The following is a 288,358-nucleotide window of genomic DNA, read 5'->3' as shown; positions in this document are numbered from 1 at the left end:
ACCAACGTTTGCCAACGATGCAAAATGTGCATTTTGAGTCAGTCCCTCGCACATCCAACATCCAACATCCAAACTTTACGTACATTGTGCAAAAGGGATCAGAGATGGGTCAAGTGCCAATTAATATGCAAATAATATTTGAATAATGCATCAGCATCAAATTCAACTTTGACAAGCGTTTTTCGCTCAAGAACATTAAAATCAAATCAAGTTTTTTTTCTTTTTATTATTGCTTTTTTTAAGAAAAATTCATTTTTTTCTTTTTCTAATTTTTGTATTTCTAATTTCTTTAAAATAAATTGCATATTATTAGCTTACAAAAAACGAATGAACATATTTAATTGCTGCTTTATCATTTCTTTGAGGTATATATAATATAATAACAATAACATTTTATTTTTCAATATAATATCTTTGAGATTTATGATAAATATGTATTTTTTTCTATTTATAATTTTTGTATTGCTAAGTTCTGCAAAAAAGTGCATATCATTAGCTTAAAAAAAAATAACAATAGTGGATACATATTGTTTCTTTATCATTTCTTTTAAGTATATATGTGCATATATAATAACAATAAAATTCAATTAACTGCCAAATTCTTGAATATATTTATATAATTTGTAAATTGTTAAATTCTGTAAATAATATTATATTATTAGCTTTAAAACAAATCACAAACAATATAAAAAATCAATCAATATAATTGCAACTTTCTTTTAAATATTTCTACATTTCTTAGAAATATATATATTATATTATAAAAATCAATTGCTAAATTTTTTAAATATATGCTTCACGTTAGCTTTAAAAATAACTTGCAAATTAATAAAAAAAATTCTGCTTGGGCAATATATAATTTAGTGGTTAAAAAGCAATTGAAAAACTCTAAAAATAATTGCATATCAATTATTATTTTTATGTATTTATTTTTTTTAATATTATATTTTAAAATTATTTATAATATATATAAAATATAATTAGAATTATTCTTATTTAATTTTTAGTTAAAAAATAAATTTCTGAATTCTGTAATTTCATATCATTAGCTTTAAAATAAGCATAACAAATAACATATAAATTACTATAAAATTGGTGCTTTAGCGTTATAAATTATGTAGCCAAAATAATTGCTAAATTTTATAAATAATCTTTAGCTTTTGAAAACAAAACAAATTAAATAGAAAATAATTCATAAAAATATATAATTGCTGTTTTAGCATATTTAACAGACACTTTTTTAATTCCTCGCACTCAATTTAGATATAAGAATAATTTCAAAATTATTTTTCAATTTTAAGATAATTGCAAAAATTAACTAAACGAATCAATAAATTTTATCGTTAAACAGAAAAAGTTTCAAGAATCAATCCAAGCTTTAAATATGGCGCTAATCCAGAGCTATAAGAATAACTCTTACTTATTTTTAAAATTTAAAATTATCTATATATAAAAAATAAAATAAAATTTATGAAGCAATTGCTAAATTCTGTATATAATTAAAAATAAATATATATTAAAAATAGTCGATGAGCTAATAATATTTGAAAATTAAACTAAAAAAAAAGTTGTTCCTCTTCAATTAAAAATCAATGCAATATAATTAGCTTTAAAACATAACGTGCAAAAAAATAAGTGTGTTACATTATCGATAAATAAAATGTTTGAACTTTTGTCATTGCATACTTTACATGACTTTAGTTGGTATATTTGGTATTACAAATGTTATCGGTTTATCGTTTGCTCTCTCTTTTTTGTCATTTGTCACTTTGAGCCAAAAACAATTTTTCACTCGTCGGAAATTAGAGCTCTTCAAAAGCAGCATCAAATTGCAAAAGGATATAAAAAAAATTCTATAAATCAAACAGCCGATTAGCAAAGGAAGGTAACGAAATTGTGTTAAAAGTGATAAGTTAAAAGAAAACCAATTAATCAGATTCTTAAGAAGGAGAAGACATTTTGGAAAGAAACATCTAGAACATTTAGAGTTGAGACTGACACGTGACAGCAGAGAAAAAAGAAAATGGAGTTCATCAAGAAGAAAATGCCAGAAATGAAGCATTCTTATGGAATTGATGAGAATAAAAATCCAAATACTCTTCAAACAGTAAGTTGAAGTTTATTGAATATTGAATATTGAATATGAAATATGCATAATTTTGATTGTATTTTTTTTGCAGTCAAATAGTCGAGGTCTTAGGGAAGTACTTAAAAAAATACCAACGACTGCGCCAAAACAATTCTATGTGGATCCAAGGATAATTTCGAAATATGCGAATAGGAAGCAAAATGTAATTTGAGTAACAAATTCGGAATTGAATTTGAATTGTATGCAAGCTAAATTATTTGCCTTAGGATCTGAATTTGAGTAATGATTATCAAAAGCAAGCTAACACACAAAACGCTCTTGACGAATCATCTTGGATCGATTCTATAGATGTAAGATAACTCGAGGATAATATATAGATATATAATTCTATATTTCACAGCTTCAACTCATAAAAAAATTGGAAGATTCGCTGCCGCCACTTGAGGAATTATGCAACACAACTTGTCAACTGCCAAAGGTAAATATTGCAAATGTTTTACAACAAACAATACTAAAATTCCTTCTATAAAGACTACCTTTAGTGCCACACGAAAATTCTACGAAGAGTTCAAATACGAAATTCAAGATGTAAGAAATGATATAATAAATATAATTGAATTGGTTTTCAACTAAGCTACGATTTCAGCTCGTCGAAGAAGAAGCAGTCACAAAACCAGCTCAGAGCGTAAAAGAAAAGCCGAAAAGTCCCAAGATACCGCGATGCCGAACAAGAATTGTGGAGTCGAAGAGATTTAAGATCCTTACGCTGCGAGAGTACAATTTGCAAAAGGAGAAGCAACAAGCGCAAAGAGCTAAACTAAACAATGAAAATGGATCTGTTTAAATGAACAATGTACACATTACAAATACCTTACAGCATACAATGAGCGCTTTCAATATGAAATATGAAAATACATAAATCGAAGATCTCTTGAAATACGAAAAAGTTCCGACTTAAATTTGCAAAATATATTATTACAATTATTATTATCATAACTAAACCTTTTTTCTACTCCTATTCGTTGAGTTTGTCGTGTGATTAAACCGACAGGTGGCGCCAGTAAATGACTTTGATGCATCGCTTTTATCAAATAATCTTTAGAAAAAGACATTTCCGCTGTCAACTTCTTTTGTTATGAATCGTTAATATGTTTGTCGCCTGCACCGACGACCAACAGATGGCGCCAGCAAACATACTTATGTGGCAACTCTGTCAGCCATCTATTGGCCGTAGGCTGGCAACACCAAACGATTAGTTGGGCAACCCGTGAATGGGTCGCAGCCAACTTCATTGTGAAGCCACAATAATCAAGAAACTTTAGGTAAATACAATGGCGTTTTCATTAAATCTCTCCCACCAATGAAGACGCCAAACTTACATACTTGTTTATTACATAAATATGAAATTTCTTAAAATAAGAAATTTTACAGTAATATATTATTATTATTCTATCGTTTTACCATCGATTTAATCTTAATAACTAATTTTGTTGCTCTTTAATCGCTAATAAGTTTGCCGCCTGAACCAACGACCGACAGGTGGCGCTGGCAAACATAATTATGAGTTGAGCAAATGCAATTAATGCATCGATTTAATTATAATGTGTAAATACGAAATTCCCTTAAACAAAAAATATTTTTACAAAATTAATTATTATAATATCATTCTGCGATCGATTTGATTTTGACAACTATACTATTTAATTGTTAATAAGTTTGTCACCCGAACCGACGACCGACAGGTGGCGCTGGCAAGTATAATTATAAGATTATTACATGAATATGAAATTCTTTAAAACAAGAAATATTTACAACAATTATTATTATTCTATCGTTTTACAATCGATTTAATCTTGACGACTAATTTTGTTGGTCTTTAATCGTTAATAATTTTATCGTCCGAACCGACGACCAACAGGTGGCGCTGGCAAGTATAATTATAAGTTTATTAGATGAATATGAAATTCCTTATAATAATAAATATTTATAACAATTATTATTATTCTATCGTTTTACAATCGATTTAATCTTGACAACTACTATATATTGTTTTTTGCTATTAATCGTTAATAAGTTTGTCGCATGTACCCACGACCGACAGGTGGCGCTGGCAAACACAATTATAAGTTGAGCAATTGAATTTAGGCTTGACAAGCACTTTGAAATCGCCAATTGCCATGCCGCAATCTGCTGCGATTGCGGTTGCGACGATGCTGCACTGTTACGCACCATTAACTAGCACAGCATACACCCAGATATTTATGCCAAATATACTATATATATATATATATACAGATAAGTGCTGCCAGATACTGAGCTTGGGCCACATTTAAAATTCACCTTCAAATTCAAAATCAATAAGCAAAAGTGCCCACACCAACAGCAACAACAACAACAACAATGACAACAACATCAACGAGAATGATTACAACAACAACTAGTACAGGGAAACACGCCTCGAAAAAGACAACGTTAAGATTTTTCTTCGCTTTTTTTTTTGGGGGGCGCAGATTTTATTCATTTTTTGTGCTTGGCGACTTTTTGCTCATTGTTGATTTTTTCTCTCTGCTTTTCGCATACCCCGCAAAATTCACAGAGAGGGTATGCCAGAAGTGTAAGTATACGTAAAATCAGTTGAATTATTTTCTATGTAGAATATCTAAACGTCGAGCATTGTTCGAGTTTTGTATGTGTGTGTTTTTACTGCTTTATTATTTCAAAGCATTTCGTGCTCGTGTCGATGCCACAGCTGCGATAGAAACGTTTGGGCGGCAGCCACGCCCATTCTTCTTATCGTAACGAAAAAAATAATAATAATAATAAGAACCTGGGACCACCCACCCATCCAACCTACGCCCACATTTCTGTGTTAATTTGTTGTGAAATTTGTGCATTTATTATTGTTATTGTATTACGCTACACAGGTTGATTTTCGTTTTCGTTTTCGTTTTTGTGTCTATTTCTATTTTGCACGCGCTTAAGGAAACAAGAGAGGAGAATGGGGGGGGGAGAGGCTTTTATAGATAACAAGATTAAGTATTGGTAAACAGGCAAACGAAGTACAGATAGCTAAATTTGTTTCGAGGCGAAGTGGAATCAAATGCTAAATGAAGTCGATGTGGGATTTTGTTATTGTTGAGTGTGGCATTAAGTCAATTTAAGTGTGACCAGCGCACTGCGAATTGCAGTTTAAATATACATACGTATATAGGGATGGGGGAGGGGCCGGAGAGGGGTGTCAGACTGACTTATCTTAATATAGAAAGTTGTCCAAAGTCAATTTGATAGTCGGTTTAGCAAGAGCTTTTCCTCGCACTTCTTATCGCTTTTCCCATTCAACTTTGCAGTCTCAAAGTTTCTTTTCTTGGTATGTGTGTGTGTGTGTGTCAACTTTTGACAACATTCGCTAAATTCTCATTTTTTCAACGCTTCTATTTTTATATGATTGTTCTTTCTTGTTGTAAATAGTCTGAGCAGCAACATAACAATGACAAATATAATAGCATTAATAATTATGCCTGTTCAGACAGCATCTGCTTCTTTTTTTTGCTCGAATGTCTGCTGGACTTTTGAATTGATGGGGTCAATGAACTGAATGATTAAGCATGCAATTAAGAGTTATCATTTGTCGAGGTAAGCAAATTCAATTCAGAATTAAAGCAAGTGCTTTGAAATTTGTCAATTAACTTTTTGATTGCTTTGCTTTTCAGTTTCAGTTTTGTGTGTGTTATTTTTTCGTATCGTGGCTTAGCCTATGCGGCGTATACGCAATCTGGCCAAAGGCGCAGCTTTGCAAGTGCCTGTTGCCTGTTGCCCAGGAAGTGTCAATGCTTATCTTGCGACTTACTCCAACTCAAACTCAAACTCAGATTCAGACTGAGACTGAGACTCAGGCTTAGTCTGGGCGCAATCAAATGGCAAATTGCAGCAACAACAACAGCAACAACAACAACAACGACAGCAACAGCTGTTGGCGGCTTATGTAAAGTGCGTTGCAAATTAAGCGACAAATCAAACGACGCATAAATAATTGTGCAGACCGCGCCTCCCTCCCAGCTGCGCCCACTTCCCCCCCCCCTCTCGGTGCACCAACAGACTACGCAACGTTAAATTGCAACTCCAATTGATGCACTGCGAATACCAAATATGCTGCCGAACCCATAAAATGCGAATGAAATAAATTTTATTTCATATTAATTTGTAAATATATTTCATATTATATTCAATTATTTGCTTTTTTTATTATGAAATGGAATTATGAATTTAGTTAAATGGGGGAAATATTTATTTTAATGTTATGAAAGTGTTTAATTTAATATACTTTTATGAATATTTATTAATTTGGTATATTTTTTTCAAATAATACAGCACATAGTTGCTTGGTAGTAGACCGATATAGTATTATATTTTAATTTGGTATATTTTTAGAATATTGTTTCTTTATAGTATAGTATATTGTTAGACCAAATATAACCTTTGGTATGTTTAATTATTTAAATTTGGTATATTTGTAGAATAATACCGCAAATAGTTGCTTTATAATTAAGTATATTTATTGATATATAACCTTAGATATATGTTAGTATTTATATTCGGTATATTTTTAGTATGCATATCGATACGCCAAATATACCCTTTGGTACATTTTTATTATATATAGTATATTAAAATACCAAATATAGCCTTCGGTATATTTTTGTACTGTAGCTTTCTAACTAGTTAGATGAATGTATTTATGGAAATACATTTAATACAAATAAAAGAGTTTTATATACTATATAATATTATATATACAGTATTTAAATATATCAAACTCTTATGAATAATTTGTATTATTTTGTATACAAATAAACGTAACATTTTAATTATAACTATCCTTTTAAAATAAATGTTATGTTTATTTATTTTAAAAGGATAGTTATAATTAAAATTAATGCTAAAACTTTTACTAAAACTCAGCTTCATATATTTATGTTTAATTTTAATATAATTTTCCTCTATATTCAACAATTCGAAATATATCTCCATTAGCTTCCTAAGATTATTTAATTTTTGTGTATTGCACTATTTTCATTTTATGTATATTTAGGTTTAATTTTGAAATTTAAATAATAATTGTTTGTATATCTTCAGTTTGTATTCTGGTGTTCAATAATTTATTGTAATATACATTTATTTTATTTCATAAAAAATTCAAACTATTCTGTATTTATATTTCTTTATTTATTTATTTCTTTAAACTTATAATCAGACATAGTACTCTAAATAAAGAAAAACATATACGAACTTTCTTTTCGACTAGCAATGAAAAAAAATAGAAAATAACATGTAAAAGATTGATACGCTTAAATAAATTTAGCACAGGGTTCAACTCTTTTGAGCAATTAACTGTAATTGAAAGAGTATGCGTAAAACCGGTGACAAGCCGCAGAAAAAATAAAAGCAAAAAAACTTTTGGCCTGATTTCTGATCAAGCTTTAAGCCGCCCTCATGCTGTCTCTGTCACAGCATCACTTGCTGTCGCTGTCTCTGTCACTCTCTTGTGATACAATTTTTTGTTGAGCATTTTGAGCCTTGGCCATTCTCTATTTCTGCGTGGCGACTGCCTTTTTAATTAAATTAGTTTCATTTTTATTTATATTCACAGTTATAGCTAAAATCAGATTTTTCTCTCTCTCTCTCTCTCTCTCTCTCTTTTTTGGCCACCCACGTAGACTCATGGCAGCCATACAAAAAAAGAATAAAAATAATGAAACACAAAGAGAGAGAGAGAGAGAGGAATAAATATAGAAAGAGAGAGCGAGGACAAATACAAGAAGAAGAAAACCCTAAAAACGATTCTGATTGGAAATATTTTTGGCCAACGGCGGCAGCTGCTTAATTGAGTTGGTTTATTAGTTTTGCCCAGCCGCAGCCGAAAAACAAAGCGAAGAGGCCAAAGGAGGAGAAGCCCAGGACATGCATCCACAATGCGAAACGAGGTGAGGCGAGTTGAGGCGAGTTGAGGCTGTTGCTCAACTTACGCACAACGAATGCGGCCCTAGAATTCTGTAGCTGGAAGGAAGCCCTCTCAGACCACAATCAGAGCTGCAGCCAGCACAGCTGGATTGGAGTACAGTGAAACAGCACTATGATGGCAACATCTCATTGAAATTGTAACTTATATATTTGTATTGTTATATGGTTATGTGGTTATATTGTTACATTGTTACATTGTTTTGTTGTTATATTGTTATATTGTTATATTGTTATATTGTTATATTGTTATATTGTTATATTGTTATATTGTTATATTGTTAAATTGTTATATTGTTATATTGTTATATTGTTATATTGCTATATTGCTATATTGCTATATTGCTATATTGCTATATTGTTAAATTGGAGTACAGTGAAATAGCACTATGGTGGTAACATCTAATTAAAAATTGTAACTTATATATTGTTATATTGTTATAATATATTGTTATATTGTTATATATTTAGAATGTTATATTGTTAAATTGTTATATTGTTATATTTTTATATTGTTATATTGTTATATTCTTATATTGTTATATTGCTATATTGATGTACAGCTATATTGTTATATTGTTAAAATTCCAATTATTGCAAAATTAACAATACCACCAATTATTAATTCTACACTTTTTGCTTGTCATAAATAATTTAGTTTCCTCTTATTGCGAATAAAGTTAACATTTGGATGTTATGTTAACATTGGAATGTTATGTTAGTTAACATTGGGATGTTACGTTAACTTTGCGATGTTGTGATAGTCGCTTGTTTTTTTAGTAGAATTTTGTTAGCTTTCGATTTTTTGAGAGTGGTCCTTTTTTTAATTTCACAGCTGAATATTATATAATTATTATATATATTATACGTACGCATATAATATATTTTATACAGATATAATTATTGTATCTCTATATAAAAATGTTATATAGGAAATTTAAGCTAAAGTTAATTAGAATTAAATCGCTATTAAAAAATATTTTATTATTTTTATTCATCATCACAATTAAACTTTTATGCTAATAAACATCTTATTGAAGATATTTCTGTTTATTTACTGTTTCTCTTTAATTAGAATTTACCTTTTTTTAAGAAATCTATTTCTTTTACAAAATATATATTTATTTCGTTTTAATTGTAATTGAGAAGTATTTGAAGTGTGACATATTACAAAACGCTCAATCAGTGCCTTTTTATTTACTAATTGAAATGTTATTACAAATATTAACCAAATAAATAGATTAACAAAATTATCGCATATTTTATTCATTCAAAATATTTTCAACTAGTTTAATGGTAGTTTTTCAGCACATCGTACTGTATTCAATTGAATTGTTGTGGCTGAATTGAACACTGCAGCTGGCATTGCCATCGATTTTTGTGATGGAGAAGGACACTTGACTAGACTTTAATGGGATACTTGTGGCATGATTAGGCGTAAGCATATTAGGCAATTCTAATGCGCATATCATGGCTAATTTCAGTCAATATTTTAGAGCCACACCTGAGTAATGGCCAAAAGCGAGCAAGTGAGGCGAGACGAGGCGAGGCGAACACACGTGCCACGCCCAAGTGCCTAATCGGCTTGTGACAAAGACGCAAAAAGCAACAGCTAGCTGGTAAGAAGAGAGAGTCAAGAAAATCGTAGTACTTGCAACCATAATACATACTCGTAAATTTATCTAGAGCTGAGCATAGGCTTCATATTGTATAATTTATGAATCGATATCGTTTTGTGGATTTCCGCTTTGATAGCATCGCCTTCTTATGTATTCAATGAGTTTACCTAGCAAAACCAAAAAAAAAAACACTAAGAAAGCTACTGTCGTGTGTGCTCGACTGTGAAATACCCGCTAACCATTTTCAATACCACATTCTACAAATATACCATATTAATATACCGAAAAAAAAAAATGCAGATATACTCGTATACCGAGGGGTATTATTTGGACGTTGACGTACTAACGGCCTGATCCTGACCGGAACTGCAAAACTAATTTTACTTAACAGCTCCAAGGAGTGTCTATTCACCATTTCCTAGTCTCTGCACAGTTCTCTTGCATAGTTCTACGATCAGAAAGAGAAGGAAGGTTTAGTAATAAAAGTCTACAGCGATAAGGTGGTAATCTAATATTAGGATTCCAATTTCAACTACGAAGAGCAAATAACAAGAATTGTTTTTTGCATCGACTCAATCCTATCTTGATAAACCCTATACTGGGGATTCCAGACAAGAGATCCGTACTCAAGGATTGGATTTTGGATTTTGGTAATGAAGGGATCGTTAAACTCTTTCGACCAGCGAAATCCCAGCACACCCATGGCCCTATTTACAGCAGACGGAATATGTTTATCACATTTTAGCTTTGCATCAAGCAGAACCCCCAAGTTATTCACAACTTCAATTCGCTCTAAAGAAGTATCATATAAAACGTAGTTATTTACCTGGGAAGAACCCGTACAGAATGTCATAAACTTACATTTATTGCAATTGAGATGTAACATATATAAATATAATATGTAATAAATACTATATAAATATAAATCGTAGCGCATACCGAGGGCTATATTTGGTATATCGATAAAGAGCAAAAATTACATCTTATAGTTTCTGAAATCTTGATGTGCACACGAACAGACAAATGATTATACCAACAAAATACTGAAATATACCTAGGGGAATATTAGGAATATCCGCTAGACCACATAAATATACCGGAAAAAATACTGAAATATACCGAAGGCTATATTTGGGATACCTGCTTGTCATTTTAAATAAAACAATTTTACAAATAAAGCAAATTAATATACCGAAGAATATACTGAAATATACCGAGGGCTATATTTGGTATATCGATAAAGAGCAGAAATGACAGAACGTGAAAAAGTTCTCTTATAGTTTCTGAAATCTTGATGTTCACACGGACAGATAAATAAATATACTAAAAGAAATACTGAAATATACCGAGGGCTATATTTGGTATATCGATATAGAGCAGAAATGACAGAACGTGAAAAAGTTCTCTTATAGTTTCTGAAATCTTGATGTACACACGAACAGACAAATAAATATACCAACAAAGCACTGAAATATACCAAGGGGAATATTAGGGATATCCGCTAGACCACATAAATATACCGAAAAAATACTGAAATATACCGAGGGCTATATTTGATATATTGATACAGAGCCAAAATAAGAAATGCTTTCAAAGAAATGCTGTTATAAAATTATAATACCCTTTTTCCTTACGAGTATCAGGTATAAAAACACTTGAATGCCTCCGGAGTCGTCGTGTCCTTCGACACCATTTCAGGATCATCATCTTCATCTTTAGCGGCAGCCAACACAATTTCAACTCATTGATATGCCAAGCGATGTGGTCACGATTGTTGCTTCTGCTCAAACTTCTGCTCCATATGTGGCTCCCATGAGGCCAAAGTTGTCTCTCTCTTTCTCTCGATACCTGAAGCCAGCTAACTGTGATTTCAGACTCGTTAATTGCGTATACGCAGTGAGTGTCTGTCAGTCGCTCACTCATTAAAGGCAACCCAAAAGGAGTGCTGCAAAAAACAAAACAAAACATAAACTTAACTTGAATTTGCAGAGAAAAACCCAACCCAGACAACCGCCACACGAAATGCAATTAAGGTACGCACGACCCGCAACAATTTTGACCAAATTCGCGAGGCCGAAAGCACTAACTAAAGTACGACAACAACAACAACAATCACTACCACAACTACAACAACTTCCACAACACCTACGGCAACAACAAAAGACAACAATCGACGTTGTCGGCGCCGGTTTGCACTTTGCACACTTTGAACATGGCCAACTAGTTTACTATATGAGTATGCGGCGGTTAATACGCTTTCTCTCTGACAAAGAGTCGCTTCAACTGCACAACAAGTTGGCGTCCGATGCAATCAAATTTGTTGCAAATAATTATGCGTGTTAGTTTAAACTTGAAATCGTTATTTCATTATAATCCATCAACTTAAGTAATATGTTTTTCAATGTTTTATGGAAGAAGTTTAAAGTAACATAATATAAATAAAGAACAAGTGAGATACCCGTTACTCATTTTCTATAAATATACCAAATTAATATACCAACGAAATACTAAAATATACAGAAGGCTATATTTGTTATATCTCCATAGTATTTTACAAATATAGCAAATTAAGATACAAAAAATAATATACCAATATATATCACTCGAGTATTCTACAAATATAACAAATTCATATACCGAAAATACTAAAATATACCGAAGGCACATAATCAAGTATTCTACTAATATACCAAAATAATATACCAACAAATACTTATATATACCAAAGCCTATATTTGGTACATTACTAAAGTGTTGCACTAACATATCAAAGTAATATACTAAAAAAATACCGAATGCTATATATTTTGTACATCAATTTAATACTACATTCAAATAATAACATGGTGCATAAACCATCTACCACATTGTCGACCAAACCAACTAAGACACCATAGCGACAACCGTTTTTTTGCTATACGAATTTGTTTCTTAAATACTAAATCAAATACCAAATTTTCAAAAATCATAAATATTGTAGATAGTGTTGAATAAGTATTATAATGTTAGTCCAAGGCATTAATTTCTAGTACTTTAATACTTTTCAATGGATCATTTTATCATATCTTATAGGTTAGTAAATAAATAAATAAATAAATACAATTTATAAGATGGTAAATAAAATAACAATACAATCTTTACAAAGAAATGATATAAAAAACTTAAATGAAAGAATAAACATTTTATTGGCATATTAACTGTAAATAAATTTAACGCACTACAAAAAAAGAAAAATGTTAAGTAAAAATTGATTAAAAGGATTTAAAAAATAGACTACGAAAAATCATTTAAAATTTGCACGAAGTTTGGGCATTAGTCAAAAAAAAAAAAATAAAATAAATAAATTTTTCACAAACAAATAAATTATTCAGAATTTAGTATTTATTTAAGTCAAAAAAAATATGAAAAGTGTAAATATTCACAAATTAATTTTGTTTATAAATTTTTCATCAGAAAGAACAAGAAAAATAAAGCGCAAAAATTATTTCAAACGAAACGAATGCAAACTCAAAGAAGAGTTGCACAAAAAAAATTTGCATTAAAAAAGGAGTGAAAATAAAAAAGAAAATGCTTGAAACGAAAGATAATATTCAAAAATAATTGATTTAGGAATGTACATAAAAAAAATTCTCCCCAAATAATATTAAAAAATCAAGTGAAAAATATAAAGCGAAAGGATAAGAAGGAATGAAATTAAATGCTAAATTGAAGCTTAAGTTACATAAATTTTAATATGCAGTTAATATTAGTTAAACTCCAAATTTAAATAGCTCAACTAATGCGTTGCGCTAATGCAATATGTAAAGTGAATGAAAATGCGCGCAACAATGAATTACACATAATTTGATGTGAGCTACGCAACGCGTATACGCACTGTGTTCCCCCTGCGGCAGTAGCGGCATGTATTAATTGCCAAATTACACAGAAGTGGTTGCAAGTTGCACTTTCGAGAGTGTATTAAATTGTTGGCAGCAATTTGTTGCTGCTATTGTTGTTGCTGTTGTTGCTGTTGCTGCTGCTGCTGCATTCGCGTTTTTGCCGGCAGCCCCAAAAAAAGAGAAAAAAACCTGAACTTACTCAGCAAAACGAACAAGTTGGCAAGAGGGCAAGTGTTTTGGTCAGCATTGTTAGTGTTTGTTGTTGTTGCTGTTGAGGGTGTTGTTATACCCGCTATCCATCGGGTAGAAGGGTATTATAAATGTATGTAACAGGCAGTTTTATTGTTCCTGATTTTGAATTTGTTCTCGATCAGATAAACATTGCACAAGTTATTTAAGAAATGTATTTGTATGAAAAAAATTCTATGGTCTATTTTGCATGTAGTACTTTATCAATATACTATATATATACCTTTAGTATATTTCAGTATTTTTGTGGTATATTTTAAGTATAGTAAAGCACTGGATGAGAAAAAAACTCTATCGTGAATATAGAACCATATAAATATACCAAATATAGCCTTTGGTTTCATTTAGTATTTTTTCGGTATATTCATTTGGCATATTATAATAATAATACCGCAATGTATGAAAACAAACTTCATTGTATATTTTTAATGCAATACTATATAAACATATACCAAACATTGCATTTGGTATATTTTAGTACTTTTGTGGTATATTTTAAGTATAGTACCGCACTGTATGGGAAAAAACTCTATCGTAAATACAGCACTATATCAATATACCAAATATCGCCTTTGGTTTAATTTAGTATTTTGTTGGTATATTTATTTGGTATATTATAATAATAATACCGCAATGTATGAAAACAGACTTTATGGTATATTTTGAATGCAATACTATATAAACATATATACTAAACATAGCCGTTGGTATATTTTAGTATTTTTGTGGTATATTTTAAGTATAGTACCGCACTCTATGAGAAAAAACTCTATCGTGAATACAGCACTATATCAATATACCAAATATCGCCTTTGGTTTAATTTAGTGTTTTGTTGGTATATTTATTTGGTATATTATAATAATAATAATACCGCAATGTATGAAAACAATCTTTATGGCATATTTTGAATGCAATACTATATAAACATATAAACTAAACATAGCCGTTGGTATATTTTAGTATTTTGGTGGTATATTAATGTGGTGTTAAAATACTACCGTACTGCATAAAAAACATTATGCATATTTTGAATATATCACTATGCCAATATACCAAATATAGCCTTTGATATTTTTTAGTGGTATATGAATTTAGTATATTATTTGAATAAAACCGCACTCTAAGGGGAAAGGCTATGTGGTATATTTTGAATGTAGTGCTATACCAATATACCACATAGAGTTCATGGGACAATTTATTATTTTGTTGGTATATTATAGGAATAATGCCGTACTATTTTAATATAATACTATTCAATGGGTATCGGGTATCTCTCAGTTAATGCCACTCGACTGTAGCTCTCTAACTTCATGTTGTTGTTGTTATGGTTGCTCTTGTTGCTGCTGCTGCTGCTGTTGTTACTGCAGATGGTTGTTGATGGCGTTAGTGGCTTGCAGGTCGTTGTTAGCCAGATCGCTTCCAGGCCACTTCACTTTATTTACCGTTCGCCACAGCATTAAGTACGAAAGCGGCGCCAAGAGCAGCAGCAACAACAAACGGGTTGAGCTGCTCTCATTTTTTATGGGCAGTTTATTGAAAAACCCGACAACCTGACAACCCACAGAGCCAAATCCAAGTCCAACGCCAAACGCAAACGCAAACGCTTTCAGGTGATAGAACTTCAAACGTTGCGTAAAGCGACGACGACGACGTCCGTTAAATGGCCAAGCAAGCAGCAGCAGCGAGTCAAGCTGGGGAAATGGCCATTGCCTATTGCCCAGTGCCCATTGATCCGGCCATTGGCCGAGCTGCTTGCACTTGCACTTCATTCGCTCCGCTTTCGTTCCCATCTTCGTGCCTTGGCTTTCGCTCTTTGTTTGGCGCCCCGGGCGATTCCTTTTATGCCGCATGGCGAGGCACGACAGCCAAAGGAAGTGGCTGCAAGTGCCACAGTCAAGGAAGTGCTGCAGTCAGCTGAAGCACGCGGAAATTTATCAGTTGCCTTTTAGGCGTTGTCTCACCTTGCAACTTGCCACTTGCCACGTTGCATGCCACAGAGTGCCCTTTATTGCCTTTAATCTTATAGAACCAAAACTCATGCACATATTTCATTATTAGCGATTTCACTTGTGTTATTTATTTTATAGTATTTTAAAAAAATGAATAACTAATCGTAGAATTATTATTATAAAAAGGTAGTTTGAGTATTTTAAATGTTAACAGTATATTTAAATACTAACAATAAATACTAAATTACTATTCGTATAATTATAATTATAAATAGGTATTATAATAACAATTCTTTCAAGTGTACAGAGTTCTATATAAATTTACAGTATTTTAAAATACTAAAAATAAATACTGAATACTAATCGTATAATTATAACTTATTAGGTAGTTTAATAATCATTATTTGAAGTGTACGGAGTTCTAAATAAATCTGCAGTATTTTAAAATACTAAAAATAAATACTAAATTACTAATCGTATAAATATATTCATAAATGGGTATTAAAATAACAATTCCTAAAAATGTTTAGAGTTCTATATCAGTTTATAGTATTTTAAAATACTACAAATAAATACGTTATTTAGTACTCGTATAATTTGAATATTTCTATGTAGTAAAATAACATTTCTTTCAAGTGTTTAAAGTTCTATATTAATAGACTACGTTCCTTATTAAATTTGTATTAATAAATTATATTTAAATTGTAAAAGCTATAACTACATTGTGACATATATATTTATTATGAAATCAGCAAATTTCAATTTTGGAAATACATTTTTTTAAATTGTTATTTAAAAGAAAACATAATACAACTAAATAATTTACTTCGATTTAATTGTATAATTTAACTTGATTGAATTGTATTTAATTCAGTTTTATTTAATTTCCAACGGTTCTCATTTTGCAGAATTGCAAAATTGCAAAAACATAAAAAACAATTTCATATCTAGCTTCGACTGAAATGTGTTAAATTTATGCAAGCTTATTATTATCGAGTTGTATATTCAATTATATTATAAAAAAAAAAACAATTGCAATAAATTTATTTTTTTATTTATTATTGATTGAATTCAATTTACTTAGCTAATCAATATTTTTGTTGCATATTTATGACACAAATACTATAAATTAATAAATGCATTCAAACTAATTTTAATTGATTTCCATATTTAATTATATAATAAACAGCACATCTCAAATATTTCCCATTCGCATTAAAATGATGCAACTAATTTATTTTAATTTGATACATTTATTTAATGAACAATACGAAGAGTGCAGTTATAATAAATGTTGTTGAAGACAATTTTAGGTATTTAATTATTTATGGTAATTATGCAATATTATGCAACGCACTTGAAATGCCGTTAACTAATTATTGCATCGCTTAAGGGATCAATTAAAACCGCAGAGGGCTTAAATAATCGTAACTGAGTTTTTACAACGCGAGTTATTTGAGTTTGAGTGTAGCAAATACAACATTGTTATCGTTATCACCATTCTGTTGGTCGGCTTTAAAGCATGCTATATTCGGACATGCCACAGTACAACTTCACCATAACGAAACATTTGGCAAGCAAGTAATCATGAAAAGTATAATTAAAAATAAAGAGCAATACAACATAATAATAACAATAATAATAATAATAATGATAATAATAATAATAATAATAATAATAATAATAATAATAATAATAATAATAATAATAATAATAATAATAATAATAATAATAATAATAATAATAATAATAATAATAATAATAATAATAATAATAATAATAATAATAATAATAATAATAAAATAGATATATATAAAATTTAATATTGGCAACTACTATAAATATTTAAAAACCACTGGCTATTTACTTGAATCATAAACAGAAACTGTTAGTTCATAATTCCGCTATTAAAAATAAAAATATTCATTTTAATAGTGTGTGTATTGAATTCAGTTTTGAATTTAAGCGCCAAACTACGCAGTGAGCTACAAGCGAAAGCGACAGCGCTGCCAGCTGTGAGCGAAGTCGGGCAAAGCTCTCGCTTTGTTTACAAACAACGTGAAAGCGAAAAACAAAACAAAAAGCTTTGGCCGGCATTGTTGTCGCTTGCTCTCTCGCTCTCCCTCTCACTTGCCTTGCTCTTTTATCTCTTTTATCGTAAAGTGCGCTTGCGCGTCAAATGTCAAAAATTGCAAGTCAAAATGTAAACGAAAGAAAAATTGTGTGAAAAGCAACGGCAACGACAACGACAACAGCAACACACAAACACACACAGCGACACACACGCGGACAACACAGAAAAACGCAAAAGACACCAAAAATAATTAAAACGAATAATGAGAAGAAGCTGAACACGAGCTAAGCATATGATAAATTAAAGTCGATTGAATTTTTCGCCAGACGTCACAAAGCATTTCACATACGCATTTCGTATTTCGCATTTGTCGCGTAAATCGAACTGAACTAAATACAAAAGTTTAACAATTTTCCACTGTTTTAAGGCATTTGTTGTTTTTGTACTCTATATTTGTGTTTTGGAAAACTACTCGAAATACATATCTACGCAACGTTGTGTTATGAAATCGCGCGTGTGTGTGAAAAAAGAAAACTAAGCAACAATTACTATTGAAAACAAACGTGCAATTTATTCCATTTTCGATTTTCCAACCTCGCCCCGCAGCAATAACAATAACAAATCCCCTGCGCTTGCAATTCAGGTAGAATTTTGTATAATAGTATTAAAAGTGCAACCTTAAGCAAGCAAAAGTTTATCTATTTAGTCAAAAAATTGTATGGTGTGAAAATTCGTTGCGTTTTTCGCTGCTGTCTCTGCTGATGACTCATTGAGTGTCCAAGTGTTTGTTGCTATTTGCTATTGTTGTTGTTGTCGTGTTCGTTATAGTTGTTATTGTTTTGGCCGCACGCAAAGGCCGCTGGAGGCTTATTTTTAGACCCGCCCCCCTCCTTTCTCACTCCTTGTACTCATTATTTGAACAAACGCTGAACGGGACTTGATAGATCGATATATTCCACTTGAGTTTGTCATTTTGTAAAACAAAAAAAGTGCAAAAAAAAAAAGTGAAAAAACTAAACTCGTTTTAGCAATTAGCCGGCGCAACAACAAATAGCAACAACAACAGCAAATGGACATGTGATAAATGTGATTTATTTTCTTCACCCAGCGAGAGTCAGCGAATTTTCGTTGCATACTTTTAGGCTGTGCCTGTAAATCGCTTCGATTCCTTTCTTTTTTGGTTTTTGTTATCGTTAATGTTTTGTTTTGTTTTGTTTTGTGTTTGAGTTAATTATGACTTCACACTATGTTTACACGTCAAGTGTGCGTTACTCAATTTTTGTTTCACACTTTCGGCAACTTTCGTAAACATTACTTACTCGACACACACTTCAAAGTACATTCAATAAATTGTTTAGTGTACATATCGAATTAGAGCTTATTACCTTTTGTTTCGTTATCATGTTTTCTTTTATTTTTCGGAAATAACTAAAAATTTAATTGTAATCGCAGCATCGCCTTCACACACACACACACACACATTCACAGAAACACATTCACACACACTTAAAAAACAAACACACGCATATTCATGTAGAAATTGGAATATAGTTTTGGGATGCCTCGATGGCTCTTGTTACTTTGCCGCAATTGTTAAAGAACTTACGCAATGCTCCAAACACTTTGCAGTTGATCCCTTCAAAGAAATCCGCATTATTAATAACTAGCGCATCAACAACAATTACAAGCAGAACAACAACTCAAACAGACAAAGAAAACACAAGAACAACAAGAACAGCAGCAACTGGCAAAGCCCAAATAACGAATTACGTCGCACAGCTGCGTCAACTGAGCAGCTTCAGCTTCAGCAGCCGCAGAAACAGCAACAACTATAGACGCAAGAAGAAGAACAGCAAAGGCAAAAGCTGCGAGTGCAGCAGCACCTATGCAAGCTTAGGCAAACCACCAACAACAACAACAACAACAGCAACCACAAGAACAACAACAACATCGACAACTATGTCTCAAGAGGTGGCGGCCGTGGCCGGCATGGCAGAAGCTCAGGCTCAAGCTCCGTTCAGCGGAGAGTACTTTGACATGCCCCCCCTTTCACGTAAGTACGAATGAGATAGCGCGCGCGAGAGAAAGAGTAACATTCACCCATACATAAGTGCATATGTTACATGCATGCATAAAAGGGACAAACAGACAAGACAGACAGACAGACATACATCAATCAGCTGCAGCAAAGCTCATTAGCTTGCAGTGTCAATTGTGTCAGTCTTACACACACGCATACACAAGCACACACTCACAGACATCCTCTTACTCACTCACACAGGCTTGGACGTGTGAGAGCAAAAGATTTTTGTAGTGTGCTGGATGTTCTTTTATGCACTTAATTGCTTTTACTGCACCGCCTTCTACTTAGCATCCACTTCCTTGCCAATCTCTGTCGCATGTTCTTTTCTCTATTCTCTTTTGTTGTTGTTGTTGTTTTTGTCTTTATTATACACACGTACTACCTTTTGTAATAGGCTGTGTAAGTGCGTGTCTTGGTGTCTCTGTGTGTGAGTGTATTTGTTCAGCATAATACTGCACTAATTTCCCCATGTATTCACACTCTCTCTCTCTCTCTCCATCCTTCTCCATCCCACTCATCTGGGATTTTACAGTGCGAAATGAGTGACTCTGCGCCCAACACGCCCGGCCCCAATTCGGTACCGAAAAAAGTATTATCGCCATGCGGCCCACAGGTGAGTGCACGTCTTAAGTAAAATCATTCCACACATTCCACACACACACACAAGCAAAGGTGGCAACAACTTCCACAGAGCATATTCAATTTAAATTTAGCAGTGCGTGAACAGTATATGATTTTGATCTGCTATTCATACCATATAAATATAAGAGCAGTTCAATTAATCTAAATATATTTCATATTCACACACACACACACACATGTTCCATCATTTTCCACAATGTTCGAAAGTTGCCAATTCATTCTGCTCGAGTTTCTGTTCGTTCGCCGTGACGTCACAGCAACAACTCGCATAGACAAACGCATGTGATGAGATGGGGTGGGCATCATTTTAGATGAACCCACGATTACTGTAAACAAACTCAACGTGAGACTGAGACTGAGGCTGACATTGAGAATTGAGAGTCATCGCGTCGTCCCTCTCTAGCTCATTAGGCTGTCAAGACTGACCCAGCAAGTTCTTATCATCAGCGTCATTTTGTTGTCGAGCTGTTGATTTTCCTTAACCCTGTCAGAGGTGACATAGGTCAGCATTCTCTGTGCAAATAGTTGGGTAAATTTCAAACGAGGTCAAAGTTGAATTCACACAAACACTTTAAATCGCTTTAATTTAGCAAAGAGAATATTTTAAATATAATTAAAGATTACAAATGTAAAAGATAAAATATCATAGCTGATGACAATGCTAATGCCAAGCATTGGAAAATTCCGTTGCATATTCAGAAGTTAAAGTATCCTTCAAATTTCTAACAGTGTATCGCATTACGTATGCCTCTAGAATTTTACAGAGAGAGAGAGTTCAGTTTAGCTGTGTTCACGGCCAATGACGAATGCCGAATGCAAAACACTGTTGTTACCTTATCGCCTTATCTCTCAGCAGAGACGCTGTGGAAAACAACAGCGAACTTCCAACTACACACAAGTTTACATAGATACGTAAGTGCAAATATGTGAAGGTGTGTACTATATGTATGTATGTATGTATCAGCGAGTCTAACGCAGCAGAACCAGGGACATTACTATATAATACTATACTATATAATATATACTATGCAATATATACTTTGTAATGGCGAAATTTAAGCTATCTATCATATCTATATCTATATTAACTCAATTTATACTGCAGCTATTTTGCATAGGGTTCTGTTTTGACTATCTTTTGAATAAAGATGTAATATATATATTTTTTTAAGGTCAGCTATGAATTAGTGAAGAAAGGCTCTAGAGAATGATATAGGGGCAAATTCTAAATTGAGGAAAATAAATTATTCATCAAAAACAAGAACTTACGATTATATGAACTATCACTGAAAGAAATAACTTTTGAAATTTAAAATTAGTGAATAAAAGTATGACATTGGGCCAAGTTTTTAATTGAGGAAAATAAATTATGCATTAAATTCAAAGAAGTTACGATTCTGTCTTTATTAACTCACTTAATACCGCAGTTATTTTGCATAGGTTTCTTTTTTGATCAAAAACTAATATATCTTTTATTTAAGATCAACTATGAAATCACTATCACTGAAATAAATTACGTTTGTAAACTAAATTTAGTGTATAAAAGATTTAGAGTACGATATAAGGGCAAATTTGAAATGAAGGAATATAAATTATTATTTAAAATTAATGATCTTACTATAATGTCTTTATTAACTCATTTTATATTGTAGCTATTTTGTATAGATAGATTAGAAAACTGATATAATATTATTTAAGATCAACTATAAACTGTCACTGAAAGAAATTACTTTTGTTATCTACAGTTATAAAGAATAAAAGCTTTAAAGTATGATATAATGAGAAATGTGATATGAAGGAATATAAATTATTATTTAAAATTAAAGAACTTATTATTTTATCTTTATTAACTAAATTTATATTGTAGCTATTTTGTATAGATTTTTTTTGACTATCATTTTGATCAAAAACTGATATTATATTATTTAAGATCAACTATGAACCGTCACTGAAATAAATTACTTTAGTAAACTAATATTAGTGAATAAAAGAGTATGATATAGGGGCAAGATTTAAATTAAGGCAACTAAATTATTAAAAAAAAATCAAGAAATGATGATTCTATATATTTATAAGTTAAGGGAAAGAGCATTGCTGCCTCGACTTGACTTATATTGTTGTTAATTTATATTTGTTTTCGCTTATTTTGTCTGAACACAAGTGTGTAAATGAGTATGTACTTATTTTTCGTTGGTTCCACAATATTAACCAGTTTTCTGGGCGTGTTTTATTTCGAGTGGGCTCTTTTCGCGAGTGTCAATTGCATTTTCCACCTCGCATACATGTGCATTAATATATGTATGTATGTCTGGTATATAGATGACTTTCTGTCTGGCTGTCTGACCGTCAACTCTCGTCTAGTTTGCCACGTAACACGCATGACATTGACACACTACAGACACGACTAGCCACACACTCAGTGAATATTTCTTCTTTTTTTTTTCTCGAGTGTGTGTATTTTTTAATGGAATTCCTTAATTTGCAAGAGCAAATAAACAGATGAGTCGAAAATCATATGATTTCAATGCTGTTTTGTATTTTTTCCTTAATGGGTTTCCATGAAATAGGCAAACATAAACATTGGAAAAGAAAAAAGTGAACGTGAATTATGAATAATGAGCTCTAATTTTAGGCACATTGTTTATCGTTAAAGTTGTCACACTGTAGCTCTATTAAACAAATAGACTTTGTGATAAGTCGAAGAGCAGCGACAATGATTCACAGATCTCTGGTGAAATACTTTCCCAGATATTCGATACTTGCACATTTGATACACTTGATACGATTGTGGGATTGAATTGTTCAGATCGGAAACACTCTCCGATATGCTCTAACATTAAAATGTTAATTCCCCCCCAGTTATTGGGACTACATGTGTAGACTATATGTATATGTTTGTTTTTGTTTTTGTTTTTGTTGTATGATACGACGACTAGGCTTATAAAATATTTATGAGTCTACGCTGAACAAATCATTATTATAATTGGCTACACAGTGGGTGCAGTCAGTCAGCGTCGAAGAAGCATTTCATTTCATCTGCTCATCGAGTGTAGCATACAGTTGGCAGACACTGTGGCATAATTAATGTGGCCCCAAAACAACAACCGAATATAAAAATCAAAGCATTTTGACAGGTAAAGGTGTCAAAGCATATTCGATACTATATGTTGGATTTGCATATGTTATGCATATTGGGTTGATACTATATCTATAACTATTGTATAATCAAATTGAAATGCTCGTAAATCTCTTTCATAAATACGTTACACGTTTCACTTTTTGGAACGTGTTGTTGTTGTTGTTGCTGTTGCTGGTATTGATGCCTGCTTAGCGAAGTCACAAACCCACGCAGCGTGCAAACGCCCAAACACGATCCATGTTTGAATAGACTTTTAACTTGGCTTTGACGTCGATGTGGATATCGAGTTGTTGTTGCTGTTTCTATTTATAATTTCTCATTTGCTTTCGAACGCGTCTTTCCGACTGACACACTGAAATTTCCATTGGTCGCTGCTATTTTCGAGTGTACACTCGACTCGTCTGTTCACTTTATGGCGTGAAGATAAAACGAGTAAAAGCAACACTCACCACCAATACACAGTACATACATACAATAGCGACATGTGTATGCTCTATGCTAAGTGATACTCTCGTTGTTTTTAGTGTAGTGAGTGATTCACAATTGTTTCGTCAAGTTGGCAGCTCTTTCACCCTGACCCTCACTAATTTCAGAAGCTTATAAGGCATAATAAGAAGAGAGAGGGAGAGAGAGCGAGCGAAAACAGAAACACTTTGTATTATTATTGCATAAAAGGCATTAACAACAGCAACAACAACAACGACGACGACGCCTCGAAACGTCTACAGGGTAGACAAGAACAGCAACAGCAACAGCAACAACACAACAAAATTAAATAGTACACAGCTGTGCTATGTAAGTGCGCCTACTCTTTGACACGCAAATACACGACGCGGCGATGAGACGAAGAGCTTTCGAAGAGCGAGAGAGAGAGCATGCGCGCGTCGCTCAGAGTTGCGTTGAAATTCTCTCAGCATTGCTTATTTGCTGTTTTGTAATTGTTGTTGCTTGCTTGCTTGTTGCTGTTTGTTGTTGCTTCCTTCCCATTTCTACTACATTGCATTCGATGAGCGTCGCCGTCGACGTCGCCGTCAGTTGAAATTCGAACGTTGACCGAAATTGTTGCTCTCGTCATAAACACTACGCCACAAACAAACAAAAGAAATCCCAATTGTTATTATATTTCTTCAATTTTTTTTTTGTTATACCTTATATACGTACATACATATTTTTTGTTGTTGTTGTGTCGACGCATTGTTTTCTGTGATAAGCTGTCAATGCTCTCAGCATAAATTGTCAAAAAAAAGAGAAAAAAAAAAAAACAAAAGAAAATTACAACAAGCGCAAAAGGAACTATAACAACAACAACAACACGCAGAAGATCATTCCACACACGCTACGTGACTGCTGCCGACGTCGCTGCCGCTGCCGCTGCCGCTGCTGCTGCGCTGTCTCCTTACATAGATTCGTGACGTTTCTGCCCAGCTGATAAGAAAGGCGGCCGCCACATTGCTTGTTTTTGTTTTGTTTGTGCGCCGTTTTGGTTACGTTTATTCTTTCGTCGTCGTTGTTGTTGTTGTTGTTGTGTGTTTTGCTTCACATTTCGCACGCGTCGCCTACTTGCTCTCTCTCTCTCTATCTCTCTCGCTCTCGCTGTCGCGCTCTTTGAGCTGTGCTTTTTTTTGAGAGCTCTGAACTGTGGTGTTGGTTTATCGGCAGCGACGCGTCGACGCAGCAACTTAGCTCGCATTGCTCTTTGGCACTTTTGGCTAACCAGTCGCAGTCGCAGTCGCAGTCGCAGCAGCCAGCAGACGAAAATGCCGCTAACACAAAAACAACAACCATCGTCATCATCCACACATTCCAAGCCGAACACTAACAATAACGGGACACGCGAACGTGAACGCGAACGCGAACGCGAACGAACACAAACGATTGGCGAAACGGACATGGATCAGTCAGTGTTGAATGGGCTTCATTTGGGGGGATGGCAGCAGCAGCTATCACGGTCACAAGCGTGAACAGGGACACAGGTGAGCCAAAAGTCGCAGTGAAGAGTCGCAGTCACAGTCGCAGTCGCACTGTGAACAGTCACTTGCTTATCAGCTGAGTCAATACGCAAGTCATTCGTCAAGTTTCGTCAAGTGCGCTGCAACGCAGCTCTCATAACAATAAGCTTTTGTCTATGATCTTTATCTTGATGACGACCATTTCCCCTTACCCCATCCCCCTCCCCATCTCTCTTTGTCTTTCGGTCAGCAACAAATTGCGTGCAAGCTGTGCGAATATTTTTCATTATCTTTTCTCTTCCTGTATGAAAGATTAATGACAGATCTTTTTGTTGCTATTTTTTTTGGTTTCTTTCTTTCACCTAACTGATAAATACACTATATAAGAGTTGAGTGTTTAGTGTTTAGTGATGAGCGCGCACAATGACAACTTGGTGACAGCTTCAATTATATATTGCTGCGTGTGTGTGTGCCTTGTTATCGGTTATCGGTTATCAGTTTTCTTTGTCAGCCATCTATCGATAAGCTAAGATTCACGGCATATTCATTTTGTACGCTTATCTCTGCGACTGTGCTAAGCTCCGTTATCAAAGCACCCATCAACAAAACTTCATGGCTTTATCTAATCAAACACTATTTTATTTTATTTTTTTTTTGTTCTACACTTATTAAATGCGTTACGCTAATCCTGCGAGTCTCAAACAAAAAAAACATCACTTTTGCACTTTCACTTCGGATATTGCTTTCTCAATTGAACCACAAAAAATCGTTGCATATTTTGCGGCGTTCATTTGTGGGTGGCTGAGGGGAGGGAGAAGGTAATGAAGGTTTATTTGCCCTTGCGTAGCTCAGCATCGCATCGCAGTTGAAATCTCTCGATGTCGTTGTCGTTGTCTTGATCTACAACATTCCCTCCTTGTGTTTAGCTGCCCTTCTCCCCCTTTCTCACCCCTTTGCACCTCCCCTGGCCGTACCTTTGCCACCCCACGAATGTTTTCAGTCTTAATTAATAGCGAAGCGTTTGCTGGCAGCTTGCCTAATTGCTGTCGTCGCAACACGCGACGTATGCGCAATTTTCGATAATTCTTTGCTTGCTGTTGCTGTTGATTTTTTTTGTCTGTTTTCTCATTTTGATTTCAGTCAATTAATGTAATTTTGCTTTGCCCACAGCGCACAGCTAACTAATCTGCTCTGCTAATCAATTTTGATTAGATTTGATTTCGTCTCCCCTCTCCCCTCTCCCCACTGTGTTGTAAATCATTTGAACTTGACATTTATGTTATGTTTTGGTTTTGGAAATTGGATTTACACTTTGCATTCAATGCGTTCAGTCCCCTTTCTTCCCCCTTTCTTCCCCTCCTAAATGCCACAACGTGCTTGCGTTTAGCTTCCCCCATCCCCCACTTTCTCCCCCTCAATCACTGAAGACGTGCCCCGTGAGAATTGTCTACAACCAAAAAAAGATGTTATGCAGAGTGAGCCACAGTTCACCTTTTCTTTTTTCAACCATCCACAAAATTGGTCGCCCTCGCTCTTTGGGTCACGTAGCTGAAAACTTTTGCAACTTTTCGCGACGCCGGAAACGGAAGCTGCAACAACGATAACTGCAACTGCCACTGCAACAAACTGCTGCAGCGAGAAAGCTCAACGCAATTTACATTTCATTGAAATTCTCATGTGAAATGTACTTTACACTTTTTATTTTCCCCAACTTTTTTCTTATAGTATTTTATCGCTTTTTTTTTGTATTTGTGTATTTTAAATATAAACAAAAATTGTGCGTGGCAAAGTAATTATTATTTCTGTTATTGCCAATGCTGCGCATAATTTACGTTGTTCTCTCTTTTTTTTAAGGGAAATAAAAATAACAAACTGCAGTTTGCGGCATTAAATTAATATATATTTTTTTTTTAATATTTGCGCTTTAATAACTGGCTAAAGTAATTAAACTTTACACCAAATAATTCAGGAATATTCTAGTTGAGTTCCAAATTAATATTCAACAAAATTTTATGAATATTTATGTATTTCTTTCTGAAACAAATTAGTTTTCAAAACTGATGAAAATTATTTGCCTTATGTTAAGGAAGAGTTAAAGAGTTAAATTTCAGTTTAAAAAGCCACAAAAAAAAATATATATATATATATAATATGTTTATAAAGGTAAACATTAAGATTAAGAATTGAATTTTAGTTAAAAAAAAAATTTATGCATTCTAAATTCTTTTAATCCGTTAAATCACAGTTCTTTACTGATAATTTTTTTTTTTTTAGAAAAATTTAATAAATAATAAATGAGTTAAGGAATAAAAATACCAAAAACTATGCCGCAAAAAAATACCAAAAATATGCCATAAGCTGTTTTAGGTATATTAAATACTACAAGTAGTAAGTAGATATTTTTGATTATATTATTTGATATGGGATAAATGGGATTTATGAATTGATATATTCGCTGAAACAAAATTAAGAAATATATTGCATAAAGTTCAGTTAAATAAATTAAATAAATATAATGATTACAATTTATTTTCCATTTGTGAATAAAATACTTCGACTTTAAAACTAAACTATATTTAAACAATAAATGAAGTACAATTAAATGACTTGAATGAAATATAGTTTCTAACGAAGCATTAAATGAACTTAAAAAAATTATATCTGAAATATAAATATGAGAAACGTAAATTAGTTTAATTAAATAAATCAAGAATATTTTAGCTAAATAAATGTATAGAGAACATTTTTTAAAATGCTTAGCTGTCTAAATCGTTTTGTTTGCAATTAAAGCTTTCATGCTTTGAATAATTGACAATTTATGGTCATCCGATTGTTTGTGTGTGTATTAAATTTGAATCATTTCGATTATGCACAGATAAGCTAATCAAATGATTAATGCGAAAATTCCAATTGCTGTTGTCGATTTGCATTTCACATTCGGGAAAATTCGGGGAAAATGCAATCCAAAATCCTATCAAATTGCAGTTGCAATTAATAATTGCAAAATGTAATGCAATAATATTATTACAATATCCAATTCGATATTAAAGTGAGAGAAAGAGAGTTAGAGAGAGAGGGAAAGTTTGTTGTTTTACATATCAATGTGTGTGTCATTAAAATGCAAATAGCATTTGCCACGCCCACCTCCCAAGTCCGTCCACCTGGCAAGTGTCACGTTTACGACTGCGAAGCGATGAAACTAGAAGAACTCGTAAAAATGGGGAAAATTCTGGAACAAAAAAAGGAAACCAACAAAAGAAAACAACGCCGAAAAACTTCACTTGGCATTCAAAACCTCGAAGCGCATTTTACGTGCTCGTCGCGATTTCGCATCCTGAATTCCTTTGTGAGCCAACCGAGCTGAACATCGAAGAACCATGACAATAATTAAACACTCCGCAGATTGTCTTTTAAATACTTTACTTTACTTTACTTGACTTTAATTTGGCCAAACACAAACGCTTTCTTCAACTTCTTTGTTCCATTTAATCACTTTAGTTTGCCAACTTGCTTTTGATTGAGCAACTGCGAAAAGCGAGCGAGATTTATTTGAACAAGAGTTTTTCATTCATTTGGAGGTCTCTTAGTCTTATTTTTACCTTTTATATCCAACAGTATTTTATATATATTTTATTTAGGTTTGTCTTAGCATAATCAAAGTTACATTGGAATGTTGTGTTGTGGGGAAAAAAACTCTTTAATTACTACGAGTCTTGGTTGCTTTGACTGACAATTTGGTATATTTTGTACTCTATGGTATTTTTATAATGTATTACCTTAGCAATATACCGAATATTGTATGTATTTTAGTATTTTTGCTGTACATTTATTTGGTATACTTAAAATACCGAATAAAGTCTTCTATGATTTTAAGTATTTTTGTGTTATGTTGATTTGGAATATTCTAAATACCCAATAGATCTTTCGGTGTGTTTTAGTATTTTCTGGTATATTAATTTGGTATATTCAATATACCACATGAAGCCTTCGATATATATTTGTATTTTTGCGGTATTTGGTATATTCGATATACCAAATAAATCATTCGGTATATTTTAGTATTTTTGCAGTATATTTTAAGACACTTTTATTCCCGCTGAGTAGCGGGACTATAACTTTCATACTTGATTATATCTTATTTAGTTATGCCTGAATATAATCAATGTTCAATTTGTCAGTTATATTTAGTCATTTTTTTTAAATTTTTTAATGGGATAATTCGGAGATTTAGTTTGAAAGTTTAGTTTTCAAAAACACATAATCTCATAACACAACATTTTAATTTAGATCTATTTTGTTGTTGAACATTTGAAAGATATGTACTTAGATATTTTATTATATATATTTTAGTTATGCCTTTATGAGATTTGAGATTTTATAATTACGCTTTTTCTTGTGTAATTAAAAGTGGATGAGTTTTGAAAAGATTTTAATTGTCTCCTAATCCAACGGAAGTTATATTGGCATGTTATATTTAGTCATTATTTTTATGACTTTTTTATATAAGTTAAATTTTGAAAATATACTAGAATTTAATTGAATTGTTTATTGTCATTAAAGTTAAATTAATGTGACATAATTTTTAATAAATGTTAAGCGGAAGATTTTAGGAATGTAACATAAAGAAATTTGCTAAATTTTGTTATAAAATTTAGTTTAAATCGCATTAATTATGCCACATCAAACGCTTTAAAAAAATCATCAGTTAGCAACACTTAAAAATGTTTTTTCTTGCAATAAAATTCGTATACATTTGATTGATTTCATCATAATTCATAACAATGATGAAATTCTTGTCCGGCATAGAGAGAGAGAGAGAGAGAATGTAGTTTATTTTTTTTTTCGACTTACTTCCGGGGCGCTTCGTTTGATGGTCGCACAAAAACGCATAAAAACTGTGCTAATCAGATTAGCGAATTCGCTTCTCACGCTGCGCTTTTCTCTGGCAAAAGAGCAACAATTGAATCTACCTTTATTTATTTGATCAATCAGAGTGATGCCGCTCCACTTGTTGAGTTTGTTGTGTAGGCGAGAGAGGGAGAGATGAGAGATGAGGAGGAAAACACACACACACACACACACAGCTAGGGGATTGACCTCGCTGCCGTTAGGGTGCTTAACAGTTATACGCGGGGTTGGCAGCCCTTACTTTGGCTTGCCTAATTAACCCCGCTCAATTCACATGCGAAGCCGCCCTCAATCAATTGCTGCGGCATCTGCAGCCATTAACCCAGCCCCTATTTTGATAAAAAGTTCCCCTAAAATGAAACTAAACTAAAAAAATGTGAGAGCGTGAACGTGCTCGACTTTTAGATACCCGATGCTACCATATTCTACAAATATATCAAAAAAATACTACAATATACCGAAGGTTATTCTTAAGATACTAGATACTTATTCTTATTCTTAAAAAACACCATATGCTACAAGTATACCAAAAATATACCAAAAATACTAAAATACACCTTATGATATAATTGAGATACCCGCTACACATTTTCAATAAAACTGCATACTTCAAATATACCAAAAAATACTAAAATATACCGAAGGCTATTTTTAAGATACCTGATCCCTATTCTCAAAAAAACACCATGTGCTACAAATATACCAAAAATATACCAAGAATATACTAAAAATACTAAAATACAACTTATGATATGATTGAGATACACGCTACACATTTTCAATAAAACCGTATTCTTAAAATATACCAAAAAATACTAAAATACACCGAGAACTCTTTTTTCCACCACCGAAATATACCGAATTTATATTATTTATACCGAATGGCAAAGAAAAAACTGAAATATGACGAAGGCTATTTATGATTAACCCGCGACCCATTTTCAATAAAACTATATTCTACAAAAATACCGAAAATATACCATAAACAACTAAAATATAACAAAGGTTATTTTTAAGATATCGGCTACCGTTTTTCAATATAAACCATACTCTACAAATTTATCAGAAAATATGAAAATATAACGAAAGCTACATTTGGTAAATTTGGTAAAAATAAAATTAATCTATATCCCATAGAGTTCAAAATATACTAGATTGACATCTAAAACCCAAAAGTAGATTAAGTCTTTTGTAGCAAAAGGCTACAAAAGTAGCTTCAACAATTTCTTCTTCTATATAAGCGCAACCAATTTTTCAAGAATCTTAAATATTGTAATTTTTATTATATGTTAAAAAATAAGATTTTTGTCAATTCAATTTATGTCAACATGTTAACAAACTTGATCTGAATGAAAAACCTCTATCTCTTATAGCGTCTAAAGTCTAGGTTTTCATACAGACAGACAGACGGAAAAACAGACAGACGGACAGACGGACATGGCAAGATGGTATCGGCTGTTGACGCTGATCAAGAATGTATATATTTTAAAGGGTCGGAGATGTCTTCTTATGACTGCTAAATACATTTCCTGCAGGCACAAAGTCAGATAATACCCTTCTAGCCTATGAGTAGCGGGTATAGAAAAGAGCAACCCTCTCTCTAATCAAGGTCACACGCAATTTGAAAATTAAAAGTGCGAGTAGTTTTTCGTTTTTTTTTTTTTTATACACATTTGCTGAAAAGAAAGAACACAAAAAAAAAAAAAAAATGTCACACGCAGCAAAAATTTTGCCCACGCAGCTTTGAACAATAATTTTAGTGATCTCTGTTTGTGGGGAAGGGGGAAGACGGGCGGGGGGTGTAAGGGAAACGAGTTCTCTCCACACATTGTGTGTAGATAGAACAGGTCGTCGACGTCGTCGTCGCCTCATCGTCATCATCATCGTCAGTCTACTATTATTATTATTATTATGAGCACCTCGTAGTTTTTTGTGTGTGTCTTTTTTTGCGCCTCAGTTTGGTTTTGCTTCAAGTGCAGTTTGGACGGCAGAGAAACGACGCGACAAATTTCGTATTCGTTGTTACAATTTCCCCAAAAATAAATAATTATAATAACAAGAATAAACTAAAGGACTCTTTCGCTGCTGCTGTTGCTGTTTCTAATTGTGTATTGTATTTTTGTATTGTGCTTTGCTTTTGATGCTTTCCAGAGGCGATTAGAGCGCACAGCTTGTAACAGTTTACTACCAGATTTAAGTATTGAAAGTGTAGTGTCAACATTTCATATCTTACACTAGACAGCAGAAGAGTCGAAATGCGACTTTTTGTGCAGCCGAATTTATGTTCTATACATTTCAGTTGATTTTTTGGAGAGAATTTTATTGGAAGCGCTTCATTTTTAATCTTGATTTTTAGTTCGAAAATTGTATTTGTATACATTGATTTATTTACCATTTATTATGGAACACATTTTGTTGGAATAAATCTATTTAAACAATGCAAAATACTATTTCATATATCTATAACTTCAATATAAGTTATCTGCAAATGAGCTGGTCACACTAGAATTTCCCTTTTTCTTTTTAATCTGGTGTTGAGGTTGAAAAATGTGAAATTTTGAAAATATAAATATTAAAAATGAAATACTTGTCTTCTTAATTAGTTCAACATATTAGATATAAAGCTTCATTTGAAGTCTTATTTTTCATATTATATATAATCTCAATTGTCAATCATTAGTTGCTGTCGAAATATAAACTTTTTACGTATATTACGTATATTCCATTTATTATAAAGCAACCTTTAATTATTTTTGAAAGTTTTATTTGAAAATTGAATTTTTCTGATTTATTTTTAATTGCCAATAAGTAGCATTTAATATACAAATAATTTTATCGTTTACATTCGATTATGTTCCGGAAATCTTAAACTTTTATTCATACTTTTGAATAATTTATTTGACGTTCGTTCTTCTTTGTTAAACTATTTTAAAAGCCTAAATAGAGTCTGTTGGGCTTATTGCATAAATTCGAAAAAGATTTTGTTAAAAAATACTATTCGCATTTTTGCATACATTAATTAATATTCTTTTATTGCCAGCTAAACTTTTGTTAAATTTGGTGCAAAGTTTAAGCTTTTAAACTCAAAATATTAAAGTTAAAATAGTTTATAAGAAAACATGTTAATTTGTTTTCTATTTATGATTAACTAACTTTATCTTTAATTCAAATTATGGTCCATATTTTTTCTACAATTAAAATCGCTTCATTCTTAGTGCGCTTTTAATCAATCTTTAGTTGCAGCTTTTATTATCTATTGTTTTTTTTACCATACATATAAAATTATACATTTAAAGCTGAGTCAAATTAAATTTAGTATTTTAATACTTTATTTAATATGGTAAACAAATAAAATAATCAATAAAGTGTCATATATAAGTTGTTTATTTATTGTCTAAATTTATGTAAAGTTTTATTTACCAACCTTCTTTCTTGATCTACTTTTAATTGCCTTCTCATTGCCGTCAGTTTGTTTTGGTACACTTTATGGCCTCGATTTATATATTGTCCTTTCATTCCCTAACCTAACAAATATTTTATAGTTTTTCAATAACATTTATTCCTTGCCGTTTTCTTCCCTCATTTTCATTGTGATCAGCTTTCAAGTACTTGAAGTTTTCCCTGCTATTTTTGTTCCGTGAATGAAATACAAAGCAGTTATGAGCATTATCCACCCTTGGTTATGTCGTCCTTTTGGCGTTGTCCTTCAGCAGAACTCAATTCGTATATCCTTCTGGGCTTTAATCCTATTTGCTTTGGCCAACAACACTGAATGCGCTCAACAGTTTTGCGCAGTTTTCTAATTTTTGTTGGCCAGCGTAAATGTTTTTCCCTCTCTCACAGTGTGTGTGTGTGTGTGTGTGTGTTTATGTTTGTTGGGCTATTTGGTTTTGTGGTTATGCTTATTAAGTCAATTATCGCCCAATTGTGCCGACACCGATGCGCATGTGGCTAGCAAGTGGTCTCAGGTCTCTCTCTCTCTCTCCCCCTCTCTTCTCTCCTTTCTATTCCTGGTTTCCTTCACACACTCACATACATATTCCACCACAATATGAGTGTGTTTGTTTGTAATTTGGATTTTAATTGAAAGCACATAAGCACACTCACACACACACACACACACACACATTCACACACTCACAGAGCCATTCACACACTCATTCCTCGCTCGACCTTCGCTGTTAGTTGCCCAAAAACATCACAACTCCTTCCTCTTTCTCCCTTCCTCCCTTCCTTCTCTCCAGCCTCTTCCCTTCCAACCTTTTCTCACCCCTTAGCTCTGACCTTGATTCAGAATTCAATTTGCTTAAGGCCTTGGGGCCTTAAATGGAATGCCAATGGAATGCGCTTTCTTAATTGATTCGAGAGTTAATTTCGTAAGACTCGCAGCTGATAAATGCGTATGAGAATTTATATACCTGAAGAGGTCCTTCATATTATTCTGCACTCAAGTTGGTTTATAGTCAAGAGGAAAGAAGGAAAACTAACGTGATAACGAAACTACCTTATTAATTGTAGTACTCAAAAATTTATTTGTATTTCCATTTCAATGATTTGATGTTGCAAATTTCAATAATGAATCAACAAGTTAATCAATTCTTACAACATTCTGTTGCAAGCTGCGTAAACTTAATGTTTGTACTTAATATTTAGATTGGTCTCTGTTAATAGTTGCTTGTTTTGTTTTTAAACTGAGTTTTAAAATTGGTGAAACTTATATATTTTAATTTCCCCAATTTTGTATATCAAATCAACATACAACGCGTACACTTAATATAGAACTAAGGTATTGTACAAATCTATTAATATTTTCAACAACATTCTGTTGCAAGCTACGTATACTTAATATGTATACTTAATATTTCGATTAGTGTCTGATAATAGTTGCTTGTTTCTTTTTAAACAGAGTTTTAAATTGGCTGAAACATATTTCGCAGTATATCAAATATACTAAATCATAGTACAGTGCGTATACTTTATATTTAAATGTCGTGCATTTATTTGTACAAATCCATCAACATTTTCAACAACTTGATGTTGTAATGTGCGTATACTTAACGTGTGGATTGATGTACTTCTTTGAACTTTATTTGTAGAAGTTTGCCATTTTTTTCAACAACTTTCTCTTGTAAACTGCGTATACTTAATGTGTATAGTTCATATTTTGTTAATTATATCATATCAAGAAATTCGCTTGTAAGCTTACTAATTTTGTAATTGCCAAGAAAGACTTAGATAATCATGAATTGTATCATTAGTTTATCGATAAGTTATGATGAAATTTCGAAAAGATTTATTATCAACACAATTCTCTATCTTTATAGAACTATTGTGGAATTTTTAGCAGCAAGTTATATCTTATAGGCTACATATGATATTTTCCTTATGAAATATTTGCTGAGCAATATTTCTAGAAATTAATTATTTTATTAGTTATTTTTCAAATGGGTAAAAGAAACTGCTAAGAATATTTTGATTTAAAAAAAGTTTAATTCAGAACCTTTCAGTGCGTATACTTAATATCGATTGCATCTCAAATAGTAACTTCATTTTTATTATTACTCCCTGTGAAAGTGGGAAATAGCGAATTGTGGGTTTCTCTGACAGATTGCGGCTCAAAGTGCTGCGCACCTGGTTTAATGTATTTGTATTTGTGTTTGTGTTTGTGCTAGTGACAGCTAAAGATAAACGAAAGACAGTCAACTATTAGATTCCTGCAGCTTACACGTGTCCAGCAAAAAGCGACAGAGAACAACAACAACAACTGATATGAAATGAGACAACTAGAGGAAGAAGAAGTGTTGAGAATTGCAAAGTGCAGTTGATGACAAAATGGGAAAAGCACATACGCAATAGTAGAAACTGCGAGTTAAAAACTGAAACTGAAACTCAAGCTTAAACTCAAGCTGAAACTGAAATTGAAACTCAATTTAAGAACAATGCTAGCGAGATATGACGCATACGCAGTGTTGTTCACGTGACTCTTACTAAATGTGGAATATGCACTCTTTGTCGACATACGAGAGCAACAGTAGAACAAAAAAAAAAAATTACAAACAAATAATCATTCTTGCCATGTCCCTTTTTGCGTCACTCGCAATGACAATTGTCTCGCATCTGAAGCGCAAGCGAATAATATTTGTTTATGTGAGGTTCTCAATTACAACTGAAATTAAAGAAAGTTTTATTAATTTCATTTTGATTTGGGTTTTAGAATAATATGAAATTTTACTAGAAAAGTCCAAGAGATTCACAAATTGTTGTCTTTTTGCTTAGGCTGATTAAATTTATGAAAGTAGTATTTGCAAAAACTACACAAATTAATCACATTTAAGTACTGCAAAGCATTCGATACTTTAGTTTTACTAAACTAATCCAACATCAACAATAAATAAATTTATATTTACTATGCATATTGGTTCGTAGACGAATTGAATTGAAAGTCTGCCTTAAAAATAAAACAATTTTTCAAATTTAAGAACCTAAAGCTCATATTTTGTGGGTGACAATAAAACGCTTAATGAAATTGATAAAATTAACAAGATTTGTAATTTTCTTTTCAATCTAGAAAAGAATATTCTTACAGCAAGATTTGATTCTTTAAATGAGATATTTTTAATCTTAAATTGCAATTTAGCTTAAGAATGTTTTCAACCAGAATATCTTATTTCAAGATGATTTTTAAGATAAAAAAATCTTAAATCAAGATTTGCAACTTTTCAGTCTAGAGTTATTCTCTCTGTGTATGGACATTGTCTCCTCTGCATTGATAGTTAAGTTAATAAGTCGGGGAAAGCAACGAATTTACTCTTCTGTCTTTAACTATTGAATATTAAAAGCAGTGATTCTCAAATTTTAAAATGTATTCATATATAGATAAATCAAAATACATAATAAAGTTTTATTGAATGATGGAAAAATAACATTTTATTTTAAATTGTTGTGGAGTAATAAAGTAAAATAAAATGATAAAAGAATTGCATATGTAACAGAATAAACTGTAATATACTTATGTATATATAGAAAATACAAAATACTTATGTATTTAGTATATTTAGTACGCAATGGTATATTCCTTATATACACTTCTCTTTATAATTTCATTTGACATTCATTTTGTTGTGTTAAGCTGTTGAAATTTTAATTTCTTCTCTTAAAACATTGACGTAAAATTTAGTTATTATTGTTTTTTTAATTTGAGTTCTTTAAATTTAAATTTTACACCAAAAACCGACATTAAAAAGCTCATTATACAACTAAAATTAACTTCAGAATTTAAATAATTGGTAGAAACTGAAATTGCACAAACTTTTATTTGAACCATGCCACAAAATTGAATCCGTTTTTTTTTATTCCCGGGTATTATAATTTTGTGCCTGTTTCATAAAAAGCAGAAGGATTCATATCCAACCCCATAAAGCTATTTATTCCTGATTAGTGTCAAAAGCTGAGACAATATAGAAATCTGGTATATTTTGTATGTAGTACTATATCGATATACCTATTATAATCGGCTATATTTTTTTCTTCTTTATGGAGTATTTTAAAAGTGATATTATATCTATATAACAATAACAATCTTCGGTATATTTTAGTATTTTTTGGTTTTTAAATTCAGTAAATTTGTAGAATATACTTCTGTTAAAATTGTGTAACCGGGTACCTCACAGTCGAGCACACTCTACTGTAGCTTACATACTCGTTTTTTCATGCGATTTTAAAATGAAATGTGGACTTTCAGCTAATGTCATTATTTTAGTATTTTTTGTATTTAATTTCAGTAAATTTTTAGAATATGCTTTTATTAAAATTGTGTAGAGGGTACTTAACAGTCGAGCACACTCTACTTTAGCTTTCAGACTCGTTTTTTCATGCGATTTTAAAATGAAATGTGGACTTTCAGCTAATGTCATTATTTTAGTAGTTTTTGTATTTAATTTCAGTAAATTTTTAGAATATGCTTTTAATAAAATTGTGTAACCGGGTACCTCACAGTCGAGCACACTCTACTATAGCTTTAATACTCGTTTTTTCATGCGATTTTAAAATGAAATGTGGACTTTCAGCTAATGTCATTATTGTAAAGAGCTATGCTAAATGCATTACGAGCTGGACGAATGTCACTGACAATTGGACAAGGCTGCGAGGTGGGTGTGTGTGTGTTGGTTATGAGTGTGTGGGTGTCCTGTATGTGTGTGTGTTTTCTATTGTCCTATTGACCATGCTCTGGGCCATGTAACAGGACACAACTGGCAACACAGTGGCGTAGATTGTCATTATGCTGGTTCATCTGGATCAAATCAGCCACACACACACACACACAAAAAGTTGTTGCTCTATGTGTTGTGTTCGATGCAAGGATAACAGCCATAACAGCCACTTGATATCCTTGCAGCACACACTTAAGCACAGAGAGAGAGAGAGAGAATGAATGCAATGTCAAAATAATACAAAATGCTGTTGTCGAAACTATATAAATTCGATTGCACACGAACTTTTACGCACACACAATTCTTGTCAATTGTCAGTGAAGTGGAAGGGGAAAAGGATAAAGGATAAAGAACACTCGCCCTTAAGTTTGATCAAGCATTTATTTGCCTTTCTTGAAAAAATGTTACAATTTATTATAGAGTACTTCAGCTTTTGTCGACGTACTTTGAGTTAGAAATCTCCTTTTAGCCATTAGTCGATATTGTGTTGCCTAGCAAAGGAATAGAAGAAGAAGAAGTAATGCAACACAGCAACAACAACAGCACAAATTTAAATTGCTGCAATGGCAATTGCAAAGCAGCAACTGAGCAGCAACCTGCTGCTTTCTTTGCATTGCAATTGCCAAGTGACAACACAAATAGCACTAATAATAACAATAATAATAATAATAACTACAATAATAATAACAAAAGCAGAACGACAATGCAACAGCCGCTAAACTCGTAAGTGTGAAATGTGGAAACAACTTGAGAAACTGTGAAAAATGACAAAACAGAGAACAATCTCGAGTGAAGCGTGCAAAATTCTAGTTAATTAGCAATACAAATTGAGCAAGGAGTGACTCATGGATACCCTGTAAATATGATTAAGCAAAGCATCAGTGGAAAGACATTTCAAAATAAATGACATAATAGAAAACAATCTCAAGAGAAGCATACAAATTTGAACTCAATTAGAATAAATTCAAACCGATAGATACCCTGTTAATATGATTAGGAAAAGCATGAATGGAAAGCCATTTAAAAACACAAAGGACAAAACGGAAAACAATCTCGAGTGAAGCTTGCAAAATTCTAGTTAATGAACAATATAAATTTCGCTAAGAAATCCACAAAGAATGACTCATGGATACCCTGTAAATACATATGTTTAAGCAAAGCATCAGTGGAAAGATATTTCAATATAAATGACAATATGGAAAACAATCTCTAGAGTAGCATGCAAAATTCAATTAGTTGAGTTCCAAAAAAAAACGAAAAATCTAACCGATAGCTACCCTGTAAATATGCTCAAGTAAAGCATAATTAGTAAAACGTTACCAAACAAAACAATCACAGTTGAAGCATGCAAAATTCCAGTTAATTAGCAATACAAATTGATAGAAAAAATGCAGAAAGTCTGACCGTTAAATACTTTTTGCAAATAAGTTTTACTAAAGCATGAATGAAAAGATAATTTTAAAGTATTTGCAGACACATTTATATTCAGCATGTATTTTCCATTTATACTAATCAAATTCCCATGCGCCAGCCATATTTCCTCAAACATTATCTTGTGCCAATGCAATGTCAATGCACTTGCCAATTAATTCGTGTTAAAACATTTGTTTAATCTATTGCCGGGCAAAGTGAGAACAACAACAGCAGAAAAAAGTAAAATGTCAACAGCCCAATTAAAAGACACGAAGCTGCCGTCAAAAGTCTAAGGAATGACATTATTTATTTCCATATTTTTTTGTTTGATGCCACAGAGAATAATGAGTTGAGATTACAGCAGGCTTATCAACGGTAGCAATAGTCAATATATATATATAAATATTGAAATTCACTCGATCGCCAGATCAACATCTCTGAATTTGAATAACAAAGTTGTCGATTGACGCAGTCATAAAAAAAATAAATAAATAGGAGGCGAATTGCATAAAGCATTTTGATGGCCGCTGCGTCATAAATATTGCTCATACGCAATGTTGTTGCTGCCAATACAAAGTACATGCCGGATATAGAAATTGTTGTGTGTTGTGCGTAGTTTAGTTGCCACGTTTTTCACATTTTCAACGAGCTGAGTGAATTTTTGACAATAACTCATGCGTCCATAAAAAGAGCAAATCGAATCGCGAATGAAGCGTCAACATGCTCATCAAAAATTATGGCTAAATTCTCGTTGTAGTTGTGGCTGATCAGTCACTAGCTACGAGTGTTGTTCATATGCCTAGTATTGATTTATTATATACACAGCAAATGTAGTACTCAAGGCAATCAATCAAACTGATAATCTATAGCATGACATATGCACAATTCTCTTGAGGCAAACTTAAAGCCTTAAAGAATCTATTACTCTCAATGCTTAGCAATAATGATAAACATCATCAGCGCTCAATAGAGTGCAACATTAAGATAAACAATAGATTCGCGTGCAAAAATCGATTAACCCCAATAAATTTTGCCAATAAAGTCGCGGCTTAATTATTTTTTTTTTGTTTACACTCGATTTAAATGTTCTGCGCTTCTAGTTGCATTTGCCTTAATTAATTATATTGAGCGACGCGGCTACGAAAATAAATGCCAACGATTTATGGTGTTGAAATTTTGCATATTCATTTCGCAGCGGGTATAGGAAAAATGTGTGTTGATGTTTTTTTTATTAATTGATGCGCAGCGCAATTTGCAAATCCCAAGATTAGCGACAATTTATTTGTGCATCTATTGCTAATTTTAGACAGGGTCAACAGGCTTGTTTTTTTTCTTTTGCATATTTCCTCATCAAATTGCACAGAGTAAAGCGCAAAAAATGAAACTGTGAAAATCGGCAACGTCGCATGAGCGTGACATTAATAATTACAATTCAATTCGAAATCTTAAGATTAGCGACAATTTATTTGTGCATCTATTGCCAATTTTACCTGATTAAAATAATTTTCGTTTTTTGAATTCTATTTTGCATATTTCCTCATTAAAAAATTTAACTGTGAAAATCGGCAACGTCGTATAAGCGTAAAATTAATAATTACAATTCAATTCGAAATCTTAAGATTAGCGACAATTTATTTGTGCATCTTGTGCTAATTTTAGACATGGTCAACAGACGCGCAATGCGTTTTTTTGTACTCTGTTTGCATATTTCCTCATAAAAAAATTGAACTGTGAAAATTGGCAACGTCGCATAAGCGTAAAATTAATAATTACAATTCAATTCGAAATCTTAAGATTAGCGACAATTTATTTGTGCATCTATTGCTAATTTTAGACAAGGTCAACAGACGCGTAATACGTTAGCTGATTAAAAATCTGTTCATTTCTTGTTTTGTATTTGCATATTTCCTCATCAAAGTGCAAAAAATTGCAATGTGAAAATTGGCAACGTCGCTTAAGCGTAAAATTAATAATTACAACGTTTCGGCTTTTATTTATTTTTTTTACACCACTTTGGGGGAAATATTTTAAATTTGCAGTCGCGTCTGTCGCACTCTTTGACCCCACACACACACACACACACACACACACACACACAAAGAGTGAGTGTGTGTGTCGCAGATTTATGCATTTTGTTCGAATTTGGGTTAAACAACAAGGATGCAACTTTCCGCTTATTTGGCAAAATTTCAACTGAAGCAAATTGCAAAAAGGGACAACAAAATAAATAAACGCACACACACACACACACAGATGCTGCCAAAAGCAAAAACACAAAAAAAAAAACAAAAAACGACAAACAAACCGAAGTTCAAATATCCTAGCGCAGTGAACTGTGACAAATAAATATATAAATATGCGTATACTTAATATACGTATACTTGATAGCTGCCTCAACTGATTAATGTGCTTGATGATTGCAGTCTTTTCACTGCTGAAAGTTGACAAGCTCATTATGACCTTTTTTTTGTGTGTATTGTGTCTGTATCTGTGTTAAGTGCAAACCGCAAAAGCAGCAACTTGACAACTCTCTCACTCGATTGCTAATGAGTTTTGCCGCAAAAAGGGGGCGTGGCAGGCAGCTGTCAGTGGCCAGGCGACAGCGTTGAGGGCGTGCTCAACGCCCACAACAAGTTTACTTTTTACAATATTCTTATACATTTCATTTTTCGTTTTTTATACCCGCTACCCATAGGGTAGAAGGGTATTATAACTTTGTGCCGGCAGGAAATGTATGTAACAGGTAGAAGGAGGCATCTCCGACCCTATAAAGTATATATATTCTTGATCAGCGTCAACAGCCGAGACGATATAGCCATGTCCGTCTGTCCGTCTGTCCGTCTGTGTGTCTGTCCGTCTGTCCGTCTGTCCGTATGAACACCTCGATCTCAGAGACTATAAGAGATAGAGCTATGATTTTTTTTCGACAGCATTTGTTATGTTTGCACGCAGATCAAGTTTGTTTCAAATTTTTGCCACGCCCACTTCCGCCCCCGCAAATCAAAAAAATCGAATAACAAGCGTAAATTTAAAGCTAGAGCTGCGAATTTTGGTATATACTATAATTGCTATAGAAGTTATGATTCCTGAAAATTTGGTTGCGATCAGATAAAAATTGTGGAAGTTATTAAAGAAATATGGGCAAAAACGCCTACTTACTAGGGGTCTTAGTTGCTTTGGTCGACAATCTGGTACATTGTGCCGTCTATGGTATATTTTGAATGGTGTGCTGTATCGATATACCAAACATACCATTTGGTATATTTTTAGTATTTTTTTTAGTATTTTCGGTATATTTTGAAAATAATACCGCAATATTTTGCCCTTATTAAAAATGGGTAGCGGGTATTTCACAGTCGAGCACACTCGACTTTAACTTTCTTACTTGTTTTTTTTTTGAACACTAATTGCTGACCGCTGAACAGACTGCAGACAACTCGCAACCGCATCAACTTTGACTCGATTTTCAAACGCATTTAGCAGAAATTTTCATTTAACCAATGATTTGATTTGCTTTTGATTTTGATTATTTTTGTACGTTTTCATTTCATTGAATTCGAATTCGAATTGCAATTTAACATCGCATTGCACTTTCAATCTGCTGCGACGTGATAAACTTTTGACCCGTTGCAAAAAAGAGTGAAGGATAGAAGCAGGGAATTGATTTTGTGATTGCGCGATAACAAAACTCGAGGCGAACACGAGTTAATAGCAGTTTTAAAAATGCATGCGCTTATTTAATAAGTGCGCTTGTAATTGAAATTCATTTACTATTATCACACTTAACCAATCAGCTCTTTAGTTTCTTTCACTTGCATGAAATGATGATTATTGTGCTCCTTTCGCACTCGATTTTTAGAGTCCAGATTATGTGACGTCAGTAATTTAAGAAAATAAACAACTGGTTTGACAATTATAGAACTCAATAAAATAGAATAAACGTAGTGAGAACTGGGTATTAAAATAATTAGAGATAAGGTAACAACAATTTGTAGAAATTTAAATACAATTTATGTCAACTGGAAAGTCAAAAGTACGAAAGTTATTAAATCAAATATGATTTGCTAGCAACATTCAAAGCAAGTTATTATATACAAAGTTTGAAGCGTGCAAGATAATAATTATAAATGTTGTTTAACGAACTGTATCTAAACTTTAGATTGAACATTAATTAAAATAGATACCTAAAAGTGTAAAAATATAAAGAGAAGATAAAAAGAGTTACTTCTTCTTGGGCAATTTTAATTAGGCAAGATTATTGTGTAATTCTAAGTGTTATTGTATTAATATGCAACTTTTAGAGTGCAATATATAGCATTATACCAAGTATTGTCATTAGTATAATTTAGTATTTTATCGGTATATTAATACAACTACTAAAGGTTGTAGTAGTTTATATATATACTATACTACTACTATACTGATCTATTTTATTATATTTTTGATATAATAATTCGTTATATTTTAAGAAAAATATCGTTATGCTATTGGAAGATTTATTTCTTGTAAATAACATTTGAAATTAGCAGCTGCATTTTTTTGGCTGCCTGAAAGTATGCAACGGTTTTTACTCAATCTAAAAATCTCTTTTAAAGATAGCTGTACTCGAAGTAGATAAATAAAAATGCATATTTATTAAATAAGCTGACTGCTACATATGTGATAGTTTAATAAAGTTGAATATAAACAAAGAAAAGATACATAGAGAGAGAGAGAGACAGAGACTGATCACTACAAGTTAAATTAACTTACGATTATGTAATTATAAATCGTATAAGTTGTTATGGATAGCAACAGTAAACTATAGCAATATGTAGAAAATCTTAAGAAATAAAAAAAAAAATGATAAACATAGATTTACAGTTAAAAGCTTAACATGCAGTTAATAATATTTCGAGCCTTTTTTTTAAATATACTAAAAAAGGGAACTGCATACGAGCTTCAAAAGTTATATTTCACCATCAACATTTTCAAAATATTTAAAAAAAATATTCCAATCTACATATATACAATAAATATTTATACAATAATCTCAAATAGCTCTTGGATTAAACATATATTTATTTTTGTGTCTTGCAGAGTTTTTGTGAACCGTTCGCTGCATTTGGAGAACATTAAGTACTATGGCTTCGACATGGACTATACATTGGCAGGTAAGCATTGAAATATATTGCTAAATGAAAGAAATATAAATCTTAAATTGTCCAACTCAACTTTTTAGAGTACAAATCTCCGCAATATGAGCAGCTGGGATTCAATTTGGTCAAGGAGCGTCTGGTGTCGATGGGCTATCCCAAGGAGATTTTGCAATTTGAATACGATCCAACATTTCCAGTGCGCGGCCTTTGGTTCGACACGCTCTACGGCAATCTGCTGAAGGTCGATGCCTATGGCAACATTTTGGTCTGTGTGCATGGCTTTGAGTTCATCAAGCAGTAAGTCAATTCATTAATTGAGAATAACAAATTTGAAGTAAATATTAAATTCCAATTCAGTCACCAGGTGTACCAATTGTATCCGAACAAGTTTTTGAAGCTGGATGAGTCGCGTGTTTATGTGCTCAATACGCTATTCAATTTGCCAGAGACATATTTGTTGGCCTGTCTTGTCGATTTCTTTAACCATAGCTCTGAATTTGTGCGGTAAGTTTAGTTGAGTATTTTCAATTTTTAATCTGTCTTCTAACTATTTGTAGTTTTAGTTTGATTTTGATGATTTGATATTGATAATGTATATAACTACCTATCATCCTTATCTCTATTTTCATTTTTCTCTCTCTACGTCTCTGTCTCTCTTTTTCTATAGCGTTGAACGCGGCATCAAAGCTGGTGATTTTCTTTTTACCTATAAGTCGATTTTCCAGGACGTGCGTCGTGCCGTCGACTGGGTGCATTCCGATGGCGATCTGAAGCGTCGTACCACACAGGTGAGTTAATCGCTTTCTTCTCTTCCGTCTTACATTCATCAATTGCAAATTATAGCAATGCAATTCAAAAATATAAAAATCATCTCATTAAGAACGTTTTTTTAGATACATATATTGTTAAAAGAATTTTGCAATCCGTATTTATTGTTTTAAGAACTTGATTCGAAGATCAAATAGTTTTCTAAATTATGATTCTGATTGGATTCTAGTTGTGAAGGACACTATATCAATACACCAATTTTGTTCTATATTAATTTGATTATACTACAAGAAATAGTATACCATATATAGCCTGTGGTATATGTTAGCATATTTTCGGTATATTTTAAGAATAGTACCGCACTGTTATGATTTTGCGGGTAGCTTTCTGTACCTGCTTAAAGAGAAAATACCAATTGCATGTTTCTACCTCAAAATATTAACTATTGAAAACATAATTTTAGGAACATTATTTACGAAGGAAAATAAAACAATTACATTTTTATTTTAAATTTTATATTTTCAATTTTGCAAAAGAGAAATTTATTTTTTCAATATTATTCTAATAAAGTGTTTTTAAGTATTGAAATGGAAATGAAAGTATTTACATGATATTAAAAATATACAATAAAGTACAGTATATTATTTTCTATTACAAAAACCTATATCGTTCTGTAAACTGTAATTGGGATTATTTATTTTTAAATGGTATATCATTACACTATCACTAGAAAAATAAATATTTAAAAAGTATAAATACTTTATGGTATGCTTTGTATTTTCCATTACAAAATCCTCTTTATAAATGGTATTTTAGTATACCATTATATATTAATATACCATAGTATAGAAATATTTAAACTGCTTATTTTCCATTACAAAATTCTCTCTCGTTCTTCCCATAATTTGCGATTACTAATATCTAGATCACTTAGTCTTAACTTTATATTTTTACACTTTTTAAATGTAAAGAAAATGTTTTAATTTCTCTCTTTTCTCTCTGGTCCTCCAATCTCTCGCTGTCTCTTCTCTGTAGAACATGGCGTACTATGTGAAGAAGGATGCTCGCTTGCCCACAGTGCTGTCGCGCATCCGCGTCTCGGGTGCCAAGGTGTTCATGCTAACGAACAGCGATTATACGTACACCAACGAGATCATGACCTATCTGTTTGACTTTCCCCATGGCGCCGATGTGAATGAACCGCATCGCGACTGGAAGACCTACTTCGATGTGATCGTGGTGGATGCGAGGAAGCCGCTGTTCTTCGACGAGGGAACCGTGCTGCGTCAGGTGGACACAAAGACGGGCAGCCTGAAGATTGGCACACACATTGGGCCACTGCAGCCGGGGCAAGTGTATTCGGGGGGTTCATGCGAACTATTCACCAAGTTCATCAATGCCAAGGGCAAGGATGTGCTCTATGTGGGCGATCACATCTTTGGCGACATACTCAAATCGAAGAAGATACGCGGCTGGCGCACGTTCCTCATTGTGCCCGAGCTCGTGCGGGAGTTGCACGTGTGGACCGACGAATGTCAATTGTTTGCTCAACTCCAGAATTTGGACATTAATCTGGGTGATTTGTACCGCGATCTGGACTCGAGTGCCAAGGTTAAGCCGGACATATCGCATCTGCGCACCAGCATACGCGATGTCACACACAAAATGGATATGTCCTATGGCATGATGGGTTCACTCTTCCGCTCGGGATCGCGACAAACGTTCTTCTCCAGCCAAGTGGTGCGATATGCCGATGTGTATGCCGCCACGCTGCTCAATCTCATCTATTACCCCTTCTCGTACATGTTCCGTGCACCGGCAATGCTGCTGCCACACGAGTCGACGGTGGCTCACGATCAGGTGCATCAGCCGCCACCTCCGCCGCCATCCTCGTCTAGCACAACACTCGAGGATGCGAGCAGCAGCAGCAGCAGCAAGAATACTGGCTCAACTTCCGGTTCTGGTTCCGTTTCCGGCTCTGTTTCCGGCTCTGTTTCCGGCACCACTGTGCGTGCAGATGAATCGCAGAATGGCAGCAACAATTCGCCCGGCAAGGATCCCAAGGATCTGCATCGTGCCGTAAGTACTCAATATATGTTTATACCACATACATACTTCTATACAAAATATATGGTATACTTCCACATTTAAAATACACAATAGAATATAGTATATAAGTATTATATTTTAACTTTATTTTTTAATGTAGTAGTACATACTGTACATATGTACATATATCAATATAGCAAATATTCCCTTTGGAACACTAAAGTATTTTTTAGATGTACTAAATATGTGAGTATACTACTACTTTCAAAATATACCATCAAGTATAGATTATAAGTATTTATACTTTACGGTGTACTTTGAATGCAGCAGTAATATATTTTAGTATTTTTGGTATACTAAATACTATACTAAAATATATACTCAATATATTTTTATACCATATTCTTATACTAAATATATGGTATACTTCCACATTTTAAGTATACCATAGACAAAAGTATATAAGTATTTTAACTTTATGCTATACTTTGAATAGAGTAGTAGATTTAGCAAATATTCCCTTTGGTACACTTTAGTATTTTTTGATATACTAAACATGTGGTATATTACTATACTAAACTATATACTCAAAATATTTTTATACCAATATACTCTTATACTATATATATGGTATACTTCCACATTGAAAATATACCATAGAAAAAAGTATACAAGTATTTTTACTTTATGGTACACATTGAATGGAGTAGTACATATTTCAATATAGAAAATATTCCCTTTGATACACTTTAGTATTTTTGGTGTACCAAATATGTGGCATATTACTATACTAAAATATATACTTAATGTATTTTTATACCATATACATATACTAAATATTTGGTATACTTCCACATTTAAAATATACCATAGACCAAAGTATATAAGTATTTTTACGTTATGGTATACATTAAATGTAGTAGTATATCAATATACCAAACATTGCGTTTTATATATTTTAGTATTTGTTGGTATATTAATTTGACTATACCATTAGAAGTACTAATATCATATACCATATATAGATGGTATATTTTTAGTATCTTTTTGGTATAATAATTTGGTATATTGTTTATAAATAGTAAATATTAAGACAACTCAACTTTCTACGCAGAGCTCCATTGTGCACACACGCCCATCGACGCCCACTGTGGTCACCCACACACACGACGAGGACTATTCCGAGGAGGAGGAGACTGCCAGCGGCGCTGAGTCGACGACAGAGCAGCAGAAACGCAACGAAGCCTCAGACTAAAGCAGCGCTGCCTCTTCTTCTTCTTCTTCTACTACTACTCTCCTTCACCATCTCTTCCCTATTTTTCAACGAATTTTCATTGCTGTTTCTATCGCTCCGTTCTACAAACAAACAAAAAAGGATCATGTTGCAACCTTCCGTTTTACAACATGTTGCAACTAGTGAGAAACGTGCGATTTCATTTATTTTTTTTGGCGATTTTACATACAACAAAAATTATATATATATATATATATTAAAATAAATATATACATACATACACAATTATATATACATATATGTGTAACTATATATATACTTGTATATCTGTATACGTAAACATTTATACACTAGCGCGAATTGGTTCCATTTTGCCCAACAAATAAATAGCAAAGTGTATGTTTTTTTTGAATAAAAACATTAAAAAGGCAAGCCGATTTTTTACTTGATGGGATATGAGGGAATACTTTTTTCAATTATTATAATTTGAATAAGCAAAGTCCATGAAAATTGATTATTTATTTTTACTCTTCTGTCTATATGCACATTGAATGATAATTGTACAATTCTATAAGCTAGAGTGACTCAACTTTTTCCATAGCTTTTTATATTTATAGAGCAGCGTCGCCCGCGTTTATTGTTAATACTATATACACTACAGACCCCTCAAAGCTGTGCGTCACTTTGCGAAATAAGCTATTAGTCAAGTTAAGGTTTTTATTTAAAGAAAACTAACATTGATTCAAATGAGCTTTCGACATCAGCCAAGAAGCTCTATGTATTTATTTCTGATTTGTATTAACAGTTCCAATATGTAATGATTTCCTGCCAAAATCAAGGATGTCCTTTGTTTCTTTGTAGGTTTAAATTACTTGGGGTGCCTTATTTATAGAGAAATAATAGGCACAGAAATGTTCTCCTTATAGGTAAATGTTCATCATACTATTCTTAGGGCACAAATAAATAATATCATTTCTGATAATAACATGTTACCAGAGAATATTGATCATGAAGTTGATTATGCTTACTGTAACACTCAGTACAACATTGTAGAAAATATAATTGCTTACCTTTTAATACCCGATACACATATGCGAGAAGGGTATTATAAGTTTGCCCTTTGTTCGGAAATACTTTTGTATGGCAAAAAACGCCAAATGCAATCGAGTCCTAGCTGCTTTTGCTCACAATCTGGTATATTGTGTACTCAATGGTATATTGGGAATGTTTATATCGATATACTAAATATTACCTTCGGTATATTCTAATATTTTCTGTATTAATATACCGACATTTTTGAGTGTATAGTCATAATTTCCGAAAATATTGTTGAAAATCGAATGAAAGTTGTCGAAGTTATTTAAGAAATACTTTTGAATGGTAGAACGCTTACTGCAATTGGGGTTTGAATGTAGTACAACATCGATAATCCATTTGACATATGTACTTTCAGTATTTTCGGTATATTAATTTGGTATATTTTAGAAATAATACCACACTGGTTTGCTTTTATTCAAAAAGGATAGAATGTATCTGACCGTCTGATTCAATTGTCTGTTGCCTTTTTCACTTATTTTCAAACGAAATCTAAAGTTTAAGCGATAAACTGCTATTAAAAATGCAAATGTATTATAGTATTCTCAAATACGTATATTCAGAAGAAGAAAAAAAAACACGGAAAATAGTATGCATATCCATAGCTATAGTTAATATTAGAAGAGAGGCGCGGCACGCTTCAAGAGATTCACTGCTTGGGAATCTTGTTGCCATCGCACTTGAGCTCGTTGTAAATGTGCTCGTTCTGATAGTCGCTCTTCAGCTCAGTGACGAGCTGCGAGGCATCGTCCTGCAAAGAATCAGTATAAGCATAAGCAAGGCTAGAAGTGGAGCAAATGTGAAGCAAATATCACAACTTACATTGAAGATGACATTCTTCTCGCCCTTCTGGTACTCGCTGAACAGGCCAAAGACATCGACGAACTTGCCGTGATCCCCGAAACGTTCCGAGATCAGCGAGAACAGATGCTTGATGGTCTCCTGCTCGACGCTGGTGGCATCGGAGCGTGCAAAGATCGCATTGGGAAGCTGAACCTCAACATTGCAGGCGGCGACATCGGTGACTGGGCGACGCTCGAGCGTTGGGCAGACGAGCTGCCAATCCTTGTGCTGCTCCAACTGCTGGGCGGGCACAATGAGCAGCTGTTGCTCCTTGCTGGGCACAATGTTGCACCAGTCCAAGCTGCGACGTTTGTTCAACAAGGCGGCACTCAAGCGCGCACGTTCGCTGCTGGCATCGTAGTTGCTGCACCAAGAAGAAGACAAGACTTTAGTTTGTGGCAAAGTTTGGAAAAGATTGATTGCTTACATTGGAGCCTGCTGCAGGGCATCGCGGCTGAGCGAGGGAGGCGCCACAGCCACCAACAGCTGCTCAGAGGGCAACTGCTCATAGAGCAGCGGTATCAACTGCTTGCCACGAGCATCCGCATAGCTGCCAGCTGTCAGCACCGTGACATCAGCCTTGTTGCTGGCCAACGCCTCAATGCAATCGACGGACTGCACACACTCAAGCTCTGGCCGGGCATCGCGTGCGTAGGCGGCACGATGCAGTGCCTCGCACTTGGACAGCTCGGTGTCGCGTTGCACGCACAGACGTAGCTTGCGAATGGCGCTGCCGTCGCGTTCAATCACATCCTTGTAGCCGGCACGCTCCAGATATACTTTGGGATCGACTGCCTCGGGTTTGCTGTGATACACCGCATTCGGTTGGATCAGCAAATGGGCAGCGGCATCCTTGTTCTCCGCATGCAAACCGTTCTCGAAGAACTTCTCCAGACGCGACTGCAGTTGATGCAACTTCTGTTCGCCATGCACCGCCTGCTCGTTCGAAATGTAACCGATCCAGGGGCGTTGGGCCCACGAGCAAGCTGCCCCAGTCACCGGACGACGTGTGCCATCCTCGCACAGATACTCAAAGTCCTCGGGTTTGCCCTCGGGGGGCGGTGCCGTTGCGTTGCCCGTCAAACCGAAATACTTCTTGATGAACTGCACCTTGGTGAAGGCCACCTCGCCTTGTCCCTTGTCCAGGCAGCGAATGGCGCCGTCGTAGCCACTGAACTTGTCCGGATAGTTGCACTGCGTGGGATTCTCGCAGAGTGCGCACAGATTCGGATACTTCTTCTTCAGCAGACGATCCGTGTCCGGATGAGCAGAGTAAGTGCCCACCAAACAGGATTGCGAGAAGAACTCGGACAGCGCTTTGAGTTCACGTTCAGTGGCCGAAATCTGCGGATCGGCGGACACCTTCAGCACATGGGTGTTCTTCAACTTGGTGATGGGAATCCTGTAGCCAACGTTGCGTCCGAAGCCAGTGTGACAGGACTTTGCACCGCGCAGCTCCTGCAGCGATTTGATTGGCGACGTTTTCTTTACCAGAATGATGCCCTCGTAGCGGAAATTGGCTGCAGTTAGAAATATCATATATGTATGTATTTAATATATTATACTATAAACTATAAATAGTAAATTTAACTATAAAATATAAATAGTCTATTTAACTATAAGCTATTTATTAGTATGTTAATACTATACAAAATTATGGTTGAGGAAATTATCATAGTAGCTAGAAAATGCATATATTTAATATACTATACACTATAAATAGTATATTTAGCTATAAACTATGTATTTATTAGTATATTTACACTATTCAAAATTATGGAAAAAGGTTGAGGATATTATTATAACAGGTAGAAAATTCAAATAATTAATATACTATGAACCATAAATAGTATATATAACTATAAACTATAAATAGTATATTTTATATACTTAACAAAATAATGGAAAAAGGTTAAGGAAATTATCATATTAGAAACATTATAAAGAATCTTTATCTTTTCTTTACCAGAATGATGACTTCGTATCGGAAATTGACAGCAGGTAGAAAATTAACATATTTAATATACTATAAACTATAAATAGTATATTTACACTATAAACTATTTATAAGTATATTTACACTATACAAAATTATGAAAAATTCTACGGAAATTATCATATTAGAAACATTATACAGAATCATTTCTGCCATCGAAAAATTACATAATTGCTTTACAAATTCTAAAAACGATTAATTTACCTACAAAATTATATAAATAAAGATGTAGGAAATCGTAAAATTATTAACAAATAGAGATAATTTGCGTTAGCGAAAGGTTATTTAATTGCTTTATGAATTCCATTTATGACAACTTGGTTTTTTAGTAAATTATCAAACATAAAGAAATAAATATTTCTGTTGGATACAACTAGTCTCTAAGCCCTCCAAATCCCAGAGTTTTCATAAGGCAATCATCATATAATTTGTATTATCTACGAAACAAAAGGCTTTTCAATTAAATTATATTTTCCAGTTGGCCATAAATATATGATAATTGATTATTGCCAACTGGTAACTATAATTCAAATGACTTAAAAACTTCTCGTTTTTCACATTAAACAAATTATATGATAAGTGTTTCAATGGCACTCTTAGGTATTAGAGGTACTTACAAGGAACTCAAAAAACAATTAATCACACAATTAATCAATCATAATTAAAAAAAAAAAATAACTAAAAAAATACTTTTACTGAAGGCACTCCAAAACACAATTAATAACAACAATAGTAGCAAACTTATAAAACATAAAAAATAAATAAAGAAGGAAAATTTCAAGTAATAAAAAAAAATAATCATATTAAATCTTACAATATTATAAAAAGAAATATACACATATAGTCCGATTTATACAATTAAAAAGGACATTGTGCTGGCAAAAATTAATCTAAATGTTTTGAAAATCTCAAAAATGATTAATCTGTGTTTAAGCAATAGAATATTTATGATATTTATGAACTCATTTCTAGCTTGCATTATTTATTGCTCTCAATATAAATTGACTGCGTTATTATGTCGGAATTTGCATATTACAAGAAAGCAACTCACTTTTAGAAAGTAATAAATATTTATATATGCCGATTTTTATCTTTATCAATTAGTAGTCAATAGCGCTCGTTTTACAGCGATAAAAAGAAACTTAATATACACTTGTTCACTCTAGATAAATAAATAATTATTTCGCATCAAGAATTTTGTAGAAATTACATTGTTTTCTTTTTGTAATATTCGTGATTTCATATTCCAACTAAAATATATGCTTCAGCAGATATAACATATACAAATAAAAAATAATAATATGTACCACAAGAATATCATAAATTATGAGAATAACGAATGTTTCCTAAAATGATAATTGTACACTTTAGGTTTCTGACACTTGAATGATCACAATATCGAACTGCAGCTATCGTTCTATATAGTCTATATTCTTTATATGGGTAATTCTCTGGAGCAATTTGGAATAAAAAAAACATAAACTGATACAATTTTAAAAATAAGTAAAGGTTATACTTATAGCTCTAGATTAGCATTATATTTTGAGCTAAGATTGACTTTAGCGACTTTTTCTGTTTTACGATAAAATATATAAATTCGTTAATTTTATGGTTTTCAAATGATTTTGTTCATTTTTGCAATTATAGTAATTCGAAAATTATTCTTTGTTCTTTTTGAAGTACTAATCAAGAGCTATAAATTCATCTTTACTTAAAATAAAAAAACGTTGTGTATATACATATGTTTTTTTTTTCACTTTCGCATGCAACATTTTCGATACTGAATTATCCATATACAAGTCAAAAATAAGCTCGAAAAGAATGTGAGAATAACGATTGTTCATTTCGATGAAGTAATAGATAATTAAGCACTTTAGGCTTCTGACACTTGAACGATATATAGTCTATATTACATATATGGGTAATTCTCTGCTGCGACACTATTAACAGTAAACAAAAAAAAAACTGAATTGTAAAAAAAATAAGTAAGGGTTTTTCGTATAGCTCTCGATTAGCATTATATTTTAAGCTAAGATTGATTTTAGCGACTTTTTATGTTTTACGATAAAGTATATAAATTTCGTTTGTTTTATGTATAGGTTTTTTTCACTTTAGATAATTTCACACGCGAAATTTACGATAAAGAATTATCCATATACAAGTCAACATAAGAATGCCATAAATTGTGAGAATAACGATTGTTTTCTTCGATGAAGTAATAGATAATTAAGCACTTTTTTGACACTTGCAGCTAACTTTCTATATATAATGAATATTCCCGATAGAGTATAGAGAAAGTCAGTAGTACTCACCGTCTTTGCCCTCCTGAGTGCGTATCTCGGAAATGACACGATAATCCTCGTTCTTGCGATGATAGGCCATGTACATATCCTCGGGTTCACTGGCCAGCACATCGGCCTTGCGCTGCTCGATCAACTCGAGGCAATCGACACGATCCCGTCCAGCGACGCACTCCATGCGAATGCCCGCTTCTGATGGATCCGCGAGCAGTTTCTGGCAATCGCTCAAATAGATTTGAGGCACACACAAGCGATCTGAAGAGAGTGAGAGTTAAGTATATATAATGTATACATATTTTAGATTTGTCTTACAGATCGGCTCCTCGGCTGCGGTGAACTGCAGCAGCAGCATCAGCGCCAACATCGCTGCTGGCAACTTCCAAGTTATTGTCATCATTGTGGCTTTGACTCAACTGTGGAGCTCAGCTTGCCGGCCGGCGCCTTTTATAGCCAAGCCAAGCCAAGCCCGCCCCTTCCCCCCTCCCACACACACACAAGGGTCGTCATCGTCGTATTGAGCTCCGTTCAGCTCGTCTTGCTTTTTGCTCTATTTGCTATTATTACGATTGGATTCGTTGTTGTCGTTTTGTTTTTAGTTTGTTTTGTTTTGTTTTGTTTTTTTGCTACTCTGTTCTGTTCTGTTTTGGTTTTTTTCTCCTCTTTTTCCGCTTTGATTGCCGGTGATCTTTTCATTAAACGACAGATGCAAAGGAAAACAAGTGAGCAAAGGTGCTCAACTTAGAAATACCCTGTATTATACACATTTTAAAAGAAAAGACTTATTTTGTGAAATATGAAATTAAAATAGGTTGGAAATTGTAAATATCTCAAAAATAAAAAATAGACAATTTTTTTATTAAACATTTCATTTATTATATTATTAACAAGTGAGAAAGCTACAATCAAGTGTAATTATTTTGAATAAAACCAAAACAGTGCGGTATTATTTTTTAAATATACATAATTAAAATATCGCAGAAGTGCAACAATATACCAAAGTCACTATTTGGTATATTGATATATTGGTATATTGATATATTCAAAATATATCATAGAGTGCAAGGTATACTAAATTGTCCGTAGAAAAGTATTTCATAAATAACTTATAAAATGGCAAACTAATTTTCAACAATCATAAATATTAACTTTAAAATTACGTTTCTTATTCGATTTTTTGTCGATTTTCTGAAGAAATTTTTTAGAATATATAATTTAAAAATATTTATTCTAAATTGTATAAGAATAATTAAAATAATCCGAAATAATGGTAACCCTTCAATAAATTAAAAAGTTTTAATAAATTAAAATGGCATGGAACAGCTTCATTTTAGTTTCTTAAATTAAATTTTAAAAAGACTATTAATTTTTCCAAATGTATTTAAACTTTAATCAAAAATGCTAAAAAAAAAAAAGCTTAGGGTTAATCAATTAATCCACTATTTAAACATTATTACATATAAATTGCCAATTTAAAAAGTGAAAAATATATATAAAATAAATATTCATTGAGAAAATTTTGCAATTTGGTTTGAAATTCTCAAGTTGTCAAAAGCTAGCTGCACTTTTGCAAAATTGAATCACTGCGGGGTATGCAAAAAATGATATGAATATAAAAACGTCTCGAGTACTTCGGGTTCTTCCCGCAACAGCTGAAACTTTGCGCTACGCAACAATCGCTGGGCGTGTGGATTATGGATGCAACTGCCTACGACGTGTTGCTATATATGTATACTATATAATATAGTATAGAATATAAAACTATATATTAATAAAAAAATCAAGGCCTAAATGTTAATTAATTTGACAAGTCGCAGGCAAAATTAAATAGATGATAAGCAACAAAGATCTGCTAGACCGAATTGCGATGAGGGAAAAACATTTTGTGTGATTACCCAAAAAGACCATAAAATAATTATTAAACTCACGTACAAGCGCACTTTAAACATACATTTCGATTTTATTATAGAATTTTGTGTGGAGTCAGTTTTCTAATCGAACAGCTGATCTCTTTTCAATAACCTACAAATTATGAATGTAAATTTGAGTTTGGTTAATGGCTTAATTTGTTTGTGCGCTTCTCCCAATTGCATATATAACCATATATAATTATTCGTACATATGTATATTTCACTATCAATCTAATTTCTTGAATGCATAATTCAAAACAAATGATTGTTAGCTCTAGCTAAGCTAAGCTAAGCTACATAAGCGAAGCGGCTTCTTAGAATCTGAAATTCAGAATCGAGTATAGATTCGATAATTTCTAGAAACAGGTTATCGCTAAGCTGAGATTCGCTTAGACCGCAGCCAGCGGATCGACTTGATTATAATTTGTCTTGCTTAATTCGCTTAATGCAATTCCAGCACTTTCCCCTCCCTCGCATAGTGCCTACACCGCCACCGCCACCGTCACCGCCCCCCATAGAGACTTGTCATCATTATTTATTTTCTTTAGGACAACAATTGATTTTAGTTGCATGACAGAACCTGTTTCGTCGACCCTAGAATCCAACCAACTAACTCACCATCTCATTCCCATTCCCATTCCCGTTCTAAATTTGCGCGATCTATTTAAAATGCAAGTCGGGTGGAGGCGACTGGACAAATTGTGAGGCTTGTATTTATTTTTTGTTGTGGTGGGCGGTGGAACTTATAAACGAACCTTAATGAAATTCACTAGAAATGGCTGGTAAACAAGATCACAAAAGTGAACGACTTATATATACTATATACTATGTCTATATGTCGGTGGGTGTACGACAGTCAGACGGACAGCAATAATTATGTATTTTATTTATGACTGCACAGCACCGACGTGAACCAATTAAGCGCCAACTGAAAAAGCTTTACGATACTATACTATATAACATACTATAGTACAATCCCATCAAATTTTTGTTGATGCACCAAATATACGTAAGCAGCAGATGGGTCAATTTATTTATGTACTATACATAATGATGAGAGAGTAGCGAACAGATTTGATAAGTGACGTTGCACTGGGAATTTATAATTTCAAAGTTGCACTTGATTGCATTTATTGTTGCTATAAAATACTACTTAATAAGCAATTATTTAATTGGCTTGCCTCATGATTAGACTCAATCTAAAATGGCTTGCGCAATTGATAACGCTTGGAAAATCCCCCTAAAAGGTCAGTATACCTGGAATCAAATGAACTTTTCAATTCCGTCGTTACTAAGCTAATTCAATACAATTCAATTCAAGCTGGTTGATTTAATCCATAATAAGCAGATTTAAAATAATTCAAATTAACCCGCCAAACGCAACACATCACGTTTGCATAGTGGCGCCATCTAGCGACACTACAGCTACACGTTTCCAACACTGCTCACAGCTGAGAGAAATGTACAGTGACCAATTGCCACATACTGAATATTGGATAGCGCAACGATGCGGAATGTCTGATAAGTTATCGATGTCATCACAGTTATAAATTCATTCCCTGATTATTTTAGATCTGCATCTCTCCTCAACCCACTTATGACTATCTTCTGGCCGCACAGCTGACAGACTTCACGGATCCCGTTCAATATGCACAACAGAGACGAGAAAACCTCAACAGTTTAGAGTGAGACAACAAGAGACAGAGCAAGCAAGCTAGAGAATAGCTCAGAAGACAACTTACTTTTAATACGTGGAATGCTTAGTTCGTTTTGTTAATTCTAATAATACTGTTACCATTAAGCATTTACCTCTTTCAGCACTTATTAATTAATGGCGTTCTAATTTCCAAAACTATCTGAGTTTTACGTTTTCATCATACAGCGCAATTTCGTTAACAATTTCATCAGCTTGTAATGTTTCACAATAATTTGAAATAGTCGATCATCGCGCGCATTTGCGCTATTGCAACAACACTTGTCACTCATCGTTAGTGTGACCATTTCCATTGTATTTTCGATTTTCAGTTTATCGTCGTTTAATGGTTATCTTCAAAATAAGCAAGCGTGTATTTATCAGTCGGGTTTTCTATTTTTAGTGTTTCCATATATTTTTAAATTATTAATTTTATGCATTAAAAGATCTGTTTAGTGAAAAGAAAAGAAACTTCGAGAGCGATTCAAAACTACCCGCCTTTTTATACTCACACAAATGCGGTGTAACCAAACTAATGCATCTCTAGTATATTCTATATGGTATAGTATATTTGCAAGAGTAATCGATTACAAATAATTGACTATCGAATTGCGTTCATCTCTAAAACTAACGAGACCCGCTGACGTGTTTCCAGCAATACAAAATAAAACACGAATCAGTTTCCACCAAAACACACAACATTAATCCATAATTCGTATATATTTACTGAACGACGTCCAACGGGCCATCAAAATAGAAACCATTAGATACAGTGCGACATCAGAGTGACGACTTCCCTGTGGTAATCAACAAATGCAACCAAAAATTGCAGTCATTGAATTGAAAGTTGGCAAATCGCAACCGCAACATTAACGAAATCGAGAGCGACGATAGCGGCACTGGGTGGAGGGAGACAGAAGAGTGGCCACAAAAACAGCAACAAACGAGCTGGAAAGACAGAAACCGCATTACAATAAACTGTAGCCGTGGCCACACACCGAACACACACACGCACGCACATTGAGTGCTTGTGGTCCACGTAGAAGCTGCCCAAGCTACAGACATAGAGAGAGACAGAGCAATTCACAGACACAGCAGCAGAGATGGCGTTGCTAACGATGATTGCCCGTGTCATTGATGGTCTTCCATTGGTTGGCACCATGCAGGACGACGAACAGGTGAGTGAAGCACACGCACACGTAAACACACGCACACAAAGACAGTTAAATGCTTATGTGTATAAACTTTCACTTTTTTGTTTGCTGTTTGTAGAGCGGTCGCAGCATTTTGGACTATCAAAATCAAGCGAAAATGTTGTTTCGAAAGCTGGGTACACACTCGCCGGCCAGAAGCAGCATTGAGACAGGACCATATCTCTTCCAGTGAGTAACCACTAAAAACCATACAAACAAAGAAAATCGCTTAAAGAGTATGTATTTTATATTTCAAAATTGAAATCGACTTCGTACCCCACGATCGACCACCAATCAACTACAACAACAACAGCTATCTAATCGAGAATGATGTTTGCTATTTGGTGATGGTTGATAAAATGTATTCGAAGCGTTTGGCCTTCAACTATCTGGAGGATCTGGCACAGGAGTTTCATACGAACTATGGCAGGCGTGTCAATTCCGTGACACGCCCCTACGCCTTCATTGAGTTTGATGTGTACATACAGAAGGCGAAAAAGCAATTAACCGATCGCAGACGCAACATCAGCAACATCAACACACAGCTGCAGGATGTGCAACGTATTATGGTTCAGAATATCGATGATGTGCTGCAACGTGGCACAGTCTTGGCAGGTGAGTTAAAACACCTTTAAAAAGAGAGTTACCCAAGATTATATGTGATTCCGACTGCATTACAGAGTTGGATACGAAAACACAGAACCTCTCGATGATGTCGCAAAAGTATAAAAAGGATGCCAAATTGCTCAATCGCAAATCGATGTACGTGAAGGCGGCGGCTGTGGGCACCATATTTCTAGTGTTTATATTATACTTCTGGGTTTTGTAATATATACATGTGTGTATGCGTGTATATGCTTTAATATGTGTATGTGCATATGCATATGTATATTTAGTTGCTAGTTGTTAATTGTTAATTGTAATTGGCTTAGCACCAGCAGCAGCAGCAGCGGCGGCGACGATGATGATGATGATAATGATGATATACTTAGTTGATGTTGCTGTTGTTGTTGTTGCTGTTGCTGGCAGTGCCCTGAAAACGTCTGAGACGTGAAGCGGGCGCAGACAGCGGAAAGGCCAAAAGACATTTAAATATTTTATATAGTAATTGTACAACAACAACTGAAGCAACGACAGCAGCAGCAGCAGCAATGAAACCGCTAGTTAATAACATTAACAACACTAAATTGGGGGCAAAACACAACACACGACTTTGACATGCGCCGCGCTTGCTTTCATTTACCTTGCGTTTTGAGTTTTTTTCTTTTACAAATTTTATTTATCATTTAAATATCAGAACAACAACGACAAGATCAACTCCATTAGCCAGCAATAAGAACAGAACGAACCATCACTCTTTGTATTAACGCATTTATGCCTTTGTTAATCTGATTCGATTTGATTTAATTTGTGTTTACATACATCGTAGTATAAGCGGGGAGAACGCGCAGCCTTAGTTTCGAAATTTTGTAAATGAATTGAAAAGTAATAGATGCAAGCAAATGTGTGAATATAAATAATGTAGATTGTATATGCATATGATATGCTGATCATGATATGAATGACTAATGATGGATGCTATGTAACATCAATAAAATACGATTTAGGCAATTTATTTTAAATTATTAAGAATATTAAATCAATTTACATTGTTTTAAAATAAAATATATGGCATATTGTAGATTGAAACCAAACCAATCGCGAGGCTTAACAAAATCGAATTTGGAATACATACGTCGTTAAGTTTTCTGTTCCCCATTCCAAGAGTAACCAGTAAAAATGCGCTTTCTATTTTTTTTTTTTGTAATGATTAATTTTTCCATTATATATTTGTCATTTGAGTGATGATATATTCGCCTATTCCTTGCCATATCCGTATGCAATATATATATGTGTATGCATATTATATATAGTTGGATGCCACCTTTTGGTTTTCGCGATTTTGCATATATAAATTTTTAATATCAAATTTTTTACAATTAGGAAAAAAATGCGCCGGTATCATTTACACAGTTTATATAATTCTTGTATAATTTCCTTCTGTTAAATATATATATATATATATTAATTTATGTGTGTTTATACTACACTATATATATATATATACGTGTGTCTAAATTGCTTTAACAAAATTGATTAAAAAAAAAAACATATTCGAAAGCGAAACATTTCGTGAAATATACAGTAAAAATGGCCAATCGACAGGGAGCATATTTTTATTTTCCTTATATTTTTTTTGTTTGTTTTAAATTTATCTTTTTCGTTTCTTTAGATAAATGATAAATGACTGAGTAAAACATTTGTTGTAATGCGAATACAGTATGTGTGCTTGATTTTGGTTTTTTTTACTTAGAATTTTAATTTTGTTTTTTTTTTTGTTTTGGAGCTAGCACTTTCGTATGTCGTACTTTGGAAAAAATTGTTTTGTTATTCCTATAAATTTAAATATATATCATTTAATTGTTGTTGCTTGATTTTCCTTTTTTTTTTGTATACATCACAAATAAATTGTATATATGTATATTTGGTTTGAATTTCTTTGTTTTTCGTTTTTGTTTTTCTTGTATATCAATTGCAATTGCTATATTCGATTAAATTTGTTATGTTTCACTAGAAGCTCTGGCTGTGATCGGTTGGCTATTTATTACGTTTACACAAATCATTATCATTATCATTATTAGTTTGGTTTTCAGCGAACGAACGAACAGAGTCTAGACACTTTGAGACAATTCAAAATACATTTTAAAAGGTGAAATTATTGTGAATATTTTTGCTTTCGAAAACATGTGTGTGTGTGTTGATCTTCTGCTCTCTATGTGAAATAATAAAAGCAGAAACCATAATTATTTCCTAAATTTATATGTATGTATATATCTCTCTCTATATATATTAGTATAGTACTAGTTATTTTGTCATTAAAAAAAAAAAAAAAATATTTAAAAAAAAAAAGATATTCCTATTGCCTGCGCATGAAAAATGTTGTACAAAATATTTTGTTTTAATTCTTCTCATGACTAACCCTAATGTTATTAAGCATTTCCTTTTTTTTTTTGTTTAGTTTGGCTTCTTGGTTTCTTGATTTCGTAATATTGGTTTTTCTTTTTGTTTGTCTTCTACATTCAAAAGGCAGTTTTTGAGCATGGAGGGACAATGTGAGATTCATGACGAAGCAGATAGATAGATAGTTTTCTTTTTTCCTTTTTTGTTTGTTTGTGTTTGTTTCGTTTAGCTAGGAGAGAGTGTTTAAGAAAAGATTTGTACAAAAAATAAAGTGAAAAAAAACATATATAGTTAGTATATAGTATAGTAGATGTAACTGTACGCCTAAAATCTGTTTTTTGTCTGCAGAGTGGTATGTATATCTATAGGAAAATACACATACTTTGAATATAATAATAAATGTACCTAACACGTTGCGGTACTTCTTAGAGCTATTCAAAAAAAAATTAATGGTGTTTACAATAGTACAATACAATATACGTTATATATGTATATATGTTATGTGTGTTTAAGCTTGTCTGTGAGTACCAATAATTAGCTTAGCTTAGGAAAGAACTTGTTGTTGTTATAGTGTTGAGTAGCGCGTAAAGTTTGTCACTAGCGATCGTGGCATACCTTACGGCATACGTTGGCTTAAACCCTAAACTGATGCAGTGTTATTATAGTATATGCTATAAGTGCTTCTTTGTATATGTATGGGTCTCATGTATATATGTATGTGTATGTTCGTTTATGCATATGTAATTCCTCCTGTACACTTTGTTGATGATGATCCCGATGCTCACTTGATGCGCTGATGATCGGGCGTGCTCTTGAGTATATCCGGCTGATGCGGATGCGCCACCTGATGATGGTGATGATGATGATGCGTGCTCTGCGAATTCAGCGTACCCTGATGACTGCCACCGCCACCGCCACCTCCAGCTGCACCGCCATGATGTGAGCTGCTCAGCGTATGCGAATGCGTCGAGTTGAGCGTGTGTGTGGCATGCGAGTTGAGCGTGTTGTGCGCCGTTGTCGTCGCATTCGTGGAGAAGCCAGTGATGCTGCTTGCCGCTCCCACAGCAGTCAAACCGGCAATGCCCCCGCCACCGCCACCCGCTGGCCGCTGTGAGGTGCGCAACGAGCGATGCGATCCGTTGCGTGTCAGCGAATTCATTTGCGGTGTTCCCGGCACCGTGTGACCCAAGGCATTCATGTAGTCGGCAATCAGGAGCGTTATTTCCAGTATCTTCGGTTTGCTCATCGCAAACAGCAGCTTCTGCTCACAGCCGCCGGCCAGCGTGCCATCGTCATGCGACACGACCAGCATAAAGTCATCCTGGCAGCCGCCAAACGTCATCACAGTGCTGTAGGGATAACGTGCCACCGGCGCCATCGTTGACAGCTCGAGCACATTGAGCGCATCCTCTGCCACAGCCAACCAGGCGACCGGGGAACCGGCAGCAGCGTGTGGCTCGCATTGACGTGGCTTGGCCTGGAAGAGGCAGGCACCAAAGTAGGGCCACTTGCGACAGCAGGTCAAATAGATGCGCACACAGTCGAGGGTGGAGCGACCCTTGAGCAGCGTCCACTTCGAGATGAGCAGCTCCTGCACATCCTTCAGCTGCTCGGCACCGAGCGCATCGCGATACCGATACGGATAGAATTTGTCCAGTGCCTTCAAGCCCACATCACGTGACTTCTCATGCGAATAGTCGCCCATATCGATTTGGGACATCAGGGATGCCAACTCCAGTGCCAATTCACGGGAGAGTGGGAAGCGACCCTGAACAATCTGCGCGTTCGTCTGATAGCACAACAGCAGACGCTCCTTGTCCGTCTCGCATTTGATGGTGTGCTTCCAGTAGAGACGATTCTTGTAGCTCAGCTGTATGACGCGTGAGTTCTCGAATTTGCCGGAACCCTTTTCACGCAGCGCCGTTTCCCACTTGCTGATCACATCACAGAGCTTGGCCAGGGGTTCCAGATAGTGTTCCAGATCCTTTTCGATGGGATCGTCGCTGAACAGGCAAAATCCATTCGTTGCATCGCGTGTGCCCAGCTCCTGAGCCAACGTCGATTGGAACTCCTCAATCGTTGTGGAGCCATCGAAAGACACCACCTTGGGAAAGCATTGATGACAAGGTAAGCAAGGAATTCAGCAAGTGGTAGTTCAGCAGTGTTCAGTGTAGTAGCTTACCTGGTATGTGGTGTTCATCATGTGCACGGGTATCGCATGAGGCAGCGAGTGATGATATGGATTCTTCAGCAATATCGATAGCACCTCCATGCGCGACGGTTTCGTTTCGCGTCCCCCATTCTTGAGGGTTCTCTCCAGAGCTCGCTCACAGTATGCGGCATATTTGCCCGTCTCCGTTTTGGTATCCGCATTGCGGGACAAATGCAACTTGAGATACCAGAGCAGGCGACTCGATTTGGGGACGAACAGCGAGACGGCGAGGGCGAGTAATTGCCAGCCCTGGACAAAGCTGTAAGCGGGCGGATTGGACTTGCAGTCAATGATGGGCGTTGATACGGGCGCCTGTTAGAAATAAGAGTTTCTTGGTTAAGCATTTAAGGAGTAAAGGTTTTTCTTTAAGGTTTTAAGGCAACACTACGTTTCAATTTTTTGTCTACGAGAACTGAAAGCAAACTTGTACACAGAGGACACACTGACAAAAGTAACGTAAATCGGTAATTATTAATCGTTAATGGTGTTTAGATTAGACAATAGCAATTTCCCCTCATACCTGTATCGATGTGGGCGAACTGCCGTTGGCTTGAGCTTGTCCAGCCTGTTGGGTATCACAGGTGAACAGGCTTTGGGTGGCGCACAATAGTAGTTGCTGTAAATTTCATTGGTTTCGTTGGTTGGTTGGTTGGTTGTCGTCAGTAGTTCAGTGTTGCAAAACGTTTAGGGTTACGGTTACAGTTACGTTTTGCGGTGTTCGGTTAACGGTTTTTTTGTTGGTTATCGGTATTGGTTTTGATTTCGATACACATACAAACGAAACGCAAAACGTAATGAAACACAATAGAATAGAATAGAATAGAAGAAGAAAAGCCAAAAAACATTTGCTGATCAATTTGAGCTCACGTTCAATTTTCACTTTCTATATATTTATGTTTTGTTTTCTTTTGTTATTTTTTATCGTGTGTATTTTACATCTATACAAAAGTCGTATGCTTTTGTTTGTTTGGTTTGTTTGTTTTGTTGAAGAAGCGCAATTAGCAAACGAGGAAACGAGTTAACTTTCAAGTATAATGCGAAACATTCAAAGCCATTTAATACAAAATGATGAGTGAAAGCAGCAACAAACTATGCTCAAAACAGAACAACAACCGAAACTAAACTGGGCAAACCATAAACAAGTCGAGAGAACTCTAGAGAGACAACAACGTTGAACAACATTAATGCGTTCTCAGCACACAGCAAACGTGATTAGAAGTTTCGTAATTAGTTATGATATTTGGTTGATGCTCTCAACTTTTGTTATCACGTTAAATGTGCAGCGCATGAACGTAGTTTAGTTGTATGTGAATGTGTTCTATGTGTGTGATACACTGAGAGTAAAAGTATAGTTTATAGTTTTGCAGCAGCGTTTTTGTGATTTGTTTTTTTGCTGCTTTGTGACTTGTGGTGACGTAGAGCCTCTTGAATTGGTATATTGATACTACAAACTATTTCTCTATTTGCTAAATTATGTTTGCATTAAGATATCTAAAATTGGGAATAATATCACACTAATTTGATAAAGCTTGTGATATGTTCAGTTCGTATTGATTTCAGATATAATCTTGAAATAATGGCTAAAATGTTTAACCTTTTTTTTCACATTTTTTTTTTTTTTAATGAAAATTGTATTCGTATTTAAACACCCTGTTTAGACCAAGTGCATCTTCTTCAATGATGCGGTTCTATGATGCAAGTGTTTACATTAAAGTTGCATCACGCGAACAGCTGTTTGGTGGTGCAAAAGTAAACCAACTTTTGCAGGAAGAAGAAGAATATCAAAGTTAATAAAACCAAATGAGCCAAAATTAAACAATTAAATAAATTATGCGACTCTGCGGGCACTTTCAAAGTATAAGTTTACATAAATTGTATTTATTATTTATAAGTTGACTACTTATTTCCGTTTAGCATCATATTAAGGCATATCGCTTCACAAGAATCATATTCCTGTATAAAGTGATCTAATTGATCGACATCTTCTTATGCCTCTGTCGATTTCCTTTTAATTTGTCGGCATATTTAGGTTTTTTTTTTTTAAATTTGAAAAAAGTTTGAGATAATTTGAAAGCGGCTAAAATTTGTATGTGGAGATGGATTGCCGCATCATCAATTATGTAGCTCCATTAGTCGTCCCTCTCTAACAACCAGGTGCTTATGGAATAATGTGGCGAAAGATTCTACTTAACGGAAATTTTCAATGATGCAGCCCAGTGTAAACAGGGTATTACCTATAATAAATATTTCTACCATTGATATTTTCTTTTTAATTCTAATAAGGATTGTAGTATGGTATGAATAACTTGTAGTTATCTAATTGTTTTTGAGTTCTCTTCTAAATTTATAAGAATGGGAATGGAGAACTTGTGAATAATTTGTTTAAAGGCAAATATTATATATTGTCTCTAAAGTCATTACAACCCTCATATCCTATCCTAAGACATATGAGGGACCTCTACGTGGCTCTGTGGGATGATCTATGGGTGTTTGCAGGCGCGTTTTGTTGTACGATAGTATGTATTGTATGTATGTATGTAAGTGAGTTCCTTGTGATGTAGAGTATAGTTTTGTATGTTTGTAGTACTATACTTGTGTGTATGTATGTAAGTATTGGCAAGTTTGTGGGTGTGTGAAATTTACAGCAAATACTTTATACAATGATAACGAATCAACAATAAGATTATATCAAAGAAAGAAATATGTAGATATTTATGTAGATATATTCATAGTATATATTATATGTATATACATTGAGAATGTAGGCATGTTTGCTTATAAAGAGTATATACACATAGATTAACGAGCAGTTTCATCAGATATAGCTGGTGTATTGTTCTTGAAAGCTAATGCACGAATACTTATGTATATAATGTATGTGTATACGGCTAATAATGCGCCTTGTATAAATAGATTTATACGTATATAGTAGATTGCATATGTGTATGACAGTTATGGGGGAAATTCATTGTCTGTTCCACTACTATACTTAAAACAAGTCAGAGAAAAAAGAAATCAAGTTAGGATTAGTAGACAACAAACACATGCATAGAGGAGTATTAAGATCTTAATTTGTGATAAGTATAAGAGTATTTATGTTGGTATGAGAGTATATCTTAAACATTATATTGTGTGATTATAAAGCGTTCGTAAGCTTTTAATTTGAAGCAAAGCTTTTGTTGTGATCAAAGCAAATGCACATGATAAGCAATAAATGCAATTAATCTCGAATCAAAAATGATAACATAATATAGTACGATACCCATATTCAGTTATAGGAAACATTTATTTAGCTAGTATCGGTTGAAGTAGCTAAAGGTCAGCTCAAAGTCTAATAAAGTGAGCTTTTCTTTTGATCTCAATTGAAATTCGCACATGAAATGCATAGATCATGAGAGAGACAGAGATAGATAGAGAGCTACTGATGACGGAGAGAGAGAGATAGATACATAGAGAGAGTTGTGGATTCGAGCGGAATCCAATTTGCTAGACATGTAGTTAGTATTTTTGGGATTAGTACGGGGAAATCATAACGAAACAAAAAAAAAAAACATTAAACAACTCTATTAAAAGGGGGAAAGGGTTTCAACTAAAAGAACTTTTGAATGATAAGAAGCTTTGCAACTGAAAAACTTACGCGCGTTTGCTTGCCCAGTTTCTTGTTTACCTGGACACCGACACTTAGTTTCTGGCCCATATGTCGGGAGGTTTGCTTGATCAGTATGCAGATCATTTCGGTTTGCAGCTCCGGCATGTCCAGACAGTGTTGCAAAGCATTCTGGGCGAGCACCACATGATAATCGATTCCCGGCTGATTGACAGCGACCGACATGAACAGCTGAATGCTCTATAAAGATCAAATTCAAAGCGATACGATTAGTTAAGGAAGAACTTCAGATAACTTTTATAGTTAATATGCAAACGAATATGTTATATAAAAAGAACAACTTAAGATAACTTGAAATGTAATAGAACATTCAAAGAGTTTAAATAAATCTTATTCAGTACTATAATATTTGAAAGCCAACTTAAGATAGGTTTGCAATCATTAATGGTTAACAGCTGAATGTTCTATAATGATCGAATTCAAAGTCATAAGATTAGTTGACAAACCCCTGAAGAACTTCAGATAGGTTTTTTTAATTATTATGCAAACAAATCTATGATATAAGAAGAACAATTTAAGATATTTTGAAGCGTAAGTTTTAAGATACGTTTTTAAATAATATAATGCTTAATAAACAACTTAAGATACAATACAAAATCTAGGTTTACGATCATATATTACATTTAAGGAACAAACTAAGAAAAGTTTCGAATCAATCAAGCAATTAAATATAACATTAAAAGATCAACATGAGATAGGTTTCAAATTAATGCTATGATACCATAATTTAGTTTCAGATCAAATGAAAATCGCTGTGAGGTCAACTTAATATCTTACCTTGAAGAGTTTAATGGCCTCTGGCTGCATGGACTCGGTGTGCATGGAGGACAAGGGCGCTGCGATGGTATCTTTGGTGTGTAGCAGTATGGGATGGCGCCAAAGCACGCAGTCTACAAGAAAAAAAGAGAGAGTATGACATTGAAGGACCTTCCGGAACCGAGAGAGATCTTTTTTGGGACTCACTTGGATCGCCGTCGGTCTCCATGAGCTTTTGCACCAGCTGTTCGTATTGTGTGCCCGCACTCGGTCCGCCGCCGGATACAACGGTCAGATGATAGAGCCAATTGTCACGCTCCGGTTTGCCGGATAGTATCAGATACGTGGGACCCTGGTGTGCCGGATAGATGGCGACCGTGAGACGTGCTTGATCCTGGGCGGCATCTTCGCGTTCCTCCGAATCGGAGTCGGACACATGTTCCACCTCCTCGACACGCGCATCGCGCATGTTGATCTGTCCCAATGGATTCTATAAAAAAGAAGACAGTGGTTGATATAGTGGTAAAGCGAAGTAAAGAAATATTGAGTTCGACTTACGGTTTCTGCCGGTGCCTTGAAGTAGAGGAACATTTTGCCGAGCAGAACACACCAACACTTCTTGGCGTGGCCGTTCTTCACCTTGGTCACCCAGCCCTGCACCGTGGGCTTCTGATCATCGCGACTGAGCAGCAACTTTGTCGCATTCCGACGCTGCACATTCTGCAGCACACGTATCCAATCATCCATCGTAGCGTGCGAATCGGCTGTCAGATAGTAGACCTTCTTGCCCGTATCGATCTCAAATGTGGAGGCGCCCTCGGCGCGACTAATGCGACAGGCTTCGTCCAGCTGGATTTGACCCTGCGGCTTACGCTGCACATCGTGCTGACTCTTCCAGTAATTGAGGCTGCCGTTCTTTAGAACAAACCAGCGTTTGCGCCACGTCTTCAGCTTGCCACCCAGCTTGGCCAGGTGTCCCATCTAAGGAGAAGGAATTGAATGGGCAGCAATATAGTTATTTCATTTAATTTTTACTACTTATTTGCTAATCGAAATTCCCTTCAATTGACCAACTGACTGACTAAACTGTGAGCTCGCAACCGAAATGGTAAGACCTAGAAGGCTGCATTCATTAGTTAGCAATTTATCCACAACATAAAATGTGTTTAACTGACTGATTGAATAACTAACAAATCCTAAACGGTAGATTTATTGCCTATATACATATGCTTATCGCAATTCCTTTAAATTGACAAACTAGCTGACTAAATGATGATTCAAACTGGTAAGAGCTAGAAGGCTGCATTCAAAAGTTATCAGTTCATCGCAGTTTTTGTGCATTGACTAACTAACTGATTGACTAAACTGTCAACGTAAATCCTAAATGGTAGATGCAAGAAGGCTGAAATTTGTACAGCACATTTCTTAACTAGAGTTTTGTGAGCAAACTTAAAATGAAATTTTTAGTGCAATACGTATTACTTATCGCATCACCATTCAATTGACTGACCTCTTGAAATATCGACTCACATTCTAAATGGTAAGAGCTAGAGGGCTGGCATTTTTATGCTAAAATTATTAGTTAGGGATTTATCGACAACTTAAAAAGTGATTATTTGTCGTATTAGCTTAACTTTACTGACTGACTCGATGTGGTAAGAGCTAGAGAGCTGCAACTTGTACGCAACATTTACTAATTAGTGGTTTAAAGATCACTTAATTTTTTTAACTGACTGAATAATTCCCTGATTAATAGTACAATATAAATGGTTAGAGGTAGAAGCGTGTCATTGTTTCATAAGATTGCGTTTAATAAAGAAAAGTGTTAGTCAAAATGCAGAATGCGAAGAGAAAAAAAACTGTGGATTTTAAATCTCGATTTAAGATGTTTTCGATCCTAAAAACAAAAATCTTTAGGTTGAAAAATCTTAATCTTGTGTAAGATCTTTTCGATCTTAAGAAAACAAGATTTTTTCTTTCTGTGTATCGTTGTCATATGGCTATAACCAAAGCGTTACAATAAGTGTAGGTAGTATTACCTTCTCGAGGGACTCGAGCTTCTTGCTGGGCGAATCGACGTAGGATTGACGCATGAGCAGCGATGGCATCGAGGCGTCCATGCACGTTGACTCGGAGACGGCATCGGGGGGCAGGGCGTAGTCGTCGGAGAGGCCTGATTCAAAGGAAAGATCTGAAATTACTGTGCCACGCATGTGGGGACTCACGCGCAGTTGCGTCAGCTGCGCGCCAGTGGGCGTGGTCATGGGTATGGTAATGGGCGTGGGCGTGAGCGTTGTCGTGGCATGTAGGCGTGGCAGCGTGCTCTGTACATGTTGCACGGACACCAACGGTGGCGCCTGAGCGTGTGGCAACGTGTGATGATGCTGATAGTGATGGTGATGTGCTTGTTGTTGGTGTTGTTGTTGTTGTTGTTGTTGTTGTTGTTGTTGTTGGTGTAAAGTTGGTGTGGTGCGTGTTGTCATTGTTGTGAGTACTGTTAGGCGGATGTGGGATGTGGTTAATGAAGGCGATGTTTGGGTTAATAATGGTAATCGGAGGTGGAATCAAATATGATGGCGGTCGGTTATCACGACAACAAGGGCGAGACGAAGGGCGATGGAAATGCAACCCGTTTGTATTAGAATCGTTTGTTAGAATACGCTTTGAAAATTAGTTGTATTTAGTTTGACAGAAAGCCAAAGAGCCAGGCAAATACGGTTTGCTAAAGGAGTCAAGGATTTAACTAGAGTAGATGAGGAATTTCTATAATTACTTCAAGGAAAATTCAGGAGAATAGCAATTGCATGAAGCAACAAAAAAAGAAAGGAAGAATTATGGAAGATGTTTAAAATAAGAAAAGAAGTATAATAAAAATGTATATAATTGTTATCAATGGAATGCAGGATGATATTTTAAGAATAAGTTCCAAAAGAATAACATTTGAAAACTGAATTTTGAAATATTTGAATAATACAATTATACAGTATTTAAAATTGAATAGAAACAGGGGAATACTTTAAAAAAAAAAAATAAAAATCAAAGAAAAATGTAAGAAAAAGTTACAATATTTCTTGATTATAAAAGAAAATATTAATTTAATGTAAATGGGATATTTATTGCTAATAGAAATTTGAAGAAAATATCACATTTCAATATAAAATATAAGTGCAATATTTCTGAAAGAAAAATCTGAAAAATCATTTTCAAATTTCATGAGAATTCCCAATTTGAATTTGTGGAAATAATAAATAAATAATTGTAGAAAATATAAGATTTAAATAAGAAATAAAAATGAAATATTTCTGGACTAAAATCGTATAAATTTTTAAGTGGGGAATTTCGGAAATATGAGAATTCCCAATTTGAAATTGTGGAAAATAATAAATAAAGTTAGAAATAGGATATTTATCGGAGAAATACGACAAGAAATAGGAATAGATGCATAAAGAAAGGATATAAGCAGGCGATCAAAGAGTTAGTTGGGATTACAGAGTTAGTTAGTTAGTTGATTAGTAGTTGGTAATTGTTGGATGTTGGTTAGTTGGTTTGGTTTAGTTAGTTGGTTCGTGCTGTGTGTGGTGCTAAGCTGTAAGCTGTTCGCTTTCAGGCTACGAGTCGGGGCTACGAGACAAGCAGGAGGCGGAGAGTTTCACTGAGACTACGGGTCGTATACGTACCACGCGCTTTGGCATTCTTGGGACTCTCGGAGCCGCTGCGCTTGGCGGGACTCAAGCTCGACGAGGTCTTCAGACTCTTCGAGGGACTCGAAGCGCTGCCGGATGTGGAGGTCTCCGTGTTGTCCGTGCTGGAGGAATTGTGCGAATTGTGGGTGAGCATGACGGCATGATCCTCGCCATCGCTCGAATCATCGCTGGAGTCGCCGGTGAAGGGCATCGAGCGTATCTGCGAGGCACGCCCCTTCACTGTGGCATAGACGGGCACAGAGATATCACAGAAGCCGCCGCTGGCGGTTTGTTGTTGCCTCGTCGGTGGCTGCGGCGTTCCCGGTGTCCCGCTGCTGCCCAGCGTGCCGCTGTTTCCCCCGCCACCACCACCCTCATGATGACCATGACCATGTCCATGACCATGGGCACGTCCACGTCCATTGGACAAGGTCAGACTGTGCTGCTCCTGCTGCTGCACATCCGGTGTGGCATGGCTGTGTTCATTGCTGTCCGCCGTGCTGCTGTTGCCATGTCCATTGCCAGCTGCGGCTGTGCCTGCGAGGCCATCGTTGGCCACCTGATAGATTTTGGCCTCCCAGCTGGGAAAGCGATGCAAGGGCGGCGTGGGGGGACGAGGCACGCCCAGTTCGCTGGTCGTCGTTGTGGTGGTGCTCGAGTTGCCGCCGCTGGCCATCAAGGCGGGATTATTCTTCATCCACGCGGGCAACTTCTCACACGATGGCGTATAGATCTCGGCATAATCGTGCGCCGTATCCGTGTCGGAACTATCCGGACGCGCTGCTGTCGATTGCGCCGCCTTGCTGGAGATGCTGGAGAGTGGGGCCAACGTCAGGCCGTCGACTGCGGCCACCAGATTGCGTTCCAATTCCTGGGGCTCCATCGAGAGATTGCGTCGATGCTGATGATGCGGATACGAGCTGGTCAACGGGCGACTGATAATCTCCTGGGGATCAAGACTCTCGCTGCGTCTGCGTGTCTCCGGGGTGCTGGCAAAGTCCTGCACATCCAAGCTGAGACTGTTGCGCACGGGTCCGACGATGCTGTGTCGCTGCGATTGATTGGCAATGTGATTCTTGAGCAGCTCCAGCTGCTGGTTGCACTTGATGTTCTGTTCGCGCAGCAATTGATTCTGCTCCTCGAGATCGCGCAGCTTGTTGTTCACCCACTCCTTGATCTTGGCAGCTTTGGCCTCAATCTGGCGTGCGTCATGCAAACGCAGCTGACGTTGCTCCTCCACCTGGATTTCCAATGAGCTGATTGTCTTCTCCGCCGCGTCCGATGTCGTTGACGAGGATGTGGCACTTGTGCCGCTTGTGGCAAGTGCTGCGCTCAATGCAGCTGCTGCTGCAACTGCCTGTTGCTGCTGTTGCTGCTGTTGTTGTTGTTGTTGTTGTTGCTGGTGGATGGGCGAACTCGTTGCCGTGCTTTGCTGCGAGTGCTGACTATGCTGTTGTTGTTGCTGTTGTTGTTGTTGCTGTTGTTGTGCTTGGGGCTTTGGCCATTCACTCAGCCGCTGCTCCATAGCACGCACCTGTAAGTAGAGCAAACAAAACACAATCGAGTTAACTAACTTTGCTTCTTCTGTTTTTTTTTCATTCTTTAGCGCAATTCAATTACATTTACACTAAGCTCCCCAAGGATTAAATTGATGCCCACGCTTTGTGTGCTTGCCACAGAGCGTTCAATCGTGCAACAACTAATCTACTTCAGCAGCAAGGGAAGCGGCAGCAAATGGAAGGAGTCAGAGTCTGGACTTTAATTTCTATTCGGTTTTTATTGTGCGCATATTTGTAATAATTAGGAACTCAATTTGGCGCTTTTAAATTCACTTTTAAAATAGGGTTTTCACAATTTTTTTAATATGTAGTTAAATACTACCCCATTGTTATTTTTTAAATTCGCTTTTTAAGTAATTGTTGAAGATTTTTCTAAACATTTTAAACACTACTTGGCAGACTTTGTAGATGAGAGTTGAAATGTTGAAACACACAGTACATTCTAATTGTAAAATTATGTTAATATCAAGCTGGCTTCATCCAATAGTTCATGTAAATAAAGCGAACTTCAAAATCATACAAAATATTATAATATTTAGTACAAGTTGCCAACTCTCTAACAAAAGTTTCCAAAGTTGTGCTTTACTTTTTTTACATTTCTTGGCAGACTTTATCAAATTGATTTTATCTGCTGAAATTGCTATCCAATAGTATAATGATAAAATAATTCGTTGAATCTAATAGTTTCTCTAAATACAAACGACTTAAAAGGCATTTAAAATAATGATTGAAATAGTAAAAGTGTGGTGCTTGCTGGCAAATGATTTTCAAAGAACACAAAATGGACTTTTCTAAGAAAAATTCAATGAAATACAATCAATTTTTCAATCTTAGAACTTCCTTTCTTAAATTCAACTAGAATTGCCTGAGAAGTAATACTGGGTTCGACTGTGAGATACCTTTAACCGTTTTCAATAAACCCATCATCCACAAATAACATATACTCCTTAACAAAACAACCAAAACGTTTTTTTGTCATACAAAAATATTTCTTTAAAAATTTTCATCAACTAAATTGTTAGGAACCATAAATACTACTAGTGTTATTGTATGTACAGAAAATCGACTTGTGGGGGCGGAAGTGGGCGTGTTAAAACTTTGAAACACTTGACCTGCGTGCAAATATAACAAGTGATGTTGAAACAAAGTATATCTATATATCTTACAGTCTCTGAGAGTTAGGTGTTCATACAGACGGACAGACAGACGGCCGTTGATAAATCATATACCATGTATTCTTTATGAAGACTGAGGTGTATAAATACAATTGTTTTAATGCTCTTATACTTTCGTTAAATGACGAATTAAATTCAGAATATAGAAGTCTGCAATCATCATGAATATATAATTAGTTAAAGCGTTAATTTCAATGCAAGCGAAGAGGCAAGCAATCAGACTCAAGTGCGCAAAAAGAGGAAAAAGAGTATGTAAATGATGAGGCGCAATGGCGCAAAAAAGTTGTGTAATTAAACGCAACCATTTGGGATAGCAAGCATTTAACACACGGCTTAGTCGCTGAACACAGAGAGAGAGAGAGAGAGAGAGAGAGAGAGAGAGAGAGAGAGAGAGAGAGGCGAAAGGAAGATAGGCGAATGGCATGCGAAGAATGTGGAAATGTGCTCTGCACAGGATTCTCACATTTTTATGGGCAGCCAACAATTTGCAAGTAATGCGAAAGACAGACGAAGACAAAGCTGATGTGGCGGAACACACAAAGGATGGTGGCGAGGTGCAGAATGTGGCAAGAAATAAGTTCATTTGGCACGCCAAGTTGCCAAGTGTTGTCAAGTTGCCCTCGAGACTGGTCACAGGAAACCAAACTGACAACTAAACCAAACCCGGAAGCATTCTGAGCGCCACACTTGCAACATGCTCCTCTTCCTCGCTTCCTCTTCCTCTAGCTGCTGCTGTCTACACCTATTGCATTATTAGTTTTGCCACTTTGGATTGTCTGACAATGCAAATGGGTCAATTGTCCAATGTTCGATGTGTGTGTGTGTGTGTGTGTGTGTGTGTGTGTGGAGAGATTGCAGGTCGTGGAACCCGAGACTCGACTCCGCCTTTGCCGTTGCCGTTGCCGTTGCCACATCATGTTGCGCACACAACTCAACAACTCAAGCTCAGCTGCAGAGTGAAGCGGAATGTTAAAAATAAATAGACTGCCAAAAATAACAACGAGAACGTCAGGTTATTGGACGCGACCGACGCATATAAAATGCCAAAGTTTATGCTTGCTCCTCTGACACGAACAGAAGCTCCTCAAACACACACACATAGACACATGCAATCCTTACACACACACACAGAGGGAGATACACACTGACAACGCCTCAATAACCGCCGACAGTTATAAGCCCGAGAATAAACAGAGTTATGGTCATGCAAAACAACAAAAAATATACTGTATATACATATATAGTATAAAATATGGATACCAACCATCGTCGTTGGTTGTCGGTTGTCGGTTGATGACACCGCGCCATATGCGTTTAAATCAAACAAAGGGAAAATGTAATCAAACTTGCCCCAAAGGCACCTTTCTAGCTATCGCTTTCCAACATAATTATATTTATTTAAATTAGAAAAGCTGCACTTAACAAGAGTTTACATTCGATTTTAAATCGATTGGTTTAAATATAATTGAAAGAGACTTTTATTTCCTTTTAATCAGACAAATATAATAACTAGAACTGACTAAAATATAACTAGAAGAACTAAAAAAAACACTTTATTTATATAATTAAAACTAGCAGTTTTGATCAGTAATTGAAACTATAATGGAATAATAAATATACCTCAAAAATGTACTAAAATATATTGAAAACTATATTTGGTATATCAATATTTTACAACATTCAAAATATACGATAGAGCACATAATATATAATGCAATTTTTATAAACTGCAATTTTTGTCTGATCGAAACCAAATTTTTAGGAATCTTAAATACTGTAGTTATTAATGTATGTACCAAAAAGCGCATCTCTAGCTTGAAAATTACACGTGATATTCATTTTTTGTCGATTTGTGGGGACAGAAGTGGGCGTGGTAAAATTTGAAACAAACTTGATATGCGTACAAATATTACAAGTGCTGTCAAGAAAATATTATAGCGCTATCTCTTATAGTCTTTGAGATCTAGGGTATCATACGGACGGACGGACAGACAGACAGACGGATGTTGATCAAGAATATATATATTTTATAGGGTTGAAAGTGCTTCCTATTGCCTAGCAGATACATTTCTTGCTCGCTCAAAGTTATGATAAGGGTATAAAAATCCAGATTAAGAGTGTAACTATTTTTATTAAAAAATAACCCCAAACAATTCACCTAAGTAGAAATTCCTTAATATTTTGAAATTACTTGTTGCATGAGCATGTTTTTGAAATACCATCACAATAATAAAGTAATGCTATAAAAAAAATTTTAATTTATCTTTTTTCTTTATTCTATAATTTAGTGAAATATATCTTAGGTTTGAAAAGTTTTATTAAAAGAATTGAGAGAACATATTTTCTTTATTAATTTCTTTCCTAAAAGATTTCTTAATACTTGCAAGTTTTACTATTTTAATTCCCTTTTTGTGAGCAACTCTTTAAATGCAGTTTTATGCCCCGAAACGTAAGCAGTTGATTTCATAATTTAACGTGCAACATTTTAAGTTAATCTGGGCTAAAATATGTTACCACGTTGTGGCCTGAAAAGTCTATAAAAAGCTTAAGTGCGATGGAATGCGGAGAGAGGCGAGGAATGTGGAAAGTGGAAAAGTCTGGCAAAAGTCAAAGCATTTACAGCGACACTTTTGCAACGGCAAAAAGTATGCAACTTTGTGTGGCATGCAGCTGTTGTGTGGCAGACAGGCAGCCAGGCAGCCAGGCAGAGGCTAAGCTGGGCAGCGTGAATCAAGGCATTAAATACGCCCAAGTAGTTTCTTTCGGTTTCAAGTTTCTGGCCAAAAACTTGGGCCATAAAATTTGATGTCTCCATCCCGCCCCTTAAAAAAGAGAAAAATAAAAAATAAAACGAAGGGAACATTTAACAAAAGTTGTGCAACGTTTTGTTTTCATGTTGTTCGTTTTGAAGATGCCAACAAATGGGGATATCTAATGTTTAAAGTTTAGTTTAACATATGAAGGGGATAACAAGGGAGGGAGGGAATTGGGGTTAAAGTTTAGCATTTGTTTGGAATCCTTTTTGGATATAGTAGAATGCATTTAGGCGTATGCGAAAAACTTGTTTGTGCTTTGTGACAAAGAACAAATAGGAATTGAAACTTTGGGGCAAACACAGTTGACTTTATCTGTGTGCTGCCACAAGCTGTCGTGCCGTGGCTTGTGGCAACCACAACAACAACAACAACAGCAACAGCAACCACATGAAATGTCAGTCAGATATATTAGTATAAATCTGCCGAGCTGCCAACCAAAAGTAAATCCGGCAATTTTCGCCATTTGATTGGATTTGAATTGGAATTAAAGTCGCGTCTTATTGCCTCCTGAGCTCATAAAGAGCCCAAGACTTGGGTCTTTAGAAATAGAAATAGAATAGAAGTTGAAGTTGAAGTGGGGGCAAGTTGCGCTTTACGGCTGAACGCAGCTGCAACTGTCAAGCGTAAAAAGGAAACAATTCGATTTTTTATTGCGGAACGACATTTTTATTGCTGACTGCATCGAAGGCAAAATGTGAATGTGAAATGGAAATGGAAAATGGAAAATGCGAACGAAGTTTTCTCTGCATTTCTTTTTGCAGACTGGCCTCATCGTCTGGCACTTAACATAAATCTAGCTGCTTCTGTCTGTGTTGCATGCCACTTGCATTAACTGTAAGCCCAAGAATCCTACACAATAATTTGCCCCAACGCACAATCCGATTATGCCCCAAAGCAAGATAGCGATGAGTGAGTTATGCATGAATGCAAAAAAATTTTTGAATTTGAATTTGAAATTTGTGAATGCGACGCAGAGACACAAAGTTTGCAAGCATTTGGATGCACATAATAAATAATCATTTTCTTCCAGAGGGAATCAAATTTGTTTTTGGCAACAAACTTTTCTCCATCCTTTGGCTCGTGCTCTGGCGAAGCATGAATCCTGCTTTTTTATGACTAAATGAGCAGACGCAATTAAGTTGGTCTGCAAGGGTTGAAAGAGTGAGGAATGCGATGGAGAAGGGGGAAGGGGGGGGCAGCCACCCAGCAGATGACTAACTATTGCTAAGCCGACTGGCTGCCAAGAGCAGCAATAAAGCAAAGAGAACAACAGAAACAGAGAGAGAGAGAGAGAAATGAGTGGCGAGCCATAGAATGGCCATTTGCGGTGACTCAGTACTGTATGCGTGTGTTTGTGTGCTTGTGTGCGTGGCTGTCACAGATGATTAATAAGTTTGTAATGGCTACTAATGCGACCGCTAGATGGCGCTACGCACACCACTTGCACACAAAAGAAACTCGCGCCACATAAAAGAAACCAACACAACAGAATGCGAGGGCATAAATTATGCAATTAAGCTGATTGAGTTATGCACCACGAACGCCAGGTGGCGCTCTGTGCGTAACAAGCATAAATAATAATGCCGGACAGCAGCAGAACTTTTAATCCTGCAAAAGAAAAAACTACAAAAAAAAGTTTCTGCCATTTAATCAAATTAGTTTTTGTGCGTAATAATTTAGATCGCCTGTTAGTTGAATAAATTCTTTTTGCAATTTATTATGTATGTGCCCATTTATTGTGGGCATTATAAAAACAGATTTCTCAAAGGAAAAGATTTATACTTAGTTAAGTCATTGCATAATTAGGAAAAGATGAAGAAGAATATGATTCTGTATAGAAACATATTGTTTGATCTTCAAGAAAACAATTTAGGTTTTATTTAGTTATCTTTAAGTTATTAAATAGTTGATAATTAAATAGGTAGGTAAATATAATATTTAAGTGTTTATTGTTAGTTGTATGATATATTTCCTATAATATTTATAATATTATATAATGGTATTTACTAATTGCCAATTAGGTTATTCAAGTTATTTAACTATATATTTGGTTTATTGAATAGTTATGAGAGGGAATAAGTTTTTGCGATAATTCAATTTGATTATTTTACGACCAAGCTTTTGCGGGTCTGTTTTATGGAGTTACTTAAAGAAATAATCTCTCAGCGTTCATAAATTGTCAATTAAATATTTTCTGTATGCTTTCTTTCTGGGGACAATATTGTTTCATTTATTTACAATGTAAGCATTTATGTTACAAGTAAGAAAGCTACCCTTTTGAAATAAAATCATATACAAAAAATATACCAATTTAATATACCGAAAAATACTAAAATATACCAAAGACTTTATTTTGTATATCGATGTAGTGCATTCAAAATATACCGCAAAGTACTAAACATACATTCTTTATTACCGAAAATACTCTTTTGAAATAAAATCATATACAAAAAAATATACCAATTTAATATACCGAAAAATACTAAAATATACCAAAGACTTTATTTTGTATATCGATATAGTGCATTCAAAATATACCGTAAAATACTAAACATACATACTTTTTTTTTACCGAAAATACTCTTTTGAAATAAAATCATATACAAAAAATATACCAATTTAATATACCGAAAAATACTAAAATATACCAAAGACTTTATTTTGTATATCGATGTAGTGCATTCAAAATATACCGCAAAGTACTAAACATACATTCTTTATTACCGAAAATACTCTTTTGAAATAAAATCATATACAAAAAAATATACCAATTTAATATACCGAAAAATACTAAAATATACCAAAGACTTTATTTTGTATATCGATGTAGTACATTCAAAATATACCGCAAAATACTAAACATACATTCTTTATTACCGAAAATACTCTTTTGAAATTGAATCATATACAAAAAATATACCAATTTAATATACCGAAAAATACTAAAATATACCAAAGACTTTATTTTGTATATCGATGTAATGCATTCAAAATATACCGCAAAATACTAAACATACATTCTTTATTACCGAAAATACTCTTTTGAAATTAAATCATATACAAAAAATATACAAATTTAATATACCGAAAAATACTAAAATATACCAAAGACTTTATTTTGTATATCGATGTAGTACATTCAAAATATACCGAAAAATACTAAACATACATACTTTTTTTTACCAAAAATACTAAAATATACCAAAAACTATATTTGGTATATCGATGAACATATACATGTACATACTTTTCTTGTATTCATTAAAATGCTCAAGATTTTCGCATTTTTTTGCTATCTACTTTATCTGCTTGACTTTCTTTATTGAACACCCTTCAGTAGAAGACGATTATCCTTTGGAATTTCTACCTCTGCAAGGTAATTCATTAAGAAGCAAATCCCTTTTTCACTCTTTTGCATTTTTCGCTCAATCTGCTTCGAACAGCTGGCAATTTATTGCCTCTGATTGACAGCACTTTAGTTCTTCAATCTTGGCTTGCCTCATTTTTCTATGCAGCTGTCTGCGAGGGGCAAAAAGGGAGTCTGTATAGGAGAGGTGGGGGGTGGTGGAAGTGAACTCGCTTTCCGTTGTACAAATTGATGGGCCGCTTTGGCAATTTGTTAATATATATTACACACAAATGTGCCGCAACATCGCAATGGGCAACACACACAAATGTTGATATCTGCCCCCCACCACCGAAATTCTCTTTATCTCCATTCCCCATCTCTCACTTGCTCTGCATCAATTTGCTGGGGCATCCACTTTGCTGCACATCTCATATTTGGCGTCTTTCACATGTTGCCTCTTTGCGTTTTATTTGCGTTTCTTGTGTTTCTTTCACATCTTGAGCAAATAGCTTCCTCCCCCTCCTCCTCCTCAAGCATTCACCCTACACGCTTGATGCCCCACACGTTCCTCGCCTCGCCTCGCCTCGTCTTGGCTGTCATGCCACATTTTCGACGTTTAATTTCGAGTCATGATTCCATTGTTATTTATAGTCAACAAAGCGGCAGCAACAGCAGCCACTCTAGACAACACTCCATAAAATATTGTGGCTCCCTCCCAGCTGCAGCCTCTCTCCCTCTCTCTCTCTCTCACTCTGTCTCTGCCCCACGAGGTGGCACGCGTCGCCGTTGCCTTGTGTCGCGCTGTGTTGCGTCGTCGCTTAGTCTGGGGTAGCTTCTGTTGCTGCCACTGCCACTGCCACTTATCTGGCTGCCCCATGCTCCACGCTGAGCTTTTCGTTTGTGGCTTTAAATTGTTGGCAACACCATAAGAAATTTGAATTAAATCCCAAGTAGCTAAAACTCTTTCTCTCTCTCTCTCTCTCTAAAGTCGCATTATCTTATTTGCAGCCTGATGTTGCAACTAAACTAGCTCTTCGCTCTGCCTCGTCTCTGTCTGATGACGAGTTTTCCATTAGAGTCAATGTCAATATTTGCAGCATGTTTTGGCAGCTTTGAAATTGAAAATGTGCTCGTTGCAAATTATGCTCGACGTGGCTGCTGCTGCTGCTGCTACACCGGCAACATCGTCTTCTGCAACTTCTACTCCTTCTTCCAGAGTCTTTTTGTCGTCAGCTCAAGAACAATTAAAAATCTCGCGGACATTGCCACGTTTTGTGGCGCATCACAAGTGCCACTCATGCCTCGTGTTGTTGAGTGCAACGCGTTGACGTGTGTCATTTTGGCGAACGTGTTGCATACTTTGTGGCATCCACACACAACACTCTTTTTTCACTTTAATTATGCTTTAAATGCTGGCAGCACTTCACATGAAAAATGTCAGAGATTTCCATGCGCTGCCTAATGGGATTTTCCTTTTAATTCTTTTAGTGGGGAAAAACCGACACACACTCTGGAGTTGTTTATGATGCCGCATCGCGTTGCAACTCGAGTAATTTGCCTGCAAGGCTGAGGGCTGCCTGCCACGCCCAGAACGCAGCTCAGCTCAACTTAATCAGTTTTGCTAAAAGCGAGTCGAGGCAAAAAACTTTGCTGCGCCTTTTGCCAGACAATAAACTAAAAACAAAAGTTTTCTCCGCTTTGCTGATAAAAGTTTCAGCCAACGACGGCAAAGTTGGCTTTAAAACGAGACGAGTGTTTGGCTATCGACTGCAGATTTTTAGCATCTTAAGCAGCCCCAGACAAAGTCTCTGCAACCTCTTTTCGGCCACTCTCGAGCGTCATCAGCAGCAAAAGGCAAACAATTGTGTGTGTGTGTGTGTGTGTGTGTGTGTGTGTGTCTGGCAGAGAGTGGACAAAGTGGAAAATGAAAGAAGAAAATGGCTATTGCCGGCAATATTTTTCAGCGCTTTTCAATAATAATTTTGGACAACTGTCACTGACAGCGCGGGTGGCATGCCACTTTGCTACTACTTTGCTCTCTCCCTCCCATTTCCCATTTCTTTTGGGATTACTTTTTATACCCGTTACCCATGGGGTAGAAGGGTATTATAACTTTGTGGCGCCAGGAAATGCACGTAACAGGTAGAAGAAGGTCTCTTCGATATAAAGTATGCATCAACAGCCGAGACTATCTAGCCATGTCTGTCCGTCTGTCTGTCCGTCTGTCCGTATAAACACCTAGATCTCAGAGACTATAAGAGATAGAGACATAATTTTTGCTGACAGCATTTGTTATGTTTGCACGCACATTAAGTTTGTTTCAAATTTTTGCCACGCCCACTTCCTCCCCCACAAATTGACAAAATTCGAATAACAAGCGTGAAGATTTTAAAGATAGAGTCGCGAATTTTGGTATATACAACAATTAATAAAGTCTTTGTGATTCCTGATTTGGTTGCGATCAGATAAAAATTGTCGAAGTTCTTAAAAAAATTATTTTGTATGGACTTTGGCTAACAATATGGTATAATATTTTAAATTTAGTACCAAATATACCATTTGACATTTTTTAATATTTTGCGGTATATCATTTTAGTATATTTTGAGAATATTACCGGAAATTTTGGTTTTGTTCAAAATGGGTAGCGCGTATTTCACAGTCGAGCACACTTATTTTTTACATCCACTTTTGTTGGCCCTGGTGCAAATGATGTTTTTACGCCCGACTGGCGACAGAGGCAACTGCAATGAGCTGTGCATCGCTGTAACTCCAACTCCAACTCCAACTCCAACTCCAATGATCGAGACACTGTGGAAGTTGCCATTGCTCTGCTCCCCTTTTGTTAATTATGCGGGGAAACCCCACAAGCAGCAGCAACAAAGCAAAAGCAAAGCAAAGCGAACTGAGGCGAGTCTGCAACTCCAACTGATTCTCTTTCTCCTCACTTCCCCTCTTCCAATTACACTTTGTTTTCCCTTTTTCACGTTTTTTTTTTGTTTGTGTATTTTTCTTTTTTTTTAATTTAGAAAAAGGCCTTTGTTCATACGTTGCCTGGGCAATGACAAAAAGTGCATTCATGTGTAAGTGCGACAGAGCGAGTGAGTCTGAGAGTGAAAGAGAGAGAGAGAGAGTGAGAGTGAGACATTGTTGTCTCTGCTCATCTCTATTTTAAAATAACAATTATTATTGTTTGAGCCAGCTTCACTTCAAAACAAATTCTATTTGCTAGTTTTGGCTGTAGCAAAATATATATATATTTATATATTTAAATAAAAGGTGTGGACACAAAAAAGGAAGATATAAGCTTGGGTTTTAAATTATAATTGCTTTTTTAAAAAGCTGCTTTTCTGATTTATGCAAGAAATATGTGCTTAAATATTAATCATTTACATTGGTACACTAATGAACTTTAAGGGCAAAAAAAGCTTGAAACCTAAAATAAAAAGCTTTGGTATAAAGAGTACAAAACTGTAACATTTGATTTTTATAAAACTTGCTTTAGAATTTGTTTCTCCTATTATCAAATGATTTAAAATTTTAGAGACATATTCTGTATTAATTTATCCACAATAAAAGACTAAAATTTTTAACATACATAAATGAGACCTTTGAAGTGAGAAAGTTGTGGTTTTGTTTGTGAGTGTATATGTTGCTTATTAGTTTTGAGAACTTTACTTAATCCATAATAATCTCACAAAAATCATATAAGTGCAGGCTAGCTAAAATTTAAGCTTATGTGCTTTTATACTGTTACTTAAAAACGAAAGATGCAAACAGACTCCGAAATATTATATAATTTTTTGTAAATTTTTCTTTGCTCTATTATTCTTCATGCTTTATTTCGCTCATTTTCGTTTTCTGATTCTGAAACTAAACTTTAAGAGGTGTTGTTTAATTTTGGACAAACTTAAATACATGGAAATATTTCCCCCGATAAATTTCAACATGCAGACAAATCGTTTAATTTAATTGCAGAGAATTTATAATATTTGTGAGCAAGACACCCCAATATCGATATAGTATGATATATTTATGTTCTATTCCATTTGATTTTCGTCTAGCGGTTGAGTTTTTAAAGCCATTTGTGGACTGCAATTGCAAAGGCGACGCCAACTTTTTGATCACAACTCATAAACGTGACCTTTTCGTTGTTGCCAACCAATTAAGCGTGAAGCTACTGTTTGCCCCGCATAACAACGGGCGAAAACTGTGAAAATCTGGGAAAACAACAAAGACAACTTCATCCATGTCGCCGCCTTGCCTGAAGTTCAGCGATGCGTTCAAGTCTTCGTGCAGCAAACACATGAAGAGAACACACAGAGCGAACAGAAGAACAGAAGAGGAAGAAGACAAGAAGATAGACGAAAAACTTGTAAGCAATTAAAAGCATTTCATTTGTTCCCTACTCCTCTCTTCCTCTCCTTCTCACGCTCTAACATTTTGTCGCCCACTCTTACTCTCCATTTCATTACTACGAACTCTTTTCCTTTCTCTCTCATAAATATTCGATTTTTATGGTACTTTTGGCACAGCTGCTATTGCAAAATTTACGCTGAGAGATCAGACAATATGGTGCCTAAATAATTTAGAATCTTTTATGATGATGCCAGACAGTTAAGTTTATAATTTGATTAATTGAAAATACATGTAATACTTTGCTCTTGAATTCATCAATCTATATCTATTTTCTAGTTATACAATTCTTTTCTGAAATTTAAAGCTTTTCAAGTGGCAACAATGAAAAAATACTGCTAAATTAATAGTGAATTAGTATTAAGATTTTAATAGAATAAAACTAGTTCTAAAAAAGGCTAATTTTTAGTATAAATTGCACAACTTCGAAAAGTTTTCCTTAATAAAAAGTCAATTTATTCACTCTAATTTTGAAATATTAAGCATTCAGCTTAAAAGAAAACAAGTAGCTTAGTAGAGAATTGATATAAATCAGCAGCTGTTTGGGATCTTTTCTTAAAGAACATTTGTCAACTGAATATGTTCAATAAATTGTAACAAGATATGTAGTAAATTATGAGAAGATTTTCATGAAAAAATTTTCCCATAATAAAATAATCTGAGGCGTAGATTGCAAGTCATTTGAGACACATTTATTATAGTAAGTATTATAATTATTGTTCGTTGTTCAGTACATACATTTTGGGCAGATTGTGCAGTTGCCCTGTTCCTTTAGTAGAGTTGCCATTATGATAGATTTTTCAATTTCGCTTCTAGTTGAATAAATTCGCAGCACTGTGTTCAATATTCTGGTTAGCACTGTTCTTATAAGATCAGAAGTTCATTGGCATGATGAGGATTTGGTGCTGGGGACTCGAGGGCTGCTCGTTGCTGATAAGGGATGGGGGTTGTTTTTCAACAATCTCGCACACAGCACGTAGTAGTAGTAATAATAATAATAATTCGCGTGGCCAAACTATTTTGAGTGTGTATAGAACCGGTTTTTGCCCGACGGTGGTGGGCGGAGAAGGGTAGGCCTAGAAATATAGCGGCCGCTGATCGTGAACACACACACTTTCGAGGGTTGATTCTTAGGCACCCCTTTGTGAGGCAGCACAAAACTCAAGTTTTTTTTTTTGTTCTCAGTTAACAAAAAGTGAAAAAAATTGCAGTTAAGAAAAACTCTTTATTAAATTTGTAAGAATATAAACGTTTGATAAGCTGAGCTATGCCGATGCACGATTTTTGAACCACAAAGTTTAACGGCAATGTGAATGCAACAAATTGGAGACGCCGCCAACGCGACGCGCACGAGTCGAGCAACTGTGAAGCACTGAAACGTCTGCCAGCAAAGCGGCAAACAGCAAGCCAGCAAAGTACCAAGAGGGAAATTTCATGCGCGTGTAGGAGGGAAATTCTATGTGTGTGTGTGTGTGTGTGCGGACAGCTGAGCGAGGGAAGTTTTAGCGAATCGAAGCGCAGCGAAGCATTTGCTTGTTGGTTTTATTTTTGGGGTGGCAGGTAATACATCTTGCAATATATGTCATATATCACACACGCACACCTTACTCGCGCGCGTGTGTGTGTGTGTATAAATAAATAATATGTTGATTATTGAATAAACACTATCTGATACATAGGGAAATTTAGGAAAATCACTCAGCGCTTTATCAGCAGCTAAACGCGAATATCGGTTAGGTCATTAAGGTTATTGCTTCTGTATTCTGTATTAGGCGCTTTAATGGCATTCTCACTTGCCACATGCCGTTAACTCTTCTTCTTTGCTGTGCCCATGCCACATTGCTGTGCTTGTAGATGACTCACATGAGGATGACACAGCTAACGGTACTTGCCGGCAACTGGCTTAATTACTATACACGCACTATTTGCAGAGAATTTGTTGGCTAGACTCTAAAATAATATCCGGGGTAGATGCGCAAATCAGAATAGATCAAAAGATGAAGTGATTGAGATTTGGTATTGTAAAATTAAAATAAATAAAAAGAAATAATAATTATAATAATAATAATAATAATAATAATAATAATAATAATAATAATAATAATAATAATAATAATAATAATAATAATAATAATAATAATAATAATAATAATAATAATAATAATAATAATAATAATAATAATAATAATAATAATAATAATAATAATAATAATAATAATAATAATAAGCTTTATTAACTTATTGAAATATCTTTGAAGCTCATATTGAGTACTGGGAACATCTTTTCTAATTTATTTTGAACACTCTATCGAATACAGGATATCTTAAGCATTAAACATCTTCCTCTAGATGCTGGTGTCAATGACTTTCTCCAAGTTTGCGAGCTACGCCGAAATGGAGTTTGCTCAAGGAGGCGTGCTTGGCGGAACTCGGAAGGGAAAGGAAGCAGGGGATAATGGGTAGGTGGAGCGTGGGGCGTGGCGTACGGAGCAACAGCCTCAGACCGAACATCAGTCACTTTGGCTTCCTTCCGGCCAAAAGTGCGTGTCATGTGCAAGGAGCCAGTGAAGGGTCCAGGAATGGGGGTGGCAAGGAGCGGGAAGTGAGGCTTAGAGATGCATGTCAGTTGTCAGATTATGTGTCGGAGGAACAGCATTGAGAGCGGAGCAGAGCATCGCCGCACAATTTATCTACGCCGGAAAGCTGGGATAAGGGGAAAGGAAGTTTTGGACAGAATGTTCCTTCACCCTCCCCCCCCATAAAAAAAGAAGCAAACATGAAACAAGCAAACAGACAAGCAACGCCTGAAAACAGGAGCCTGGAGCAAATAATAAATGTACAGCCAAAAATGGTAACATGTAACATGTTGCTTGGGATCCCGAGTCACCGCGACCCCTTTTGTCGAGTCGAGGGCTCTTTAGCTGATTGTTTGCGGTTGGTGTCAACAATTTGTCTGATTAAAAAACAACAACGAAGCATCGCATCTCTCTACGTTTATTTTGTTTGTTTGTTTGTTGTTTTTTTTGTAGAGATGAGTCAGTTTCATTGTCGTCCTTGTCATCTATCAGAGCGCCAGCCAGCATGAAGATTATTGGCTAGACGCATATGCAACAACAGCAAAAAAAAGCTAGCAAAAACGAGAGAGAGAGTGAAGGAAAAACAACAAAACAAAAAAAAAAAAAAAAACATGCACATATGACTAGACTGGCTGGCAGCCAAAATAGAGAAGAAACACTTCGCTTCCCCCCACCCACGACTTAAAATCGGCAATTTTCGCATATCGCAAAGTTAAACCTCACATCGAACAGCTGCTAAAGTGCAGTTAGGTTTCTGGAGAATCAAGTAATTGACAAAAGTATTCTATTTTATGTGCAGGCTCAACACATCATTCGCATGCAACAACTGCAACTGTTGCATGGAGTCGCCAACTTGCTTCTTACTCGTTGCAGCTATTTTTAAATGCATATTAATGTTGGAGCCAAGTCGCGTTGTCGAGACCGCCAAATGATGTCGTCGACTTGCTGATGACTTTTGAATATATATGTATGTACACTTATGTATGTAAAGAAAGCAACTGCAACTGCAATGGCAACAAAAAGACCACTTAAATCAAGAGAAAAATGCAACGCATTACATTTTTCAAATGTGCAACACACACATATCAAGAGAGAGGGAGGGAGGGAGAGCGACGCCAACTGAGGGCGCCCCGACTGCGAGTGGGCGGCTGCATCAAGCGAAAGTGGCGCCGTCGTCAACATCAACAGCAACAGCAACTGCAACAGCATCAGCATCAGCGTCCGCGTCAACGTCAGCGACTACGTTGCCTTCTGATGACGGATGCATGCATCATTAATTCAACTGAAGCAGCACAGAGCAACAAATAAACAACAACGACAACAACAACAATGAGAGCTGCAACGCCAACGCGATTTGCTTTTCTCTTCTCTTCATTCTGTGAACTTTTATGCATAATCATGGTGAAAAATATATGGAAAGGGAAATTAACTTTACATACGCGACCTGTGGATGCACTTCAATGCACAGATTAGGCTTAACTTGTTTTAATAAAGAATGTAAAACTAATACTAATGCGCAGAGAAATACTACTGAATTTCTTAAAACTAACATGTTAATGACCTAAATGGTAATTTCAATGTTAATGTAAATGCTAAGGATTCATTTCAATTTTTCTGTAAAGCAAATTTAATAATTATTCTAATGCTCATGAAATGTGTGGTACTGCTGACAATTGAATCATTAATTATATTATAATATTTATGTTGCACATTTTTATAATAACAAATTTAATAATAAGGGTAATACTCCAAGAAATACTAATGAAATTTGTAATATGTTATTTGAAGACTCATTTGCACTTTTCTATAATAGCAACTTTAATGACAATCCTCATGCTTAAAGAAATGCTTATGGATTGTGTGGTACTATTGGTAATTGGATTGCGTACTATATTCTAATATTTATGTTGCACTTTTCTATAATAATAAACCTAATGATAATGATAATAATCAACGAAATACTAATGAAATTTGCCATAATATGAATAAAAGTTCTAATGCTTAAAGGAATGCTTATGAAATTTGTGGTAGTATTGATAGTTGGATTGCTTACTATCATATATTATAATAATGCACATTTCTAGAATAACTTATTTAATAATAATGCTAATACTTAACGAAATACTAATGAAATTTGTAATACTATGAAGACTCATGTGCATTATTCTATTATAGCAAATTTAATAATAATCTTATTGTTTATGAAATTTGTGGTACTATTGGTAATTGGATTGCTTACTATATTATAATATTTATGTTGCACATTTCTATAATACAAAACCTAATAATAATGCTGATACTCAACAAAATACTAATGAAATTTGTTATACTATGAATAAAAATTGTAATGCTTAAAGGAATGCTTATGAAATTTGTGGAAGTATTGATAGTTGGATTGCTTACTATATTATAATATTTATGTTGCACATTTCTATAATAATAAACTTAATAATAATGCTAATACTCAGCGAAATACTAATGAAATCTGTAATACTATGAAGACTCATGGGCATTGTGCTATTATAGTAAATTTAATTTAATAATAATGCTAATATTTAACGAAATATTAATGAAATTTGTAATACTATTAATAATTGTAGCTCAAATTGTAATATTAAAATTGATGTAAAGGCTGATAACCCAGTTGGAATTAAAAATTATGCTAATGCTTAGAGGCATTCTTTTTTACTTTTTAATATTATTGATGATTGTATTACAATATGAATTTTGCACATTTCTTTTATAGAAAATAATTACTAATAATCTCGATTTTCTAAATGTATCTTGCTCGATGCAAGCAACTTATCCAACTTGAGTGCCTTTAAGGTAGAGAATTCGTTTATAGCCAAGTCCGGCTGGTTGGCAAAATGCATTAATAGTGAGCTTGACTGGCGAATGCAATCAACGTTGGCCCACATAGAAGTACGGGTCTCTATGAGTCGACGTCTAAATGTAACTGTTTATTTTTCCTTTTATTGTTTTTTGTATCTTTCTTTTTGTTTAGTATCTTTGTATCAAATCATCTGAGCGCTTTGTTTACACAGAGATAAATGGCCAGTGTTTGAGGAGAGGGAAGCATCGGGAAGTGTTTGCTGAGATGAGGAGAATCTTGCTGAGCATTTCTCCAGAGAAAGAGTGTTAGAGAGCGAGAGATGGAGAGAGAGAGAGAGAGTGGCGAGAGATTGGCACGTGTCCAAGCAATGAATGCAGCTCAAAGTTGCTGCTGCATTATGGGGCAGACACTGGGGCAGGCAGCAATCAATCAACTGGGCAGCCGAGAGCTGCAACTGATGCGACTGTCTGTGGCAGCGCGAGTTGCGAGTTGAGAGTTGCATTGCCCACGTTGCACGTTAATTGATTTTGCAGTATTTTTGTGCCTGATGTGGACGATGATGATGATGATGTGTTGAGTGCCAGAGGCGCCACAATCGCAACGTTGGGGGAAAGGGATAAACAACAAGCAAGACAAACAAACAAAACAAAACTGGCAAACGCGCAAACCGGACAACAAAGAGATGACGACAAACAGATAAGTGGATAAATAATTGAAAAAATCCCATCAGCTGCCGAGAGTGACCCAATTATTATGGCCCCCACCGAAAAGGTTAAAAGTTCAAATTCGAAATGCGAAATGTTTTAATTGAATTCCATTATTGAAGCAAGAGACGGGCAGAGAGACAGAGAGAGAGAGCGAGGGAAAACTTCTGGAACGCCCCAAGGCAGCAGGAATTTAGAGAGTTGGGGATTTGAGATGTTGCACTGATGCTCAACATAAATTATGGACCATACATTTCAGCGATTTTGAAATGCGACATAAATTTAATTTTTTTTTGATTGTTATGAGTTGATTTTAGATACATGTCGAGTGAATGAAACACTGGGTTCCCATTTCTATTTATAGCTTATAGCCGCATGCATATAAAATTAATATAAATTTGTTATGCGGTTAGTTGTTTCCCTTCTTATTTTGTCGTTGGGGTGCTTGGGAGAGAACGTCAACCAGGTGGGCGTCCAATCGGATTACCCAATCGAATTGTACAGCAAGAATTCGGGAAATGTTTTAAAAGTCATTTAGATTTAGGATCTCAGCTAATTATAGTTGCAACTGATTTGAAATAAAATGAAACAGAAAGTGTCAAATTCTTTTTGTTTTTATATGAACTATGAACAAAAGAGTTGAATTTATGCTGGCCATATATCATCTCAACAAGTTTAGCATAGGAATGCTTAAATTCAAGTCCGATCTTAAACGTAAATGACAAGTTTACTTAGTGAAACTTTGGAACTAATATACAATTTTCTTAAGAATTCTTATTGGATATGTAAATATCACACTAAGTAAAAACTATAAGTTTTATATATTTGTTTAAGAAGATTCATATCCCTGAGCTTTCTTAAGTGATGCTTGATATTTGTATTTGCTTAGAAAGTTTTACTTAGTTTCTTAATTAATGAAGTCTCGAAATATTTTAGGACTTCATTCTCAATCTGAAACTTCTCTTTGATTTCAGAATCTGTTAAACCTAAATACGAAATAAGACTAAAGAAGATTATGGAGTGTTGGTTGCCTTGAAATATTATGTAACCTAAGGATCAACTTGATGGATGTTTTCGCTGGACTTTTGATGAACTGCCTCTGCATCGCTTACCTTCTTTCTATAGTTATCCATTCATAAAACTGGTTCGTTGCTCGTTTTCGATATATAAGTCGTTGTTGTTGTTGTTCTCTTGTTTATTATCGTTGTATTAGCTATCTTAAGTAGTAGTTGTTGTTGTAGTTCGAAGCCTGCTGGTGGGAGGCGGAGGGAGAGGTTTGGCTCATTTGTAGTGCATCATGCTAGTGCAGCAGCCGCTGTTGGAATTTTCTTTGTTTGTGTCGACAGCAAACGCAACAGCGGCGATGTTTCGCACTCAGTCGGCGACAGAGCAACATTCTTCTTCTTGCTGAATTTGCCGTTTAACAATTTGTTGTTGAGCACTTATCTATGCATTAGCATTAGCTTTAAGTAAGAGCTACTTATTGTAGCGGCATTTGCGTCTGGCAATGCCCGAAGCGATGCGAGCTGCTGGCAATGCTGGAAGAGCAACAGCAGCCAGTAGACAGAAAGCTTCTTCTTCCTCTTCTTCTTCTACTTCTTGTTGTTCTTCTTCTAATATATACAGTTGCTTTGATGGTGTTTTTGTTGTTCTCGTTGTTGTTGCTGTGTTTGTAAATGGACGTTTCCTTTCGCTTCTCCTTTGGCTTTGCTTCTGCTGGTGTCTTTGTTATGATATGTATGGAGCTTAATAAGCTGCTTCGTTGTCTCGCTCACATTGTTAAATAGTATGTAATTAGTTTAGTTTATGCACAATTCACGCGTTTTTTTTTTGTTTGTTGTCTCCTTTTGTGCTGTGCTGCGTGTGTGCGCTGCTTCCTTTTTTCGCCTTTCGCCAGTCAGCTGTCTGTCATTGACATGTGCGCGCGCTCTCACGCTCTGCTCTCCAATTACCCAGCTCTCTCTCTTTCTCTCTCTCTCTCTCTTTGGCTCGCGCGCCAATACACAACGTAGGGTGGCCACACACACACACACAAGCGCGCACGTTGTAAATGTGAATGGCCGTTGGGTCTGTGTGTGTGTGTTTGTAGGTTTGTGTATATTTTTGCGCAATACAATGCGAAATTTGGCCTATAATTTACTACGTTTAGCACATTTGGCTGTCATCATCAAATAGATAGCGCCACACGCACACATGCATATCCACACTCACTTACACAAATACAGTCACACACAAAAAGAATATATTGGTTAATTTTTTCACACACTTGAACGTAACATTTTTGCTACTTCCATTTCATTTGTTAGTTTCTTTTCATTTACATATATCAATTTTCTTGAATGAATTTGATTTCGTGTGATTAATCGCGCGCGCCCTTAACTATGCACTTTGATAATTTGATTTACATATTATTCGATTTGATTTGAATTTCTTTTTCGTTTCCGTTTTTTTGGTTTTTGGCTTCTTTTTTTTTGGCTACGCTCCAAATTTACAACACAAGCGTCGCAGTCGACGTCGCCGTCGTCGCTTGGTTTGTTGTTGCTGTTATCGTTGTTACCAATTGCTTTTCTTGTTATCACCGTTGTTATTGCTGCTGCTGCTGTTGTGTTGTTGTTGGTGTTGCAGTTGTTTGCTGAAGTTGGTTTTTAAAATTGTTTAAACAAATCGAAACGGAAAATAAAACGCAGCCTGTGCAGCAGCGTTGTAGCAGCTACAAGTCTTCTTTTGCACAACTTTTGCGCTCTGCGCTTTGTTACGCTGCTTTCGTGACGTTCCTCCTTATGTCGTTCATTCGTTCAGTTTGTTCGCTCACTCGCTCTTTCGCTCGCTCGTCTGTTCGCTCGCTCAATCTCCTCTCAGTCAGTCAGCTTTTTTTTCGGTGGTGGTTGTTTCACTTTTTTCGGCTTTCTTTTGATTCCTGATGACGTTGTCGTCGCTGTCGCTGTCGCTGCCTCCTTCTGTCCTTAAGTCTGCCTTTCAGCACTGTCCTCCCCTCGCATGTGTCCTGCATACAGCTGGCAACTATGCTGAGTAGCACAAAGTTACAGACAGGCTCAAAGCGGAAACTTCTTTCGCTGCAGTTGCCCGACAAACGCAGTCATAAAAAACAATTCAACACACACACACACAAACACATGCATTTCTTGCTTTTGCAATGCGTGCTCTCATTATTGCTCTCTTGCCTACTCTTCTCTCTCGTTCCGAGCTTAAGGTAAAGCAACCCTTGTTGGTGTGCTTACAGTTTAAGTAGCACTGTGTGCAGTTTGAAATGCACATTAGTCTTGTTTGTTTTGTTTTTACATTTGGTGCGCACGCACGCGCGTTTCAAACATTGTGTTTTGGTTATATGCCGGCGTTTTGCAACACTGTCTGTGCCATGTGCGCCACAGCGGATGCAACATAAATTTCAACGACTATTTTTTTTACGATGTTTTTGTTATTTACTCTTGATATCTTGTTATTTAGTCTTGTTTTTAGTGTTAAATTCTTTAATATTTATATATCTAGAAATATTAAATTAGCTTAAGATGATTTCTACGTACTAATTCAGTAAAAACAATAACATTGAAGTTAAACCGAAATTTTTGTATGGCTCTCTTAGATTTGGGACTGAGAAATGACAATTGTTGACTCCATATTTTTGCAGTGTTAACACATAAGAGTTGATCCTTGCGAACATAGCAATATATGTCCTTTGAAAAAACGGAAGGATTTGGGAAGATACAGATTGTTTTTGAAAATATATATTTGATTGCTTATTAGAGTCAATGATTTCGAAGCAGGATAGCTAATAGAATCGATTTGCATTCAAAGATTCAAGATTCCAAAATATTTGCCTGAAATATTGTTGTTGAGGTGAATATAGAAAAATGGTCAAACAGAAATCCTCCATATCCTTATAATTTGAAAGACGGTCGTGATGACTTTTGGCACAAGAATCGCTTTTATGAAAACAAAATAACGGGTGAGCTTGAGAGGACGAATATCCTTACAAGACCCGAGATGAAAGGACTCTTTTCTAAACAAAGATTTGCGTATGTCTTGGTTGTAGCCTGTCTGATTCTCGCGAGTCGTATCTCAAAGGAAGTTCTTTTATGAGAGCTATCATTGTGGCCAAGGACATTCAAATCGTCTCTGTCGTTGTCAAGTTTTCCTGCAGTTTGCTTGATGTTGATTTATTTTTTTGGCCCCGGACTGAATAATTAAAAGTGATCCTTAAATAACCCTATTTGTTTTTTTATGTCAATCGATGGATTTTTATTAAAAATCAATTAATTGCATGGATGCCCCTAAAAGTATGCAATGTAAATGCTTTATTTTTAAGTGGCGCCATCTGTTGATCGTTTACGCAATGTCGATTTTAAGTGCCACATAAAAAATTCAATATTTGTGCATTAATTTAAAAATGTTGAAGATAAGCAATAATTTTTCTAATTTTGGATTTTTCTTCCAATTTTTTATTATCTCTCGGATCGTTTTCGAAAAGGATATTATTATTATTATTTCCAGCCATTACACTGCCAAATGCTTTAAAATCTGGCTAGGACACATCGAAAATTTTCTAATCAATACAAAAGATTCTGCAAACAGCCAAGTAACACAGACTATTTATATTTTTCGCATGATCCCTAAAAGTTCTATGTAAAATGAAGCCAAACATACTCAGTACCATTTAAATAGAGGAATTTCAAAGGTTCTTTTTCTATCCCAACTCCGACTCAATCTCTTCACTCTGCAGTCCCCAAAAAGCGACTCCAGCAGCTCGCCCCAGAGAAAGTTGGCCAGGTGCACTTCCTGTGGGAAGCCATGCACTTAATTGCCGGCGTTGAGGCGTAGTTAAGAGTACTTATGCTTATGTTTTTGCATTTTAATGATTAATTAATTTGATTGGCATACGACAAAACACAAAAAAGGGGGGAAACGATGCTGTTGACTACGGAAGGATGAACACTGTTGTTGTGTGTGCTGCTTAGAGTGCAACGCTGCTGAGGGTGGAACATTACACTGAGAGAAAAAATTCTAGATTAAAAGTAGCCTGCAAATCTGAGGTATGATTTTCAAGTTGAATAAATTTTAAATCAATATTTTTATGCTAAATTTCTGTTGATATTGCTGTTGGTGACGTTGGTTTGTATATAAGAAAGAGAGTTATAATTGTAACTAATATTAAAAAGAAATTAGACAACATACATGAATGTGTAATATATATAACAAACAACACGGAATCTTTTTTTTTTGTTTTTTTCTTCAAGCCATTTAAGTTAAAGATTGTTTGATTCTTGATTTTTAATTCAATTATTAGATTTATCATTTTTGATACAAGATTGATGATCCTGAATTTCAAGATTTCAATATAAAATTTTTGTATAATTGTGAGTTTTTTTTACAGTCTTATCTTCTTTGTTTAATTTGACATTATATAATCTTGTTTATAAAAATTTTATTCTTGAGTTTAACACGTTTTTTCTTTCCGTGTATGAAATGTGAGCTGCTTATTGTCTTTTTTTCTTTTGTTGTACTGTAAATTGAAAAGCGTACACAAACAAATCCTTTTCAATTTATGCATTTTTATTTGTTGAAAATCTTTAAAATTTAGCAAGAGCTTAAAAATTGTTACTTATTGATATAAATGATAATTTTTAGCGGAATTCTTTTCTTTTTTCTTTGAAATTGACTTAATATTGAAGTGCGTAATAATTGAAAGAGTTCTCCAAATAGTTGTAATGAGCGAGAATTAATTTTAAAGCGGAATTCTTTAACTTTTTCTTTAAAATTGACTTAATATTGAAGTAAGTAATAATTGAAAGAGTTCTCCAAATAGTTCTAATGAGCGAGAATTAATTTTAAAGCGCTGCACGACTAATTGAAGCGTTAGTAATGAGCCTGTTGGCAAGTCGGTTGTTGCTCGCCAGCTGCTGTTGAAAGGTCTTTCGAATCGGGGGTCGAATTGTGAGCTGAGCTGAGGTAAGCTGGGCTGAATGTTGGAACTAACCCCCTTGATGACGATGACTGGGATGTGGAGTATGTATGGAGTATGGAATGTCACGGCTTGGTAGCTAGTTAACAATCCACGTGTTTGTACATGAATTTAATCTCGGCGCAAACAAAGTAACAAGAATTCAATTTGTCACAGTGGTTGGCAATGGCAATGACAACAACAACAACGGTAGCCATAGCCATAGCCATAGCCATCGACGTAGCCGAGAGATAAACCAGCTTGGAAAATATTTGCATTTCGCCTGTTTTTGGGGGTGTTGCGTAGGTAAAGCCAACAGCCCCCGGGGACTTGTTAATGCAAACAATGCGCATTTGATATTGAAAACGCGCGTCGAGTACTTGCGTGTGTGCTGTGGGTGAGAGGAGGGGGGAAGGGTGAGGGAGGGGGGAAGGGGTGGAGGGATGCGTGGGTGATGCTGCTGTTGCTTGTTTGTCGCATTCGGGGTAGTTTTACGATGTCTGCAGCGACTGTTGCCTTGAGAGGGTGAGGGGAAGGGGGAAGGGGGAAGGGAACAGGCAACAGGGTTTTGGGGCAAAAAGCTCAGCATCACTTGCGACCGCACGAACTTCAATCCTAAATCGCCGACTGAAAGGGGGGACAGAGGCAGATGCGATTGCTACGCAGCGTTGCATTAATGTGTATTTCCGGTGGTTCTGGAGCGGAAGTCGATTTATGTATTGTACCAGTATGTGTGTGCGTGTGTGTGTGTGTACGGTGTCTGGCGACAACAGTTGCTGGTCAGAAAGACAGAGAGAGAGAGAGAGACATCTGGGTCTAAAAATAACCCAGACAAGTCCTCCAAGCCGAGGCTAAAGCATTTCATGACCCTGACTTTAGTCAAATAGCATTGTCATGTAAATGCCTTAAATGCTTTAAACTGACTTCTAATGAGGCGATTCTCTATCTGGCCAGACGCGGCTTTTTCTACCCTTGTTTTAATGTACCACAAACTCCACACACTCATAGAGAGGGGACATATCAAAAGGGGGGAAAGGACTCACTGACTGACTGACAGTCATTTAATGACTTACCTTATCTTCAGCTTCTTCGGCGCGTTCTTCCGCTTCGATGACGCGCTGTTCCAGCTCCGTTAACTGCAAGTAAAGTACAAGAGAAACTGCGTTAAGAAAGAAGTAAACTCTTTAGAAAGAGAGAGAGAGAGAGAGAGAGAGAGAGAGAGAGAGAGAGAGAGAGAGAGAGAGCAAGTTACTTAAACGTCGGAAATCATGTGCAAATAATCGAGTGCCCAGCTTTATCACAACACGCCACATAAACATCAAGTTTATGGTTATTAGTTTTCGCATATTGTGAGGGGATTATTGTGGGGCGATATAAGATCTTGGGTCAGGCGAGTAAGGAAATTAAAGACAACCTCATATTGCCATAGCTAGGAATAGGAAGTTCAACTATAGCGTAGATTATTTTAACACAGTGGGTATAAATGGATTTTGCAAGCTTTTCAATTTCAATTTAATTTCAGTTCTGAGCATATTCATATACGTAAGAAGTGTGGAGGCTAGTCGATACACCTTATCAGTATTAGTTGGCGTTAGTAAGTCGATAGGCTCGAAGCTACCGGTATCATCAGTGTTCAATTTCTTTCATTTGTTGAAAGTCGTGGAAAATATTTAAAACAGTAGCAGCAGTAATCGTCAAGCAGGAAGCAGTAATATTAAAGCTTTTTAAACTGTACTCTTACTATTATTATCTAATATCCGTATTCTATATAAAAAACATTACATATACATACATATGTAGTTAGACGCTTCCAATTCGTACTCTTTAATTAAGATATCCATTTCCCCTATTACACACAAACTATAAACAAAACTCGAAAACAAGCGCTCCAACACTTTAAAGAAAAAAGAAATCATTAAACATAATCCAAAGACCACTTGAAATCAATCCACCAAAATTTTAGAAGACTCACCAAAATTGCAACAATACACTCAAGACAATCCGAACTCACAATAAACCAAAGCCGCTATAAGAATTATAATGTTAAACTAACAGAAATTCTAAAATTAGTTCTTTAAGAAGATTTAAAGTTCTTCAGTAGAAAAGTAAAGTTTTTTATACCCGCTACCCATAGGGTAGAAGGGTATTATATCTTTGTGCCGACAGGAAATGTATGTAACAGGTAGAAGGAGGCATATATATATTCTTGATCAGCGTCAACAGCCGAGACGATATAGCCATGTCCGTCTGTCCGTCTGTGTGTCTGTCCGTCTGTCCGTCTGTCCGTATGAACACCTAGATCTCAGAGACTATAAGAGATAGAGCTATAATTTTTTTTGCGACAGCATTTGTTATGTTTTCACGCAGATCAAGTTTGTTTCAAATTTTTGCCACGCCCACTTCCGCCCCCGCAAATCAAAAAAATCGAATAACAAGCGTAATTTTAAAGCTGAAGTTGCGAAGTTTGGTATATACAATAACTATTATAGTAGTTCTGATTCCTGAAAATTTGGTTGCGATCAGATAAAAATTGTCGAAGTTATTAAAGAAATACTTTTGTATGGGCAAAAACGCCTACTTACTAGGGGTCTTAGTTGCTTTGGCTGACAATCTGGTATATTGAGCCGTTTATGGTATATTTTGAATGGTGTACTATATCGATATACCAAACATATCATTTGGTTATTTTTAGTATTTTTTTTTAGTATTTTCGGTATATTTTGAAAATGATACCGCAATATTTTGCCTTTATTAAAATTGGGTAGCAGGTATCTCACAGTCGAGCACACTCGACTGTAACTTTCTTACTTGTTTTTATTTTGTTTCAGACTGTTTGTGTAACAGCATAACATTTGTATATGGAATATACAATTTATTGTAATACAAATGGTTTATGTAAATGTTTTTACTTAACTTTCAGTTAATTTTAAAGCAATTTTCTTCTTTTTTACAAAATGTGAAGAAATAACAAATCATTCCACAGGAATGTAACTTTTGTACGTTGTCTCAATGTATTCAAAATTAGATTAAATCAAGTGGAATACAAAACGAAGCTAAAACTTATAAAATATGGTCATAGTCGCTGACATTTACAATTTCTTTTCAACATTTTTTTTTGTAGTATCAACATTTGCGGAAATAAATTTTGTTTGAGAATATTCAAAGAATGAACTTATTTTGACTAAAAGCTTTGCAAAACTGTTCGGTATTATTCTAACAAAATACAAAATAATATATACATTATAATATACATATATAATATACCACAAAATTACTAAAATTTATCCAAATCATTCGAAATATACTATAGAGTCAAAAATATACTAGATTCTCAGCCAAAGCAATAATATATGTATATGTACATATATACAATATAGGGTCGGAGTTGATTTCTTCTGTTATAAACATTTCTTCCAGGCACAAATTTATATTATTCTTCTACACTACGGCTTTAACATCAAGATTCGTGGTAGAATATCTAAAACCTGAACGGTGTATAAAATCCAATAAAAAACCTGTTAATTATTTGCTTTTGATTGTATTATTTGTTATTGTAGGGAAAACATGAATATAACTCGCAATATTGTTACTGAAACATTACGGAATAATCATGTGTATTTAAAAACAACAATGGAAACATCGGATTCTTTTTCTCTCGCATTGTATCGAGCATTCTTTTCTTGATCATCCAAGGATATAGTAGCGAAAAGTATAGAAATAAATGAAACATATATTTTAAATACTCATGTTTATATATTGATTTGGTAAAATAATTAAATAGTTATTACATGCAAATTATTATTAAATTAGTCAAAGTAATCAGTCGAATGCGGTTGGTTTTAATCCCGACTTGTATTTTTCGGTTCGTGCTTTTATGTTTTCCACCCTAAGCCTTGCAAAGCTTTTCTCTCTTTAGCTTTTAGCACAATTTCCCTTTATTCGGTGTGGTGAAGCTTGAAAGCTTTCGCAACGGAAGTGTGTTGAATAGCGCGAGTTGACCGACAGATGGCGCCACGGGTACAGTGCGTCGCTCTTTTAATCCAGCACCCGCTCTTGCGCTCTCTTCTTAACCTCTCTTCTCCCCTCTCACTCTTACCACCGCTGCATTGGCCCTGGCCCAGTGCTGCATCAACATCAATCAATCAATCATGGAAAATGACAGACGATTTACGGTTAGTAAGGATAATGCGTTCACAAATACAAATACAATTCATAGCCTACGCTTTGCCGCACTTGCCACCTGAGCAGTGAATGTATGGAGGGGGAAAAGGGGAAGTTTCACAAAATCTAACGGCGCCCAAATGTCTGGCGAAATTGAACCGTTACAATGGCCAGCTAAAAGAGAGGGAAGTAAAGTGGGGGGAGGCTTTGTTTTCGTGTTCGTGTGCCACACCTTTTGAGCCACTCCAGCTCCACTTGTCAAAGCAACTCAGCTCAGTTCAGTAGAAGGAAGAAGCGTCGTCGATTCAGCTTCGGGTCATGCTTTTGACTTGGGCGGGCGGAAATGCTAATCTCGCACTTTTAACTGCTCAATGGTTTGCCATTAACAGGCCCATAACGGATATAACGTTCGTTTTCCCTCCCTTACCCCCCCTTTGCTTTGCTTTGCTTTGCTTTGGGTGTGTTCTTCTCCCTCGCTGTGGGGACTCTCTCTTGGAATGCCATCAATTAATCACCAGAGTGGCCCGCGAGCTTCATCGTCATCGTCATCGTCATCGTCATCGACTAAAGACTTGATTCCGCTGCAAGAGCTAAAGCCAAAGGCGTTTCTCTTCCACATTTTGAATGCTTTCAGTGCATTAATTTCCGCTTTTTTATGCCATTTAAGTGGCCCATTCAGAGAAGCCTCTCCACTTCACTCCACTCCATTGATTGATGGATGCCAAACAAAATATGAGTGCTGCGCTCTGTCTCTTTCTCTCTTTCTGTCTCTCATCTCGCAATATATTTAGAGTATATACATATAAATAGCGGAAGCGGAAGTGGAAGCGGAAGTGGATGTGGAAGTCATAGCGAGCTGCGAGGGATTGTCAGAAGTTTCCTCTGCTTTGGCTTAAATTACCCAGGATAATGGCTCGAGTTGATTTCAAGTACTAACGCTGTCGCTGATTAGATTACATTGTGAGAGCCAATACATACATAAGAACATCACATAGAACTCAATAAATCTGATGTGTGTATTGTGGATAACGGGCATCAAGTATTCTCCTTCTCCGTGTGCTTGAGCTTAGCAAAGTATCGCGTTCACTTTGCAAGAGGTTAAGGGTTAAGCATTAGATTTCTTAAGTGCTTAACTCCTTGTGAGAAATATGATAAGGTTGCGATTTGGCCAATTTGATAGCACTTTTACCTCACAGTTGTTAACGCTGCTGCGAGCTTTTATTTATTCGAGTAAAATACATTGTTACGTATACGTAATATCTTGTACACCAATTCATGTTTGCTTTAAGGCCCGATTCTTCAATCTCTGAATAAGTTTTATTGTACGTATTAATTGACTTAGAAGGATAATTTCATTTCTATATGCGTCACATTTGTAAAAACAGCTGATGTCAACAGCTGCTCAACTGTTTGGCAACCGTTACTGCGTGAAAAATATGGGCCTTAGTTAATTAAAAAGCGCGATTCATCTGAATTTTCTGGACTACTCTGAAGTGGAGATAAGTTCTTATAAAACCTAAGCGTATCATAAAAGAATTAAATGTTAACAAATTTGTTCCCAGATTTCGGATTTCTTAGGTGTATTATTTCACATGCAAAAATCGATGTCAAAATTAAATCCAAAATTTAAATTTTGCTTATCAATTTCGAAAGGAGTTACAAATATATATATATATATATATATATATATATCAAAGCTTGCGCCATGATGATAACACATATCAAATATATATATATGTATATATATATATTTTGATTCTGCCACCAGTCACCAAAAATCAGCTGTTTGGAATACAATATTACCATCTTTCCTGCATTTTTTCACATCCACAACTTTAGACTTCACAACACAACTTTATGGGCACTTTAAAAAAATTTAATTTCGTTATGGAGCTGTAGATAATTTGATGAGGAGATTGAAAAATCGGCCCGAAACTTTTTTTTCAAGTCTCGAGTCTCGAGTCGAAAGCATAATTAAAGTGGAATATCTGATGTTTTTTTTTATATAGTTTATATCTATCAACTGCTAAGTTACAACTATTGATTACATTTCATTTTATCTTGTTTTATTTTTGATTTTAGAAAAATAACAAATCATTTGGCACTATTATTTTAAGAAATTTATGATTACTTAAGACTTGTTGTTAATAAACTAAAAACTTTGTTTGTTTGAAAGACAAGTTTTGTACTTTAAAGTTTAAAGTTTAAACAACAAATGCAAGATTATCGAGGTTTTTCTTTTTCTTCTGTAATACATAGAACATTTCATAACTGAATTTTAATTTAAAGAAACATTGTTTTTGAACTAAGAAATTCAACATTTCTACGAATTATTTTCGTTCTTACTTTAAAGGGAAAATAATGATGACAAAGCCTGCATCATTTCAGTAGACTAAAAGTTTTCAACAGCTTTGAATGTATTGCATTTAATCAATGCCCAGGCAGTATATTCAGCTAATAATGTTTATTACTTGTGAACAATATTTAAAGTAGCTTAGAGCACCATTAAATTGGGCCAAGTGGCGCCACGTTGATTGTGATCCACATTGCTAGCAGAGATTGATCCGAGTTGATCCAAATCCTCGTCGACAATGACGATCTCGAGGGTGAGCGTGGAAACCGCATTTCTGCTCAAATCAGAATCTGAATTACTTGCGAGGCAGCAGCAGAAAAAGCGACTCAATATGTTGCGCCACATGGCGACGACGATGAGCGCACAAATGCAACTGCAACTGTGCAACTGCAACAGCAACAGCAAATGATGCTCAGAAGCAGCTGGCCATAAAGCAAAGCTGGCCAACAACAGAACAGTGTCACAAAAAAAACAGACTAAGCAACTGCGTTGCTATCAGCAACTGGATGCTATAAAGCTGCCACACAACAGTTTGTTGCATGCAGCATTCGGTAGACAACATGTGCACGAGCTTGGGAAAATTGTTTAGCTGCACTCGGCCCATGGATGAGGATTGGGAGAGCAAAGAGCGTCGCCAGGATCAGCAGATGAAGTGCAATGATCCGGGAAGGCGACAACAACAGCAATTCAGGCAACGCCAACAACAACGGCAACATTTTGTGGCACCGAGTGGCGAACGAATTGCGCAGCTATGTTGCCACAGGCAACCGACATCAGCTGCAGTTGTTGCAGTTGGCACAAGTCTAGAGCGAGGTTTTAGCAACTCTTACGAGGCAATGGAACGACTCGATCAGATCTTTGAGGACAACACGCTTGAGGATGGCGATGAGCACCTGTAAATTGTACACGGAAAGAAAAAAGTGCTGAAATCAAGTGTTAAAATAAAGATCGAAAATCTACAAAAAAGATGTAGATGATCCGATCTTGAAATTCAAGATTTTAATCTTACTTCAAGAATGGAAAAATTTTTAAATTTAACCAAGAACGTCTAAATTTAGATTGTTAGAAATAAACAAATAATGGATTTCGGTTTTTTTTTATATATTTAAATATGTATTGTTCTCTAACAACAAAAAAAAAAGAAAAAGAAATTTGGTTGTGTGTTCTTTTAAAAGAATCGTTTACTTAAAATAACTATTTATAGTATAAATCAAAAATAAAATTCGTTTCTTGCAGATCGAAAAAATCAAGATTTACAATTTACTTTTCAATTTGGAATCAAACATTCTAGAATCTAGATTTTAATCGTAAATGCAAATATAGCAAGAAAAAGTTGATTTAAGATTGTTCTGACCTAAAAATCTTATATTCAGATTGTTCTTTTCTAGATCAAAAAAATTTTAAATCAAAATTTTTTCAATCTAGATTTTTTTTTATCTCTGTTTAGTGAAAACATAATGAAATACAATACAGACTTGTGTGGCAAGTTTGGCGATTAAAGCGCAACATAATGTTGTTGAAAACAAAATGCCGCAAATGCTCATCAATATTATGAACAGGGCAAAGTCGTGGCAAAAGCTAATGGATTATGCCAAAGTCCAGCCAAGGGGCAGCGTGAAGGGCAAAGGGGCAGAAGGGGTCGAAAGTTATGCGTGTGTTGCGTGCGTGTTGGGCTTGAATTCAGCAACTTGCCACTTGATGTGGCAGGGTTAAGGTGTGTTTCACCTGCGTGTGGCATACGCATATCCGAACACACACACACACACACACACACATGGTGAACCGCCTTTGGCTGTTTAATTATAGGCCAGACTCGGCAGCCAATTGGCAAGTTAATTAGAACTTTTGACCAGGCCAAAACAGCAGCAGTTTTCTGTGTATATATTTTTTTGGTGTTTGGCTTAAAGCAGCCACAACGATTCATCTTAATTGTTGGGGCGTTTCTCAACTTGTTGTAGCCAGAAATTATGAGTGGCGCCTCCCGTTTTAGATGCAATAAGCATATCATTGCTGCAACTCACAGCAGTTGGCACACAAATCTAATTTGCCAGCCACGAATGCAATTTGCGGACAAATAAATGGCCACAGCAGACAGACGGCCAAATTATGAGACCGACAGGGATATATACCGTAGTATATCAGAGATGATGATGGACGAAGGCAGCTGCTGGTCATTGACTTTGTCATCAACTTTCGAATGTGATTCAAATGTAGTCAGCACACATTTGCAAATGTATTTTTGAATGGCTTTACAAAATTCAAATTGTTAGCAGATGAAGGAAGACTTGCACAATATTGTATAGTTTGATTAATTATCTGTCATATGCCATTTAAATCACTCAATTATATCAAAGTGTTTAAAAGTAATAATATTTCAACCGAAACGAAACGAAAGCTGCACTTTTAATAGAGAGTTAGCTTCCTAAGAAATCGAATTTCTCTGGAAAGGAACAAAATGCGACTGATCGCTGTGAATTAAAAATTAAATACTCTATACAATTTATATAGACACTTACTGTCATAATTTGCACCACTTTTTATAACTCAATTCAATTTTTGATAAACCACATTGAAAATGTAGAAATTTAAGAAATTATATGCACAAAATAAAAAAGATGTTAGTATTAAAAGATAGTTAAAACATAAAGAATAAGCATCCAGTTGAAAATTCAATCTGTAATAGTTTTTGTTAAAAATATATTCATTTTAAAATGCCCTGCAAAATTTAAAGTCAATAAATGCATATTTGACTTTAACATCCAATATGTTAAAACTGGACTGTAAAGTTAACATTTCTGTTATGTGACACATCTAGATCTATTCTTAATATGTCAACATTAACATATTAAAACGAAACAACAGCGAAACATGTCTAATTTCCCATTGTAAAATGTAATTATTGCGAAAGCTAACTACACTAGTCGGCATAATTATTTTGACGAAAAAAAATGATTCAAATTTTTAAGTAACTTTGCAATGGTTTCATATAACTTAATGAATTTTTTTGCTGCTTTACTTAGTGCTAATACAAACTAAAAAATAATGAATTCAACATTTTATCATATGAACTTGAAAAAATATAAGCTTATGTAATTTTCAAGCGGTGGCATAAGTATTTTGACAAGTGTATTTTAATATGAATAACAAAGTTTAAACTTAAACATAACTAAACGGGAAAAAGGTATTTAGTAAAATATATAATTTCCTTTAGTTTCAATAACTTTTTCCAGGCGATCCGGTACTGAATCGATTAAATTTCGGATGATCTCTGGAGATATCTCTTCCCAAAGGGAAGTGACCTCAGAAATTGTCTCCTCTCTGGTTTTATTTAACGATACTGTTCTTTTACGTTTCATAAGAGACCAGATGTTTTCAATTATATTTAAATCTGGACTTTGAGGTGGCCAGTCCAAAGTGGTAACACCAACATCTTTCAAAAATGTTGTAATCATCTTAGCTTTGTGGCATGGGGCGTTATCCTGTTGCAGAATGAAGGATTGACCAATAAGCCTGTCTCCAGAAGTAAATGCATTATCATTTAAAATCCGTAAATATTGGCCTCGGTTCATCGAACCAGTGACAGGAACGAAGTCACCCAGTCCATTAAACGCTACACATCCCCAGAACATCACAGAGCCTCCACCATGGCTTACTTTTTGGCAAACGGGCCGCCTTTTCTGCCTTTGTGCCCTTGGTAATCTTACAAAAATTTTATTTTTTTTTATGAATTATACTCAAAGGAGCTTTCATCTGTCCATAGAACGCTCCTCCAGAACTCCTTTGGCTTATTGACAAATTCCTTTGCAAATGACAGTCTTTTGAGCTTGTTTGCTTTTGTTATATATGGGACTTCTTTGACTTTATAAGTCTTAAAATCATATTCTTTTAATCGTCTACGAACTGTGCGCTCACTAATTGGTGTCTTAGCTGACAAATTAAATTGATCTGCTGCGGATTGGGGCTTTAGTAAAACATTTTTTTTAAATTCCCGTAATAGAACTCGGTCATCGCTGAGATCTGTTTTGCGCTTAGCACCTGATCTTCTTAAATTACGCATGTCATTATGCTTTTTAAACTTTTTGATTTGGTAGTGCACAGTTTGACGCGACACATTATACTCATTGGCAATGTCTTTGACTGATATTCCAGCGTTAAACTTTGCTACCATTGAAGATCTGGTAACCAAACTTAGCTCAGCTGTTTTACCCATGTTATTTAATAATTGTTAATAACTTTCTATTTTAATAACAAGGTTTAATATTGCTCAAAGTTAAACACAGAAGTTCTTTAATTCTCGCGTGCTTAAAAGTGTAAAAATATTTCCATAAAGATGCTGTCAAAATACTTGTGCCACGCAAAAAGCCGTTGTCTGCATGCATTCTTATCAGTAGAAAGAGAATGCAAAAGGTAAACGAAATAAAATTTGGCATGCACATAGCTAAAAATAGATTCTTTGTTTTGCGCCTCATTTTCGCACCGCTATTTGACGAATTCAAGCAAAGCTAAGTTCAATAGTCAAAAAGAGTTTCGTCAAAATAATTGTGCCGACTAGTGTATTTTGAAAACTAATCAAATAAATTTTACTTACATTTATTGTAATTATGGTAAACAAGAATTGCTTTGAAATGCAGTCAACTAATTGTATTTATTTTGAACTTGTGTGCTTAATATAATTTAAATTATGTTAAACAAGAAATGCTTTTAAGAGCAAAGTCAATTTTGAATCGAAATGTTTTAAGCTATTTACATTGAAACAAAAAAACAGTTTTTGAAACCGAGTACATTCATCTTAAAAATTCTGATTCTAAAATAAAAGTTCTTTAAGAACAAATTCATAAAACTAAGAACATTAATCTGATAAATTGCAAACACTACATTGAAGTTACAAAATTCTGCAATTTATCGGAATATATAATAATCTTTTATTGTGTAGTCTTGAGTGTTTTCGTTCATATTTTATTTAGTCAAGCTGTCGCTAACCATTCTTCATTGCAGTCTAAGAGAGGAGGTAAAATGATAAAATAATAAATAGACAAGAAAAAAAATAAAAACAAAACGAAACTATAAAATATAATGTAATATTTAAACTGTAAGTGTTCATCTTATAATAATTTTTGCGTTAAAACTATAAGATTTTTAATTTTTATTAATAAGAACGTGGGTCGTATATCAAATGTTGCATAAGTCAATATGTGCTTTTTTAACATAAGAATTCTTATGTTCTGGACGCACTTTATAGACCAAAATTCTTAGTACTAAGACCAAAATCTTAAATATAAACCGTTTTTTATAGTTTATAAAAGTATATGTTTTTCTAAATTATTATAGAGTTCAAAGTTTATTGCCTTCCAAATTCGTTATAATTTTCCAAATATATGCAAATGATTTTAAAGCATTAAAATATAAATTTCAGTGAATTCAATATGCAGCATTAATTGTCTTTATAAATCCGAAAGAAAAGAGATTCTGTTTATAGCTTAATATATAGAAATTATGTATATATTTTCTTGAATTTATTATTTTCATTAAAGTATAAGCAATTAAGTAAATTAAAACAAAATTGTACTATATTTTCTTCCACAACAAAAAACAATGAAGAGTTGCTCCCAAAAGTATGCTATAATTTTTGCAGTTTGCCTCTTTCATGCTTCTTCTGTTTTGTTATTCACATTCATGTCATTCAAATTAATAATTTCAACTAAATATATTTTGTGCTTGTATTGCAATCAGCTTCATAATTCCAACTGCTTTTAATTTATTGCGAAATTATGACATTGTCAGCATAGTTGAGGGAGAACACAAAGCGTACGAAGCTGTACGAATTTAATCCCTTGGCGTTAGCTTTCAATTCTGCCTCAAAACGTGCGTTTGATGTTTAAAGCTTTGGCGAACACTTTATTTGATTTGATGCCACATATTGAATACGACTTTGTGGCAATTTGTGTTTATGTCGCCTGCAGGTGAAACCTTTGTATGCGGATTAATTTGTCATGCTATTAAATTTCTAGCCAATTCATTTATGTTTATTTATTTATTTTATAACCATTTTTTTCCTCTCGTTGTCGTTGTCGTTGTCGTTGTTGTTGCTGGCAGCTGTTTCACTTTTTTCTATTTATTTTCACCGGGCTTATGCACTTGCTTCGATTTGTTTATCTTTTTATTTGGCTGATGGGTATCTGTGTGTCGATTAGAAACAAACAGTTGGCTTCTACCTTCAATGTTAATTGCAAAAAGTTAATTAAAAATTGTTGTAATTGAATTTTATTGCTGTTGTTTCATACATCTTTGTTGTTATTATTCAATTGTGTTACTGCTGCCATTATGTCATTTTGAGTTAATTTTGGTTATTTGCCGTTTGCAAATAAAAGCGAATTGCATAATGAGCACACTACAAAAAAAAAAACAAAAAATAAAACAAATAAATATGAATATAATACACAAATAAAAAACACTCACACAGCAGCATTAAATAATCATTTCGGGTAGTCGCGGATCATCGAATCCATCGTCATTCTCATTATCAGATTCTGGTTTGTTTGTCTTTTCATTAGCATTCTTAATATCAATAACATGAGCATCTTTAGGTTCCTCGCTAATGTCCACCGAATTGCCAACGGAATCATAATCCGAATCACTTGATATGGCAACTGCCTCCAGTTTCACTTTCTGCGATATTTCTCTTGGCCCATCCATGATCTGACCGAGACTCCAAGTGGAGTCGCCAACGTCGGGTGCATTGATTGTGGCACGACGCCAAAAGGGTTTGCGGCACCGAAAGAAGTCCAAAAACAACGAGAGCAACATTCTGGCTGTCATTGCGAGTGCGAACAAACTGAAAAGCGCGATTACGCATCGACTGCTTTTTATGCACACTCTCTCAACTGTTTACGTTTACGTTATTATTATTTGTGTTTATATTCTTGTTACAAAATTTGTTGCGGACGTTTGCGATAAATGTTGTAAAAATGAAAAAAACAAAGAAACGATTCAGCAGCTGCTTTCCCCAATCAAATGGATTTGTGTTTAGTTGACCAATATGTCATTTGGGCAAAACGTCAGTTTGTTTAATAACATTTGTCAGCTTAGACATTGGCGACACTTATTTCATGGTATTGCATGTCAAGCTGGGAATGTTTGTGATTCAGAATCACATTGCGATAAGTATCGATAAACAAAGTTGTATAGAACAAGTTAGAAGGCAAAAGTGGAGTGTGCTCGACTGTAAGACACCCGCTATCCATTTCAAATAAATTCTTATAATATACCAAATTAGTATACCCTAAAGTACTAATATATACCAATAGCTATATTTTGTATATTAATATATAACATACCAAATTAATATACCACATAGAATATACTGCAGTCTACATTCGGTATAGTATAGTACCACATTCAAAATATACCATGGAGTGCAAAATATATTAGAGCAACTATGACCCGTAGAATATACCAAATTAATATACCCTAAAATACTAATACATATATACCAAAAGCTATATTTGGAATATTGATGTCAAACATACCAAAAATATACCGCAAAAACACTAAAAATATTATACAGGCTATATGCGGTATATTGATATAGTGTCACATTCAAAATATACCATAGAGTGCAAAATATATATCATCCAGAGCAGCAATTGATATACCCTAAAATACTAATATATATCAAAAGCTATATTTGGTATATTGCTATAACACATACCAAGCAAATATACCACAAAAATACTAAAAACTTGCCGCGGGCTATATTTGGTATATTAATATAGTGTTACTTTTAAAATATACCATAGAGTGCAAAATATAATAGATTACCGTCCAAAGCAATTGTGACCCGTAGAATATACCATATTAATATACCACAAAAATACTAAAACAAACATTCTACAGACCATATTTGGTATGTCGATGAAGTAATATATGCCAAATATACCAAAGAGGTCAAAATATACCAAATTGTCAGCTAAGCCAAGTAAAACCCCAGTGCAGTAGACGTTCTTTACCATTAAAGTATTTCTCAAATAACTTGGACAATTTGTATCCGATTGCAAAATTTACAGCAACCATAAAGACTGTATTTATTATTGCAAGTACCAAAAATGGCAACGCTTGGAACTCGATTTGCTGGGGCGGAAGTGAACTTGATCTGCGTCAACACATAATTATATAATCTCGAACTCAATGTCTTATTGTCTCTGAGATTTATGTGTTCATACGGACAAGGATATAACGTCTCAGTTGTTGACGTTGATCAAGAATATATATACTTTATGGGGTCAAAGATGCCTCCTTCTAGCTATTACACATATTTTCTGCAGCCACAAAGTCTCCTTCCACCTAATGGGTAGGTAGAATAATAAGGAAAATTGTATGTGTATATAAAGATGAGAAAGTATAATCAATAACTTAACCAAATTTAAGAGAGAGAGGGAGTAGCTAGGAGTTCACGGCTTTATAAATGTTAATTTCTATTTGTGTACTGAACAAATCTAAGAAAATGTAAAGATTATTTTGCTTTCATTCCCATGTTCTTAAAAGTTAAGCTATTGACTTTGTATCAAAGCTTACTTAATTATTTATTTATGCTCATATTAAATTCAATATACATATGATAAATGAGAACATATCAAATAAAATAATGAATTCAAAAATGTAATGTTAACTAATTATTAAATTCAGTTTTATTTCGATGTATTGGCTGGTTAATTTTCCCTTTATATTTTAATTCTAAAGAACAATTTGCTTCTTTGTTTTGTTCTAAAGTAGTTAGTTGTTAGTAAAGCTATTGACATTGAATCAAAGCTTGTTTTAAAGCCTAATAAAACCTCACACAATAGAATGAATAATGAGTTAAAAAGGTGTAGACTTATGAGTAACTATTAATGCGCTGCTAAATATTTATTTCGATCCCTTAAGCATATCAAATGAAATCTTCTTCTTTCTCTGTAGTTAATTCCTTTAAAGCACTTTAAAAGCTCGCTAACTCTTTTACTGGCTTTTAGCTGAGATTCTCAGGTTGATTAAGCCTAATTGAAATCTGAATCAAGTGTGAGTATGTGTGTGTGTGTGTGTGTGAAAGGACCAAAGTAATTAGCACTGCAAATGGCAATGCAAAGTTCACATATATCGCGTTAGATTGTGTAATGAATAGTAAAACAAATGGCGAAATTAATTAAAATTACAATTAAAATTGGAATTGTTATCGGAAACGGAAATGGAAACGGAAATGGAAACGGTAACGGAATGAGAATTATAGTGAATGTAATAATGTTGTTGGCGATACTTTTGTGAAATAGTTTCGGTCGTGTCTAACATGCTGGCTGGCATTATGAATAATGCATAAATAAATAAAAATAATTATGCAAATCTTTTTATGCATTTATTTATATGCAATTTATGTGCATATCTGCAATGCATAAAGTGCATTATATAATTACAGTTATGGGCGGCGCCTCACCATCAATTTCAATGGCCCAACGCATTTGCATAATGCAAGGACCTAGCCCTACTTCACGTCTCCCCTCGCCCCGCACCCCCTCGCTTGTCCATTTCGTGCCATTGACAACAGCTGGCTTTCGTTTTAAAATTATATATTGAGAGCAAACGATGGGGGAAAAGTTGCAACTGCAAATGGCGCGTGGCACGTTCAACGCTTTTTGTGCATTTTATTTGTTTACGCGTGTTTGCTGCCTTCTGTATTCTGTATTCTGTTCTCTGCCCGCTACCCCGCTGATGTCGTGTCTATCCGCCAACGGCGACGCTGATTTTAATTAAAGGAAGGCGGCCTGCGAGTGGCAGCTTAATATACGAAAAATATTGCGCATACGTCATGTGCGCCAGGCATATTAATTTTACATTTCGGTGTTTGCGAATATTTTATGCCATTATCTTATTGCACTTCAATTTCACATTCTATGCGCAATTTTTGTTACCTTTATTTCGTGTTTGTTCCTTTTTTTTTTTGTGTGGTTAAAAAGCAGGCCAAAAGTTTCGCGTTGGCAATTGGTGTCAATTGCATGAAGGCCAGCAAAATACATGCATACAAACATATATTTATTTCTTTGTGTACATTATGAGTATATGCGTGCTTTGCATGCGTCAGTGTGGCAAGTGTTTTGGCTTTAGGTCAAGTGTACAACGAGAAGTGGAGGGGGCAAAAGCCGAAAGCCGAAAGCCCGAAAAAATAAATATATATATGCATAATGTAGGCTAACATGGGTTATGGTGCCTCATTAACCTGGCAAAGTTGCACAAACAAGCATCAAGCTTTAAAAAAAAAATGAAGACTCCTTGCCACCGCCACTCATTATGCAACTGTGGCAAGGTTGCGCGCACCGCGTTGCAAGCGTTGCACGCGTTGCCAGGTGCCACTTGATTGGCAAGCTGAAAGCTAATTAGATGCACCACACTTGCCGCACTTGCCACCGGAAGCGCTTAATGGCAAGCGCATAAAACGCTTAAGGCGCAAAACTTTTGAGGCACAACCCTTTAAAGTTGCCACACAGCACAGTACAGCGTCGTGGGACGACTTGTTAAGTGGCGCAGTGCAGCGCAAAAACTCTTCCCAAATTGACACAAATTGGCATGAGGCAAGTACATCATGGCAATCAGATTAGCAACGACAGCAACAGCAACAGCAACAACAATCTTCCTCGTCAATGTGCTCATCATGTGCCACATTGCCAGCAGACATCTTGCAAGGCTTTTATGCTCCACGCAACGTTTTGCAGCTGCTTTCAATCATGACGCACGGATTAGGACTCAGGTTAAAGATTAACAACAGCAGCAAGAGCAGCAAGAGCAGCAGACAACAGACAACAGAAGACAGAGGACAACAGACATAGAGAAAACAAAATAGACAATAGACAGTAGACAGAGTTTGTTAAAGCAAAGGCAAAAGATGGAGCTGAAGCTGCAGCTTGGCGGCAGGATTATAACAGTGTGTCTTCTAGTTAGACAGTCGCTGCGGCCACGCCCAGCATTTGTTGATGCCCTGTGTCAGAGAAAAAGCTAAGCCGATTGTCAGTGGCAGTCAGTGAATTGATGGAATAGAGCACAAAAAAAAGAGGAACGAATGGTTTCAAATTGAAAGATGAGAAAGCAACAAAAACATAGCTGATTGAATGTTGCAAATTAAAAAGGAACACGAAATAAAAATGAATTAACGAGTCCAAGAAATATGTCTTTTTTCTTGTTGTGAAGATTCAGGGGAACGAATTGAAATGCAAAGTTAATATTTACACTTATTCGGCCTGTGAAATCTCTTCAGAATTGTAATTGTAACTAATATTTTATCTTCTTTTTTTGAACAAAATGAAGTGAAACACAAAATAGCGCATAAAATGGAATATTGTATAAATTAACTAATATATTTTCGCTTTTTCATGTTCTCAACTCTCTTCGGAGCAAATTAAAAATGAAATTAAATCGAGTTGATCCTTTGTTGGTGCACGTTGAAATGGAACACAAAATAGCACACAATATGGAATATGAAATAGAACGAAAAGTGAATTAAATGAACTAATATATTTTCCCATTTTCATGCTCAGAACTCTCTTCGGAGCAAATTGAAAATGAAATTAAATCGAGTTGATCTTTTGTTGGAACACATTGAAATGGAACACAATATATCACACAAAATGGAATATGGAATAGAACGAAAAGTGGATTAAATGAACTAATACATTTTTCCATTTTCATGCACAGAACTCTCTTCGGAGCAAATTGAAAATTAAATTAAATCGAGTTGATCTTTTGTTGGAACACATTGAAATGGAAAACAAAATAGCGCACAAAATGGAATATGAAATAGAACGAAAAGTGGAATGAATTAACTAATATATTTTCCCATTTTCATGCTTAGAACTTTCTTCGGGGCAAATTGAATATTAAATTAAATCGAGTTGATCTTTTGTTGGAACACACTGAAATGGAAAAATAGCACATAAAATGGAATATGGAATAGAACGAAAAGTGGAATAAATTAACTAATATATTTTCCCATTTTCATGCTTAGAACTTTCTTCGGAGCAAATTGAAAATGAAATTAAATCGAGTTGATCTTATTTTGAAACACTTTGAAATGGAAAACAAAATAGCGCACAAAATGGAATATGGAATAGTACGCAATGTAGTTTTGAGTGAAAAGATTCTAATAATGTCGAACTAAAAATATATATAAATTGAATTAAAATATACATTTATATATCTGCATTTAAAGCATTGAAAGGCGAAAGGACGGCGCAAAAATAATATGCAAATGCGAGATGAAAGAAGAGGAATCTTAAGCTAGATAAATATGAGCACAAAAACTGCGAGCCGCTTAAGGCTGAAACAATAGAGAAATGAGTGCATGAATAAATGATGGAAACGAATGGAAGAGCAAGTGAGCGAGCGAGCGAGAGCGCGAATGAATGACGACTGTCGACTATTAGCAGTTGATAGCGATCCCAAGGACTTTTGTCGGCGTGCAAAGTGTTAAAAGACAAACACAAAGGTCCCTTTTTGGGGAGGCCGAAGACGCAATCAGACGGCAAGAATAGCAATTAGTGCATACTTTTAGGCTTAGCAAGCGTCATGCAAAACACCGAACAGCAGGCGAAGAGAAGGCGAAGAGCGAAAGAGAGAGAGAGAACGAGGAAGAAAGGCAAATGAAAAGACGCGCGTGCAATAATCACAGCCAAGTGCTGCATATTTATAGGCGCAATCAAGTTAATTGCGCACAGAAAACACAGAGAAGCACAAAGCGAAACAGAGAGAACAGAAAACAGAGGCAGATAACAGACATAACAGACAGATAACCGGACAGCGGCAGAGGAGACGGAGATGGAGACAGACCAAAAGTGGAATGAGCCAACAAAAGCAAGACAGCTACTGTTAATGGACTACGACTTGAATGAGGAAGGAGGCGGAGATGGAGACGGAGACGGAGACGGAGACGGGTGGAGGAGTGGCAGACAACTGCTAGGGGCGGCAGTAGTGCTCAGGTTCAGGTGGCAGTTGGCAGTTGGCAGAAGCAAAAAAGCAGCAGCAGCAACGTCTTAGGTAGTTAATGTGCCTGTTTTTACATTTCGCTTTTAGTGATTTCTGTTTTTCTTTTTGTTCGCTTTTGTATACTAATTAACTTAATTGTGGGCAGTTAGTTTGTTTTGCGGGTTTTTGAGTTTGGGGCACCCATTTTTGCCTTTAGGTTTCAGGTTTGCGTTTAAGTGGCATCCTCACGCGTAATTGCCACTCAAAGTTCAATGCATGCAGCCAAAGCGCCGCTAAGTATGCAATCAAAATTTTCATTCGTTCAAAGCGCTCCGCCCACTTTTGCACTTGTCCACTTCAGAATGCGACGAGTGCTCGCAAATAAAGAATACAAATTATACAGAGAGAAAACTTGAAGTGCGCCAATTTGCGTGAATCGATTGCAAAATATCCTATTAGTTGCATTTCATTATTTATTTTGATGTTGGATTTCGTCCATGATAATGTCTATTAGTATTTCGTTAATTTTTTTTTGTTAATTACTGAACACTAAATCAGCTTTAAGATGACAATAAATATCAATTTAGAAAGCTACACTCGAGTGTGCTTGACTATGAGACATGCATTTACAATAAAATCATATTATAAAAATATACCAATAATATACTACAAAATACTAAAATATACTGAAGTCTTGGTATATCGATTCTGTACTAAATTTAAAAAATATCATAAAATAAAGCCATATTATAGAAATATACCAATAACAAAATACCAAATTATACCGGAATCTTGGTATATCGATTCTGTACTACATTTAAAAAAATACCATGGAATAAAACCATTTTATAGAAATATACCAATAGTATACTACAAAATACTAAATACTAAAATATACTAATAATATACTACAGCACACTAAAATATACCGAAGCCTTGGTATATCGATTATGTACTAAATTTAAAAAATACTATAGAGTAAAACCATATTGAAACCATAGCATAAAAAACATATTATAGGAAATATACCAACAATGCTCTACAAAATACTAAAATATACCGGAATCTTGGTATATATATTCTGTATTATACTTATACCATAGAATAAGACTATTTTCTTCCAAAAAATGTACTAAAATATACCGAAGCCTATACTTGGGATATTTTCATATTGCACTAAGTTCAAATTATACTATAAAGTACAAAATATACCAGGTTATTTGCCAAAGCAATTAAGACTCGATTGTAACATAGTGGGGCTTTTTCCCAAACAAGTGTGTTTCTTAAATAATTTCTTCATCTTTTAGTTGATCGCTCAAAAATGCTGTTCTTATTATTGTAACATAACATATGTCACAAGAGTATGTTTAATATTTTATGTAAATGTTATATAATATGTCATATTATTGATAAAATTGAGATTAGTTTTATATTGGTGAAAATTGAGGATGTTTAATATTTGTTGTACAGTAATGTATTTTAATGTAAAATTTATAGTATACGGATGGTTAAATTTTTAAACACGAAACACGACAAGAAATAAATATGGAATATCACTTGTGAAATACTCCATTATTAAAAAAAAAGAACGCTACAGTGGAGTATGCTCGACTGTGAGATACCCACTTTGAATAAGAGCAAAAGAGTGTGGTATAAAATATACCTTAAAAATACTAAAAATTATACCATAGACTATATTTGGTATATTGGTATTTATTTGCTAACAACGGAATTGAATCTAAAAAGATGTTTTCATTTCATTTATATTTCATTTTATCAGGCATGCTCCGGTTTTCACTTTTCGTTTTCGTTTTGGGACCAAAACCGAGATTTTCGTTTTTAGGTGCTCCGGTTTTCACACGTTTTTGGTCATCGTTTTGCTATCGGAACGTTTCATTTTTTACTGCTAAAACAGCTGACTTGTGTTTTGGTTAAAAGTAAACAACGCGAAAAAATGTCTTTTGTATGTCAAATTTCGTGCGTGGATTGAACTCACTCAGGATTTTTTTATGCTGCATAGTTTATTTATGCTTCCCCTGAATGAAATATATTTGCCTTTTGTCTTTTTTGCAAAGAAAGATTTGAAACTTTCTTTAAAAAAATCAGTTGAACGGCAATCAGCTGTTTCCCACAAAAAATGGGGTTATTCCAACAATTTTTTTTATAAAATTTTAACGCATAAGTAATTAAATTAAATAAATTAATTTTTAAAAAACATATTTTACCCAACTTCAACAAATTTATCGCCATCCGTTTGATTATACAAGTATTTTTAACTTGCTTTTTCATTCTATCAAAAGTATGGCAGCTTAGGCGATAACTCATGGTGTCCGACTTATCGGTCGCTCACCAAAACGAAAATTGTTGTTGCCGACGGCAAAATTTGATATCCAAATTTGAGGTGGGGTCAGAAATTAGTCGTTTTAAAAATAATTACAAGCCTAATTGATCTGCTGGCGGTCTTAAAAGAACGACAATAAACCAATGAGTCAACCACTTTTTTTCCTTTTGCAAATAAGATCCGATTTAATATAGAAAAAGGCATTTACTTTTCATTTCGGCAAGTCAAATTTTCTCGTTTTGAAATTCGAAAAAATCTTGTGAAAGTGAAAACGGGAGCACCAATTTTTTCGTTTTCGATTTCAAAACGAAAACGAAAACGAAAAGTGAAAACCGGAGCATGCCTGTATATTTCATTTCATTTCAGTGCTCTGAGAAAACAACGATGAACAAGAAGAATATTGTGATTAATGAAACATGACCGTTGAAATATAAAATAGAGCAACTAAAAATGACAGAATTTGTGAGTAGCTTGAATAGTTTTGCTTGTGCATTAAACTTGCATGTTAAATACTTCACATAAAAGTTGCTGCTCTCTGATGTTGTTGAAAAAATATGAAACACTCTCTGAAACCTTGCCGCTCAATTAGCGAATGCCACAGCCGCAGTTGGGTTGCGGCTTGCCTCACAGTATGTGTGTGTGTGTGTGTATTTGATGAGCTGCTTAACGCGGCACATTATAAAATTATGAAATTAGCGAGCGATTCCCTTGGCGGCCTTTGTGTTATAGTTGACTCGCTCTCATTCCCTCATTACTTTTTTGTGAGTTTCGTTGGGTGCAGTGGCAGGCAGCATTGCCTCAGCGTTGCATGCCACAAGCAAGCTGCACCCATCCCAATGGCCATTGAAACCATTCAGAGTCTCAGCCTCCGTCTCAGTTTCGGTCTGCGGTGAATTTCAATTATCCCTGATGGGTCGCCTCCCATCTATTGCTCCAGCTCTACACATTTTCATTTTCAGTTTTCTGGTTTTTTTTTTCGTTGTTGTGTCGTTGTTGTGTGTATGTTGATGTTGAGCCTGCGCCTTGTATTTCATTTTCAGTTTTATGCATGAGACGCCGCCTAGTTTTTCATACTCATTCTGCAAACTCGAATCTTCTTTTTTTTCGTTTTTCGTTTTTGTGCTCTTGTTGGCTCGCCCTTCATTTTGCCTACATATTTATTTTGGTTTCATGCTTGCTGCCTCCAAAACCATGTTTTTTTTTTCTTTCTGCTTCTGCCGTCCATTTGCGCTGTAAATTGTTTGCATACAATAGAGCAACGAGCAACGAGCAACGCCCAACTCTCTGCACAGCTTAGCTCAGCGTAGCTCAGCTCGGCTCCATTTCCATTTTCCAACGTCCAAGTCATTTGTTGGCCAGCTCAGGTCTTAACTTTTGGCGCGGCTTATTTGTGCGGCAAGATTAAGTTTCAAATTGATGGGCATTCTGGAGTCCCGCTGCTGCCTCAGCTTCAGCTTCAACTTCAGCTACTCTGCTCTGGGTCCAACATAGTTTTCGTTTTGTATTCATTTTTGTTTTTTTTTTTTTTTTGCCTTGGCTTTGTTTGTTAGTAAGCTCCATTGATGGCCAAACTTAAATTTGATCATGGTGAAACTCAATTGTGCACCTCTCGCATAAGCTACGCGATTTGGGTTGAAACCAAAATCAAGGTACAAAAACTTTTCATAATTGCAAAATAAAAATGCTACTGCAGCTACTTCTAGAATTTCTTAATCATTTCGCAAGTTTTAGCTTAACTTCAATCTCAGCTGTGCCAAAAGTTCTTGAACAGAGTTATGGTAATGGAAGGTAGAAATTGATTCTTGATACTGCTTTGAATTTAAACAATTAAATCCAGCACAAAATTGTGGACAAATATATTGAGCAAATAAAAAACATATTTGCAGGGTTAAAGAGTTTAATTGAAATTTCGATTTCTTTAATTTTAAGAAAGAAATTTAAAAAAATACTAATAAAAAGAAATTTGAAAAGAAAAATTTCAAGGTTGAAGTTTAAACAACAGAACAACATTTTGGAATAAAATATTTTATAGTGGAACAGATGGAAATGAGCTGCAATACATTAGTTATTAAAACAAATTAAACCTTCATCAACGCATTTATAAAAAGAGTTGTAAATGCAGCTTAGAGATACAAAATAATAGTCGAAAAATGTGTTTTATTTCTGGAAAACTTTTTTGGAATGAAGTATAAAATAGTGAAACGCATTGAAATGAGCAACAATAATTTAGCAGTTAAGCAAAATGAATTTTGTTATCAACACATTTCTAAAGTGTCTTGTAAATAAGAGCTAAAAACTAAGTTCTATTTCAGAAAAACATTTTGAAAAATAGTATTTAATAGTGAAACGCATGGAAATGGGTCACAATAAATTAGTAATTTAATTATATAAAACCTTTATTAACACATTTTTTTAGTGGGTTGATAAACGTTTAAAATAATTTAATTACTTAGTGCAGCTTAGAGATACAAAATAGTAGTCGAAAAATTCGATTTAACATATTTCTTAAAAGCTTTTTGGAATGAAGTATTAAATTGTGAAACGCATGGAAATGGGCAACAATAATTTAGCAGTTAAACAAAATGAATCTTGTTATCAACACACAGTGTTTCGAACTGAGATTGGAGTTTAAATATACAAAATAAGAGTTAAATAATATGTTACCTTCAGAAAAACCTTTTCGAAAATGTTCCAAAATAAATTAGAAGACACTCTGCAACAATCTCTTGAAACCTAAGTCAGCAAATGGAATGTTTGGAATGAAACAATTTACCATTAAGTGTCACAAAACAATGGGAATGGTACAAAAAAATGTTGCCGCATTTATTGCGCTGCATTTTCTTGTTGTCCATCGCCGTCTCTGCCACGCCCGGTGAGTGTTGCACTCTGCACTCTGCACTCTGCATTCGTTGTTGCATGGACAGATAGATGGCAGACCACGGGGAGAGAATGCAGCTGCCACTTTTGCCATGCAACTTCCGGCAAGCATTTCCGGCATCTTGGCAGCTTGGCAAAGCCAGAGACGGGCAATTTATGCGTCGCTTGGTGTTGTCTTCGGATTGTTGTGCCACACTATCCGCAACTACAACGAACTGAACTGAAATGCCACGCAGTTGCCACGCTGCAAATGCTCGTGTTAAATACCAAGGACACACCGTTTGCCACAAACTGTGGCACTCACCTGCACACCCCTATGACAACCTCCCACCCTCCCTCACTTGATGTGTGTTTGTGTTTTTGGCGTGAAAAACTTGCGCATAAAATTTCCATATCAGCAATTTTATTTGCAACAATTTGGCAACACACTTTTGTGTGAGGCATGCCTCACTCTCACTCCCCTTTACAGTGCCTGGCCTGGCCTGGCGGTGACGTATCAATTTCCACTTGATTGCATTAAAAAGAAGCAAACAAAAAAATAAAAGAGGAGAAGAGCGAAGAAAAGCACGCGACAAAGCGAAAGAACGAGAGATTGAAGCGAAGTGAGGTGAAAGCAGAGAGCGCAGCAAAACTTTTTGGCGCAAATTAAGTTTTGGCACTCTTCCCCCTCCCTTCCTTCGCTACCCTACAACACGTGCCACGCCCACGCCAACGCCAACGCCCAAGTTACCCCCGCAACCCTTGGCACCCTTTTGCCAGCGATCCGTCGCCGCAACAAATACAATTTTTGCGGCAAACGAAAATCGAAAATAAAGTTAAAAATTGTACGTTTTGCCTGCGCGCGTGTGTGTGTGTGTGTGTGTGTGTGTGTGTGTGCGACACTGACTGCAAAAAGTTTCCACACACACTCACAAAGAGAGAGAGAAATGCCGCTTTGTACAGAAAACTTTTGGCGAGTGCAAAAGTTTACAATTTTTGTGTCGAACTCGCTCGCTTGCTCGCTTACGTCCAAGTTTAAAGGTTAATGATACCGCAAAGTAACACCAAATAAGTTAAGGACCACGGCAAAGGCAACGCCAACACCGTCGCGGGGGCGAGGCAGGGCAATGGAGGGCCAACAACTCGCAACTGGCAACTCGCAACGGGCAACTAGCAAAGAAAGGAAAAGGAAAAACGCTTCTGATTGGATTTGCTACGTGCACGCAGGCAGACAAACGAAAAGACAGACAGACAGACTTGCAGCAAGTTCTTTACATATGACTGTGTGTGACAGTGTGACCATGCGAGGCGTCGCAATTGTGGCACACAACAATCGAATCGTTGTGTGAGGACCACAGACTGGCCGTAGAATTTATCAATCAAGTGCAACGCAGAACACAGAAAAACTTTGCTGTTCTCCACTCTTGAATGGCGACGTCGACAAAAGATTAAGACAGTGAATATACTGCAAAAATACTGCCATTTAAATTGAACTGTTTGCAACATGTCGTATACGTAATATTATAGAAATTAGCATTGACATTCAAAAAATAATAACTTTAATTTCGCAGTATTTGCCAACATTAAATTACTTCAAACATCACAAAAGATTAAGACAGTGAATATACTGCAAAAATACTGCCATTTAAATTGAACTGTTTGCAACATGTCGTATACGTAATATTATAGAAATTAGCATTGACAATCAAAGAACAATAACTTTAATTTCGCCGTATTTGCCAATATACAATTATTTTATTTTGTTGAGTTGTTTTTTCAATGTTTCCAACAACTTGAAATCAATATCGTTTACAATATCTTAAAAAAATTCAAAAAGGATTTAAGAAAATATATTTTTGCGTGTGAAAAACATTCATTAAATTTATTTGGTCTTAAATCAATGGCCTCAAATTAATTTGAGTAAAATGTGACTTCATTATGATTGGACTTGCTTTGTGCAACTTTTTATATCACCAACAAATATTTGAGGCAACGAAAAAGCACTGCTATAAAATGGAAATGCCAATTACCTTAAAAACCGGGAAAATACTTTAAAATTCATTTAAAATGCGTTTCAAATATGGTAAAAAACTAAAATATTTACTTATTTCATGCATTTCGATAATTAATTATGATTCTATTGAAAAACAAATGAATTCTTGTGAATTGCGTATTATTTTTGAATAATGAAATGCAGTTTCAATGATTAACCAAGGCGATGGATGCAGTCAATTGCACAATTGCACACTGAAGCGCACATCATAGGGATTGAAGTCCAAACTCATGTCCATGGCTAATCTCAGCTCCTCCATGGACTCAATCGACTCCAGATGCGTCTGAGAGATGGGCTGCCGTGTCATCGGTGATTCATTTGGCAGGTGCTCGACAGTAGCAGCCACAGCCACAGCCACAGGCACAGCAGCTGCTGCTGGCTGACTCGATGCCAAAGCCAGCTGCTTGACTGGCCTTGGTCCGAAGCAGAGGCCGATGTCGCTCCAGAGGCAACAGAACTGCAAGAGTGTGAGCATCGTCAACGAGCTGAACCAACTAACTGATGGATTAGACTTGGCCCTGTCTGTGACTGTGACTCTGACTTTGACTTCAACTCAAACTCAAACTCCAATTCCAACTTCAACTGCAACTGCAACTGCAGCTCTGACTCTGGTCTCTAATCGAATCTTCATTTGGACAGTTGACAGTTGGTTTTGCACAAACATTCGTATCAATTATGCTCGCACTCAAAACACGTGTGAGTCCAAGCAAACGAGTGTTCGAGTGTTGGCCAAATACAAGTATAGCCAGATAGCTGTGATCAGTTTAGGCTTCGATACTGCACATTTTGTTGAGGTTGAGGAAATTAAGGCAACTACAAACATAAGCTGCTTTCTGTTTGCATAACTTTGAGCTTAATTCGTTTGCATTTCAAATTAAACACTTCTTTTCAAGTCTACAAATTAGGCTTATTAGGTATTTTTGTAGAAGTAAAATAGTTTTTATACCCTTTACAAATACGTATCTATCGGTTGGATATAAACTGTAGAAGTTATTTAAGAAATACTTCTCTATGGCAAATAAAGTATACTGCAGTCGGGTTTTAGCTGCTTTGATTGATAGTCTGGTATATTTTGTAGTACTTTATCGATATACCAAATATGATATTTGGTATATTTTAGTATTTTCGTGGTATATATTTCGGTACTTCATCGATGTACTAAATGAAACATTCGGTATATTTCAGCATTTTTGTGATATATTTACTTGGTATATTTTTGCTGATTTAGCTGACTATCTGGTATAATTTTACCTCTATAATATATTTCGAACTTTATCGATGTACCAAATATGGCCTTCGGTATATTTTAGTATTTTTGCAGTATATTTTGGTACTTCATCGATATAGCACGTATGACATCTATGGTATATTTCGAGTATACTAGTTCATCAAATATAGCTTTCGGTATATTTAAGTATTTTTCGGTATAATATTTAGTATATTTGCGTTATATATTTGGGTACTTCGTCAATATACCCCTTGCCACATGTTTTTGATGCAATAATATATCAACCACAAATTATCGACTGAACTGAATTTCATTTAAATACTTATGTAATTAAATAAATTGCATAATTTTATTTAAAATGTATGTTCAAAGTTTTTATTGTAACTTAAAGAAAATGCTTGAACTCGTTGTCAAACGCGCATCATTAAAATATTGATTGATTTGAAATTAATTAAAATCTCAAGTTCCCATCAACCCTACAGAAATTGAGAAGAGTTGCGCAAAAGGCGCTTTAATTGCATTGGGATGGCTCATTAATTATTTTTGATGATCATTAAATTTCATGAGCACAACATATGAGCCCCGCCTCCGTTAAACAGCTGTTGGCGCCTTCAGCTGGCGCATTCAACTTGCTCTATGCCACATGCCACATGCTTGTTGTGTACATGCCACTCGCTATTGTTGTGTCCTAAGCTCGCAGCTGAATGTGCCACAAAACGGTGGAGGGGGAGGTGCGCGGGGGGATGGGGGTGGGTGATGGGGACACTTTGTTTGCTTAGTGAACATTTAATTGTTGTTTACATTTGTACTTTGGTTTGCTTTATTTTCAAGCACTTTGTTGCCACTCCCTCCGACGATTCCCCATGTTGTATTTTGTTTTTTTTTCGTTACGTTTTGTTTTTTTAATAAGACTTCAGCACATAAACAAGAACAACAACAGCAACAACAACAGCGACAGCGACAGCGACACTCACACACGCAGAGCAAAAATGTTGAACAGAAATTTACATTTTAATTTCTTTTAATTAAAAAGGAAGCAAAACAAGCAGAGCCAGGAGAAAAAACAGAGCGAAATGCAATGCAAAATAATACATTGAAATGTATGTGTGTGTGTGTTGCTGTGTTGTATTTTTTATTGGCATTAGCATTTGGCATGCCAACGGGGCGGATAAGTAATGGAAATGAGCCCGCGACGGTGACGACAACAGCTGTCAATAGAAGTTGAAAGGATTCCAGTCTTTAAATTTCTAAATGCCGCAAACGCAGCACCTGGCAAAAGCGAGCTAAAAAAAAAAAGATAGGATGTGGCACGATTGCCGAACCTTGCCGCGACTCAAGTGTGGCAAGCAGACAGACACAGCAGCAGCAGCAGCAGCAAAGCGGATGAAGCAGGCAAAGACGAAGCTTGTCCCTTGACGCGAGTCAACTTCAATTTGAATTTTGAATTGAAATTGTCTTTGATGCTCTGTCTTTCTCTCTCTCTCTCTCTCTCTCTCTCTTTCTCTCTGCTCTTTGCTTTCCAAGAGCTATTTAATGTCGTGCATCAAAGCTACTTTTTAATGCCTTGAAAAACCCAAAAAATAATACATATATTTGAGAAAAAGTGACAGTGAAGCTGCTTTAAGGCTGGATAATCTTAGCGAATCCTTCGGGAAGTTAAAAGGGTTTAAATAGTAGTGTGATGAAGTTTTTTGCATAACGAATACGTATATTGACAATGTTGAAAATAATTGCTGCACACCTTTAAGGCAAACTTTATAATTTTTTGTTGAAAAAAGACGATCTACCTTTTTTGAAAACGTGATGAGAAGAGAAGAAGAAGAGAACAACGTTATTTGAAAACTTCTTTATTTTGATTGCATCATTTGATTTGTTTATAGCAATCCTCTACAATTTATTAAGCAACATTGTCAACTAATTTAAATACTACCTCACCTTGTTTTAAATATTATTTTTATACTCGCTACCCATACGGTAGAAGGGTATTATAACTTGATGCCTGCAGAAAGTGTATGAAATAGGTTAAAGGAGTTAGAAGCTTGAGTATATATGCATATTTTCAACAGCTACGGGGCTTAGTGACTTTGACTGACATTCTGGTATATTTAGAATGTAGTACCATAACGGTATATTTTTAATATTTTTGTTATATATAATGTAGTGCCCTATCGATATACAAAATATAGCATTCGGCATAATTTGAGAATTTTTGTGGTATATTATGAAATCCACTAATCAATAGCAAATATAAACCTTGGTATATTTTTGCAGTATTTTTGTGGTATATTAATTAAGTATATTTTAAGAAATATACCAGACTGTAGCTTCCTTGTTTCTTTGAGTATGCATTATGACGCCTTATTAAATGTATATAAAATTTATGTTAATACATTATTGAACATAGGAACTCTGAGGCACTAACTAATTCTATTGAAAAGCTCTTCAACTTATTAAATATGTTATTTCTGAATAATATTCTTTCATCATTATAATTGTTCACAAAATAGCATACGATATATTGTGATTATACTCTCAATATTTACAATTGGTTAAAAGCAAACTTAAGGGTTAACTTATTTGAAAACTTGTTCATCATGGTATAAAACATAATTTGTTTTTAATATTTCTCATGAAAAATGAAAATTAACATTAGCGGTATAGTCAACTAACAACAAAGCAACTTTTAGAACAAACTTCTTCCACTTGTTGCGAAATGTTATCGCTTATTAATATGCAGAGAAAATCCTATTTGAATAACAATTTTCGATGAGAGCTGAAGCACTACACACAAGGGTTAACGTTGCTCATATGCATAGTGTTTTTATTGCATTACAACGAGCTGCAACATTTCCTTGCACATTCACTATATATGCAATATATAGTGTGGCAAGTTTGTTTGGCTCTTTGACATTTCGACCAGGCCTCATCTTCTCTTCTCTTATCTTTTTTTTGGCAGCAAGGGCAGGTGGAGCGTGTAGTGTAATGCGATATTTGAGAGCAACAAGCATTGCACTAAGCAAACAGACTTGTGTGACAGAGACAGCAAGAGAGAGAGAGAGAGAGAGACTTGCTGAAGCCACAGCTTTAAGCCCAGAAATGGACCAAAGACAGAGGAACGTTGCTGAACGCAAAAACGCAAAAAGCAAAAGCCAACAACGACAACAAACCGCAAACGGACAGCTTCATTAAGGGGTTCCATATACACACACACACACACACACACATACATATAGAGTACACAAATACGTGCGTGTGGCTGTGTGTATGAGTAAACTTTTCAATTTCTTTCGCAATTTTCCATTTCACTTTGTATTGCTCTGGCCTCGGCTCTAGCCCTGGACTCTCCCTCTCCCTCTCTCTCAGTTTTTTTGCCCCTGTCTCTCTCTCTCTCTCTCTCTCTCTGGCTCTATTTGCGTCTTTCTGGTAAATACACGAATGCGGTATATTTATCTTACATTTTTCAACTGACCCACACACAGCGAGTGAGAGAGAGATAGAGAGAGAGAGAGAGAGCACTCATCTCCACCCACTCAGCTCCACCTGACAACATTTTGCACAAATTGAAGTATTTACCATTTTGGTCAAGGCGAATGCAGCAAACTGCGTGCCGCACATACAATATATATTTCATGTATGCCAAAACTCTCTCTCTCTCTCCCTCTCTCTCTCTCTCTCTCTCTTTATACATATACAAGTCTATGTTCACATACTACTCCCAACTATCTGCAATATATTTAGTTTTGTATAGACACACGTCCCGCTTTAAGGGTATATTCATTTAGCAGCGCATTCATTTTATTTCTACACAAATCATTTATGGAGAAACATTTGTGTTGAACTTGTGACTCTCTGACATGACTTTCAATAAACAGCATAACTAATTCTCTATTGAAAATCATCTATTTTCAAATTTCAACTTTAATATCCATCAACAAAATGTAGAAATGCATTAAAATCTAATATCACAGAGTCATTTTCATATTAGTTTGCTGAAGTATTCAAAATTTCATTTCTTATTACAATTTGAACTGATATTTTTACTTAGTAGAAAACAATTACTATTAGATGTGCATTCGTTATTAAAACTCTTTGGCCAGCAAAATTGTTTTTTAAATTAAACACCTATAAACTGACATTCTTGTATATTTTGTACTCTATGAAATATTTGAAATACAATACAATATCAATATACCAAATATAACCTTTGGTATATTTTTAGTGTTTTTGTATATTAATTTAGTATATTTTAGGAAATATACCGTACTGCCTCATAATCGAGCACACTCAACTGAACATTGTAATAATAAGTATTAAAAGTGTAAAATTTATATGAACTCTGAAGAAAGACAAATTTATTATAAATGATGTGTATAAATGATGTATTTCATTCAAAGTATTGAATATTTTACACTCTTTATTATAACATTGAAGTGAGTCACATATATTTTATATATTTCCAGCGAAATTTTATTTCCATATTCCACATATCAAAATAATTATTTATTCACTGATTTATTTGATTAATTACTTTTTATTTTGTAAAATGTTATTTAAATTATTCTTGTGTTCAGCAGAATTTTATTGTTATTTAACAAAAGTATTTGAAATAACATTCTGTATTATATCTTTACAGCGAACCAAATCTTTTTTAAATAATGCGATTTCCTTCAGTGGAGCTTTGATTACTATTTGTTAGAAGTATTTAAAAGTGTTATTTTTTTTTGTAATTTTTAAATCTGCTAAATGTTTTTTAAATGAATTATTTGCTCAACGGAATTGCGTTACTTTTTGAATATTATGTAGTTATGCATTTTGAGTTTAAATTGTTTTAATAATCACCTTTTATATTTTGTTTAATTGCAACTGCTCACAGTTTGTTTATATTTATGTAACGAAAGCAAACTCATTTCCAGATAAAAAACCAAGTGTATTTAAATGTCGTCTATCTGACTCCTATGAATACACACACATTTTTTACAGCTTTCTGGTAAAGTTGCCCGTCTACCATTTCAGGTTCATTTGCTTTATGTAAATTTGAGCAGAAAAGCGAGAGAAGCAAAACACAAAAAAAAAAAGTGAAAAGAAGGAAAAACTCTCGAAGCGAAGCTATGCGCTCAATGTGAGCTCTCAGTGTTATTGCAGGTTGCAAGTTGCCGGTTGCCGGTTGCAGGTTGCAGGTTGTCGGTTGCCTCTTGCTGTAGCTGTTGTTTGCTGGCTGGGTTGATCGCTGCTCCACCTGGCTGTCAGGCAGTTGCCATCAAGGAGGAGGAGGCAGCTTCGCAGCCATTTGTCTCGAGAGCAACGTGCAACGTGCAATGTGCCACGTGCTGCATGCTGCATGCTGCACAAACAAATCGTTGCGTAAGCGTTTGCCAAAGTTAAACCGAAAAACCCACGCCGGCCTGAGTCTCAGTGGCTCAGTGGGTCGAACCTAGCGACTGCTGACTGCACCACTTCTTAGATCTAACCCACCACTAACTGACTATCGTTTACTGTCCCTCCTCCCCCTCTCTTTGACTATCTCTCTCTTCCATCCCCTTCGGCACATGTCTGCACGTTCATTTTCAGCTCCTATTCGTAGCATTCTGCTTTGGTAAATTCTACGGCTGATGCTTGCTTCCGGGCTTCCGCTCTGCTTACATTTCTTTTTGCTGCTTTGGCTTCGCTTTGCCAGCGACGTCGCTGTCGCTGTCGACGTCGACGTCGACGTTAACGTCGACTTCCATTTGTTTCTTCAATTGCGGCGTGTTACGTTTCATTTTCAATTTTTATGCCATTTGCTTTAGCCCGTTTCCCGTTGCTGTTGTTGCTATTGTTATTGCTGTTTACGCAGCGCACAGGAGCGGATTTAACACACAGTGCACAGGAGCGGTTCAGCCAAATGAAAGGATTTAAATAAGGGGAATATAATATTTCGAAAATTCTACTTTCTGTAGTTTTACATTTATCTAAATTTAGTAAAGGTAAATACAAAATTCGCATAAAGTAGTTTGTAAATGTCATTAGCACTTTTAATCTCTAATATATATCCTATGAATCTATAATTATCTTAAAATAATAATAATTATCTTAATAAAACAAGTAAGAAAGCTACTGGCGAGTGTGCTCAACTTTTAGATACCAGCTACCCATTTTCAATAAGAGCAAAATGGTATATTTTCAATATGGTAGTATACCGATATACCAAATATACGTTTCAGTATATTATATATAAGAATATGTGAACCAAAGCAAAGAATAAACTCCTTGGCCATATCGAATTATTTTAAAAATAATTTCTCTCTTTCTTTTATTGTCTACGATTTTTCATCAAATCTAAATAGTGCGGAATTATAATGAAAATATACCAAAAATGCAACATAAATACTAAAATATGCTGAATGTGATTTGTTGTTTATTGATATTATATATTATAAGTTATTTAATTTAGATTTCTTATAAATATTCTCTTACTATTCCAAAACTTCTGAAGTAATTCATAATTTACGTACTGCAATAACAATGACTAAAGCAACTTGAGTTTGTGCAAAATAATATATAAAAAAAATAAATCAGCCTAGATGAAGTACACAACTATTTACAAAAATTTTAAGTTATTCCAAGCATTTAATATTTAATGCATTATTTGTAAGTAGATTTTAATTTTTCATTTGATAGAAGATTTTAATGCCTAGATTTTATTTATTTTATGCCATCTTCTACAATTAGTCAACAGCAGCTGGAAGCTAAAGCAAAAAATACTGAAAGCAATGCGAAGTAAATAATTTAAAGTTGAAAACTTTTTATTAAGTAATTTTCGTTAGTCGAAATGAAGGCAGAGGAGGGATGGATGGATAAGTAAGAGCAAACAAACACGTTGCAAATATAATCATAATAAAACAGAAATTAAATAAAATGAAATGCCATGAAAAGCATTTGCACTTGTTCAAAAAGTAAGCAACAACAACAACAGCAGAAGCAGCAGCAAACAGTAAGAGAAACAACAACAGCAATAAGAAGAACAACAGTAACAGTTTACAGTGAGTGAGTCCATTAGCTACGCACGGTCCAGATCCAGATCCAGATCCGGATCAGAGTCGGAGAAGGAGAAGGAGAAGGAGAAAGCAAAGAGAAGGCGTAGGCGTTGAAGGGCGAGGTGTATTGCTATTAAATATTTACTTCGCGCACTCATTTCTTTTACTTAGCCGAGGGGAGAGTGAGGGGGGGATTGGGATGGGGATGGGGAGGAGGAGTTGGAGGAGACGGCCTTTGGGCGCAAGCCAGATAAACATAACCGTTTCGTTTTATGAGCAACAATCATTGCTTTTGATTGCCGCACTGATGGCTCCTGGCTGCTGGAACTCTGAAACTCTGGCAGCTGAAAACGGTGTCAGGTATCCTTATCCTTGGCCACCAAAAGGTATCCTTGCATTGCCTTGGCGAAGGTGTAAAATGCCGCATTGCTTAAATTTTTTATGGCTGCCTCTGCTGTTGTTGTTGCTGTTGTTGCTGTTGTTGTTGTTGTTATTGTGTCGTTCTCATGATTGAAACTCATTTTGCTGCGCATTGCTGGCAGCTTTTTTGGCTAGTTGCCAGACGGTCTGCCTGCCACATGGCTGCCTGTCCAATTGATTGTGGCAGCAACTCATTGGGGCAATTGTTGCTGAGACCCTTTTTTCCTTCGTTTCTGCCGCCCTCCTCTCCCTCCTCCTCCTCCTCCTCCTGATGGGCCTATTAGTTTTGCTTCAGCGAACGCCTAAAAGTAGGCAACACTTCTTGAAAGCTAGCTCAGCACTTCCTCTCAAGTTGTTTTTCGGTTATCTTCGCAGTTTGTCAGCACAATTAAATCTGGTCATTAGCAATTATACATACTGACTATTAAATTATTATAATTATTAATAAATATGCTTCCAGATCGAAAGCAGTATGCTAATTTAAGCAAAAATACAAAAATCTAAATAAATCTCAATTGAATTGAAAGCAAATCGTCAGCTAGTTTCATATTTTCATAGTAAATGCAGCAATTATTTTTGTTTTCATAGAGTTAAAGGAGTATTATAACTTTGTGCCTGCGGAAAATGCTTGCAACATAAAAAAGAAAACATCTTCGTCACTATAAAGTATATATACATATTCTTGATCAGCATCAACAGCGGAGACAATATACATAGCCATGTCCGTCTGTCTGTCTGTCCGTCCGTCTGTGTGAACACCTAGATCTCAGAGACTTTAAGATATAGAGCTATAATTTTGTATCACCAGCACTTCTTATGTTTGCACTCAGATCAAGATTGTTTCATATTTTGCCACGCCCACTTCCGCCTCCGAAAATATGAAAAAAAAGAAACGAATAACAAGCGTCATTTTAAGGCTTAATCAGCTATTTATGGTAGATACAATAACTATATCAATACACCAAAAATAGCCTGTGGTATATTTATAAATGTTTGCAGTACAATATATGGTTTCTTTTAGTTGATTTAGCTGACAATATCGTATATGTTGTACACTATGATATATACTTATTATATATACTATTCTATATATGTATATACCTTGTATATTTAAGTGTTTTTGTGGTATATTATGAGTATATTCGTAGAATATGGTTTTATTGAAAATGGTTAGCGGGTATCTCGCAGTCGAGCACACTCGACTGCAGCTTTTTAGCCGTTTATTAAATGAAGAATCTATCAGCACAGTTTAAATGCATATTAATGAGCTTGAGACAGGTTTGGCCTCAATATAATCTATTGTTCGGTTCTTTGTTGCTGCACAGCTTGATTTACTTAATAAATAAAATATAAATAAAATATCACAAACCTAAACCTATACTTAATTAAATCTTATCAATTTTAATTTAAGAAAAGTTTGTCGTAAATTTTCAAATGACAGAAATTTGTATTTAAATTGTGCTTGAGCGTTTTATAGTTTGTATAAAAGTTTTGCGAACGCTAATTGGTTGCAACTTTGGAGGTAGGAGAACAACACGCAGCTGTCACAGCTGCGTCTCCGGCTGATGCTGCTGTTGTTGTTGCTGTTGCCCCCAGGTGGCGTCCAGATTGACGAGCATAAAAATAACAGCGATCAAGTGACACAAGACTGGGCGCAAGTTGTAGCAACTTTAATGAAATTTCCTGCATATTAAGCGAAAACTTCCGCTCGCATTCAAGCGGTGCGAATAGCGTAAAAAATATATATACTGTATAGAGAGAAAAAGCAGAGCAAAAGTTGCAAACACACACACACAGATAGAAAATCCAAGTGCAAGTCCAAGAGCAAGCCAGGAGAATAGTAATCGAGCTGCGTTGGCTTCCCTTTTAATTTCCGTTTTTATGTGTTCGCCCGCTGGCTTTTGGCTACATCATCTATCCCATCTATCTATCTACTCTACTCTACTCTACTCTCTACGCAGTACTTTTGTCTTTGTATTCGCGGTGCGTTTTTTTGTGCAAAAAAAGAGAAGAGAAGAGAAGACACCTTCGTGGGAGAGCTTCAAGGTGGCCATGACAAAGCGCTGATGTTGCAAATTAGAAGCCGCCGCCAGCTCGACTGCTGATGATAAGCATAAAATTATCGACACAAAAGCAAAATTTTCGTAATAAAAATTTTAATTAAGTGTCTTTTTCTCTCTCATTTCCAACTCTCACACTCGCTTTCTCTCTCTCTTTCTCTTTCTCTGGCACTTTTTGGATGTCCTCATCGTCAGCGTTTCATGGCGTGGACAACGCCCGCAGGCGACTGCCTTTCATCGAAATAGCAGAGCAAGACAGACAGCTAGACAGGAGCAAGACGTGGTTAGAGAGGGAAAGAGGAGAAAGAGAAAGAGAAAGAGAAGGAGGAGCTGGAGCAACTGTAGCTGGCTATCATAGCGCGTAAATTTATGCAAATCGGTTTTTTCTTGCAGCCGAGTTACGTTTTCGGCATCGAATTAAAAGTAAAGTCCTCCAAATGCAAACACATAAAAGCGACACCGATTAACGATTTTAATGAGTACTAACTCGCCTACGCAATTATGAGATAGCAAGACGAGAGAGAAAGAGAGACAGACATACAGAGAGAGAGAGGGACAGACGGCAGTTTGGCGCGTGATTGCCAGCGGTGACTGTGAAATTTAATGAAATGCAATCTATACAAAGGCATCACAGATATAACAAAGAGTGGGAGATACCTCCAAGAAAAAAAGAGAGAGGTTGAGGCTAGAAAGAGAAAAAGAAAGCCAGAATACTGGCAGCACGTTTTGTATTTGATTGATTATAAAGACGTAAGCAAAATGATTCTGATTTAACATCAATTTCTAGATTTGCGCTGCTTAATTTAGCAGCAAATTTGTTAATTAGCAAAAGGAAACACAGAGAGAAAAGCCAAAAAAAAACACTCTAAATATTATAGTTGCAAAAGCAAATAGGTAGATATGCATGTTCAATATACATATAATGGTGATGTTAATGATGTTTGTATAACTTAATGTATATGACACGCCTACTTTCACCTCCGTAAATCTACAAGCTATAGAGAATTTCTGTATAATAATAATAACTATAATCTTTAAGAATAGACTTTTTTAAGATATTCTTTTGTATAGGAGAAAACGCGTACGCGTAAAATCTGGTATATTTTGTACTCTATGGTATAATTTGAATATGGTATATTTTGAACTTTATATAAATTATAATTAAACTAATTATAGCCTTTGGTAAATTTTAGTAGTGGAATAGCAGTAAGAAAAGCATCACAAATATAATTGTTCTAATAGCAAATACTTGCTCATTAGTTGATAATGAAATTAAAGTTATATACAACGCAAAGTTTCTATTGAATATAGTATATAAAAACAAACATTAATTAATTTAAAGATGTGCCTGTTTATTATAGGATTAAGTTCTTAATTGACAACGTTGCTAAAGAGATACTTATGTATATACTCAATACTTTTTAATGAGGTACAAAAATAGATCAAAGTATACACAAACTTGAAGTTGCTTTTAAATGTAAGACAATTGCTTTTTGCATTCATTATATAAATTTAGCATTATTGTTTACAACCGATATCCATAGCGTAGAAAATTTGCGATCAGATAAAAATTTTAGAAGTTATTTAAGAAATACTTTTGTACAGTATATTTTGAATGTAGTACAATATCAATATATCAAATATAGCCTTCGGCATATTTTTGGTATATTTGTAGAATATGGTTTTATTGAAAATAAGTAGCGATATCGCACAGTTGTACACACTCATCTGTAGCTTTCTTTTTTCTTTAATTTAAAGGACTACATCGATCAATCAAATATTGATGATAATTAAAAAAAAAAAGTTACAGCTATGAACAATCTGAAGTTCCTTTCGGAAAATTTCAGATTTACGCTTCCAATTTTAGCATTAATTTTGAGATGGCTTCAAAAAGCAACGCAGAAAACATTAAAAGCAGTATTGTTCTAATGGAAAATAGATATTTGCTCAATAACTGATGGTAATAAAAAGTTAAAGCTATGCACGAGTTTAAAGTTTCGCTTTGCATATAAGGCTATAAAATATTTCTCTAATTTGATTAGCTTTGCTGCTTTTGAAGACTGAGACTACGACGAACATGTTTCTTTCATTTTATGTACGCTACTTCGCTACTCGAGCTTGCCAGCTGAAAGCTGAACGAGATTTATGCATTTATTTCTGTATGAGATTATGTGTTGCAGAACCTATTAGACGTCGACGTCGACGTTGTTGCTGTTGTTGTAGTTGTAGTTGTAGTTGTTGCAAATGCAAGACGAGTGCAATCAATTTAAGTGCTTAGAACTGCGTTGCGTTGCGTTGCGTGTTCTGGCTTAAGTGCCGGACAAAACTGAAGTCGAGCGGACAACTGTCAAACTGACTTGAGCTGCAAATCTTCAGCACATTGCCACTTGGAAAAAAATAGAGCAAAAAGGGGAAAGACAAGAAGGAGACAGCGATAGTTGGCAGCTGGAAAGCAAGTTGCACTTAATTTATACAGCGAGGAGAGGAGCGAGAGACACAGGTGGAAACAAGCGACGACGACGACGACGACGACGACGAAAGCAAAGTAGCAGCTGGAAAATTTATGCGCGGCCGTTTCAAGTCAATAAGCGCATTTGTCTTGCCAACGGGGGAATTCAAACAAAATTTATTTAATTCACTTACACACACACACACGTAGACAAGAGTCCGGCGAGGGATTCTTCGCTTGGATGTCTGGCAGGACATCAAGCGAAAGGAGAAGGACTCGAGGAGTCGAGGAGGAAGACAAGCCAGGCAGGTTGCCAACAGAAAGAGAGAGACAGATAGAGAGACGGCGAGGAACTACGAAAATCAGTTGAAAGTGTTTGTCAGTTGTCTTTTGCATTGTTTTAGTCTCTCTCTTGCCACCCTCATTCGCTTTAACCCTTGTGTGTACGTTGCAATGCCATTTCCGTTTCCGTTCGCTTGCACTTCACACAACAGCAACGGCATTTGGCAGCTGGAATCTGTTGCAGACGCCACACATACACAAACACACACACATACAGCGACACTTTCCATGCCACAAGTTGAAACGTCTTGAGGCGTTATTTAAAATTCAATCAAATGGCATTTCCAACATCGAGAGAGGAGGCGAAGGCAAATTTGATTTTTAGCTGCTCCATTGCACAGAGAGACGCCTTTGCCACGCCCCCTCCCTCTCAGCCTGTGCAATGGCATAAAAAGCAACGATTATTAAAGGACCTGACCAAGGAGCAAAAAGTGAAGCCAAAGAGCAAAAGAGCAACGTTATGATGATTATGATGATGATTATTACAAACTACACTCCACAACAGCACATTACATTTATTGTTATGTTTATGCACTGGCCAACAAAACACAGCAGCCACAACAACAACAACAACAACAACAACAGCAGCAGCTGGAGAACAGACAAAGAAAACTACTTAGACAAAATTTGAATTTATGCAGTTCGGATATTGCTCGAAAGTCGATTGCAAATGATGAACACTCACACGTAGTGCAGAAAATAGATTTAAATGTGCTTTAGAATCAATATTCACACACACAAACAAATGCACGTGTGAGCTAAAGCAATACACTGCGCGAAAATACTGTATTACTTTAAGCAGCTGAAAGCCTAATTATTTTCTTCATATAACTAAACAAAAATTGTGATTGTTGCCTATGCTATATAAATAGAGCATAACTATATATTTATAAAACTTGTCTGTAAACTTTTAAGAATATATTCACTAAATAACTAAGCAATATAAAAATATGAAAAGTAAAAAAAAATTTGAAAAACAAATACTTTCAAAATTTAAAACTCTTTTCCATGCAACTACGAGAAATGTTTAATATTTATAAAAAAAAGTAAATAATCAAAAAATAAGAAAATTAAAGAAAATGCAAATTAAATATTTGTTAATATTAAAAATCATTTCGTAGCAATTACAATTAATGTTTCATATATAAATTTAGTATTTATTTAAATACAAATCAATTGTTAATATGAATATACCTTTTGCATTTAAAGGTATATCAATGTCATATTTATATATGTAGAAATTTAGTATTTATATTAATAATTTATTTTTATTAATGTGTATCTCAATTTAGTATTGTTTTGTATTTAGTATTTTAATGTAGTATTTACGATCTAGATTTAGCATTTATATTTATTCAAAATATATCTTAATGCATTTCAATATTTTGTTTTATATGTAAATACATTTTTGTATTAATATGAATTAATTATTTTTTAATATTTTTGATATAAATTAAGTATTTTTAACAATAATAATAATCATAATCATAATCATCATAATAATCATTTTATTTCATTTATAAGTATTTACTATTTTTATGCTGTATTTATTATATAAATTTAATATTTATTTTTCATTTCATTTTCAACATTTTGTTTTTTTGCCACAAATATTTTCAATTATTTTTTTACGACAATCAATTATGCTGCTTAATATGTACTATATAATAAATCATGGAATTTACATAATTTCGATTATTATTGACAAACCAATTTTTACAAAATAAAAGATTATGAAATATACTTAAGAATTTAAATCAGTTTGTCATCAAATCGTATACAAAATATTTTTGCATTGAATTTTTAAAGAATTAACTTTCGAATAATTTTACTACATCAAACAATCGGTAAGCTGTTTATCTAACTACCTAATTTATTCAAATTTTTTTTTCTTTTAAATTTTTGATGGAAGAAGGTCTTAGTCAATTTGGCTCATCTTATTATAATAAGGAATCCTTTTCGATATTTCAATAAAATAACATTTATTTATGTTACCTTAAACAAAACTATTTTGAGAGATTATAAAATGTATTGCATATTTACAGGGTATTCAATTGGCCATCACATGACATGAAATTTGTAAATGTTAACAACCAAAATCTGGCTAAAAGCAACGAACGTTGTTTGCCATCTGCCCAGCCATGACCGCGGTTTTTTGCTGCTGTGTTTTCATTATGAATGTATTGCATATTTTTGTTGCTGTTTGTTTTTTCAGCTGCTTTGTGACAAGAGGCGTGGCAACAACAACAACAACAACAATGTGAACACAAAACAACAACAACGAGAAGCTCGCTCAACTGTTTTTGTTATCTTACGCTTCGATTATTTTGCGTTAGTCGTTGTAGAAAATTAGCTAAATTGCTTATGGCAACGCACGTAGCGAGTGCCAAGGCTTCCTCCCTTCCCCCTTCCTTAGCCAGGGCAAAAGAGAGAGAGAGAGAGAGAGAGAGAGAGAGAGAGAGACTAGCATATTGTTTGCTGCTTTTTGGGATACGGCAAAACGCTTCTGAGGTTTCCTTCTGTTTTGGTTTTGCTTTTGCTTTTTGCTGCTGTTGTGTAATTGTTAATCACAGAAACGTTAAGTGTGTCTGTGTCTGCGAGTGTGTGTGTGTGTATTAGAGGGACACACACACACACAAACACACAATTCAGACACAAATTTACATAGCGCGTTTTTCCCCCCTCCCTCTGTAGATTCTCTTGCTGGCATTTCGACATTTTTGCGCCATTTTGCGCGCTATTGCTTCGCCTTTTTTGTGGTCCATTGGCTTGGACAACAATAAGAGGGGAGGGGCACAGGGAGAGGCAGGCATTCATCCTAAGGGGAGTCGTGCGTAGTGCATGCCATTTGCAAATCTCTTCCACAAAGGGAAGGGAAGGGAGGGAAGCGAAGTACGTGCAGGTAACGCATAATTAGGAAAATTTCCAGACAACGTTTCATTTGTTGTTGTTGCCGGAATTAGAAAAGCCAAGCGCGCAAAAAGGAAATTGTATTTGATTTTGTTGTTTCGCCTTTCGACTTTTTCGTGGTCTACAACTAGTTTTTCGACTAATGATCAGAAGTTGTGCTTGGCAGCAAATGAGCAGAGAGACTTTTGCTACCGTCTTTGATTAGTTATGCAACTGAATTCGATATTTATTTCAGTTTGTTACTCACAAAAGCTTTTGTTGATTGCATTTTCCGCACTGTTCACAGCTGGCGGGCACACGAAATTTCATCATTCGAAATATTGTGTAACGAAAACTCACCTGCAAAAAGAGAAGAGAAGGGAAGAGAAGAGAAGTGCATGAGTAAAATTGAAGGCAAAAGGCAAAATGAAAGGCTATATAGGAAGCGGTTAACAGGTCGTATAAGTGATTTTATTGGCCAAGTATCAAATGTACCTCTTTTTATGCGTTCGCCGCTCTGCTCCGCCTAAAAGTATGCAATACATTTATTTGGCGCACTCATAAAATGCCATTTCTAATTTACGAGACTTTCTTTCCCCTTCCCCTTCCCCCAAGCTGCATTTTATTGTCTTTGTTTATTCTTGTTTCTTGTTTCTTGTTTCTCCTGCTGCCTGAGCTGCTTCGATTTCGTTCGTGTGCTCCTCAACTTTTGCGCCATAAAAACCCAAAAACCAAAAACAAAAGCAAAACAAGATTCGCAGCGCCTGCTGCGTTTTCTAATTAAATCAACATAAAAGCTACACAAAACAGCCAAAAACAAGAAACAACAACAACAAACTGCCAATTTCACATGTGTTTTGTGAGCTCTTTTAATGTTTTCTTTTTTTTCTCCGTGGTGGAGGTGAAAGAGAAAGGCGGAGGGGAGGGGAGGCAGTCAGGTGTGGTTAGAGGGCAAAACAGTTGGCGCGTTCTGCAATTGCTGTTTTGCTGCGTTTTTGTTAGCCAAATGAAAAAAATTAATGATGTGGAAATTGCGCAAACGCATCGCATCGCATCGCTTCGCATACTTTCAGGCTGCCGCTCGTTAATTTTATGTTCTCTGTACCAAAAACCCAACACACACACACACACACACACACACAGAAACTTTGCTGCGCGTTGATTTGATTAGTTTTACATCAAAAAGCAACTGAAATCAAATTGCAATCCCCATCATCTCTCTCTCTCTCTCTCTCTTTTTAAATTACTCACATTCCACATTCAAATGCTTTTCATGTGCAACAGCTTGTATAACAAATTTATAAATCGAATGAAAGTTCTCTGTTGAACGAAAGATAAAACAACAAAGCATAATACATTTCTTTAATTAAACAAGATTAGCTATCTATTAATTGTCTTTATGTTTCAGCTGTTGATAGAAACAAATGTAAATAATGTAAATTGAAAGGAAAGAGTTTGAAAAAGAGTGTGTTGGATTATGCGATACCCGGCTTACTCATTTTGAATAAAAGCAAAACAGAGCGTTATTATTACTAATATATACTAAATTAATATACCGCAAAAAATACTACTACGAACTACTTTCGAGGTATACCATAAAAGTCAAAATATACCATATTGTCAGTCAAGGCAAACTATACGAAATGACACACTGTAAAATCCTGAAATATATCGGATGACATATTGAGTATATCGATAAAGTATTACATTCGAGAATACTTTGAATATACCAGATTGTTTGCTAAATTACCTAAAACATATCAAATAAAATACCACAAAACTACCAAATATACTAAATTAATACACCGCAAAAAATAATACCACGAACTACTTTGGAAATTTACCATAAAGATCAAAATATACCATATTGTCAGTCAAGGCAAACTATACAAAATGACACACTGTAAAATACTGAAATATATCGGATGACATATTAAGTATTTCGATAAAGTATTACATTCGAGATTACTTTGAATATACCAGATTGTTTGCTAAATTGCCTAAAACATATCAAATAAAATACCACAAAACTACTAAATATACTAAATTAATACACCGCAAAAAATACTACTACGAACTACTTTGGAAATATACCATAAAGATCAAAATATACCATATTGTCAGTCAAGGCAAACTATACAAAATGACACACTGTAAATATGCTATATTTATTATATATATATATGCCAAATTACTTAAAATATATCAAAATAAAATACCGCATAAATACTAAAACATATAAAAGGTATGTCGATGAAGAACTATTTTCGAATATCAGTCAAAGTAAACTATGCCAAAGGGTATACCGCAAAATACTGAAATATACCGGATGCCATATTTAGTATATCGATAATGTATTACATTCAAAATTATTTTAATATACCAAATTGTCTGCAAAACTATCTAAACATAGCAAATAAAGTACCAAATAAAGAATACTAAAATATACCGAAGGCCATATTTTGTATATTATTGAATTACTGCATTCAAAATATACCATAGAGTTCAATATATACTATAAGGTTAGCAATTTCCTATCGGGTAGTGGGTATAAAATGAGATTTAAGTTCTATAATTTATCAAGTTATAATAAAATAAAACAAATTTCAAATTAATTTATATGAATAGCTGTCTCAGTTATTATTCATATCATTTGCATTTCGTTAAGATTTTTAATTGCTTCACTTTTCTGTCTTTATATTCCATCATTATTTATCAACCTGGCTTTGTTCTGTCTGTCGTCTTCTAGGCTAATTGAGTAACTTTTTATGCTGCTTAATCGAATTGTAGCAACTTGCTGCAAATCTGTGGCACAACAACAAACAACATTGAATTCTATTTAGCCTAATCAATTTAATGAAGCCGCAAATTTTTCATGCTTCAGTTTTCTTTTTTGTTTTGGCGACACCCAAAACAACTTGCCGCAAATTTCACACAGCATATTTTTGCCAAGAGCGGATTAGAAGGGCTGGCGAGAAGAGGGGAAAGGGGAAAGCGTACGCACACTGCATACATAAATCAATTTCAATTAACGTTAATTAAATACGCATCAAGTGGGCATGACCACAGAAGCAACAGCAACAGAAGTAGACAACTCAGAGCAGAGCAGGGACAGCAGCTGGACAAAGTAAAGGGAGGGGGAGAGGAGGGGGAAGAACCGCAGGACCACAGAAACCAACACAAAAAAAAAGAAACACCAAACGAAACGAAACGGATGGGTTCTCAATTTGGGGTTGAATCAAGTGCAGAGTACGAAATTGGGATGCGGATTCAACAACAGCAATAACAAAAGTGAACAAAGAAAGCAACGAAAAAAAAGTGAGTAAATGAGATTTGCAGTTGCTGTTGTTGTTGTTGTTGCTGTTGCGGCTGCCGTGTTGCAGCTTCGTTTTAGTTTTTGGCCGCCGCTCAAAAGTATGCTACACAAATTGAAAATAGCTGCGTGGCAAAGCCAACAACAACAACAACAAAACGTGCGATGCGATTGCCAGTTTTTCGGCCGGGATGAATCCCTTTGCCCCTTCCCCCCGTCCCTTGTTGCCCATCCCATCCTCTCTCGTTCCCTTGGAGACATTAGATCTGGGAACTGACTCTGCTTTCGGTTTCTATCTGTTTCTCCGTGTGTGCGTTTGTGCTTTGCGGTTATGCGCTTGGTTTGACAGCCATGAGACTAAAGCCAAATAAACAAGCATACAACAACAACAACAAGAGTAACAACACTAAAATGAACCTGAAAACATACACAAACACAAAGAGTGTGTGTGTATAGTGGGAGGCCAAGTGAAACCGCAATGATGTGGCTCGGCGACAACGCACGCACCAGACGAACAGACATCTAACATTACATAACATGCACAGCTACTACAGCTACAACAACCACAGCAGCAGCAGCAACAACCACAGCAACAGCAACAACAACAACAACAACAACAGCCACAGCCACAGAGAACAACTCCAACATAATAGTCAAATTCAGCTCACAAAAAGCCACCCTCGAAATATAACCAAAGGCCTGTAAATGACATTGATATTTTTCTAGTTTGCCAGCTACAAAACAGCAAGAAAAATATTGCACAATCAAATGGTGAGCCAATGAACGAAGTCTTAATACTCTTTATGAACAAATAAACATGTTAATACACATACATTTTTTTTATTTGCTGCTACCTAAACATACATACATATATTTATATATATTTCATAAATTAAATAATAAAGAGTTACTGCAGTGAAAATAACATAAACTGAAACAATTTTAAAAATAAGTGAATGTTATTCTTAAAGCTATAGATAAGCACTATATTTAGAGCTAAGATTGATTTTAGGAACTTTATCTGTTTTACGATAAAATATCTAAATTCGTTTATTTTTTGGTTGTGCGTACGAATTTGTTAATTTTTGCAATTATCACAACAGAAAACAAAACAGAACGAAAATTCCAAAACCATTCTTAGCTCTAATTTAAGTACTTATCTAGAGCTATAAAAATAAACTTTTCTTATTTTTAAAATTGTTTCAGTTTATGTTATTTTCAATGTTATTTTCAGTCTCTTACGGGACAAATTCCGTCTTGGAATTATCCATATACCGAATTGAAAAATAGGCATCGCATTTTATTAAATATTTATAACTTTATTATATTGTATATTTGAAATAGTTCAAGTAAATTTTGAATATATCTATCTCATTCTTTTTTTAGTAAAAATATATTTTATTTTATTCGTGATATAAATTTTTGTGTTTATTTTTTATATTTATATAATTCATTAAATATTTGCATGCCCATTTATTTAATAAGAAACACTAATAATATAATATATAATAATTTTAAGTAAAGCTGCAATTTAATCAAATATTACGTATACGTAATATATTGTCAATATAGCTCAACCGAAAAACTTTGCAAGCAAGCACAGAATGCCTTGCTTTTGACAAGATTAATGAACTGTTTGCTTTATTACAATCAATATTTTGAGCCACCCGGCAGCCACAAACATAATACGAAAAAGCCTCGCTGCTTTTTCGCCCGTAAATTATAATAATTATATTAATAATGAAATCGCTTTGCAAATGCCAAAATTTTCAAATTTCAAATGCTACACTTTGTTTATAAGTTTGCCAGCTGCTTGGGGGAGTTTTTGTTTCGAAAGTCGCATTCATCTCGAGTTCGCATTGTTTAAGAGAGCGACAGAGAAAGAGAGAGAGAGAGAGAGAACTTCTTTATTCCAAGCCAATTTCATTTCTATATTATTATGTATTATATGTATTCATTTTTTTTTTCGGCTGTATTCTTTAATTTCTTCTTTTTATATAAGTTGGCGTTTTTGAGCCAACTGTAATTATAGTCAACTTTGCATAATTACAAAACTCATTAGAGCCAAAAGTTTTGTTCAGCTTGTGAGAGGGAAGGGGAAGAAGGGGAAGACTTTCTTGTCGACGCACAAGAATAGGCAACGGAAAGTGTGTAAATTGTAATTTGCGACTTTTGGGCTAATTGAAAATGAAATTGAAATTGAAACTGTTTGCTTACCATAGTGGAAGGTGAATTGCGTTACGTTTTTCCATTGCCATTGCCATTGCTAAGCGGCAGCTGCTTTGACCTCGATTGATAAGCAAACAGCTGACAAACACCGAACACACATTTAAGTTTTCGAAAATCGAATTTGAATTTCAATTAAGTGTGTGTGTGTGTGTGCACAACAACTGGTTGGGGAAAGTATAAAATTGTGAATTGGACGCAGTTGTTGCCTGACCAGCAAACAATGTGCCACGTTGTCGATTGCCTACTGATGACCTTCTGCTTCAAGCAGCATCAAACGGATATGCAAACCCTTGCTGATCGGATCGAGCAGCAACAACATCAACTGCAAGAACATCAACAACAGCTACAACAACAATCGGCTGTTATTCACAGTGAGCTACTCAAGCCGCCAAATAATGTTTACGATGATGATGATCGAGTGATGGAGCCGGAAATGGAAATGCGAATGGAGAATGATGTTGTTGCAAATGCAGAGCGTGGTTCGCATTCGCCGGCACATCTCGAAGAGCTGAGCATCGATGCGGATGTGCATGAAGGCAAGCAGCAGCAGCAACCATGAACGATTTTCGGGCGTGGCCTTTAAAGATGAAATTGAAATCTTTACAGATGTTGAGTTGGGCAACGGAGCGCGTTACTCAGTGCACTAAAAGCAAATGAAGAATACAGAGAAATGGAGAGAAACTGGAGATGTGGCAATGTGACGCTGCTTGAGTGAGAGATGAGTTTCAGTTACACAGGTGATGGATAAACTCATCAAAATCACGGCTAACGGTTACGGTTACGGGTAACTCAATCCGGCACACGCGCAGTTCAAAGTTCAAAGCTGACTTTGATATGGGCTAGCATTTCACACACAGACACAGACAGAGACACAGATTTTCTATTCGTCATCAATCTGAAACTGTTCTCCACACACATCCATCCGAACTCTAAACCAGGCATTCAGTCAGTCAGTCAGTCAGTCATTCAGTCAGCCATTTGGCCAACTGTCAGCATTTAACCATGTTACTTTCTCACTCTCTCTCTCTCTCTGTCGTCGTTCGCTGTCATCGCATTTGCATTTGCAAATTGGTAACACAATACGTTGACACCAGCACACAACTCCTCCCCCTTTCTCCTCCTTCTCCTCCTCCCTCCGTTCAATCAATCCCTCGCCTGTCGCACTCGATAATCACATAGCAACATCAACAGCAGCAACAACAGCAATAACAGCAGCAGCTTCTGACAGCACAACAGTATTAAGCATAATTATAATGTTAACGATAAAATATATTGTATGTATATAGTATTTATAATGATCAAAATTATTATAATGAGCAGCATAATTATGGAGTTATCGAGTTCGATTAACATAAGCGCATCATTTGGCATCAAATTATAAAATTAATTGTTTACCAAGCACTCAACAACAGCTGTTGCCATGGGCGACGGTGTTTGCATTCGATATTCAATTCGTTTGAATTTCAAATTCATTTCGAATGAATTCAATTGCCGTCGACGTCGTCTGGCACTTTAAGCTCAATCAACAACAGTTTTGTGTGGCGTCCTCGAAACCAAAACAAAGCCTCAAACAGATTATTGTTTACAGTGTGTGCGTCTATATAAAATATGGCAATACAATCGCCTTGCCACAGTCAACAATTGCAGTTGCCCCAAAGGGGGACGTTTTTTTGGAGGAAATTAATGTAAGCTGCTGTCTATAAATTTTAATAAATGTTTATTAATTGTATTTTCATAAATTACTGTTTTGCACTCCCAAGTCTAATCTTTGCCTCATGTGCTCTGAGTGCTGTTGTGGCTGCTGTTGTGCAGAGCCTTTGCAGCAGCTGCCTTGCCAGGACATTCAGCTGATGGAATTGCATGCTGAGAAAAAGATCACAATCACTCAGCAGCCAATGCGTAGCAATAGCCCTTATTCTGAACTCAGTCTCGCTGTGCGTCCCTATAGCTGGCCCTGTGAGAACGATGAGAACTACAATGTGGATAATTATGAGACGCGTACGCCAAATATGTGGCGTGCCTGGTGGCTCAAGAGTGCCAGCGAGTAGATGACACTAAGCAAAAAAGCGAAAGAACAACAGTTTGAAAGTGCAGCAACTACTAAATTTAGTTACTTGCACTTGAAGTGGAAACGAATATTACATTATTAAGCAGAGGCAGCTGCTAATGAAAAGCAAAAAGCCAATGCATAACGAATTATGTTAGAAAAAAAAAAGTAGAAAAGCTACAATCGAGTGTGCTCGACTGTGAGATACCCACTACCTATTGTGAATAAAAGCAAAACAGTGTGGTATTCATTTTAAAATATACCAAATTAATACTACATTCGAAATATACCATAGAGTGCAAAATATACCAAATTATATACCAGATTTTACTACATAAAAAGTATTTCTTATAATCATAAATAATTCTGTTATTATTGAATATACCGATTGCGATTCTTTCTTGAAAATGACGTTCCTATTCGATTTAAGTCGATTTGCGGCGTCGGAAGTGGGCGTGGCAAACATTTGAAACAAACTTGAGATACGTGTACATTAACGAGTGCTGTGGAAAAAAAATTAGAGCTCTTCCTCTTATAGTCTTTGAGATCTAAGTGTTTAAACGTGCGGACAGACAGACAGACAGACGTCTGTTGGCATTGATCAAGAATATATATATACTTCATGCAGTCGGATGTGTCTCCTTCTGCTTTTTACATACATATTATGCGGGCACAAAGTCATAATACCCTTCTACCCTATTGGTAGAAATACAAAAAGTTTCAGTAAACTAAAGTAGCTAACAAGATACAGTTCAAAAGCATAAACAAAGCTACAGATACATTTAGCTCTAAGCTGAAGCTAAAATAAATTGCATTATATAACAGATAGAGCGCAGAGTTATTTGACCAGCAAATACCCTGTAAGTGAATAAAGCATGCAACGAATATAAATGCCAAAAAATACCTTTAGTCAACCAAGTTGACTGTTTGCACAAAGGGCATTCAGTAATGGGTGAAAAATAAAACAAAACGCACAGCAAACAAACTATTTTGCAACTGGCTTTGCTCTCGCTCTCTCTCTCGCCCCCCTTCAAATAGTTTAGCATAAGTTCACAGACACACACACACACACACACACACACAAACATACACGCGGTGTGGCACATGCATTTTTAAAATGAAATTACGCCACGTTTAGTTAACTGTCTGGCCGCAAGACTGACTCTTGGCAACAGGGAGTTGGAATGCGCTTGGTTAAGACTATGTAATAAAAATTTGATTAGCTGCTTGTTTAACTTTAATTAAGTTGATTTCATTGCGCACAAAACTGTGTGCAACATTCTTCAACCACACACACACACACAGAGAATGGGGAGTAAAAAGCAGAGCAAAAAATAAAAGAAGGCAACAAACAAAGTTGAAAAGGTCGACGCCTGGCAGCCAAAGCTAATCAAATATTTAAACAGTGCTGCACGAGTTTTGTGTATATGCCACACACACTCACACACACACACACACACGCTGAAGTTTTTGGGGACACAACGCTGCGCTCAGCATAGTATTAACATTTTGTTGAGCAAACATCGAGTGGTGTGGGGGGGTGAGGGGCCAAACATCGAGTGTTCAGCAAAACACCCAAACAAGCAGCATAATATTCATGATTATCATTAGCACACACACACACACACACACATAAACAAACTAAAACTCAAACACTAACACAGTGGACAGAGAGTGCATTGTGATTTCATGAGATTTGCACGAGCGGTCAACAAGTATCCTGCAGGACTATTGCTGCTGACATTGCCGCTAACATTTGACGCCTGTGCATATCACATATGCAAGCTGAAAGGCAAATGCGCAGAGGAGGGAAGCAGAGAGTTGGCAACGGGGATTGAATTTCGAGTTTAGCCATTTAAATTGACCACACATTTAAAATACTACAATTTTAGTACAACAGCCTTCAACAATTACGGTTATATTATATACACATATATATATATATATATATACTCAAAGTATATAACTTGCTTAGTGAAATACATTTAAGATAAACCAAGCTAATTAGAAGTTTAATAGGCATTCATTTTGAATTCATAAGCTATGCACTGGCTGTCGAAAAAACTATTGATATATAAGGGAATAAGGGAATTATAACAAAACAATACAGCAATGTCCATCTATCCATATTAACCAGTGGAACTCAGAAACTATAAAAAATAAATATGCTGTTGGTTTATGGTTGACAATTAATTTTATTTAGTATTTTATGGTATATTTTAAGAGTGGTAGTATATCGATATACGAAACATAGATGATTTTAACTCTTAAGTATATATTTCGATGTATTAATTTGGTATATTTTAATTATAATACCGCACTATTTAAAAGACAGAAATAATTATACCTGATACCCCATAGGAAGGTACTATAACGAAACAATATAGCAACGTCCATATGAGCTCCTAGAACTCAGAAACTATAAAAAAATATAGACGCAATTCCATGCTATGGTTGACAGTTTAGTATATTTCGTATTCTATGGCATATTTTAAAAGTGGTAGTCTGTCGATATTTGATTGAAGTCTTTCGCTGTTTTTTTTAGAATTTTTTTGGTATATTAATTTGGAATATTTTAGCTATAATATCACACTATTTAGCTTTTATCAAAAAATTATGAACAATAAAAGTAAGAGAAATAACTTTTACCATAATTCCATATGGCGAGGGGTTTATATTCTATGCTGTTGTTGACAATCTGTATTTTATACATATTTAATGATATTCATATATGTTGTAGTATACAGAAACGTATATTTCAGTTCATATGTGTCATATTATACTGAAACGTATATTTCAGTTTAAGTACGTCATAATATACTGAATCGTATATTTAGTATATCCACGTATATTATACTGAAAAGTAAATTTGGTATATCTATGTATGTTATAATATACTCAAACGTATATTTGGAATATATACGATATAATATACTAAAAAGTATATTTGGAATATATACTATATAATATACTGAAACGTATATTTCAGTTTAAGTACGTCATAATATACTGAATCGTATATTTAGTATATCCACGTATATTATACTGAAAAGTAAATTTGGTATATCTATGTATGTTATAATATACTCAAACGTATATTTGGAATATATACGATATAATATACTAAAAAGTATATTTTGAATATATACTATATAATATACTGAAACGTATATTTCAGTTTAAGTACGTAATAATATGCTGAATCGTATATTTAGTATATCCATGTATCACTATATTATACTGAAAAGTAAATTTGGTATATCTATGTTATAATATACTCAAATGTATATTTGAAATATGTACGATATAATATACTGAATCGTATATTTAGTATATCCACGTATCACTATATTATACTGAAAAGTAAATTTGGTATATCTATGTTATAATATACTCAAATGTATATTTGAAATATATACGATATAATATACTGAAAAGTATATTTGAAATATATATACTATATAATATACTGAAACGTATATTTGGTATATTGGTATATATATATTATATATCCCCATAGTCGAACACACTCGACTGAAGCTTTCTTACTTGTTTCTTTGCTTGATGAGCAATAAAAAGCATAATTCAATACACACACGCGCATAGAGCCATCTCGCTTTCCTCCCACCCCCTCTCGCTCTTTCTCTGTGATCTCTTTTGGGAGTTGGCAACATCTTGAGAGCGCTGTGTGGCATGCCATTAAAGAACGTTGATGCCTTGATGCCTTGCCACTTAGCCAAACGCTGCGCATATTATCGATGTGGCCATAATGCGAGACAACTTGCGGCGCACAAGTTAAACTCTGTTGTTGTTTCGCCCTCCTCCCACTTTCTTTCTACTACAGTTGTCGTTGTTGTTCTTGCTGCTGCTGCTGCGTTAGCCATTAAAAACTTTCCGGCAATGCCATTAAAATAAAAATCGAGAGCGTGTTAAATGATTTACAAAAGCAGAAGCAGAAGCAACAACGAAGCCAAAAACAATTTCAATGCTTGAGACTCGAAGTTGCGTTGTGGGTTTATCGCATTGGCATAATGTGTTTCAGGTTATATCCCCCTAACATCGTCGTTGTATTTTATTTTATGCGGCTTTTGCGACAAGCTAAAGCTTTTCGCTGCACCCAGTTATTCTCTGTCCTCTTTTTTCTTTTTTTTTTTTTTTGCTGTACTTTATGGCTTTTATGAGTTTTCAATAAGTTTTTCTTGCGCACAATGTCGCCTCTTCATGTCTTCAAGTCTTTGCAAATTTTGCCCTAGCAATTCAATTGATGATGTCCCATGTATATGGCAATTCGATATGTCTACAGTTTCATATCAATTACTTGACCTTTGGCTATGGCAAATGCCTTGTTAAGCATTGCAATTCAGATTTAAATGGCATGAATATGAGTACTCAAGAAAGTTGAACTTTCTACAACACACAACAGAATAATCAATTCTATTTTTATTTACCCATTTAGTTCATCTTAGAATTTAACAAAGTCAATAAATATTTAGGGTCAAAATTAAGTTACGACTTGAATTGAAAATTAATTAAATAAAGTAAGTTAAACTTTGTATTAATTCATTTTTTATTTACCTATTTAGTCGTTTATTTCTTACATCTAAAAACTAAACTCTAAGTTGCAAATAATGTCAATAGAGTTTACATTTTAAATCCAATTAAAATGAATAGTAAAGTACCTTTAACTTTGTATTGTGCAAATCACAATTGTATGTTGTTTATTTCTTAGTTGTAAAAATTGAATACCAAGTTGCATATAACAATAGATAAATAAATATTTGCAATACTCTCAGTTCAGTGAACTTTGAGCGGACAAATGATATCATAGATACATGATATAGTTTCAGCTATAAACACTTGGCATTTTTATCGCAGTTTCAACTTTATCTGATTGCCTGTCAAAGCCTTTGACTTTGACTTTGACTCTGACTCTGAAATTGATACGCAGCCTGAGGAGAGTTTTCCCTTACGTCTGCTATTCAATTACGCACTCACTCAAATAGAAGAGGGTGCATAGAGCGAAGGGGGGAGAGGAGATTTTCCTGGTCAACTTAATGCAACTAATCGCCTACCATTAACCGCCAATGACACTTTTATGCCACTTTAATAAACTTGAGATATACACAAGTGACACCAAGGGGTGGCTTCAGGGTAAGCGCATGTGTGTGTGTGTGTGCGAGAGGGGGAAGGTGGGTGGCAAGGGGGTTGGAGGATACGTGTGACAGACGCTTGTCCAAGCATCACAAAACTTTCGGCACGTTGCGGCAATGTCTTAAGCGAGAACATTCTGTCTCTCCCCTTGCCGCCAAACTTTAACCTCTCTCAATTGTCTCTCCCTGGAGTTGGCACAACTTGTTCCTTGTTCTCGATGCTGTTGTTGTTACTGTTGTTGTCGTTGTTGTTGTTTCAGCTGTGCCGCAGCACTTGAGAAAGGGGGCGTGCCACTCCACTTATATCAATAATAATTCCCATTTGTAATAAAGCCAAAGCAAAAGGGCGGCCTTTTGAGGGGGGAGACAGTAGAAAGTAGAAAGGAGTTGCATACTATATACATACATACGTATGTATATATCCTATATCTGTATATGTGTATGTGTATGTGTGCAATAAGCAGCAAGTGAATTGCATAAATAAACATCAATTCAATTCGCACACACACGCTGCGAGTGTTGCCCCATATCCATATCCAAAGTAAATTGATACAAATTGTTCAATAATCACGCCATTGCATTTTATTTTTGTTGCGCCAGCAATGACAACAAATATAGCAGAAACAATGGCACGTGTGGTTTAATGGCAACAACAACGCATTCGTATATATACACATACACATATATATTTTGTTCTCTCTTTCTCTCTTTGTGTGTGTGTGTGTGTTTGTGGACAACTTACCAAAGTGCTGTGCATTAGCCTGGCGGCAATTTCATTTGTTATTAATAGCACATGGTCACACTGAACCAACAGCAGAACACACACAACGACAAAGTTTAACGACAGCACTGGCAAAAGATGCGAGAGCAAGCGAGATGGCCAAAGGGTCGTAATGAGTGGTCAAGCACTATGCATTTAATTGGGGCTCTCGGTAAGTCCTTGTAATGCGCTCCTTCCCTTCACCCCTCCATGCGTTCTACAAACAGCACACAGCAGCGGACAGCACAATCCCAATTCATTTATTAAAAATTCAACAACAATTTTAACAAGCCTTTTGTTGATTTCAAATAAATACTTGATAAGGCGCAGATAGTTCTTAATGCTTTCAAATTGCAACAAAAACACACAGATGGCAATTTTGATACCTGCTATCCATAGGGTAGAAGGGTATTATAACTTAACACCTGTGTGAAACAGGCTGAAGTTAGTTAAGATATAATTTTTGGATATAGGAGAAAATATCTCTTACTACGAGTCTGAGTTGATTTGACTACCAACCTGGTATATTTTCTACTCTATGGCATATTTTGAATGCAGTATATACCAAATAAAATCGTTGACATGTTTTAGTATATTTTCGGTTAATTAATTTGGCATATTTTAAAATTAATACCACACTATTTTGCTCATATTCAAAATCAGTAAGATATAATTTTTGGATATAGGAGAAAATGTCCGAGTCTAAGTTGCTTTGACTACCAACCTGGTATATTTTCTACTCTATGGCATATTTTGAATGCAGTATATACCAAATAAAATCGTTGACATGTTTTAGTATATTTTCGGTTTATTAATTTGGCATATTTTAAAATTAATACCACACTATTTTGCTCATATTCAAAATCAGTAACGAGTATCTCAAAGTCGAGGACACTATATTAATATTATCAATATATTATATATATTAATTATATCAATATTAAGCTGAAGCGAAAGATCAAATTGTTTGCATTTGTGTGCTTATATTATTAGATAAATTGAAAACACTTCTTATCATATTTCAAGTGCAAAAAGTTGGCTGAGTTTTTGGCAATCGTGTAAAATAATATATTCTTTCAATTGGTAAATAAACTTTGCTATAAACTTAATTTAAAATTGTAACTCTTTCTTTCATATTTCTCTAATTAATTTAATACTTAGTTCAATTTAGAAATAAGTCATTCCTAAGTACTGATTTTATGTGCTTCTAAATGTCATTATTTAAGCAACTAATATAAATTGTCAAAGGAAAAATAAGATGACTTTTTGATGATTCTTAGAAATATATTATTACAGTTTTGCACAAATTCTTCAGCATTTAAAATATTTAAAGCGAATTGAACGTTGGTTAAATTTTATAGAATATCAATCCCAAATATTTAATTTTTATTTGCTTAAGTAATAAACTATTTTCAAAAATTTTCAGACCATTTCTAGAAATATATTATTACAATTTTATGCAAAATTGCAAATTTTTCATTTTAAAATTAAATGATTTGTGAACTATTTCAACAACTATCTCAGTAAGAAAGTTTGCGATTCATTGAAATACATTATTATAATTTCGTATAAATTAAAATTGATGTTTTGTATGATTTATTTATGTGGGACTGCAGCTCTTTCCTTAATATTCCGTAAATGTATTTGCCACACTTTGTTGCCCCACTTTTAATCAATGTAAAAACACTTGATAAATGAGCGTTTGATTGAACGAAGTTCGCATTGCGGTTCATCTGCGGCTCATTGTTTCAATCGATTTAAAGTATTTGCCTTTTGCCTAGGCTAAAGCCTTCCCCCTTCGACTCCCTTTCCCACTCCCCCTTTCCCCTGCCTTGTCGATCCGCCCATTCGATGTTATTTATCATGTGGCAATGTTGTAATGCATTTTGTAATCGATACAAAGCAATCACAACGAATTGAAGCCCAACCTTACGACCATACGCAAGGCGGCACGTGACCAATCAGCCTTCGATATGGGGTAACCGTAACCGGGTGGAGGGGGGTGGGGTGGTGCCACGCCCTGCTTGGCACAAATTAATGGTACGCTGCGAAAGGCAGGCAAGAATCGTGAAGTCTGGCAACCACGTAGCACTCTCACAGCAACAAGAACGAGAAATGTGATCAGCGAACGCATAAATGCAATCACAAAATAATTCAAAGTTAATTTCGAAGCGAGCAAATGAACAATGCCATAGAATAGGTCATAAAGTTTTTAAAGGTTAACTAAGGCTGCATAACACAAATATAGAAGAAACTTAAAAAGAAAACATAACTAACTAAATTAAAAGTCAGTATATATGTATACATATATAAAATTGATATTCTCTAATTTAGAATGATAAACACACAAAGGCAGGATGAAACAAGTGAAGTACTGTCAAGTGTGCTCGACTGTGAGACACCTGCTACCCATGTTGAATAAGAGCAAAATAATGCGGTAATAATCCAAAAATATACCGAATTAATGTGCCGCAAAAATACTAAAACATACCAGCGACTTTATTTAGTATATTGCTAAAATACTGCATTCAAAATATACCGCAGAAATAAAAATATACTAGATTGTCAATTAAAACAACTAAATATACCAAATTAATATGCTGCAATAATAGTACAATATACCACAGGCCTTATTTGGTATATTGTTATAATACTACAATAAATTAATAATTCATTGAGTGCAAAATATATCAGATTGTCAGCAAAAGCTACTAAGACCGGTAATGAAAAAGTGTTTTTTTTACCATACAAAATTATTTCTTAAGTTTTTTATATTACGCTTGATATTTCTTGATTGAAAGAAATATAGGAAAATGTCTATATTTAACTTGCAACAGCTTTCAATTAAGTAATAACTAATTCATACTCTGGATAAACCACGACAAATAAAAAATGTATATAAAAAACACATATAAAACTCACAAATCAAGAGAATAAAGAAAAAGTATACATATTTCTTTAAATACTACAAAATGTAAATAACACATAATATAAATACTAAAGCCACATTAAAGTTGTTTACCTAAGACGAATAATTCTATAAAACAGGAATTGAATTGAAGAAAATATAAAGCAGGAAAATTGAACTAAAAAATTAACAAAATATTTGATACACAAGTATCAAGTCGAATATATATAAAATAACATTTAATTTAATATTAAATGGAAAATCAGAATAAATTAATAATTTTGGATATTTATTTCATCGTTAAATGCGAGTATCACAAAAAATTAAAATAAAAAACATATATATTTTATTTTTCTGTTTTTTTTCCAAAAGTGACAAGGGCTATAAAATAGAAATTAAATTGAAACAAATAAACAATTTATTTGAAATACGAATTTCAAAATTGTCAAGGATGTCATATAACATTTAATTTAATATTAAAGTTAGAATTTGAAGTGCAAAATACACAAATATTTTAAATACAAATGCGAAAATGTGTTTTACACGATGTCATTTAGCACTATAAAATATTTCATGTAAAAATGCAAATGTAATAATAAATACTGTAGCCACGTTTGATGCCACATCAAAGTGTGTGTGTGTTTTTTTTTTGTACCTACATAAACAGTCAATAAAATACTTTTTCACATGTGATGAAATTACGCTGCATACAATTTGCGATTGAAATTTATTCAGCAGCCGAGAAAAAAATTGTTGCAAAATCAAATAAAGTGTTTTTCTGCTGACTTTTAAGTAATTTGCCAGAGAAGCATCGCGACTCGACGCTGTGTGTCAATGTGAATGTGTCACAACTGAATGGCCCAATAAAATGCGTATTCAAATGCCAAAAAGTAGGCTACAATTTTGTGCCAGCTCGGCAGAAGCGACAACGCGAAGCGGAGAGTGAGAGAGAGAGAGGGAAGCGCGTGCTTTTGACTGATAAGAAGTGACAGGCTGCCCCTCAGCCCCTCTTCCCCGCTGTCCTACTGCCCCACAACAACAGTGCCTGGCACATTTCCATTGATTTTTTTCCGTGCTGCCATCGTTGTTGTTATTCTCGGTTTTGTGCTGAGCGTGCAACGACGACAACGACGACGACGACGACGACGACTGACAGCGACTAATCAGCGGCGTAAATAATGCATAAGGGAAATATAAGTGGTGGCAAATGGAAAGTATGCTACATAAATTGGAGCAGCAACAGCAGCAGCAGTTGATGTTTATTTATTTTCGTACTTTTTTCGTTCACTTTTTTGCCTTTGGCAGCAATTTAATAACATTTGGCTCAAGCACTTGGCCAACTTTTGAGAGCTACAGCTGTATTAATTTGTTGGCATTAGCGAGAGACAAGCATAGCAAAGTGATAGGGAAGGCAGCTGCAATCGTATTGAAACTTTAATGACTTTATGCGCCAGTTGCAACGACGCGTCGTTGCTAAGTTGCAACAGCAACAGCAACTTGCAGCTAGCAACTTGGCAAAACTTGACCAAAGCCAAGTTTGCAACTAGTTCCCTTCATTTCCTATAGTCCAGACAATTAAGTGTGCAACTTTTGCGCACAATTGTACTTTAAACTTTGCCACCTTGCCACGCCCACTTGGCATGAGGATGATGATGCTCTTACAGCGAATTCTATTGCTGCCGCTGCTGCTGCCGCTGCGTTGCTGCTGCAACACGTTGAACAGATTCAATTAATTAACTGTCAATATTCTAGGAAGCTGCACGCCCTGCACCACACCACACCACACCACACAACATTTGCCCACATTTGCCAGCGCTTCGCTTCGCTTTGCTTGCTAAATAATTAATGAAAAGACAAATTGCTGTTGGCACAGCAGCAACAGCAGCAATAGCAACAGCAACCAACAACACACGCTCAATCCCGAGCTCAATCTTTATGCTGCTCACTTTTCATTTGCTATTGCTGCTTTGATTTTTCCAATCCATGCATTTCCATTACTTCGCTTACTTTGCTCTTTTCCCTCTCCTCAGCTACTTTAATCGTATACCTTATTTATTAATTTTTTTGCGCTGGTTTTCTTACGCTTTTCATTTGTTCACAGATTGCGATTCATTAATTGCATTACTAATTGCCTGCCACATAAGCACAGACGAAGGGGGATTCGTGTGGTGCCAAGTGATTTGTCAACGCCTGCAGTTAAAAGCATAAATATTCTACAATGTGGTATTTCCTGTATTTTATTCATTATTCATTTGTAAATGCACAAAACTATTTCTTTCTTCTTTAGAAGATATTTTTCATAGCAAAGTTGAAGTTCATTTAAATGTTGAAATAATGGATTATAAATGGCAAAATTAATCAAAGAAACCATCTAAATACGAGTATGTATAAAGGATTAGCTTTTAGCTATGATTGGGAACAATTTTGTTAAAATCTGATTTTATACCTGCTACTAATACAGTAGAATAGTATTGTAGTATAACTTTGTGACCTCAGGAAATGTATTTAACAGGTATAAGGAGGTGTCTCCAATCCCATAAAGTATATATATTCTTAATCAGCGCTTACAGTCGAGACGATTTTGCCTTGTCCATCTGTCCGTCTGTCTGTCCGTCCGTAGGTTTGAACACCTAGATCTCACAGACTATAAGATATAGAGCTATAATTTTGTATTGACAGCACTTGTTATGTTTGCACGCACATCAAGTTTTTTAAAATTTTTGTCACGCCCACCACCCCCGCATAATAATAAATTATCAAGCGCAATTTTAGCTAGAGGTTTTTCATACAATAATAACTAGAGTATTTATGAAATCTGAAAATTTGGTAACGATTAGATAAAAAAATTTGATCTTATTTAAGCAATGCATTTGTATGGACAAAAACACTGACTGCAATCGGATCTTAGGTGGTTGACAATCTGGTATATTTTTTACTCTATGCTATATTTTGAATGTCTTCAATAAATTTTAGTATTTTTGTGATATATTTATGTGGCATATTTTATATCAATATACAAATTATAGACTTTAATTTAGTATTTTGTCGGTATATTATTTGATATATTATATAAATAGTACCTCATTGCTTTGCTTTTATTCAAATTAGGTAGCGGGTATCTCATAGTCGAGCACACTAGCTGCAAGCTAGCTTTCTTACTTGTTCTTTTCTAAAGCTTGTTTTTTTATAACACTATTAGTTATTTTGTTTTATAAAAACAATTCAATTTAATATAATTATTTATTGATTGATCTATTATTAAGTTGAAGAAATTGCAAATTATTAAATTTGTTTTTTACAAGAGAGAAGTTTTGGTTGCGATCGAGTAAATCTAATACTATATAAGCTTTTCAAAAAATAATTGAATATAGTAAAAAATGGAATTCTGCCCTCGGTTGTAATTGCTTTGGAATTTATTTTTTTCTATAGTATTTTTTGAATATAGTAGTTTATCGATACACCAAATTATACATACATGTTGGTATTTGTCAGTATTTTTTTATAATATTATTTGATATACTTAAATAAATAATACGCACTGTTTAGCAAGTACTTCGCAGTCCAGTTCATTCAACTTAATTATTTATTATAATTACCTGTAAATAAAAAAAGAAATATATTAGAGTTAAATGAATTAATGCGACGAGGGAACAATACATTGCATTCTTCCAGTTTAAATTTGTATTACAAGTATTCCAATTCGCTTTTAAATGTTTATTATAAATGAACAATAATATAAGTAAATAACTCGAAAGAATTTATGAGGCAAGCAACAAAATTCTTCATTGTTTGCATTGAAATCCATATAACAAGCATTTCTATTAACTTTGCCTTGAGGTTTATTCTCAGACATTTTGCACACTCGCCGCATGATCATTTGGCAGATCAATTCGTGGCATTAGGCCAATTTTAAATGCAAATCTGTGTGAATGCTCTCGCACCTTCTCGCTGAACTGGGTCGAAGAAGAAGAAGCAGCAGCGTTGATTTAACATGCAAATGTGGTAGAGCTTTCACAGCTTTGCCGTTGGGCTCGGCACCCAATGCATAAATCATGGATAGCCTGCCAAGGAGCTCACACACACACACACACACACACACGCGCGCAGAGGAAAACAAAAAGCAAATAAAAGAAAATATAATAATAAAAGGGTTGCACAAGTGGCAGCTTTCGCTTTCGGTTCGCTTCGTTCTCACTCTCTCTCTCTCTCTCTCTCTCTCTCTATCTCACTCTCTCTGGCTGTCATGCGAGATGCTTTGATGGGATTTCGGTTGCGCAGATTTGCGCGAATTGTTGTTGTGGCTGGTGTTGCAATCGATAGGCGGCTGCTTTTATGCCGGCACTTTTGGCCTTAGCACGTTCAGCATTTGCGCGCCACAAAGTATGCTAAGCTTATTTATTATTTACACGAGTGAAACGTGTATGAAAGCAAAAGAGCTGCTAAAAACCTGAACTGGGAGGACTTTGTCCAACAACAACAACAACAACGACAACAGAGATGGAGATGAGGCAGCAACTTCAACAACAACAACAACAGCAACAGCAACTCGTGTGTGTTTGTGGTTGATTTGATTGCTTTATGCACCCAGTGAGTGGCCGCATGAATTTCAAATGAGCCGCTGCCGCTTCAACTTTGTCTGCCACACGTTGTGGCTGGCGTCCAGCTATTGGACTTCTCTCTCTCTCTCTCTTTCTTCTCGTTGCAAAAAGGTGCCAAATAATACCGAGGAAAAAAATGGCCATATGAAAAAGGTTTAAAAATGTTAAGATACGGCCACAGCGCAGTCATTAGAGAGCTCTGCCCTCCGCTTGCCACGTTTTATGTGGCATGGCTATATCTAACGTGTTGCACACGTTTCGCCTGCCAGTCAAGCAATGTGCGAGTGTGTGTGTGTTTGAATGGAGATGGAGATGGAAATGCGAATAAACATGAGAATGGCACTAGAGAGTTTGGGAGAGAGAGACTTGGCAGAAGTTGAAGCTGGGTGAAGCAAATTCTTTGACTCTTGTTCACTCCCCTCGCTCTCTCTCTCTCTCTCTCCACCCACTCTCTCTACTCTTCTTCTCTTCTCTTTCTTTGCCGGGTCAGTGTTCACACGTCTTTGTGCAAGGCTTTGGACAATCGTGTCGACTACGTTAAACTCGCCCCGCAGCTTTTTAGGGACAAGCAGCAGGCAAGAAGTCAGCACTGGCTACAAAAAGAGGGACACAGAGGGACGAAGAGGGGGAGGGAGAGGGAGACGGAGAAGACTGCCTGATGCTCCTCGCTGGCTATGTTTTTGTATCTGTGTTGGTGTTCCCACAGTAATTTGAAATTCATGCGCTTCGTATGTGGAATAAATTCAAGATTTTGATTTGCTGCTACGTGTGGCAGCTTCTTATTCCAGCTCTGCCTCTTGCCACGCATCTGTTTGACTGTGTGTGTGTGTGTGTGTGCAATTGAAGGTGTGAAATCGTACATAAAGGATAATAAAAGTGAAAAGCGTGAGTGTGTCTGTGCGTGTTTTTTACCCCAGACGCATTGCTCCGTTTAAAGCTGCATATAACATACATATGTATGTATGATAACATGAAAAACCTCGCTTCGAAATTGTTTAATAATTTTCCTCTTGTGCCGCCGGGCCATGTCTCTTTGGCCAAGCTGTTGATGGCCCTAATTGTATGCATTTGGCAAACTGGGCTAAATAGTTGACACAGCTCTTTCATTATGTCAAGCAGAGAACTGAGAACTTGCACTAAAGCCACAGTAAATGAATTATAAATGCTATTTTTAAGCACTTACATGATGTGTGCAAATGTTTATAGTCAGTGCTTAAAATTTGCCACACGCTCTTGTTTCATTTATTTTGAATGCATCATATAGCTGAGAATATATTTAACTTATTTAGTTTGTATTATTTTAGGTTAAGGAATCACAAGCAATCTTTTTGCTCATTATTTATGAAACATTACAATTATGTTTAAATACTGCAAAAACACCTTTAAAAGTTGTAACATAAGTTTTGCTTATATTTCATTGACGTACACAACATTTTAGTAAAATATTTATTACATTTTTAAACTCCATCTCTAACTGGAACTATACACAATACATAATCTCATTTTCATTACATCATCATTACACAAACATTATATTAACATTGCATTAACATAATATTAACATTACAATAATAACACATTAACATTTCTCTTGGTTTTTTTTTTGTTAACGTATACTTAATATTTAACTAAACTTTATTAAGTTTGTTTACTTTCAAACAAATTCTTTTATATTTCGTTATCATTGCAATAATATTTAAAATTATTTTCGAATAGAAGCACAAGTCATTGTTTTATTTTTTTTAGTATTTTTTTTTACGTATACTTAATATGAATATAATAATATTTTACGCCTTTCTTTAACATATATTATCTCATAATCCTAAAACAACGTTTACTTAAAATAAAAAATCCACGTCAACGATTTAGTATTTCTTTTGACTTTCTTTTATTAACGTATACTTAATATTAAACAAACTTTGTTTGTAGCTACTTTTGTTATATTTAAATAATTTTTCTGAATTTTTTTTTGTGTATATATATTTGGAAAATTCTTGTATTTATGTTTGCTTGTTTTTCCATCACGGTTTCTTGTCGTCTACTTAATACAGCTTAACAGAATTTGCAGCAAGTCAAAATCAGACACTCTACAAGCTTCGCTTAACTAATTTTTAAGCAGGCCTCAAGCTTCTCAGTTGCTTCCCCCATTTCCAACTAGAATTTTACAAAACATGTGTGCGTAAATTTCATTGGCTTTGTGCGCGTATTTCAGCTATTCGAAATGTAATTTATGGCATTTAACGCCGCCCCAAAAGAACACTAGCGATGCCAACAATTTGCCTCATTGTCGCCGCTTCGATAGCGTCTTCCCCTCGTTCTCCCCTCGTTCTCCTTGCCACACTTTGGCTTTAGTTCATTTCCATGCAGCAAAGCTCCATGACGCAGTTGTTTGCAATGGGCTTTTGTCGATGTCACAGTCGACTCTTGTTTTCAGATTTTTCAAATGATGCCGAAAAGTAGGCAACAACGACACACACACACACACACAAACACACGCGCTTAACACACACACACACACAGAAGTATTTGTGTACATAGACACACTCACACAACAAGCAAATAAACACGCGCGAATATTACGAGCTGCTTGACTGCTGACTTTGCTCTTTCTCCACCTCAGTCTCCATTTGTTGTTCTCATGCTTTCTCTCGCTCTCTCTCTCTCTCGCTCGCTCGCTTTCTTCTACACTGTGGCTGTTATCTATATCTTGCGCTGTCTTCGCACGGCAGCTGTGCGTTTATTTTTGGCATCGCGGCGCGTCTCTCTCTCTCTCTCTCTCTCTCCCTCTAAGCTTGCAACGGCGGCTGCCGCAGCATTCAGCAGGAGGAATACATGTCAATGACTTTACAGAAAGCGGAAACTCATAAAGATAAGTGTTGACATGGCTGCCAACTTGGCTAGGCTCCGCACCTTCTCTCTCCCCCCTCTCTCCCTCTCTCTTTCTCCTTGCTTGCCACAACCCTCTGCACATCCCTTTTGCTGTCCCTACGCCGCCCTCTAAGTGGCAACTGTCGTCTCGAATTTGTGTCATTCCACTGTGCGTCTCACACTACTAACTTACGGTTCTCCCCCACTCACTCTCTCTCTCTCTCTCTCTCTCTCTCTCTCTCTCGCTCTGCGTATGTATTTGTTTAAATGTGCTTGCACAACAGCCGAGCAGCAGTTATTTGAGTAGACAAAAATTGGTTGAAAATTAAGCGACGCAAATGTCTTTAAAACTGCTTTAAACAAGTAAGAAATCTAAAGTCGAATATGCTCGACTGTGAGATACCCATTTTAAATGCAACCATATTCTAAAATTTTTTCCAAAAATATACTCAACTATGCCGAAAGGTATAAATGGTATATAATATAAATTTATACATTCAAAATAAACTACAGATTGCAAAAACTGCCTCAAAAAACACTAGAATATACCAAATACTATATTTAGTGTATTGATATTTTCATACTTTCAAAATATACCATAGCATACTAAATATACTAAATTGTCAGCCAAATCCCGATTGCCATACATAAGAGAATAAAAAAAATCAAAAATGGAAAGTATAAACAATGAAATTTAACTATTCTTGTTTCTGCTTAATAAAATTAGTTTTTTTTTCTATTTTTGTCTTAAAACTAAATTCGACTTACAGCATAAATTGTTATGGTACACTTTCAAGGCCATTCGAAGTAAATAATTCGTTTCATACAACAAGTATTTTGAGTGATTATCAAAAAAAAAGTCTGAATTAAAAGTAGACAATAATAGAGCATAAAAAAAAGATATAAAAGCAAAAAAAGACAAACCTAAATGCTTGGTAAAGTCTTGTTATAACAACTGCAATTATTTGCTCAAGCTGCACATTCAAATTTCACACATTGCTGTATTACGTTACGTATACGTAATGTGAGTAGTCAGTGAAAAGACAAAGCACACTTTGGACAACAATATCGAGCAAATGCTTGTTATTTGAACTACAGTTATTGCTTTTGAATTTGCAATGTAAACCGGTATTAAACAAAGTGTTGTACACGCTGACGTATACATATTATAAGAAGACTTTTTTCTACACACACTTATAGCGCATTGAGTTCATGACTTGGTAAATTGGCAAACGCTTTTAAGCTGGCGCAACACTCAAATTCTCCGACATAAACTATATGAAATATGATGCGAGATGAAGGCCAGGCCACAATTAATGGTAATAACGATGCTACACACATGCAAGAGGGAGGGAGATGTATATTATTATTATTATTGCCAAAGCTATGCAATTAAGGGCGTATATACATAGATGCTTTATATGCATGACCCAAGCCAAACCACAAGGCGCCAATTGGCAGCAGAGGCGAGCGACAGCATCGAGCTCTATTGTTGTCGGGCTGAGCAAAAGCCAAAGCGAAAGCCAAAGCGAAAGCCGAAGCCAAAAGCAAGAGTCTAATTAATGGTATCGCATTTCATGCATCACTGCTAATTGTTATCGATAAATAATGCAATGTCAGGCAGTCGGCAGTCGACTGTTGCCATTTTCTTTGGCTGCTATTCTTGTCACATTTCCCATAATTCAATTTATCGGGCATGCAACAAATTGCGGCCATTGAGGGGCAGCCACTTTTGCGTGCCTGCATATAAATCTCCAATCGCAATCAAAGGCTTATTAATGGCCACATGCGGAACGCAAACGATAATGAAAACGGAAATGACCAAACGCATGTGTGTGAGTGAGCGGGGCAAATTGAAACTGTTTTATTCCAGCTATTCCAGCTAAATACGTCGTTTCAACTAGCTGTAAATTGTAAATTGACCCGTTTATCGTTCATAAAAAAACTACTGTGGCAAAGTGACATTTTAATGGATTGATTAAGCAAGTTAATGCAAGTCAAATTGCGATTCAACAAATTTATAGTTGCTGTCTTTATTGGAGAGCTACTTTACTTTGATTGCATTGAAAGTAATATCGAAAAATAATAATAACAAATATGACTTCATTACAAAATGTTACAGAATTTTAAATTTATCATGACAATTTACCCGTTATACCTTTTCGATAAGAAGAAATAGAACAAATTTATATAAACTACAGAAAATAGCTTTTGGTATATAAATATAATAGTACATTCAAAATACAATTAATCTACTTTAATAACAAATTCTTAAAATGCCAAATACTCGAATTAATACCAAAAATACTCGATTACAAAAATGTTACAAAAATCTGTAATTCATCGAAATTCCTTTAGATTTTGCCTCGCTTTTATTGTTTTGGTTCAAAGCTCAGTCAAGATGTTGCGAACTATTCTTTGTTGCAGTCTAAGAGAGAAGGTTTCTATTTAAGAAATCTAAGAAACACTTATCATGATCACTATACGCTTAATTTACTTATAAAATATTAAAATAAAATATAAAGAGAAAACAAATAAAATGAAACTCTTGATTATGTTATACAAGAACTTTTGGTCTTAAAACTATAAGATGTTTTACTATTATTATTAAGAACTTGGGTCTCATATTAAATGTTCTTGAAATCAAAATGTGTTTTCAAACTTTAAGTTTTTCATGTTCTGCACTGACTTAATACTAACATTAACATTTTGATTAAAGAACCTTTTTGCAGTGTAATAAATAAAATATATATGTATATTATACATCTTGATTACAAAAGTGATATTAAAAGCATATCTTGTGGATTACATTTGTTGTTTGGCAATCATAAAAATCTTTTGTATTTACAGCTGCGTAACATGGGGCGAATGATTAATATGCTGTATGTGTGTGTGTGTGTGTGTGTGTGTGCGGGAACCTTTCGCCGCATACATCAAATGCCACGAGGCTATTAAAACTCATTATAAAGTCATGTTAAATGAGGGTTTTGGCAGCACGGCAGCATTAATTAAAACTGAAACTGAAAAATAAAATGCACATCATAAGCTGCTGCCTCAAGCGATGCCCAAAAACTCGCCACACAACGCAGTCGACTTAAAAAAACGAAAACAAAAATATAAAGTCAAACAAAAACTAACAGTGAAAAAAAAAAACAACAGAGACGTGGCAGAAACAAAAAGGAGACTGTCCAAAATAATTACGAGAGGCGAAAAAAGCGCTGCTGTGATTTTTTTTCGGTGCTGTCCGAGTGAAGCACCAACAAAACAAAACAAAGCAAAACAAAACAAAAGCAAAGCCAAAAGGCATAACAAAGATTTATGCCTTGTCCAAAGGTGGAAGCATAAATTTAATGCGCCCCGAAAATGTAGGCAACAGCCAAACAGTCAAACAGCTAGCCAAAAAAAAAAAATAAAAACAGAAAGAAGAAGCGAAAACAACAACAAAAACAACAATTGGCAAAGCCACAGCGAAAGTATTAAAGCAAAAAGTTTATCCCGGAGAAAAACTCTCGCCGTTGCTTTTTCGGCTAAAACTTTTCAATGTTGTTGCGATTGTTGTTTCCGTCGACGTTGTTGTTGTTGTTGTTGTTGCGGTTGCATGATACGGAAATTTTTGTGGCTCGCAAACTTTTCGTGGCCAGCACACACACACATACACAGATACAAAAACCCACACACACTTAGACAGAAACAGAAACAGAGTTGCATTGAGCACAAAGAGTATTTAGCCGTAAGTGGTAATAATTACGAATCTCACTGAATTCACTCTGCGATGCTTTAAAGTAGCAACACAGCCAACTGTGCTCCTCGTTTACAGTTACTTACACACACACATTCGCACACACGCACAGTTGAGCGAGTTAATTAAGTTTAATTGGATTAAAATTATACAAAATTATACGCAAGCTCTGCTCGCTCAGCGGTGGCTGGTGAAAGACCAATAAATTGGAAAGGTAAGCAGATTTATTGCGACAGTAGCGCGTGGAAAGCTCGCTGCAATCACAACAATTTCCACAGCACAACAACAACAACAACAACAGAAACAATTCTGCACTGCAACGCTGCAAATTAAGTTGCTTATATCGTTCATTTAATAAAATTTGCGGTGATTATAAAGAGCGCTCTGCTTCATTTTACATTATTTAAACTGCATTTTAATAGTTTCAATAATACATCAACTTAATTATGATAAATTTTCTACTTAATGTCAGACTATAGCTATTTTATTTCAGTCCTCAATTTCGTCTCAGAAAATTCAGAATACTTATATACTTAATTAACATTATAATAATTAATAAATTCAATTTCTGTAAATTGTCAATTTAATATCAGATTATTTCGAAAAATAATAAATTGAATTTGTATAATGAAATTATAATCACAATAAATTAAATTTCATTAAATCTTTGAATTTTTAAAGTGCTTCTCATTGCCAAGTAAAATTTTAACAAAATTTAAAAATGCATGTTAAAAATTCTGTAAGGTTTCTCATTAATTTTATACCCTTTACTCATAGGGTAAAAGGGCATTATAACTTTGTGACTAACGCCTATTGCAATCAGATTTTAGCTGCTTTGGCTGACAATCTGGTATTTTTTTTTTACCTCTATGGTATATTCTGAATTTAGTACTTCGACGATATACCAAATATGGTCTCTGGTATATTGTATTTGTGGTATAATATTTGGTGCAATTCAAAAATAATACTGCACTGTTTGGCATTTCTTAAAAATGACTAACGGGTATCACACAGTCGAGCACACTTTTTTACTTGGGTAAACATTTCCTTAAACTAAGTGTTAGCTGTCATAGGAAAACATAGTAACAACATATTCAAGCATCTTATAACAGAAGCCTGAAGCACGAAAAAGTTTACAATAATAACAAATAAATTAAATGAAAGTTTCAAGTTAATTTTAAACATAATACAACACAATACTTATTTCCTACCATAATTTAAATTCAATCGAAAATTACATGTAAAATTCCTATTTTTGTTAGTATGCAATAACTATATATATTTCTGTTAATTTTTTTAAAATTTCTTTTTATATTTTATAAAGCTAGCTAAGAATTCCTTTGACCTAAATAATAACCAATAATTGAATATTGTTATATTATCATTTTCAGCTGAGATATAGATTTACTTTATAAAAATTATTGTAATTCCCACACAGAATATGAACGGATTACTACACATAACAGAAGATAGTTATTAACTAAGCGTCCATCAAAACTGTTTTTCAAAGGTTTTTCAAGGTTTATCTTAATGCTTGCAGCGACTGCTGGCTTAGATCAATAAAGTTAAAGTACCTAAAAAAAACTCTTTATTTCTTATTTCATGCTATTTATAATAATTCACTTCATGGTTCATACTATTTTGACTTTAACGATTTCATTATTTTAATTTTTAACTAATAAAAAATAATTTTAACAAAATTGACAATTATTTTTTTGATCTCTTTTTACAAGCTATGTCTCTCTCTCTCTCTCTCTCTTTCTTCTAATATCGCCCATCTCCCTCACTCTCCACACCTAAATTGTTTGCCAACCTGTCTGCAAATTCTTTTGCAACTCAATCACAGCTTGTTTATGAAAATTGTTGCATACTTTGCAGCGCCAAGTTGCGGCCAAGCAACTTTCCAAGCAGCTTGCCTCATTTCGTTCGTTCCATAATTGAAAATTCTATTAGGGGCCAACGTCAACGTGTAATGTCAAGTTTGCATTAACAAGCCGACTAATTTGACTGGCGTCTTGCATTTTAGAGAAAATGTCTCCCAGGAAAAGCAAAGCAACTTGCTTCCTTACTTATGATTTTTTTTTTTTCATTTTTTGCCTATTTGCTGCATAAAAGCTAAAACACTCCCTGGTGCACTATTGTTGGGAGAAAGCAGGAAGGGGAGGCTGAGACTGAGACTGAGAGAAAGTATGCTTTAATTTGATGACACCAGGCGAAATTCGCTGGCTGACGCTTTTGGGCCTTTATTGAAATATTATGCAACAAAGTTGATGAATTTTTAGCTCGAGAAACTTCAGAGCTGCATGGGGACTGCGCATTAAGCAAAACTTGCCACTTTCCAACCCCCCCCCCCGCTCCACTCCGTTGTTATGCCATTGTATCAGGTGTTTACCAAACTCAAGCCAGGCCAACGACAACGACAACGACAACGGCGAAGGAAGGAAAGCAAAAAAATATTATAATAGCAATTGAGAATTGCTGATGAGCTTTGCAAGCCGACGTCGACGACGACGACGACGACGACAAGAAGAAGGCTCGCCAAGACATGGCATAACATGGCTCCCTCCCCTCCCTTCCACTCCGCTGTACACCCCTCTTTGGCTGTGTCTAACCCTCTATAAACTGTCAAGTCGCTGGCACAACAATGCAACACAAGAGCGAAGAGTGAAGAGTGAAGGGAAGAGAAGAAGATTGTGCCTAGTCGGCACAGTCTGAAGCTGCCGCAAAGACTCTCTCACAGAGAGACTTTGTTGTCGAGGGAGCATTTTAATTATTCAACATTGTTGACAAAGTTTCAGCTGTGACTGAGCCACACAGACAGGGACAGAGATAGATAGAGAGAGAGAGAGAGAGCTAGCTAGCGAAAGCAATATGATTTGCTGCTTGAGCAGTCAAAAGTTTTCGGGGCACAAAAATTGTGTCTACAACACAACACTACACAGCACAGCACAAGAGCAATCTGCGGCAATGTCAACAGCAACAGCAACAGCAACAATATGTAGTATAGTAACTATGTGCATATAGATTTTTGTATATTAACTTATTCACATACATATTTTTTTTGTGATTGCTCGCAAATTTTCGTATCAATTCACTTAAAAATCCATCAGCAGCAGTAGCAGCAGCAGCAGCAAAGGGAAAGCCGCTTCTTTTGTTCAGTTTTTTGTCTCACAGTTTTTAACTGTGCAATATTCCATTTATCGACCTGACGCGAAGTCCTTTTGCCCATATCGTCCTGTAATTTAATTCTTTTACAGTGACCCAAAAGCCACAGCAAACGGCCGCAACTGATGTCGATGTCGATGTCGTTGTCCATGTCGATGTTGAATGTTGCTGCCTGGCTGCTGTTGCAACTGTGTGGCAGCAACAGTGTCAGCAGCAAACGATGACGACGTTCAGCTAAGTGAAGCGGACTCTGCCACCCATACACACACATACACACACACACACACAGTCGTAGACACACATACATATGGAAACAGAGTGAATGGCGGCTCGTTTGGTGGTTGGTTGCTGCCGCCTGCCTCACATGACTGCAATTTTTTTTTGGACGGCGCGCTTCAATAATTCTGTTTGCTGTCGCACACACACAGACACAGACACAGACACATACACACACACATACTCCCACACAGACAGAGGCAACCACAGAGAGCAATACGTGTGCAGCTAGCATATTTCGAGTGGCTTTTGTGGCATTGACGTCGACTGTTTGCAAAAGACAAAAATGCCAGCAAACTGCAGTCCAAGGCGACAGCAACAACACAACACAAAACAACAGCAACAACTGCAACAACAACAACAACAACAATGTGTTGGTGAAAAATTACAGTGCAATTGTTTGCCATTGGCACCCAGTAAAAAAGACGACGGCAAAGTCTGCGAAGCCAAAAGTCGACCAGAACCGGAACCGGATCCGGGACCACATAGAGCAGACATTGGCCAGGCCAACACACACACACACACACACAGACGCAAACACACATACAGACATACATAGAGAGCGGGGGTCAACGGGGTCATTATCGATTTAAAGTGCTGCCACTTTTATTATCAACTAATTGAAACTGTATTCCACTCACTCAAAGTGTTGCCTCGTTAGTGATCGACTGGCACAACTACAACTACAACTACAACTACATCTACAACTACACATAACTGCTTTATGGCGACTCAACTCGACCCGAGACGCCCCTTTTAACTTGACTGCCATAAATTACGAACGATTTCGTTTGTGTTGAGCAACCTTGTTCGAGAATGAAACACATAGAACGTGAACTATCATTTAGCTTATTGAAGAAATCACTTTACACAAATAATTGTATTTAAGCCATATTTATTCATTAGTTGTAGTTGTATGTAAATTGTTTAGCTGACTCCTATTAAAACCAAACTGATGTAAAATAATAAGGAAATAAGCAAAACATAGCCTTCGGTATATTTAAGTATTTTTGCGGTGTATTTTCACTTAAGAAAAAGTCCTTTATAAACAGGATATAACTTGATTTATACATTTTATGCATAGTATTTCATATAATGTTTTAAATGTATTAAGATGAAGTAGGAGTTAAATATTAAAGAAAATACTAATTCTTGTAATTATGTTATTCCTTAGAAGTATACAACCATTTATAATTTATGTGATAATAACTACTATTATTTATATATTTGTCGAACTGTTATAATTATACCATATTATTAACAATTTAATCTTGTTTTGAACTTATTCAAATTCTTCATCAGAGTAAAGCATTCATACTTTGGTCATATTTTAAGTTGAAGTCGAAGTTATCTAAGAATTATTTTTGCATGACAAATAAAAAACGCCTAATTCCATCAGATGTTAGTTGCGTTGGCTGATAATTCGTTATATTTTTTTCACTCTATTGTATATTTTAAATCTTGTACAATATGGATATACCAAATATAGCCTTTGGTATATTTTTGTTTATTTTTGTGGTACATTTTGGTATAATTTTTTAGTAAGATTTTATTAAAAACTTGTTTCTAACTTATTTATTTTGAATTTATTGAACTTCTTTATGTCTTTACTTTCATAAAGAAGTTCAATAAATTCAAGGAATATTTATATTCACATATGTATGTATAACTACATTCTTATGCAAGAATATAATGGAATATAAATAAATGTAAGCCACATACAAAAGAATTCAAGAAAGTTGACAGCCTCATTGAAATGATATTCCAAAGAATTGAAATTTATATTTATTTATATTTTTCTTACAGCATCTTAAAAAAAGAGTTATATTATTTGAATATTTGTTTATACAAACCATAAATAACCATCAATGGACTTATTTGAATAGCTTTTAATGCATTTTTCATGCGTGCTTTATGCTTGATTTAGCAATTATTTTAAGCAGATTCTTTTGTGCCTCAACTCATCACTTAACTAATTTGTGTTTTCATCAGATTGTGTGCGTGTAAATGTGTGGTGTGTGTGTTCGTGTCACGACACGTGTCCAACTCCACTTTGCACGCAGTTACTTAAAAATGCGTGTGTGTGTGTGTGTGTGCCATTTTTTTACACACATTTTCAGACACGCACTCAATGTGCATATTTAAGCACATGAGCCGCAACAATTGTGAGTTTGCATGTGTGTGTGTGTGCGTTACCCTGGCAACCCTAACCACTGGCGACCACCCTCCATTATCATCTGTTCTCCCCCTTTCCCTTTCCCTTCCCCATCCCGTCCGCTCTCCTTCTTTCTACCTCACCGCAGCTGCTTGGCAGCGGACCGAACAATGAAGCTTTTGTATGCGACATCGCGTTTGCCTTTTTGTTGCTGCCACACACACACACTCATACACACACATATGGGCATTGTTTCGTATTGAACCAAGAAGCAAAGAGAAGCAAAGCTGCTGCTGCTGTTGCTTCTGTCTTGGCTCGGCGTTTTCATTTGCGCTTCAAATCTAAGAATAATAGCTGCCTTGATTACATTCACGCCGCTTTATGACAAACGAAAAAAACAAGGGATACAACAACAGCAACAACAACAACAACAACTACAGCGTCAACAATGAAAATAGCAACAGCAACAATGAGATGCTGCACAGTGCAACAAACTCATCAAATTAAATTGGCGGCGCACAAATTTGTGGCTTAAATAAAGCATCAAATTGTGCATAATAAATCACAAATTTGTATAAACTTTACTGCTCTTCATTATTAATAATAACATCTGCATTTTAAGTTAGATAATCATACGAAATGATTTCTATGACTATGAAACTGAACTTTTCTTAAGGCAGAAAATTATAGTATATAAATATTAATAATAGCTTGAAACATTTGTAGGCAGACAATCTGGTATATTTTTATCACTTTGTTATGTAGTAGTTCAACGATATACCAAATATGACCTTGGTATACTTCAGTATTTTTTTCGGTATTATTATTTGGTATATTTTAGGAATAATACCGCACTGTTTTGTTTAGTTCTTCAACGATATACTAAATATGTCCTTCGGTAGATTTCAGTATTTTTGTGGTATATTTTTGGTATATTTTAAGAATTTTACCACATTGTTTTGCTTTTATTCAAAATCGATAGCGGGTAGTTCAATAATAATAATAGCTTGAAACTTTTTTAAGCAGACAATCTGGTATATTTTTACCTCTATGGTATATTTCTGATGCATTACTTCAACAATATACCAAATATGGCCTTTGGTATATTTCAGTATTTTTGTGGTATATTTTAAGAATATTACCACATTGTTTTGCTTTTATTCAAAATCGATAGCGGGTAGTTCAATAATAATAATAGCTTGGAACTTTTTTAAGCAGACAATCTGGAATATTTTGACCTCTATTGTATATTTCTATATGTTGTACTTCAACGATATACCTAATATGTCCTTCGGTATATTTCAGTATTTTTGTAGTATATTTTTGGTATATTTTAAGAATAGTACCACATTATTTTCGATTGCGGGTAATTCATTTCATTTCAATTTTCCCACTGCCTTTGCACCACTGTGCAATGTATGGCAGCGAAAATGAAAAGAAATGAAATTAAGTGGCATGTTATTCTTTGTGTGTGTGTAGGTGGCCGGAACGTGGCAAGTGGCAAGCGGCATGGGACATGTAGCATACAACACAGCTCCAGCCATCAGGCATCAAGTTAAGCCCACTGTTAAGGCCTGTTAAACATTTCAAGTGTTAATTGTGTGCGAACAACAACAGCAACAACAACAACAGCTGACAGACAGAGAGACAGACGGAGAGACAGGCGAACAGACAGCCAAGACAGCTATCCAATTTGTGGTAGAGAGGTGGTTGGGTGGGCAGGGGAGGGGAGGAGAGGGGCAATCGCTGTGATTTGTACAAGACTCACTTGCCACATGACTCGCAAGTCGATCGCCTCTTGAATGCAATGAGCGTTAAGTGCAGTTGAGCCTGGACGCTGGATCAAAGGACGACGAAGCACACACAAGCTGAATTGGAATTCAATTATGCAGCAGCAAGCGTGGGGCAACAAAAGGCAACAATAGTCATACAAAAAGGCAGCAGCGTTGGAAATTTTAATAATTTCTTATGGTTACTTCCGCCTGCCACTGCTGCCACATGCCACGCTGCCACGCTGCCACTTGCCACTGCTGCTCCCAATGGCAAATCAATTTGCGCTTTACATAAAAATCAACAAAAGACTTCGTCAACTCATGAGTGTGAATGTGTGTGTGTGTGGGTGAAAAGCTCTTCGAAAATCACAGCATATAACCCATTAACCCCACGTTGCCCAACTACTTACAATATAGTATGCATAGGTTGTGCTCGGTGGTGAAGGAAGAGGAGGAGGTGGAGAAGTAATGGAAATGTAGCAAGCGGCAACAAAAGGCGATTTTCATACAATATTCTTTGGCTGTCGTTGTCATCATCATCGTCGTCGTCGTCGTCGTAGTCGTTGTTGCTGCTGCTGCTGTCGCATTTACATAATGAATTCATATGTTTAATAAAATCTACACGTGAACATGAATATATATACGCCGAACACACACTCACATACATACACGAAAGGACAACGGAATCTCGAATCTGAATCGCTTCAAAAAAAAGAGAGAAAAGGAAAGAAAATAAATGGAGCAAGTGGAAAGTGTTTGTGACGCTTTGTCTCCTTTCTCCCCCCTTTTTGCCATTTTTTTAACATTCTCTTGCATCATTTCAATAGTTTGGCTGATGACAATGATGCTGCTGATGACTGCACAGCTATGTTATATACTTTATATACAAGTGATAAAAGTGTTTGACAGGTGTGCGCGTTTGAGGGGCGCGTCCTTGTTTTGTTGGCTTAAATTAAAATCATATTATGTTTGCATATATTAGCGCACAAAGTGCTTTAGCATGTTATCAATAAGTGCAGCACATCAAAAGAGCACATATTATCATCAAGTGTGCATTACACATGTTTCAAGCGCAAATTGAAATTGTTTGTACATTGTTTTTTTTCTGAGTTTCAAAATAAATCATTTTTGCGATATTAAGTAAATTTAGTGTAGGAAATTGGAATTGTGTTTAACAAACATTTGTTTCTTTGATTAGTTTTTTTTTAAATTGAAATTTTTACCATCTTTATCTTTACATATTAAATTGAAATTGTGTTTTATAAGCAATTTTGTTAAATTTAACATGTAGAAAAGATACAATCCAATTGGTTCTATACGCAACTCAACGTAGTATTGATTTTAAAATATACTACAATAATGTACCGAAAAAACACAAATATGCACTGAAGGCTATATTTGGTATAACGAATATATAATATATTAAAATATACCACATGAAAAAAATATACCAGATTGTCAGATATACTACATTTGGTATATAGATAAACTATCACATTAAAAAAATACCAAAGTATAAAAACATACCAGATTGTCAGATACACTAGTATATACTAAAAGTTACATTTGGTATATCGATATACTAACACTTTAAAAATATACCTCAGTGTACAAAATATACAGATTATCAGATATTCTTATATATACCGAAGGCTATATTTAGTATATCGATATACTAACACTTTAGTGTAAAATATTTACCAGGTTTCCAAATAAAATTGATATAATAATCTTGCTTAATTTGTTGAACTTTCTTTCACAAATTGCCACGATAAACACACATTTTCTATATTATATTCAAACATACCACATGAAAAAAATATACCAGATTGTCAGATATACTACATTTGGTATATAGATAAACTATCACATTAAAAAATACCAAAGTATAAAAACATACCAGATTGTCAGATACACTAGTATATACTGAAAGTTACATTTGGTATATCGATATACTAACACTTTAAAAATATACCTCAGTGTACAAAATATACAGATTATAGATATAATAATCTTGCTTAATTTGTTGAACTTTCTTAAGTTTACCACCTGCGCACAAATTGCCACGATAAACACACATTTTCTATTGGACTGCATAGTCTAAACAAAGTCTCATAATTCACTTGCTGCTTTTTGCCAAATTATCGATATTTAACAGAAGTGAGAGAGGGAAAGAGAGAGTGGGAAAGTTGCAAAAGCCAAATAAATTTTTGCGCATTAACCGAGCAAAAGTTTTTCACAAATTTTCCACCACAAAACTGTCGAGAGGAAAAAGTTTAAATGACCCAATCTCTAAAAATACACGACAAGTGTGGGAATGCGGATGCCAAAGAAGAAGTAGAAATAGAAGTAGAAGTAGCCGTAGCCGTAGAAGGAGGAACAAGGGAAATGATAACAAAAACAGTGCAATTGTACATGAAAAGCCAAAAGCTATGTGTTGCCATGTGAATACTTATTTTGGCTACTGTGGTCAAAGACACAGAGAGAGAGAGAGATGGGATGGGATGGTCTCCTGTTTTGAAGCTTGTTGTGCCGAAGCTATTTGGAAACTCGGTCAAGTTGTTGCCAAGCACACACACACACACACACAATACCATCCAATTGCCAATTGTGATAAATTGTACTTTTAAGCAATTTAAACCCAAAAAAAAACACTTTGGAAGAGAAAGAGAGAGCGAGCGGAAGAAGAACGAAGCGAGCCCTCATCAAAGTCAGTGTCAAGATACCAAAAAGGTTGACTCTCAAAATTCTCTGAACTGCCGGCTAAGCAATACCCTGTAGAGAGTTAAATGGATGGGGGTATTATTCATAAAATTAAAGTCGTAAACTATGAATAAGCTGTTAACTTTGATAAAGGACTAGCTGTCAATATATTTGTTTTTTTTTTCATTTTGTGCATACATATTTTTACATTTCATATTTAAGTTGTATTAAATTTGAAATATTTTTTGTATGTTGTCAATACAATTGAAATTTCTATAGTTTAAGTTGTAGTGAATTTTGTTCTTTCACATTTCTAGTATTAAAACAATCTGGTATGTTTAGTACTCTATAGTATATTTTGAATATACCAAATATAGGCTTTGGTAAATTTGTCGCCAATTCTATATGAGTCTGGATTCTTAGAAATTTATAGCTACAGAGCATTTCTCCAGCCAGCAAACTCATCGCTTTTCAGATTTTGGATTTCGGCTATGTAAAACTACTTTACTAATAATGCCTCAATTGTGTAGCATTTTGAGGGCTGAGCTCGTCGGCTCGCCGGCTTATTGCATAGGGTCTCATCTCATCTCTCTTTCTGCTGATATTTCTGAGGGGTTGCTGCTCGTAGGTGATTTCGGGTTTCGGTCTCCGTTTCAGTAGCTTTTACATCCATTCTTTTTTTCTGTTGTCGGTTTTGTTGGCTCCACATATGTATATGTATGTTTGGCATTACCCTAGTTAAGCGTACGCAACGCGTCGTCCAAAAGCATTTTTCCCATTTGGTTCCTGCTGCTGCCTTTTTTTTTTTTTTTTTGTTTTGCTTTTGTTGCGTTTGGTCTTGTTGTTTTTGGTATCTTGAGTATTAATCCTAATTGAAGGGAAATCCCATGATGGACACGCACATCCAGTGAGAAGGGGGTGAGAGAGAAAGAGAGTTGGAGCGGTTAAGCGGTAACCCTTTTCTTTTTCTATTCTACTCGTATGTTTCTCTTTTTTTTTCTTACTTTTTTCGTTTTTGTTCCTACTCTGGGACTGCCCGAGTTCGTTAGTTTTGCTATTTTATGACGCTTTGTGTTTTCTTTTCTATTTTTATTTCTTCGTTTGCTCTCGTCTCGCCTTTTTCCATTTTTTTTTTTAAGCTATTTCAGAGAAGTAGCGCTTAAGGAAATCTGCTGTGAAAGGTTGTCCCACATGTGAGTGAGTCTCCGAGTGTGTGAGTATGTGTGTGTGTGTGCGTGTGTGTGTTGCAAGGATTGCCAACATGTGGCGCAAGATAAATGCGAGGCGTCTCAAAATTAGCTGCGTCTATCAGTTAGTCTCACGAAACCTTCTCCTCTCATCTGGTCTGGCAGCTTTGCTCATAGATTTACACGATATGCGAAATGAAAATTGTTTGCAGCAGCAATTTTAAAGCTTTAAAGCTAATATATAGGGCGACAAAGACTGTATAAAGTATTATTCATAAGTTAGTTATGTTTTCAAACTATATAAAAAGGAACGCTAATTAAAAGTGTTCGACTTCAGTAAAAGCAGATTGGAATTATCCTTTAAACTAGAATTTATTCAATTTATTCAGTATAGCATTATATATGAATATGTAAAATATACCATAAAATACAAAAGTATACCCACTTCTTAAAAAGTGTAAAAGGATTCTCAATAGCAACCAGCTAGGCACAAGACTAAGCTGACTGCTATAACACTCACAAGTGTGATACAAACAAACAAAGCTGACAGATAAATGACTGCATGCTGACAATAGTACAGTAATATACTATTAATATGTAAAATATACCATAAAGCTAATAAATATATCTTAGTGTAAAAGGATTTTCAATAATAACCAGCTAGGCACAATACTAAGCTGGCTGCTAGAACACTCACAAGTGTGAAAGAAGTAAACATCATATTGATTACTGGCTGATAAACGACTGCATGTTGACAATGGTATAGTAATATACCATTAATATGTAAAAAATACCATAAAGTGCAAGAGTATACCAAATTCCTATAAAGTGTAAAAGGATTCTTAATAGCAACCACCTAGGCAAAATGCTATGCTGACTGCTATAACACTCACAAGTGTGATAAAAACGAACATCATATTGATAGCTGACTGATAAATGACTGCATGCTGCAAATAGTATAGTAATATACTATTTTTATGTAAAATATACTATAGAGTTTAAAAGTATACCTTCGTGTAAAAGGATTTTCAATAATAACAAGCGAGGCACAATACTAAGCTGGCTGCTAGAACACTCACTAGTGTGCTAGAGACAAAGATCATATTGTTAGCTGCTTGATATAGGACTACATGCTGACAATAGCTCAACGCTACAACTAATGACACAGCTAATTAGAAGGAAAAGAAATGCATGGTATTTAAACCTTAGAATTGCAGAAAATGCCTTATTTATGTGGGCAGACAATAGCTCATTCATTGCTTGTAACGTGCAGAATATGAAAGCAAAAGTGAAAAGCCAAGTACAACAAAACAAACACACACACACACACACACACACACACAATAAAGCTCGCCTATCAGATACCCTAATGAAAAATCGTATATTACTAAAGTACACCTTATATATTCATTCTTTCTACATTACATCAGCATCTATATCTATAATTTTCGTTATTTAATTAAAAGGCAGATGAATTATCGAAACTAAACTACTTGATATGTTTACTTTGCAGGGTATAAAAAAATGCGCAAATAGACATTTAATGATTCCCCATTGTCATTACATAAAGGTGGCTTATAAAAACATTATTTCACAATGGAGGTGTTGACGCTGTTTGTATGTACGTGTATGCGTGTGTTGTATAACAGTTGCAGGTCATGCGGGCTGCTGCTCATTTGTTGGCTGCCACAGCTCCCAGAACGAAGGCATTTCATGGCGACTAACGAGCAACCTGGGCATAGCTAACTCAACCTTTCTCCCTCCCTCCCGAAAAAAAAGAGAGAGAAAAGAACAAACACCTCCTTTTACTTTAGCACACACAGAGAACGACACAGTAAGCAGTCAGGCAAGTAAACAGGGATTGCCTTCACATCGACCCCTCATGTGTACATGTAATTATGTTTAGGTGTGCATAATTTCTACCCGGGCATATTTCGGCTCGGGGTATACGACACATTAAATAATTGTCAGCTGCTGGTGTTGCGTAGCCAGCCATAAAAATGCCATTGATAAGGCCAATAAACAAAGGGAAGCACTAACACACACACACACACATTAAATGGCACCCACAGAATTCTACATTTTTATAAAACATCAAAGCGAATAAAATGGCGTTGATATTGCATTTGTCATAGAGCAGTTTTAACGGAGGGTGAATTTGTGTAGGAAGCCAAGATAATTGTGTTATAAGACAATATAACATAACATCAAAATAATCAATACATAAATACGATTAACTTTAGAATTGCATTTAAGTTTTGAGTTATTGAGCTTTTAGGTTATGTCGACTTTAGTTGCAGATTCATTTAAGCTGGTCACACTCAATGCAAACTCGCCCTTTTTTATTCAAACTTATACCAGCTTTTCCTTCAAGAAGTTTATCAATGTTCTCTGCTTTTATTTAAGAATCTTCTTCTACTTCTGTTCTTTTTCTATTTCAATTTTCTGCCTAAATATAAGTCTGCATACCACACAAGTAAAATAGCTCGTCGTCACTTATTATCTGGTCACACTGCGACTCAATCAGACATTTTCAAAAGACGCTTAAGACTCCACTTGAATTGACTTATAAAATACAAACGCAAAAAGTATTTACTATAAGCTTAAATAAAAGCTGGTCACACTGTTCCTTAACTAACAAAAAGCCGCTGCAATCAGCTTACGCAGCTGGTCACACTGGCAACAAACTCAATAAGTATTAAAAATATGAGCGCGCTCTAGTTTATTTTTATTCTTTTTGCATTTTTGACTGGAGGCACTTGAAAAAAAAAAAAGTTGCTTGGGTGATTCGGAGAATACTTTAAACTTGGCCTCAACTTGATAACAACTTTCGAATTGTTGTTGTCTGGCAAATTCGATTTAAGTTCGGTTTCCTTTCAGCTCGGGGTTCTTCTTGTGTGTTTTTTTTTCTCTTTCTTTCGAGGGGTTTGCTTTTTTTTTTGTTGGTTTTTGCCGTTTTGCCTTTGAGCTCGTCATTCGTTTATTGCGGCAAAGTTTCTTGTGCCCATTTCTTACGGTTGATCTAATTTGTGGGGCGCGCGCGTTTATGACAAACGTTCGGCAAATCGAAGCAAAACTTTGATTGTGTGTGCTTTGCTGCCACACACACACACACAAACGTGGCTTAGAATGTTGGAGCAGGAAGGCGGCAGGAAGGCAGCAGGAAGGAAGGTAGGCAAACAATGAAATGTCTGCATATTTTGGCACATTATTCAAATTGCCATTATGCACGCGTCTTGCCCAGGAAAGTATGCCAACAGCCAAATTGCAATGGCAAATGGCGAATAGCGAATGGTAATAGCAACAGCCGCATTCCGTACTTGCAACAGAACCGTTTCCCGCTGTCCGCAAATGTCCTGCTGTTGTCCTGGCCGTGGCTTTGCGGCACATTATAGCGGCCACAAATGCAATGCAGCAGCAGCAGCAGCAGCAGCAGCGGTGGCACCACCATCGATATGCATAGTTAGTGCAGCAATTGCAAAAGCAGCGATAGCCCGACCGACATCAAGGGCGGCCGCGGCAATGCGACACAACACACACACCGTGCAAGAACAACAACAACAACAACAACAATAAAAACAACAACTACACAAAGGTGTGTGTGTGTGTGTGCAACGCTTTTCGTTTCGTTTCGCTTTTCGTTTAGTTTCGCATCGTTGCCATTGTTGCCACACACACGTGGAGTGTGTCGAGTTCATTATCGCTAATAAAATGCAACCGGCCAAAAAGCCCCAACTATGTCATGCCTCCCCTTAAACTTGCTCTACCTAAGTGTGTGTGTGTGCGAAGATAACCTCAAAAACCGTTAGGCTGCGTGCGTAGGGTTGCCAGGTTGCCAGGTTTGCGCCATCACTCATTAGGTTCGTTCGTTTGCTCGCTGCGGTGCATTACAAATTTAAATTGTATGCATGCCACAAACACGAACAAAAAAAAATACTATACTTTACATAAAATACTATATATAGTAGTTTTATGGTATTTGCATACACAAAATAAAAGAATCAACTTGTCGCATATTATTTATGGGTCGCTTTTTCCTGCACAACGCAATGCGACGCAAGGCTTAAAAATGTTAAGCCCACAAAAAGCGTTTCAACCTTTGTTTTTTTCTCCATTTACTTCGCTCAAGATTTATGACTACGGTCAGTGGATAGGCCAGCGACAAGCACTGACTGGACAGACAGACTGAAGGAGAGACAGACAACTTGATTGCCTCCAACTAAATACTGACTTTGATTAGAATTTCGAATGTAATTCGCAAAGCTGCAAACAATTTTACATATCGATTAGTTGAGTTCTAAGAATGAAAACATGAAACAGCAGTTTTCTACAAAAAAAAAAAATAAAGTAAATTATATTTTGCAGTCTTGTAAATTGCTTGTCATCATTGACTATTGCTTTAAATGAAGTATTGCCATTGCATTTGCTCTCAACATCATATGAGACACAATTTGAATAAAAATATTTTAATTCATTGAACACTCTACCAAAAAAAAAAAAACACAAACAGATGATAAAAAATGTAAGAAATATAGTATATCAATATGCCAAATATTACCTTCGAGATATTTTTGTAATTTTTGGTATACGATTTTTGTATATTTTTGGAATAATACTGCACTGTTTTGGTAGAAATATTGAATCCAATGCTTTTAGACTGAATTTAAAGTACTGTGATGTAATTTGATTATAGCAAAGTTTTCATTGATGCATTATAACTATATAAAGAAATTGCATTCAGTTGCCTGTAGCGTCGGGCACAGAACTTAAAACTCTAACTTCAAAAAAAGTTTGCATCAAAGTATCGATACTTATTGACAGTGTGACCAGATAAACACTATTAGAGTTGCCAGATGCATATCCAACACAATGAAATCCATTAAATAAATCCCAATTTTGCTAATGCAATAAGTACTTCAAGTTATATAAAAAGAAAACAAGTAAGAAAGCTACAGTCGAGTGTGGTCGACTGTGAGATACCCGCTACCCATTTTGAATAAAAGCAAAATATTGCGATATTTTTCAAAATATACTTAAAATATACTGAATTGTTTATTTATGAATTTTGAATATAAGCAAAATATTGCGATATTTTTGAAAATATTCTAAAAATATACTGAATTGTTTATTTGGTATATTTTTATGGTAATACACTCAGTATATACTAAAGAGTGCAAAACATACCAGATTGTCAGCCAAAGCAACTAAGACCCTTTGTAAGTAGGCCTATTTGCCCATAAAAAAAGTATTTCTTTAATAACTTCCACAATTTTCATCCCAACCAAATTTTCAGATATCACGAAGACTATAGTCATTAATGTATATGCCAAAATTCACAGTTCTAGCTTTAAAATTACGCTTGTTATTCGATTTTTGTCCATTTGCGGGGGCGGAAGTAGGCGTGGCAAAAATTTGAAACAAACTTGATCTGCGTATAAACATAACAAATGCTGCCGAAAAAAAATTATAGCTTTATCTCTTACAGTCTCTGAGATCTAGGTGTTCATACGGACAGACGGACAGACAGACAGACGGACATGGCTCGGCTGCTGACGCTGATCAAGAATACATATATTCTTTATGTGGTCTTAGATGCCTCCTTCTATCTGTTACATACATTTCTTGCTGGCACAAAGTTATAATACCCTTCTACCCTATGAGAATTGATCTATTGCCGACTTATCACTTGAGGAATTGATAGTCAGAATAGCGAGAGGAATTGTGAAATCGATTTGTTGCTTCGTTGCATTTAATTGCAAGTCGAACTAGGTTCGTTTTTTGTTAGAGTTTAGCTTACCTTGCGCAGCATATCATCGAGTGAGTCGACGTCGAGTCCGGCGTAGTTGTTGTTGAATTGACTGGAGCAATTGGACGAAGTGCTCGTGTATCGCTTGCGTCGGCCGAGAGCAGGTGAATTGACCAGCGAGCTGGGGCCACTGGAGCTCACATAGCCCAACTGGGCGGCGGCCATCAAGGGGTACAGCGAATGATGTGCCGGCAAGTGTGGCACATGCCCCATGGCTGTCACATGATGATGCGACGAGGCGGCGGCGGAGCAACAAACGGCTAAGCAAGCGGCATTTGGCGGCGTTGAAGGAGCCGAAAGTTGCTGTTGCTGCTGCTGTTGTTGTTGTTGTTGTTGGTGCCGCACTGTGGCAAGCGGCGAAGGCGGCGCCGTGTGATGCAGCTGCAGCGCATGATGATGATGGTGATGCGGCGCATGGACGCCATGATGCAAATGATGATGATGCAAATAGCTCGCCTTTGCCGGCGAACTGTTGCTCGACGAACTGTTCGAGGTGCCAGCGGTCACTGTTGAGTCTCCTGTTGCTGTTGCTGCTGCCCCGGCTGGAGTCAACGTTGCCGTTGCACTGCCACTTGCAACAGCGGTTGCCACATTTAGCTCGGCTGCCGTCGTGGCGCTGGCATCGTGCGACATTTGGCTGTGTGACGAGTGACGATGATGTTGCATGTCCACTTTTGTTGCTGTTGTTGTTGCTCCCGTTGTTGTGGCATCCACCAGCATCAGCGTTGTGCCTGCCGCATCCATGCCCAAAAGCAAGCTTATTTTGTTTTCTTTTCTTTATAATTTATATTTTTAATTGTATTTGTTTATTTGTTACTTGTGACGCTGCATTTTTATTTGTTTTTTTTTTTTTTTTTTGGCTTAAACACTCAAGTGTGGCAGCTGCGAAAAACGAGAATTGTTGCATTGAAAGTGTGCAAAATTTATGTTGCATGCATTTAGGCGTCGCCCACTTGATTAATGACTCCCCGGGGAGTCTGCAGCGTTAACCACAAAATGCGTTGCAATGGAAACAGCAACTGCAACTGCAACTGATTGTTGTCATTTGACATTTGATGGGCGCAAATCGAAACGAAATGACAAGCGCCATAAAGCAGACAGCAGACAGGAGACAGAAGCATAAATTAATGCAATGCGATTGCAATTGCATTGGCTAAATAAATAAATGAATGCACACAAACTCATCATAATAAATGAATGCGAAATAAACACGCACACAGCACTGCAAAATACCCTAATTCAATCAAATCGGCATTTACAGGGTATCAAAGCAAATTGCTGTTAATGAATGTGCTTCACGTATCAGATGCACAGATTAATTAGATTCGCTCTAATTGCACTTGATACAAGGCAATGGCGTCATTTGATTTCTATTCATGGCAATGAACAACAATAAACAATAATTAGACACAATAAAATAACTAAAATGCACTTTGAACCACACAACTCAAATAATGGAAATAAAGCGCATTCATTTGCATTTTGTAAGCGAAAGCCGAAAAAATTGACAGAGAAAGTGAATTGAAAGCCACAAAATATTCAACTAAATAAGGACTAATAATAAATATTGCTTATATGTTGAATATATGCAGAATAATACCAAATAAATATCAATTTCTGTACATTGAAAATGAGCTCAATAAATTTTATATAAATTATGCTGCTGCCACAAAACTAATGAGCATAATAATTAAAGCTAATTATACATGAGTTTTTGTTAATATTTTATCAGTTGCTTCAACTGTTTTTTTAAATTGAATGCAATGATTTTGTATTGAAAGAAGAAAATCAAATGAATATCACAAAATTGGAATTTACTGCAAATCGATTTTAACTACTGCAATCATATTAATAAAAACGAATGTGCTCTGAATTTAATAAAAAATAAACAACAAATAATTTATAAGAAAATTAATAATTTTACACATTTTAGTATGCAAAGTGCATCCAATAAATGGTTGATAAATTATATTATAAAATATGATATATAATTAGTCAATTAGTCAAATGTGAAAAATTGATGAAATATACAATAAGCGAATTTGAATTTTTTTAAAAACAATTTTCAATTTACGCTTTTTTATCTGCATAACCACGAAACATATAAGTGATAAATTACATAAAATAAATAAAGTACATTTATTAAAACCGATTAATTGGCAGTAGAAAATTTATGAATTTCTATTACTTGCAGCAACTAGCTTTTAAAATTAAATAAAATTAATTGGAATTATGAAAATATTAGTTGGTAGAAACTAGTTGTACAACTAGTTGTACAATATTTATTTAGAATTACATTCAAATCTTGTAGGTAAATAAAATAAATAACTCCAAAAAATAAAAACAAAAAATAATATAATCATTTTCTGGTATATATTATTATTATATTTAAACGAATACAATTGCAATGAGATGAGCTAGATTGACAAAACATATTATTATATATTATTTATGCAAATTATTGTAAATCTTTCATAGAAAATTGTCGCAAAAGCTCTTAGATAAATTAGTGTAAAAAAAATTAAATACAAATTGATGAAAATTCATTTCTATTATACAATGATTTAAATAAATATTATTTGTAAGACACATACATATAATAAATATTGTACAACAAGTTGTTTAACTTCAGTTCAAAATTTTCTTAAAATCTTGTAGATAAATAAAATTGAAAGAACTCAAAATTAAATGATGATATTTCTGGCTGTTATAATTTGTATTGTGAAACTTTCCACAAAAAATTGCCGCAATATCTCGTAGATACAAAAATAAATTTAAATCTCGTAGATAAATAAAGAACATAAATAAGAATGAATATATTCTATCAATTGTTCTATTTAATTATTATAAATATTTTTTTGGCATAATAAATGTTATGCAACTAGTCGCAAAACTTTCATTTTTAATATTTTTATGGATAAATAACACAATGATAAATAATAATAGAAACACGAAGTTTCATCGCACTAACTTGTTTATTAAATAAAATAAAACTAATCGGAATTGAAGAAATATTAAAAGAAAACAACTCATTGAATAACTCTTATTTAAAATGTTCTTCTAGACAGCAAAATGCAGAAGAAACTCAAAGCTCAAGTTGCTGATTATCAATGGCAATGCGCAATTAATTGGCTGGCAAATGAATCGATTGAGTTTTGCTAATCAAAAAAGTCGCAATAGTCGCTTGATTGTTGTTATGGTTGCTGCTGCGTTGGCTGTTGATGTTGCTGCTGATGCTGCCGTTGTTTACTATGCTGCTACCACACACAGGCTTGGCAACATTTACAACAAAGAGCAATCAATCTTAGAGCATAAATAACTCAATTTCCAGCATTAGCTATTGACTAAATGCGCTGCTTCTGCTGCTGCCTGGCATCAATAAATAAGCGCTAAGAGAGGGTTAGAGAGGGAGAGAAAGATTGGACACTGGACACTGTCTGAATATGCTGGAAAAATGCTGCGGCATTCGAGCCAATTAGTGATTGGCAACTTCTCTTTTTAAACTGTAAAAAACTAGTGAGGAGTAAAGAGTAAAGAGTGAGGAGGTAGTTTATCGAGATCTAATTTCAAGTGGCAGTCAAGAGACGACGACGACGACGAGTCGAGTGTAATTCGACACAGCAGCAGCTGGAGATGGAGATGGAGGCGACACCAAAGTGCCAGGCGACATATTTGGCAGCAGGCAGCAGGACATGTCTGCATTGTTGTTGTTGTTGTTGTTGTTCAAGTTTTGTATCGTCCATTTAACAATGTGTGCCACAAAGCACGATGATGATACACAAACACACACACACACTCACACACAGACGAAGAGGTGCTTAACATACGAGCAGAAGAAGCAGCAGCAGCCAGACATTGCTGTTGTTGCTGCTGCTGTTGCTGTTGCTGCTGTTCTTGTAAGGACAAGCCGTTTTGGAATCTATATGGCCAGGCCATAATTCACCAGAGATAATATACATATGTCTGGCTGGCTGGTTGGCTGGCTGGAGCCTGGACTTTATGCAATTGCTCTGCACGCACAGCAACAGACACGACAGACAGTTGGGCATATTAATGACACGCTGCCTGAGTTGCAGTTGGCTTAAAGTTGCCCAGCTTAAAGTTGCGCGCTGCATTGACTTTTCACCAAAATACAACAACAACAGCAAAATAAAAATGAAAACAGTATGCTGTGCCTTCCGCTGCTCATCAAATATTTATGACCACACACACACACAGGCATACGCATATTTTTCTTTTGGAAATACATCAAATATGCTCGTGTATTTGCTTGGCTGCGCCAAAAATTATGCTACAAAAAAAACACAAACGAAAACAAACAAAAAACGAAGCAAAACTGAAAACAAACGCAACGCAAAATGAAAAGCAAACAAAACTGGAAACTCGAAACACAAGCACATAAATATATATATATATCGAATGTATATATGTATATGTGTAGAAATATTTGCGAAGAAATCGCGTTTGGCGGGAGGCTTCATTCTGTCTGCCATTTGTTTTGGAGCTCTCAATTTGGCCGTCAGCAACAATTGCTTATTGCAATCTAGATTGGCTATAAATACTCGTTATGCACGTACTTTAATTATGCATTTGGCTTTATTGTAAATTGATAAATATATTGCACACACACACACACACGCACTTGCAAAAAAATATATAGATTTCTTTATATTAAATCAATGATAAATAAATCGAATTAAAGTCGACTTTTCACTTTTTGTTTTTTTTTTGTCGCGCATTCAGTTTCAGTTTCTGTTTTTATATTAAATTTGTGAGTTTGGTTTTTTTTGGTTGCTCCAAATTCGACAAGTTTCACATTTCACGTTTCACACATTTCGCATTTCGTATTTCGTATTTCGCACAATTCGCGCACGACATGCAAAAAGAACCGGGCTAATGGCCAACGAGCGAGCGAGTTGCCGTCGAGAGCACGCAACGCGTTACACAGCCAAACACAAACTGATTGCCGTGTGCCGTGCCATGGTTGTGATTTACCGACAACCGACAACCAACAACCGACAACACAGCAGCAGCAGCAGCAAGCGAAGTCCACAGTTGTGTGTGCCGTCGTAGTCACACACACACACACACACACACAACAAGGAAACACACACACACATGCACACTCTCATGGCTCCACTCACTTGTTTGTGAGCCAGCACAGCTGTGCATTGTGCGCATGTGTGTGTGTGTGTGTGTGAGTGTGTTGAAAGAGCATCAGCCTCACATCGTATTTGTGGTGAGTGAAATTTCCCTATTTTCTACTTTCAGCTGAGATAATACACGGAATACGAAATACAGGTTGTGAAATCCTTTTATCAAATGTGAGACTAAGGCTTTATACTCTGCGTTATTATCAGTTATCTACCGTTTATGCGACACTACTTACAATGATAAACACATAAACTGAAACAATTTTAAAATATGTAAAGGGTTTTCTTATAGCTCTGGATTAGCGTTATTCGTATATTTAGATTTAAGATTGATTTTAAGAACTTTAAGAAGAATTCTTTTATTTTTGCAGTTATCTCAAGGCGCAAAAATAATTCCAATATTCTTAGCTCAATGAAAGTGCTAATCAAGAGCCACAATATTCATCTTTACTCAAAATAAAAAATGTTTTGATATATATTTTTTTTTTCGGAAGCGACATTTACACCAAAGAATTATCCATATCTAATCTTCTAATAAACAAATGTAAAAATTAATTTTAAATTTTTCTAACACTTTTTTTTAGCAAATTTTAAATAAATTAAACTACAATGTGTACATTTCAAAAATTATATTTCTTTTTTTTCAAATTACGATTTAATTAACCTATTAAATTGAACATAACAAATTCATAACTGAGAATCAATAATTAAACACTTTTTGAAGCATTTCAACAAATATTATACAAATAATATTAAATTGAAAATAAAATATACTGTAAAATATCTCATTTAATTGTTATTTGGTTTTTATGTTTGCAAGTTTTGGCCTGCTCAATTTTTGTTTATTATTTATTTTGAAGCTGTGAAAATTAATGAACAACAATAACATTATAGTGCACTGCCTATTACCAAAATATTTTCAAAATAAATTTGGTAAAACAAACCTTTGACAAGTAAAAACAAGAAAATGTGCTCGACTGTGAGATACCCGCTATTTATTTTCAATGAAATTATATTAAAAAAAATATACCAAAAATACTAAAATATACCGTAGGCTATATTCGGTAAATCGATTGATTCAAAATATACAAGATTGTCAGCTAAATCAACTAAGACCCGATTACTGCGGGCGTTTTTTTGCCGTTTAAAAGTATTTTTTAAATAACTTATAACATAAACATAAAAACAAGAATCATACAAAAGATTTGTCAACGACTGTTTCATTAATATTTAAGCTAATGTCACACAATTTCGAATATTGTCAACACAAGTAGAAAGAAAAGATAATTGGTTACATATTAGAATATTTATTTATTAAGTCTTTGAAGAAGCACCGTAAGAATCAGAAGTTTAAGACTCAATAAACAGTATTTATCTGCTAAAAGTTGAAAAAACAGCAATTCATCATCAAAGCGATGCCGTAAGCGAGAACAGCTCACCAAACAGCTGCTTGAAGCAGCGAGCAGCGAAACTGTGGAATTTCCCTTCAAAATATTTCCCATTGAACTCAAGAGCAGAAAGGATATTTAGAGTACTTTATTCGTTGGCGTGGTGAAACAGCGAAGCAGCAGCAACAAGAGAGGCGAAGAGCGAAACGAGTAAATTGAGCTTCGTGTTTTCGGCTTGCCTGCTGATTTTGAAAGCCCCTTCCATTTCCCCTTCCCCACACACACGGACACAAGAGCGTGTTGAGAGGGTATGCGTGTAGCATACTTTCGTGCGCTGATTGTGTGTGTGTTTGTGTTTTTGCTCGCATTAAAGCCAAATTTAGTTAGCCTTAAAGACGCGGCAAACGCAACGCAACACGGCCACATTTGTTGTTTTGGCCGCCTGCGAATTTTAATGACTTTTGCTTGGCAGTTCGACCTGTTTTTCGCGCTCTCTGCCAAAAACATGTTTGCATTTGAATTTTAAATTATACGCGCGCCACAAGCACAACGCTGAAGCTGAGAATGACAGGATGTGGACACGACGATTGAGCATGTGAAATTGGCCAGCTTAAGCGAGCCGATTTCTATATTGATTTTGTAGCTGACCTTTTTTTTTTTTGTTTTGCTCGGCTGCTGCTTTTTGGCCAATTAGCGTGTGTGTGACACAATGCGAGAATGGATTTAAGTCATGTCAATGCGGCAGCCAGTTTAATTGTGCCTCCAAATCCGCACCTGATTCTAGGCCGAGCTGTCAACAGCCAGGCATTAGATGCCACACACACATACACACACACATTCCACAGCTGTTTCCACAGCCTGGCAGGTGGCAAGTCCCATGCTGACAAAATAAAGAAAAACAAGAAAACGTGTAAGAAAGCTACAGTCGAGAGTGCTCGACTATGAGATACCCGCTACCGATTTTGAATAGAAGTAAAAACAATGCTGTATTCATAATATACATATATGCCGAAGGCAATATTTGGCATATTAATGAAATACTTTCGAAAATATACCAAATTCATATACCGAAAATATACTAAAGTATACCGACGGCTATATTTGGTATATTCATATAGTACTACATTCGAAAATAATGTCGTATTATTCTTAAAATATACTGAATTATTATACCAAAAATACTGAAATATACCAAAGGCTATATTTGGTATATTGATATAGTACTACATTCGAAAATAATGTCGTATTATTCTTAAAATATACCGAATTATTGTGCCAAAAATACTGAAATATGCCAAAGACTGTATTTGGTATATTGATATACATAGTACTACATTCAAAATATACCATACAGTACAAAACATACCAAATTGCCAACCAATCAACTAAGACTTTATTACAGTAGGCGTTTTTTTCCATTCAAAAGTATTTCTACAATTTTCATCTGATCACACACATAATTGTAAGATGTAATAACCTTCTTCCCTATAACGTAACGGGTATAAAAAGCAATGCATAAATTGAATGCGAGTTGTATTCGCCACCCATTCCAATTCACATGTATTTCATTTTCTTATTTTGGGGGCTCCACACGACGCCAACTTGTTGAGCAATTAAGCCAACGCTTTAAGCGCCAAAAGAGCCAAAGAGCCAAAAACTCGTATGAATTTATGTAAAACTGCAAATGAATATGAAAATACAACTGCAGTACACACAGCAAACACCACACAAAACATACGCAAATCATTTGAAGCAAATCAATTTTGAGTTGTTGTGTCAATTGTAATCAGATTGCAGTGCAAAAGCATTTTAATAATTTGAATAATATATTCGATATGTGCATTTCAGTTGGAAAACCAGTAGGTCTTTCGACCCTCATTAACATTTCGTTCAGACATTATTCATGAATGCATTCTGCATTCCCACAAACTTGAGCTATTAGTGTCGCCTCACAGCTCACAGCAGGCATATATGCATTAACATACTTTCACATCGAATCAGTTGATGTCACGTATTGTCATCTGAACTAGCAATATTTTGGGAAATGTTCAGAAAGCAGAAAATCCCATGGTTGCATTATAATTTGCAAGATATCAATTATATTCTCAGCACCTAATTAGTAACAGCACACTTTCCTTTTTCTGGTTTACTGAAAATCTTTGCTTGTTTATAATTTATTTTAAATAAAATTCAATAATGCGAGAATTCGGCACAAAATATAAAAAATAAATTAATATAAAAAACTTTAAAACTGCATTATAAAAGTAGTTGAACTCTTAGAAACTTTATTCTTTAAAAGAAAAATGAATGAATTGTGCTAATGAACAAAATATGCAGCTAAACGCAATTGTCAACAGCTTCAACGGTTCTTAAGTGTAATTTGGAACTGTAACAGCTGTCATAAAATAAGAAATTGTATATTTTATTAAACTAACTTTCTATTACAAAAGTAGCAATGGTAATGATAATGCAGCTAAATTAGCTGTTGTTGCAACTGCCGTTAAGTGAGTTTTTCAACTGCTTTTCGTATATCAGATAATTGTAAGATAGTTGAAAATTCATATACATATTTGTAACATATTTGATTGAACTAATTTTCTGTTGGAAAGCCAACAATATTGGAAATAATGAAAAAGTTATTTTGGCAGTTAAATGAAATTTTTAATAATTGCGTGTTAAGTTGCTGCAAATTTGTGTATTTTTATCCGATTTTTTTAACTATATTTGTATTTCTTTTTCTATATCTACTAAATTTTGTTCCAACTACTGTTAAGTACATTTTTTTATCTGCTTTTAATGTTTGCAGATATGTGTATATAATTGTATAATTATAAAATAAAGTAAAAGTTACTTTGGCAGCTAAATACAACTTTTAATAGTTGCGTGTTAACTGAGTTAAAGCTACTACAAATGTGCATATTTTTATTTAATGACTCACTTTCTATACTCTAGTCTCAAGACAGCTGAAAACTGATCGCCAGCTTTGCTATGTCCGATAACGTTAGCTATATTTTTGTCGCCTGCCGTCAGTTTTGTGGGCATCTGTTACACAGAGAGAGAGAGAGAGAGAGAGAGAGAGAGAGAGAGAGAGAGAGAGAGCAAGTTGGCCAAGGCAGCGGGCACTTGTTCAAACGACAACTGGCTAATATCCTTTTTAATCCCGTTGCCATAAATATACACATGTGGAGTGCCTAGCGAAGCATTGAAACTACACCTACACTAAGTGTGTGTGTGTGTGTGTGTGTGTGTGTGTGTGAGTGTGCACATTGGTCATAAGTATTATTGGTGTTTGGTGTTTGGTATCCAGTGTGTTTGGCTTGTGTGTACTCGGTATTTGTTGCTTGCCTTTCGCCTTTCGCATAGTTTTCATAAATTTGAGACTCTTTCTCTCCCCTTCTCTGTCTCTCTCTATCTCGCAGTTGGTTTCTTTGTATATGTGTGTGTTGTGTGGTGTCGTCAGGGCAATCCGCTTAATATAATTTTTCGGCATTACTTTGAGTATCCCGTTAACAACTCCACACACAGAACGCAACAACACCCGATCCTGGCTGAAGCTGACATACGGCTCGTTTGTGGTATGCGACTGTATGTTTGTTTGTTTGTGTGTTGGTATTGGTGTTGGTGTATTGGTGTGTGTGTGTGTGTGTGCAGTTGAGTCGTGTGTATTTCGCAGTTACACGTAACAACATAAACGGCTTAAATACGCAGCCAAAAGCCGCTTAACACACAACTTTAGTGCGGTTTTTGCCGAAGCAACGAATGCCAAATGGAATTCGCGGCTTTAATTGCAGCCCGAAACTTTTACGGCTAGTGGCCAGTCAACCTTCCCCCCGCCCTCTCTCTCTACTCCGTTGAAACCACCAACAAACTCGCTCCATTCATAATCATGTTTTATGCTCGGCGACCGCACCAAAAAAGTAGGCAACGAATTCCGTTTCAGCTTCTGCTAAACTAAGCTGCCATCTCGCTCTCGCTTCCTTCTCCTTCTCTCTCTCTCTCTCCCTTTTCTCTCTTTTCACATCCTGTTAACGGACACAAGCATACACACTTAAAAGCGACCGCAGTCTCTTTGCCCTTTTATATTTATTAGCTTTATGGTTCTTTTTTTTTCCTGGTCAGGCATTTGAAATATGCCCACAACGCATGTAACTTGTTTAAGCCATGCGCCTAAAAGCTTACAACAAAATACAGTGGGCCAAGAAGCTAAGCAGCGCTAAAAACTTGGCAATTATCGTAAGCAAACATATCAAAGATGTAAGAAAGCTACAGTCGAGTGTGCTCGTCTGTGAGATACTCGCTACCTATTTAGAATATAAGCAAACAGTGCGTTTTTTTTCCTTAAAATATACCGAATCAATATACTACAAAAATACTAGAAATATACCGATGGTATATTGATATAGTACAACATTTAAAATATATCATAAGACACAAAATATACCATAAAAACAGTGTCGTATTAATTTTAAAATATACCTAATTAATATGCAACAATATACTGAAAATATACCAATAGATACATTTGGTATATTGATGTAGTACTTCAAGGTATAAAATATACCAGGTTGTCACATGTTATTACATTTTTTTCGATTTGGCGGGCAAAAGTGGGCGTGACAAAACATAAAATAAACTTGATTAAATATTGATTTAATATATAAGAAATGCTAAATTCTTTTTCCTAACTAAATGAATATATAATGATATTTTGCACACTTTATAAGAAAACATGGAGGGAAGAAAATATTTCTGACTTTTCAACTAAAAACACTTTAAAATTATGGAAAACAAAAAAACAAAACGCTGAGTCAAATATATGAGTGACTATCAAATTTAATGTCGACTATCAAAATAAATGCGAATTATCGCCTAGTTGAAGTTAACTAGCTGAGCACATTTTCGTTGCCATTGTATCTGGCATCATTTTGCTGGTTGTTTGTTGCTTGTTCAAGATATATTTCAGTTCTCAGCCTCAGTTCAGTTTTGCTGTCCCACATTCAAATGCTGTCGTCAACAGCAACGAAGCTGCCACAAGTCAACCATGAGGCTTCTTCTTTTTTCTTAGCCCCTCAAATCAACTCACTTTCAGTTCAGTTCAGCTCAGCTCAGTGTAAAGCCAAAGCAAAAAAAAAAAAAATGCGAAAATGTAAAAAAGATAAAATAGTATAAAAATGCAAAACAAAATGGCAAAAGGCAAAAAAAAGAGGAGACAACGATAAATATTTTTGCCTTGAAATATTTATTTGATTTCAACTTTTTTCTGTTCTACTCAAAGAAATGAGCTGACAGGGTAGCTAAAGGTCGAAACTAATGATGGTATTTGTTTATGTTATAATTCATTCATCTTGATATACACAAAATAGATATATCTATATATAGAGTATAGCTATAAATTTTAACACATATTTAGCGTTGGATATCTGTGAGTTTTTTTTATTCTAAGAAAGAAATAAATTATCTATATTTGTATATCTGTCGAAATTTTTACATCTATATTTTGATAGGCATATTTAGTGTTTTTTTTTTTGGTATACAAATTTTATTAGCTAGTTTCTGGTTTCTATATAACATACGTACATAGTTAGACAGAAGAAAATAACCTTCAAATCTTTGTCTAGCAATTTCTACGCTATAACTTTGAACACATATAGAATTTTATTTATTTGCAAAAGTAAGAAAAAACATAGATAAAACGATCTCTATATTTTAATTCTTTATCTACATAATAAAAATAAATAATGGATATCTTCTAGTCACCATTTCACTTGCATTTCAATGCTCAAGTTCCGTTGACTCAAGTTTCCTCGCTTTTGTTTTACTATTTTACTATTTTATTATGACGTTTTTGTTGTCCTGGTTATTCTCATTGTTTGCTATACAGTTTTTTCTTTCGTAGTTCATTTTTTTCCCCTGTTATTGTCGAGATGTGTGCCATATTTTTTTTTTTACACAATAGCATGTCATTTACGATGTTAAGCCATGCATAGCAGGCTTTAAAGTGTACTATGAAAATAATATGATGGCAAATCCGCAGATACTAGTTTTAGCATATGTTTGTCTTGGCTTGATTAAAACTGCACAAACGTTGCATGTTGTTGATGGTAAGCTAGAGTAAGGTTAGGTAAGGTAAGGGTATTAAAAGTAGATTAAAAAACTCACTTGGCCAGCTGGAGCTGGAAGTCTAGACAAGGGATGAGAGAGAGAGAGAGAGCAATCCCAGTGAAAGTACGCTCGAGGATGTCAAGCGGCTAGTCTTTAATCTTGCCAAGCCGAAATGGGAGCAGCAAGGACAATGAGGCTGCAGGCTAGAGAAGGCAGTAAAAGACAGAAAGAAAAGGAAAAAGGAGGTGGAGCATGGCGACAGGACGACGGGGCGCAAAAGCATTTTGTATGAGGCATTGTCACGCATAATTAAAATTAAATGCGCTTTTGGGAATAATTCAAATGAATAAACGAGCGTGGCCAACATGTGTGCGCTGCATACACAAAATGAGCTCTCGTTGTCTTCAACACACACACACACTCGCACACACTCGAATTACCCCCCTTACCCCTTACCCTTTTCGGCAACACGCGAATCTGTTTTGCAGCACACACATAGAATTTTCTAGCCAGAGACACAAAACTTTAGAACTTTTGCTGGTGGCAAAGCAAAGACATTGCTTCATTTATTATGCGACTGATGGCCATTAATTTTGCAGGCCACCGAGTCGCTTGGCTGCTGACGCCTAAAAGTAGGCAGCACATGTTGCTCCATGTGCGTTGTCTCCATTTAAAAGTTGTCATAAACAACAAACACCGTATATCAATCCCTTCTCTACTACCTCCACACACTTGAATGGACATGAGAATATGCCGAGGCAGTTCAACTCGACCAGTTTTTTTGGGGGGGTGGTCTACTACTAATTAATTCTACGCAAATGAGAAAGTTCAGCCCCTTCTTATCTAATTGCTCGAAATAGTTGAGCACATTTTTGCGATGAGCAATTTATGCCCAGACACGAACGACAACATGAAGCTGTCCGAACATTTTTAATTAAAGCAGATTCAGCAGCAGCTTGACGTTTCAAACTTCTTTAATAATCCCCTTAATGAGTGAAATAATTGAAATTAATGAGTTTTCGATTAAAGTGCGTTTCAATCGCAAATTTTCATATTTCGTTCATAGGTCGATGTTCGGCAACAGGAAACTTATTTCCTATTCGGCGGCAAACATTTTCAATTTCCCTCCCACCGGATTGCATAATGGGCATAAACAAAAGGCAGACAACGTCTCTTCTCTGATAATAGAACTGGCAAAGTGAACAAAGTTCTATCTGGGATCTGTATTTGTGTGTGTTGTGTGTGAAATCAGTGCAATGCACGCTGCTATTCTATGCAGCCTATCTTGCGCTGTCGGATGCTGCGACATTGTTGCACACACTCAGCAGATACAGCACACAGACGTCACCTACTTGCAACACATTTTGCCAAAGCGAACCAAACGCGGCATCCGAATGACAGCAGTGACAGATGCGACAGCTACAACTGTTTGTGCGGCGACAGTGTGGCCAGCGTTTTTATTGTCATTGCTACCCAGTCACGAATACGAGTATTGCAACAGCGGGTATACTCGACTTTAGAGTCTACTGAATTGAGCTATTAGTTCATATTCTTATAACAAAATTTGAATATTATCCAGTAAAGAGAATAAATAGTGATTTCGACTTTGTTCGATAGTATTCTAATAATTATAAAAAGAAATTTACATAATACAAAATTAATCTAATCATTTAAATATATATTGTTAAGTACTTTGCACGTTTATATTGGCTATTTTAAGAATTAAGTATTTAAATTACAGTTAAAGTATTTATGAAGTTGAATATTTTCAAAATTAAATATTGTTTTACAAAACATTGAATACAAAATTTTTAGTATTACCGATTTTTGAATTGAATTTGGAATTAAAATACAAATGAATATATATAACATAAATAGGCAAGTTTATTTATAAATTCACACTGTTTAATGATTATTCAATACAAGGTAGGAAAACAAAGAATACATATAAAAGAAATAAATTATTTATTTGCTAGTGAAGCCATTAATCTAATGCTGACGGATCGTAAAGCTAATGGAAGTTTGCCAATGTGAAATTTGGCAACATTGCAAAATGAATTATTTTGAATTAATCTTAAAAAAATCATTTTTTTAAGAGTTTACAATTTTCTAGCGCTCATTAAGTGAAGTTGCTATATATTCTACGTTAACAAATTTTTTTTGACAGTAAGTTTAAACATCGAAAGTGTATTTTTTTCGACAGGGTATAAGAAGGTCAAGTTTCCATGTTCCGCTACATGTTTTTAGGTATGTCGGACGTATGTTTCAGCTTTATCACTCGGTTTTAATCGACGATTTTTGTTTCACTGTTTCATCGTTTTTTTCTTTGCGACCAATGTGGAAATTGAAATGGCGGATGATGCCGATGATGCCTCTAAGCGCAGCTTTCGTCGCGTTAACGCGTTGCACACACACACACACACACACACACACATGCTATTGCTTATGGCTTATGGCACTAATGTTGCCACTTTCGGTGCTCTGCTCTGTGCTCGGTGTTTGACTGTGTCCAATGTGCAATCACTAGCAACTGAGCCGTTGGCATTGCAGATTTATGAGGCCCATTTATGGCCATGGCGGTCACATAAAGCGTCAACTTATTTCCCCAAAAAGCGTGAGCGAGATAGCCTGTGTGAGTGAAGCGAAAAAGAGAGAAAGAGAGCTGGGGAATAGATGAAACCATTGCCAATTGACAAACAAAAATTTCATAACAATGTGCGCACGAATTGAAGGACGACCAATGCCACTTGGAGTGGCAAAGTGTCGCTGGCACTGCCAATGCCAATGCCACTGCCACAACGGCTACAAAGTTCCTTTAACACCAGAAAGCCGTTGTAAAGAGAACAAAACTGTAAAACACTTCAACACCAATGAACTGTCTACCTCAACTTCAAAGGGCTTAAGTTTGGCAATGTGAAATTTGGCAACGTTGCACAATTAATTATCAGGAATTCATTTTAAATAATTATGTTTAAATTACAATGTTAACTGACAATCTGCAAAATTCTCTATTCTGTATGCAGAAGTTTGGCAACACTGCAAAACTAATATAGGTATATAAGCGTAGAATTTTGGCAATGTGAAATTTAGCAAGAATAGAAAACACATCTTAAGGCTATGGACCGAATAAGAATTTAAAAATGTACGATTAGGAACTATGAAATTCGACAACGTAGCAAAACTAAATGTCTTAAATTAGTCTTAACGAAACTGACAGTGATTTTTAAATTATAATTTCAGCCAACAATTTGCAAAGTTTCTTTCTTAAACCAATCATTAAAATAAATACGAGTTGTAGATTGTCGCTTTGTTTTGTTTTCAGCATTCATTTGCATATGCTTTGTCGCTGCTGTTGTCGCTGACTTGGTGTTAATAGTGAAGCTCGGCAACGTCGCAGCCGTAAACGCTTTGGTATATACGATACTATATTGTACTCTTTGCTCCATGAAACTTTATTCATTCGGTATTCTTTTCGGCACAATTTCCTTGCCTGTTTTGGCCAGAGAGCTCTTTGGCTTGGTTTCAGTTTTTGTTTGCTTTGCTGGCTGCTTGGTAATAAACTTGAATTTTATTGTTGTACAAGAATGTTGCAATATGCTTGGCCATAATTTCACGTCTTTCACATTGTTGCCAAAACATTCAGTAGCCCCAGCCGATTTTGTGGTTTTTTGCTTAACGCCTCTTTTGATTGCTGTTGCTACGTTTTTGCTCCTGCTGCTGCTGCTTCTGCTTTTGCTCTCGACCACATTTAACTTTGACATTATGAAAAGTGACCTCGAGCCAAATGCCAAAAAATATATCAAACTAAATGGATTTGCTCGGCCAACGGAAATCCTTCACTTTGTAGTCAAGCAATCGATTTACTTACGAAATGATTAGTATTTATAAAATAAAAGTAATTCAAAACATGATTTCAAACTTTGCAAGAAGTATTCTTTCCATATTTCTTTCTGCTAAACAAAAAGCTACACAATTTTTGGTTTGAAGTGGAAAGATTACTCTTCACGAGCACTCAGATTTTTATTCAACAAAAATTAAAAAAAAATGTTGTTAAATAATAATCATGTTACGATAAGATGAAAGCAAGCGAGTTAGAGAGAGGTCAGTGCAGGGCGCGTTGCTGTCTCAAGTTTAATGCAACTAATTTAAAATTTATGATGACAAAAATGTGTTGCACTTGAGCGGCTGCTGCTGCTGATGCTGCTGCAAAAAGTTGCAAGTGCAAAGGCAGCAGGCAACAACAAAAATAGAAGCACTCATAAAAATAGAGGGCGGAGGAGGGGGGCGACAAAAGGCAAACAGAAAACTGCAAACGGCAAAATGGCAAATGGTGAAATTGCAAATGGCAAATGCATAAAACACAAATAAAATATTCATTGCATACTTTTAGTCATTGAGTTGTTATACATCTATTTTTTTTTTATTTTTGGTACTCTGCTTGGCCTCGTTATGATATTTAAACACCCTGTGAGCCGTAATAATAATATTTACTTTCATATTTATGCATTGCAATATTGTAGGGTATCTAACTAGTCGTTGTTGTTTGACGCTTTGCACTGCATGTGGCACATTTTTTATTCATCTTGGGCTGCTTTTGCACAACATTTGCTGCCAATTAAATATTGAAACTGAGTGCAACATCAGGCAAAAGAAGGTGCATGCTTTTGCTTTTGTCCGTAAACGAATTTCAGATTTCAGCTTTTCAGTTTTCCGTTTTTTTCCGTATTCCCCGTGCTATTTTCTTTTGGCCCATTCAATTTTCCATTTTTTTGCTTCTTTCATTAAAAACGTCACGCGGCAATGCACAAAGCAAACGAAACGAATGCACTCATTCAGCTCTCTCTTTCTCTTCCTCTCTCTCTCTCTCTCTCTTGCTATGGCAAAAATCAACAATAGCTTGCAAACTTTGCATTGCATGGCAATAGGCGCCACACACACACACAGAAAGAACTCACTCACACACACACACACATCAACACCTGGCATAATGAATGCAACAATGCAGCTTCCTGGAAGTGAGCAAACTTTTGCAAGAGGTCAACGCAGGTTACTCGTCAACTTCTTGAGCAAGCAAAAAATAGAAAAAAAAAGAATGACGAATTTTCTGCAGCTGAGAAGCTGTCAAAATGCTGCACAATTTGTACAGCTCTGACACATTTTCTATATCACAGAAATTGAGCGAGAACTTGGGAAATACTTTGTCATCGCATATTGAATAGTTTTATTTACGCTACACTTTATTATTAATTACAACAGTGCAATAACTGCAATTGATTAATTTAAATCTAAAATATACTAAAGTACCGAACTTAACAAGTAACTCGGGCATACTCGACTATGAAATACCCGATAATTATTGTAATAAAAGTAAAGTAGTTTGGCATTATGCTTAAAATATATCAAATTAATGTACCGTGAGTATACTAAAATATGCTAATGGTTATATCTGGTATATTAATATAGTACTACATTCAAAATATACCATATAAATCAAAATGGTCAGCCGCATTCTGCCTGTTACATACATTTCCTGCAGGCACATACTTGGAATACCCTTCTAACATATGAGTACCGGGTATAAAAACAAAGACTAATTTGCTGCAAATTATGCAACATTTTGCAGAGCTTCGACACATTTTCTATAGCACAAAAATTGCGCCACAACTAGAAAAATACTTTGGCATCGCATATTAAATAGTTTTATTTATGTCCACAAATTAATATTAATTACTACATTACAATAACTGTAATTGATTAATTGAAATGTAAAATATATCAAAGCATCCCTAAAATACGAAACTGCACAGAATTTATGTAAAATATTTCCAACATATAATTATTAATTTCGTTTACAGCATTGGACGAGCTGCAAATGATTTATTCAATTCAATGTGAAATATATTAAGGCATCACTAGAAATGTTTTGTCGAAATTATAGCAACTGGCCACATATTACCATAAATTAGTCTCCAAACGCAATTATAAATTAATTTTACAACATTGCAATATAGCTACAAATAAATGATGAATGCTAAAGATATATATATATATAGAAGCACAACTTATGTTAAAGTTTTGAAAGCAACTAAGAAACTGACAACTAATTCCTGCAAATAATAATTCATCTATTTTGCAGAAAATTAAATATTAAATCGATTGAATCACAACTAGAACTTATCAGAGCATTCGAATTTTGTGCAGCAAGTGGAAAATTTTACATAAATTCATTAAATTCCTGCACAAAGAGAAAAAATCTAGCTTGAAAGGTAGATTTGAAATCTTGATTTAAGATTTGTTCGATCATAAAAGTAAACAATCTGAAAATATGATTTTTAAGTTGAAAAAATCTTGAATCAAGATTTTTATGCTAAATTTGCATTTTAAGTATAAAAATCCTATTTTAATACAAAAATCTTTTTTTCAAAAATGGTTTATTCTAGATTGAAAAGGAGATTGCAAATCTTGATTCAAGATTAGTTCGATAGAATCTAAATTTAAGATTGTTTGTATTCTTGAGACAAGATTATAATTTGGAATTTTAATCTAGCATTTTTTTAGAGTTTCGACCATGATTTAAGAACCAACCTACTTGGTTCAATTTTGACTTTATATAATCTTGATTCAAAATTTTATTTTTGATTTTAACACGTATTTTCTTTCTGTGTACAAACAATTATTAGTTTCAACGAAAGTAATATAGATTAATGCTTAGTAGAAATTATTCAAGCAGCAATTCTGAAATATTTGGGAAACGCCACATAATTTAATGTATGCTCAAAATGAAAGCAAAACAAAGAGCGAGAAGCAACTAACACAATGTTATTATTATTATTATTGTTATTTACATGCTGGCACACCACATTTAACAAATTATTTTATGATTATGATGCATCCGTCAAAGAGGATGCAAAGACTAGCACAACCCAGATTGGCTGTGGAAAGTCGGTGTCGATGTCTGTGTCTGTGTCGCTCAGCTCATGCATTATTCAGGCAGCGAAAAATCATTGAAGTGTAATTAATTTATGTCATGACACATGACCGTACAATGTGCAGCATGTGTTGTGTGTGGTGGTGGATAGATGAAAGTAATACACCGTCTATAGTATGTAGCTCACATTTTAATAATTCATATATAGTTTTTGCATTAATGCGCCGCCGCTAGATGGCGCTGCCAATAAGCCTAATGACAATGCCGAAAGGCCAATGAGGAGCCGCTCTTCTCTGCTTTGCTCTGCTCTGTTGATGTTTCTGGCCAAATGCCTAATGACTTAATTAGCCTAATCATTAAAGGACTAACACACACAAACGGAGAGTGAGAGAGAGAGAGAGGTGTGATTATTTGTGGACTCATGGCGAATGTCAACAGACATCTGCACTATTTCCGCTACAAATTAACCATAAGTTGCAAGCAAAGAGAGGGAGGGAGCGTGGTAGAGAGAGAGAGAGGGGGGAAGTAGCACTTCCGGTTGCCACATAGTCTACTTTTTGGTCTAATAATTGCGCCGTCGTAAAAATGTTTTAACCATGGGCCCCATAAATCATCATTAAGCACAAGATGTACATTAGTCTCACACACACACACACACACTCAGACACTTTGTTAGTGTGTCTGTGTGTGTGTAGTGTGTGTGTAATTAATGTGTCTGTGCGTCAGTTTGCCGCATGTTCTTTTTTTGTGCTCATCTGTATGCTCACTTATTAACTCATTTACGCTAATCAACAAGTCCCAAAGCGTCCGCATCAAAAGCGCCTCCCCAAAAACCCCGTTGGTTCTTTTATGAACTGATTCAACTGAACCGAACTGGTTCCACAATTAAATTAAGACTAGGAAAACAACAATACATCTGTTTTATTATGTTCATATTCACTCAGGCATTTTACAACGCGCAGCTCGTAAAATATTACGGCTTGAACCGGTTCGTCTTTGGTATCGAAAGAAAGTGGTTCATAAAAACCTTTTATTAACTTCTCATTAAAATGATTATGAATAAGCGCCTATAACTTCTATAGATGGGCTGCAATTTATGCATTCAATGAGCAGTAGCGGAAATTTCAATTTTACGCTCGAACCGGTTCAACTTTGATGTAAGAATCAATAGAAAGAGGATAATAACAACCATTTACTATCTTGACATTAAATTATTATGAAGATATTTTTATGAGAATGTATGGTACTTTAGTAAGTAGTAAACAAACAAAAGAAACCGGTTCAAGTCGAATGAACCGGCACTAGTTGTCGCGAAACTCATATAATATTTACACCCGGTCACAAACAATCTTTATTAAATTAACATTAATTTTATTGACATTATTGTATTTTTATGGATAGGCAGCAAATATAAAAAACCGGTTCAAGCTGGCTAAACCGATATAAATACAAATTTGAATATCGAACCGGTTCCACCATAGACTAAAACTCAACTGAAAGTAGTTCACAAACAATCTTTTATAAATTTCACATATATTTTATAATGAAGCAGTGTCTATATGAAACCGGTTCAAATCGACTGACACTGGGTATTCAATACCGGAGGTATTTCAATTTATTAAAAAGTTTAAAATTTAAAACAAACAAAAAAACTATTAGAAACCGGTTTAAGCTGACTGAACCGATATAAACAGACATTTTACTATCGAACCGGTGCGACCTTAGCTTAACGATCAATAGAAAACGGTTCAGCAACATCCTTTTATAAACTGGTTCAATCCTTGTGGCACTTTTTGCATTCAATACCGTAGGTATTAAAATTTATTAAAAAGTTTAAAATTAAAAATAAATGAAAATGAAAGAAACCGGTTTAAGCTGACTGAACCGATATAAACAGACATTTTACTATCGAACCGGTGCGACCTTAGCTTAACAATCAATAGAAAACGGTTCAGCAACATCCTTTTATAAACTGGTTCAATCCTTGTGGCACTTTTTGCATTCAATACCGAAGATATTAAAATATATTAAAACGTTTAAAATTAAAAATAAATGAAAATGAAAGAAACCGGTTCAAGCTGACTGAACCGATATAAACAGACATTTTACTATCGAACCAGTACGACCTCAACCTAACAATCAATAGAAAACGGTTCACCAACAACATTTTATAAACTGATTCAATCCGTGTGGCACTTTTTGCATTCAATACCGTAGGTATTAAAATTTATTAAAAAGTTTAAAATTAAAACTAAATAAATATGAAAGAAACCGGTTCAAGCTGACTGAACCGATATAAAGAGACATTTTACTATCGAACCGGTGCGACCTTAGCTTAACAATCAATAGAAAACGGTTCACCAACAACCTTTTATAAACTGATTCAATCCGTGTGGCACATTTTACATTCAATACCGTAGGTATTAAAGTGTATTAGAAAGTTTAAAATTAAAACTAAATAAATATGAAAGAAACCGGTTCAAGCTGACTGAACCGGTGCAGCTTATTTGCAGATAATGCTGCAGTACAGCTAAATAGTTAAACACATTCAATAAATAAATACGTGTGTTAACGACTTACCTTCTCTCTCAGCATATCACGTATACGCCCCGCTTGATTCTTGGAGCGATGCAACTCCAGCTGCAGCTCCAGACAACGCTCCTGCCAATTGATCTGCGTGGGAGAGAGAGAGAGAGAGACAGGAATACTTATGCTTGCCATCTGCTAGCAGCTCGCGACTCTCGAAACTCACCTCGGGCAACGCTTGGCCATAATTGTTGAGCTGATGCACGTCGAGATGCTCGGTGAGCGTGGAAAAGTGCGGCCATGGTGCATCGGGGGCATCGAGAGCGGCGCAGACCGCATTCGTTGCAGCGTTGGACTGCGTGCAGCTCTGCAGCTCCTTGGCGCTGGGCTTGGCCGGTATGGGCGGTGGGCGTGGCACGCGACGCGGCATCAAACGCGGACTGTTGGGGGCGGTGGAGGCGGCGACGAGACGCGCCTCATGCAACTGTGCGGCACGCGTCAACGGCATCTGGCCGCTGAACGATGTGGCACGCTTCGCGAGCAGCGGCGAGGCATGCAACGACTGGGTGCCGGAGCCAGAAGCCGAACCCGACGCTGAACCAGAACCGGAACCGGAACCCGGCAAATGTATGGGCAGCGATGGCGGTTGTTGCAACTGCTGATGATGTTGCAACTGATGATGATGTTGCAGCTGCTGCTGCTGCTGCTGCTGTTGATGGTAATAGTGTGAGGCATGCTGCGATGTGGCAGCGGGAAAGGTGTGCAGATAGCTGGCGCCATCTTGCGGCCGTAGAAAATAGTTGTGCGTATGCGTGTAGTACAACGTCTGTGTGGCAGCCACGCCCAGCGTGGGGGCGGGCGCGGGTGTGCCACGACCCGATGTCGATGCTGAGGCACTTGCCGACGGCGATGGCGACGATGACGCAGAACGACGTCGCTGCTCCGCTGCCTGTTGCAGCTGCTGATGCTGCTGTTGCTGCTGCTGATGTTGCTGCAACTGTTGTTGCTGTTGCTGCTGCTGCTGCTGCTGTTGTAAGTTGGTAAGCGTATCGAATATTTGCGATAAACGACCCAAAGGCACTTCGTCAGACATTTAGCCGAGCGACAGCAGCTGCAACAAAAAGGAAAGTAAAAAGAACCCAAAGGGTAAAAGAAGAATGTGAGTAAAGCATTAAATACAGCAAACAAAATCTTAAATTCTAAACTTATTTTCTTTAAATTTGTCCACTTGAACTCTTTCCCTTCATATGATTCTAATAAACTGGAGCAACTATCATCATTTAAATTGCTCAACTATTTTTTCAATTTTTGCCATCTATGTTATCTTTGAACATTTTTGGTATTTGCACAAAAACAAAAATCTAGTTTGAAAAGTAGATTGCAAATCATGATTTAAGATTTTTTCGATCTTAAACATAAAAAATCTTTAAATATGATTTTTAGGTTGAAAAAATTTCAAATCAAATTTTGTATGATATATTTTTAACATCAAAATTTTGCTTCAAAAATGTTTTATTCTACGGAGAAAGAAAAAAATCTAAATTGAAAAAATCTTGATTTAAGATGTTTTTTATCTTAAAAACAACAATCTTGAGAAAAAAATGTTAGGTTGAAATAATCTTAAATCAAGAATTGTTAACTAAAACATCCTCTTTTAAGAATGTTTTAACCTAGATTGTAAAGAAGATTGCATATCGTAATAAGGAATCGATCTCAAAAATTGAAGCAAAATTTTTAGTTTGAAAAAATTCTGTTATAAATGATTTATAAACACGTAGCAAAATAACAAAACACATAAGTCTATTTTAATTTAAAAGTCTAATCAAATAATCTAAATTTAAGATTTATTTAAGATTTTGGTTTCTTGGTTCAATTTTGAGATTTTTTCATTCTTTATTCAAAATGTTATTCTTGATTTTAGCACGTTTTTTCATTTTATGCAGTGTTTCTACTCTCGAGCTTGTGATTTCCACAAGTTTTAAATAACATTTTACTATCTCAAGCAGATTTAGTTTAGTGCTTCAACGAATTAATTATATTAAACAGAATACTGGCCCAAGTAAACCATGAATCTCGGCTAAAATCAAATTAAAAAAGTTTCAATTAAAGCATTTATAATTCAATTAACTATTTTGTTATTAATATAAAATGACACTAAAAATACTAATACTAAGCAGAGGGAAATGTATTCTTTTTGAATTTAAATTAATCATCTTGATAACCTGCGGCCCAAGCTTTTTTAATCTTCAAACATGTAGACTATGAACAGTCTAGCGGAAGCTCTTGAGACGCTCAAAAATGTGACTCGAAATTTGCGAACTTGATTTGGCTTGCGTGCTTATCAAAACGCTGCTTAATTGTTGATAAGCTGCTACGCTCAAATCTCGCTCTTAAATTGTGCGTGGTGTGGCTTTCATTACAGTCTGCACAATGTGGCGGATGAGTAACGTAACGATGCTTTGGATGAGCTTGAGTTTTGGCAAACAATCTCTCTGATAATGAGAATATGCTATTAAATTGTATTCTTCCAAGACAGATTATGTATTTGTTTATAATAAGTTCTTAATATTATTCTTATTAATTTAAGTTATAAATAATACTGTAAATCAAAAATAATGTAAAACTCCAGTATAAAAACTTCTTAGAATTAAATGTAATCTAATTTAAGACTGTACAGCATAAGCTAAAAATATAAATTTGTAATAATGTAGTGTATCAATATGCTAAACATAAGCTTTAATATATATTTTATATGGTATATTTCGTACTTTATGGTATATATTTGAATGTAGTACTGTAGAATGTTGTATGTCAACACACGAAATGTGAGCTTTGTTAGTAGATTTGCGGTATTGTTTTGGTATATTTGAAAAACATAGTTCAATTGAAAAAGGGTAGCTGGTATCTCACAGTCGAGCACACCCGACTGTAACTTTCTTTGTTGTTATTACTCTTAGTTGTATATTTAATACTTTGGGGTATATTTCAAATGTAGTACAATATTGATATACCAAAAATATGGTATAAATATTTAAAGGTATATTTTTGGTGTATTTTAAGAATATTGTTTAATTGAAAATTAGTAGCAAGTATCTCACAGTCGAGCACATTCGACTGTAGCTTTCTTTCTTGTTTAAAAATCAAGAAATTCCACTTAAGCATTCTAATGGCAACTCTGCTGAGAACCTATATAACCTCTATAAGGCTAAATGATACTATATCGAATATAAACGTATCGTTTACAAGATATTTAAATGATGCCCATACACACATACATATATGTCGTATATATGTCTAATTTATAGCCATCAGTAGTCGCCTCAACAGCAAACGTGCCGCAGCAAAAACAAGCAGACAAAATCAATGCGAATGTCCGAATCTACGAGCTGCTAGTTCTCAGTTGAGTTGGCCAGTATGGATATCAATGTGTGTGTGTGTGTGTTGAGTTTTTTGGTTGGCAAAAACGTGGAACAACAGGTGCGCGAATCTGGGGCGTCAATTGGCATTACGTGTGCGCAATGTTAAATGAAAACAGTTCAAACAGTTAGAAGCGCCCAACTAACTACATATGAGTTTTGCCTTTGCTTTTCGTTTCTCCCTTTTCCCTTTTGCCTTTGGCTTTTGCTTTTGTCAACTGGCCAGAGACCTGGGCGATGGCAGCAATTATGGCCAAAGTGCTGGGTCAACTTTGTTGGCAGTAAATTGAATGTGCCATGAGATTGACAAGAACAAAAACAACTAAAATAAAAACTTGACATTCCAGCATGTGTTGGAGTAAAATGGAGTTTAGTTTTCGGCAAAAGGAATGCTGCTGCTGTTGCTGTTGCTGTTGCTGCTCCACTTCAATCATCAAAGCGTACAAAGTCTTTCATCTTTTGTGCGGTTTGCCAACGACCAGAAATTTGTCTGAACCTCAAAAAAAGCAGACTTTTACCCTCCTCCGCAGTAAGTTCAAGTCGTCGCTATATGTACATGCAGGTTACAACAACTAAACTAACAGCTACACCAACCAACAGCAATAGCAACAAGAACACATTCAATGCATTTGCCGACTTTCTTTGCTTTCGGAATTTTTGTGGGTAAAAGCCTGCAGCTTCCAGCAGTTTTCCAGCATCCTTTCGAGTGCAAGAAAGGATACCCAGTCTTTTTTGCCCCCGCGCTGTGGTGTGGTCGAAGACGAACCGACGACCAAAGCACATAGCACAACTCTCGGGGCATTCATGAGAATTATATTCAAATTTTGTGCTGATTACGAAGACGATGACGATGACGACAAGGACAACGGCAACTACAACGACAACGACAAACTGGCAGCTGCCCATGAAATTGGAATTGGAATTGAAGTTGAAGTTGAGAGAGAGAGAGAGAGAGAGAGAGAGAGAGAATGAGAGTTTTAGTTCAACTCATCGAGTGCCACTCAAATGACTGTGCGTATGTTCTTTATGCATGTGTTTGTGTCTGTGTGTCACTACACTTCATTTTACAAATTTTGATTAAATTTAAGTTGATTGAAATTCAAATTCCGTTTTTGATTTGACAAAATGTGCACTTCAGGGCACCGTTTTCATTTTGCTTCTTGTTTGAGAGTATGCAAGAGGGAGAGAGAGAGACAGAGAGAGAAAGTTCTAAGTGCACTTTGCAGCAAATTGTTGCTAATTGAAGTTTGGCAACAGTGCACTGCAGCGCACAAAGGTTCTTGAAAGCAGCTGGGGCAGCAATCTTCTAGTTGTTTAACTAACAAATTGTCCCCATACTCGTTTTACCCTTTTACAGCTTCGTAAACAGTATTAGTAAATTAAGTTTAAGAATTTTGGCAAATTGACTGCAAATGTAAGCAAAGTACTTGTAACTCGGATTAAAGAGATTTCAAGTGATGGGTTAGTCAAGTGCTATCTGCATTCACGCATTTGGAAAATAATTTAGTTTAGGTGCGAAATTCGATTCAACTTGCACTTTAAAATCCTTGAAAACAATTTTAATATACGGAAATTGGAAAGGCAACATTGATGTGCTCGAAGTTTGACCGCAAAGAAGCTAAGGATCAGTCAAGTTGAGAATTACATCAAATTTCAAATGCCGCATCAAAGCTCAACAATGTACTTTTAACTTAGCGACAGTGCAGTGCAGTTTAACATCAATGCAGCTAAAATGAAAATCGGCAACCGCGCAGTGAAGCTTGACAACAGTGTAGACATTGTAAAACCACTGTGAAATTTGGCAACAGCGCATGCCATCATTTGACAGATCTATTGGCTTATTGGTATTTGCCAGCAAAGTTGAATGAACTCATTAGCTGCGACAGCACTTTGAAGCTTTCAAATCATAAGCCGCTTAGCAATATGTAACTAACAGATACAGCTACTTATTTTTGTAGTAACTACAAGGAGTATCTGTGTTTGTGGCTCGGCTTAATATGGAGTTACACATACTCACTGGCAAATGGAGTTACTCATGAACATCGCATATATATATAGAGAGTCAGCTGGATAAGTGCAGTTCCTATTTCAGACAGCATTGTCTTGTGTTTGTTCATAGCTTGAAGCAGGGTTTTTGGTTTGGTCTGCTTAGCTTTACGTTCTTGCAACACAACTCGCTAATGCACACACATGAGCAGCACAGCAGAGCAGAGCAGAGCACATCAGAGAACACAGAGCTGAGTAGTCGGTGGAGTAGTAAGTAAACTAAATAAGTAACATATAAGAATGGCGGCGGCAACGACGCATGAAAACTCACTCAAATAGTTAGCAGACTTATTTAGTTGCAATGAAGTGTGGCATGTTGCACAGCTACGCTTACAACTTACACACACACACACACACACACACATATACTCAGATCCAGACCCAGGAGCAACAACTACAATTACAACTACAACTAGAAGAGCAAAAGCAAATTTGAGACCCCTCTAGACGACAGTTAAGCTGCTCTGAGCTCAACCCAGTGCTTCAACAAATATTAGACAATGTATTTATGTATTATCAACTCTAAGTGCGTGTGTGTATGTGTGTGTTCAGCAGGGATTGAGTTCCCAATAGTCTCCGACTCGGGACTCGGGAATGTAAATTCCACAACTGGAAACATCGATTTGCACAAAAACTTTTGTCCAAATAAAGATAAGCCAATAGCCAAAAGAAGCTGATTGTGTCACAGTGCTCTGCTCTCGAATGAAAAGGCAAAGCTGCATTAAGTAAACAAAAACAATTGTATTTCTTAAAGGACTCAACAAAGCATGCTAGAAATGCTAAATATAATGTCAAACGATTGACATTTGACTAAAAAAAAAAAACAGATTTAAAAATAGCAATTAATTTGAAAATGGTGCAAGAAAATATACCAATTTAAAACATATCAACAACAAATAATGTTACAAATATATTACAAATTACATTTTTAAATTCAATAAAGTTTAAGAATTAATTAATAGCCACTTTCATAATTGATTTAAATTAAGAATGATCAATTTCTCAACAAAAACAAAACAATTTTCTTCATTGTGAAATTGATTACCTAAATTACCAAAAAAAAATAAACAAAATATTCATAGAAATGAATTAATTAATATTAAAATGTAATCCGAAAAAATAAAGCATATGTGGAAATATAAAAATACATTTCTAAATCAAAATAAATATTTACAAGAAAGCTACAGTCGAGTGTACTCGACTTTCAGATACCAGCTACCTATTTTGAATAAGACCAAAAAAGTGTGGTATTATTCAGAAAATATACCAAATTAATATTCCGTAAAATACTAAAATATACCAAAGACAAGTTTTTATAGGCTCTCAGATCTCGGTATTCATACGGAATTAATTTAACAAAAAAATACTAAAATATACTGAAAGCTTTATTTGGTACAACATTCAATATATACCAATAAAATACTTTCAATATGCAAAAAAAATAAACAAAACAAAACTATAATTCAATACAAAGCTATTCAAATATGTAATACACTGCAAAATAAAAAATATACCGACAGTTATATTTGGTACCATAGTACCACATTACAAATACACCAATAAAAATACGTTTAATATAAAACAAGTAAGAAAGTTACAGTCGAGTGTGCTCGACTGTGAGATACCCGCTACCCACTTTTAATAAAGGTAAAATATTGCGGTATCATTTTCAAAATATACCGAAAATACTTAAAAATACTACAAATATACCAAATGGTATGTTTTGTATATCGATATAGTACACCATTCAAAATATACCATAAACGGCACAATGTGCCAGATTGTCGGCCAAAGCAACTCAGACCCCTAGTAAGTAGGCGTTTTTGCCCATACAAAAGTATTTCTTTAATAACTTCCACAATTTTTAGCTGATCGCAACCAAATCATAACTACTGTAGTAATTATTATATATACCAAAATACGTAACTCTAGCTTTAAAATTACGCTTGTTATTCGATTTTGATCGTCGGAAAAAAATTATAGTTCTATCTCTTATAGTCTCTGAGATCCAGTGTTTCATACGGACGGACGGACAGACGGACCGACGGACATGGCTATATCGTCTCGGCTGTTGACGCTGATGATACTTTATAGGGTTGGAGATGCCTCCTTCTACCTGTTACATACATTTCCTGCCGGCACAAAGTTATAATACCCTTCTACCCTATGGGTAGCGGGTATAAAAATAAATATAATTCAATACAAAGCTATTCAAATCGCTCTAACGCAAATATGCAGAAAGATACTGAAAGCTATGTTTGGTATATTAATTTAATACTACATTCAAAAGAATACCAATAGAAATACTTTGACTATAAAAAAATAAATACAATTCAATACAAAATTATTAACATAGTAAATATTAAATTTTGGGCAAATTCGAGTAAAATTAAAGATTCAAGTTTAAAATGTTAACCAAAGTATCGAAGTAAATTAATAGCAGAGCGTTTTATCGACGGCAGCTGCCGCATTGCAAAATTCGAGTGGCAATTGACTAATTTGATGATGTTGGCCGAAAAGTGCTGACGCAGCAATAAATAAAGCTCAGTTATGCAGTAAATTCAACATTAGCTGTTAAATAACAGCATTTCGATATAAAAATGCACACAAACTGTGCCACATGCAACATGCATGCCATGCAGTAAATGATAGCTTGCCGCACTGACGTGCCCCCAAAATGTAACTCTTCCCCCGTTGCCCGTCGCCCCCTTGATGTGTCCACCCCTTCGACAAAAAAGTGGCAGCAAGCATTTGATGCTCGTGTTGCAAGTTACAAAATGCAAGTTGTAAAATTAATACAACATAAAATTGTACACACACACACACATACTCATACTCATACTTTGACAGCAATTTGCAGCATGCATGCCTAGCCTCTCCCTCTCCCCCTCCCCCTCACTTCGTTGCCCTGCTTTTGCCCCATGAGCTGCTCTTGATATCCCTCTCCCCTCTCATCCAAAAAACAAAAGCGAGCGCTTCCCTCTCTCTCCCTGTCTCTCTCTCTCTCTCCCGCGCTGTCCCTTGGCAATTGCTCGCCCTGTTGTGGCACTTCAAAAATTTAATAAACGTTGCAGCATCGTTCGCATGCCAATAATTTCACAATGCCGCACACACACACACACACAAGCACTTTGCCCCCGAGCTGGCAGCTTAACCTGCCACAAATACTACACTACACTGCCTTTCCGCCTTCCCCTTTCCCTTCCCTTCCCTTTCTGCCATCCCGTTACAGTTCCATTTCCATTCTCTTTCCCCATTTGCCTGTCTGTCTCTAGCTCTTTCTCTCCTGCTCTTTCCCTGACTATGGCTCTCTTTCACTTTCTTTTTTCTACCTCGCTTTCTCTCTTTCGCTCTTTTTATTTTAATACCCTTTTCCCTCTCTTTCTTTTACTTTTTTTTTGTCTTTTTCTGTGGCTTTCCCTCTTGCTCTAACGTTTCCCGTCAGTGTATCCCTCTCAGTCTCCCTCTCATTCTCCCTCTCAGTCTCCCTCTCAGTCTCCCTATCAGTCTCCCTTTCAGTCTCCCTTTCAGTCTTCTTCATTGTATTTATCTTCTTTCTCTCTCTACACTATCCCTCCCTCACTCTTTCTCTCTCTCTCTCTTCCCCTTTATAGCCCCTCTCTGTCTCACACTCTGCTGTAATGCGTCGTCAATTTGAAAAACATTGTCAATGCATATTTTGTCTCGTTGTGAGCGTGTGTGTGTGTGTGTGTATGTGAGCGTGTAACTGATGCTATGTGTGTGTGTGTGTGTGTCTGTCCCCTTCTATGTGTGTGTATGTGTGTGTGTGACAACTACTAAGCGTCATATTAACAACATTGTAACATGCACGCAGCATAGAAGCGAGGGGCAGCCAACACAACAACAACAACAACAACCCGACAGCGCGTTGCCAACCCCGCCACACACACACACCTTCCCCCACTTCCCCCTCTATCCGACCCCCCTCTTCACTAAGCTGCTCTTGCCCCATCTATCTTCTACTTTATGCGCTTTTATTCTTTTCGCCTTGTTGTTGCCGCCTTTTAACCAACTATTTTTCAGTCAATTCCAACGAAAAATTTATAATAAATGCTCGCGCACATGTGATGTCGCGCATTTTAATTGGTAACTCCCCCCCCCCCCACCGCTCTCCCCTTTACTGCCCTTATGGGTGGAGCGGGGCGTGGCTGATAAGCGCGGGTGCGTTTTGTCTGCCTCGCTTTTGTGGTTTGGCTGTAAAACGATTGTCGCTGTTGCCAGTTGTTGTTGTTGTTGTCGGTTCTGTAGTTGTTCATAGTTCACTTGTTGTTGCTTTGCTGTAGCTTATGCTCAGTTGGCAAGTACTTATGGGACAGTGAAGACAAAACCCGACTGAGGTGTGGGCCAAAGCGGACATGGCTGACTCTCTATGACCTACGTGACAGCCAAAAGACTGCTCCAACTTCGCCCCGCCTGGATCAACTGAATATACACACTACACTGCAAAAAAATAGACCATTTTTTAAAATCAAAATCATTTATCTTAATAATTGTGTTCTTAAAATAAGATCACGTTAAGAGAAAGTTTTTAAAACCAAGGAATAGAAAATGTTAAATTCTCAACAAGTTTTTAAAACTAAGGAATAGAAAATGCCAGATTCTCAAAATTAGATCGAAAATACTCGATACTACAAAAATACTAAATTACAAAATTCTGTAAACTATCTAAATTCCTATATGGATTTTATCTAGTTAAAATTTTCTCGTTAATAGCCAAGTTAGTCAAGCTGTGGCGAACCATTCTTCATGATAATCTAAGAGAGAGAGAGATCCTAAATCCTTAAATACTGCGCAAAATCGATGATAAGTATCTCGTAAGTAGAGCTCACAACATTATAACATTTATACCTTTAACTGACTAACAGCAATAATAATTTAATATTTGAATAGTGAAATACCAATAAAAAGAAAGACGAAAAAAAATAAAATATAATTAATATTTGTTGATCTTATAATAAGATTTTTGATCTTCAAACTAAAATATTTTGTCCTCTTTTAAATAATAACTTTATTTTATATCAACATATATTCAAACTATACAATTTCTTTCTCTTATAAATCAGAACTTGATCTTATATCAAATGTGCCTGAAATCATGTTCTTGACGCACTTTCTAGAACAAAATTCTTCGTACTAAGACCAAAATTTTGATTTTACAACTTTTTTTCTTTTCAGTGTATACACCCACATAAACATATATACATACATAATGGATTGGTGTGCGTGTGCTTTATGGTTTTTAATAGCCACTGCATAATGCATGGCAAAATGCAATCGTTGAGCTCATCGAAATGCAACACAACTATGTAGCACATATAGCATGACTTTATCACTCTATATAGTACATATATCTGTTATATATCTGCTTGTCAACGGTAGCAGCTAAAGCTTTGATGAATTGCAGTTTTTCATTCACAACACAATTTAAAATGTCAAGAGCTGCACAAAAAGTGAATTGTCCAAAGTAGAAAGAACTTTATTAATAGCATATTTAACAAATAAAGTAAATATTGAAGAGGACATACATATATGAGTTAACTTAGCTGACATTTCATTATTAATTATTCGACTATTTAAGCTACACTTGTATATTAACTCCAGGAAATGTATCTCCGACCCTGTCTGCCTGTCTGTCTGTCTGTCTGTCTGTCTGTATGAACACCTATATCTCAGCCACTATAAGAGAAGAAATATAATTGTCGACAACACTTGTTATTTTTGCAAATCAAGTTTCCTTCAAATGTTTGCTACGGCCTCCGGAAATCGAAGCAAAACTAATAAGACGCGTTTTAAGCTAGCTATCGAGACTTTTATGAGAATTCGACAATATTTATGAACCCTAAAATGTATTTAAGAAATACGTTTGTATGGCAAACGGATCTTAGCTAATTTGAATGACAATCGTCTTTTTTTTTTGTACTCCATCGTTTTTTTGAATTACTATTTTTATACCCGCTACCCATAGGGTAGAAGGGTATTATAACTTTGTGCCGGCAGGAAATGTATGTAACAGGTAGAAGGAGGCATCTCCGACTCTATAAAGTATATATATTCTTGATCAGCGTCAACAGCCGAGACGATATAGCCATGTCCGTCTGTCCGTCCGTCCGTCCGTATGAACACCTAGATCTCAGAGACTATAAGAGATAGAGCTATAATTTTTCGACAGCATTTGTTATGTTTGCACGCAGATCAAGTTTGTTTCAAATTTTTGCCACGCCCACAAATCAAAAAAAATCGAATAACAAGTGTGATTTTAAAGCTAGAGCTACGAATTTTGGTATATACAATAATTACTGTAGTAGTTATGATTCCTGAAAATTTGGTTGCGATCAGATTGTCGAAGTTATTAAGGAAATACTTTTGTATGGGAAAAACGCCTACTTACTAGGGGTCTGAGTTGCTTTGGCCGACAATCTGGCACATTGTGCCGTTTATGGTATATTTTGAATGGTGTACTATATCGATATACCAAATATACCATTTGGTATATTTTTTAGTATTTTTTTAGTATTTTCGGTATATTTTAAAAATAATACCGCAATATTTTGCCCTTAAAAATGGGTAGCGGGTATCTCACAGTCGAGCACACTCGACTGTAACTTTCTTACTTGTTTTATTTTATTGCTGTGAAATTTACAATTTTATTGAAATATTTTCTACTACATTTTATTATCAACCATTACAATTTTGTTTTTATATTATTAAAATTTTCAAGAGTTCTCTATTTAATTTTATTGTTAACGATTAGACTATCTTAATGGCAATAAAATCACACGCTTATCTAAATATTTGTAAACAGTTTCTGTCACATTTTATTGGACGATAATTTAATTTTTAAGTTTTTAACTTCATCAATACATTTTCAAATATTTTCTAGTACATTTCACAGTTAATCGAATATTTTATAATCATTAAATTCATTATTTTTACTAAATATTTTCCAACTATTTTCTGCAACTTTTTATTGCCAATTATTAAACTATTTTATCCACATTTCATTCTCATAATTCCATTAAAATATTTTCAAGAGATTTTAGTTACAAAAATACTTTGTTGCAATCTTGAGTGCAAATTCATAATAAAGATTATCTTGATGCTACCTGACTTCTTACTAGATGAGTTCATCGCTGAGTAAGAATTATTGTTTTGATTTAAGATTACACTTAAAGTGAATAAATTTCTCAAAAATTGCAAGCAAATACAAAAAATACAACTTAATTACGGATAATTAAAGTACTGAACTGCGATTTTCTACAACTCATTTGCTGAAAATCAATTAATGCAAGATCGTAATAAAGCTAAAAATAAACTTAGGCGCAAGCTATTTAATTAATTTAATTATACGCTTCAAAATGGCGTGAAGAACTTGTTCTTGAAAGTAGAACATTGACTAAATTTGTATATTCCAAAATGTTATCAATAGGAAAGTTATATCAAGTTTTTTGGCCAACAAAACGAAACCGGTTAAAAAACAAACTTATTGTTGTTGCAGTTGCCTGGCCACCCGCTAAAAACTCAACTCTAATGAGAAAACAACAACAAAGAGTGTCAAAAAAATAAGCAGCTAATTAAGAGACACGGATTGTTGTTGCCACAGACTCACAATCACAAATCTAAAGCAAGGCAACCGAACCCAAAACTCAGATTCAGACTCAGACTCAGACCCCAAAAGTCAACCCAACCCAGAGCAGAACAAACAACCTTCGCTGCGGACCAGTTTGCGGCTTAAAGCAGCGACGACAAGTGCTGCTAGCAAATGCCTCAAAGTTGGCTAAAAACCAGCCCATTGTCCGTATAGACAATAAAGTGTTTTTGAACAACTGAAAGAACATTTAGTCGTTGACTCTTCAAAGCGAACTTAAGGCGATCAACAGAATAGCAGTCAAATTTTGAAAAACTTAAGCATTAAAACTAAATATAAAATATATAAATAATAATTGAAGTCAAAAATTAAATACACTATTAGATTAGTTAAAACACAAAGTGCACTCAAGCCAAGAAATAAATACAAAATCAAATAATTTAAATTTAATTCATATATACTACATCAAAATTAAACTAATATTATAAGATATTTTATATATTGAGGCAATTAAATCAATCAAGTCTAAAATCAAGTCAACAATTATTATTAATTTTAGCATTTTTTAAGATTTTTGAAATTAAATTAAAATTTAAGTAAAATCAAATACACTCAAGAATTAGAAATAAATAGTATAAATTGTATTTAAAAAAAATAAATTCAAAACTTCAGAAATATAGAATTAAGTAGAAAATAAAGATACAAAAATAAAAATAAAAAAACACAAATGTAAAAATATATAATAACAAAATATATGAAATATAAAAATATAATTATAAAAAAAATATAAAGCAGAACACATAAATATATATAAAGTATAACAATGCCAAAAAAAAACAAGAAAGTCAGCTAATACTGATAATAAATTAAAGTAACAAGTCTAAATATCAAACATCTTCTTTTTAAAAAATATTGAAAAAAAATAGATGGCAAAAAAATAAAAAAAATCAAGAAACTACTTCTTTTATTTAAGACTTCTGCAAATTTGGTTGCGATAAGATACAAATTTAATTAAGAAACTTTTGCCTGGGGAAAAACTTTCCTTCAACGGATCCTAGTTGCTTTGACTGACAATCTGGTATATTTTGTACTCTATAGTATATTTTAAATGAAGTACTATATTAAAATACAAAATATAGAATTTTGTATATTTATGCGCTATATGAATTTGGTATATTTTGAAAATAAATCCGCACTATTTTGATTTATTTAAATTAGGTAGCGGGTATCTCATAGTCATGCTATCTTACTTTTTTTGGGTCTGAGGCAAAGTGACAGCCTAAAAAGTTGGAGGCAAAGTCAACAGACTTCGGCCCCGTTATTTTTTTGACAATTGCCTTAGTTTGCAGACTCCAACTCCAACTCCACTTGCTCGTTCGTTGTTGGCTGAATTTTACAGCTGCGCTGGTATTACAATATTTATGATTCGCATTCGCTTTAATTAAATTGTAAAGCCTGGGACTGGGCTTGGGCCTGGGCCCGGGAATGCGACAATGCGGCCGTGTCACACATTTGACTTTACGACTTGCATTTAATTAAAGTCAATTAAAGCTGTTGCAAGACAAAGACAGACAGCGAGAGAGAGAGAGAGAGAGAGAGAGAGAGAGAGAGCGACAGCTGCATTCAGTTTTTGGGCTTGGCTTAAATATTGTTCGAAACTTGGCGAATGCATTTTGCAGACAAATCTTGAAACCTTGAAAGTTTAGCTACGAGTAATTTCAATTTACAAATTAAAAATCAATTTCTTAAGATTACAAAAGATATTAAGATTTACTATTTATTAATTTCTTAAGATTACAAAAGATTATAAAATGCATAAATATTATTATTTAATTAGTTTCATATTAAGATCAACTATTTATTGATCTATTAAGATTATAAAATTCATAAATATTATTATTTAATTAGTTTCATATTAAGATTTACTATTTATCAAATTCTTAAGATTACTAAATATTATAAAATGCATAAGTAGTATTATTTAACTAGTTTTATATTAAGATCTTCTATTTATTGATATCTTAAGATAATAAAATGCTTAAAACGTATTATTTAAAAAGTTTCCCATTAAGATTTTCTTTTAAGATTATAGAATGCATTAATATTATTATTCAATTAGTTTCACATTAAGATTTACCATTTACTATTAATAATATATGCTATTATCTAATACGTATCGTATAATAATACGAGTTTTAAATAGATGCCAAACATGGTCTCCACATGACTCGTAATTGGTAACAAGCCGTGTTCAACTATTTACAGTTACGTGCCTGCACTTTAATAGCTGTCGAGTAATCGCCCATTATGCATTGGTAGCTAGTTGTTCAGTGACTTCTCAAAACGCCATTTACACGCCCACTCCTTAACTTCCAATTTATTTATAAACTGCCCACAGTGAACTTTGGACAACAACTGATATGCATACATAAATATGCATATGTGTGTGTGTGTGTGTGTGTTTGGTGCATATGACTGTCATAAAGTGAAGTTATCTTAATTAAAATGCAACAACAATATAAACAACTAACTATAGATTTATTTATGATGACTGACTGACTGTCAGATACTTTTCATTAGCTCTGTTTACAATCCACATATTTGTCACTTTTGTTATATCGATTATCATAAAATTTACAGTGGAACATTGTAATACTTTAAACGGGAAATTAAGCAAAAAATTTGTAATATTATTAATTTACATTAATATTTCATTATTATTACTAGTTTTCAAAGTATTTAAAATTCTAAAAATTCAAATTCAAATTCTAAATTCGAAAACTTAAAAAGCTTCAACTAAAATTTGAAGACGGTAAAATACAGAAAATATATAAAATATATATATATAAATATATATATATGAAATGAACACTGTCAAATTAAAAACGTGTTGTTTATATATCAATATAAACACATAAACAACTTAAAAGTTCAGGAAAATATTTTTATTTTTAATACAAAATGTAATCTTCACTCTACTAACATAAAAATACAAGAAATATCTTTTCTTTTCGCCTTATTTTATTTAATAAAATTAACAAAATTAAATATTCCGTTCAATAAAAATAAAACAACTATTTTAATTTTTATTTTTAAAAGATTTGACTTAAGAGAATTCTATTTTAGAAACTTTTAGTGTTCTATCAAACACTTTGACACAACATTTACAGAGTATTTAAAATGGGGGAGAAAAAAAAACTCCCACAGCTGCCAGACAGAGGCCATATTGATATGCGATGTACGACTAAGTGTTTGTATCTGTGTGTTTGTGTTGCTGCATTTGCATATTCATGCAATTGTGTGTGTGTGTGTTTGGAGCCTCGTTCAACTCGCAGATTGAAGTTTTATCGTTAATAAACAAAACGGGGCGCATGCTTATGCATGCATATGAATAAAATACAAGTAAGCATGGCAAAAGTGAGAAAAAATCTATACAATAATGGCAATAACAATAACAGCAACAGCAACACCAACAACAACAGCAGCAGTAACAACTGTGACAACTGCGCAAAGCGCCATCAGAAGCAGCAGCAAAAGAAACTGAGCAAACTGAAAAAGTCAATGGACTGCAAAAACAACAACAACAACTACAACAACTACAACAACTGACTGCAGTTGCAGCAGCAGCAGCAGCAGTCAAAACGTCAACGTCAAATGCTCATTTACAAAGCAACAATAACAACAAGAAACCCAACAACAACAACAACAGTCACACACATTACAAGCATGGGCACTGCGCGCTCTGCTCTGCTGCTCCCCCACTCGCTGAGCTTACGCTCTCATTCTGTCTGCCTGCTGCTCTCTGTGCTGCTGCTGTTAACGTTACATTGAAACGCGCTGTTGCGCTGCTGTTAGCACTCAACAGAATTCTGTTAATTTACAGCGTGTTCCGGCTAAGCCAAAACAACTTTCAGGTAGTTTTAATATGCTTTTGTTTTTGTTGTTTAGCTTTGTTTTGTTTTGTCATATTTTAGCATAATGTCAACAAAGAGCAGGTGGAATGCCGACTTGCAAAAGACGCATTCCCTTTATTGGCCAAGATGAGAAAAGGACGGTTCAAGTGGTTTGTTTACGTTAAGTGAACTGCATTCTTATTTCATGTTATTCGCATTTCATTTTCGTTTGCTCTTCATATTCGTAAGTACACACTGATGGAATAGTGTTATCATAAAGAATTTAGCCAAATATTTCCCCAGAAAAAAGGCGCCAGTTTTGCAAATAAATCAATATTAAAACTCTTGCTTTATTTAAAGTAAAAAGTAAGACGGAATCAAAATACTTAAACCTCTATACATATGTATACTGTACTAAAAAATACTAAGTATAACACAAAAATGTACGATTTTTGTAAAATTCAAAAAATCTATTTAGTTTTAAGATTAATTCGTTCTAAAATATACTTTTATTCAATTGCTATTTGCAGGAGAATAACAAAATGAAATAAAATATAATACTAAACAAGTAAGAAAGCTACAGTCGAATGTACTCGACTGTGAGATACCCGCTACCCATTTTGAATAAAAGCAATATATTTTGCGGTATTATTCTCAAAATATACCAAATATACTGCAAAAATACTAAAAATATACCAAATGGTATATGTGGTATATCGATATAGTACCGCATTGAAAATATACCATAGCCGGCACAATATACCAGATTGTTAGCCAAAGCAACTCAGACCCCTAGTAAGTAGGCGTTTTTGCCCATACAAAAGTATTTCTTTAATAACTTCGACAATTTTTATCTGATCGCAACCAAATCTTAACTACTATAGTTGTTATGATATATACCAAAATTCGCAACTCTAGCTTAAAAATTACGCTTGTTATTCGATTTTATTGATTTGCGGGGCGAAAGTGGGTGTGGCAAAAATTTGAAACAAACTTGATCTGCGGGCAAACATAACAAATGCTGTCGAAAAAAATTATAGCTCTATCTCTTATAGTCTCTGAGATCCAGTGTTTCATACGGACGGACGGACAGATGGACAGACACACAGACGGACAGACGGACATGGCTATATCGTCTCGGCTGTTGACGCTGATCAAGAATATATATACTTTATAGGGTCGGAGATGCCTCCTTCTACCTGTTACATACATTTCCTGGTGGCACAAAGTTGTAATACCCTTCTACCCTATGGGTAGCGGGTATAATTATTATTTATTAAATTTATTATATATATGTTACATACATATAAATGTATAAATCTCACCTTGAAGAAGAACAGTTATGAGAACTATAAAGACTATATAATAGAGTAACTACATTTAATGTATATCTAAAAAAAAAAATACTAAATCGTTTACCACTGTTTTCGATTAACATATTCTCTTATAAAGAAAACAAAGTACTCATCGACTTAATTTCCCTAGACAGAGATACTCGCTTCAAGTATCTTCAACATACAGAAGTGATTTATCAGCATATTTTGCTCGTCAAGTCGCATTGTTTATAACGAAAGAAAACTGGTGCCCAGCAACAATAGATAGTATATATGTACATGTATATATTTAGATACATTTGTATCTCAATATATGTAGAGGGGCCATAAAACAAATCCAAAGTCTTGTGTGACTCAAGTGGAGTGCAATTGACGCCATCGATTAAACAAAAAATGAAACTAGTCGACGGCGCCACTGAAAGATTGTTTTCTTTTTATATATATGATACATTCATTTTTTTCCTGTTTTTTTGGCTTGACTTCGCTTGGCTCTTAATTGCCAGCCAAGTCAAGAGGGTATATACTTGGAATACTCTACGATGACGACGACCCTGACCTTGATACAACCACAATCCTGACTGAAGAAATTTATTGAGTACATTTATGGCAGGAAATTCGATACTTAAATAAATACTAACATTTAAAGTGCTTCCAGGTTTCCAGCAACAACTTGATATATATTTAAATCTGTTCATAATGAAAACCATGTCGAATAACAAAAAAATGTGGAGCAATCATAATGTCTTGGCTTTGTCAAGATGAAACAATGGAATTCAAAGGGGGAAATGCTCATTAAACGTGAAATGACAACATCAAAACAAAAACACAAGACTCCCCAGAAGAAGAAGAAGAAGATGAAGCAGGTGAAATGGGAGAGGGGATGAGGAAGACAAGTTACTGCTTAAGTGCCAAGAGGGGGAAGAGCCAAAAAACAAAAACAAAAAAAATACAACGAAATAAAAGGAAAACAAGGCCGAAGTGCAGGAAATGTCAGCGTTGACAAGAAAATGCACTCGCCTTGCCAAAAGGATATACACTTGACACACCAACTTACACACACTCCCATTCACACACACACACATATGTGCAGCCATTAGCATACGAGTGTACATTGCTTCAAGTATGTGTGTGTATCAAGCCACTATGGGGCATTTGACCACTTTCTCTTGCATTTTGGCGTTCTATAAAAGTGTCCCAATTAGAAAAATGTTATGTCACTGCATTAACAAAACATTAAACTGCTAACTTAACAGTTCTTTTTTTTTTAGCATAACAGCTGTAAACTCAGCTGTTGTATCCAAAAGCACGTACGCTAAGTTTGCACATTTTTTTCAGTCAGCGTTGTTTTTTATTCAATTATGTTGAAAGCCATTAATAAAAAAGAAGTCATGAATAAGAATTACGCAGGTTTGTACTGTATGTTAAATATAATTAATTGTTTATATATGAATTTTGTTATTTAATAAATGCTTCTTAAGCTAGATTTTGAGGAACAATTTTTAACTTTGGAAAAGATTTTGAAAATAAGTTTAGCATAATTTAGCAGGAAGTTAATGTGTATGATGTAGCGTTGTTAATTCTTAATCCATTAATAGTTCTCTGATTCTGCACTTTTTGGCACAATTGGCTCAATTAGCATTTTTTTCTCTGTAATATCCAAGTTTATCTAATTTTTGTCACAACCTCTTTTCTGTGTTGGATTCCTTAGGCATATAGTAACATAATACCAAAAATTCGCAGTAAAAAAAGCTCTTATGGTTTACTCGTAATATTTAATGCCAGTTAAAATGGAAAATGTCCCATAGTGCAAGCGAGGGAAAAAGAGTCAAAAAGAGGCAACGTCATCAGCGTGCTTTCTATGTATTTGCCATTCAACAACAACAACACACACACACACATCTAGTCGGTGTTGTGTTTGTTTTGGACCCGCATAGGCAAAGTGGAGCCACAAGGACTTTTGCCCCCAATGCAAGCGAAAAGTTCAAAGTTCAAGTTACAAATCGGGCCAAAAGAATAAATCCACAAACGAAAAAAAAATGAAATTTAATGAAATTCCTGTGCTCTCGACATCAAATGCAAAAGGAAGGCTTTAAATTTAAGTGGCAAACTCTCCAAACAAAAAATATATTTCAATATTAGGTCATGATGAGTGGGCACAACTTTTCTCTGGCTGCATCGATTTACTTGAAATTTTCAGAATATTATGCAAGTACATAAAAAAATACAATTAAAATAAAACAATTAAGAAAGCTGCAGCCCATTTTGAATAAGAGCAAAAAGATGTGGTATTATTTTTAGTATACCAATTTAATATACCGATAAGATACTAAAATGCACCAAAGGTCATATTTGGTATTTTGCTATAGTATTACGATCATTATATATTTTATATTGCATGTAGATAATATTGTCTTTTAAAAATATAGCTTAAAACTGAATGAATAAAAATACTATAGTTTCAAAATTATTTTAAATACATATGTACGAGTACAATTAACAGAACGAATGGAACAACCGATTAAGTATTTTTTTTTAATACAGCCTCAACTTTTTAAAATAATTTCTAAATAATATCAAGGAAAACACAGAAGTACTATAATGCTCGATTGAAACTATAATTTTTTCGACATTTTTAAATATGTCTTAAGTTATATCTTCAGGCAGCAATAGGGAAAACTCGAATTCTGTCTTTGCTGTCGTTTTAAAATATATCTTAAATGACTGTGAGATACCCGCTCCCCATTTTCAATAACATCATATTCTACAAATATACCAAAAATATACGGCAATGTATTTCTGCTTAAATGTTTTTTTCTTTAATTACGTGAAGTCAACACATAGAAAAAATGCTGGTTGAAAAATTTATTATTTCCCACATTTCGAAAGCAACACACAAAAGGAATATAATACATAGCTATGAATATTATTTCTTAATCATTGGCAAATATTGGTTTTGTAACATTTATAATTTCAGGAATACAATTTTACTATAACCATAACATATTTTATGCTCTTAGTTAAACTACAAGTAGTTTCATTAGCATTTATGAAAAACCTTTTGTAGCTAGAGATCTTAGCATCAATAGAAGTGATGGCAGTAATTATGGATTTGCCATGAATTATGCATGTACACTTTTATGGCAACCCTGCAGGCAGGCAACCCTAATGAAACACGCTCTCAAGTATGCAATAAATTTACACCAAACTCATCTCGACTAAATGCGATCCAAATGTGTGTCTGTGTATGTTTGTGTGTGTGTGAGTGTGTTTAACTTTTCCTCAATGTCAAGGGCACATTTGAAGAAGACGATAGGAGGGAAAAGGGGGGCCGAGAGGGGGAGGTAGAAAAGTACTCCCTCCTTCGTTTTTGTAGCCTGGCAAATGGGAAAAGTCAGACATGAATTTGCCAATTGCCAGTTGGCCGTTCTTTGCATTTTTCATTCAGCCAATAATCACAACACTTGCCAGACGCCATAACTAACATGCAACATACAACTTGCCACACACACACATACACACACACACCTACACTTATTTTGGGGTATAGAGAGCTCTCTGACGTAGGTTCCTTGCTTGATTTTTCTCCATCGTAAATTCTCATTTCTCAGGGCTGCTGCGAGGGCGAGTGGCAAGTGGCAAGTGGCATGTGGCATGTGGCATGCGGCAGGCTAACAGGCTAGTGTAGCAAACAATTTGAACGCCGCTGCTCGTTATATAGCCAGTCATTTAATCAATTATGCAAAAAACGACGTCGACGATGTATCCGTAAAATGTTTGCCACGGTTACGGCTCCAGTTACGGGGCATTTCTTTGCTGCCACCGCTCCCGCTCCCGCCCCCGCCCCCGCCCTTGCCCCTGTGTCCTTGTGTCCTTGCAACATTTGGCTGTAGCTTTGCTTGTTTCTTGCGTGTTTTTGGGGGCATCGTGGACGACGGCACGTTTACCTTTTCTTGTATAAATAATTAATTAAATGTACAAGAGTTTTGGTCCCCCGCACAACTCTGTGGCAGACAGACAAAGGATACGAATGAGAAGGAGGTCCTGGCAATGAGGCAATCGCAGTTACACGCTCCAAGGAGAGCCATTGGACAGTTAACAAACCACTTCGTTTAGGTGAATGGCGATTTGAATGGCGATGCATGAACTAAGTGAATCGAATTCGTATCCCAAGCCAGAAAAAAAAACAAAATAAATAAATAGGTGACAGAATAAAACGATGATTTTGCCAAACAAATGACGTCAACGTGATCAAAGTCAATCGAAACGAAACTAAAGGAAAGGTGCCAAAACATAAACAAATGTGAATCAACACACAAGAATGAATTGTATAAATGAATAGAAATGCAGTCACGACTCAAGAGTGCAAAGTATCGAATCAATGTAAATAATATGATGAATGATTGATTATGGCAGCAAGATTGAACTATTTCGTAACGAAGGGAAATTAATATGCTGAAATCAAATGAATGAATGGATGGCAGCAAATAAATCATAATAAACTTTAACGGCATCACATTCACAAGAAGTTGGATTGAATTGCATTGAAAGTAAATATATGTTAAAATACAAATAAATTAAATGATTCAATAAAATCAATGAACAAAATATGTAATCATTTTTGAACTTTTTAGTAGGAAGTAAAACTAAATAAACTTAAGAAGGTACTAATGAAACAGAAAAAAATATTATTTAATTCAGCATTAATTAATTGAATTCACAGTAAAAAGATGCATTAATAGAATTGCAAAATTGATCCATATTTTAGTTTAAATTTGAAAACAATTTATTCAAGTGCAAATTAACAAAATAGGTAATACTTTTGGTTGATTAAAAGTTAAAGAAAGCCAATCATAATAAACTTTATCAAATCAAAGTCATGAGAAAAATTATTTTTATTTTATGTTGTCTTTAAATATTTATCGCAATAGTCTGCAAAGTAACAAAGCAATTGACTTATTCGTATTAAAAGCAATTGATTTAAAGATGCATACAAAATGTTTGTTCAATTTTTTATTGATTTCATTAACGTCAATTAAATGAATGCATTTCATAAGTAATTTAACTTAAAAGTGTAATAAAAATCAAGTAAGAAAACAACTGTCCAAACATTTTCCAGAAAAGTAAAACACTGCAGTATTATTCTTAAAATATATAAACTAATGTACCGCAAAAGTATACTAGTATACCGAAAGATATATTTGGTATATTTATATAGTGCTACATTTTGAATATGCCATAGAGTGCAAGGCTATCAATGGGCGTGGCAAAAATTTGAAACAAACTTGATTTGCTTGCAAAAATAACAAGTGCTACCGAAAAAAATTATATCTCTATCTCTTATCGTCTTTGTGATGTAGATGTTCATACGGACGGACAGACAGACAGACGGACAGGCTTCTGACGCCGATCAAGAATATATGTACATATATAGTGTATAGGGTCGGAGATGTCTCCCTCTGCCTGCAACATACATTTCCTGCACACAAAGTTCCATCCTATGGCTAACAATTTATGTTTAAAATCATCGATGAATATTGGCAGTTATAGCTCATAAAGTCTGTAAAGTGTTATGTAATTATTAAGACGCTTTTTAGCAACGGTTGTAACAAGAAAACTATCTAACAGACAGGAAGAATTTTTGTCATTTTTTGTTTTATCTTCGAGAAGTAAAGTTTTCTTGGACCTAAGGAACTGCATTTGAAATTATAATTTAATACAAACTTCTCCGATATAAATAAGTTTAATGTAATTGATACATACATATGAGTTCGTATAATAAAATAATTTCGAATAATTCTATTTATTCAATGGGAAGTATTTAAACACATGTCAGAATTCATTTAGATATAAAATTAGGCTTAGTCTAGAAGATAAAATATCATCAGAAAAGATTCCAACAATTTTCCAGAATGTGATTTCAAATAATATATTTAATGCAAATTAATGTGCATTAAGTTAAGAACATTTTGTATTTACTCAAACAGTATCAAACACTCACAGGTCTTTTCGCAAATTGACAAGATTACAAAAATCTGAAGAAAATCTGTTGAAAGTAGTTTGCTGAATCGCAAAAAGAAATCTAGTTGGGGTCACAATTGATTGACCCTCTGTGTGAAACGAAAAACGGAAAAACGTTTGCATTTAGTTAGCCCAATTACCTTCGCACAGTGGCCGCAGTTCTTATGTTGCAACTATATGTTGCACTTGACACTAAAATGCGAATGTAACTGCAACTGCAACATTTGCATAGCGACCAAGTCCAGTGCGTTCTTCTTTCGGCTTGCTTTGGCCACTTGCAGCAAAGCACTTGCAACAGCAGTCGCGCCACTTGCCCCACTTGTGTGCCTTGCCACACACTTGACAACGCAGTGCGCGAACGCAGCAGAAGAGCAGCAGTGTCTTCAAGTGTCGGCTCGTGGCCAAAATTGGGCAAGTCGGCCAACATCACGTTGAGCAAGGAGGTGGAGGAGGAGGAGGAGGGGGAGGAGAGGGGCAACTGTGGCAGCTCTATTTTTGGTCTGATTGCAGTGGGTGTCAAATCTATGCGGCAAGATTCGTTGACGCCTTTGCCATGTCGCCCAAAATAATCTACGGCAATTGCATATGGCAGGCAGAAAGGCAGGCAATAAACTTGGTCAAGTCCAAAACAACAAGAACAGCTAGAAGGCGCATAAGAGAGGAGGCGGAAGAAGGGAGTGTGGAGGGGGGAACATTGCATCCGCTATGTTGCAGACATAGTTGGAGTCGTGTTCTCGGCGTGGGCGTTTCCAGTTCTTTTTCTTTTACTTTTCCATTTTTTTTTTTTTTTTTGTTTTTGCTCTGCTGCAGTTACTTCAAACCAAAAGTGCTCTTGACATGTTTTTATTAAAGTTTCCTTCTCAACAACAATTTTTTTTCTTTTTGTTTTTCTCTATATTTTTCCGTTGCTCTGGCCGGCTTGTTTGGCCATATGTTGATGGCTCGGACCAAAAACTGCACCAAGCAACGAAAATAAAATTGTCTAGCTGTGTGTGTGTGTGTGTATTTTGTGGCAAAGTTATGTTTATGTTGTGTGCGTGTACAGTTCATGGAATTGCTATTTGAGAGTTGCATTTTGCACCGCCAGCTGATGCCACAAAATGACGCAAAACTACTGCAATCAGATGGTGCAACTAACGGTTACAATCTCCAATCCACAGCTGCATTATTACCAAATTAAATCGCTTCCATTTTGTCCTTAACAAATGCATTTGCGAAATGTAACATTTATGCAATTTAAGCTGGAGCTTTTAGCTTAAATTGAAATTTTAAATCACAAAACATTTAATGTACTTAAAAGCTTACTATACGTTTATGCAGCTTTTAAGCTTCAGCTTTTGTTATAAATAAATTTATGAGCTTTGTCAGTAAGTAACAAGCAACTTTGAAATATTCTTTCAACAAACTTTTTTTTTTTAAAATCGTAATAATTGAAAAGTAATGCACAAAATTGTCGATCAAGTTTATTAAAGTTTTCCGTTAATAAATTCGGCAAACTTATTAACTTTGCTTCAATTGAAGCTGCTTGCTTCAAAGAAGCTTTCAGCTTTAATTAAAATTTTAAAACATACAATACATTTGAAGATTTTGAAAAGCTCACATGAAGCTTTGAAGCAAATGTATAAACAAACTTCGTATTAACTTAAAAGCAAAGCACAAAGCTGTCCATAAAGTTTCTTAAAGCTTTCGGTAAAGAAATGATTATATATATATTAAAAAACTTTGTAGATGGGTTTTTTGTATAAATTTTGTTAAAAGTACTTTAAAGCTTAGACCAGAAAGTATATGTTATCATATTTACTAATATATTAATCAGCTTTGTCAATACCTAAAGTAAGGTAAGGTAAGGTATAATATTTCCATACTGTTTTTCGGTCTTTTAAAAAAAAAGTATAAAAAAAGCTTACTAACTTTTCTTACATCTAAGCAGCTTACTTTGACCGCAAATTCAACTTCCAAAAAAAACAATTAAAATTATCTAAGAATTCAGCTTAGCTAACATAAAACTATATTTTTAAGCAGTTACTTAGTTAATACTCTAGAATTTAAGCTTTTAAAAATAAAGTACAAGCCTTTTAAGCTTTAATCGAAAACTTTAATATATTTTAAGCTAAATGTAAAACTGGGAAATCTAAGCTCAATGTACAAATTAAATTGTAATGTATAAAGTTGTCTGAAGACTTGATTTAAGTCATCTGATATAATTTTTTATAAACAGTAAAGCTAATTAAAGAAAAAACGTACTGATCGAAACGAGCTCAAGTTCATTTCAAGTAAATATACAATTAACCCTCAAAGAAAACACTTAACTTGACCCAAATAGACGGAAAAACACAAGTAAGCAGCAGAAGAACTAAATGCAGAAGGAAATGTAAGAAAAGTGCGCGAAAACTAATGTGAAAGTGGCAAAACAAATGCGAAAATCAATTAGACAGAACAAATTTCCAAATGTCGAAAGCTCGCAAAGTGTTGAAGCGATACAACGACACAAAAAAAAAAACGATGCAATGTTCTGGGAATTGTGAATTGCGAATTAAAAAAGAAGAGAATAAAATAAAAGAACAAAAAAGAGAACAAAATGTAAATAACAATGTGGAAAAAGGTGAAAGGTGACAGGAGAACAAGCTTTCCAGTAGCTAATGCGAACTGCACTAGATACAAAATCACGGCACTTGAGCTCTGACCACAGATAATTGCCCAATGGGCAATCAAAATCAAATCAATTGAGCCGCAGTCAGCAGACAACAGACAGCTTGTTTACACAGCCTTCCCCTTACCCACACCTAACCCAGTCATTGGGCAATGTGAAACTCTATAAACAGTGATACGATATTACAAATATTTAGCCCACATTCCATTGAATAGTTATGCGAGGCATTCCGATTGCAAAGCATAAATATCTCAATGGAAAAACTTTTGCAAGCAAAGGGTTAACGGCACCGTCGAAAAAAAAAAACTAAACCCCAAACTCCAGCGAAAAGAAGAAAAAAATCGTAGAGTTTATTTTGAGGTAGAAAAGCCAAGCAAAACAAAGTCATTGCTAAACAAATAAGACAAAGGATATGGTTCCAGGAATGTAGCACCAAATTAACATAAATTCCGTTTCGAAGGCAAAGATATAGAAAGAGGAAGTAGACGTGGATGTGGAAGTGGAAGTGGTAGGAAGCAAAAGGTAAAAGGTACAAAAATAAAGCAAGCTACTATAGAAGCATGTTGCAAAAAGTTCAACGACGCGAACACAGTCAGCCCCAGAAGAAGGGTGCTGCACACTGTGCTGCACAGTGGGACAAGTGGGGTTGGGGGTGGAGGGTGGAGGGTGGAGGGAGGGTGTATTGTGTCTATGTCTATGTCTATTTTCTATGGCCTGCTCCTTTGCTTTCCTCGCCTTGCCTTGCCTTTCGTTTCGTTTCGTTTCGTTTCCTTTGCTTTCCTTGTGCCTTGCACAGTGGCAACTACAACTACTCGTTGTCGTATTCCCACAAGAAAAATCAATGGAATTGTTTGGTATATTGCGCTATGTTGGGGACACCGCCTCATTGAATGCCTTTTCTCTTGATTTGTCTTTCGTTTCGTTGGATTTTTTCTTTTTTTTGGGTTTGCTCTATTCTATTTTCCTGCTTTCTTCTACATTTTTATTTATTTCTGTTGGTTGTTGTCGCCAGTTGCTTTTTCGGTTTTTCGGCCAAATGAGCGACGACATCGACGACAAATGCTGCAAGTCCGTTTTCCTCATCAACCTCATCGCTACCTTTCTCATCCACCACTCCCCCTTACCACCACATTTCCACTTTCGTCTGCTGTGCTAATGCTGTTGACTCGGTTGACATACTTATTGATGGCACTGTGCAATGCACGACACTGTCTCGTGGGTGTGGTGCGAAGTGTGCAGAGTGCGGAGTGCGTTGAGAGGATATTGCAAAATTCAACCAGGACAAATAGCAGCTGTTCTAACACGAACAAGACTCTACAAAATATGACCATGAAATCCATCTAGCTCCCAATACTAATCCACTATCATGACACAACAGACATACGCAGACAATGGCGTAACTTAGAAAAGCTTTTATTTCATTTTTAAATTACTAAAACGTTTGCCAAACAACTGAGTTTGCTTAGTTGTGTTGCCCAAAACTAAATTCTATATAAAAATTAACATTAAGAAACTTTTATATAATGGAATTTTTACTATATGTATATCTTAACACCACAGACTGTATTAAATAGAAAATATTTAAGTACTGTCCACTTCTATTTTCATATTAACGAAATTATAACATACATACGTATATAAAATATTGTAATCCCCGACAATATCATATTTTGCTTAAATAAATATTTAATGTCTGTATTCAAGTACTTTTATCACTTTCAACCACACTTGTGAAATATTTACATTTATTAATTAATGAAATATTCAACAATTTTAAGCAGAAATTTATCTCAGCCATACAAAAATATTATTATCTTAATCTCAGATATTTGATAACTTTTATTCATTTTAATGTGTGTGCTAAACTTGCTTTATATTAGTAATCTATCATTTACTTGCTGATAAAAAAGTGAGCAGTGCAGATATTTCAATTTTACTATAAAATGTTCTATCATAATAGATATCATTATATTAAAAATTCGTATCACTAATATACATAGTTATCTGGTATTTTAAAGAATTTACTCAATCCCCTTTGACTCTTCATTATGCTTGTATTTAATTGCCGTTAAAAAATGAGCAGTACAAATAAGACTTGCTCCAATGTATACGATTATGAGTAGTGGTAATCGCGCATCGACATGTTCAGTGTCCAGTGCATGATGCATTTCATTGAATTTCTTCTACTCCCCCAAAGCACCGTTTCAAGCAAAGCGATCAACGAGTCAGCAATGCATGACCACAGAATTACTCACCTCACGCTCTTTCTCTCGCTCTCTGTGTTTGCAATGACCACTGCAGGCAGCGCTGCGTCCAAAAGTAAATGGGATATTTGGCTTGCCCAGTAGAGCGGCTACATCGCTGCTGGAGCATCAGCAATAACAGCAACGTAAGGAGCAGCAGAAGTCCATGTAATAATCTTAGCAGCAGTCACACTGTACACAAATGTAACAGTAGGCGGCACACGAAATAAGCTGTAGAAAATGTACTAAACGGCCGCATGGGAATTTCTTTGCATTTATCAAAACGCGGCAGAGCGTCGCAGCCGGCGTCGCAGTCGGCGCAAACACGTGAGAGCGCCAACTGCGCAGGCAAACAAAAAAAAAAACACAAAAAACACACACGAAAAAAAACTTGCAAACACTTCTTTTTGTTTTTGCTGCTGTTTTTGCCGTTGCTTTTGTTATTGTGGTGGTCGCAGTTGGGTGGCGTCTCTCACTCTTCTCTCTCCCACAAACGTACAGGGAGCAAGACACACACAAAAAAAAACCGTAAATTTTGAGTTGTTCCGTTTGTTTTCGAATGCTGAGCTGATGCTGTTGGTGTTGTTGACAAGTATTTTTCACAATAAACTCATTATTATAAATTCGTTGACTGGCTTTACATTAATTTTCGATTTTACCACAATTGGGCAAACAGCTGTCGATGTAATTGTTGTTGTTATTGTCGCTTTGGCTGCTGCTGCGCCCTGCGCGTCATCTTCTTGCACTTGTTATTGTTGTTGCCGAAAAGGAGACGCGTGCTGTTTTAATTTGCTTTGCTATTCGCTTCAATATCATACACAAAACTAACACTAAAGATGTTCACTAATAACAACAACAAATCCCGTTAGCAATAGTTTTTAAACAAAATAGTCACAAAAAAAACGGTTGGACAACAACAAACATTTGAACGACTGACGCGACCGCGACACGGACACAACTTGACGGCTGGTGAAAAACTGCTCTTTCCCAATAAGAAAGAGAGTACAACACGACCGAATAGCAGTGTCGGCGGCAGCGAAGCGCTGTCGGCGTCGCAGCTGTCACGCGCGTTGCTTTTGTTCTTCTTGTTGTTGTAAGTTGCGTTCTATGCTTTTGTTGCTGTCGTCGTCGTTGTACACAACCTTTTCTGTATGAGTGTGTCGGTCTTTTGGTTTTTGCCTTTTTTTTGCACAACGAGAGAGCCGGAGAGAGAGAGATAGAGAGAGAGAGAGCGCCGTCGCTCTCAGACTTGCTGCTCAACAGTTGTTTGTGTTAACAGTGCGCTGTTAACACAGCCCAACAGCTGTGGACCAACTACATTATAACATAGCACAAATAAATGCAGTTAACAGCGCACTGTTAAATTTAATTGACAAGCATTAAAAACGCTATGTTAACAACTAACAGCTAAAGCTAGGAAAAAGGCAAGCGAGACTTTTAAATTTTTAAACACTGTAAAGAAGGTGGAGTGGGAGTGGTCAACTAAAGCAGCAGCTCTCCCCCCACCACCCTTCCCAGCTCCATCGACGATGGCAACGCTGTCTGGCTCGACAACAACAATTAACGGCATTCCAATGTGTCTGGCCGCTTTGCTGCAGACTGACGGGAAATTTCAAAAATTTCAATTCACAAAAATTGAGAGAGGAATGCGCCCATTCACATGTACTCGCTATGTGCACTCGCATGTCCTTCTTTTGTCCGTCTATCTGCCTTTCTGCCTGTCTGTCCCACTGTGCAGGTGTGTCGCCATGTGCAACTGTGCATGTCCTGCCTTCCGGACAAAATGTCTGGCAGCAACAGAAGCAGCAGCAACAGCAGACACGCCCCCCTCAGCAGCTTTCGCTTTCATAAATTTGTAGCTTGGTATGAAACTTAAATTAAAATGTTATCATCAAATGGCTATATGACAAGTTTTATTTAAAAATTCCATGAGCAGAGCAATGTAAAAGAAGGTTTTCAATTGATATACATAAATATTAGACAGTCAAAATGGCAGCTCAATCTGCAATACACATAAAAATATAAACACAAATGCATACATTTGTCTTCGCTTCAATATGATGCACTTGAAAAAACTAGGATACCCCTTGCAATGCTTCTTGGTGACGTTAATGCAGGCATGAACATATTTCTTGCAATGTAGATTTTACGAGCACACAACAACAAGTTGCATACGTATTAGCGAGTTAACGGATCAGCCTAAGAAAGTGTTGTTGCTCAACTGAACGCATAGGCTGAGAATACGAAGGAACATGCAAAATTGTTTTTGTATTTTGCTTGTCCAATGCACTGAGCAGCAAAATTGCTTTTGTTTTTTGCTTTTGCAATTCTGTTTGCATTTACTTTTGTTGATTGCTCTTCGTAATGCAAAAACAAAATTAACTGTAAGAGAGCAATGGCGTGAGCTTTCGCTTTACATGAAAATTCATAATTTTTAATTGATACTAGTATTAAAAGGAAAATATCTTCGGCTGCAGTGAGCTTAGTAACATAGGGAATAAATGTGTATTATTTGTTGATTGTTATTGAACGCTTCAATAGAATAATAAGAAGGGAAATTTTATTTATGTAAACATTGTAAATGAAATAAAAAAGTTAAATCTTAAAACAGGCGAAAGCAATTTCGATATCGAGTTTCAAATAGCCGCAACGTAAACGGACAACATCTGATTTTGACATGTCAAATGCAAAGAGACAGAGAGAGAGAGAGAGAGAGAGAGAGGGAAGTATGCCGGATATACTCGAGTGCTGTCAATTCGCATGCACATCGACATCATAGACATGCTGGTGAAGCATCTGCATCACCTTCGCATAGCTTTCATGATTTAACAGTAAAGCACTTGATGCATCAGCATCCATCAGCACTCTCGGATCATCAACGAGGACACTTCAACTACAACAACAGCAATAGCATGCTAAAATCAAGGCGAAAGAGAGAGAGAGAGAGAGAGAGAGAGAGAGAGAAACATTGCAATTACAATAATGCATATAGGATAGGAGGAGGACAACATAGTCGTCATCCAGGCTGAAGTGTGCCCAAGTTGCCATCGTTGATGCCAATGCTGATGTTGATTCCGATGATGATGCTGATGTTGATGCCGATGCCGATGCCAGAGCCAACACATCACATGCCATGAAACAATAAATGAAGCAAGCGTCGTTTGACGTTGACTGACCAGACGGAATAGCCAGGACATACATACAGGACATTCATGGCCCCAAACACACAACCACACACACACACACACACTCAAAACACTGCGATACACGGAGTGATGCACTTAGAGAAAAGACATACTACAAAATGCACTCTACATATGTATTTTCTTTTTATTATAATATACTTATTATAATATATATTTTTTTTATACATAGTTGTTATATTTATTTACATTTGTTATCTACTTATATATTTTTTCTATATACTTATGTTTTTATAATTCATTTATTTTAAATTATTTTTTTAATGCTGTTTGTTTTATATATGTTTATATAGTACATTTTATATTTTCTTTATTATTTTATTTAATTTACTTATTTTATTCGTTTTCAATTCTTTTTTACTTTTTCTGAAAATTGGTTGGTTTGTTCTAAACTCTTTGGTATATTTCAAATGTAGTACTTCAATGATTTAGCAAATATGGCGTTCGGTATATTTAAGAATTTTTGAGGTATATTTTAACAATAATACCCCAGTTTTTTTGCTTTTATTCTTTCGACAACCAGCCAAATCCTATAAATTTATGTGCTAGTTATTATAATATCATTTCATAACCTTTATTATAAAATACATATATTTTTTTAAACAACTTTTATTTCTAATGCAATTATACATAAACATTTTTTCCCCACTACTTGAACATAATTTTCTATCAATATTTTATAATTATAATGCTTAATTTGGTTTTTTTTTTAAATTTGTATGTAAAACATTATTTATTATTACAATTCTTCAATTTTTTGAAACCATCATATTTTTTATTGTGTATTAAATAATCGTTCAGCAGTTAATTTATATGATTTTAAAGTTGTATTTATTTATTATTAATTTGATTGTTATTTGTAGTATAATATTATTATTTCTTTAAGGACTAGCACTGAAAATGAATAATAGTAAAGTTAACGATTATTCAATAAATATTTTAATTTTGTAATCTACTCCAACTAAGACGAATTTCTCTCAGTGTTCTTTTTAGTAATAAATTAATTTACTTATGAACCACAAAAAAGATTTTTCCTGAATGAGTGTGAATAACTGCGAAATTATTTGTTTAGTTTGCTTTGAATAGAATTTGTAATCCAAGTTGTCATAAATTTGTGGCAGTGTAGCCGTCAGGTGCTGAGGATAGTTGTTGCTGGCAATGAAGTGGCCCATGGACCGTGTCGCTTGGTCAGTGATTACACGTCCTCATAAACAACAACATAAATGCCAGCGCCGTCTAAGTTGTAAATGCCAGGCCAAGGTGATGCATCGTCCAGTCCAGGAGAAGGAAGACAAAGTCGAGTCAGAGTCAGAGTCTGAGATGGAGGATAAGCAACTATCTGTTGGACTAAAGCACATGGACTGCTTATCATGTGGCTCGGCGGCAGATTTATGTGGCAGGACTTTAGTTTTAATTTAGCAAAGCCGCCAAATTATTAAGACAGGCTCGTAAGCGGTTTGTGGCATGCCACACACACACCAATTCATGCAACACTCACTGTGTCGTGTGCTTTGTCGCAACTGTACGGAGACAACATGCAACGTCCAACGTGCAATGTGCAATGTGCTGTGTGCTGTGTGCAACGTGCAGCGTACAACGTGCCACAAGGACGACAAAGTCAATAAATTTTGTGGCAGTGGATTGGCCAACGAGCTGCACTTATTTAACCAGGCTATATTCCCATCTTCATCCTCATCCTCATCCCCATCCTTATCCACTCTCTGAGGCACTTCATCTCCATTCTTCTGCTGTTGCACCACCTGCCATCCCGCCTCCGCCTCCGCCCCCGTCCACGAAAGTGTCTCGAGTAGCTCCACTCTCATTGTCCCAGGTGTCTATTTTAGTTGCTTTTAACTTTGTTATGGCCAACGACGTCTTACAAGCTTTTAAGCATAATGTGCTGCTGCTGCTGGCAAAGCCAGCAAAGCAGCAAGTATACGACTCGTTGTCCTTGTCGTCCTACAACATAGTTAACTTCATCTCAGAGGTGTGGTCAGTTGGCCATCGTCCTGAGCTGAGCTGAGCTGAGCTGCTGTTCAGATTTTGTGACCCACTAACCAAGCTCAAGGATAACATGACGCAAATGCAGCAACGATTATTCACAAGAAAGCCATAACAACAGCATGGTTAAAAAAAGTCATCATTAAGCTTTGAGATTAAGAGCGGAATAAATGATGTGAGAAACTTCATAAATGTCATAAATTTTAGAGTGACCGTTCTTAGCAAATTTTATGCACCTAAATTTGGCAAGGAAATGGCAAAAAACCCAAAAAAAAAGTTTTTCCACAATACAATTATTAAAAGAAACAGATAAACTCACATTCATTGCTTATTTCGATGACTTGGCTGCAATATTTTTTTTAATTTAAATTTCATATGCTGTCCTGAGATTCCACAGTTTTCATTAATGATATTTCTCTTCACGAGAAAGTGCTTCAGTCTCCTTTTTTTTGCATTTGCCAATATCAGTTCGATAAAAAATTATTGTATATTTCTTTGACATCCGATATCGGTGTATAGATATTAATTTATTTTCAGATGTCAAAACAAAACAAACAAAAATTATTGACGGACTTTTTTTAAATGGAGTTGAGCGGAAAAAAGGCTTTTTTTTTGCTCATCTGGGAACACCGCTTTACTCTTCATTTTGTTTGTTTAATAATATTTGCGATTCTTTTATTAGATTCTAAAATGTAGAAGTCGAATAAAATTAAAGAAAATTCAACTTCAAACTAAATAAATATTCTGAAGAATTAACCCTCAAGTGCTCTGTACAGTCTCTAGACGCGAAAAGGTGTTTTAACACCGATTTTCGACGTCCTTATTGCTTTTCGTTGATTTTTCTAACTCAGGCAAGTCCAAATATTATATTCGTTTCCATTTGCAATAGATGACGAAGCTTTCGCCAGCTGCTGCTATCGTTTGAAGTTGAGAAAGTCTCCTAAAACAATTTTTTGTTCTAATATTTTTAGAAGTTTGTGGTCAAAACAAAATTACTGTCGTGTTGCTGATAGTCTCAAGGACCCACAAAACAACAGAAATCGTTAGCTTTTTATTACTTTTATAAGGTTTAGGAGGTCCGAAGTTTTTGTCCTATAAATCTCAATTCGCGCAAAGTCTAAAGTTTGTCTGAAACAAACCTTTACTCTTAGGTACTAGAAGGTGAAAAAATAAATAAAATACAAAAATACAAAAGTTATCATATCTTATAACATAATAGAAAATGAAACTCAATTTTCCGTAATAATAATGTTGCGCAATATTCCAAAAATTTAATATTCTTGTATTATATATCCAGATTAGAAATTAAAATTCAACGAAGTATATCTCATTTTTTATTAAATAAATATTCAGAGATATTAAATTATTTTTAATTTTTAGTCTTAAATATGAACTTAATAAATATATATAAGTTTGATTTTTTACATTTTGAAATTAGAATTTTAGTTTCCCGTCAACTTTTATTTTGTAAATATTAAAATATATAAAAAAATATTTATTATACTTCGTAAATTCTTACTTGGATTCAAGAAAGAGAAATTTAATGTAAATAACATATTATATTTCAGGTTTTAGATTCAGTAAAGTTAAACTGACTCTAAATTACATAATAAAGAAAATATTTTATATTTTACATATTACAGTCGATATTTGCTTTTTGACATAAATGCACTTATTTGAATAAACTATATTTCGCCTTTTAAAATATAAGCTTTTCAGTTAATCTCAATTTTTTTTTTTTATGAAGGAAAATAAAACGTGAATTTTGTTGTCAATTCAGAATTAAATTATTAAAGTATACATAAATATATTATTTATATTTTTTTATTTCTTCCACTATTGCTCGAATAACAACTGTATTTCCGTTAAAATTGAAAAGAACAAAACAAAGCAGGATATAAAAATGAGACTTGTAGAAAATTGGTTTAGTCAGCAGAGCTGAGAAATCATTAAATCGAAGAGAGTTACGAGCAAAGATAGAAACAATCACAAATACCCGAAATGCTGATGATTGAGGTGGATGCTTAACCTTTAAATGGAACAACAACAACAACAACAATAGGAAAAGGCAACCACAGTAACGTAGATTATAGAATAGGGAAAAGCAGCACCTTGATACTAAATGTGATCACGCAGTGCGCATAAACAACGAATGCCGCGTAAAAGTTATAAAAACAACAACAGCAGCAGCTGTGTCGCTTAGATGGGCATGAAGCTCAAGTAGGCAGGTGAGAGTGTTGGGGTTAGACCTGGGGAGAGGGGGAAAGGCATTGCCGCAGTGGCACAACTGAACTATAAACCATAAGAATAAGACGTGCGAAGTGATAATCATAAAATAGGCAAAAGGTTCGGCCACAACAAACTATGTAAAGCGCTACAAAGCAGTGGAAAAATTAACAAACACAAAAAGAAAACATATGCTAAATTTAAGAATAACATTTTGAATTGAACTAAGATGGTTTATTCTTAAATAAAAATCAAAATTCCACAAGAAAATCTAAATTGCCCAAACTTTAAATTCAAGATATAACTTTTATTGCAACTATAGAAAAATCTCAAAATTGAACCAAGAAAGTGAAATCTTATCAACACCAAAAATTAGGCTTTAATTTTTAGAAAAGGGAATTCCAACATTTGAAATTCCAAAATTAAAAAATCCTTTTTTTAATAAAAATAACAAAGTTTTTTAACTTTGAGCTTTGCGATCTTAAAACAATACTTTTAATCTCTAAACCATGATTGATTTAAGATTTTTTCAATCTAAAAATCATGTTTCAAGACAAAGCATTTTTCAAATATGATTCTAATCTTAAAATACGATTTATTTTAGTCTTAAAATGCAAATTCAACACTAAAATCTTTTTTTAACATTTTTTCTTTACAAATTTTATTTCAAGATTTTTTGAAATCTGAAATCAACATTTGTAATCTATTTTTCAATCTAACTTTTTTATCTCTGTGTAAATATAGATTCCATTAACATTTTTTATACATATAATTCATTTTTTTTTACTATATATGTAATATAGCAGAAGAAGAAAAAATAGTATATATGTATATAATAACAGAAGAAGAAAGAGGAGAATATTTCTAAAAAAGTATTTATTTATTAATGTTTTAAATATATAAAAAAATACAAATTAAAAATAAAATAAAAGTACCCAATCTGTAAATATAAAAAAACACGCAAATGAAACCCAAAGAATATGTGAAGGAAATTATAAAGTAAGAGAAATTTGAGTTTTAATAATACAACAGAAAATTCTTCTTTGAATTTGGAGTCTAACCTAATGAACTTTATAATTTTTATTTAATTTACATTATGAATTTGTAAAATATATTTAGAACTAAGAAAATACTCAAAAATCTTAATCCTGATATTCCTAAAATCAGAATTAAAATTGAATATCAAATGGTTAATTTTCCAAAGAAAGATTCGATTGAATTTTCAAAAGCTCTTTCAAAAATTATAAGTAATAATCAATTTTTATAAAAATAAATAAAACAATCTTAAAATAAAGTGTTGTTTTTATGTATACATATGTTCTGTCTGTTATGTATACATTAATCTTTCTTGTGATAATTTGATTGTCTTAATATGTTAAAATGTCGGATAAAAAGAAGTTTGATGATAATAAATTTATACTTGAAGTCCATTTTTCTGTATGTATGAGAAGATGAATCACGTTGTTGTCTACCTTTATTTAATATAATATAATCTAAATATAAATGTTTTTTCTATGTTCTATGAGAAACGATGAACATCGCGAAAATGAAAGTAGGGTGCATACAGAACATATGACAGATTATTTCAAACATACGCTTTTTGGGACGGGCAATGGTTCCCCATTTCCTGTGTGTCCTAAGTCCTGTGACCTGTGTAGGTGTAGAGACTAAGTGTGTGTGTGTGTATGTGTGTGTGTGATGCTGTGATGTTGGCCGCACACAGAGAGAATCGTGTAAGCAATGCGCGGTACGTGTACTCAACACACAGTACTCATTACACACACACGCGCCGATGAAAAGCCAACTGAATGAAACACCTGTGTCAAGGTGTTGACAACAACAACAACAACAACAACAACAACAACAAGAACAAGCGAAACAACAACTGCCAAGATATGGAGGAGCCTTGGCAAACGATGTATTGTTGTGCCATTAGCGTAACTTTTGCAGCCAGTCGACGGCACATAAAACGCCATTCGAGAATTGGGCAATGGGACGTGCGTTGCTGCCGCATGTTGCAAGGTGGCAACGGTTCGCTACACGGACAGTGTCAGCCAAAATTAATCAGAGTTTCAATCAAACATAAAATAAACGCCGAGATTTGCGAATGTGTTGCAACGGAAATGTGTTAAGTGCCAACTGACAACAGGACAGCAACAAAATATACAAAATACGAGAAAGGAACCTACAGTCGAGCGTACTCGACTGTGAAACACCCGCTACCTATTGTGAATAAACCCAAAACATTGCTTTATTATTCCTTATATATCCTTAAAATATACCAAAATAATACACTAAGAAATACAAAAATATACCGAGTGCCTTATTTAGTATATCGATATACCATTACATATAAAATATACATATTCCCAATAAAACCTAAACATTATAACAAAATAATATACTAAAAAAATACTCTAACATTCACAATATACCATACAGTAGTAAATATACCAGATTGGTAAGTGCCAACCCACAAGAACAAAATATACAAAATACGTGAAAGAAAGCTGGAGTCGAGCGTACTCGACTGTGAAACACCAGCTACCCATTGTCAATAAAACCAAAACATTGCTTTTTAATATATATTTCAAGTGTTTTGTTTAGTATATCTATATACTTCAATGAAATCAAACCATTGCGATATTATTCTTAAAATATACCAAATTAGTGCACTAAGAAATACAAAAATATACCGAGTATTTAGTATATCGATATACCATTACGTATAAAATATACCTATTCCCAATAAAATCTAAATATAATAATATACTGAAAAAATACTCTTACATTCACAATATACCATGCAGTAAACAGTATGTCAGATCCAAAAATGTATGGAGTGTGATCATAAAATATACTAAAAAAGTCTGTATATATAGTTCTTTATTTAGTATATCGGTATAGTATTACATTTAAAATATACAAAAAATATACCAAAGAAACTGAAGATTGTCTGTAACATATATTTTCTGGTGGCACAACTTATGTATATACCCTTCTACCCTATGGGTAGCGGGTATAAAAAACGTGGCAGAAGTTACCTCTGCCTTTTGTGTATTATGTTGGATAACTAAATGTCCAATGCGTTGCATCTCGTTTCGCACTTTTTTTATTGCTCCCCATTTGATTGCGGAGTTTGGGGAGTTTATGCCATTTTTGGCAAAATGAAGGTCTGATTTAATATTGATTGAATTTCGTTTTTCAGCCCGGTGAAAGCGACTCAAAGGGAATTTAGTATGTAGTTGGGATATTGGAACAATGAAAATAAAGTAACATGCCACTATCAATTAAGGATTAAAAGTTTACTAAAGTGGAAGTAGAAATATTTGCAAAAAAAAAAGGGAATAAAAATTGCCTTAATTGGCAGAATGATAATCAGAATAAAAACAAAATATATTTTTTTTAAATAATCATAGAAATAAAGTATAATTTATATTTACTATAGGAAAAAAAAACTTTTGCAACAACTTTGAACTATTTTATATATATTTTACAATAGCTTATAATATAACAAAAACTATACAAAATTGTGATTTTTATTTCTGAAATATTAAATGCTTTCTACGAAAAATGTAAATAAAAATATAAGTTTAGTTACAACTTTGAGTACAAAAATTACACAGAGTAAAGCAAACATGGAGAGAGAAAATATGAAAAAATAAATGAAAAACAAAATTATAAGTTAAAAAAAGATTTAAATAAAACTCTCAATGAAAAATAAAAACCCAAATAAATATAATAAATACTAATAAAATATTTAGCCATATAAACATTTTATAGTTGGATTTAAATTAAAATATATACTGAGTAAAAAATGCTATGGAAATATAGATTTTTTTTTTGCAAACAAAATTTAAGAAAAATATAATAAAAATAGCGTTGTAAGTAATTGTTGTTTAAATTAATTCTGAGTGAATCAGCACTTTAATACATTGCTAAAATTAGATTTAGTTAACACAACACCAGAAACTTGATTCTAATTTTAGAGGAAGGGAATTATAATATTTACACTTTCATAATTTATATATTTCTTCTTTTAAGAAACAAGGAATCAAACCAAACTTAGAACAGGATGTTTTAAGCTTAGAATAATAACTAAATAAAAAAGTCTTGACATACGATTTTTTTCAAGAAGCAAGATATTATTCTTAAAATACACATTGGCATAAAAATCTTGTTTTGAGTTTATTGGGAAGATCAAAAAGTTCTTAAAACAAATTTTGAATTCTACTTTAAAATCTTGATTATGTACATTTTCGAATCTTAAAATCTTATCTTAAGATTTTTTAAGATTATAAAGTTCTTAAATTAAGATTTGCATTTTTTACTTTTCAATTCCGATATTTTCCTTTGTGTGAAGTGTAATTTTCTGACTATGTCTGCCAATTTTCCCACTTTCTTTTCATCTTTCTCTCTCTTTCGATCTATCCTCACTCTCTCTCTCTCTCTCTCTCTCTCTCTCTGTCATCCAATTACACACCTTGGGAAATTTGATTTAATGCCAAGGCGTGCGTGTGCGCGTGTCATGTAGACACGGTAATTTTTCAGACAATTACACCAGCAACAGTAGCAGCGGTAAAAGCAGAAGGGGAGTCAACCCCAAACACACACACACACACACACACATGCTGAAGTCACTCACACACATGATACATTTCACCTGCAAGTGAAATATTATTCAAAAATCAGTTACGCCCTCCGCCGCCTTGAAACTGGCGACGCCTTTTGCGTTGCTCAAAATTTATTAGACCAGGCATTAGAAAGGGCACAACCTATGCATTACCTCCCTCCCCCTTCCCCTCCCCACACTCACATACACACACAGCATCATAGCACTTAAGAAATGTGTAAGGAATAAAGAATATAAAAAAAAGAAGTGAAACCCTTTCCCCAACCATTTTTGGCTTTGAACTACATTAAGAAAATCACTCGCAACTCAGCTCAACTGCAGCTGCTGGTCGAATTGAATTGAATTTATGGCTGCTTCGCATTCTCTGAGTGTGTGTGTGTGTGTGTGTGTGACGCGTGGGCGTGTCATTAGCAGCATTGAAAAAGAAGAAAGTTAAAAGTACAAAAAAAAAAATAAAATAAATAGGGAAAAAAACAAATAAGATGGTGTAAAAAGTAACCTGAAATGTTTTATTGCATGTGTTTGCCGTGAGTTATGTTTGGGCTCCGACATGAGATTTACATTATGCCAAACGTCTTCCATGAGAAATTAGCGGCACTTCGTTACCCCTCACCCCTCACCTCTAACCCTCCCACATCCCTCTTGAGTCTAGGCAGAAGCTGCAAATCTTATCAGAGCTTAGAGCGCTAAAACATTTCACCTGCTGACTTCGCATACCTACAAAAGCGATTTCTTCCATTTTTGCATTTCTAGCAATTTAATTAAAAGAAAAGAAAAGAAAAGGAAAGAAAAGAAAAGAAAAGAAAAGAAAAGAAAGGAAAAGAAAAGAAAAGAAAAGAAAAGAGAAAAGAAAAGAAAAGAAAGAAAAGAGAAAAAAAAGAAAAAATACCCGCTATATAGTACATTTTCAATAAAACCATATTCTACAAATATACCAAAAATATACCTTAAAATACTAAAATATACCAAAGGCTGTATGGTATAATAATATCAAATAATAAAACTTGTAGAAGTTATTTAACAAATACTTTTGTATATATATACCAAATATAACCTATGGTATAATGTAGTAAATTTTCATTATAATGTTTTGGTATATTTAAAGTACACTGTAAAATGGGTCAGAGTCGAGCACACTCGATTATAGATTAGTTTATAGACTACACATTAATAAATTATTTTCTTTAATATGAACAAAAATTCAATTATTAGATTGTTTTCCTTAATATGAACTAAATACTTACATATGTACCTTTTTTATAAACTTTGCTATAATCAACATTATATCACATTAATAATTTTCAATGATGTAAACTTACTTTAACATTGTAAATTGAAAATTTACTGCGAATATTCATTGTTATAAAATTATTTGCATTTTTATGTTTATGTACATATGTTTGTGAACTTAAATTTAATTAAAATCAACAATAAACATTCGACTAATAAATATAAAATATTTCTTTTTATTTTTATAAATTTTAAATGTTTTACCATTATTTTTAGTATATTTTTATATATTTTCCTTATGCTTTCTACATAAGAACTAATAAAATATATTTCCAAATAAGATCAAGGTAGTATGTACTTAATATATATGATAAGTTATGTACTTATTACACTTTTATATATTTATTTATTTTATTCAAAGAGTACTATTATATTCAATTATAATATGAAATTTACTGACTACTCATTATTTGAAGCTCTAAACATTTTATCAACTACTCCTTAAATCTAATTTACTTTGCCCGAAAAATACTCTTTGATTATTCTGCAAATTTGATGAATTTCTTTCAGATACAATAAAAGTTATGCAGCAATGAACAAATATAAAGAAGGTATCAGTTTTGTTGATTACAAAATTGCTGCTTGTTAATTTCTAAACAGCTTTCATGTTCGTTTCCTTTTACGCTTTTATTTTTTCTTTTGTGCTCCCCTTCAACACTTGCTTTGTATTTTCTTATTCTGCCATCGTTGCTTTGGCAAACGGGAAAAAAAAACAACTTTTTCTTTTCGGTTTTTTAATAAGCTGACTGTGTTACATCAAAAATCAAGGCAATTTCTTTTTTTAGGCGTATTCAAAATTAAATTTTCACCGACAGCAGGGGAAGGAGGAAAGAAGAAAGATGGAAAAACATTGATATACAAGTCCACTGTCTTGGCTGTTTTTCTTCGCGTTTTCTTCCTTTTTTTATGTTGACTGACTTTAATGAAATTAGATTGATTTTTATGCTGACGTCCGGCTTCGGCACTCGCACCACTCTCCATTCTGGACTTCACATTTTTACGGCTACTTATTCATCAAGTTGAGCGACTGACTATATAATTTAATTTTTGTGTGTAGTAAAAATAAATTTTTGATAGATGCGTTGCGTTCGGGCAGCTGCTGCTGTTGCTTCGCTTTCAGTTTTTACGACTCTGGACGCCAGGTGGAAAGCTCGAGGAGCTGTTTGCTTGATATTTACGACATATTTTCGTTTTGCGGCTTCAGCGAGCGAGCGAGCGCTGAAAGGTATGCTACAACTTTATGGCGAACAGCTGGCAAAAAGCGTTGCATACGCTTAGGCGCAATACTCAACACACTTTAGTATGTAGGTGTGTGTGTGTGTGTGTTTGTGTGTGGGTGTGTAAGCAGGCTCTCATGCTCTCTCAGCGCAAATTAAAGTCAGGCACAGTTAACACTTGACAAAATTATTAAACTTTATTAACCTCTTACGCTGTCTGCATTGCCAGGACCATAAATTTTGCCAGCCACTGTAAAGACAAAGGGCCACATATGTTTTTTTTTATTCGGAGGAACTAGATCTAATACTAAATATAATAAATATAACATAACATTAGGCACTAGAATATAGAAAAAAGGTTAGAAAGAAAACTGTCAAGGAAATTCTCGTGGTACTGCCGTGAGGTATTGCTTCACGAGACCTTGACGGGAGCTCACTCCCCTCCGTTACGCCTGCGGGTACGTTCCCTTTCGAGAGTTCGTAGTGCGGTGGTCACTTTTTCTGCATAGCTGCATACCGCTGACCAGTATTCCTCCTTCTCCAGCATACGGTTCACAATAGAGTCCGTTGTGACTCTACATCCTATCGCTTCTTCGAGCTCTCGTCTCTCACTAGCAAAGCGCCGACAGCACACTAGGATGTGTTCCGCCGTTTCTTCAGCTTCGGGATAGCAATATAGGCACATCGGGTCGCTGTCGTGTCCAAATCTACATAGGTAGCTGCGGAAGCAGCCGTGCCCACTCAGGATCTGCGTCAGATGATAGTTGACGAATCCGAAATTTCTGCTGACCCATTTGCCTATGTTTGGGATCAGAGCATGGGTCCAGCGGCCCTTACTAGATGTGTCCCACTTATCTTGCCATTTCCTTAGGCACTCTGTCTTAAAATTGGTCGACATGTAGTGAACATCCTCCATCTGGTTAGCCCTCTTGTGATTGTAGCTGTGAGTCCTCTCTAACGCCAGAGTATCCAACGGCATCATGCCAGCTATCACTAAAGCGGCTTCATCCGATATGGTCCTGAAGCCACTGCAGACTCGCAGCGCGCAGAGTCGATAGGTCGTCTGCATCTTCCGCCTATACGCCTTCACCTCCATTGCTTGCACCCATACTGGAGCGCCATAGAGCATTGTTGCTCTAACCACATTTTGTAGCAATAGTCTCCGACCTTGCTTAGGGCCGCGCGTATTTAGCATTATTCGACTCAATGCCTGCCCTACGACAGCAGCTCTCTTACCAGCATAGTCCAGGTGTTCGCGGAAGCTGAGCCGCGTGTCGATTAGGACGCCTAAGTATTTAATGGCTCGGCTCGACACTATTGAGGTCCGACCAAGGTTAATGTGAGCCACTTCGACGATCTTTCGGCTACTTATCAGGACCGCTTCAGTCTTGTGATCGGCCAATTGCAGCCCCACTGTCGCAAGCCAGTCTTTGACAGTGGCAACCGCTGCACTACAAAGTAGCTCAGCGTCGCCTAGTTGTTTCGCTGTCACCACTAAGGCCACATCGTCTGCAAAGCCGACAATGGTTGCAGACTCTGGAACGTCAAGCCGCAATATGTCATCGTACATGATGTTCCATAGTAGCGGGCCCAACACTGATCCTTGCGGTACTCCTCCAGTGATGTTGAACGATTTGGTTCCGTTATCCGTTCTATATCTCAGAATGCGTTTCCTGAAGTAGTCCTCAATTATTTCCATTAGGTAGCTCGGGGTGTTGAACCGCCTTAAGGCGCCTATAATGCAGCTCCAGTTTGCAGAATTGAAGGCGTTCTTGACGTCCAGAGTCATGACTATGCAGTACTCCTTTGCACCACCACGCCATCTTCTGCCTGCTATGGCTCTCCTTGCTATGTCCGTTACTTGTGAGATAGCGTCTACGGTTGAGTGATGCTTTCTGAAACCATATTGCATGGGTGACAGATCTCCTGCTTGTCGGACAGACTCCTCTAGCCTATGGCTCACCAGCCTCTCCAATATTTTGCCTGCTGTATCAAGCAGACAAATCGGTCGGTAAGACGACGGCGAATCAAGTGGCTTGTTCGGCTTTGGGATCAGCACCAGATTCTGCAGTTTCCATGGGCGGGGAAAGACACCTTGCCTCATACACTGTCCAAAAACTTCTGTAAAGCACTGCGGCTGGAGCCTGATCGCCATCTTCAGCGCGCGATTTGGGATCGCGTCCGGCCCAGGTGACTTGGAGTCCTTGATTCTTGCCGCTGCCAGCAGTACTTCCTCTACCGTAACCTCTGGGACCTCCGTATAGAGCCGGTGCTCTACGTGATCTTCCACTGTTGGAACAGTGAATGGGCCCGTGAACAGAGCATCCACTATGCCATTTAGGACGCCCTCCTCTCTAGGCACTGCACAGGTATTGGGCTTGAGTCTTTTAAGCACCACTTTGTATGCCATTCCCCAGATGTCTCGGTCGGCTTCGTCGCAAAGTTCTAGGAATTTCTCCTTCTTGCTGCTCAAGATGGACTTCTTCAACAGCCTGCGATTAAGCGCGTACTCCAGCCTTCTTGCCTCAAAATCAGCTCTGCCTCGAGAACGTTGCAGGATCCTTCGCGATCTTATACATCGCCTTCTTACGTCTGCGATCTGCTGGTTCCACCAGTATACTGGTACGTGGTGTCTTTTGCACGATCTTCGCACCGCCATGCTAGCGTCGCAGGCATCCGTGATTGAACGCATGAGCAGCTCGGCGCTTACCTCTGCGTTGTCACTCCAATTGGGAACTGCAAAGGATCCAGCGAAAGCTTCCGGGTCCAGGGTGTCAACTTTGTAAGCCTTTCCGCTCTGTAATCCATTTGCTCGCGGAGACTCGGTATGGTCCAAATCTATCGTGATCGCCCTATGATCACTCGCTGTGTAGACATTGCTAATGGCCCATTTCGCTGATCTAGCAGTTGGATAGCTAACGAATGCTAGATCTATAACCGATCCAGTGCCAGCTCTGGTGAAAGTGTGTTCGTTGCCATGGTTCATGAGGGCCAGGTCTAATGTGGCAAGGGCTTCCAGCACTGTTTGTCCTCGGGCGTTTGTCCGGTTGCTACCCCATTCCTCCGCCCAGGCATTGAAGTCACCAGCGATGATCACCTGTGGCTTTCCCCTTACATCGAGTGCTATCTCCTCCATGACGGATGCGAATTCTGATATGGTGAGACTGGGAGCCAGATAACAGCTGTATAGCCACTGGTTCCCCCATCTAGCCCGCACGAACCCACGCGATGAGCGCACATCATTAAGCTGGGGCTGTTCCAGGCCACATACCCATATTGACGCCTTTCCTTCCGTGTCTTCGACGTACTTTGGACTCTGAATTCTCTTATATGGTTCGCTCAGCAAAGCAGCATCCACCTTTAACTCTCTAACCGTCTGCTTCAGTAGCTCTTGGGCCGCCAAGCAGTGGTTTAAGTTGAGCTGCAGGAGCCTTTGAGTCATTTTGGCCCCTGCGTGACCCCGCTGACCCCTTTGAGAGGGCAGTGACTGCTTCCTGCGTGATGTCTGGTATCCTCTTTGCCCGCATCTGCACAGATGAAGCATTTAGCAGCATTTTTGCAAAGCGCCGCTTTATGGCCAGCTGCACCGCATCTTAGGCAGCACCCAGAGCGGTCGATCGTGCTCTTGCAAAACTTAGCAATGTGTCCAAACTCCAGACATTTGTAGCACCTCTTTTTTTCTGGCCTCTCAGACCTCTCTCTCACTCTACAGCTTGTCCAGCCTATCCGGATTTTTCCATTCTGTAGAATAGATGATGCAGCCTCCTTCGGCAAACTAACAATTGCCAGCTGCATACCGTCAAAACCTGGCCTAAGTGCTTTGATGGCACTTAGCTCCAGGTTCGCTTGGCTGAGTTTTTCGCAGGCTACCAGCACGTCTTCTTTAGAAACCAGGCAGTCTATATCTCTGATCTCTAGGATGGTTTCCTGAGTTAGAGCTCTCACTTTGGCTTTCAAGCCGAGCGCTTCGCTTAATTCATCCTTCATTTTTAGCATAGAAGGCTTGGAGTTCATCCCCATTTCCAAAATCAGTCCGTCGCCGGCAGTTTTTCTTACCCGCCTTACTTGCTCACCGACGCTCTGTAGCTTGCTATCGTTGCTACGCGTCACCAATTTGAGCACTTCACTATAGGATATACCATCCGTGGGTTGGATAATAATGGCGTCCTGCCTTCTGCGTCTTCTCGGTGGCTTATTTGTGGTGTTGCGCCCTTCAGTATCCTGACGCACGCTTTCCTTCTCTGCTTTATTCTTAACCGTAGGATAAATACGCTGCTTGGATATGGGCTTCGTGGACGAAACAGTTTTGCGCTTGTCTTCAACCGTGATCACCGCATTACTCGGCGAGGTCTGCGTCGACGAGCTACGTACGCTATTGAAGACTTCATCCAGTGTCTTTGCGGTCACCTGCTCCACTGTCTCTACAGCCGACATCTTTAGACTAGCTGCCATCTCGATTTGCACGGTTTTGATTCGTGCGAACGTATTCTTGTTTGTTTGTGTGACGTGTCGCACTTCTCTGGGCGTAAATGTCTTAATCAGCCCATCGATCAACTCGCCCAGCTCTTTTACCGCCTCTTGAAGGCTTCTATGGATCTTAATCTTTTTTGGCACCGCTTCAGATGAGACACCAGGACTCCGATCCTCCCGGGCTCTTTTGGGCGTTGCCGCTTCTTCGCCTGCATCAAAGCTAAACACAAGCTCATCCACCTTTGGGGGCGCAGATGCAGGCCCTCCGCTCTGGGGCGATCTTGCGACTCTTGGAAGCTTGAGGAACTTTGCCAGCAGCTCAGCTTCCGCCTCACTCGTCTCAATATTGCTCATGACGAGCAATATCGGTCACTAACCAATCTGCTATACTCAATATAATATAATATAAGGGCCACATATGTATGTGTGTGTGTGTGTGTTGGGGCACTGCAGCCAATTGGTAAACGCGCCAGCCACTTGTAAATTATGGCCACAGTCGACAGTCGACAGTCGACAACGGCAACGTTGACTTTGACTTGGGGCAGCAGCTGAACTAGGTCCAAGGCACAAGGACAGCTTCACCTCCTTTGTGGGGGGAGGTGGAACGGGGAACAAGGGATATTCACTCGCTACTTTAAGATGTTTGGCCCTTTGCAATGGATTTGCACTCGGGATTGAGATTGCGAATCCTCTGTGTGCATTTGCTCGCCAATTGCAGCTGAGCGCGTTTTAAGTTGCGACTATTCGATTCTATTATCTGTGGGCGAAGTATTTCAAAGTCGATATGCTTGATATCAAATTCAAGTCGATAGCGATAAATAGTTCATTTTGAAGTTCGATTGGTTGACAACTTAAGTAGTCCTATCGAAATTCGATTTACTTTTAAAGAAATTCTAACGCGGATTTTACATGTTTCTTTTTATATTTATTTATTATTTTTAATGAATTTTGATAACAAGAAGGATCATCAATAATATTAATATTAATACTAGTAATAATAATAATAATAATAATAATAATAATAATAATAATAATAATAATAATAATAATAATAATAATAATAATAATAATAATAATAATAATAATAATAATAATAATAATAATAATAATAATAATAATAATAATAATAATAATAATAATAATAATAATAATAATAATAATAATAATAATAATACGATTAATTTATTTATGTTCCCCATCTTTAAAAATCTACTCAATATTATATTGATATTGTCGTTGCTGGCACTGTCTCTTGTCGTCCCCACACACACACACACACACGCACACACATATACACCCACTCACACACTCGCATCTAGACAGAGACACATGCGTTTTATTTTGTCTCGTTGCATTTGTCTGTGTGTGAAATTTGTGCCATAAATTTGCACATTACACGAAAAGTTAACACGAATTACTGTTGTAAGTGCGCAAAAATTACAATTGTGCAGCAGCCCACGGGGTCGCATACACACAGCAGAAAAACTCCTAGACAGACAGAGATAGACAGAGAGAGAGAGAGAGAGAGAGAGAGAGAGAGAGAGAGAGAGAAATAAAAGGGAACGCCTGCTGTGTATTGAATGACCATAAATTTGGTGAATTTAAGCGCAAAGCCGGTGACAAATATGTGAAAGTTGCATGAAAATTACTTGGGTTTAATGTCTTAAAAAATGCAGAGTTGCAACATTTACAGGCTAAGAGTTCGCCAAGGCTAAAAGGAAATTTCCATCTCAATAAAACATTATTTTTATTCATAAAAAGTTGAATTGTGATTGCAAATTGATCTATTATTTCAAGCAATATTTAAATTAAAAAAAAATTTTATAGATTGCATTAAAAATAATATGCATATAAATATATTACAATTTCTAAAGGATATTTTGACCATGATAAAATATACACAAAAGAACAGTTGCTTAAACCACAAAAGCAAAACAAAATATTGAAAGAAAACATAAAAAATAATGAAATAAACATAATAAAAAAAAATAAATAGTATATATTCCATTGCAATCTCTTTTATTCTCAAAAACTTCTTAAACTAAATTTACTTTGTCAATAAAAATGCTTTCAAATATTCTGAAAATTACCTGAGTTTCTTTCAGATACACTAAAAATAAAGCAGCTAAGAAAAAAAAATATATATCTAAAAATATCAAAAAATATAGATTGGTTTATTTATATTTTAACGACATTACTTTGTATAGGAAAGGATTCACTTAGTACTATATAGATAAATGTATATAAATGTTGCATACATATGTACATATGTACATACATAAATACATATATGTATAAAGCTTGATTGCTTGATGGACAGTCAGCTACGTCAACAGCAATCGACTCCTTTTACTAAAAATGCAATTTTATTTGTGCTTCAATTGCATGTCTTTCTCCAATACAGTTTGTATATTGGACAATAATTGGATTGGATGCGAAATGCAAGCAGAAAAGTTATTAAAGCATATGCTGGCGCCATCTGTCGTCTGTGTGTGTTTTGGTGTTGTGTTCTCTTTTTAATGCATTTCGAATCTTGAATTTTGTTTCCTTTTTAGTTTTGCTGCCTACACACAAATAAACAGGCTTCGCAATGTGCGTATGTGTGAGTGTGAGTGTGAGTGTGAGTGTGTACACACTAGTGGCTACCCGACTAATGGGTTTGTGTTGAAATTAACATGCATAATAATGTTAGCCAGCATTGTGAATGGGAATGAGAATGCGAATGCGGAAGGAAGAGGGCGAGAAAGAGTAGGAGAAGGAAAACGAGAAAGAGTAAGAGAAAGAGGAGTGTGTGATGAAGTGTGGCGAGTGAATCTCTTTTTGAACATTGCAGTGCAATGCATTTGTCATTTTGTGGTCACTTTGTGGCATCCAAAATGCATTTAGCTCGATTGCAAATCGCTTTTGGTGCCACTCTGCTATCTGACACCCTCTATCTCCATCTCCCTCTCCCTCTCTCTCACTCCCGCTTTGACTGCGGCATTTTGTGGACAGTCAAATTGATTGCGAATAGTTAGATAACCATTTTTTGACCAACACTCGCACAATGAAATCCCCCCTAAAAATGGTTGCGCATTATGTATGCACTATGCATCGCAGGTCCTAATCAATTATCCTCAATGCAAAGCTGTTGCTGCTCTTAAAGCAATTATTCATATTATTTTTTGAAATAAGGCACTTTAAAAATACAAAAAAGTAAAAGAAATATTTCATTCTTCTGCGCTAGAAAGAAAGAAAGATCGGTATTCTTTTTATCATTGTTAGTATATCAACCAACATGTTACACTTCTACCCAACTGTTGAGTAACCGTTAACCAAAAGCGTTCTGGGCAATCTTCATGGGACTTTTCTGCTTGACCACACCCACTTAGCAAATCCGCCTACCACTGCCTAGTCAAGCACACACACATACATTTGACACAATACTGTACAAAGAGGGAACGAATGCTTATCTTTAAGTAAAGTTGTGATAAAGTGGACAAAACATCAAGGTGTAAAAACCAACAACAAAAACCTACAGAAAAATGTCCCTGACAATCAGCTATTAACTTATAAGATAGACACGATCAGAAAACTTTTGCTGCGCCAAAGGTCTATTGCACTCTCGCTTGCACTTCCACACAAAAAATATGTCCTTTGCTAATTTGGAGCTATTGTCCACATTTGGGATATTTGCATTGGTACTTCGCAGCCTTGGGCATTTTAATGTCCCAAGAATATCAGTGTGCGGTAGACGAGCGCGCAGTCCACATATAAGGCGGGATACATATTTGTATCTTAATTCGCGACAATAGCTCAATAATAATCGATAATTCGCCTGTTAATGTGTTTTGTGTATTGTGTTTAGACTGCATTTTACCAAATCTTTTTTATTACTTGTGCAAAAGTACATTAAAATGCATTTTTTTTTTACTTTTATTTGTGAAAGCGCCAAAAGTGACGCGTCGTTCATTTTCGTCTCGCTCTCACACTCTTCTGCTGTTGCTGTTTAATTGTGTTGGTGTTAACGAGTCGTGCATTCTAATTCCGTCTTTCGCTTGCATAGAAGGGAATCGAAAATATTAGAGTCAGTCTTATAAATATACATTTGCTTTTGTTTTTGTAACAGTGTGAAATGTTACCAAGTATAAGACTGAGTCTTATACATTTACATATATATATGTGTGTGTTTTTCTTTTCTTTTTTTTTTGTGTTTATTAGTGTAAAGGTTGTTGTATGCAATTGAATTATTAAAAATTCAACGAAAGCATTTAAGGATGTCATGTTCATGTAACTGAGGTGAGTAATTTCAATACATTCAAATTGTGTATATTTGTGTATGTACGTAAATACTAAATTGTTTTTACTTTAGTTCGGCAATAGACGAACATATGTTCGGCATCGTAAGATTACACTCGGCTTTTTGTGTTTGCTTTTCGTTTTTTTCGTTGGCTCTTTGAGCAATTTAAGCATGCGCTTGAAATTGAGTTTCGTCTGCTCACGTGTTTCTCTTAAGTACTTTTTAAGAGAAACTGAAACTTTTGTACTACTTAAAATTAACTTTATGAATATTGTTTCATTTCAGTGATGTAGATGTTTATAGGGTATTATTGTAGTCGACAATTCTGTCATTTCGTGCGTTTACTTATATTTCAAATTAATTTTGATTAATTTTGTTGGCAAATTTAAAAGCGTAGCGTAAAACTTCAGCTGCAGCACAGCAGCCACGTGAATAGTTTTAGTGGCATGAGTGGGTAACTAAAACAAACTTTTCAATCACCGCCAGAGCCGGCGAGTCAACGTCATTGCCGAGGCATTAAATGAGAAATGTAGCAAAGTAAACAGGGGGCGACTGGCTGCTGGCTGGATGTTGTTGCATGCAACGCGCAGCATGCCACATGCTGCCACACTACATACAGCAATGGCAGTCAATCAGCGAGCAGTCAGCGCAAAAAACTACAACAACAACAACAACAAAATACAAAAATAAATAAAATGCTACAACGTTTAAAAGCAGACGAAGCGTGCAGCAAAAGTCGCAATCGCAGTTCAGAGTCACAGATGGAGATGTAGTTGCAACTTGGAGTCGCAGCTGCATGTGTGTGTGTGTGTGTGTGTGTGTGTGTGTGTGTGTGTGTGTGTGTGTGTGTGTGTGTGTGTGTGTGTGTGTGTGTGGCAGACATGTTGGCAACACTTGCCACGACGTCCGTTTTATATTCCTGTTCTGTTCTGTTCTGTTTTTTTTCGTTGCCTGCAACACACGGTTGACGAGCAAAGAAGCAGTTGAAAACTGTGTGACAAATACAAATCACTTTAGATTTATTTGATGAAATTGTTTGATGATGTAGAAAAGGATTAACGCCAATGATATTTGTGTAAGGGCATACAAAAAACACTACGCTATATCGAATGTTTGTACAACCTGACAACCCTGGCCAACTGCAAAATTGATTTTAAATTAAGACGAAGACGAAGCATGACAGTAATCAATGATGAATGACCAAGCAACTTGCAGCTTGCAACTTGCAACTTGCAACTTGCAACTTGGCAGGGCCAACGAGATTGCCAACTGACTTGAGTTTGACTTTATGAAAAGGTCGCACCAAAGTTAAACGCCACACAAAATACTGCAACTTTAAACAGCGACTAGTTAGGTGCTGGTCAATTTATACTATATACTATATATATACTAAATATATTATATACTGCTGGTCTTAGGTTAAACGAAAACTTACTTACGTTCAAATTTGTTTAATATTTATTATTTTAATGAAAATTAAAATGAGGTTCATATGCAAACACGTTTAGTATTTAATGATAAATTAAATATAATATTTAAATGATTATTCACATTTAACAAAATTTTGTTTTTCAAACATTTTCTTAATATTTATTGCTTTAAGGTGAATTGAAATGAAGTTCATATGCAAAAACATTTGGTATATTATGGTAACTTAAATATAATATTCAAATGATTATTCCAAAAATTTAGTTGGTGTTAATATTTGATTCAATACAATCAAAAAATAATAATTTCAGTAATAAGTATTGTCTCCGTTGTTAGTAATAATTTCATATTCCCGATCCTTCAAAGAATGATACAATAAATCTATATAGTTCAGGGAAAACACACTCCAAGCACATTTCAAGATTCAGTTAATGTTTCTTTATCTTATTGTATTGCTTTCCCCTTTCGCCAGTCCCAAACATGTTCAATTACATGTCCTGAGATTAACGTTCTGACTTGAAATACACAACTTTATTACTCAAGCGTTATGAATAAGAGCATTGTCTTGTGGACAAATTTAAATAAATAAATAAATAATAAATAAAACAAATATTTTAATTACTTGGTGCAAAGAGAAAAATTATTTTGGAAATACGAAATCTAATAATGTTTTAAAGCGATTATCTAAATAAAAATTTCAATTCTCATATCAGTAAAATTTATGCAATTTTTTAGAGAGATTTTAATTGGCTCTTATGTAAGGAAATCACATGCATTAATGAGGTTTTCTTCAAAACTAACTATGTTAATACATACTCATTTTTTTTTTTTTTTTGATATTGTGAAAGCTGCAAAAGTAAAGCGTCATTTATTTTTTGTCTCGCTCTCACACACACCTGCTGCGGCTAGTTTTATTGTTTTGGTGTTCTAATTCTGTTTTTGTTTCAAGTGTTCTAATTCCGTTTTTGTTGCTGGTGTTCTAATTCCGTTTTTGTTTCAAATGTTCTAATTCTGTCTTTGTTTTGCATGCCTGCAAGTGAAAAGTTAACATTAGAATCAGTCTTATAAATTTGCGTTTGCTTTTGTTTTGTTTTGTTTTGTTTTTTTTGTGATAAGTGTGACAATGCACAGTTGGTCCGTCATAGGGCAAAAATCAAAAAATGCGATGGTGTTTCTAAACTTCTCTTTGGCATTCCGGATTTTACTGGAAATCTAACCGTATTTTCTAAAAAAAAACGCCTTTTAAAGAGATCACACGTTAGCTGGAGTGATCCGAATTGAATTATTTAACTTGAAATTTGAAATTGAAGCTATTTACCTTAAATCGAGATATTAATAGTTAACTTTTCTGTCAAAGTTTTTTCGTAAAAATAATATGATCGAATATCATATTCTTAGTGTATTTTCTGAAAGTCTATTTTATGTTTGGTTAAACTTTTAGTTGTGTTCCAAGAAAATCCAGAACTACAGAACTTTTAACATGTGAAATGTTTTAAAATTAGCTGCAGAAACTTTCAGATGTATGTTTACTAGTAAAAAGATCAAAGCAGTTAAAAGTGAGCCTTTTCCTATTGTGCTGTTGCTTTGTCTTCGTCTTTCGTGGTTTATGTTTTTGCAAAACTATTAATTTGTAAATTCCTATTAAAAATTTTGTTTATTTTTTCCCTTTTGAATCATATTTGATTTTGGTAGGTACTTGGCAAAAGTGTGTGTTTCCACGTCTCTTTATATTTCTAATATGGAGCCAATGCAGAAAAATTTGTTTTGATAATATGTATAAATATGAAAATATCTTCCATTCTTTCTTAATATATTACTTTTGAAAATTTGTTTTGATAATATAGATGTACATATAAATATGAAAATATCTTCCATTCCTTCTTAATATATTACTTTTATGTATATAAATCAAAAAAATCTTAATAAATTACATTAAACAAATATAATCTTTTAATTTTGTATCGATTGTTCCTATGGGAGCTATAGGATATAGACGTTTGATATGTCCAATTTTTGTTGTTATATGTTTAGACAAATTTCTATATATTTTTTATATTATATATATTTTATATATATTTTATATTTTTTATTATATTTTAAATTTCAGCACACTATAGTGTGCACTATGGCCATTATTAGTATTTTTGGACGCTCTTTCATACAAGCGGATCCACTGTGCAATGTGAAAATATAACCAAGTATATTTTTTCTTGTTTTTTTGGTGTTTTCCAATGTGTTTCTCAAACGCTGCCTTAAGGCTGTTGTACACGGAGTGAATATATCAATTATCGGAATCGATAGTGTTGTGTCATTAGCGATTGTTTGTGGCAAGTATGTTTGACATTTCTCATTTTCCTTGTTCTACTGTCAAATATTTAAGAGTCATTGCTAGCATTATCGTCAAGTGTTAAGCATCTTTTTTCATTTTCTCCCAATTTTCATTTTCATTTGTGCAAAAATGTCGAAACGTTCTTGCGTAAGTCTCTTAACTTGAATTGTGCTTTACCATACTCTCAAATCCCAACATCGTATAGGATTCAAACTCCAATTATGGCGCCAGCAAGGATATCTGGGCATCGATGCGTCCCTTTCGCGTGCCCTATGAGGAGCCAAAGGGCAGCGATGCCCGAATGATGGCTGCCTACAAGAAGGCTCATGCTCCGGACGCTCCTCAAGCCAGCTCCCAATTGGCGATGGTTCAGGGTGGCAATATTTGCAGAAAGTGTTTGCTCCACATCGAAGTGTGCCGCATCTATGGCGAGAATCTGAAGAAGAGCGAGCAAGCTGCCGCCATTTTGAAGTTAAAGAATGTGAAGGTTGAAAAAGGAGAGAAAACAGTACTTGAGGGACAAAAGGGTGCAAAGGAAGGCGTAAAGGGAGATGCAGAGGGGGGAGCAGAGGGAGGCACTGAGTCAAAAGAAAATGTACTATAAATATATCAAATGTCACTTTCAATAATTAATTGACTGATGTGCCTTAGAAATAATAAATAAAATGCAATTCTAATTCTAATACATAATATAAATTGATATTATTTCTACTTCACTTAGAAAGAATGATAATAAAAATGAAATAAAATTAAATGAAAATTAAGTAATTCAATTACACATTTAAATTAAATTAAGCTGCTGCCATTTTGAAGTTGAAGAATGTGAAGGTTGAAAAAGGAGAAAAATCAGTACTTGAGGGACAAAAGGGTGTAGAGGAAGGTGTAAAGGCAGAAGCAGAGGGGGAGCAAAGGGAGAAGCAGAGGGAGGCACTGAATCAAAAGAAAATGAACATGACATTTTAAATGTACTGTAAATATATCAAATGTCACTTTCAATAATTAATTGACTTAGAAATAATAAATAAAATGCAATTATAATGCTAATTAATAATATGAATTGATTATATTAATTCTAAAATTAAATGAAACTAATGAAATAAAATTAAAAGAAAATTATTTTTATTCAATTACACATTTTGCAATTAAGCACTGATTAATTTAAATTAATTAAATGTGTTTTTAATTATAATAATAAATATATACATTTATATATATAATATAATAAATTACAAATTAAACAACAAAATAAACAAAACAATCTAAAAGGATAATATGTAATTTAATGTATTAAAAAAAATCCAATAACATTGATGATACAAATATAGATTGTATAATATTTGTTGAAATATTATAACATTATACTGTATTTAGTATGTAATGTATTAATGAACTTAACTCCTACGGTCACACTATTTTTGTTCCTCTCCGACGTTCTCTTTTCTCTTTCTTGTTTCTCAAAGTGTGCACTAAGCTCGTGCTGTGCTGTTCCAAATAAATAGAATAAATATATAAATTAAAAAAATAAATATTCTATTCTGCGTCATTATTTAAAACATTCACTTAAACGTGTTTTCCAATAAGAATTGATTAATTACAATTAATTAAATGTTTTTTAATTATAATAATATAACTGCAGTGGGGAGCAAAAGTGAGTACATGTTTGCATATAGCGCATTTGGATGCGAATAAAACAGAAAGTAAGTAAGTAAGTGGAAGTAAAGCAAACATTATAATTTATTCACTTAATCTATAAAATAACATAAAACAATAAACAGTTCGAATAGCAACAAAAAAAAAATAAAGTAAAAAAACAAATTCACTTCAATTTTCTTATCAACCAAAAAAAACTGTATTATTTAAAATTTACAATAACATTAATATGTATTCTTATTTTTTATTCCCTTTTCGACTCGTTTTGGCATACTTTCAAGCAAGTATTTTTTTAATTTGATTGGGTATGAGGTTCCATTCATTTGTCTCTTCACAATTGATCATCAATTTTCAACTGGATTGATTTAAAACAAACATTTGTATACATTATAGACTTTTTAAAGCGAAATAAATTTGATTTGTTCGATATTATTAATCTCTTCAATTTAAAAATCTTTAAAAGATTCTCTTGAATTAATTTTCCAATTTAAAATATTAATTGAAAAATAAAAATAATGCCGTACATTTTAGAATTTTTAAGTTCAAATTTTGTTAAACTAAATTCAAATTGTTCGATATTATTAATCACTTTAATTCAAGAAGAAATCTCTTGAATTTAATTTCCAACAAAAAATATAAATATATATATATAAATAATAATAATTTGATACATTTTAGACTTGAATTTCGTTAAAATTAAGCCCGGGAAAAGTTTGTCATTTTCATAATAATATTTTCACGTGTCAGCTGCTTGAAGTGGACTCAAGTGAAGAGTGGAGAGTGGAGAGGGAGTGGAGTGGAGTGAGAGTGTCGCCTACTTAACCCTATCTAAATTGGGTCACATCTTCAGCTGCAGCTTCAGTCTCAGCTTGTAACTTGAGGAAGACACGCCTCCTCCTCCTCCTCCTCCTCCTCAGCTAGCCTCTTGATGTGTTGACCCGGCTCAAGTTGCTTTTGGCAGACGTCTCTTCAGTGCGCCTTGTTTTATGCAACGACTTTTGAATTATGTGAGAAATCGCTGCCTGAACGATAAGCAGAGAAAAAAAAACTGAACGGGGTGAACAGGTGCGGGAAGGGAGGAAGGGGGAGTGGAGGTGGTTGGTGGTTGGTGGTGGTTTCCCCCTTTTCAGATATAATCGGCGAGGCATAAATCTCAAGACCTGCCCGGCGGCTGCAATTTACGGCACGGCCGTAAATTTTTATAAATGTCCTTGTAAATAAACTCGCAAATATGCTGATTTAGCATATTTGTGATATATGAATGCGCATGGCCTTGTGGGCGTGGCACCACGTCTGTGGTTTATGCGTATCTCTCTATGTATGTGTGTGTGTGTGTGTGTGTGCGGCAGTTTTATTGTGTGCTTGCTGTCCTTGTTCTGTTTCACATATTTTATTTTATTTCCCTTTGATTTTATTCTATTTTTTTTTTTGTCGTTCCGCTTTTCAGCCTCTAGCCCTCAAGGGACACGCGAATCCAAAAGAAAAAAAATCACAAAAAACAGCAACAACAACAACAACAACAATGCGTGATAAATATAAAAAAATAACGAAAATTTTATGTTGCATTAACTTTTGTTGATGCCATTGTTGTTGTTGTGTTGCTCGCATAAACAAAAGCACATGTGTAATAAAATTTATGCACATAAACAGCTGAACAAAAAAAAACAGAACAGAACAGAACAGAAAACAACAACAAGAACAGACAAACAACAACCACAAGAACAACAATCAGCCAACGAGACAATGAAAAGCACATTAAATATTTCATAAAGCAGCCGTAAAGTTGGCAATTCCTTTTTGTTTCTTTTTTTCTATTTTTTTGCTCATACATATGTTTCCATTTTTTAGTCGCGTTTTGTTTTGTCGCTAAAAAATAATAATATCGTTATGTGACCTCAACGGAGGAGCATACAAAATGCTTATAAATACGAGTAGTTTGAGACTCTCTAAATCATACGAGCTGAAAATGTATATGCGACTGCTTAAATACCCTTGACAAGATGTTTATATATTTTTAGATACTCTCATGAATATAATAAATATAATAATATGTAATAGAATATAAATACAAAAATTAACAAAATACCTATTAATACGATAAATATAATAACATTTAAAATTAAAAATACTTTTTGCAAGAAGTTTCAATATTTGTATATATATTTAAATGTTACTGTTGGATTTGTAAATAGAATACTAATTAAATCAAATGAAATATTATTATAACAAAAATAACTTGGAAGGTTTTTGGAAAATCAATTTAATAAAATATAATATTAAAAATGTTATTTTTTGTTAATTTTCTAACGCTTAAAAAACAAAAATTGTACATGCCAATTAAATTTTTATAACATTCAGGAATATCTAAATTATATTCGAGTATGTGTGAGATGCTCGCTAAAAAAATATATATATATATAATATAAAATAAATACCGAAAAACACCAACATATACCGAAGCCAATACTTGTTATAATATACCAAACTGTCAACTAAAGCAAATATACCAAATGTCAAAATAACGCATAATATTTAGCTGCCGACAATTTATTACGTTTAGTACTCTATGGTACATTTAGAATGTCGTACTATATCAATATACCAAATATAGCCTGCGGTATATTTTAGTATTTTGTGACATTTTAAAATTGGTATATTTTACGACTCGATGGTATATTTTGAATGTAGTAACATATCAATATACCAAATGTAGCATTTAGTATATTTTCAAAGTATTTTTTGGTATATTTTACGACTCTATGGTATATTTTGAATGTACTGCAATATCAATATACCACATGTAACATTTAGTATATTTTCAAAGTATTTTTGCGGTATATTATTTTGGTATATTTTAAGAATAATACCACAAGATTTTGCTTTTATTCAAAATGGGTAGCTGGTATCTCACAGTCGAGCACACTCGACTGTAGCTTTCTTACTTGTTACTTAGAAGTCATACATGCTTTTTATTTCGACACAGTAACACAAAATGTTAAAGCACTACAAATATAGTATAATAAAATAGATTTATAACTTACCTTCTTTGAATAGAGATAAATCTTAAACAAGTAAGAAAGCTACAGTCGAGTGTACTCGACTGTGAGATACCCGCTACCAATTTTGAATAAAAGCAATATATTTTGCGGTATTATTCTCAAAATATACCGAATATACTACAAAAATGCTAAAAATATACCAAATGGTATATGTGGTATATCGATATAGTACCGCATTCAAAATATACCATAGACGGCACAATATTCCAGATTGTCAGCCAAAGCAACTAAGAGCCCTAGTAAGTAGGCGTGTTTGCCCATACAAAAGTATTTCTTTAATAACTTCGACAATTTTAATCTGATCGCAACCAAATTCAGGAATCATAACTACTATAGTAATTATAGTATATACCAAAATTCGCAACTCTAGCTTTAAAATTACGCTTGTTATTCAATTTTTTTGATTTGCTGGGGCGAAAGGGGGGCGTGACAAAAATTTGAAACAAACTTGATCTGCGTGAAAACATAACAAATGCTGTCGAAAAAAAATTATAGCTCTATCTTTTATAATCTCTGAGATCTAGGTGTTCATACGGACAGACGGACAGACAGACAGACGGACATGGCTAGATCGTCTCGGCTGACGAGAATTGAATTGAATTAACATATAATATTATGCCTTCAAATGTCAAGTGTTGTTTCTGGTTCAATTAACTGAAAATTCAATCATAGCAACAGGCAACTGTGATTGCTTGCGTTCGGTTTATGACAGACTTTTAATATTCAACTGAAACGTGCATCAAATGCTGCTGCTGCGTTTTTTTTTTTTAAATATATTATTTGTTGGCGCTTGCATTTGATTCGTTTATTGATTGCATCAATTTGCAGCCATTAGAAAACTCGGCAACAAAATGTTTTCAGCAACAGGCAAAGCATTGAGAATATTTTTCTTTATTTATTTTATGTGTATGTGTATGTGTGTGTGTGTGTGTGTTTGGCTATGTTTATTTTTGTGATTTAATATTCCATTATCAGGCAGGAATTGCATTATGAGCACAAACAACATTCAACAACAACTTGTGCTTTTCATAAAGCTCAGCCAACTGGTTGTTCACATGAAGTCTATGGCTGTGTGTGAGTGAGAGTGTGTGTGTGAATGTGTATGTGTGTGTGTATCGGTGTGCATAGCTGTGTGCACTTGACATTTTCAATTTGCTGGCCATCAAGCGGCAACTATAGATTGCAACATTAATGTGCAGAAAAGTATGCAGAGCCCTTTTTTTGATACGTTTCATGATTTTTTCTTTACTCAATGACAGACTTTTCTCACTCTGAAGACTCTTCTTAGTAACACAATGTTAGTGTATATTACAGCTTAACGATTTTTAGTTCAGATTGCACATAATACTGATTAATACTATATTCTGTGTTTGCTTTTTCCATTATATACTATATAATGCAAATATAGAAATTTTTCAATTTTTAAAAACTACAAGGAAACCTTTCGTAATATTGCATAATTATTAAAAGTAAAAATACACTCAAAACAATTCATCCACAGCAACTACATATAGAAGAAACGTAATTCATTGCTTATATATAATTTGTGTATAAATGTAAATTATAAACAAATAATTCTTATAATTGTGTATAATGCTTGATTTATTAAAAGTTAAGCAGCTTTGTCGGTAACCAAATAGAGGTGGTGAACTATCGATAATGGGTTCCACCGATAATCAACGATAGTCAATGTTGAGCAATCGATAGTATCGATAGTGTCATCGATTGTCGCAGATAATATCACCAGACATGCAACTTTTGACGTAACATATTACCACTTGTCTCGTCTTCTTTGTTGCATTCAAACCATCTCGCAAGATTTGTGTCGTCTGACTTTTCGAAATACTTCCAAAAATAAGAAATTTTACTCTTTTTTATAACACTTCCCCTATCTGGAAGTATGTGTTGCTGCAATTCCACTCAAGTTTGCCTATACTTGATACCTAGGTCTTGCGGACATTCTACGTTTGTCTTCGATTCGACACATAAATCAAAATGCTTAAGTAAAGCGATCCATATCTAATTGTTTTTTAGTGGTTGGGCCACTATCGAAACTGTCTACTACTATCGATTGCGGTTTGATAGTGCCATCGATTGTTCTCCCTCTTTAAAGTCGAATACAAAATTAATGCCAAAAATAATATGAAAATACTACAAATTCTAAAATATACTGAAACAAAGTACCAAAATACTACAAAATCTAAAATATAAATTTCGAAAAAAAAATATTTTCTTAATACTTTATGTAGAGAAGAATAATTTTCTGGAATATTCAAAACTTTAATTCACTTATATAAGGAAAAAAGATATATTGCTAGTAAAAAGTAAATTTGTTCAATAGTCCACATAACAAAGAGTGTACAAAGTGCGTTAGCCTTCCGCTGATTTTGTCAGCTGGAAAACAGCAAAACTAAAGAAAGAAGATTGAAGATGTAGAAATGTAAATAATAAACAAATAATTAAATTCATATTGTGTAATGTTTAATTTACAATAGGTTTAAACGGCTTTGTAGGTGGTCTACAAATAATACTAAATTAATAGCAAAATATTCTTGGTAAGAATACTACAAAATATAAAATTTACTAAACAAATATTATTTTCTCAATGTTATATGTAAAGACAAAATATTTTTCTCGAAATATTCAAAACTTTAATTCACAAAAGAGAAGTCAACTTGTTCAATATTGCATATAACAAAGGGTGTACAAAGTGCATTAAATATATGCAAATATGCGTCTTTTTGCTTCACTTTGCTAATTTTGTCAGCTGCAAAACAGCAAAACTAAAAGAAGATAGAAGATGTAGAAATGTAAATAATAAACAAATAATTAAATTCATATTATGTAATGTTGAATTTACAATAGGTTTAAACAGCTTTGTAAGTGACCTACAAATAATACTAAATTAATACCAAAAATACTATAAAAATGCCACAACAAAATACCAAATGTACTACAACTTGTAAAACATAATTTTCTGGAAATATTCAAGACTTTTATAAATAAGAAAGGGTGTACAAAGTGCATTAAATGAATGCAAATATGCGTCTTCTTTCTTCACTTTGCCTTCCGCTGATTTTGTCAGCTGCAGAACAGGGAAAATAAAAGAGTCAAGATTGAAGGCGGTTTTGAAGTGAGGTCAGTGATGAAGTGTTCGTGTTAATGTTGGAACTTAAATTACAGTTTCAAGGCTGTTTGCATAGTTGGCTTAAAGTGTGCGGCATGCACAATTGGGCAGCTTGCAGCAACAAAAGTCGAAAAATGGCCGCAGGGGAGCAGCAGCTAGCGAATAAACCAATACGAATAAATAAACAAACAAATAAACAGTTGCTGGCATTGTTGGCCATTGTTATTGTTGTCTTTATTGTTGCTGTTGCATATTCATGTGGGCTAAAAAGTATGCAGCATTTGTGTGCCGCAAGCATCGCGCACATTCTATTATATATAGTATTTGAATTTGCATGAATAAACGAAAAATGGCATTTGTTGCAGATTTAACTGGGCGTATGCGTAATTTTTTGTTCTTTTTTGTAGTTCTCCGTCTTTGGCTGTTGCTGTTGTGCTCAGAAAAACTTTTACAGCCACAACATGTGGCAAACTTAGACGCCTGCTTGCCGCACCTGCTGTTTGCTGCTGTGCCACAAAACTTGAGCATTTCCTATGAGCATTTATTTGTTGTCGCTGCCTACGCAACTAGAACTGCATTTGAATGTTGCAGCAATTGCAGCATTAGCTACACTTGTTGTTGTTGTTGTTGTTTTTGTTGCAGTTGCCAGTCACGCTTATTGCCGACTAAAGCGCAAAACGTGCGAGCTTCCCCAAAAAGCAGACAACACAAATTCCCATTAGCGCTTTGCCATTTGACTGCCGCCCATCGCTCTTAAACACACCCACACACGCACACACACACTTGCAACTGCAACAGAACAAACAACGGGCTTTGCAACTATGCCCCAAACTCCGACATCAACTTCAACTCGAACAGCGCGCGCTGTCTGCTTTGTGGGATAAAGTTAAGGCGAACATATGGCCGACTTCGACTTTGACTATTCATATTTCCGCAACTATCTAGCTATATGCATATATGCGTATGTGTGTGTGTGTGTGTGTTTCCGTGACTGTGGACGTGTTTGCATAACAAAACTAACATTTAACAATAACATTTCCTACGCAACGATGTCGACGCCAAAAGCTGAAAGGATAAACATTTTGCTCTCATCGCTAGTTATACTCTTTCCACTCCCCCCAAAACAACAAAACGAGTCGCTGCACTAAACTCACCATGTTGTCCAACCAACCACAAAAAAAGAGAAAACATAAAGCTCATTGAAAATTCTAGCAACGTTAAAGCTTTCATTAGATGTATTTTTTTTTCGATTGCACAATTGCATATTAATTAATTATCGCTTTGACAAAGCTCACTAAAAGTTCTTTCGCAGATTTAAATAAACATAGAAGCTCAGCTCAAAATTGAAAACTTTCTTTGCTGTTTTCGAGATAAAACAAAAATGATCAAATGTTAGAAAACATTTTTGAAATAATGTCAAAGTTGTATATAAAATATATTCATAAAATTAAATCAAGTTTAAAATTCCATAAAATTTCTTTAATAAAAATTCTTTAAAAAAGAAAACAAATATTTTTTTAATTACAAAATGAAAAAGATTTGTCTTTGAATTGAAATTATTTTTATATAGTTGCCTTCAAATATTAATTTACATATAAAAATTTAAAATTTTCAATATTTATCTTTTTAACGTTTAGTTAAAAAAATTTCGATTGTTCAGAATGAATTGGAAAATATGGTTATGTTTTTTTTTTTATATTTACATTTCATATTTGTAGAGTATTTCCACGCCGTTGTGCATCAATTACATGTGGGCCTTGCCTGTTTTTTTACGCTTTGTGTGCGCTTTGATTATCATATTTCTTTCCACGCTTTTACATTCTGTTTGGTACACAAATACTTTGCAACCGTGACTCGCTCCCATCTCTCTCTCTTTCTCTCCCTCTTTCTCGCTCTCTGTATGTCTGTCTCGGCGCTGTTCACTTTTCATTCCTTAGTTTGGAGTGATGCAGCTCTGCCGTCAGTCAGATATTTTCTTTGGACTTTTGCGCTACTTGAAATGCATTTTCTATTTCATATTTCAATGCCTGTGGCCTGTGGCAGCCTGTGAATAAAGTTTAGCGCAACATTTTGATGCGTTTTGATATCCGTCTGTGCCCAAGCTGCAACAGTTGCACTCTCTCTCTCTCTTTCGCTCTCTCGTTCTGCCTCTGGGGGCGTATGCGTAATATGAATTTTATTGGCTTAGAATACTATTGCAAATCGTTATTTAGCATGCCGCATTGGCTGCAGGGCAACAGCGTTGCACTGTGGCAATGCTGTGATGTGGTGTTGCTGTGGTGCTGGCTGTTGGGTGGTTGGGTGGGTGGGTCAAGGGTGGAGTCAAAAGCCGAGCATTGGCAGCTCTTTTGAATATCAAAAGCTGAAAGCGTATTTGCGAGAGACGAGACGCCTTCAAATTACCAGCAAATCAGCGAGTCTTAGCTTTGCCTTGTTGCCACACACAGCTGCCCCCGCAAGGCACTTCCACTTGCCACTTGCCACTTACCACTTGCGACTTGGGGCAACCAACGAGATGGATATAAAGAAAACACAAGCAGACACTCGGGATTACATGATTATTGCATTATCTAACTGTTATTGCAATTTATGAAGCTAATTTTAGCGAGAAATAAGAAAAAACATATCTATTTCATTTTTTAGTATTTTTTAATACTAACTTTAACAACAAACATTCACAAAGTGACGTTATTATTGCATAATTCAATTGTTATTGCAATTTAGAAACCTAATTTTTAGCGAGAAGTAAGAAAATAACAAATGGTTTTCATTTGTTTAGTATTTTTTAATACTAACTTTAATTGAAAGCATTCACAAAATTGCATTATAATTGCATTATCTAACTGTTATTACAATTTATGGAGCAAATTTTAGAAAGTAGTAAGAAAAAGACAAATTTGGTTAATTATACAGTATTTTTTAATACCAACTTTAGCAACAAATAGTCTCGAAATGATGTGATAATTGCATAATATAACTGTTATTACAATTTATGAAGATAATTTTAGCGAGAAGTAAGAAAAGACAAATTTGTTTGAATAGTTCGAATTTTTTAATACTAACTTTTATTACAATTTATAAAGTTAATTTTAGAGAGTAGTAACAAAAAGTTAAATTTGTATAATTGTTTATTATTTTTTAATACTAACTTTAGTCACAAAAAAGAAAAACAATTTTAAACTAAATTAACTACATATTTAAATAATACTTAAAAATCCAGATAAAGATATTTTCAGATCAAATATATAAAGAATCAGCATTAATTTGCCCCTTTAAAGAGTAGTACATGATTTCTATATCCCTAATATTAAATGTGATTTGACGTGCAAAAGTTTCATTCTGTAAACCGTGAGAGGAATAAAAATACCAACATTAAATCTCACTCTATCCTTGCCATTGAATAATTGCTGACCATATAATTTGCTTATGATTTAAATAATTCATTAGTTGGCCCATAGATAAGCAAAGATTTTGTTGGAGAATTTATCAGTTCCTTTTTGGTTTTTTGATGTTTAATCCAACAGTTTACTGGCAATCCTTTTCCGTCCCTCAATAGCAACTTAACTTGTAAATGTTTCATTAAAATTGCCAAATATTTTATGTGCAACTCAGGCAAGCAGGAAAATGAGGAAAAGTGACCAAACTCCAGAAGTGAGGGAGGAACCAGGTAAGGGAGCTGAGAGGCTACTCAAAAGTCAGCAGCTGGCAAATTATGGCCAAGAGGCAAAGCAAGGGAAACGCGGGTCAGCAGCATCATAAAAAGCATATTGTTTTGGGACCCAAAAACTGAAGGCGATTCTTCGTTCGCTTGCCCCGAAAAATTCTGGTGTCGCCTCTTCTGCCGTTGCTCCCACCCCGCTTTTGCCTCTACTGCTTGTCAATAATGTCAACAATGTTGTTTGTTGGTCCATAAATTACAATCTATCTTTCCCTCTCTCTCTCTCTCTCTCGCTTTCTCGCTCTCTTGGCCAGGAGGTCGAACGTTTTATGAGTGCAGCTGGTGTCGCCGTTGGAGCACAAGTAACAACATCAATTCAAAAATCAGCTGCAACAAATCATCGACATTGGCATACCCTCACTTTTGGCCATCAACTCAATGGATTTCCATTTAAATCTATCAGCTTCGATCAAATGAACTGACAACTGAATAAAATTGTTTACTAACTTTATCATTTGCAAACAAACTGTTATGAATATTTAAGAATTTTTAGTTTCAGGATTTATAAATCATTTATTTGAAATAACGTAAACATAAATCATATGGTAAAAATTTTAATTTTGAGACCAATCCACATTCTCGTGAGGATTTCTAGCAAAATATTTTTAAATTGATAACTACAGTAAAAAAAATTAGTTATACAAAATAAAACAGCAATTAATTTAGAACTAAAACCTTGTATATTCCATTATTAATTATGCAGAATTAAATAACTATTAAAAAAAAACAACTTTTTTTTTAATTTTGTAGATTTTACATATTATTTATATCTAGTTAAATATAGTTTATTGTTTTTTAATAATCATTTAGTTATATTTAAATTATTTTATTTAAAGTAATTTTATATGATTTTTTTGGGAAGATCAAAATAAATTTAAAGCAATTTTATGTGTATTTTAAATATTTGTTTCATTTTTTATATTAATTTTTTATTTTTATTTATCTAATTTTGAAAAGTTGCTTTTTATGCGCTAAACTTAATTAATAAAATATATTTGATATCTGATGTATACTATTTTTTTTTTGTTCAGCAATTTTACATTCAAAATCTAAAATTAAAATATTAAATATACATTTTTTTTGCAAATTTTATATATTTATAAAAATATGTTTTTTTTTTCTGTCAGATCACATTTGAAAAATAAAAATAAATAATAATATAATAATAATTATTTAAATCAAATATAAAGTCTTTTTTCGTCAAATTATAAAACATCGATAAATTTTCAATAATTTTTTATATTTTTTTAATCAATATAACCTATAGCACTTATTTCATTTTATATTCTTATGATTAAAAAATATAGAATTTAAATATCAAATATAAATACTTGTTTTTTAAGTTTTGTATATCTAATATATATGATTTTATGATGTTTTTTTTAAGTTCATATTTAACCTATAGCAATTTTATATTCTTTTATTTCAAATTTATAGAATTTATATATCAAATATAAATACTTGTTTTTTAATTATATTTTTTCAATATATAGCTATTTTATGATGTTTTTTTCTTGATTTAAACAAATTTTATATTTTTATATTTTCATATTTAATTTTCATGCCTTACGAAAGATATCCAATTGTGGAAAGTGTATTGTTGCAAACGAGATACAAATAGTGGACAATTGCCGCACATTTTATGGCAACTGTTTACATACATACATCCATGTATTATTATTATATCTTTGTCTGCGGGTGTTCTTCTTCTTGTTGTTATCTATAAAAATATTTGTTAATTTTCTATACACTTTTTTTGTTATTTCGAGCTTACAACGAATTTCGCATAATGAAATTAAAATATGTTTCAATTATTGATTGGTTTTACATTTTGCAGCAAATTTCCTTGGCCAGAAAGTTTGGCCATCTCTGGGCGGAATTTTATGATGCGCGTCTGGCATTAAATGTTTATGATGCGTCTAATTAGAAGAAGTCGGTCGCAACGCAACTTTTGCGATGTCAACTCGTAAAAAAAGACTCAAGCAAATGGTCGCACGGCATATTGAATTAAATATTCAATCATAAGAACAAAAGGCAAAAACTTGCTACGCAGCTGCAAGTTCTTCTCCTCCTCCTCCATCCACGCCCCCGCCCCCGTCTCCGGTAAATATGCCAGCTAGCATCTCTCATCCATCCATCCACTTGCTTCAAGTGACATTTTATGACTGTTCCGTTCGTTCGCTGGTTGGTTCATTCGTTTGTGTCGCGACATCGTCAGCTGAACTTGATAGACAATTTTGAGTACGTCATAAACATTTACCGTTCGACGTGAGCCTCATGCATCCTCCTCCTCCTCCTCCTCCTTTGTATGTCCTTGACATGCCACACAGCCTGTGTATGTAGGCGAAAACTCAGCTTGCCACGCAGCATATAAGTTCTGCCTAAATTAACTAGCACGCACATCGATGAGAGCGATGCCAACCTTCGTACCTATATCATTATACACTTTATACTATACCGAGTGAATATTTCGGATAAATAAGTTTTTTTCTTTCCAAGAAATTGATTTAAAGTGGAACTCGCAAGTGTTTTCTTTCGGCAGTTAAGTTGATGCGCCTTTGCAACTTGCTGTATAAAATGAGAAATTTGCTCATCCACCGTTTGTAATGCTTAAAAGTTAAGGAATGAAAATCTAAGCAAACAATCTATAAACAATACGCAGAATGTAAAACAATTGAAATTTAGCTATCAAAAATCTTCATTGTAGCTGAAATATCATAACTTAAAGTTAAGTTTACTTCAGCGTTTTGTAGTTGTTTGAATATATTATTTAATTGGAAATTTTTTTGCACACAACAATCTAAGAACTAAGAAAATATTCTTTACAAATATGTCATATATTGTCATATTTTTGATTTAAAATGTTGTACTTTTCTATAAAGCTTTTAGAAATGCGAAATAAAAAATAAATTCAAAAAAGCTTAGTGCTCTACAATAAAATTTACCAAAATCGATTTATTTTTATTATTCAATTATTTAAAGATGATTTTTAATTGAGTTGTTAATTATTTTTGGCACATGCGATAATACATACAGTATTTATGATTCCTGAAAATTTGGTTGCGATCAGATAAGAATTAAAAAAAGTTATTTAAGAAATACTTTTGAATGGCAAAAATATCCTACTTCAATCGGGTCTTCTGGTATATTTTGTATTTTATGGAATGTAGTGCTATATCAATAGACATTTATAGCCTTTGGTATACTTTAGTATTATATTTTAGCTGCTTTTGGCAGATATATATGTACTTGCTGGTATATTTTCTGGTATATTTTGTACTATATGGTTACAAATATATATGGCTACTTTGAATGTAGCACTATATCAATATACCAAACATTACATTTGGTATTTTTGTGTTATATTAATTTGTTATATTTTTATTTATCTTGTTTTTAATTGATTTGTTTATTAACAATGGCTTAGAAATAATACCAAATTCACATATGTTATTTTTGACTTGGAATATTGTAATTTCCTAATAATAAAAGGCTATTATAAGATGCACAAATTACTCAGTTAACGAAATGAAATAAATACCAATGACATGACAAAGATTCCAGATTCCAGTTAGCTTTTAACTTTCATACTTTAAAAGCTCGAACAATTTGTTGAGCTGCGGCTGCAGTTTAAGGCGTTCCATTAGTTCATCCTCTTAAGAGGTTTTGGTCTCTAATGAAAGACTGCACAGCTTCAATTGTTGAAATTGATTGCACTTTGGGCAGTAAGCAATAGGCAAATGCAATTTGATGGTGCGAACCGCACTCGTAGGTTACTGAAACGGAAATCTGGCTGCTCCTCAAACCGAGAGAGACAGAGAGAGAGAAAGAGAGAGAATGTCGGGAAGGAGCCATATGCATGGCTTGTAATTATTATTTTATGGCATACAATTAGGCGCAGGGCAGAAATGCTCTCTGTAAGCTTAGGCCACGTAGCTTACGATATTTACGTGCGCATCTGTGTGTGCGTGTGGTGTGTGTGTGTGTGTGTGTGTATACGTGAGTCTTGCTTTTCGATAGGAGTTGTCTCTCGTCATTTCTCCTTCCCTCTCTTTGTCTCTGTCTCTGTCTCTGTCTCTGACTAACTCCAACTGCCATTCACGAAGTAGCTTTGCGAGCTTTGCTCCTGCTGTTGCAGTTGTTATTAGTTATGTCAGAGGCAATTAGCCAAAATAATTTGTAATCTTATTAGTCACACACACACACTCAAAGAGACATAGAGAGAGAGAGCGAGTGTGTGGGAGAAGTTGAGTGTAAATGTCTATCAAATGTTAGTGGCAGCCACTCGAACAATTTGCACTTTCCTCCGCACCTTTTGCCCTCCAGTCTGTGTGTGTGTTTGTTTGTGTGCGATAATTACATGCATGAAAATTATTGTGTAATTTTGGGCTTTTGTGTGCGTTTGCCAACACACAACATGCAAAAGAAACTATTGCATAGCTTCAGGCGCAAATACCAAAATGACTTGCCCGAGGACAAATATGGGACAGTTTGATATTTGATAGCTTAACAATGTTCATTTCAAATCAATCAACAACAACAACAACGACAACAGCAACCAAACTCACACCGGAAATGTGTTGCTTAAGTAAATATTTATGCTATTCACTATTGACATGCATAAACATGCACGTGCACGTTCATTTGCTTAATCGCATCAAATGCAAACGCGCACATTTCACATTTACACAACACTTCATTTAATGCCATTTTCATGGAATGGTCAAAATTCCATTGTTAATTCGATAACAACAGAAAACAAAAAAAAAAACAAATAAGAAAGCTGAAGTGGAGTATGCTTGACTGTGATATACTTATTACCCATAAGAGCAAAACGGTGCGGTATTATACTTAAAATATACTTACTTAGTATACATCAAAAATTCTACACTATGCTAAAGGTTATTTTTGGTATATTTATATAGTTCTCCATTCAAAATATACCATAGAGTTCAAAATATACCTGATTTAAAATATACCAAATTAATATACCACTAAAATACTTTAGGTTAATAGATAGTACTATATTTAAAATATATCATAGAATACAAACTATACCGTATTTAATTTATACCAAATTAAAATACTACAAAAATATTAAAACTATACCAACCTATATAAATGTATGTATATGATGGAGTAAAAAAATGTGTCAGATTTAATTTCAACAAAATAAATATACTGCAAAAATACTAAAATATCTCAAAACATATAAATAAATATGGTACTATATTCAAAATATACCACAGAGTACACAATATACTAGATTTAATTTGTATTAAATTAATATACCACAAAAATACTAAAATGTGCCAAAATAAATAAATATATACCATAGAGAAAAATATACCAGATTTAATTTGTGCCAAATTAATATACCGCAAAAATACTTTTGGTAAATAGATACAGTACTATATTCAAAATATGTCATACAGTACAAAATATACCAGATTTAATTTATGTTAAATTAATATACCACAAAAATATTAAAATATGCCAAAATATATAAATAGATATAGTACTATATTGAAAATATACCTTAGAGTGTAAAATATACTAGATTGTCAGCCAACGCAATTAAGACCCGTACTAAGAAAGCGTCCATACAAAAATATTTTTTTTAGTAACTTCTACAATTTTTATCTGATCTGAGCAACCTTTTTTTGTGGTAAACATAGAATCATAGAATTCTATATAGATTATATATACTTTATAGGGTCGGAAATGTCACCCTCTGCCTGCTACAAACATTTCCACAAATTTATAATACCCTTCTACCCTATAGGTAGATGGTATAAAAAGTGCTGCACATAATTAAACAACAAAGAAATTGGAAAAACATTTTGTAAACGAGTGTGAAATTAATTTTATGGATTTATTAATAATTCATGAAAATAGATCTGTCATTTTATTGTTTTAATAATTTTCTGCTCATAATGTAATTGGCACGAACAAATATGTACAATATATTTAATGGTGAATTAAGCCGCAATCTTTTAATTACGACATTTAAATTAAAGTAATTGAACGCATAACAGATTAATACTGTTGAAAAGTTGAGCCTTTTTTCTCCAAAAATTAATAAACACTTATTAAGCTTGTGGTAAATACCTACATAAATAAATAAGTGGTATATTATTATAATATTTTAATGTATAATTTATATACCTATAAATAATTATATTATCCTTTAATAATCAACAAAATATAAATTACTAAAGCTTCAAAATAATAACTTAATTTTATTGAGACACATATTCTAGTTTGAATAAATCAATTCAATAAACTATTATGTTAATATATATATATATATTAAAATTTTAAAGTAAATAAACTATAAACAATATAACTGAATTGGAAAGTAAGCAAAGCTGCTTTAATACCTCAAGTTTTAAGAACTCAATTAATACGCAATGCTTTCAAATTGAATGTGAGCTGCTGTTGAAATTGAAATGTTGTGCTCTCTGCATGTTATTCTGAAAATTTCATAACGATCGCAAAAGTTATTACAGGTATTTAATTTATTGACGAGTGTGCGAGAAAGTAAATAGCAGTGTAAGTACTCGAGCAAACATCCAAGTGGATGTGAGTAAAAATGTATGTTTGTCTACTTGAGAGCTTGAGGAAGGGTGAAAAGGGTGCTCAACAGCTGAAGAGCTTTACTTATTAGCAGATATATGCATCTCCCTCCCTCCCTCGCTCTCTCACTCTCTCTCACTCTGTCTTTTTCTGTGAGTACATCTATCTGGGTAGCGTGCTGAAAAGCAAATTCGTGTTTGCTGCTGACTAGCAAGGCTGGCCCTGACTTGCCTTTGCTTTTGCCATGCCGAATCAACTGAGCCCCTGAGCAGGCAATCATTTGGTCCATAAAGCACACGATGCGCCCAAAATGCCATGTGCCAAACGGATTTCGTGTTACAACACGTGAGCTAGCCAAAAGGGACTAGCTAGGTGGGGAGCGTGGAAGCGGAGAAGCGGAGAAGGGGGGAAGATGGGTGTTAGTAGGGACTCGTATAAAAGTTAAACGGCATTAAAGGAAGCGTTGACGTCGCGACAGGAAATCAGTTGAGGCACAGGACACGAAAGCCGAAGCTGCTTCTCTCTCTCCTTTTCTCTTTGCCACCTCGACAGTAAACAGAAATGACATGACTTTGGGTTTGGGGTAAGAGGGCGAAGATGGGAGGGAAGGAAAGGAAGGCAAATGCTTATGTGCGGGCACAAATATTCAGAGCTTGAGCTTCAACCTTTTGACACACTCGAAGGCGAATCACAAATACAACAACTACTCGGGATGAAAGTGCCATAAACTAAATGAAAACTATCGCTGGTCATAAAGCTGATAAGAAAGAGAAAGAGACAGAGAGACAGAGAGAGAGAGAGAGAGACAGAGAGAGCGGCTCTCCAATACCAGCTCAATCTCAATTCCTTTTAAACTGACACCACGTCAAAATGTCCTTCAGTGAATGTCATCAAGCATGACAATTGGGTGTAGGAAGGGGGAAGGGGGAAGGGTGGAAGGCGGGGGGCGTGTCACGTGCCAAGCAACAGCATTTACTTAGCCTGCAAATGAGCTTTTAAATGCTTTGCGCTGACTGTACCCCCGAATAAAAGTCAATGTCATAAGCTTAACTGCAACTGTATCGGGTGAAACGGGTAAACGGTTAAACGGGTAAACGGTTAAGGATTGCCATGCAGCAGAAGCACCAAGCAGCAACAACAGCAGGCAGAACGTAATTACTTTATATTGCATTTTGCTCTGTCTGCCCAATTAAACTTCAATTGCCAGGTGTTGTTTTAATACTAGCTTCCCACTATCATGCACTCCGGGTATATCGCTTATTTGTTTGCCATTGAAAAGTTTTCAATTCTTATAACCGGTTTTTGGCAAACTCTAGAAATTGTTTCTCAAAGTTCCATTTGATTACACTTTTATCAACAAAATGATATTTTATAATTACTTTTAAATTAGTTTGTCTTAATATGCATTTTATAATTGATTTAAAATACAATAAATATATTGGAAATATTTAAGCTTATTTTAAATACCAAATATCATTAAATTCTTAAAAACAATTAAACAACTGTTTAATTAGTTGATTTACAAATTTGAAAATAATAAACAGTATTTCATTTAGTTTAATCCTCGAAATTATCTTTCTAGTAATATTCATTTTTGTCGTTTCTTATTTTTCATGACAAATACTTAATACATATAATTTTAAACAAATTTAGAGCACTTAAAAATGGAAACTCAATATCAATAGAAGCAAAATTCAATTTATCAACTATTTCAAATGTCATTAGAATAATTTAATATTTCATTTACTTCTTAAAATTATTTTTATTGCAATATTTTGTTGTAGAGCAATGTCTAGTATATAAAATCAACTACAAATTGAAGAATATTGCACAGATTGTAGCTATAAGAAGTAGGAAATATGTTAAGAGCAAACAGTAAGGAATTTTTCATAAAATATGCCAAATTAATATTCTGAAAAAATATACCGAATGCTATATTTGGTATATCGATATAATTTTATACTTAAAATATACCATACCGTACTAAATATGCAAGATTTCATAGCAAATAATTTGGTCATGTCCTAAAGAATTCGAAATTTTAATGTTTTTTTAAATGTTAACCAAAAGTATCCAATATATTCAATTGTTGTTTAAATAAACATTGCAACATTTTGTTTTTCTTCTTTGTTTAGTAAACTTTATGTATATTTAAAAAAGTTTGAAATTAAATAAAATTATTCACCAACTATTTTATTTTCTTTTATTTGGGATATTATTGTAGATAATTATAGAGTTCAGAATTTCTTTCTACAGCTTATTTAATTTAAATAATTTCGTTCCACTTTTACAATTATTTTGTACTACGAATAAATGTATGTATAATTGTAGCTTATTAGGTGCATTTAAATTTGCAGGGTAAATGACAGTTTGCCAACTGAGAGTGATGCAGAGCGATGCAGGTTTCGATGCTTGGGGCGCAGTTTTTTAATTAAACTTCTCCCATGGATATGCAATGGGGCAAATGGGGCCAAATTGAGTTGTGTTCTCGGGAATGAGAATGGGAATGAGAATGAGAATGGGCATCAAATTGATGCCTTTAATCAGGCAGCCACTTTAATGACACTTTATGGACACTGTCTACCACCAGCTCACCCCCGCAAAGTGAAAGTGAGGTGGAGGAGGAGGTGGAAGCGGAAGCGGAGAAGAAACTGCGCAAATCCTTAACCCTATAAATTAATCGAAGTTGGTCAGCGGCAAAATTGGGAATCGTTTTGGTAAAACTTTGAAAAATGCCACAAGTCAATTTAAGGAAAGTTCTCGCTGTCGCTGTCGCATCCGCATCCATTACAAGTTAACCCTTTTTTGTCAGCTATTTGGGTTCAATGAAAGAAATGTGGCACGGTGGCAGGGGAAGGGGGAGGGGAGTGAGGATTGCCTCCCATTGTTGTTGTTCTTTTTGGCGTGCTTCAATTGCCATGAAATTTATGTGTTGGCGCTCAGCGTGAACTTGAAGCGCATAAATCCACATGAAACGGATATTAAAAAGCATCACGAAACGAGCCCCAAACATCCCAACAAAAAAAAAAGGAGAAAACTCTTCATCCACCCCCCTGCTAACCATTGTTCCCCCTCTCTCCCACTCACTCACTTCATTCCAATTCCACACTCTAGTTCATACATATTATATAGCTCATTGACTTCGATCGCTTTGGCTTTGTTGGCTTAAATTATGAACTTATAAATTGACAGGCGGCAAAGGAATTTATTTTCTTGTTTCTCGACATTTTCTCCCACTCTGAGCACTGAGAACTGACAGCGGCAGCGAATTAGCAGAAATTGAAAAGGTTGCCAGCAAATCAACTAATTCACTGGGTTAAAATACACTCGGCAAAAATAAAGAAATTATTCATTGGATGAACAGAATTTGTCATTTATTTAAAAGGATTTTTCATCAACATTGTTCATTTTATGCACCTCAATCATTTCGATTCGGAATACTGATATAATAAATGTTTGTTAAGAGTTTTAGTTCAACATTGACATTCAGCTACACCTACAGGGTATTAAAACGGATTTAAAATTGTAAGCCACTTGAAACAAGTACTTGTTACGATTATAATTAAAATTAGGTCACTTCAAAAAAAAACAAGTAAGAAAGTTACAGTCGAGTGTGCTCGACTGTGAGATACCCGCTACCCATTTTTAATAAAGGCAAAATATTGCGGTATCATTTTCAAAATATACCGAAAATACTAAAAATACTAAAAATATACCAAATGGTATGTTTGGTATATCGATATAGTACCGCATTAAAAATATACCATGGACGGCTCAATATACCAGATTGTCAGCCAAAGCAACTCAGACCTCTAGTAAGTAGGCGTTTTTGCCCATACAAAAGTATTTCTTTAATAACTTCGACAATTTTTATCTGATCGCAACCAAATTTTTAGGAATCATAACTACTACAGTAGTTATTGTATATACCAAAATTAGTAGCTCTAGCTTTAAAATTACACTTGTTATTCGATTTTTTTGATTTGCGGGGGCGGAAGTGGGCGTGGCAAAAATTTGAAACAAACTTGATCTGCGTGCAAACATAACAAATGCTGTCGAAAAAAAAATATTGCTCTATCTCTTGTAGTCTCTGAGATCCAGTGTTTCATACGGACAGACGGACAGACAGACGGAGGGACATTGCTATATCGACTCGGCTGTTGATGCTCATCAAGAATATATATACTTTATAGGGCCGGCCCAAAGTTATAATACCCTTCGACCCTTTGGGTAGACCCGGTATAAAAAAAGACGTCAACTTTAATAGGCTTCGATTAGTTTAGTCCTTTGGTGCAATTGTCATTAGACAACACAATAAACATAGACAAAAGAGAAGAGAGACATAGGCTCATAAATATTCAAGCATGACTCTGACGAAATTTGTCACATAATAACTGACATTGTATGAACTTTTGAAGTATTTTCCAGCAGACAAAGTTACAAATATGTAGTTATACTCGTATGTAGTTGTATGGACATCTCAAACTTGAGTCTCGATTGCCACCCCGGGGGCACACAATTCATATGATAGTTTTCAAATAATTTAACATGTTGCCAATGCCAATAAATTGAATTGTCTACGAGAGAGATAGAGAGCGTATATTGTCGTATTAGGCACTGGCAAGCGTGCAGTTGTGTATCTCAATCTTCAGCTTCAGCTCCAGCTCCAGTTTAATGTACCAGCATGTATCTGAAAGTATGACAGTTGCAAGGCCAGCGTTAGAGTTGGCAATTTGGCTATTTTACGGCGTGATAGCCATTTACGAGTATTAGTCAAGAAAATCATCAATAAATTTAAGAATGTGTTGTGCAAATTAAGGAATGTCATCATTAATTATGAAAGGATTATATAAACCAATGTAGTCAATAGTTTCTCTATCTTTTAAAAGTTTACCC

The 288,358-nt window shown here is 34.9% G+C and overlaps 8 protein-coding genes across 22 annotated transcripts; 5 read left to right on the top strand and 3 right to left on the bottom strand.

The window, feature by feature from the left end:
* Positions 1-1,747: 1,747 nt before the first annotated feature.
* Positions 1,748-3,055, top strand: LOC132796230 (uncharacterized). 3 transcript variants are annotated; one of them, XM_060807314.1, is made up of 7 exons: positions 1,749-1,885; positions 1,949-2,107; positions 2,181-2,291; positions 2,356-2,439; positions 2,490-2,567; positions 2,621-2,677; positions 2,736-3,055. In XM_060807314.1, the coding sequence occupies exons 2-7, from the start codon at positions 2,024-2,026 to the stop codon at positions 2,931-2,933; spliced, it is 612 nt and encodes a 203-aa protein (XP_060663297.1). In that variant the 5' UTR covers positions 1,749-1,885; positions 1,949-2,023; the 3' UTR covers positions 2,934-3,055. The 3 variants fall into 3 exon arrangements, with proteins under 3 accessions (XP_060663298.1, XP_060663297.1, XP_060663296.1); XM_060807313.1 differs by having other exon boundaries at positions 1,946-2,107; XM_060807315.1 differs by lacking the exon at positions 2,356-2,439 and having other exon boundaries at positions 1,748-1,885; positions 1,946-2,107.
* A 21,749-nt stretch (positions 3,056-24,804) lies between these two features.
* Positions 24,805-49,692, top strand: LOC132795494 (cytosolic purine 5'-nucleotidase). Its single transcript, XM_060806234.1, is given in 8 exon segments — positions 24,805-25,662; positions 25,664-25,711; positions 45,298-45,371; positions 45,440-45,653; positions 45,714-45,860; positions 46,024-46,144; positions 47,160-48,203; positions 49,288-49,692. Coding segments are annotated over 8 exon segments (1,956 nt in total). The 5' UTR covers positions 24,805-25,495; the 3' UTR covers positions 49,429-49,692.
* A 1,344-nt stretch (positions 49,693-51,036) lies between these two features.
* Positions 51,037-56,079, bottom strand: LOC132796960 (transferrin). Its single transcript, XM_060808344.1, has 5 exons — positions 55,954-56,079; positions 55,654-55,896; positions 51,773-52,865; positions 51,325-51,709; positions 51,037-51,253 (listed from the first exon to the last, which is right to left on the bottom strand). The coding sequence occupies exons 1-5, from the start codon at positions 56,036-56,038 to the stop codon at positions 51,152-51,154; spliced, it is 1,908 nt and encodes a 635-aa protein (XP_060664327.1). The 5' UTR covers positions 56,039-56,079; the 3' UTR covers positions 51,037-51,151.
* Positions 56,080-59,710: 3,631 nt separating this feature from the next.
* On the top strand, positions 59,711-62,049 carry LOC132796961 (vesicle-trafficking protein SEC22b-B). The gene is made up of 4 exons (XM_060808345.1): positions 59,711-60,419; positions 60,514-60,623; positions 60,748-61,049; positions 61,115-62,049. The coding sequence occupies exons 1-4, from the start codon at positions 60,345-60,347 to the stop codon at positions 61,261-61,263; spliced, it is 636 nt and encodes a 211-aa protein (XP_060664328.1). The 5' UTR covers positions 59,711-60,344; the 3' UTR covers positions 61,264-62,049.
* An 859-nt stretch (positions 62,050-62,908) lies between these two features.
* On the bottom strand, positions 62,909-239,216 carry LOC132796958 (uncharacterized protein CG43867). 12 transcript variants are annotated; one of them, XM_060808331.1, is made up of 13 exons: positions 238,266-239,216; positions 209,274-210,158; positions 209,102-209,194; positions 100,208-100,270; positions 73,747-75,286; positions 72,109-72,563; positions 70,628-71,050; positions 70,277-70,559; positions 70,091-70,203; positions 69,284-69,493; positions 66,167-66,262; positions 65,617-65,958; positions 62,909-65,538 (listed from the first exon to the last, which is right to left on the bottom strand). In XM_060808331.1, exons 2-13 carry the CDS (start codon positions 210,138-210,140, stop codon positions 64,216-64,218), a joined length of 5,808 nt encoding a protein of 1,935 aa, XP_060664314.1. In that variant the 5' UTR covers positions 210,141-210,158; positions 238,266-239,216; the 3' UTR covers positions 62,909-64,215. The 12 variants fall into 12 exon arrangements, with proteins under 12 accessions (XP_060664314.1, XP_060664315.1, XP_060664319.1 ...); XM_060808332.1 differs by having other exon boundaries at positions 69,314-69,493; XM_060808336.1 differs by having other exon boundaries at positions 72,109-72,242.
* Positions 111,110-112,685, bottom strand: LOC132795862 (uncharacterized). Of its 2 annotated transcripts, XR_009633471.1 has the most exons (3): positions 112,105-112,685; positions 111,930-112,036; positions 111,110-111,860 (listed from the first exon to the last, which is right to left on the bottom strand). XR_009633471.1 is itself a non-coding variant. In XM_060806779.1 (2 exons), the coding sequence occupies exon 1, from the start codon at positions 112,462-112,464 to the stop codon at positions 112,114-112,116; it is 351 nt and encodes a 116-aa protein (XP_060662762.1). In that variant the 5' UTR covers positions 112,465-112,679; the 3' UTR covers positions 111,885-112,036; positions 112,105-112,113. The 2 variants fall into 2 exon arrangements, 1 of the variants encoding a protein (XP_060662762.1); XM_060806779.1 differs by lacking the exon at positions 111,110-111,860 and having other exon boundaries at positions 111,885-112,036; positions 112,105-112,679.
* LOC132796964 (uncharacterized) lies at positions 148,027-149,482 on the top strand. The gene is made up of 2 exons (XM_060808348.1): positions 148,027-148,352; positions 148,423-149,482. Exons 1-2 carry the CDS (start codon positions 148,037-148,039, stop codon positions 148,461-148,463), a joined length of 357 nt encoding a protein of 118 aa, XP_060664331.1. The 5' UTR covers positions 148,027-148,036; the 3' UTR covers positions 148,464-149,482.
* Positions 239,217-265,356: 26,140 nt separating the features above from the next.
* On the top strand, positions 265,357-265,963 carry LOC132796376 (uncharacterized). The gene is made up of 2 exons (XM_060807531.1): positions 265,357-265,476; positions 265,535-265,963. Exons 1-2 carry the CDS (start codon positions 265,459-265,461, stop codon positions 265,931-265,933), a joined length of 417 nt encoding a protein of 138 aa, XP_060663514.1. The 5' UTR covers positions 265,357-265,458; the 3' UTR covers positions 265,934-265,963.
* Positions 265,964-288,358: the final 22,395 nt, after the last annotated feature.

The sequence above is a fragment of the Drosophila nasuta genome, chromosome X (genome assembly GCF_023558535.2).
Source record: "Drosophila nasuta strain 15112-1781.00 chromosome X, ASM2355853v1, whole genome shotgun sequence".
In the NCBI taxonomy this organism is placed as follows: domain Eukaryota; kingdom Metazoa; phylum Arthropoda; class Insecta; order Diptera; family Drosophilidae; genus Drosophila; species Drosophila nasuta.
This window is presented reverse-complemented; position numbering and strand designations above follow the sequence as displayed.

Excerpts from the sequence above, each read along its gene's own strand:
- LOC132796230 (XM_060807314.1), top strand. The coding sequence starts at position 2,024 with ATGGAGTTCATCAAGAAGAAAATGCCAGAAATGAAGCATTCTTATGGA. Across the intron at positions 2,108-2,180 it reads ATCCAAATACTCTTCAAACA|TCAAATAGTCGAGGTCTTAG; the intron begins GTAAGTTGAAGT and ends TTTTTTTTGCAG. Across the intron at positions 2,568-2,620 it reads CAACTTGTCAACTGCCAAAG|ACTACCTTTAGTGCCACACG; the intron begins GTAAATATTGCA and ends CCTTCTATAAAG.
- LOC132796960 (XM_060808344.1), bottom strand. The coding sequence starts at position 56,038 with ATGATGACAATAACTTGGAAGTTGCCAGCAGCGATGTTGGCGCTGATG. Across the intron at positions 55,897-55,953 it reads CGCAGCCGAGGAGCCGATCT|ATCGCTTGTGTGTGCCTCAA; the intron begins GTAAGACAAATC and ends CACTCTCTTCAG. Across the intron at positions 51,254-51,324 it reads AGAAGAATGTCATCTTCAAT|GACGATGCCTCGCAGCTCGT; the intron begins GTAAGTTGTGAT and ends GATTCTTTGCAG.
- LOC132796961 (XM_060808345.1), top strand. The coding sequence starts at position 60,345 with ATGGCGTTGCTAACGATGATTGCCCGTGTCATTGATGGTCTTCCATTG. Across the intron at positions 60,420-60,513 it reads CCATGCAGGACGACGAACAG|AGCGGTCGCAGCATTTTGGA; the intron begins GTGAGTGAAGCA and ends TGCTGTTTGTAG. Across the intron at positions 61,050-61,114 it reads ACGTGGCACAGTCTTGGCAG|AGTTGGATACGAAAACACAG; the intron begins GTGAGTTAAAAC and ends ACTGCATTACAG.
- LOC132795862 (XM_060806779.1), bottom strand. The coding sequence starts at position 112,464 with ATGACAGCCAGAATGTTGCTCTCGTTGTTTTTGGACTTCTTTCGGTGC.
- LOC132796964 (XM_060808348.1), top strand. The coding sequence starts at position 148,037 with ATGTGCCACGTTGTCGATTGCCTACTGATGACCTTCTGCTTCAAGCAG. Across the intron at positions 148,353-148,422 it reads CGATGCGGATGTGCATGAAG|ATGTTGAGTTGGGCAACGGA; the intron begins GCAAGCAGCAGC and ends AAATCTTTACAG.
- LOC132796958 (XM_060808331.1), bottom strand. The coding sequence starts at position 210,140 with ATGTCTGACGAAGTGCCTTTGGGTCGTTTATCGCAAATATTCGATACG. Across the intron at positions 71,051-72,108 it reads AGCTCGAGTCCCTCGAGAAG|ATGGGACACCTGGCCAAGCT; the intron begins GTAATACTACCT and ends CCTTCTCCTTAG. Across the intron at positions 65,959-66,166 it reads GTTCGCCCACATCGATACAG|GCGCCCGTATCAACGCCCAT; the intron begins GTATGAGGGGAA and ends TATTTCTAACAG.